The 265,532-nt window shown below is 43.1% G+C and overlaps 5 protein-coding genes and 1 long non-coding RNA gene across 20 annotated transcripts; 3 read left to right on the plus strand and 3 right to left on the minus strand.

The window, feature by feature from the left end:
- The first annotated feature begins 23,054 nt into the window (after positions 1–23,054).
- Positions 23,055–177,945, plus strand: MTSS1 (MTSS I-BAR domain containing 1). 11 transcript variants are annotated; one of them, XM_076005038.1, is made up of 15 exons: positions 23,055–23,712; positions 45,611–45,672; positions 49,285–49,358; positions 141,191–141,275; positions 142,464–142,555; positions 146,246–146,320; positions 150,601–150,612; positions 161,708–161,865; positions 163,006–163,113; positions 164,417–164,514; positions 167,226–167,433; positions 170,500–170,619; positions 172,884–173,057; positions 173,424–173,586; positions 175,033–177,945. In XM_076005038.1, exons 1-15 carry the CDS (start codon positions 23,641–23,643, stop codon positions 175,731–175,733), a joined length of 2,202 nt encoding a protein of 733 aa, XP_075861153.1. In that variant the 5' UTR covers positions 23,055–23,640; the 3' UTR covers positions 175,734–177,945. The 11 variants fall into 11 exon arrangements, with proteins under 11 accessions (XP_075861153.1, XP_075861152.1, XP_020144601.1 ...); XM_076005037.1 differs by having other exon boundaries at positions 23,056–23,712; positions 167,223–167,433; XM_020289012.2 differs by lacking the exon at positions 170,500–170,619 and adding an exon at positions 171,485–171,679 and having other exon boundaries at positions 23,056–23,712; positions 167,223–167,433.
- Positions 177,946–179,109: 1,164 nt separating this feature from the next.
- NDUFB9 (NADH:ubiquinone oxidoreductase subunit B9) lies at positions 179,110–189,647 on the minus strand. Of its 2 annotated transcripts, none has more exons than XM_012788239.2 (4): positions 189,495–189,647; positions 184,576–184,768; positions 181,579–181,692; positions 179,110–179,348 (listed from the first exon to the last, which is right to left on the minus strand). In XM_012788239.2, the coding sequence occupies exons 1-4, from the start codon at positions 189,581–189,583 to the stop codon at positions 179,217–179,219; spliced, it is 528 nt and encodes a 175-aa protein (XP_012643693.1). In that variant the 5' UTR covers positions 189,584–189,647; the 3' UTR covers positions 179,110–179,216. The 2 variants fall into 2 exon arrangements, with proteins under 2 accessions (XP_012643693.1, XP_012643683.1); XM_012788229.2 differs by having other exon boundaries at positions 189,483–189,646.
- On the plus strand, positions 189,633–220,540 carry TATDN1 (TatD DNase domain containing 1). 4 transcript variants are annotated; one of them, XM_012788197.3, is made up of 12 exons: positions 189,633–189,747; positions 198,584–198,649; positions 198,980–199,029; positions 201,694–201,757; positions 202,735–202,878; positions 202,979–203,021; positions 208,324–208,409; positions 208,498–208,538; positions 210,936–211,012; positions 214,680–214,750; positions 216,713–216,839; positions 220,354–220,540. In XM_012788197.3, the coding sequence occupies exons 1-12, from the start codon at positions 189,726–189,728 to the stop codon at positions 220,454–220,456; spliced, it is 894 nt and encodes a 297-aa protein (XP_012643651.2). In that variant the 5' UTR covers positions 189,633–189,725; the 3' UTR covers positions 220,457–220,540. The 4 variants fall into 4 exon arrangements, with proteins under 4 accessions (XP_012643651.2, XP_075861158.1, XP_075861159.1 ...); XM_076005043.1 differs by lacking the exon at positions 189,633–189,747 and having other exon boundaries at positions 198,584–198,670; positions 201,694–201,833; XM_076005044.1 differs by lacking the exon at positions 189,633–189,747 and having other exon boundaries at positions 198,584–198,670.
- Positions 220,541–221,223: 683 nt separating this feature from the next.
- RNF139 (ring finger protein 139) lies at positions 221,224–233,106 on the minus strand. The gene is made up of 2 exons (XM_012788185.2): positions 232,535–233,106; positions 221,224–223,208 (listed from the first exon to the last, which is right to left on the minus strand). The coding sequence occupies exons 1-2, from the start codon at positions 232,713–232,715 to the stop codon at positions 221,392–221,394; spliced, it is 1,998 nt and encodes a 665-aa protein (XP_012643639.1). The 5' UTR covers positions 232,716–233,106; the 3' UTR covers positions 221,224–221,391.
- A 78-nt stretch (positions 233,107–233,184) lies between these two features.
- On the plus strand, positions 233,185–234,927 carry LOC105884400 (uncharacterized). Its single transcript, XR_012920156.1, has 3 exons — positions 233,185–233,739; positions 234,636–234,716; positions 234,810–234,927. It is a non-coding gene; the product is annotated as an uncharacterized LOC105884400 (long non-coding RNA).
- Positions 234,928–240,084: 5,157 nt separating this feature from the next.
- TYW2 (tRNA wybutosine-synthesizing protein 2) lies at positions 240,085–244,316 on the minus strand. Its single transcript, XM_012788173.3, has one exon. The coding sequence runs from the start codon at positions 244,211–244,213 to the stop codon at positions 242,894–242,896; it is 1,320 nt and encodes a 439-aa protein (XP_012643627.2). The 5' UTR covers positions 244,214–244,316; the 3' UTR covers positions 240,085–242,893.
- Positions 244,317–265,532: the final 21,216 nt, after the last annotated feature.

Here is a 265,532-nt window from a genome sequence, read left to right on the forward strand (position 1 = left end):
TAATTGCAAGTTGAGAATCCCTAATCTGAAAATCCGAAATCTGAAAGACGCCAAAATCTGAAACATTTTTTGCACCAACAAGACACTACAAGTGGAAAATTCCAGACCTGACCTCACGTGAAGGGTTGCAGTCAAAATGCAGACACATGACACACCATTTATTAAGCATCACCAAGGGGTAAAAAGACCATCCCAGTTCCCGTCAGCTCTTATATATCTTTTCTGAGCACACCCACGAAGGGTAATAAAATAACACTTGTGCAGGTCAAGCTGGCCGACGGCTGACTCCTCACAATGCAGGGAAACTTTCAAGACAAAAACCATTGTTGATAAGGCAGATGGTTCTAGAGGGAACATTTTTTAAAAACCATCCAGCGGCATGTCTCCTGATCCCTACGGGACCCACTTCCCGGTCCCTCAGCTGCTTCTGATATTTCTTCTCACCTAAAAAAATAAAATACTGTGTGCAGTAACCTTTTAATCAAAATGCAGCATTGTAGGAGACTGAAAGCCTGCTGTTGTCTGTTCTTGCTGTTGCTTCACAGGTGACACAGGTATTCTGGTGATGACACTGTGCGGCTTAGTCACCCTGAATGTATGGTTTTTTCACTGTGTTAATGGTATGCCATGCTTTTCACTGTCAAGTACCTATGTGTAAATGTAATGATTGCTTGTTGCTAGCATGTAAATTCAGAGTCAGGAATGATGGTGATGCCACCAAACACAGCTTGTCCACATGGGTGGAGGAGGTAGTGACATCTTTGCTCTCTGATGGTTTAGTGTACACAAACTTTGTTCCATGCACCAAATTATTTAGAATATTGTATAAAATTACCTCTAGGCTATATGTTTAAGGTATATATGACACATAATGAATTTTGACTGGGTGTGGTGGTTCATGCCTGTAATCCTAGCACTCTGGGAGGAGGAGGCAGGAGAATCACTTGAGGTCAGGAGTTCGAGACCAGACTGAGCAAGAGTAAGACCCCGTCTCTACTAAAAAAAAATATAAAAAATAGCCAGATGACTAAAAATATTAATACAAAAAAGTAGCTGGGTGTGGTGGCAGATGCCTATAGTCCCAGCTACTCAGGAGGCTGAGGCAGGAAAATCACTTAAGCCCAGGAGTTTGAGGTTCCTGTGAGCTAGGCTGATGCCATGGCACTCTAGCCTGGGCAACAGAGTGAGACTCTGTCTCAAAAAAAAAAAAAATTAATTTTGTGTTTAGACTTGGGTTCTATGCCCAAAATATCTCATTATGTATACGCAAATATTCCAAAATCTGAAAACATCTGAAATCCAAAACACTTCTGGCTCTAAGCGGATACTCCTCCTGTATTTGTAAAACAAACCTTTAGGTCAGGGGTCCTCAAACTTTTTAAACATGGGGCCAGTTCACTGTCCCTCAGACTGTTGGAGAGTGCGCACTGTGGGCCCGGGACGAGTCGGCTGCTAAGCAGGACAGAAAGCGGCGGCAAAAACAGCCAATGGGCCAGATAAATGTCCTAGGCAGGCGACATGTGGCCCGTGGGCCATAGTTTGAGGACACCTGCTTTAGGTTCTCAAACTCCTCTTCCACTGGTGAGAGGGACAGGGGAATGAAGGGCATTGTCCCTTCTATTCCACGCTGGGATGGGCATAGGAGGAAGTGACTTAGAGCTAATACTTAGTCAACACCGACTGCATGCCAAGGCCTTCCTTTTTGTTCTTCACAATAGCTTTGTAAAGTGGGGATTCTTGTCCTCGTTTCACAAATAAAGAAATTGCAGTCTTGGCAGATTTGTCCAATTTGCCCAAGTTTACACACTCAATGATAAAAGAGCCATTGCTCAGCTAACATTGCCTAGTACTTTCCATGCGTTAGGCTTGTGCTAAGCACTTTTACAGACATTATTTTATTTAGTTTTTGAACAACCCTGTGAAGTAGATAATACTGTTATCCCTACTCTACAGTTGAGAAAACAGAGGTTTAGAGAGACGTAATTAACTTATTCTGGGCCACACAGCCAATAAGTTTGGAAGAGGGAGTTGAACTTTAGTCACGGAATACAACTCAGGCACTCTATTTAGACTCTTTTGGCAAGATGGGCCAAAACAAAAAAACAAACAAAAAACCACCAAAAAACAAACCAAAAAAACACCTCTTTGTCCTTGCTTTGTGGGGGAATAAATTTATTTGGATAAAAAAGTAGAGAGAAAAAGTGAGTCCCCACTCAGTATGAGGCTATACTGAAGAAAATAAAAGATGTTGGATTTGGTCTTTACCCAAATAGTCTAGTAAGGAAAATAGATGTTAGACAAGTACATAGCTCTAACAGCTGTGATATAATTGCTCATATATAAATGAGCCAATCCTGAAGGAGCCCCGAGGAAGGGATGCTGATACCCAATGGAAGAAACTGAAAAGTGTCACTAAAAGTGGACATTTTAGTTGATATTTACTATTATTTTCTTGTTTTAAAGTGAGCTAAGAGCATGCCTCCCGGCACCCATCCCCCATTGCGTTGCAGCCCTGAGTTCTGGTTGGCACTGATCCAACCCCTAGGTCCAGCTTTCAGCCCCGGCTACCAACCTGGGAGAATCCCTCCTTGTCACCTTGGTTTAAGAATGAGCACATGATCTAAGTTGGTCTAACCCAAGTGAAGGCCAGGACTTCTGCTTGATGATTTTGAGTTGAGAAGACTCTTCTCCTTTCTTTCCTGGGTGACACATATCCATGAGGCCTGGAACCACTGCCACATTTTTGCTACCAGGGAAGCCAGCCTAAAGGCAAAGCCAAAACAATGAGAGCAGCTTGGTCAAAAGAGCTTCAGAGAACTGGAGCTAGAACCCAGGCCTGAAGCCCACACCACTTTGGGACATTTTCAAGAATGATCCAATGAATTTCCTCACTGCTTTAGCCATTTGGAGTTGGGTTTTTTATTATTTGTCACCCAAAGCATTCTAACTAATCCAAAGACTATTTTTGAAAATGTATGAAGATACCCAAAAAATGTTTTACCCTTGATATAATCAGGATCAAGTATTAGTTGGAGTCTTCTGGTTTCAAGAGGCAGAAAAACTAACCCCAACGAACTTAAGCAAAAATGTAATTTATCAGCTTAAGAACATAGAAAGAGAATGAATTGGGCTCAGGCATACCTGAATACAGGAATCAGACAAAATCACCAGAACTCAGTTTCTTTACATGTCTCTGCTTACTTCTTCTTCTCCTTCACTTGTGGGCCTTCTTCTCAGACATGATCTCACTTCCCAGTTGCTATCTAGATCTTACGACCTCTCACGTACAAGATCAAGGGGAAAGAGCAGCTTCATCTTCACATTAACCAAGAAAACCCCAGGGGTTTTCTGACAACGCCTTGGTTCATGCCCCGTTCCCACTGCTAACCACTGTGGCCAGGAGAATGGGCTTCCCCAGGTGACTTGGACCTCACTCCCGTGATTCACCACTGGGACCAACGTACAGGTCAGCTTCATGCAAGGCACATGTCTGAAAGTGGGGGCAGGTGTCTCCCCTAAAACTAAGTTAAGCAACGTAGAAACAGGCAACAAAACAACAGATGTACCCTACAGCTCGCTTGAAAATGCTTCTCAGTCAACATTCCTAACATAATGTGGATTTGCAACAGGTGGGTTAAACAGAAAACTGTGTTTATCATGGTTACGAATTCCTTTCCTGGGTTTGGCCAGCCTAAATCCAGCAAGAGTTTCTATGAGGTTTTTGTTCTTTCATGAGTGCATTCATTCATTCTTTCAACTAATATTTTCTGAGCAATAATGAAGATAATGAAAACAGTTATCATGCTTACTAAACATGCATGTAATATGTTATCTCATTCAATGCTTACCACTAACTCATCAGTTCTCAAGCAGGGCTGACTTTGCACCCCACCAGGCACTTGGCAATATCTGGAGATAGTGTGGTTGTCACAACTCGGGGGTGCTGTTGGCATCTAGTGGGTATAGGCCTTGAATGCCACTGAACACCCTCAATGTGCAGGACAGCCCCACACTGCAAAGAATTATCCAGCCAAAACACTGGTACCACAAATGTTGAGAAAACCTACACAAGCTCATGATGCCATCCTCATTTTTATGGACAAAGAAAAATGAAGTTTAGAAAAGTTAAGCAACTTGTCCAGGCTTATGCAAAGTAGGAAGTAGTAGGGTTGGGATTTTAATCCAGAGCCCTTGCTGTCTCACTCCCTGGACTGTAGGCCATCCAAGGATGGAACTCACATCCATGAACTTTTGTGCCATGCCCAGTGCCTGGCAGTGGGCTATTTGTCCACAAATTACTATTTGCTATTTGTCTATTCCAGGAGATGTCAAACTTTTGCTGTAGTGTCAGAGAGTAAATATTTTAGGTCTTGCAGGCTATATATCATCATGAATACTTAACTCTGTTGTTGTAACACAAACATAGCCATAGAAAGTATGTAAATGAATGAACTTGGCTGTATACCAATAAAACTTTATTTACAAAAGCACGCGGTGGGCCAGATTTGGCCGATGGGCTATAGTTTGCTGACCTCCTTCTGTTAGAATAACTATCCTTCCGTTACTAAGTCCCCATTTTTAGATTTTTGCCCAGAAAGCTCTAAAATACAACTATATTTCTCAGCCGCTCCTGTAGCCCTATATGGGTATGTGACTAAATTCTAGACAATGAGAAGCAAGTGGAAGCATTATTTGGGATTTCTTGGATGGCTGCTTATAAGGAGCTGATTCATTTGAGAAGGGCCCCTTGCCTCCCTTCTGCTTTTCCTTCTTCTCCCAACCTACGAAGGGCTCCAGCAGCCATCTTGGGCCATGAGGTGACTGAGGAAAGAAGCCACAGGATAGGAAGGAAGAGTAGAAAGATAGGAGCCTGGGTCCCTGATGCCACCAAGGAGCTGCCATACGAGAGAAAAATAAACTTCTTTCTTATTTAAGCCATTGTATATGTTTGTGGAACCATATGCAGTAGAACCTAATCCCAACTATATACCAGCAAGTGGAATCACTCAACAAATATTTGACTAGTGAGAGGAATGCCCAGAGTGTAAGGGATCACCGAAGAGGAAATGAATCCTGCTGGTGTGGGTGGGGTGTCATAGAAACAAACAAACACCAGGGCTTCCTTGGGCTCTTGGTGGTTAAGCACCCAAGATGACTCACGTCTCTGGCCAGCTCCCTCTGTCCCCTTTCTTCCTCCCAACAGGGGACTTTCCTTTTATAGTGACAACCACCAGCTACTCTATCTTTGCGGTCATCCTTCCTCACCAAGCTTGTCTGTTATAGAGAATGCAGTTTCTTACAAGAGAGTGCTCTGTTCCTTGTCATTTGGAAGGGGTTTTACCTATTGGACACCAAGAGAAGGCTGCCAGGGGAGTCCCCCAAATAACAAAAAGAGCAGAGTCTCACAGACTGAGGGCACATAACAGGTCCTTATTGTCATGGTCACAGATGTGTTTGCCTTTTGTTGCCTTTGTCATGCAGATGACAGAGAGGGAAAAGGCCTGGCTCTGGCAGTAGACAACCCTGAATTTGAACAGTGGTTCAGTCACCGAGCAGTATGGCGTTGGCCAAGTCATGTAATTTCCTTGAGAAGCAGTTTCTGAAACTTCAAAATAAATCAATAATAACTTTCTCCTAGCTATGTTATGAGAATTAAATAGTGAAAGGGTGCCTGACACAGAGGGGCGTGGGGAGGCTCAGGAAACTTCTCTGTGCCTGCTATCCCAACAATCAGGATGATAACTTGGGATATGGGTGGATCCCCTGCCTGCTCTGGAAGGGCAAAATCTTCCAGCCTTCAAACTCAACGCTTCCTTCCTTTCCTCTTTTCCTGGCTTGTCCCACACAATTGCACTTCCTTTTAATTCTCCCACCCTACTTTAAAGCACAAGCAGAACAGTCCTTAGAATCAGTAAAAATCCTTATTTTCCCCACTGACATTATTTCATACAGCCAGCCTTGCCAGAGTCCTGCACGAACATCCAGTGCCACAAGGACATTCTCAATGTCACACTTGCTGGCCACACGTTTTCACTTTCCTATGAATGAGGCCTTGACACGGTCATCTCCAAGAGAATAAGTGGTCACAGGACACTTCAAACCTGGAGGCCATATCCATAAAGGTGGCTCACAAATGCAAAATAGTCCACGTCCCAGGAGAGGTCTGAAAAAGCTATTAGTGCCATGCAGGGGAAATGAACAACCCAAAAAAAGCTGTCGGCTGCGGACAGGATCCCACAGCATTCAGCGTGGGAACTGGGTTCCAGAGAGTGGCTGTTCATGAGGCCATACACATAGCACCTTCCTGCAAACGGTGTCAAGGAGAAGTGGGCAAGCCCCAGAGAGAGGGTAAGTGACGAGGGCCCACAGGTGAGGGTCCTTTGGAAGTGTTCACGGCAGGACCACTTATTGGGCAGATCAGGAATAACAACCCAGTCAAAGGTAAAGAACAAATTGTGGATATAGATCTGGGTGGGCAAGAAGCAAATGATCCCTCTTTTCATCCTAGCGTCTGGCAGAGCAATGTTCCTTTCCCTCCAACAGAGCATCTGAACCTAACAAAAGACACCATTAAGCATCAGGTAAATATGAACAAAAGTCGGATGAGGCCGACTAAACAAATGACTACGTGTGTGTAATAAAGCCTTTGTCTTTGGTTGCTAACAATAACCACAGCCTAGGAAGAAAGCAGAATACACTCAATCAGGGAGACTGAATGGTATTGACCTCCAGTGTGTATGGGAGGTTATGTTAAGCCCTGTACAGATCGGATAGAAGCCAGTCATTCATTCATTCAGCCAGTCATTCCGTAATACCTGTGAGGCCTGTACCATGTACAAGGCACTGGGACAGTTGGCACTGCAGGGCGTAGAGTGAGGGTTGTGAGCGGGCCACACTCTGCAAACGGAGTCAAATTGCCTCTTGGAGTCCTGATTCCATCTCACCAGCTGCGTGATGATCTTGGCCAAGTTACTTAACTCTGCCATCTCTCTGTTTCTCTATCTGCAAAAAGGGGATACTAATAGCATCCCTTGTGGGGTCGGAGTGAGGCTTACACGAGATAACATCCATGAAGCTCTCAGAAGACAGTACCATTCCTCTTGTGCTAGCTGTGGCAGTGGCTGTTGTTACTGTCACTACCGCAGGCCAGAGGGGCTAAAAAGGCCGGCTTTGAGCAAGTCATGCCAAAAGCACTGAGAACCGAAAGGAGAGGGGCAGTGCTGAGTGTTGAGGAATCACTCAAGAAAAGCTCATCTGGGAGCCCGATGTGCAGCTGGTGGCAGGTCTGGACTAGGTCCCAGACTCCTGGGTTCTGATGTAGCCTTTTCCCTAAGATCGCGGAGACCAGCCCCAAACACAGCTACCCGGGACTATGGCCCCCAAACCCAAATGCAAAATTAGGGAGCCACAGTAATACAATATTAGCATCACCTGTGTCACAGCCAAGCAGAACACGGGTTTCAGAGACGGATGGCGACCAGGATTAAAGTCAGCTCTCGTCAAATGGACCAGCTACACCCTAACTCCACCCCTTACTAGTTTTGTGACCTTGCGCAAATGACTTGGCTTCTCCCAGCCTCAGTTCCTCTCCCCGTTAAACGAGGCTACTGACAGAACCCATCTTCTAAGGTTATCGTGAGGACTCAATGTTCAAAAAGTAGCAGCCTTTGTTGTTGTTGTTTTCATTGTTTTATCTCACACCCAGTTTACTGTGGGCGTTTGTTAAACATTTGCTTCCTAAACTTGTACTTTCTGTGTGAGACTGTTCAGGGCTGGAAGTAATGGAAGGTTCCTGCAGTCCTGAAGTCCTGGCTTGGGAGTGACAGCTGGTGTCCCGATGCTCCTGCTTGTCCCTCTGGCCCTCACCAGGCAACTGCCTGGACGGTCTCCTCAGGATTTGGCTGAAGTGTCACTGTTATTACAGAACCAGACACAAACCTCTTCACAACAAAAACAGGCAAGCTGTTTTTTAAAAAAACATTAATCACACATTTTATTTAGAAAAGCAACATAACAACACCATGAGGCAATTTTTAATAACAGCTTTATTGTCATCTAATTCACTACCATACTATTCACCCTTTTAAAGTGTACAATTCAGTGGCTTTTAGTCACAGAGTTGTACAGTCATCACCACTAATTCCAGAATATCTTCATTACCTCCAAGAAGAAACCCCAGGCCCATTAGTAGCCACTCCCTCTTCTCCCTCCCTTCCCCTCCCAACCCCCAACTCCCGGCAACTACTGGATTTGCCCGTCCTGGACATTTTCTATAAAAGGAATAATAATATGTGGCCTGTTCTCTCTGATTCCTTTCACTTACCATGATGTTCTCAAAGTTTACCGTGTTGTAGCCTGGACTATTACTTCATTCCTTTTTATGGTTGAATAATATTCCCTTATATGGATATAACACTTTGTTTATCCACTTTTCAGTTTATGGACACTTTCGGCTATTACGAATAATGCTGCTATGAACATTCATGTATAAGTTTTGTGTGGACACATGTGTTCAGTTTTCTTGGGTTTATGTCTAGGATTGGAATTGCTGAATTATGTGGTAACTCTACTTAACCCTTTGAGGAACTGCCAAATTGTTTTCCGAGGAGACTGCACCATTTTTATTCCAGATTCCAGTAACATCTGAGGATTTCAATTTCTCTGCACCCTTGTCAGCAGTTAGTATTGTTCATTATTTTTTTTTTATTACAGGTATCCTAGTGGGTATTAGCCAAGTTTTTAAAAAGTAAAAAAACCCTCATAATTGTTTTTCCATATATCCCAAGGGTCTAGAACTGTCACTGGCATGTAGTAGACAATATATAATTGTTAAACAAATGAATAAGCAATGTTATCATCCCAATGTGACTATTTCCATTTTATCTTATTCCTGTCTAATCTGTCTATATAACACACACGTCACGCAGTTATGACTATATTTGCATATAATTTTTCCCTGCTTTCTTTCACCTAACATTAAATTTTAAAATATCCTTATGTTTCTACACAGCCTTCATAATTATTTCTGCATTGGCTGCCCAATAGTTCCTTCAGTGGATGCATTATAATGGACCAAACCATTAGATAGCTCATTCACAGTTTTTCAATACCAAGACTATTTTTAGCAAGTTGGGAGATGGGGAGAAAGTTGCTTATTTGGCAACTTTTTTCAGAATCCCAGATGGTAATGTGATGGGTAAAAACAGCAGACAGAAAAATACCTGTATAAGTCAGGGTTCTCCCGAGAAACAAAACCAGTAGGGTGTGTGTGTGTGTGATTTATTATAAGGAATTGGCTCATGTGATTATGGGGGCGGGAGGGTGGCAAGTCCAAATCTGCGACGTGTGCCAGCAGGCTGGAGAGCCAGGACAGCCACTGGTGCAGAAGAAGTCTGAAGGCCGTCAGCTGAAGAATTCCCTCCTGCTCGGGGAGGCTGGTCTTTTTGTTCTATTCATGCCTTCAACTGATTAGCTCAGGCCCACACACATTATGGATGGCAATCTGCTTTACTCAAAGTTCACCAATTTAAACATTAATCTCATCCACAAACACCTTCCAAATTGACACATAGAATTAATCCTCACACTCCTGAATGGATTCCAGGGCCCTGTTTTGGTTTCTTGTGTTGTTGTACATGGATAAATTACCTGAGGGTCTGACCTGTTTATGAATCAAGCCTTCTAAGTTTCATTGCATAAGCAAAGGCAAAATAAAATAAGGGGAGGAGAGTAGAAGTGACTGTGAAATGAAAAGCATTAGCTTTGTTGTTAGGACAATCAGATTCCAAGCCTGCAGGATTTTGATGAGCATTTCCATCTTTGTCATTGCACTGTCATTGCCTTTTCCTGAGTTTTCTGCTTCAAATATGTATGACCCTTAAAGGGAGGGACTGCACCTGGAGCCCCATTATAGCTCTTGGGCTCACCAGTTATCAACAAATTTTTGTCCTTATTTCATCTATAAATTGCTATGATCTGAATGTGTCCCCTAAAGTTTATGTGTTAGAAACTTAATCCCTATTGCAACAGTGCTGGGAGGCGGGATCTAATGAGTGATGGTCAGGTCATGAGGACTCTGCCCTTGTGAATGGATTAATGCTGTTATTTCAAGAGTGGCTTTGTTATAAAAGTGAGTTTGATGCCCTCTTGCTGGCTCACTCTTGCCCTTTCTGGGCTTCCACCTGCCATGAAATGGCACAGTACAGAGGCAGACGCAGGCACCATGCTCTTGGACTTCCCAGCCTCCAGAACCAGGATCCAAATAAATTTCTATTATTTATAAATTACCCAGTCTTGGGTATTCTGTTGTAGCAGCAGGAAACAGACCAAGACATAAACAGTCATGGTGTGGCTACCTTGTGCCTGCCCTGTGTAAACAGCTTCAGTACATGACCTTGGTTACATCCTACTACAAACATATGAGGTAGATGATATCCTCACATGCATAGTGGAGTATCTGGTGAGGTAGAATTGTTATTTTCTTTTTTTTTAGTTTAGCATGGTAATTAGGAATTACTGGCTGCTTCTCTGTGTCAGGGGGAGAAGCGAACTTTTTAGAAACATTTTTCTTTATTCTGGGAAGAATCACTTGAGTGGCACTTCTTAGTAAACAAATGTAAAGAAGTATGTACCCATCCCTCAGGGTGCTAGGAAAGTACAAATAACAGCTTCCCCTTCTCCTGCTTTTGTTGGGTAGGCAAAGTCTACACCACTCCTTCCATCCCCACCCCCATATCTCCTGAGGGGACAGAGCTGGCTGCTGGGGGTCGTGGGAGAGGGCCTGTCAAGATGGGGAGAGTTCTAGATAAAATAGAGCCTCATGTCCAGTTTACTTGCATAGTTGCCCCTGCACAGCCTTTGCCTCTCCTCTCCAGCCTGGTTCCCAGCTCAACTCTGTGGGGTCTCTCTTTTGTCTCCTTCTCCAGAAAGTTGTCCTGCTTCACACAATTTCCATCATGCATAGCCTTGTTGTTCTGTGTGTCTGTACTACGCAATTTAACACAGCCATTCCTAATGTGTTTTTTTAAATCCGAGGACTCTTTTAATCATTTAAAATTTTATTTATCTGATATAAAACTAACATATTTGTAAAAATAATTCAAATAATACAGAAATGTATCCTGTATAAGGTGAAAGCTCCTCATTGTACCATCCATTGAGATAAATGTCACTGACAATTGTTTTTGTGAATTCTTCCAGATTGTTTTCTACATACTGCATATGATAAAAATAGTGGTGTTACTAGCTAATATTACAATGAGCACAACACTTGCTGAGCACTTTATCTTTTTCCTATATTATTTAATTTAATCCTCACAACAATCCTGATGTAGGAGTATTACACTCTGTATGACAGAAGGGGAAACTGAGGCTCACAGAGTAAATAAACTTGCCCATGGTCCAGTTCAGAAAGTGGTAGAGCAGCATTCAAATCCAAGCAGTTGGGCTCCAGAACTTTCTTCCTTTTCCACCATGATATTTATTATTATGTCTGCCTGCAATTTTGGATAATAATGTACATATTATTTTACAATTTGCTTTTATATAATAGTATTTTTTCAAACTATTACTTACAGATGCCCTTGGTTCTTTTTAATGCAAGAGGTGAATGCATTATACTGCAAGGTAACAACATTTCAGAGACTCCACATAACAGGAGAAGTGGGTTTTAGCTGTGATGCTCTGGGGAGAAGGTGCAGTGTGTGTTTAAGAGATTTGGAATTATTAACAGAAGTTCTAGGTCCTGGTACCATTACTGCCACTTCCTAGCCTTGTGCCTTTGGGATGTCAACAGCTCCAAGCCTGCTTCTGCTTCTGGAATGTGAGTCCAGTTTAGCCTTTTCACAGCCAACCTCCTGGGGCGGTGTGAGATCTGCAACACTACCTGTGAAAATGCTTCATAAACCATGTTGAATTATGCAAATGAAGTGAGAATTATCAGGATTATAGAAATGTTATTGCCTGGAATCATGCTTCCAGCATTTTGAGGAATTCATTCATGGGATGCTCATAAAAAAATTTTGTTTTTCTTTCCTGGTATTGTTCTCAGCCAGGCTCAGACAGGGAGTCCTACTTGATCAGTAAGATCTTTACTTAGGTATCTACTTAGCTATCAGGTCTTTAATGCGGCACATGATTTTCAAGTGAGTTATTCAATTAATCATCTCTGTCATAACCATGGTGTCCCTTTGGATTGTCTGGTTATTGAAAGCCATGGCATCTGGAGGGGCCGCCCTGACTCCCTGCTCATCCTGCAAACAGATCAAATGGCCTCGGGGGAGAAAGCCCAATTAATGGCAAAGTGAATTAGTAGCAAGTTGGGAAAAAAGATAGAGCCAAATGGTTACCCAACACACAATTTACCTTCCTTTACACAAGGCGGTGGTCCAGTAATGCATCTAAATGGGATTTCTACAAATTGAATCAAAATGAAAGAGATTGCTATTTAAAGGATCCTGGGGGGAATGACTTGATAAAAGATCTTTCCATATTCATGAATGAGTCCCTTGATAGAACTGCGTTTTCTAAATTTGAATTTTTATAATCCGGATTTAAAATTATTATATTAGAATAGTTTCTATAGTGATAATAATTATAGCGACCTAATACCTAAAAAAATATATGAATTGTGCAGCTAAGGACATATCTCCTCTGAGAGACGAAGTTTAAAAGAAAGGTAGTGCCTTGATTATAGATCTGTCATAAAATTCACTTCAATGAGGGAAGAAAGATTTCAACACCAGATAAAGAAAGTATTTCAAATAAACAGTTATGACCAATAAGGGAATGGGTTGCCCTTTGAAGTATTAAACTGCTTGTCAGAAAAATTTGATTATAAGGAACAACTTTGTGGAAATCTGTTTTCATTTTATGATCAGGCTTGAATTTGTTTTACGAAATACCTGTCTATGGGAGATATGAGATGGGTAGGGCTCTCCTACTTCAACAGGTTTAGGTTCAAATAGCTTTAAGGGAAAATAAATATAAATAACAAGTCTTGGGGCAAAGGAACTGCCCCAGTGGCATTTGGGAAGGGCTAATGGGTTGCGGTCACCCTGTCTAGTGATGGGATGGTTCCAGCTGTTTGTTTTTATATCCACATGGGTGGGAGGAAGGCGCAGGGGAGAAGATTAAGCATCATCTGAGAAGAGACTTTCTTCCTTCGCCATGAATACCTCCTTGAGTCACTGCCTGGAGCAAATAGTACATACCCTTTCCCTAATCTCTTTTTCTAGCCATTTCTGAAACACATAAACATACACATACACAGAGACAGACATACATGTCTGTATATATCTAAAGCACACAATGAACCCAGAGAGAGCCTAAAATCAGGCCTGAAGATCAGCCATAGCCAAATGGAAGCCATCACCTGGCAGGGACCAACCTTCTTATTTTACAAATGAGGAAAGTGATACCCAGAAAAGCAAAAGCTGTGTGATTCACCTGCCACTCAGATGGGCAAGTTATTTCTTCTCCTTCCACGTTCTGATGTGCATCTGTTGGGGAGGTTACTACATAGCATCTTCCTGCCTTTAGGACAGGGAGCCAGGGGGTGTTGTGCTCATTAGTTGAGTAATGGTTGCCACCACCTTTGAAGCTGCTGGATAAGATTGCAGGTAAATAACATTACCCCTGCAAATGAAATGGTTCCCTGCAAACAACCTGTCTTCACTTGTCGCCCGTGGCCGCTGGCCACTTGTGGCTGCAAAGATTGCTACTGAACTCCGGGTCACGAGCGTCCATTTGCTCACAAGCTTCAGAAAATAGGATGTCTGGATCTGGTTCTTGTTATTAAAAGCAAACAAACCCATTATTAAAAGTAAACAGGCAGAACTGCTTTGAAAGGATTGCTTAAATGTCTCCTGGCTCAGCAGCCTAAATTCACCCCATTACCCTAAACCAAGCCTTCCTCCTAAAGAGGGAACCTAAGAGTATCTTGTAAAGAGTGTCTCCCTTCCCAAGTGCCTGTTGTAGGCTACACTTAGTAACCACATTATCTCTAATCGTCAAGATTTAGGAGTGGGCATAATATTTTGTTTTTTACCAGTAATGACATGGGCCAGTCAAGCAATGTGCTCACGGGCACAGCTGAAACATCAAACAGCAGAATTTGAACTTGAGTCGCTATGACACCAAAATGCACGCCCATTCCACCTTAGCACACCTACCCCATTAAAGATAGGTTTCTCATGCCTGTTTCTGTTGTTGATTTCAAAGAAAAGCTCAAGACTTAGGAGAAGGAAGCCTACTCTCTGCTTAGGTAAAACCTATTGAAATTGCAAGCATTCTGGTAGAGTTGCTTGGGGGAGAAAGCCCTGAGCCACCCTTGCTACTTAAATGTGTATGGTAGGCAGAGCAAAGATTATAGATGCTTAACTGTTGGAGTTCAACATCTTGCCCCAATGCCTAATTCCAGTGCCATTTAATATATTCTTTCCAAACAAACCAGAATGGAGTGCAAAGCTTGCAATATATAATTCACTTGGCCTTGCCAGTGAATCTAGAGTTAAGTTCTCAGTGACAGACTTCTGCTAGCCAAACTTAAATGAGACTGATGTATAGTCGGAATATTAATTGGCTACAGTATAATTTTGTTTGCCTGGAAGTCTTAATGCTAGAAGCATCTAAACATGGTTTGTTCTAAAATGAATTTTAAAATCTTTAAAATCATTCTATTTGAAGAACCAATAAACAATTTGCTGTCAGTGCAAGGCTAGGTAATGGAGAGATTTACAAAACCACCAATGACTAGTTGGGGACAACTCAGCAGCCAAATATTTTGATGTGGATGCATGATGTAAATTGTTATGAATAAATTGACAGTGATTCCATCAGAGTTATTTCACATTGTAAAAAACTTTATGAATTATGTGGACTACAAACCATTTACTGAAAAATAGTCTGGCAGTTCCTCAAATTGTTACACATAGATTTTCCATATGACCCAGTAGTTCCACTATAGGTGTATATATCTAAGAGAATTGAAAATATATGCCCACACAAAAACTTACACACAAATGTCCATAGCACCTTTATTCATAATACCCCAAAAGTGGAAACAACTCAAATATCCATCAATGGATTAATGCATAAATAAAATGTGGTATAGCCACATTGGAATATCATACAGCCATAAAAAGTGGTATAGCCACAATGGAATATCATACAGCCATAAAAAGCAATGAAGTATTGGTCCATGCTCCAACATGGATGAACCTTGAAAACTTTATGCTAAGTGAAAGAAGCAAGACACAAAAGTCTACATATTATATGATTCATTTACATGAAATGTCCAGAATAGGCAAATCCATAGAAACAGAAAGTAGATTAGTGGTTGCCTCGTGTCAGGAACAAGGAGGTTGGGGAGAAATGAGGAGTGACTGCTAATGGGTAGGGGGTTGGTTTGAGGGGTGATAAAAATGTTTTAAAATTGCTGATTATTGCAGAAGTCTGTGAATATACTAAAAAGTCATTGAATTGTGCACTTTAAAAGGGTGCATTTTATGGTATGTGAATTATATCTCAATAAACTTGGGTTTTTTTTTTAGACAAAAGCAAAAGCAAAAACATTTACTACTGAGTAGGAGGTGCTCGTGCTGAATATCTTCCATTGCTCCCCCGACCCCAATCCATTCTCCAGCCTTCTCTGCTTTGCTTTCTCAGTCAGCTGTTCTGTATGGACTGTACCAGCAGGTGCCCCCATACAAGTGATCAAACCATCTATTGTTCAAACAGGCATTTTTGAGAAAGAATAATGGGGGTAAACCAGGACCCTCCTGGGCAAACTTCTGCTGGGGTTTGGTCCCTGAGGCGTGGGTTGGCTGCATCGCCCTGCAGAGGGTACGGCTTCCACCACACAGTGGGCTCCATGCAGCTGCCTCTCTGGGTCCCAAGCCCACCCTACCCTTTGCCCTCTCCTGGCAGGGCTGGTGACAGCTTCTCACCATTGCCGGCCCCTGGAGCTACACCATCCTCTGGTTTCCCTAAACCCTGCCCATGTCCTTACAAACAGTCTCTTTCTTAACCTTTCTCCATTGCCCGGTTTGAGTGGGCCATCTGTTTCCTGCCAGTACCCTACAGACACAAAACTCCAGATAAGCAGCCTGAAGGGTAAATGTGAAAGGAAGGGTGTGGCCAGCACTGCCACACTGCTAGATCTCTCCGGCAGAGCCGTTGCACCGTCTCTCCCGCAGTTTCTAGATGTCTGCTACACCGAATCCTGATAATAAACGATTTTACCACACCTCCTAGCAACAAGGATGTTGTAAGAAATGCAATTTTAACTTTTCTATTACAAGAGGGTTTTTTGGCCTCTTTGAAGGAAATGAGTACATGGTGCAAATTACAATTTTATTGGGTTTTTGTTTTTGTTTTTGAGATAGAGTCTCCCTCTATTGCCCTGGCTAGAGTGCCTTGGCGTCAGCCTAGTACCTCACAGCAACTTTAAACTCCTGGGTTCAAGTGATCCTCCAGCCTCAGCCTCCCAAGTAGCTGGGACTACAGGCATGTGCCACCACATCCAGCCTATTTTTTTTTTTTTTTTTTTTAGTAGAGATGGGGTCCTGCTTTTGCTCAGGCTGGTCTCGAACTCCTGAGCTCAAGCGATCCTCCCACCTCGGCCTCCCAGAATGCTAGGATTACAGGTGTGAGCCACCATGCCCAGCTTCAAATTACAATTTTAAGTATGAGAGTTCAACATAAGAAACTATATTCATTTGGTTTATCTTATTCAGAATCTGCTGTACTTCCTAAAATTGAGGATTTATGTATTTCATTAACTCTGGAAAATTCTCAGCCAATATCTCTTGGAACATCCATTCCTCCACCCCGTCCCTTCTCTCTGGAACTAGCAATTATGGTCTATTTTCATCTGTCCTCTTTGTCTCAGAACTTTTATTTTCGTAATTTCTATTTCTTTATTTCTGCGCTTTCTTCCAATCTTTCTGATCAAAAATTCTCTTTCCAGCTCATGTCTATTCAGTTCTCCAACCTGTCCTTATATAGTTCAAATATATATTGGTAATTCCAGTGCCTGGAATTTTCATTCTAGACTTTCTATTTGATTCCCTTTTCACAATGCTTGTCCTCTTGTCATACTGTCTGTGCTTTTTATTTCTTCTTTTATATTCAAATCATTTTAAATCTACTTATGTCTATCAGACTGTTAGATTATCTTCAGTTCTTGTGGGTTGGATCCTGCTGTTAGCTTGGCTGCTGGTTCTTAAGAGTGATGAGTAGACTGTTTCCTTGTATAATTGATAATTTTAACTTTCGAATTCATTTCAGGGAGCTTTATTTGTGGGAATCCTATGCGGACTTGATTGATCCCCTCAGAGCCATTTCTCCTTGGTTTTCTTCTGGGTTACCCAGGATTATTTTAGGCCAGTAACAATTTTTCACGTTAATTCTCATCTTGGGTATTTTGGGATCTATTCGAGATAAGGCAAATTTAAGCCTCCAAATGTGGCGGGGGTGCAGCCTCTGTTATACATTCTCCCTGGATGCTTTTTGCTCCCACCCAGAGCCCAGACCAAGACTGTCAAGCTTCTGTGTCAGCTGCCTGTCCTGGTGGGAAGATTGTTTCTGGTCCACCTGTCCTTGAAGTGCTGCAATTATGGGGTATCCTGGCTCTGTGGGTGGCACTCAATTTCATGTCACATGGGGTCAGAGCCTCTTTTTTCTGATCCCTCTTGGGGGTGAACACTCAGGCCCCTGGATTACTAAACTAAAAACTCCGGCAGGGCAGTCGAAGCATCAGCTTTCATACATTCTCTTCTTGTTTTCAGACTCCCTTTCGTTGCCAGCTGCTAGGGATTTTCCTTCTTTCTTGCTGGCTCTGCCGTGTATTTAAAAGGATTCTGATTACATTTTACTTACTACGTCTACATGTCTGTAGCAGGAGGGGGTTTCAGGTTATAGAATCTTCCTCTGTGACAACTGGGAGTCCCCTTTTCATTGTGTATATATTACAAAATATTGGGGTTAGTGCAATGTGTAATATTTTCCACTTTTAGGTAAACTCAGATCCTCTAATGGATTTTAAATAACTGGATATGTTTCTCGATTATTTCACACGGTATGTAGACTTTTTGCTAAAAGGTTTGCTAAAATGTGTTTTTCATGCTCTTTTTTTTTCTACTCTGGCCAGAATCTATATCTTACTTACAAAATATCCCTTTTTTCTCATCATGCTAACATGGAACAGAAAGAGCTAAGCTCCCAAAATGCTGTCAATGAGAAAGAGACCAGGTCCTACACAGTCTTGTTCTATAACTTGTAACTGGAGTATCGGTGCCCCTGAGAGCCCAATCCTCTGTATCAAGGTCATACAAAAGCCAAATGAGTGGTCAGCAGGCAGCTCAGGAGCATAAAAAGAAAGCGAAGGAAATTGGATGCTCCTGGCATGGCTTGGCGCAGAGTAGGTGCTCAAGAAGTGTCTCAGGAACTGGATTGAACTATTCCTCCTCCACATTGTCTTGGAGACCCAAGAGCATCAGATACAGCCCTTTTTCTTGAACGGTCCCAGAGAAACACCAATTCTTACAACTTCTTTCCCCCTTTCATATCTTCCCTGTGAGCCAAACTCCTTACTTAACTCCCATGACCAGAAGCTAAAAACTGGCTTGCAAAGGAGTTTTTTAAAAACTGGGAAATCTAAAAGTATTTTAAAATTGGGTAACTTTACCTCTAGGAGCAAAGTTTTAGCCTCTCCAGAAAGATTGCAGCATGTAGCAATTAAAGGCCCGTATTTCCCCTGACCGTGGACCGGGGGCAGCTGTCCCTAAGGGGAGAACTTGCTCTCTAGGTCTCCATGGCCTTTCCCACTCCGTATGAGCCCACACCTGGCCTGCTTCACGCAGGTACACTGCCTGACACCCACATACTGCAGGGTTTGTGCCTCTCCTATCCCTACATTTCTTCAGCCTGGCTACTAAGAAGTTCATCGCCTTCTTTCATTAGTTTCCTGTCCCAGTGACACATTCTGGACACTGAGGTTTATACTTGGATATTTTCCTGCCATCCACAAAACACATACAAAACATCTCTTAGAGTGAGTCATTGTGACAGATATTTTAAATTGATTCTTGCTAATTTCATTTTCAATTGAAACTCTTTTATATAATGACAACTCCCCAGTTTGCTTAAGGGATTTAGTGGCTCAGGGATCATACAGAATTCTGCTTATAGGTCATCAGGGCAAACTTAAGCCAATTTTATTTCATAGAAGAGCCAAGGTCATGATCAATATGTAAATAGCTAACCGTTAGTGAGTGCTGACTGTGCGCCAAGTGCCAGTCCAAGTGATTCCATTCAGGCCTCGTAGCCTTAAGAGTTAGCACTTGTATAATTCTTATTCTACAGATGAAGAAACCAAGGCACAGAAGGCTGGGAAGTGATGGAGCCAGAATTCCAGCAACCTGACTCTGAGCCCACCATCTTAACCCACTCAAACAACTTGTTCAATACAAAGCCCCCTCACAAGGGTGACAAGTTTCACAAACATTGCCTGTCTCATAGCAACCTGGGATGCCTGCATAGCAATTTAGCTGCATGTTAAAATCACCTGAGGAGCTTTTAAAACATACCCAAGCATGAAGCAGATACCATAATGGCATAACATTTGGGAAATCTAATGAAGGGCAAATGAGATATCTTTGTACTCTTCTTGCAACTTTTCTGTAAGTCTGAAAGTATGTCAAATAAAAAATTAAAAGGAAAATGAATGAATTAGAATATCATTAGTTGACCTGGGGGGATTTCTGCAGAAATTATTGCTAATAGCAAGATCCAGAAAAGTGTGTGTGACATGCTCCCATTTTTGTAAAACAATGACAAAATCCATACACATGCATCTGTATGTCCTTATGTGAGGATGGAATAAAATATGCATGATACATTTAAAAAATTTTGGAGCACAACCCCCAGAGGTTCTACTTGAATTGCTTAGGGGTAGAACTTGTGCCTGCGTACCTCCTTTATAGTTCCCTAGATCAGGGTTCTTAACTTTGCTGCACATTTGAATCACCTGGGAAGCTTTAAACCAGCCTGGCGCCCAGGCCACAGCCCAGACCAATTAGATCAGACTTGCTGGGAATAAAGCCCAGACATGGGTGTTTTAAAATTCCTCCAAGGGGATTCTGATGGACAGCCGAGTTTGAGAACCAGGCAGGGTCCTAGGGGCAGCCAGGGTTGAAAATCACTACCACGAAGGGAGGGGACTCATGTGTGTAGCCCTACTATGTGATAGGCGTTTGACATCCATTTCAATCCTCAGAACAGCCAGTGAGTTAGGAACCCGGGAGGAGAGAGAGGCTGGCTCCAGAGATCCAATAACTTGCCAAAGGTCACAGAGCTAGAAGATGGTAGTGCATGCTCTAACCCCACCATCCACTGGCCAGCCTGGCAGGAAGGAGGGGAGGGGAGTTGCTTTGGGAGGACTTCAGTGCCTCCCAATCTTTCTTCCCCAAGACCACAGACAGGGGTTGAAATTCCTTTAATGGAGATTCTTTCCTTTGGGTTACTCCTCTTGGGAGCTATTAAAAACAACAACAAGAAGCAAATACTCCTGGGAGGAGTTGCATGTTAATAGGATCTTGATGTCTGCCAGGTGAGGTGAGTGCTTGATGTTTTGAAAGAAGGGGAAAGTTAGAAAGATGCTCAAATGTGGGAAAAGAATATAACATAAGGAGTTTAAATTTGATCTTTTGTCATTCTCCTGCTCATTCTCCCTCTACTCACCAGCTTCCTCACAGGCCTTAATAAAAATGCCAATTAGGCCGGGCGCAGTGGCTCACACCTGTAATCCTAGCACTCTGGGAGGCCGAGGCGGGCGGATGGCTCGAGGTCAGGAGTTCAAAACCAGCCTGAGCAAGAGCGAGACCCCGTCTCTACTATAAATAGAAATAAATTAATTGGCCGACTAGTATATATAGAAAAAATTAGCCGGGCATGGTGGTGCATATCTGTAGTCCCAGCTACTCAGGAGGCTGAGGCAGGATTGCTTGAGCCCAGGAGTGTGAGGTTGCTGTGAGCTAGGCTGACGCCATGGCACTCACTCTAGCCTGGGCAACAAAGTGAGAGACTCTGTCTCAAAAAAAAAAAAAAAAAAAAAAAAGCCAATTGTCTGTCCTACCTTGGGGAACACTTTTGCAGACTCCCTTTCAAGGAGGTTAGGGATGCTTCACTTCTTCATGAGACAGAAGGACCTGGTTGTCAGGCCCGATGCCGGGAGAGTCCCAGGGACAAAAGAAGCAACAATAGAGGCCTACTTTGGCAAACACTGCTAAAGTTGGGGTGTTTGGAGCATTTAAATTCAGACATGTAGCAGGAAAGCTGAATTCAGCTTCCTCTGGGCTAAGGCAGGGGCTCCTTATCTCAGGAGCTCTGGAGGCTGGGCAGAAGGGAGATTTGGGGGCATGGGAGTCAGAAAACCAGAACCGGAGTCCTTCCAACAGTAAAACAAGGACCAGTATGCTGAATTCCATCAATTAGATATAACACAGGTAAAATGCCTAGATTGCATACAGTAGGTCCTCAGCAATGTCATTGGGATGGCATGTCACATTAGAGAAGCCTTGCTTCATCTCTTCATCTTCTGTTGATAAGGTTTGAGTCCTTATTTGCTATATGGCAGATAACACTTTAAGTGCTTTCAGATATTAGCTCATGTAATGTGCATGAGCTATAAGGTAGATGCCATTATTACCCCCACTTAGGATGGGGAAACTGAGGCCCAGAGAGATTAAGTCACTTATTCAAGGCCATACAGTTAGTAGGATGTACACTAGAGTTTGAATCCAGGCAATCTGGCTGTATTAGCAGTCATCTTTGTCATTGTAATACCGATAGTATTAAAATCATAATAATGATGATTGAGAGCTAACTATGTATCAAGCACGCTGATTGGCAAGGTGCAGATGAGGCCATTGCATCCGAAAGTCCTTGGGGACAGTGACCAAGAGATCAGTTACTTCCTGAAGGTAACACCCCTCCCTGGTGATTTTGGGGAGACAGGCAGAGAAGGGGATTGCAGGGAAAAATTATCTTCTGCAGCTGTGATATGCAGCTCCATGCATCTCTTTAACCCACATGGTTTTCAAAGTCAGATCTTTTCCTACTACTCAGTGAATCTGACACAAGGTACAGCAGTTTGCACTTGGTTTCTTTTGGCTGCCCTCCTAGTGTTTTCCGTTTGTTATATTTTGTGTTTCAAATAGTTAACTCAAGGATCAAAGGCACTGTTAGATGCATATGTTTTAAGGTCTTTAAAAAAGTTGATCATTTGATTCCCCTCTCCCTGGCCCATTTGATGTTAATCTGACTGAGTGGTCTATCTAAGTAGATAAGCAGTAGGGCTGCGAAAATGAACCACCAGGCCCCAAATCCTCCTGGGCACATTTGTGCTCTTTCCAGGTTAAAGCTCCCAAGAGGGCTCTCAGTGGGCCTGAAAAACATCAGCCGTCCAAGTCACAGGCAGTCAGCAATCTCTATAGGCTAATCAGCAGCAGAGAGAAGCTCTAACGCGGTTTCTGTTCATCTTGCAACGCGCAAATCAATCCACTTTCCCAGCATCCTGAAACTTTATCGAACTCTCGCATGCCACTGCAGAGGACGCCTCCGAACTCTCCTTAATTATATATTTGGCTATTTGCAATCGTGACTCGGCGTTGCAGTCCTGACATCACGGAATGGGCCTCTTCTCAGAAGGCTGCTGTGGCTGCAGCACCTTTCCCGCCCTACTGAGCGCTCACTATAAGCCGGCGCTGGGCTTAGAGTGCCACCGTGCAAGTAGTCCCCAGGGAGCGGCGGTGCAGGCTCTGTCCCGGGCGCTTGCAGCCATTGTGGGGTGGCCGCTGGCTGGCCGGGTGCTGGCACGCCCTCTCCGCGCCGCGACGGGCGGCCTGGGGAGGAGGGGTGCTCGGTGTGCAGTGGAGGGGAAGACTCCGGGCCAGCGCGGCCCGCGCCACCGCCCGCCAGCCAGCCAGCGCCTCTCCGCCGCCCGCGCCCCCTGCGCCTCCCGGGCGCGCGCTCCCAGCCCCGCCCGCGTGCGGCAGACGCACGGCCGCGAGCGCGCGTGCGCCCCTCGGAACGTCCCCGGGAGCCCAGCCAGAGCGAGCGCCGGGGCCGGGCGCGCAGGAGTGAAAAGGAGGCGGCGGCCGCGGCTTCGAGCAACAGATCCAGGCGCTGCGGGCAGACCCGCTCTGCTGTTTGGAGAATTTTTTTTTTTTTATTTCAAAACAATTTATTACATTTGAAAATCTTGCATTTTTAAATGGCGCTGGCTCCGGGTCAGCGGGCGGTTTTCTCTGCATCAAGATGGGCTTTGCCGTTTCCTTCGTGGGCACCACTGGTGGCCTGATTGTCAGTCTTCTCCCGGCGTTTTTAAGGCCAGGAGCCGAGCGTTGCATGTAGGCGAACCACCACCCTACAGAGCGGTTTGGCTTTTAAAATTATTGCTGTTATTATTTTGGGCAGAGAACAGTCGATCTCGTGCACGCCGTGCCCTCTGCAGAGGAGGCTGCCGGTCGGAGGTGGGTCGCTCCGAGGGTGAAATTCCTCCCGGGGTGAGCGAGCCCCGGCCCCGCGCGCAGTCCAGCGGCCCCGCGTGTGTGTCCTCCCCCTGCCCGCGCCGGGAAAATGGAGGCTGTGATTGAGAAGGAATGCAGCGCGCTCGGAGGCCTCTTCCAGACCATCATCAGCGACATGAAGGTAGGACGCCGGGGCCGCGGCGCACTGACCTCGCCGCCGTGCTTCGCCTCCGCCCCGGGCCAGGCGCCCGGCCCTTGCCTGTGTCGTGGCCGCCGGCCACCTGCGGGAGCTCCCGGGCTCGGGTGTCACCTGCTCACCCCGGGCGGGTGCTGCTCTGGGCTCCGCTGGGTCGACGGGCGGGCGGCTTCTTTGGGGGTGCCTGATGCCCCCTGACCTCTCCCGGTTCATTGTCCCAGGGGGCGGCACCATCTCCTTCCCCTAGGAGCTCAGGGCCCCGGCTCCGAGTTTCCCATTGTCTGTCCCTACACTAAGTGTCTTCGTCCCGCCAGGGCTGGATGCCCGGGCAGGCGGACACCTGATTCCCTTGGGTATGGAGTTGGGGCGCCAGGCGTCGTGGTGGGGAGCGAGTGGGGGCTCAGACCGGCCGCAAGGACTGGGAGACTGGGAGGGAGGTCCTAGGTTATCAGGTTTACCTGGAGTGGGGGGATATGAGCAAATTAGTTATTAATTATGCTGTTCCAAAGCTGGTGAAGGTGTGCATGCCTTCCCCTAGCCCTCCCCGAGGACGCGGAGCAGAAGTTCCCAGGGCAGCCTTGCAGGGGGCCCTCCTTCCCCCAGCTGAGGCTCCCTGCTTGAAGGCAAGATTGGGACCCCCCCAAACAACTGTATCCCGCCCTCCCAAACACACACACACACACTCTCTGTCTCCCTCTCCACGTTTTCTCTTGGAAGGATTGTGAAGATTGTGTGTGTGTATGTGCGCGCGTGCTTGTGTGCGCGTGCGCGTGTTGGGGGCGGGGAACAACACCCTGGCTTTTTCCTGCAAAGGGTGGGACTGGGGATAACCTGATCCTCAGATGTGGATTTTCTGGTGCACAGAGATAGACCAGGGCCCTATGTTACTCATCCGAAAGGAAATACAGCCAGCCGCACGAGCTGGCTGGAGGTGGGAATTGAGGGTGGTAGGGGAGTTTTTTTTTTAAATGTGTATTTAGGGAGCTTCTCTTTGGCTCTAGCCCAGCCCCAGTTTGCCTCAACAGATCCAGATCCGGGGAGGTGGTGTTTAATTAAAAGCTAGGCTTCCAAAACGAGTGGGCAGGTTTGGAAAGCTGTGCAGCGAGTGGGTGTGGACAGCCCCTCTTCAGCCGCTGCCTGGGTGCCTGGAGGAGCTTTTGTCTGATGAAGTGTAGGGTTTGGAGAGGCTTCGTGCCTCGGAGATGGACTTTGGGAAGGAATGCCCAGCTGTCATGGCCTGCTTCCCTCTTTTAGAACCAACTGCCACCTCGCCCGGGGTGAACTTTACCAAGGTGCCTCTGTCCTGGGCTTGTCCATTTTGAAATCCTTCTACAGAGCTCAGTGCCTTTTGTCAGAAACTGACATTCATGGAGCATAATCTGCAGCCAGACCCTGCTTGCCGAGGAATGCCTCTAATCCAGCCACTGGAATTAGATGGATTATTCCCTGTTCAGGGACAGCCCTTTTATTCCTTTGCCCCCAAACCACATTGAATTATTAAAGTGGTCTTTTGAGACAAAGATTGGTGCCCTTCCATGGACCCCAGTATTTATTGTTAAATTCTACAGACCTTATAGACCATAGTCAAACAAGATTTGGTTTGAGGCATGAATGGTGTTTTCTGGCCTCCAGGGGAGGAATTTGAGATAGGTTGGTAAAGCTGCTTATGTTTTTTTTTTTTTTTTGAGGAGATAAATGGATGTTTCCAGTCCCTCAGTAGTAACAAGGAGCCCAGTGATCTAACCGATCTACCCACTGCAGTCCCGGAGTGATCACACCTGGAGTTTTTCTCTCTTTGTTCTTTAATCCAGAATCCGGGCTCGGTTCTTCCTATTGATTAGTTTGAATCCAAAGCCCTTCAGAAGGTGACCTGTCCAAAGGGTGCGCTGTCCTGCTTTCTACCTGCCATCCTGTGGCTGCTGGGCAGTGTGTTGCCCTAGCTGGGGACTCCTGGGTGCTAAGGTGGTGTTTTTTTCCCTGCAGTTGCTTACAGTTAAAAATAAAGACTTCTTATTTAACGCCCAGTGAATGCTGACCTAGAGTTTGTGGGTCCCGACTTCTTTCCCTTTGAATTTAGTAGGTTTGTTCTACATCCTGTGGGAAAGCATATATTTGAAAGGGTTTTTTGTTTGTTTTGTTTTGGCAGTAAGATTTTCAAAGCAAGGTGGAGTGGAAGACTAAAACATGCTGTGGGTTCTGCAGAATTTTAGACTTTTGGGGAGTCGTGAGATCAAGAAAAAGGGAGTGTCTGATTTCCAAGATTGTTTATACATAAGACATTTGCTGAATATTTTCATGGAGTTTTCTTAAAAGACTTCTTCGTGGATTAGATGGCAGTGACTTTTTAAAAGGAAATTTAAACATTTTAAAATTTGGGCATCTGGGATAAGCAGTGTATAGTGTACAGATGCATTAAGTCATTAGCTATAAAGGTCAGTTTTTAATATCTGAAATCAGCTGACTTTCTAATGACCTGCTTATATCCTCTTTTTCTCTTCTTTAAACTCCCAAATAATACCTTTGGTCCCCTTTCTCTGTGCTTTAGGGAGAAGCATAAATGTTGGAAACCCATTTGGAATGCCATCTTGATAACATTTTTAAGTTATTTTCTCAGATGTAATGTTAGACTGGGGTGAGAAAAGGGTAAGGAAAATGGTTTTATTAGTAACATTTGATTTTCCAAGGCAACACAGGAAGGGAGTCAGTTTCCTCTTTGGAGAAAAAAGGAAAACGACAAAAAATGGAGTAATTTCAAGGCCTGGCATCATCCATCTTCTGAAACCCCCAAATCTCAAGATATAGAAAAGCTAGAGAGGATTCTTTTTGCTTTCTTCTAAGATATTTCGTCCGGCTAAGTCCTCGACTGGCTGTCGGGGTGTGTGTTTTATTCCAGGGGGTAGGGTGTGGAAGAAAGCCTGACTTTTCTTCCATTGGGATCTAGCACTGCGTAAAGCAAGCAGCAGCTGTTAAATAACTTATTGATTCTTTGACTAGAGGAAACCTGGTGGTTTTCCCCTTTATTCCGCCCTGCTGTGGTGGTGGTCACTAATGAATGGTGGTGTGCAAAATCGCTTACTGGCTGTCTTTCCTTCCATCCACATAAATCACCCATCAAGTCGTCTGGTGTGAGTTGGCCCCAAAGGAAAGGGGAGACAAGATATTCGTGTGGCTGGCGGGAAGGGCCGAATAGCTGATTTGTCTGGGGGAACAGTAGTCTGGAAGTGACTGTTGACTGCCTTCTGATGTGTAGACAATGCTGACTGCTTTCAGGAGGTCCTGGAATCTTTTTGTAGTTTCTATCCCACGTCCTGGCAAGGGTGGGCTATACACTGCAAACAGATTTGTGCCTTTGCTCTTCAGGAATGGAACTGGCATAGAATTCAGTGATGTTTGAGGAGTTTTTAAGACTAGGAGACTTTGCTGGCCAAACTTGAGGGCAGCTCACCTTGTGGATGACTTTCTTCTTTTAATATTTAACTTGACTTGGAAAAAAAAAAAAAACAGTTGGATGCTAAAATCAAATATTTTCCTCACCCTTGTTGCTCAAGAATCAGCATGTCAGGAGCTGAACTGCTGAATTGGGCCTGCTGCAGGGAGAACTTTGTACCAGGGTAGGAGAGTGTGTTCAGGGTTCTGCGATGTGACGGTGTAAAAACCCCCAGCCACACCTGATTCCTCCACCCACGGGTCACGTTAGACAGGGGTGTCCTGTTACCAGCACCTGTGTGCAGCAGAATAGGAGCCTTGTTTGGTTCCTCCCCGCCACCCCCGTCCCTGTTTGCCACCACTGTCCTCTCTTCTCAGTCCTGCCTAAAATTAGAACTGCTAAAGGGACTTCTTGCATTCCATGGAAATCTTTCTGCGGTGCGGCCTGTCGTGATATTTTCCCTTGCTTATCATAAGATCAAGAATGTGGGTAGTGGGTTCAGCGCCGGATAATGATTTCAGGGTTGTTTTTGTCCCTTCACTGCTTTGGGATTCCCGTCAGAGGGAGGTGCACTTCCTTGCTGTTTATGGGGGACCTGCAGTGTGGAAGGCCTTTTGCTAGGCCCTGCCCTTGGAGAGCTCCTTGTCCTGTGGGCTGTAAACAGATAATGTCTATAGAATATGGTGGCCTTGAAGGAATGGCTTGTAATCCAGCCTGGGGAAGAGCGTCAGTCTTTACAGGACTTCCCTTTGACGTTTCAAAAAAAAAAAAAAGTTTTCTCTAGGAAGATACTGAAAACCCAGCCAAGGCCTCAGCCAGGTGCTCTGAGGGAGGTGGGCCGCGCTCTGTAAAGATGACAACCACACAAAGGCAGGACTAGCAGAGCCCTTGTAAAGGACAGATGGCCCCCATGTTGGCTTTTCTCTTAGCAAATGGTTGTATTTGGCTAGGATTTTTACAGCTTCCTCATTTTGGGCCCCTGGGAGAAGAAGGCAAAGTAAAGATGTCGTAAAATTGACAGCAGGAACTGGCTGGAATGGGTGCCTGCTCAGAGATTTAGGGCCTCGTCTGTGTAGGTCAATCTTTTTGGTTTCTTAGGTGCAAATCTTTGTTGTCATGGTTTGGAAAGATGTCATTTTTGGTCTTGGCTTGAGCGTTTCTATGGGGAAAACCCCTTATACATCCTATTTAATCAAAGAGGGGTGGGGAACCTGCGGCCTCAAGGCCACATGTAGCCCTGCAGATCCCCAAGTGCGGCCCCTCGACCAATCCAAACCTCACAGAACAAATCCCTTTATTGAAAGGATTTGTTCTGTAAAATTTGGATTCAGTCAAAAGGCCGCACTCAAGGATCCAGAAGGCCACATGGGGCCCCAAGGCCCTTAGAACTTGTTGCCTGATGCAGTGAACCTTTATGTTCCGAAACTCCCCAGTTTGTAATGCCCCAGAGGGAGAGAGGGGGTCACTCCTAGGTCCTGGTGCTCATGGAAGGTAAGCTGAGCTTGGATTTTGCCTGGGTCAGCGATCACCCAGTTCTTATTGGCATCACAGTATTTATTGAGCATCAGCTGTGTTGCAGGCACCAAAGTCAGTGTTACTATTGCAGTAAGTAAAAACACAGAATTTCCTGTTAAACGTGAATTTTGGATAAATAGTGAACAATTTTTTAGCATAAGTATATTCCATGCATGATGTGTTTTCTCAGCAGCTGACTTCTTGCCCTTTGAACTCTTCTTTTGCATCTTGGTCATGGGGAAAAGGAAAAAGCTAAAATGATATCTGTCAATTTGGCTAGCTCACTTGAGGTTATTGAAATGCTTAGAAGGGTGGAAAGGTTGAAATTATTGATCCGTTAGATGCTTTATCTGCAATTTTCATCTAGACTTTTTCCCATCTTCACAGGGTGGGTGAGAGCTGGCAAGATTCCTTCTCCTGTAGTGAGACCATTTAGATGTTCAAACTAGGTATGGAAAAGTGAGGTCATTAGAGTTCCCCAGTACTTCTTGGAACTGCCTTCGGGCCCTTTCCCCCCAAACCCACACCTCTATAAAAACAAACAATTACCTCTCCCCAAACCAAACCAAAGCCAAAGGACAGATTTAGCTGTGGAGGACATCAGACAATAAGTATTTGAGGCCTCTTAAAGGGAACGGACTGATGCCTTAACAGTTTAACTCAGATTTGCAGATTGCACTGCTGATATGGCCTTATTAAGTAGCAAATGGGAGAGACAAACTGGAATAAATTAATTGGCTGAGCATTAAGGAAGCCCGTTGTATTTCATTGCCGAGGTTCTCCCTTGACTTAGCTGGAGACTGCAGAAGGTTTCATCTGAGTATGTTACACGAAAACAAATCAAAATGACCACAAAAATTAAAAAGCTGTTTTCAGTGCAGAATCCATTCCAGAGCAGCCCACCTCCCAGTGCTTGGAAGGCCTTGGCATGCAACTCTCTTCATCTTGGCTGCTTCCTGATTTAGTTGGAGGTGGCTGTGTTTTTACCTGCTGAACAAATGTGAGGGTTTTGGTTGTTTAAGATGTTCATAGTAGGTGCTTAGTGTGCATTGCATGCCATGAGCAGGGGGCAGAAAGGACTTGTGGGGGCCTACCGTGTGACAGGCAATGTGCTAAGTAATTGGTGTGCATGATGTCATGTCTTCTTCACATCTACCCACTTAACAGATGAAAAGACTGAGGCTTAGAGGGATTCAGTAACTTATCTGAGGCCATGGAGAGGCGGAGCCTGTTTGGCCCTGAGGCTGGAGTTCTGTATGTAGAGCATCCCTAAGTAAGGGAGAGGGGGTGTAAGCTTGAACTGAGATGCTGCGAGGCCTCTTGTGGGGTGGGTGGCTCCAGTCTGGCTGTCATATTTGTGGAAATCATTTCATTTATGATATATTTACATAGCGTGGCTTCCTTCCCTCTCCCACTTACTAAGTCTTCTCCAATGGCAACCTGGCATCACCCCCTTTCCTCTCGTTCCCCTGGGTGTGCAGAAGGCACAGAAGCTTTGGGGCCAGGCTCAGGCTAGTCACCTTCAGTGCCCGTACTTGTCCCCACACAAAGTACATAGAGTCTTCTCAGTGACTGGCCATAGATCTCGGGAATCTGTTGGTCCCTGAGGTTGGGCGACTCTGCAAACCTGGCAACCCCCTCCTACTCCCATAATCATCTGAATTAACTAAGTTCACCCAGAGTTCAAGGGACTCCTGCAAGAGAACTCCTTACCTTGAACTCGCTTTGTGTCCAGCCCTGGCCCTCTCTTGTAAAAGAGCTTTCTGTATTTAATCACGTCCCAGTAGCCCTCCCGTTTGGGCCGAGTTGGTAGAGCCATTACAAGTCTTGTGTTTGGAGCAGCTGGTGGGCTCGCCAAGAAAAATCCTTCCTGTGCCGATTCTTGGCATCTACAGCTTTGGTCATAGTTTCTAAGTGGTTTTTCTTTTCCTGTCTAGTTTAAGTGGAGTGAAAAAAAAAAAATCAGTTGAGTGCCTTTTGAGCCGTGTGTTTTTGTTTGCTTTCTCTCTCTCAAAGAATTGGATGGCAGAAGTTTCACCTCCTTCAGCATCTGCAGCCTCTTGAGCACTGGCGGGCAGAAGGGGAGCAGATTTTCCCTGTGTCTCCCTCCTCTGCCACCTCCTGCACAACAGGAACCCCAGGGCCTGCAGGAGTGGGTCTTGCCAGAAGAGGAGGTTCTGGGCAGGTGTACCTCTTTCGGCAGAATGGGCATGGTTACAGGGAAGGGCCCTTTGGGTTCCCTGGGAGCTGGAAGATGTTCATGCCTGTGCCCCATTCCCCAGACCCCTCATTCAGTGCTCTGGGTGCATCCTGGGCCCTAGGATTTTGAAAAGCAGCCCAGGTAATTCTAGTGTCTATCCAGGGTGGAGAACCACTGAGCTAGTATAAGGCCTCCCCTTGCACAATTTCAGCCCCTCAAAGTGTTTTCTCAATCTTACCTAAGTCTGAATAGGAGCACTTTTGGATAGTTGCACAACAAGGTGAATATACTTAACACTACTGAACTCTGTGCTTAATGATGGGCAAGATGGTAAATTTTAGTTATGTGTATTTTAGTATAATTGAAAAGAAAAATTATAGAAACTTTGAGTTAAATGTTAAGGTACATAAATTGAAATAGAAAAATAAACAATAACAAATTGAAATAGAAAAATAAACAACAAATAAACAACATCTTCAGAATATTTTGCTGTGTTTTGTTGATCTATAATTGTTCTGTCCGATACAGTTTTCTGCAGTGATGGAAATTGTCAAATACATGAGCCAGTAGCCACCTGTGACTGTTGAGGACATTAAGTGTGGCTAGTGGAACTGAATTTTTAACTTTATTTTTAATTTGTTTAAATTTAAATAGCCATATATGGGTGGTGTCTATGATATCGAATGGTACAGATCTATAACTTGTAAGTAAATAAAAATCGTATGCTTGCTTTGTAATGCAGCTTCCTGCCTATCCTTCCTTCCTCTACATCTTGCTGGCCACAACACTGCCCCTAAACTGCTGCCATAGAAATTCTGGAGCTACTGCTGATCTAGGAGTCAAAGGGATCTGATTTCAAATCTGGTGGGCAAGTTACTTAGTCTCTCTTAACCTCAGTTTCCTCTTCTGTAAAATGAGTCTAATGAATTACCCACCTTATAGGGTCATGAGGATTCTGAAATGAGATATCACATGTGAAGGTTTTCACATGGTGCCTGGCACACATGCAGTCAGATGTCAGCTACTGTTACAGTATTACTCTGTCTTGTAGACTTGGGGATGAAATATTTTTGAAGTCTTAAAATCAGTGTAGTAATTATCGCCTCCATTTCTCTTAGGGCAGACACTGCCCCACCCTTAAGGAGTAGTATTTAGTGCTTGCAGTGAAGTAGCCGGAAATGAACTTGAGTTTTTTTTTTTTTTCTTGCTAAACAAATCACTCCTGAGTTAATTGTGACTGTCAGTTTGTCCAACAAGGGCCTATTTGCATTCAATTTCTCAATTTGCAAAACCCTCTGTCTGTTTATAGGGGTAGGGGAGGGTGGGGTGCCTCACAAGGGTCCTCAGGGCATTTATTTTATCACTTTAGGAAATAGAAAGTCTATTTTAGAGATGCTAAGGCCAGGGGAGGGGAGTTGCTTTTATCAGGGCGATCTTTTTTGTCTAGTTGTTTGAGTTTTCTTCTTTTTCTGGGGTGACTTCACTTGCCTCTAGCCTGCCCGGTAGTAGCAGCTGTGTACTGAACCTCTGCCCCTTCCCAAGACTTGGCTGTGTGTGGGTTCTGCCTGTCTGCAGACCGTGGCCCTCCTGCCTTAGCTTGGTGTTTGAGGACCCCCGCGATTTGGCCCCAGCTGCATGGCCTGCTATGTGCCCTGTCTTTCCCAGCTTGGGTTCCCTGCCTTCCTTGAACACGTCCTGTGCTCCTCACTCTTGCAGTGTGTCCGGCCCCTGCGATTGCTGCCTGTTGAAATCCTCATCCTTCAAGGCCCCATCAGAAAGTGACCTCATTCTCTGGTCCCCCCTACTTCCTCCAACCTGGAAACTCTTAGGTCATTTTTCACATTCTTTGTTGATTCTACCTGGTATTTATTACATTCTCCCTTAAAAAGTGGTTGCCCTGGGGCTTCGAAGCCTGGCTCTGCCTCTTCCTAGCACTATTACTCTGGACAAGTCACTCAACTTTCCTGAGCCTCAGTTTTCTTATCTGTTAAATGGGGGAGGAGGTGAATAAGACTTGCCACTTAAAGTTGTTGAATATTAAATGAGAAAGTGTATGTAAAGGGTTTAGCCTGAAATAAGTGCTAAATAAATGCTCTGTGTGTCTGCCTCCACTGCCATAGTAATTCCTAACAGAGTACCCTGCCCGTAGTGGCACTGAGTTCCGGATGTTTCAGAAATAGGAGAAACCTGTGTCTTCACTTTATAACACAATAGACAAGAGTACAATGCTTTTCAGCTTTCAACATATAAATAATTTGAGAGCACACAGAGTACATGTATTCAACAAATATGTTGCCTGGCGCTGCTTGCTGCGTGGTGGAGATATACCCATGAACAAGAGAGACATGGTCCTTGCCCTGAATGCTCAAGCTAGAAGAGAGGCAGGCAAGTCATCAGAATTTAGTGAGATCTGCACCATGATCGAAGTCAGCCTGAGATTGTGGGGGCTCTGGGGAGAGCCTCTGATTCCCATTTGGTGAAGGAAGAGAGTTTGGGAAGACTTTTGGTCTAGGTGACACTCAAACCGAGAAGTGAGTTTTAATTTACTTATTTAACAAGCCTTGATGTGACTACCAGAAACTATGCTAAGTGCTTGACAAGTAAAGACTTACTTAATTTCCCAGTGACCCAGTGAAGTAGTTACAGTAACTGTTAATATTATAGTTCCCATTTTACAGATGGTGAAACTGAGGGGCAGAGGGGTTAAGCCACTTGCCCATGTGGTACAACAAGGGACAGGCACAGCTGGGAGTTGAATCTAGGCAGTCTGGCTTCAGGGTCTGTGTTCTTTTTCACCCTGCTGGGCTGTCTCTTACAGCGTAGCATTTTCGATTCTGTAATGGTTATATTTCATCAGTCTCTTTGATTGTTCTGTCTGTACCATTAGGACTCAGGGTGAGCCAGATAAAACACACAAAAATCTAGACTTGTCTCTGAGCCTCTTCCAGAAGCTCAAGGGGTCTCCCTCTAATTAAAGAGGAATAAGACCTGGCTGTTGACATGAAGCTATTGGGCAGTTGACTTACCCTGGCTGGTGCCTCTAACTTGTCAGCAGAGAGAACTATGTGGGCAGCCTTGGGGTGGGGGGCGAGTCCACAGGATCTGATACAGCTGTCCAAGGTGGCAGCCACACACACAGCACACTTGTTTTGCTGGAGAAACCCCTCCGTCAAGGGTCGCCCCAGTAACGGCTCTGCACCCCACATGACCCAGTGCAAAACAGGAAGGGGGGAGATATTTGCAGCAGGAGGCTGGAAATGCTTGGGGATTAGTTCCCAGGGAGACCTCACTTCTGAGGCCAGCTCCGTTCCTGCAGCTTGAGCGCACAGCCATTAAGGAAGTCTTTGAGTTTGGTTTAATGGTCCCTTTTTGTTTTGAAGTGACTGTTTACTGAACCTTCAAAGCCAACTCTTGCAGCAGGATGTGATCGAGGGCCTGAATAATTGGATGAGGCACCCCTATAGGAAGCAGGTAGAGGGGAGCAGAGCCAGGAGTAGCCCATGGCCAAGTCCTCCGTCTGAGCTGCCTGAGGTGCTGCCGGGAGGGACTGAGGTCGCTTTGCAACCAGAAGTAGAGCTGGTGCAAGGGTCCCCTGGAACCTGGCCTCTTTGATGTTATCCTGGCCTTAATTAGGAACACCCTAATTAAGTCACAGAGGAGGCAGCTTTTTTTCTAAAAAAAAAAAAAAATTAGCAAATGTTTTGAGAGCATTTCATGAGGGATTACTTCGCAAAGATTATGTAAGTAATGTAAAGTTAATGGGAGAAAAACTAGGAACTTCAGTTAAGTAAAAAATAAGTCAGCACAGCCACTTGATTACTAAGTGGGTTATGTACAGACACTCACAAGAGCACACACATTTGAAACAAAGGGTCATGCGGCCTGTGTGATGCCAGAAATTCTTTTTTCACTTAGCGACCTAGTGTCCTTCCTTGCCTTTCTGTGTGTGTGTGTAGTTATAAGCAAGGTCAGTTTTAATGGCTGTGCAGGGTTGCATTGTTTTGCATGTCTCCAATGCATTTGGTCAACACTTATTTGAGGGCCTACTGCGTGCCAGGTTCTAAGTGCTGGTGATATAGCCATGAACAAAAGGGACCCAAATCCATGCCCTCCTGGAACATTCTAGTGGACTGGGGAGTGCCGGTGAGGAAAAGACAAATGGAATAAACCAATTCCCTTGTACATTAGAAGGATCTGTGTGCAATAGGGAAAAAGCAGTGTTGCTGTTTTTAAATAGCATGGTTAGGGCAGGCCTCACGGAGAAGGTGACACTTGAGTAATAACTTGTAAACTGTGTGGATATGGGGGGAAGAATGATCCAGGGATGGGTAGAGCATATGCAAAGGCCCTGGGGTAAGGGCCAGTTCCTTCCTCATTCACGTTTAGGCTGCATCCAGTTTTTTGCTAATTACAAGCAGCACTGTGATAAGTATATCTTGATGGGCATATCTTTGTTACTGGACATCTATTTACATCGATGGTTTCCCCTCGAAGCATTTATCCTGGGTCAAAAGGTGTGCAGTTCTTCAGGCTTTTGAAACCCACTCCCCAGTGCCTTGCAAATAGCATTTCTCAGTTCACACTGCCCTGTGTGAGTGCTCATCTCCAGGGATTCCTTCTGAAGGAGCCAGACATGGACATTAGGACCAAGGAAATTGCTGATCCCCAGCTTCCAAGAGCTCAGAGGGACATGTGGCGTCATATCTAATGCAGTGATTTTCAAAACTTAGCATATGTAATTTTTAGCAAGCAAGAGTGTACCCAGGGAATGGGTTAAAATGCAGATCCCCCGGCCCCATCCCCAGAGACTGTGTAGATCTGGGGTGGGGCTTGGGAATCTGCAGTTTTCACAAAACACCTCAGTGCTTCAGGTGATCCTCTGGTAAGTCCTGCTGGGAGTGCACCAGGAGTAGGTGGAAGGTGGGGGTGGCCCGAGAACCATGGGCCACACTGAGCTGCCAAGAGCTTCCTCTGCAGCTCATGAAGTGAGTTGAGAGCTATCTCCCTGCTTTCTGGCCCCCGCCCCACAATAGATATTTCTAGAATGTGTTCCAGGTGGACAAAATGAACCCTGTGCCTAGACATAGCATGGCCTCCTCTACTTGCTTTCCTTGGCTGATTCTGTCTTTTCCAGAGAATGCTTCCTCCCTCCTCCTTTCCTTCCTCTTTGCCAAGAAAATTCCTGTTAGCCTTGAGACCAAGGTGAGGCCTTACTCTACTCTGGAGAGCTTGCACCAATGCCACCTTCTAGTACTTTATGCTTGGAGTGTGCCGCCCCGCAGGGCTTTGGGATGGATGGTTTCCACCTCAGCCTTCCTGCTAGACTGAGTTCCCCAGCACTTTGGTCTCTTATCTCTGTGTGATCTACCCTGCATACTACATGCTTATTAAATGTCCCGGTCAGGGTGACTGGCATTGCACATTGTCTCTTTAAAGCAGTATGGAGTACTATGTGCTAGTCATCTTTTCCCCATAACCTCATAACCATCATTCGAGGTGGAGACTGCCATTAGCATCATCTGCAGGCCAGCACCAGGTGATTAAGTAACTTGCCCAAGGTCATCCAGTGGATAGATCTGAATTTGGCAGACTGACTCTACAGTCATGCTCTTAACCACCAGGCCACACTGGGCCTTTCAGACTCTGGAATATGGCCGCACATTGGGTCTTCTATCTAGGCTGGGAGAATGACATTCAGTGGAAAGACACTTAAAAAAAAAAAAAGGCAATGACTATAGTAATGACAAACACAGTTGTCACCTTTTTTAGTGACATTGGTGGCCTCTGGCTCTTCACTGGCCACAGGGCATGATTCCTAGCAGCCTGGGGTGGGAGTTGGAATCATGGAGGAGGTGCTGCCTTTGCTTCAAAGGGGACATCTTGTCCCGTGGAAGGTGGCAGAGCACATGAAAGTGTGCACAGCGCAGCAAGGACAGCGCCTGCCCCCAGGGTGGCTTGACAAGTTCATCACACTGTCCTTGCCTGGGGAGAGGTTACGATTTAGAAGGGAGTGTAAGGTGGACACAGAGGTGCTCATTTAGGGGAGCAACACCTCAAGCCCATTCCTGGTCCTCTCTAGGGTCGTGGGTGCGTGTGTCTGTTCAGGGTGTTGGAGAGATTGGCCCCAAGAGGAACGAATCCCTAAAATGCTGAAGCAGTTTTGGAGTTGGGTGGAGACAAGGCAGAGAGGGCACTTCCAGGGAAGAGAAGCGGGTAAGTGCAAGTGTGCAGATGTGAAGTAATGGTGAAAAGACTTGACGTTTTATAGGGTGTGCGGTCACCAGATATTTTGCTTAGGTTCGTTATCTCATGTGGACATTTATAGACAGGAGTAAACAAATGAGTTTTGGCCCCTGGATAGTGGGACAAAGTTTAGAGGGGGTAGGTAGTATACTCATCGTTCTGGAGAGCCTTAAAGGTACTCAGACATTTCTTACCAGCCCTTAGGTAAAAGCAGCCCGTCCCTGTAGTAGGTGATTAAATATTGAGTTCCCAGGTTTCCAGATTGGGAGAATCAGCCCATCTTAGGTGAACCCATGGAACAGTTTTATGCTAGAAGAACCAGACAAGTTTGGAGCAATTAATTCAGTTAACTGGGTAAGAGGGTAAACTCTTCCCTGAACTTGGGCAAATTACTTACCGTTTCTGTGCGAAAGGGAGGTGTTAAGTGGCTGTTCTAGCAGTGGCCCCTTTTGGGTTGTTGGCAGCCTTTGTTCTCTCACAGGTGCCGCTCACCTGAGAGGTGGTGTTCTCAGCGAAGATCGCGAAGTCAGGTTGGGCTCCTCGATGGCAGGTTTTCGCCTTTGAAAACCAAGTCATGCACGCGTCAGGTGGCTAGTGATGGAGGCAGTCACTTACCACCTCTTCCTCTATCTTTTTTGGCAGGAGGGATTGAATATTAAAGGGAATACCCTGGCAGTAAAAATCCAGCATGGGGGAGAAGAAGATGAATTTAGGGGACGGAAAAGGAGAGGGAAGGGGGTTTCATTTTTGAAGAACCATGGCGCATGGAACACACACACACACACACACACACACACGCATACACACACACACACGCATATTTTTGTAAAGGTTAGACCCAGAAACCTAGTTGCAGTTGTAGACGCCCCGGGGAGGCCCGGGGTGACTTTGTCATAGCGCGGCCAGCGCTGTCCAATAGAACTTCTGCAGTGGTGTGTGTGTTCTGTGTCAGCGCCCTCCAATACGGTGGCCACTAGCCACATGCGGCTGTGGAGCACTTGAAGCATGGGACTGAGTAACTGAATTTTAAATTTTATTTAATTGTAATTTACATTTAAATAACTCCCGTGGCTGGTGGCTCCCCTCTTAGATGGCTCAGGGTAGACACAGGAATGCTTACTTGTGGAGAAGTTAAAAAATAAGATGACTTTGAAGATACGGTTGACATATTTGTTTGGTCCTTTTGATTTCAAGTGGAGACATACCCATATGTCAAGAAAACAGACAGCCTGGGCATCAAACCTAGTAACGCAGGAGGAGGAAGAGCTTGATGTCTTTGATTTATCGAGTTAGGGTGTCATAGTTACAAATGGAGCTGTTTGCGGCGGAGCGGGGGGCGGGTGGACGGAGAAGTTCGGTGCTCCTTTTCCTAGGCGTGTTTATTGCTGGTGTGGTTGGGCGAGTGGGCGAGGGTGGGCGGCAAGGAAGCAACCATTGATTATCCCCAAGGCTGTCATCCACTTGATGGACAGGGATAATTAGTGGCTTAGGCAAGCCCCAATCAGAGAATAAAAGCCCAGGGATGGTATTTATGATGGATGGGCTTACCCGGTGCCTTTCATCTGAGGATCTTAGGAGCCCTTCATCTTGCAGGATGGGGTGGGGAAGGGTGGCTTTGGGGACAGAGCTGTGACAGGCATTCACAGGCCCTGTCCATCATCCTGCACACCCACTTCTGGAAGCGCAGTGGGTTCCTGCCTCAGCCTTGAGGAAGCAGGGCGTCCAGAGACACTCTGGCTGAGGTCAGAAGATGCCGGCTCCTCTCCAGGCTGCTTTGCTCTTCGTTTCCCTGGAGTCGGAGCTCATCAGGGGTGCACCTAGAAGAAGGAGAAGGGGAGGGATGCTGTCGGCTGCATTCCTCATGCTTGCCCTGCTGAGGTTCCCACCAACCTGGGGAGGTGACATGGTGGCAGGGGTGGCCTCAGCACCAGGAGATTGAAGAGCTCCTTCCAGACTGGCTCTGCTGAACTGGTCGAGGAAGATCAGGCCCCATGTTCACAGAAAACCCAAAGATAAGACAAAATTTACCCCATAGTCGTACCATAAGTGACAGCAACTGGGACCATTTCAGGGTGTAGCTACCAGGCCTTTTTCTTCACAGAGGGTTTTTCTTTGTTTTGTGTTTCATGTTTCCTTTTTCACGTGGTTGAGGGTCCTGCCCATGGTGGCATCATTCTCCTGGGCTGTCTGCAGTAGTAATCAGGTGTTGTGTGTTCAGGGCCCCCACGTGTCTGGGCTCCTACAGGACCCCCAGATAAAGCAGGAGCCTGCTGTCTGAGCGTCTGTCGGCAGCCTGTGGCCCCGAACTCTGTTCATCTGGCCACTTGCACTTCCCAGAGTCAGGAAACGCTTGGACTGCCACGTCAGACAGCTGTGGCATGGCATTTCAGCCTCGACCACTTTGCTGCAACCTCTCTGGGCCTCGGTTTCCCTAGCTGTAAATAATAGCAGCACCTGCCTCACAGGGCTGTTGTAACATGTAATGACAGTGCTTGTGGGCCAGCAGCGACACTCAGACTGAGCAAATCAGAACCTGCATGTTTACAGGTGATGACGTGTTAAGTTTGAGAAAGGCCCATATATACACCTGGCACCTAGCAACTCTTTAGAAAGTGGTCATACTTAGTGACCACGATGATGACAGCGACTGGACTGACGCTTGTCAGGGAGGAAAGGGATGCTTGGGAAGTTACCTGGCCAGTCACAAACCCTGTGGCTTGAATTCTCAGCCATAGCCACCGTGAGCCAGCCTCTGTCTGGCACCTCCAGGCCCCTGAGTTCTGTAGCCTGTGCCTTGCTCATTCCTATTTTGTTCCTAACTAAACCAAATTTTTCCTCCTCTTTTGAGTCCTGCCCAGCCCTCTGGCTCCTCTCAAGTTGCCCTTTCTCTGGTGGACACAGGGCCTGGCCCCTCTGTGCCTTGTGTGGCAGTGTGGTGTCGAATTCCCTCAGCTGTCCCTTGGGGTTCTGCCGTCCCAGTGGGGCTGGGCTGGGGGAGGCGGTTGCTGCATTATTTATGGGGCGCTGTTAGCGAGCCGCTCGGATGAGTTACACACAGTTTATTCTTCTGCACCACGGGTGGGATGCCATCCGGGCCTCTGTTTAATACAAAGCAAAACAAAGCCAAACAGAACCCCGAGCCAGAGTGGCTGTTGGCTGACTCCTGTGCCCTGCGTTAGGTGAATGGTCTGCCCTGGCCTTCTGGCCCTGGGGATAGGGGAGGAAGGAGGAGGAAGATGAGGAGAGGGACTCAGGTGGGGGTGGGGAGCCAACTGGCAGATTTGTTTAGGTGGCCACCAAACTCTTGAGGGAAGTGAGGGAGATTTAGAGGCCTTTCCCCTAAAAAGTAAGAAAATGATATCATTCTTCTCCTCTCTCCCAAAGGGACCAGGCTGCCACCAGTGATGTGACCTGTCAGCCAGGTTCTCCTGTCATCGGGCTGGTTTGGAATTCATGTCACTCGACATCTGAATGAAGGCCACCCTGCTCCGTCATGCTGTCCCATTTGTGGGTCAGCTCTGGGCCTTGCCCTGATGGCTGCCCTTGGTCCCCTTGGTCACTTCCTATGTCACCCTAGTGTAAACACACCAGTCCAGTGTCCCCGGGAGAGAGCCGGCCATGTCCTCTTCCTTCTTGGCCTTGTGCCTCTTACTGGAAGTGCTTTTCCTTCCTCCCCCATTTCTCTGTCCTTGTCCCTCAGGCCCATAGATGGCCGATTATATGATGATGTGATAAGTGGAGGGAGTGGGCACAGCTAACTTGGAAGGGTAGGTGGGAAGTAGGGGCATGTCAGAGAATGTTCTGGAAGAGTTGACAAGTGAGCTGGGTAGTGAGGGCTGAGTAGGAGTTTTCAAGATTGCTGAATCCCCCTGGATGTTTGAAGAGAAGACAGCCATCAGGGGTGTGTGTGTGTGGGGAGTGTGAACTAGCTCTGTCTTCCGGGAGCCCCATCTCTCTCTTAGAAGGGGGGACTGTCATGCAGTTTGATTAAGGAAGTCCTCTGTATGCTTATAAACTGGCTGTCTCCTCCTGTGTCTTCAACTGGGGCCTGTTCCTTTCTGTCAGAACCCAGTGTGATTCTCTGCCTTATTAGCATCTAAAAAAAAAAAAAAAAAAAAGAACCCAGTGTGGTCTGAGTTCTATTTCCAACACACTGCCTGTAGTGCTCCAGAAAACTCCCTGCCCTCTTCTCCAAAGAAATTCAAGCGATTCCTGTAGGAGAGTCTTTCTCCCTTTGCCTTGTGACTTTGGACTTGGCAGAGCTCGGGGGCTTGGTGGGAGTTTTGTTTTCTTTGATTTTGGTCTGTCTGGAAAGTTGTGAAGCCTTTGTGTGCTCTCTCTGGTGGACTCCACAGTGGGGTCTGTGTTAAAGCGTTTTCTTAACTCTGGGGGTGCATTCCTGGGGATTTCCTCAGGTACGAATAGAGCACAGCCAGCAGCCTCAGGACAGAGCTTTCTGGGACTTCTTGGTAGGTGGGTGCAGGTTAGAAAATCAAACTATATGGGAATTGCTTTCCAAAGGGTTCCAGTGTCTTGGTTTACAGGTTTCTTTTGAAACTTGAGTATGGTCTCTTTTACACAGTCTTGTAGTCAAAAATCCAGGACTCTTTCTCTATTGCCATTTAATCTTTCTACGGTTACCTTCTCCCTCCTTTCTTACTTCCTCCAAGCGTTTGAATTTTTGTAGTAAAACTGCTTTCAGGTGGGTAGAAACTTCTTTTTTTTTTTTTTTCCTTGAAAGAAACTTAAAAAAATCTGGAACAACCCAACATCACCTTTACTTTTAAATTTTATTAATAATAACATTTACACATTCTTTTTTCATTTCTCAACAAGGACGTTTTTGTCTTATGTTCTTAGAAGTTGACTTTTCCCCCCTTTTTTTAGAATCCATTAAATTATATATTGCCTAAAACAGGTGGGCCTGACACTTTTTGATAGACTGTCAAATATCATTAAGTCGGGAGAGAGCTGATTTGGGCGGCCTTCCTGTGGCTGAGTGGGTGTTCGTAGGTGGGGAGCTGTGTGCTGTACCCCTTGACTAGAGAGGAGGGGACCCTTCATTTGTTGCTAATTTGGTAAAAACCGAAATGAGGTTCCAAGTGTGGGCAGATGAGTGGGTTTTTTTTAAAGTAGTTGGAGCAGTTGTCGATTTCAGGCACATTCGTCTTGGGCTTGAGTACTCCACCCCACCATTTGCCTAGGAGTGGCAGATACGTCGTCTGCTACTGCACACCCAGCTGCCTCCGTCTGTTTCTGCTCTCACCGTGGTTAACTAAGAGGGAGGTACAGAATGCTTCCCACACTGGCTGGTTCCAGTCCTGGGACTAAGAATGAGAGCTTCCAGCTTGGAGAAACAGTCTGGCTTAGAGAGTTTTTAACCTCTCTCCCACAAACATCCTCATAGCAAATGTTTATTGAGCACTTACTGTGTGCCAGGCACGCCCAGCACTTTTTATGTGTGACCTCGTCATGTATTCCTCGCACCAGCTCTGTGAAATAGTGACTTATCCCCATCCAGGGCTTGAATGACTTGCCCAGTGTCACTTAGCACATGGGAGAGCTAAGACTCAGTGCAGGAGATTGGCCTCTTAAATTTGTGTCCCTTATTCCTTTCCTACATTCTTTCAATGTTCAATAATTGGTAGTGTTGGTTAATGGTGATGGAATTATTATTATTATTTTTATTATGAAGAAATGGGGCCTGAGAGGTGAAGTGATTTCCTCCAGTATGTTGCTGGCAGGGCTGTGACTAGACCTCAGGACTTGGCGGCCCAGGCTTTGCCAGTCCTGTGTGTTCTCAGTGAGTATGCCTCACCGTTTCCTTAAGGAATATTATTTATCATCTCAGTGGCCTTCTCCAGGGCTCCCTGGATGGCAGTGGTTGCTGTTTGGGAGGGGCTCTGGCTTTCCTGTCCTTCTCCCTTGTGTAGCTGAGAGATGATGGCACCTTTGCCTAGAAGTAGGTGGGCAGTGTTTCTGAACATGCTCAGGCTTCTCAAAGTGCTTTTCATCATGTCTCGTGGCTAAGAAAGAGAAGGCATGGCCAGATGAGGCTGTTAATGGTCAGTTGAACCTTTGTGTCCTTAAGGATGCCAACTGTTGTCCCTGTGGATCAGAGGACTCTGATCTTGACCCTTATCTCTTTAATTACTTGGATGTGGATGTAGGAAGGGTGTTCATATCTGGACTTGATAAGGTAATGGTGAGTATATTGGGTGCCATAATTAAGATTCCCCTGTGATGTCTTGATGGGCCTGCAGTGGTAGCCTGAGCTCTTGTAAGGTTTCATATCAGTTAATATACAGTTCTGCTCTTGGGTTGAGAAAATCCCCAGGGCACAAACCCAGGACGGAAGCCATGTGGTGACAAGACCTGTGCACGGGTGTTGGTTGACAACAGGTCAGGTGTCGCTGCCAAAGGGCCTCTGCCAGGAGCCAGTCAAACAGGATCCCTGCTCTGGTGCAGCAAGGTATCCCAGGGGAGCACATTGCTGCTTAGAGGAGCAAATCCAGAGACCTGTGCTTGGGCCGGGCAGGTCTCAAATGCACAAATGCAGAACTGATGGATGTGATCTAGTGGCACGTGTGAAACAGACGTTAGAGTTTGGATGGATTGTAAATTCACGGTGCTGTTGTAGCCAGAACTTCTAATTTGATCTTAAATTTTTGTGTGCAATGACTTTATTGTTTTCATTAAAATGATACATGACTCTTATAAAAAGAAAATATAAACCTCTAGCCATAGAGGAAAGTACAAAGAAGAAAGCAGCACTTAGCTCCCAGAAATAACCCATTTTAATATTGGGTAGCCAGTTTTCCAGATATCTCTATGTGCATTTTGAGACAGAACTGATAGCTAAAGAAGTATATAAATATGCAATTTTATAACAAGGTGTTCCTTATTATGCATGCTATGCAAGATATTTTAAAAATAAAAAACATTTAATTTTACTTTCATTCAACAGAAAATATAACGGAAGTAATACTGAAGAAACTGCTGAGCTTCAGATAACTGTTTCTTTAATGAAAGAAATCAGTTTCTCAGATGTGCCTCTAAGGTGGTAGTTCTTAACCAGGGGTGATTTTGCCCCCTAGGGGACCTCTGGCAATGTCTGGAGACATTTTTGGTTGTCCCAACTAGAGGGTGGGGTATTGGCATCTAGTGAATGGAGGGCAGGGGTGCTGCTAAACATCCTAAGACATACAGGACAGCCCCCCACAGCAACGGATTATCTGGCTTCAAACGTTAGTAGTGCTGAGGTTGAGAAACTACTCTAAGGGTAAGAAAAAAAGATGATTAAGACCATTAGGAAGGTGAAATCATTTTATTTTATCTTGGTTTCAGTTTTAGGCTGTTTTGATTGGGCATCTGTAAGGATGCATCATAGTCTCTCTTTCCTGTCCTTAACAACAAAATGAAGAGGTGGCATGTGTTATAGTTACCTTGTTGAAGTTTATGACATTTGCATTCTGTTCTGCAACTGTAAGTCCTGATTGTTTAGTCTTAGTTTTATATTTAAATGATCAGGGCCAAACACCATTTCTCTACCCATGGCTTCCTTCTTTCTGGGTTGATTTTGAATCACCTCTTGGTTGGTGGGCTATTCTATCTTAATATAAATTTAACATGTATGGGAAGGGGGGTGTCAGCCCCCACTCTGCTTTGCCCTGGTCAGACTCGTACCTGTAGTTTTGAGTTCATGTCTGAGCGCCATATTAAGAAGGGCAGAGAGACATGATGGAGTGTCTCTGGGACCCTGTGGGGGTGACAAACAGGGTCCTGTGGAGAAATGGGATTGGGTTTTGAGAAGACTTTCATGTGGAAGCAGAGTTACTGGTCTTAACTCTGAGGGCTCCCGGAAGGTTAGATCTAGAGCTGCCTGAACATGAAAAACAGGGTGGCTGACACAGGCTGCCTTGGGAGAGTGGTGAGTTCCCCGTTAGCTGAAGTGTGCTGGGGAACCACCTGTTGCCATATTGTCTGTAGATGTTGGATTTCAACTATCAGCTGAGTGGCTGTTTTAGGTAACTTTCCAACCTTGGGATTCTGATAGTCTAATAATGCTTCCCCGTAGCTACCTGTTCCTGGGGAGGAGCCTCAGTCACTCTGGTTTCCTCCTTCCTGCTGTTTGGGACAAGGGAGAAACCAGCCAGGGCCATGTTGAAGAGCAAGTGCTGCAGGACAGAGCCTTAAATGTTCTGTACAGTTTAAATTTGGATCTGCCACCTACTGACTCAAGAGCGTATGTGTTAGATTCTGCCTAACTAGTTCCAGTCAGTGTCCATAGTATTTACAAGATTACAGGGACTGAGTGCATTCTAAGCCCATTCCTGAGGCAATGCATGTATATACAATTTGGGCAACATATCACAGACACTGCCAAGGAAGAGAACATACAGATTGTTCCCTGCATAATTGGAATTGGGTGTTCTGTTAATGTCGTAATCAGATGTCTATCACAGTGTGACTTACTGATGAATTTGATTTGTTTGTAGGGGAGCTATCCAGTTTGGGAAGATTTCATAAACAAAGCAGGAAAGCTGCAGTCCCAGCTTCGGTAAGTAGAAGCACATGTCCTACAGGAAAATAGCAATGTCCTTAGATGGAGTGTGAAGGACCAAGATGCAGATTGGGGTTAATTTTGGATATGTTACAGGTAGAGAAGCATGATGTGGGTTCTGTTTGGAGCGTTACCACTTACTGGCCAGATTCTCCTGGCCCCTCATTTCTATGTGTAAAATTGGACCCATATCTACTTTGCCTCCTTCCACAGGAGTTTTGAGAGTCAAATGAGGTGCTGTATGTAACAATGGGCAGTATTTATGTAGAGCTCACTATGTGCCAGGCATTTGTTAACTTGTTTAAATCTCACAACCCCACGAGGTAAGTACAGATATTATCCCCATTTTGCTGATGAAGAAACTGAGGCACAGGTAACTTAAATAACTTATCCATAGTCATATCACTGGTAAATGGCAGAGCAGAGATTGGAATGTAGGCAGACTGGCTCTATAGTCCATGTTCTCCTCCTTCCTGCTTACGGCCTCTCTGCATAAAGAGTTTAAAACCTAGTGTTAACTATTGAATAATTCCATTTACATGAAATGTCTAGAAAAAGCATATCTATAGATACAGATGTAGATTAGTGGTGGCTTGGGCTTAGGGATAGAACAGGAGATTGACTACAAGTGGGTAAGAATTATTTCTGGGGTGTTGGAAATGTTCTGAAATTGCATTATAGTAATGGTTTCACAACTCTGAATTTACTAAAAATCTTTGAATCCTACCCCGAAGAAGGAGAATTTTATGGTATGTAAATTATGCCTCAATAAAGCTGTTCAAACAAACAAGATCTAGTGCTGATCCACTCTAAGGGGCTATTATTGCCTATGCATGTGCTTGTTCATGTTTTACTCAATATGAAATAGAAAAGCATGTCAACATCTTCTTGTTAAAACTGTATCCTTTTAAATCAGTGTAGAGAAGGGATACGATTGTACTTAGTGGTGCTCCATGAAGGATGGGACATCTAAAAAAGTACATTGATGATTCCCTGCACAGCATTTGGGGGACGACATTCCTTAGTTTGGATGGATGAGGAGGGTTCAGAGGGCAGAGCATGAAGGTGTTTTCTAGGATAAAGAGACAAGAGTGATGAAGGGTGAGGGAGGGATGATGGCATGTTCTTGGCCCTTTGCCCATGGACAGCAGGTTACTGCCCAGAGCTTTAGCTGTAGGACTGGAGGTTCCATGGCTCACCTATAGATCAGGTGAGAAGGGGTTGGGAAGGGTAGATCTTTTCCCATTCATTCCTTCACCTTTGTGGGCCTGGGATTTCTATCCATGAACTTGGGATTTCCAGAGCTGTGAACGGACCTCCAGATGAACAGTGGACTCTGGAATATGGTACCTTTTCTAGTTGTCAAGCCCTTCACTGTTTCCTGCATAGGAACCTGTGATTGCTTCCTGCTAGATCAGATCCAGGCTCCTGTACTCAGAATTTAAGGCTTTTCATTTGAGACCTTCACCAGCTTCACCTTGCACAGCTACATCTCCCCCACCTTCACTGCCATGCTTACCATTTATTTCAGGTGGCTTAGTCTCTTTCCTGTAGGAGGTCTCCTTCTGTAGGAAAACAGTAAAACATTTAAGTACATTTCCCCCCACTTTTTCTTATTTAGCCTCATTTAAGTGTCTGGCAGGCTTTCAGAGTAGGCCAAGAAAATATTTCTCTTCCCCTTTTACCAGTGAGGATGCTAAAGCTTAAAGTGATGAACTGATTAGCTGTCTTAAATATTTAAAGTAAAACGTATCCCTACTGCTACAAGGCACAGTTTATATTATTAAACAATATTTAGGCCTGAGAGCAGGGACCATTTCTTTTATTATTTTGTCAAGTTTCTAATGTAGGGCTGAGAGTACCATAGGGGCCTCATGCACATGACTTCATTTTTTGTGTAGACAAAAGATGAAGTTTAGATTGCAGAAGAGGCATCCAGTCTTAGTGTATTTAAGCGGAATCACTCCTTTGTGCTGCTGGTGGTTGCATGTTTGTTCTGCCCCATCGGTGAGGGCCAAGATGTCTCGTGACTGCATCAGACAGTGAAATATGACCGTCATTTAAAAGCCCTTAACTCCTCAAAATTGACCATCGTCCTAATTTCCAGTGGAGCGCTGGTGACTGCGTCGTAATATGCAAGGCACCTCCACAGCTGGCTCATTAAATTTGGATGGTTGGCACTGAGTTGGATGAGAATAAATCCAGCCACTGTGTCAGATATTAATTGAAATTCAGATGACCTATTCATAAATTCCAGGGTGTTCAGTAAAGCTAACTTTTCCAGGGTTGGCAGTTGATTTGATGTCAACTCTTTAAAAAATAGGCTTCAAAGTGGTTTTTTTGGTGTGCGTATATATATCATTATTTTTTAAAAAAATTAGAGCAGAATGTTTTCTTGCGCTACTGGAAAATATCAGCCCTCATTTTGAAGTTTGGCTCTAAGGGACTGTCACCCAGGTTCTCCCAGGGACCACTCCCGGCACCTTCCAGGAACCTTTCGTTTCATAGCCACTGTTGCTTATATTTAAAGGCCATTTCTTTCCTTTCCCCCCATTTTGAACCCTTCCATTCCTAGTCCTTTTTGTTACTCTTCCTTCAGCAACTTTGCATTCTTGGGGATTGCTCAGTAAAGACTGGATTCATGTAAGAAATACTTGAATATTAGCATCCAACTGTGAGTTCATTTGTGAAGTGTTCACATGCTAGTTCTGGGGCTTGTTTGTGTGGCATCCACACACCTGGCTTGGCATGTCGACTGCTCTCCACTAAGTGGTGTCTTAGGTTGTGACTCCAGGAATCAGTAGACCACAGAGAGCTCAAGGCATCTTATAGTTAGTGCTCAAGAAGATGTTGAGAATTCAAAACAATTTCTAGGCACTAAAATGAGTAGAGTAACTTTTCCCATTCTCAGCTTTTAAGAATTCAGAAGATACACTTGAAATAGAATCCCAAGGTTAAAAAAAATAGTATCTCAGTTTCGTTATAATTAGGATTTAGGGAGAAGAGTCACACTGCCACGATCTCGTCTTGTATTGGGTCTAGCATAGGCCTGTGAATCATAACACTGGGGTGCTAGTCCCAGCTCTGGTGCGAACTAGAGATCTTGAAAGTCACTTTGCATTTGTGGCCTCAGTTTTCCTGTCCCTAAAATGAATTTGAACTGCATGATCTCTCTCCGAGATTCCTAACCCCAGTTCATATATATATATATATATATATATATATATATATATATATATACATATATATATTGTTTTCCTGCTCTATCCTGTACCACTTATATTTTTTATATTTTTTCTTTTAGGTAGAAACACCTGTCTTTTCCACCTTTGCAAAATTTTGCCTGATAATAATTTTATACATTTAGGTGAAATGAAATGGAAAGGTCTTTCTGGCGTTTATTGATTAGCACCAAATGAGCTGGACACTATTGGGGTAGAGTGCTTGGAAAAAAGTGGGTCCATCAAGCCAGTGGCTGTCCATATCCAGCGGAGTTGCTTCTCCTGGAAAGTTGCATTCACTCCTTAGCAGAGGTTTTAGCTTTTGAGCTGAAATGAATTTGCTAATGTGAGGCATTCCTCATGCTTTTGTTATCTGTTTGCATTTCAGGACAACAGTAGTAGCAGCAGCTGCCTTCTTGGATGCCTTTCAGAAAGTGGCTGACATGGCCACCAACACACGTGGTAAGCAGATGGAGGCTGCCTCCAGCATTAGCTGAATTCAGCATGTGGGCTCTTCCCCTTGGGTGGCTGCACAAGAAGATATAGCTTAAACATATCAGAGCTTAGCTGACTCGTGTTTTTCATTTTTGTTTTTAAAGTCCGTGTGCTTCCGCATATTAAAAGTTGCAACTAGTTTTCCAGATAGTTAAGCACATGTGAAGAGAAATAAAGTGAAAGAGCCACTGTTTTTACATGAGGTGGCTTGATGTGTTTTTTGATCACTTTAATGACGCGCTGCTTGTAGAACCTTGAGCTATGCCTTTAGTTGCAACTTGTTTTTCTGCCCCCTCACGTGAGTTGTCCTGTGGTTTTTCTTGTTCCCTTGTGGAATGAGAAGCAGTGGGGATGATTGGATAGACCGTTTTTCTGGGTTCCCATAAAACAAGGAACCCTTTTATAACGAGTGTCCCATTGCATTATATCTATTTGTGTCTCTTACATTTGACTGCAAACCCTTTGAGCCAGAGTCTATGACTTATTCATGTCTGAACCCCCAGAACATAGTGCCTACAGCATAGTAGATGTTTAAAGTATATTTATTAAATCAGTAAACAAAGGGAAATCTTTTGGAAAAATTTTATGTTTTCAGTGAATACTGAATCATACAAAGGATATTCATAAGATGCGAAAGGTATAAGAAGAAAATACCCCTGTACGCACCAACATCTTCATGAAATACAATTTAGCAGGAATGGAGAAGTCCCCTTTTCAAAGGGGAGAGATACTTCATTTTTCATTCCAATGCAGTGACTCTCTCCTGCCTCTTTCTTACCTGTCTGGGTCTCCGGTGTCACACTGGTAGCTACGTGCTTCATTAAGGTAACGTTGGAATATTTGGGTGTTGAGGGCAAGTGCTGGGGCATCGTTCCCAGTCCCGCGAGAGTTAAGTTTCTCAGAAGCGCATGAAGGGTACCTCCAATGGGTTTGAGTAGATACCCATTTGCTACAGTTGCATAATTAAATATTTGCATGAATTTGCAGTGAGGACACTACTCATTCATTTAACAAACTCAAACTCCTTTTATTTCAGGCACTGTCATGGGACCACAAAAACCCCTGCTTTACTCTCCTTGTCCTGGAGGAGCTTGCAATTGAATGGGGAAAATGAGATGTGTAAATGAGGAATTTCAGTGTAGAAATAATATGTTTGGTGCGGTAATAATGGTAGAACAGAGTGCTCGGGGATTATAGAAAAGTGAGCAATTAAGTCAGCTTGGGAAGCTGCGGAGGTTTTCCCAGGAGAGGTAATATTTCTCCTCATTTCCAAGATGCCAGTGATGTTTCAAAAGGTTCCCTGGGAGAATCTGACTAAGACACCAGAGCCGTGGTCTCCATCCAGTTTGTTAGCATGGTGGGACCTTAACTGGTATCTTTTTCAAAGCCCTTAAAAAAAATTATCATGTAGCTTTAGTGTGTCTGTTACAGACACTTAAGAAAATGCAACCATATAAAAGAATGTTACATGCAGTTAGTGTTTACCACTGTTAATAGTATTGGGTCTGTTTTATATTTTCTTCTACTTCTGAAGTCTCTGGAATAGGTCTTGTCAGCCGTACTGATATCGCTCTATAATAGCCATTAGAATGTATTGTTTTTTTTTTTAAGCCGCTCTACTGTATTAAATAACTTCGATATCTGATGCTGCATGTTTGAGGCTCTGCGATTCCTAAAGTTTTTATATTTTAATTGCTTAATTATGGGATGGATCCTACTGGATGGACTAGGAAAGGGATCTCCTGATTGTCCATAATTTCCTGCATTGGGAACCTGGGTTTTTGAAGATGCTCCTCCCCAGAGTGGTTCTTGGTGGGACACTGGAGCTGCCTGGAAATTGTCATGGTTTGAGGGGAGGAAAAATGGCAATTATTTGTGGGGGGAAAAACCCAGAAAAGCCTTTCTGTGCTGGTGATGGGGGTGGAGTAGGAGTTTGGAGGTGATAAATTTGGCCAAAAACAAATAATGTCACAGAGAACAAACCCCTGCCTAGAAATATTTTTAAACTATTGGATTTCAAGTCATTTTTAGTGATGCTAGAACACTTTCTGTTTAGAATCTGTATGTATTAATACTTTCATTGGGTATGTGCATGTGAGCCCTCATATGACTTAAAAAGTACGTAGTTGATAGAAAGAAGGTGTATTTTCTGGAGATAGTAAGAGAACTTGAATGCATTTCTTATATGGCAGTAAGTATCCAAAGTGATTTTTATTAAGTTACTTCTTAAAAATTTAAAAATATAGGGGGAGCGGGCAGGTAATGGGGGAGCGGGCGGGTAAAAAAAAAAATAAAAAAAAAATAAAAATATAGAACATACTGTTTAGTTTAAAACATTCAAATAATAAATTATATAAAGTAAAATCTACCCTTAGCTTATCCAGGGATTGATTTGGTTTAGTGTCACTTATAGATTTATTAATATTTGCATATATAAACAAACACCTCTAAGAAGAAAAAAGCTGGTTACAGAATAAGTGGAATGATCTGTGGAATGCAGTATATCTGTGTGATCATTTCTAGAACGTAACCCCTAAAAACATTGTTCCTGAGCTTTTATTCTGAGCTATTTTATTCCTGAGCTATTATTTTGTAAGTATAATATAGCATATTATACTTATCTTTCCACTTCAGCACCATAGATCTACCTCATCCTTTCTAGCCACCAAATGGAATTTCACTGTTTGGATATAGCACAATTTAATCATTATTCTGTTGATATTTGGATTATCTTCAGGTATTTGCTATTACAAGCCCTGTTGTAGTTAATGTCCAGGTATACATCCTTTTGGAGTTTTATGAGTGATCTATTTTTAATGGTGTATGGATCATCAAGGAAATGGTGAATCTGTAGAAAGTGCTTCAAGCAATTTTGGTCAGCAGCAAATAGGTTTGAGCTGTAATTCTAATAGAGTTTGCAGTTTAATGTCTACCCACTGCAGAAGAAGTATCCCTAGTTCACTCCCTGGCTTAGAGCCTTTAGATGTTTTTGAGTCCCTCTTGCTGGAAGTGGTAGAAGAGAATTGCAGTTATTCTTAAATACATCTCTTTTGGGCAAGCATCCAGAATTTCAAGCTAGCAGGTCTCTGGTTTCCAAAATATTAGCATTTCATATTGTTTCCGAAAGGAAACAGCTCTGAAAAGTCTTTGTCCTTTTCAACAAATCTTTTGCACTAGCCATTAATAAAATGTACTTAAGAAAAAGTTTTTAAACTAGTCACTATAAAAGCAAAATCAATCTAGTCATTATATACCTATTGTTAATGTGGAAATAAGTTAGAACTCAATGATTTTGTTCATTGTTTTTTTAAACAAACGAGTGCAAGTGGATATTATAATGTGTGTATATCAAGGTTAATAATTAAACTGTAATGGAATTTGAGTTCATTAGCATCAGGCACAGTCCCATGTTTTGTTGATTTTATACTCTGGAATACATATACAGTTTGTGTTAAATATGAAAGTACACCTTCTTCTGTATCATTGGTCACAAAGAATTAGTCTTAGGCATTCAGTATACATAGAACCCCAGACATTGTGGGGCAGGGGCTCAACTTTCTTTGTATTCACAATGGAACAGCACGGGGCTTATTCTCAACTCATAGGAGTTGAGAAATGTTTGAAATGAGTGGCATGCATTTGTCTGGATCACTTAAAAAAATAAGAAAAAAAAAAAAGGAAATTAAGAAACCAGCACTCTACAGGAGCGGTGGCCTGTGTCGTGGAGTAGAATTCGTACACCTGTGAGCCCGTGCCCTCACGCGTCGGGGACTTGCTCGCTGCTTCGTTGAAGGCAGGAGCACTGGGCAGATGAAACCCTCCCACTTAGTCAGCTCTGGCCGGTCGTGGTCACGGCAGCATTTGCTGGTGTCAGCAAGGGCCTTTGAAGAACACAGTGCTGTGTGACTTTCATTTTGTCTGCCTCTGTGTGCCTCTGTAATTACTTTTATGGCTTCAAAAAACTATCTCAGCGATGTTTAGATGATACACCAGACCCATAGGAAGAAGTTTAAGATTCAAAGAAGGAAGGAACTGAATCCCAGGTAGACTAGATCATCTTTATCCCATCTCACAATCGATTAGATCATTTTTAATGTCCAAAATCTTTTATCAATCATTTAAAAAAGTGGGCATGGTTTTATTAGTACTATTGAAAATCATGATAGCTAGCCTTTATTGACTGTATACCATGAGCTGGGCTCTGTTCTGTGTGGTGTACATACGTTTTCCTTTTGTTCTCCTAACAGCCTATGTAGTAGGTACTTATGATCTCCATTTTTGGTGATGAGGTTGGGCCAGAGAGCTTACCTAAACTGACCAAGGTCACACAGCCGGTAAGTGGTGAAATTGGAGTCTGGCCTGGAGCCTGCATGTTAACCAACCATTAAATTATAAATCCTTATGTGAAGAGCTCCTGGATTTAATATAAGCTTGTCTTTTGCTTTTGAAATTACTTGATCCTGAATGTATTAAAAAATCTATGTAGCACAAAAAATAATCTGTGTAGTTGGAATATCAGCAACAACAAAATCTACATATAGTAGTTGCAGTAGCAACTAGATTGGGACCTTGGATGCCTGAGTTTGACTTCTGGCTTTGCCAGCTATGTGACCCTGAATAAATAATATTTCACTTCTTTGGGCTTTAATTTCCCCACTTGTAAAAGATCCCAGGGTCCTAGATGATCACAAATAACATTTTTTGCTCTAATATTCTGTGCTTTAAAAATCTTGCTTTGGTTTTCATTAAATGTGAATGAAGTTGGACAGTGTAAATTTATTTTTCTGTATTATCTTTAGAGCTTCCAGTTTTTGCTCTGGGGACAAAGGGAATGGAGGAAGCCAAGTTAAGCAGACAGTAACAGAGTGAAGATTGGAAAGGAAAAGGGGAAACTGCAGATGGGCATCTGGGTTGGTTTGAGTTATAAAAAAGACCCTGCTCAGACTTGGAGTGACACGTGAGGAAGGCAGGTGGAAGCTGGCACTCCTAGGATCGCCATGAAAGGCTGGACTGTCAGACTTGAGCTTTAATTAGTGAGCCAGGAACACCAAAGTTGGTGAAGACAGTTGCTGCAGGCTTGGTTCTTAAAAATGTGATACATGTTTTTAGTATAGATTTTTGCTAAACACTACGGTTTGCAGATCTGGCAGTATGCATCATAAGCACTAAAGTTCATTTTGAAGTGCAGATTTCAGGGCCCTGCCTTATACCTATGGAATCGGAATAATTGGGTAATACCCGGGAATCTCCAATTTTGCAAAGCTTTGTAGGAGAGTTTGTTCTCCAGGGAGGTCTGTTTGTGCTATCACGTAAGGCCTCTTGCCCTCTCGCCATAGCCCACCTGTCCAATGACATCTTCCGCCCGTGGCTGGCAACTCCACCCACTGTTTCCTGAAACCCTTAAAACCTTTGATCCCTTTGTGCTTGCACATGTACATTCCAGGCTTGGCATGCCCTTTCCACCCCTGCTCCACCCCCTTGTATGCTTTGCGATCAGCTGCTTGTCTTCCAAGGGCAGTTCAAGAGTCCTGTCACCCCTGAAACCTTTGACTCCTCCCAGGAAGTAAGCAGGGCCCTTGCTCAGGGCCCCCGGGGCACAGCTGCTATTAGAGCATTCGCCTCATGGTGCTGTCCCCATCTTCCCCAGCAGACTGCAGACACCTCTGGCACAGGGGCTGTGTCTTCTCCTCTCTGAGGAACCAGATTCCCAAATGCTGAGCATCTGGCATTTAGCAGTGTGCAGACAAGGTCTGCTGAGTGAACCATAGAACGGACACAACAGCTTCCACACTCACACCCTCGGTGGGTCCTGGTGAGGAAGCCTGTCACCCCTGGGGGCAGGAGACTGTTGGGATAGGGTCTTGGCCATATTCCGCTCTGAGTTCAGAATTTGAATCTTGGCGACCCCTCCCTGAGGTCGAGTCTCTGATGCGGTGTGTGACATCATATATCTTTGTCGCTGAAAGAGGGTCCTCGCTCTTCCATGATGAGGTTGCTGTGTGGCAGGCAGCCGTCCTGCCCTCTGTTGGGGTGGGGGAGGGGGGGGAGAAGGTGCCAGGAAGCAGTTTCCAAGTTCCAACCAGACTGCTGCTGTTTGTCCCCAAGTTTTAGTTTAACCAGAGGGTTTCATTGAGGTTTCACTAGATTTTAACTTCTGGATTGACTTTGATATTTAAGCCCAGGACTCTCATGTAATTAGAGTCTTAGGATTTAGTAAACTTTTAAAAAATTAATATATAATAGATATACATATTTGGGGGTATATATGAAATTTTGATAATATGTCATAAATATGTGTCATATAGTCATAAAATGTGTAAAGATCAAATCGGGGTAATTGGGATATTTATCACCTTAAATATTTATCTTATCATTTTGCCACCTAGCAAATGCTAGCTTCAAATTAAAAAAAAAAATTTTTTTTTAATTTAAAAAAGTCACTTCTTGCAGGTCTGGATCTGAATATTCTTTGAATATTACCTTAAAGGGATGTGGTCAAATTTGTTCATTTGATTAAAAATGAAAAGGCATAAGACTACACTCTGCTAACCTATGGCCATAGATCACAAACTGGTTTTGTGTTCTTTTAGGCCTGTTCTGCTTCCTTAGTTATTTTTAGTTATTGTCCTTAGGATTTTCATAGGAAAAGAGAAAACTCATGAGTGAGAAAGAGGCTCAACTCTAATTTTTAAGAGCCAAACTTATTGGTTCAAAAGATTCAAGGATAAGCCGGGCGCGGTGGCTCACGCCTGTAATCCTAGCACTCTGGGAGGCTGAGGCGGGCGGATTGCTCGAGGTCAGGAGTTCGAAACCAGCCTGAGCAAGAGCGAGACCCCGTCTCTACTATAAATAGAAAGAAATTAATTGGCCAACTAATATATATATATAATTAGCCGGGCATGGTGGTGCATGCCTGTAGTCCCAGCTACTCGGGAGGCTGAGGCAGAAGGATTGCTTGAGCCCAGGAGTTTGAGGTTGCTGTGAGCTAGGCTGACGCCACGGCACTCACTCTAGCCTGGGCAACAAGCGAGACTCTGTCTCAAAAAAAAAAAAAAAAAAAAGATTCAAGGATAGTGTATTAATTTTTCTGATAATTGTTACAGATAGTGTGAGAAAAAACGATCTAGCATAAAGCATCTCTTGATGCTTATGGAAAACTGGCTGGGTGTAATTTTACCTGAAGCTTGTATATAGTTGTCATTAGGGCACCTGAACTTTGATTCCTTAGAGTCTGGTACATCTTAGGTGCCTAGGAAACAATTGCTGATTTGTTAAAAAATTTATCAAGTGAAGTACTTCATAGTTTGCTTGTAGGATGGATGGGCCAGCAGTATTCTCTAATATTTTTTACTATGGATCTAGCCATGTTAGATTACAGATGACTCAGAAAACTCTCTATTAAGTTTCATCTTCAGGGTTTTGAACTTGACCTCTTGGTTTTGATTTTTACAAATCATATGGAAGAGGCCTTAAGAAAATTTTGCCTTGTTGGTAGTTATGCTTTGAAAAGTCTCATTACTGTATTTGTAGGTGCGTATGGGGAGTAAGAATGAAAGTATAAAAAATAAGAACGTTTTTAGTTGGTTAAAGTGGGGAATTGGCTGGGCAAAGACAAATTACCTTTTTTTGGATATTTCTTATTTGTTTTGTTTTGATTTTAATTGTAGGCCTTATGCTAGGATGTGACCGTCCTTTGTGTACCATGACAACACCTAGGCAAACTGGCCTCTTAGTCTGGACCGGCGACTTTTTGTGCAATAGAATTTTCTTTGATGATGGAAATGTTCTACATTTCCATCTACCCTGTTCAATATGGTAGCCACTAGCTATTGCCACATGTGGCTGTTGAGCACGTGGAATGTGCCTGGTATGGCTGAGGGATTGAATTTTTTAAAATTTGAATTTAAACAGTCCCATATAGATAGCTGGTGGCTATTATATTGGACAGCACAGGTCTAGGGCATATGCCTAGTCCTACAAAGAAAGACTCATTCTGGTTTTAATATTTTATGAGTTATCTGATTTATGCAGTTTTATATCAGAAAGTTTTGTTGAGGGCTTACTAAGTACCTGGGCTCTGGAGAGGGGACGATCAGTCATAGGGGCCTTGTTTCTGAGGCATTGTTAGTGGGTGGTAGCAGGGTTGGGCAGGCATGTGGGAGTGGGTTAGGTGGAGAAGTACGTGTATGTGATAATTGTAGTCCCAGCAATAAGCATCCTCCTCCTTTAAGTATGTCTGTTTCGTGCATTTTTAATGGACAAAACATTGTTCCTAAGGGAGGGAAAATTTGTTCCTGAGGAGGAGAAGGGGATCTTTTCTCTTTGTATATAAGGCACAGTACGTCAGCAGACAGGCACACATTTGTAGGATTAAAATTTGGTGAGAAGGCCGGGCGTGGCGGCTCACGCCTGTAATCCTAGCACTCTGTAATACGAGGCGTGCGGATGGCTCGAGGTTCGGAACCAGCCTGAGCAAGAACGAGACCCCGTCTCTACTAAAAATAGAAAGAAATTAATTGGCCAACTAATATATATAGAAAAAAGTAGCCGGGCATGGTGGCGCATGCCTGTAGTCCCAGCTACTCGGGAGGCTGAGGCAGGAGGATCGCTTGAGCCCAGGAATTTGAGGTTGCTGTGAGCTAGGCTGACGCCACAGCACTCTAGCCTGGGCAACAGTGAGACTTTGTCTCAAAAAAAAATAAAAAAATTGGTGGGAAGGTGATGTTTAGGTGAAATATGTATCCACAAAACATGCTTACGGGGGCAGGAATGGGGAGGAGAAGCTTGAGAAAACTATTTTGTGATGAAGACCTAGCTTTTAACCCATGTCAGCCTTTGACCTGTTGCCTCCCTCAAGGTACATTTAAGCGATGTTCATGGACCTGAGGAGGGTGGTTGCTGTTAGATTCTTTACCTGAAATAAGGAAGTTGGCAAAATGCATCTATATTCTTGAGCTCCATAGAGTTGTCAGAAAAGTTACAAATGTTGAACAATAACTGGGTTCAAGGTGTTCAGGCCTGGCATGTGCCTCATTGTTACATATTCACCATTTATAAATATTCTTTAACCACACATGCATATGAAGAACAGCTTTATTGCTGGGTTATGTCACAGCTGTTATTGATGGGACTTTATAGCTGTAATCCTTTCAATGCATTTTTTTTTTTTATTGTTAGGTGAAAGAACTAAAGCACTGGACTTGGGCTTAGCTGATTCTTGGCTAACATGACAGAGAAACAAGTTCTGTCTCCCAGGGGGGCTGGTTTCCATGCACAGCTGATATGTTTACCACTTTGCTGAGGGTCGTGGTGGCACCAAAACTTGGGATAGATTTAGTATAGCCTCACTGACTTCCATCAGCCCCTCAAACTACCCAAACTTTACTTGTGTCTACATAAATGTATGCCTATCTATATATTTTATATTGAGTACCTGTTAAGAGCTCAATCTTATATAAAGTACAAATAAAAAATCTTGTAAAAATTGTGGGTACTTATGTGCAACATAGCTAAAAACTGTGGTTATTATGTAAACAATGGCTTCAAGATAAATTCCTAGCTCCTAAAGCCCTTTTATACAGATATTTCGAAGCTATCCTTGTCCTAGATAGAGGTGATGTAAAAAATATAATGCTGTCTTAAATGGGTTCATAAATGCGCATTCTGCTTTCATCATTTTAATGCTTTTCTACTCTGATACAGCTTGAGTCATTTTAGCTCATTAGCACGATAGGTTTACTCATACACATTCTGCTAAGGATGAAACAACTGTTTAAAAATGGCCCATGAATGTAAAGTTTGTCTTACTGTTTTGCATTTTTTAAACCTATCATGTTTTTTGGTGTGCTTCCTGTGAAACTCAGAGATGTTGAGTTTAGGACAGTAGGGTGGCAGGTAGATTTTTTTTAGCATTTTTTACAAATCACATTATAGATAAGGACTAGAAATGACAAATTCATAGATATATTGAGTATTTTTATTTTATAAATAAAAAAAATAGATCTTATTTTCCTTTTTTCCCTCGCTTTTGGTGGATGGACTTAGAAGGTGGTTGCTTATGAGTTTGATTATTTTGATGGGCAAATAACATATTCTGGGAGATTTGGAATCACGAACCCAGCATTAATGGCAATAAAATGAATCCTTTCTTTCCAATGCCATTGATTTTTTGTTTGATATTAAAACTGATGCCTGATGACAGCTCTGTTCCCTGTTCTACAGTGGCCTTTTATTATTGATCTTTGGTTGGGTAGCAACAGTTGCCGGAGAGGACTGTTCACTGTGGTTAACCCGTGTTCCTGCCTGAGTGATGCTTCTCTTTTAACCGTGTCTTCCTGGAATCACCCTTGAAAGGACAGTCGTCACGTGTTAGCCCGAAAGGATCTCACTGGAATCCCACATTTACAAAAGCATATCCTGGGTCTCTGGAGCAGGATGTCACCGGAATTCTGTAATCCTACAGCAGGGATAGCGAGGGGTATCAGAATTCCACACCCAAGCACGTGTGTATGTCCTCTTAAGAGTCCTGTTACCACTCACTAACCTGGAGAAGTATTTGCTATTCTTGGTGCTTTTCTGTGGGGCCTCCCCGTTACGCTTTGGTGTATTTTCCCAGAGGATGCTTGAATTATGATGAGTGCTATTCTGTGCCTAACCTCGGCAGCTCTCACTGATGCCAGGGAATGACCGTGGGGGTGGAAGGTCCACGCTCGGAGAGGATGTGTGTTTTTACGGGTGACTGAGTCGATCCGTGTGCAGCGTGGTTATTTGTGTTGTTAGGCAGTTCACATAATGAAGTGGTTTACTCAGCATTTCCCCCTTCCAGCTTTCAGGGCTGCGGTGCATTTTGTACACAAGCAGTGACTGCTCGTCCCACTTCTGCCTCCTTCCCATCCTAGGCCTTTCCCTTTGCTTCCCATAGATTGACTTTTTGTTTTGGCTCCATAACTAATGGCTCTCCCCATCCCTGGGACCACACACACAAATGCATTGCAATCACTTTTGGTAAAATAATGATTAACATTCATCAAAGAATGCAATTATTTTAGCTTAGATGAAGCAAGAAATTCCTTTTTTAGGGGATAATACTTTGTTGTGAAAGATGATTTTCCATAGAGCCATGAACTTGGTTTGGTCTGCCCTGCCCATCTCAGATAAAAAATAACCATTTGGAGCCGGGCGCGGTGGCTCACGCCTGTAATCCTAGCTCTCTGGGAGGCTGAGGCGGGCGGATTGCTCAAGGTCAGGAGTTCGAAACCAGCCTGAGCAAGAGTGAGACCCCGTCTCTACTATAAATAGAAAGAAATTAATTGGCCAACTGATATATATAGAAAAAATTAGCCGGGCATGGTGGTGCATGTCTGTACTCCCAGCTACTCGGGAGGCTGAGGCAGGAGGATTGCTTGAGCCCAGGAGTTTGAGGTTGCTGTGAGCTAGGCTGACGCCATGGCACTCACTCTAGCCTGGGCAACAAAGCGAGACTCTGTCTCAAAAAAAATAAAAAATAAAAAAACTAAAATAAAAAATAACCATTTGGAATGTAAATATGAACTTGAAAACATTTGACGTGTCAAACCAGTATTTTTCTAGGATGGGTCTGTTCTGCCAGACCCCCATAGATACCTCTCCTCTGCCCCCACTGATAAAGTCCCAGCTTGAAAACACACACAAGGTATGAAAACTATTTAAGACTAAAATTTTCACTTTGTGCATATGTTCTCTGTTATAGGGGAAGTTGGGAAATAGCTCAGGGAATAAAGAAAATGCAAAAGGTCTTTTGTCACCAAGAATCTGGCAGTGAATTCTCCTAACGCATTTTAAAGAAATTTGATTTTTGTACACTACTTTTAGAAAGCTTAAAGTGAGAATTACTTGCAGGGTGTTTTTTATTTTTTTTAAAGACATAATTCTCTAGTTTTTCCTTTTTAAGAAGGAACAGGGTTTTTTTCTTTATAGCTCACCTAGTATTTAGTGTGACCTTTCCACTTTTACTGGGGACACTGTGTCTTATCGAGTGAAGTCACTTGTCCGAGGCCACCCAGCTAGCAAGGGGAAGAGTGGGGACTCTAGCTCTGGGCTTCCTATCTCATGGTATCCCCCAAAAGCTGCCTAACTAACCAGTTGTTCGCTTTGCCTTCTTAGTTTCACAGTGAGGGTGTTCAAGGAGGAGAGGACATGCCCCATGAAAAACATCTCTGTTCTGTGCTCTCAGTCAATTATTGTTTATAAACCTTTTTGTTTGCTTGTTTTTTCATAAGGAATCCTTGGCCATCTGGTTTTCCAAAGCAGTTTTCTGTTTCCATTCTGGCCCTTCCTTTTTTTTTTTTTGTGGAAGATATTTTTGTTTTCTTTTGGATCTTTGGAGGGGCAAGGCTATTTTTGCTCACATTTTAATCATTCATTATATTTGACATAAGCTTCTTAACTGTAAGAATAACTAGGCTTCGGGCCTCCTGTGTCGCCGTAGTAGACACACATACACATACACACCCACACACGCATGATTTTTGATTCCCAAATGTTTACAATCGCTGTGAAACTCTTATTTCTAGTAAAAGATACTGCTGTGGAAATCGGCAGCATTTCCTGCTGTGTGTGATAGGGCCCAGGGACCCCAGTTACCATGGAAACTAATATTCAGCCACCAGGGTGGTGCGTCCCTTTAGAGCCGCATTTGAGCGCATTTCATAATTCAACACAATGCTGCCGCTTCCTCCCTTTCAAATAAGGAAATGGGAAAAGGCTGATGGATTGCAAATAAAATGAAAAAAATATTGTTTCTGCTAAGGCAGAAAGAGACCTTTAATATGCACCCTTTTCATGTGATTGTCAGAAGTAGGGCAGTACACAGCTTCACAAAGATGGCCAAAGGTATCTGATCAAATGACAAAGGAGCTGTGGAGGAGAGGGTGAATGTTCTTCTTCCTGTGCTGCTAATCCATAGGCTTCTCTCTGAGAGCGGCGGGCGTGCCAGGCTGCCAAGGGCATTCACTGCTGATTCTGGTGGAGTCTGTTTGGTTTGCCAGAAGGGCTTGATGGCAGACAAAAGACCTTTCGCACTCTGCGTGTACCGGCCATCCTGTATTTCCTGACCCCTCTCTCTCAGAACCAGATCCGAGAACCTGGGATAGCTTGTCGGATTTCAGCCCTTTGGTTGCCACTTAATCACGTGATTGCCATCTGTGCTTGTTTAAAGGCGGATGCTGATTAGGAGAGTGATACTTCATTTGGATAATACGCTTTAAGCTCAAGTGCAAGATGTGTTGCTTGTACCAGAACTGGGGGAAATGTGAGCCATGTCAGTGTGCCATCTGACCTCCCCGGTGGTCCAGGGGCTCCTGCTGGTCACTGGCTACAGGTGAACCTACGGTTTGTCTGCAGGGAGATGACAGTGACCCTGAGGCCTGGGTTCCCACTGCAGGTGTCCTGTTTCATGAGATTGAAGAATAGTAAAATTGCCTCCACGCTTATCTAGATGGATGTCTGTTGCTCTGGTGTTTGTTTTTCCAAATGCATTTGATAAATCCAATATTGGGAATATGTGCTATTTGGGGATCTCAGTCCAGCCTTGGCCTTGAGCACTTACTGTGGACCCTCTGCCCGCTGGGGCCCTCAGTTCACCCTACCCCTGCTTTATCTCATGCTGAGAAAGGTGGTGGGAACCCCGTTTTGCAAACAAGAAGACTGGCTTGATGACTTGAAAGTGACTTGGTTTAAATGTCACACATCTTTGAAGCAGCAGAGCCTGGAGTGCGCGTCCGGTCTGTGTGAGGCTTCGGTCCCACACTCTTTCCTTCTCAGGGATCAGTTGTAGAACCGGCCCAGAGCTTAGGCCAAGGTCTGTCAATCTGGGCACTGGTGGCATCTGGGGCTGGATAATTCTTTGTTGCGAGGGGGCCGTGCTGTGCCTTACAGGATGTTCAGCAGCATCCCTGGCCTCTGCCCCCTCCCAGTTACGAAAACCAAAAATGTCTCCAGACATTGCCAAATGCCCCCTGAGGAGCAAAGGAGCCCTGGTTGAGAACCACCCAGCTGGACCCTTAAGGTGTTTTTATTGGGCAATTTAATGGAACTGTGGCGATGCCTTCTTGAAGCAGTTGTGAACAGCTTGGTTCATTTAAGCTGCTAGCTTTTAAATTATTCATAACTAAGTTATGATTTTAGAAATTGGACAGTCCATGCATTGTTTCCTCTGAGAAACCACTACTCTGCCAAGTTGTATGTATAAAACTCTGTAAAAAGGCCACATCTTACTAAAAAAAGACTGCTTCCTTGTTACCAGAAGGTCATTTCCCAGTGTGAAAATATGCACAGTTTTTTTTTTTTTTCCTAAAAAGATTAAGTCGAGTTAGAACAGGGCTGGCGTGAGCAGAGTACTTGAGCTCTCGTTCCTGCTGAGCTGCCGCCTGGGTGGGGAGAGGCCCGATCACAGCTGTGCGGCCTTGGGTGGGTCAGCACAGCCGGAACACCTCGCTTGCCTTGTCTCTGACAGCCAGGGCTTCCACACCTGCTTGTCAGGGTGACCGTGGCGGTCAAATGAGGTCGTGGTTGCCAGAGTGTTGTATAAATTGTACAGCCCCAAGCAGCTGTGACAGAGGTCACAGTGCTCTTATGGGATGTGACTTCTGTGTCCCTGCCCACCTTCCACCTGCTGGCTCATCAGGCACTCGCCGGGGTTTCCACCTCTGCCCTTGCTTGGCCTGTCTCCTCCCACCTGTCTGTCTCCAACTTCTGCGCTGTTCAAGATCTAGTTCAGTCCCTGTTTTTCCCCTGAAAGACTTCTTTTGCCATTTTTTTAATCCCCTATGATTCTGTGGGGTTTTTTTATTACTACAGTTTATTTTGTTTATAATTATTATAATTACGATCTATAATTATAGTTATGATTAGATTAATATATGGTTTACGATGAGATTGGAGGGATTAACAACGACTTGAATGAATTTTGAGTTTTTTGGGTGTCTCCCCCAGCACGTGCCCAGGTGTACTGAATCTGTCACCTTCTTCTGCATTGCACACTTCCAGCATGCCCTCCTCCTGCCCTCACCTGCAGACTCTAACCTGTCCTGCAAGTTCATCTCAGGCAGTCCCTCCTCTAGGAACTGTGCCCTCCTCAAGGAGATTAGGGGCCTCCCCAATAGCTCTGCCCAGAATCTGGGCTTCTCTGTTGTATCCCTGTAACACAGATGTATTAATGCTAGATGTTACCTGTTCCCTTACCCACTTGTGAGCTTCCTCAAGGTGAGGACTCATTCGTTTATTAACATAAATATTGAGTACTACTGTTGTGCCTGCCTGGTTTTTCTTTCTTTTCTTTTTGTCTTAATCGAGGTGAAATTCATATAACAGAAAATTAACCATTTTAAAGTGAACAGTTCATGGGCATTTAGAACATTCACAGTGTTGTGTAACACCATCCCTATGTAGTTCCAAAACAAACATTTTCATTCCCGCAAAAGAAAACCTTGTACCCAGGATGATGAAAAAGTTCTGGAGGTGGATAGTGGTGATGGTTGCACAATAATGTGAATGCACTTAGTGCCACTGAATTGTACATTTATAAATGGTTAACATGGAGCTGAGTATGGTGGCAGAGCCTGTAGTCCCAGCGACTTGGAAGGATGAGGTGGGAGGATCCCTTGAGCCCAGGATTTTGAGGCTAGCCTGGGTAACATAGCAAGACACCTGTCTCTTAAAAAAAAAAGATTAAAATAGTAAACATTGTTATATATTTGTTTACCAAAAACCCATACCTATTAAGCAGTTACTCCTTATCCACACTGCTCCTAGCCTCTGGTGCTGTTTTGTGTGTTATTCATCATTATACCCCTAGCCCCTAACATAGAAGGGGCCAAGTAAAGCTTTGTTGAGTGAATGAAATAAGTTTTTAATTTAATATTCATTTGTCTTTGTATATCTGTCTAATAGCTATGAAATGGGGAAAGTTACCTTTAAGGAAATTTCTTAGAAATGTTTCACTGGTATTTATTTCAGGGACGTCTGATTACCAGTATCTCCATAGAAATGCCTCTTAAACCAAAGCTATTTTGTAAGTTTATTCACCCACCTCTTCATTATCTTTAGTTGACATTTGGGGCCGACAGTGTCGGTCCTGGTCCTGGTTCTGTACTTGGTGGTATCTGTCTGGCACACTCAAGAACGAAGTGTTTTGGAATCTTTCAAATAAATGTAGGGATGGTCAAAAATATACCTTTTCTTAGGATGTTAAAGTTTTTTATAACTATTTTCTTTTATGGAGTATAAAGAAAATCTATCTCCTATCCTTTCAAAAATTAATATTTCTAACATGACTTCTTCCTTGAAACGTGGCTGCCGTGTTGTTAATTCTTTTCTTTATGCTTGCAACTCACAAAATCGTGTTCTTTTCTGTTACTCTATAATTTATAAAATTGTATTGCAGTTGGCTTGGGCAGAATTTACTTAAGCATAGTTGAGCCTTTAAATTTTCCTTCTGGCATGGACAAAAGCATCATTAATTATGAATATGAATTCCTTTTGCAAAATGACAAGATTGAACATTTCCTCATGCCAGTAACCCAGCTGTCTCATTCTGATGCTCAACAAAGACTTCTTAGAGATTGTTTTTAATGGCCGTGGTATCAGATACTAAAAAATAAGAAGCTAAAGGAATGCAAAATAGTTTATAGTTCATTTGTCTAGAAAAAAAAACATAATGAAAGGTTCTTGGTATACTATGGCTGTTCCTACTCTTCTGATGCATTTGCGGTCTCCAAGTTATGGCTGCAGACCAAGCGATTGTGCTCTGCTGTTGTCCGAATTCCATTCCAGCTTACAGAATTCCATTTGTTCAGAGGATCAGTATTTGAGAATCCTAGGGGCTAGGTCACCCCGTCGCTCCCCCTTGGTTTGGTGATGGAAATGGGTGGGATGTCAGAGTCCTCACTGTACGTGGTCACGGGGTCATTATGGCCTCACAGCGGTGCATGCAGTCAGTAGCTTCTGCTCTGGCCGCTGGAGGAGGATGCACTGGGCTCTGACTCCAGCACCTTGAGGCTTTTAAGCGTCATGTTACATGACCTTGATCCCGAGCATGTCTGCTCAGCCGTTGGTTAACTGTCTCATTCAGATGGCTTCTGATGTTCCCATTTGCCCTGTATCCTGAGGGATTTGCTGCCAGAGAAGCTGACCCAGATATGACAGTTCCTTCGGGTTGGAAAGGCTGTGTTGTTCCACTGTCTGCCTGGACAATTCCCAGGGCTTGCCCTGCCTCTGGCCTCTAGCTGGGGTTTTCTGGCCTGGAGATGGACCTGTGTCGTTGCATTCTTTTCCGGTGTGTCAGAGAGACTGTGCTCTTAGAATTCCCTGCTGAGTTTAGAGCCCAAGTCCCAGAGAAATAGAGAGAGAGAGTGTGTGTGTGTGTGTGTGTGTGTGTTTCTGTATATACATAAAGCTGGTATTTGATCATGTGCTGCAGGTAAAAGACTTTGTTTCTGCTCACAATTCCTTGAATGAGGATTTTTGGGTCACTGTTTCTCTTCCACTTTTTAATGTAATCATTTTTGAATTGTGGGCCACCTTTTAACCAAATGTATTTGTGTGTAAGGGATTTTATTTTATTTTATTTTATTTTTTTTGCTTACTCTAAATGGAAGTGCTGTCATGTTAAACACCAGGATTAAATCACATGGAAATAAAATAGGGCCAGACAGTTTAATGTACTGTGGCTTCACTACTTTAAGACACATCAGGAGAGGAACCAAGATGGTCTGGAAAGGTCATAGATTGGGGAAGGAAGGACTGAGATGACCATTTGTCAGTGTCAAAAAAAGAAAAAGAAAAAAGAAAAAGCAAGATAAAATGGTCATCCCTGTTTCAGAGCCCAGCCATTTTTGTTTTCTTCAAGAATGTCGTTAGGGATGTGATTTGGCTTCAGAAAACCCCTTGTTTTCTTTGATCGTATTTGGTATACATTTGGCTCAAAATACCATTTCACATTGTTGTACGTAGTCATGTATTTTTTTTTTTTTTGAGTGCCCTGAGGAAAAGGTCTGCTGTGGGTCATTTACCCTCCCTACTTTGTCACCTTCTTCGAAGCAGGAGCTGCTGGTTCAGTCAGCTGCCCCGAGCTGGCCCTGTGGCCTGGCCTTGCCCTCTGCCTCTTGGTGACTAGACTGGTCGCTCCGGCCTCCTGCCTGCTGACTCCCCACCTGCAAGGATTGAGGCTGTGGCTGGAGGCCTCCCTCCTGCCTCAGTACTGCCCCTCACACCTGTGTCCTTGCCCACTGAGAGATTATGTGCCCTGAGAGAAGAGGGAACATTGAAGGGTCACCATGTTAGTTCTGGTCCAGCCACTTTGCCACTGATGGTTATGTCACCCCCGGGGTTCAGCAAATGCGACTAAACACAGCCTGGGGGAGGCTGCCGAAGATGGCGGCGGGCGCCTGTTGATGAACGGTGTCCCCACCCTGCTCTGACTGTACTTAAGAATGACCACAAAAATTGTTGTAGTGTAAAATGGAAAAGAGGGTAAATCATTCTGGTGCAAATGCTATCATGTTGATAGAGTTAAGAAATTGCGTAGTTCTCTGCTAAGCACCTTCGGTCTAGGCTGAATCCCAGCCTGTACTTTATTTGTAGCGTGCCCTTTGGCAAGTTGTGATACCCAGTTTTCTCATCTGTAAACTGGTTGTGATAGCAACACCTATGTCGACTGTGGGGAAGAGTCTTTGAGAGTATGCATAAAGAGCCTAGTTCAGTGCCTGGCCCATAGTAGCCCTCACATGTTAGCTAGTATGAGTAAGGAAATCGGTTATTTATCAATACACACAAATATGCCACACACTATGCTATGTGCTTGGTATAGATTATATTAATCTTTAAAGAACCGGTTCTGAGAGAGTATTGATTTAAACTAAACAGTGGTCATGTTATCTCTGTCATTGAAGTATATTTAGAATGGGTACATTTTCATTGTGGACATTTTAAAAGACTTATACCACAAAACAAAATGAAAACTAGGAGTAGCATAAAGGCAGTATCTTTCATGCTGGAAATAGCCCCTTTACCACTAACCACATGTGGGGGTCTTGGTATTGGTATTTCTCTCTGCTGCTGTGATGCTGAGCAGATTTGTTACTTGAGTTCATCATTTGCTTTTTCTTTTCGTTTTAAATGTCACAGGTTCCCTGTGTTGTTTTGGATTCGATAGATGCATTTATGTAAGGTTTCAGCAGTCTAGCTTTTCACTTAAGAGGAAGCTGAGCTCCATAATCCCCCTTTTTGTCTAACAGTAGGAGGCTGGAGTCCGCTCCATGCGGGGGGAACCTTTTCTCCTCCGGGGTGTCCCACTTAATCTGCAGGTGGCCTTGGACAGATTATTAACTGGCTCAGTTGTGATTAAGGAGCTCCCCTCCTGTGGCCTAAAGAAATCACCACTCCAACCATGAGGGTCTTTGAGGCCTTGCTTAGCTGTCCTCCCCTAGGAGTAGAGACTGGGGCAACATAAATGCAGAGTAGCGATGGCCAAAGGAAGTTGGTGGCTGTGAGAGCTCCTGGCAGCCTTCCCTGTATTGCCCAGGGGGTGTGTCCTCCATTCATACCTGCAGGAATACTACCTGGCAACAGTGAACGTTTTCTGTCACATGTAATGGGTTGTTGAGTTTCTCTATTAAGAATTCATTGGTGGTCAGAGCCTGGGTGTTCTTTCAAAGAGGTGAATGTAACAGAAGTATTATAATAACTATACTATTTGTGTAATAGATATACTATATGCTATTAATACTGTAGAAATGTTATTTTGGATTCTGGAAGTTGAGTCCCTTAGTTGTGACATGTAGATAACCTGTTTTTTCCTATGATCCTCCCCACCTTTACCTGGGGTGATTCCCCTCCCAGGGAGCTCTCTCCTGTGGCTCAGCTGCTAAGGGCTTCCTTCTTGACCGCTTTTAACTGAGAACAGAGGCAACAGCTGGCTGGCAGTGGCCCTTGGAGCTTTAACATTTGGAGGGGACAAGGACGCTCTCCAGGGGACTCATCTTCCTGCCCAAGCTGCTTGACTCATGGCCTCGCCTGGTATTCTCCCCCAGTGTCCAGTTGCTGAGCCTGTGATTGAGTTGTCCTGCTTGGGGGAAGCCCTGTGTTCCAGGTGTGGTGGTCTGATCCAGTGATAAAGAAGTTGCCATTTACACAAATCTCATTCTAGAAGACCGTTCTGCCTTACGCACGTTGTATATAAAAAACTCTGACCTGAGTCTTAGTTTTCCCTGCATATTTCCAAGGGCTTAATATGTACACAAGGATCAAGAGACTGATTTCCTGCTTTACTCGCCATAATATTAATATTTTAAAAATTCTGAAGGTAATAAAGACGAAGTTTAAAGAATATCTTGGCAGTTGTTAGAGGAGATTTTCATTACATCTCGAACTAATGTGTACATGAGGATTAGTCCCTTTTTGAGGGTGATTGTTGGGTTTTAGTCCTGGTTAAAGCCTGTGCAGTGTGTTGTATGAATTGTCTCCCACTGAAGAATTAGGCATCTTCCAAGCTGTTTCTCCTAGACCTTGTTGTAAATGTGTGGGGAATTTTGAGATTCCCATAAACTATAAGTCTTCTGTTGGCATTCTTTGAAGTGCATTTTGAGCTTGGATAGGGAGAATTAATAAGATGAGTGATATGCATTGCAAGTTTCTATTAATATGCCACATTCAGGTTTTCTATTGTGACCAAGTGGCACTTGGTTCCTTGGTTCAGTCAATGTGCTTTGTGAAGTTACCACTACGGTGTGCAGTTGCTTTCAGATTCTACATGTGTTCAGTGAAGATGGTCATACCTACTTTTAGAGCAGTTTCAAGGATTAAATAAAACTTTCTGTTAAATGAAAAGAACAAGCCTGAGCTGAGATGTTTAGCCTATGCCACTAGGCTTGGCTTACTTCCTGGCTAGAGGACTTGCCTTCACAAACCAACCTTGCCTTACTGGGATTCAGACCTCATCTTGGCTGAACCGTAAATTATTACTTAATCAAAGAGGACCAAAGAACCTCTTATAAATAGGGTCCATCAGGAGAGCAGAGTGTAACTTTGAATGCCAGGGGTCTCCTGAATTCATGCTCCAGAACAGAAGTGGCAAATGCCTGGCACATATTGTGCATTGAGCTCGGTCTGCCTACCCCCAGATTTACAGGTTGAAGTGGAATTTAGGAGTAGGGAAAATCAAGGAGCATAGGTGCTTTATAGTTGAAGGAGTGTGTTAGGCATGTGTGTCAGTTTCTAATGAAAAAAAATCCATGAATTGGTCTGCAGGTTCCATGACGGTGGAGATAGGGTTGACTTTGTTCATCTTTGGCTCCGGGAGCCCGGTACATCGTAGGAGCTCATTACAACCTTTGTTGAAGGAGAGGATGAATGAGTGCCTACCAGGCCCCTGCACGGAAGTGTTGGGGTTATTCTAGAAAGATCTTTTTAATGTCTGTTCTTACAGGATAGAGGATTCGGAGAGGTTAATTCGTCTTCCCCAGATCACAAGGCTGAAGGGCAGAACTAGGATTTTAAAGTTGGGAATTATTCCTGTGAGACCACACTAACTTCCTTGCCATAAATATGTATGCTATCTGCTAGCTAAAATCACCTTTGAAGTGCGTTCAGTGGATCAGAGGGGAATCAGCTGAGATCATGGTTTTGGAGGGATCAGCCTCAACTTGTCACTTCCATACTGAAGCTATAACACTGAAAGCTTTCGGGGATCAAAACGTTTAGAAGAAAAGATACATTTTGGTGTCCTTTATATCTGACAGCATGACCAATATTGAGCACACCAGAGAGGCATCTTGTGAGTATCTACTGATCTGATTCAGAAAATAGGAATAATAATTCTTATATTTTTTTTTTCTGGAAGGAAGGGAATGAAACATTTAACTTTAGGCATTAAGTAGGCACATTTTAAAATTTGTGGTCCTCTGCCAAGAGGTGATTAAAGGAGTCTTTAAACTCTCTTGGGATTCATGTAACCGAGATAGGTGCTTTCTTTCTGAAATACGCTTTTGTGATGTTCTTGCCTGGTTCTTTTCTGGTTTATGCAAACCTCTAAACCTCCCTCCCCTATAAATAAAGGAAAAACCCAGTTACACCATATCCTAAAAGGTTAACATCAATAATTTAAAGCAGGAATAGTCAAACTATAGCCTGTGTGCCATATCCAGCCTGCTGGTGGCCCTCAAGCTGAGAATAGTTTTAAAAAAGAGAGAGAGAGAGAAAAAAGATGAAAACAGTAAATATTTTGTGACATGTAAAAATTACGTGAAATTCAAATTTAAGAGTACATCCATAGAATTGTATTGGAATATAGCCATCTCATTCATTAGTGTTTTTGTCTGTGGTTATTTTGTGCTACATTGGCACAGCTGAGTAGTCATAACAGAGACCAAATGGCCCACAAAGCCTAGAATATTTACTAAATGACCTTTTCTGGAAAAATTTTTCTGATTTTGATTTAAAGCAAAGTACTTTTGGGAGGAAGGGGTGAGGGTGTAGGTAGAGGTGGAAAATATGTTTTCTTCTTACCTTTTCCCTTCCTTTGGTAAAATTGAAATGTTCAAAATGAATCTTTCTTTTCAAAAGTTCTCTCCACCTCCTGATTTGTATGTTCCTAAATTGAGAGTCTTGATTCAGGAAGACCAAAAGAAAACAGTTAGCAGTTCGTGGTGGTGGAGGCCAGGAGGAGAAGGCCCTGGTGTGGCTCAGCAAGAGAGTCTCCCGATTCTCACTCCCTTTCCTCTGCGTCCATCCCAGGGCCTTTAAGGTTCTGAATGGTCAGTTTTGTTTTTCTTTGCATCACGTGGGGAGCACAGTATGAGAATGCTCATCTGACTGACTTTGTTATGTATACAGTGGAGAGTACTGGACATGACACGGGGCCTCGTGCCAAGTTCTTTTAATCAGCGTGTGCTTCGTGCCTGTGGTTGGCCGGTTCACAGCGCTGACTCGGGCAGGCCTGGTTCCTAAGGTGAAGTTGTATTTTGCCTCTTCCACGAGCCTGCTGTGGGTGGGTTTACTTTCTACTGAGTCTGAAAAAAGAATTCAAGGGAACTAAGACTTTTTTTCTTTTTTTTAATTTTTTTTTTTTTTTTTGACACTTTAAGAAGACTCTTAACACCTAGGGGAAGTCGGGTGTCTTTGTTTTGGTGAGGAGCAGTCTTGGGAGCCAAACAGTGACAGTGTTAATGGTGACAATAATATTAGCCTCTCCACTGCCGAGGTTTAGGTTTGAGCATGCTCTTCCATTTGCCCAGGCCTACCGAAGTGCGGTGGAAGGCCTGCCAGGTTGCTTCCCATTTGTGTTTGCCCACGTGAGGTTTTGAGATGAAAGTCTCTGGACCGTAGTGAAACATCAACTTGATGAAAATGGTTATTTTACAAAGAAAGGTCTGAGTGTCCTGAGGTCACTGAATTAGATGGTGAAGAAGGACTCAACCAGAGACGAGGAGCTTTGCTTTTGTTCTCTTCTGCATCATTTTCCCCCCACGTTCCTGTAGTGTCTTTACTTTTTAAAGACTTTAGTCTTTAATATAGCCTTTACATTTTCCATGCATGTTGGGAATAATGTTCAGTTTTGTGAAAGTTCTGTTATACATTCTTGGTTATGATTACTATTTAAAAATAAAATCATTAATGAACACCTTTTCATTCCTTCACAAACTTCGCCTTAGAAGTTCTTTGCCATTTTTTTCTTATTTAAAAAAAAACAGTGTGATGAATTAATGAAGGAGGCAGCACAGCCCAAATGTGAATCATATGGCCAGGGTCTACCTCACATACTTGTTAGAATCAAATATAAAAGTGCTTTAATAGATAGAACCTGCTTACATGTTCAGAGCAACATTATTCACAGTAACCTAAAGGTGGAAACAACCCAACTGCCCGTCATGGAGTGAGCGAATAAACAAATTGTGGTGTGTACACAATGGAATATTATTCAACCATAGAAAGGAGTGAAGCACTGATGCTACAACTTGCATGAACCTCAAAAAAATGCTACCTGAAAGCCCGACACCAAATGTCTCATACTGCATAATTCCACGTATGAGAAACATTCAGAATAGGTAAATCCATAGAGATAGAAAGCAGATTCTTGTTGCCAAGGGCTGGTGAGGGCAAGAATAGGGGTTTATTTTGAGGCCATGATAATGATTTGGAACTACGTAGAGGTAGTCATTAACAGAACATTATGAATATACTAAATGCTACTGAATTGTTCCCTTTAACATGATTAATATTATGTTGTGTCAATTTTACTTCAGCTATAAAACACACACACATAACCTGCATCAGTGCCGTCATACAGAGTACACCCCTCTTCATGCCAGCAGCTGTCAGCCTTGATGTGCTTGGTCCCCAACTCTGTAATAGGTGGAGAACCAAACACACCTTTACACTTGTGGGACCTGAGCAGGGCTCAAGGGCAGTAGGACTTGCTCGAGGTCTAGTCATTGGGAGGTGGCAGGTGTAGGATTGGCTCCTGGGCTTTCCTGTTTTCCACGCATCTTTATTCACTACTTCCCACATGTTGTTTGCTGGCAGGTTGGTGGGGGCGGCCGACACGTTGGATAGACTAGTTGAGGGATCAGCGTTCCTCTGGAAGCTTCAGGTCTGCCCCCTAAAAGGAAGGGCAAAGCTCCCCGACAGTGCCTGCCATGAGGCAGAGCGTTGCTTCCCTCTGAATTTCACTTGGTTCTCCCCCCGCTTCTCTGAGCTGGCTTTCTCTCTTTTAAAATAGAAATAATAAGGATGATGAGAGGACTTCCCTCATAGGATTGTTGGGAGTTTTTAATCAGATCGTGTGGCACCTGGGCGAGGTTTAAATCTGTTCTGTTCCCGCCCCTTAAGACAGTCTGGTTTAGTAAGTTTCGTGGTGAGATTCCGGGAAAGCCTTGTGCCCTCTGAGGTGGACTTGCCGCGTGAGCCCCATTCTGCCTTCTGTCGTGCCCAGCTGGGCCCATTGACCTTTTCCCGTCTTCTGCTGTTGACCCTTCCTGTGTCTGCATGGCGGGGACAGATTTCACAGTTGGGTGGCGCTGACAGGACCGAAGGCTTAACTGCTGCATCGCAGCTCACCTCGTGCCATTTTTCAGGTAGATCTGACAGTTGGTTCCAGGAAAGGCAGCCAGGTTTGTGCAGTTCTCTCAGGCTTTAGGAAAAGACAGAGAGAGAGAGGGAAAAAGAAAGAAATAGTGCTTTCCTCTGCTCGACACACGGCAGCTCCGGCTTCGGGCTGCCCTAACACGAGGCGAGGGAAGCGTGTGCCTTTGAATCTGGGACTCCCGCTTGTCCCGTAGTAACATAAATGGATGCGGCCCATCTGCGCTGCCACAGAACAAGCAAGAATGAAGTCACCCTGCTTAAAATAGCGCAGTGTGGAATGGCTGCGGCGAGCAGCCCTGTCAATTCCATCTCCCCAGGGGACTTTCACACGGGGTTTTGGAATCGTGGCTGTGGGTTCGGTTCCCCTGGTACCACACCTGGGTCACGCGTGTGCTTGTAACCAGCTTCTCTTCACAGGCAGCACTTCTGAGGGTGATTTTTTTTTTTAAAGGAACATTTGCTCTGAAAATATGTATGGTCTCTTCTTGGGCCTGTTATTTAATTTATGTGACTTTCCTTCATCTCTCCTGTGCTTTCATTATGGATTTCGGTTCCCAGTTAAAACACCGCTCCCTTACTAATGTAATGTACCGGTCCAGGGTTGAACGTGCAGCAGTAACTTCATTTGCAAGCTTGGGGTGACCCTGAAGGAAATCCTCACTGCTTGGTCCAGAGCCAAATGCACAGATTCAGTTCTTAGGGTTTAACTAAAGAGGAAAGGAAGTAGAAGTCAGTCAGCATGGTTCTCTGTCCTGGGCAGTAAATGAAAGGCCACATTCCTCCATGATGTTCTTCTTCCTTCTCTGCATTTTTAAGTGGATGAAAATAATATTAATGTCTTAATGCTATCTTTGTGCCTCTTATAATCTGGGAGTGTCTTATCTGACTACTTCACTGAATACATGCTGAAAAAATACATCCTTCATTAGTGTTCCTTGGGATAATTATGAATCACGTATTTCAGCTGACGTGTCTATAGATGTGGCTTCTATTTCCCTTAAAATTCCTACAGAGTACTTGTACTTACTATGTACCTACATGTACTAAGTACCTACATGTACTTACTATGCATGGGAACATGTGCCCTTAGTGTGTGTTGCATTGGTTGGGAATTTTCCTGATGGTCACTAAATATGGCAGACATTGAGCTTTTGTCTTGCCCTAGAGAAATAGTATTGATCATGATATGTTTATGAAGTCTCAATCTCTTCTTCCTAAGTTATTTTTACAAAGGAAATGGATGTTGGTCTTGGTATGTATTTCTTGAGGCAGGATGCCGTGTTCTTAATTAAGGTGGTGGTTATATAAGAGATGTCTGGTGTTTGTCCTGCAGGAGCTGTTGTGTAGATGAAGTCAGGTGTCCACAGCCACTGTTCTTAAACTTGTGCCTGGGACATCTTGAACTAATTTGCTACTGCCGTGGATCTTTCTCCAAAGTCTGAGCCTCCTAGTGGGAAGAGGAATGTCCCAGAACACTGTACTTTAGTCTTGTGCTGAAAAGTTATCTTTCCTCTGTAGAAACTTCGGGAGTCCCTGCTGCATATGCTGTGGGGTTCTGGAAGGGAAGGCAGCCAGGGAGGGCCGGCCCAGGGAAGGAGTGCTTCATGAGAGAAACGCGACTGTTCTGGCCCACTCACTCTCTCTAATGACAGGGCTCGGCTAGGCTGCCGTCCTCGTTCTAGCCACTCTCTCTCTAGTGAGAGAGAGGACGGCAGCCTAGCCGAGCCCTGTCTTCTGAAGTGTGCTGTCCAGCTCGACCCTGACGCGGGACGGCAAGAAGACTGATCTCTGGAGTGGGGAATAGGTGGGTAGAAGCAACGAGAGATAGATTGGCGCAGGTCGTGGAGGTCCGGTGAGGATTTGATAGGGCTCAGTGGAAGGGTTTTGGGGTTCAAAAGTGGGGGAGAGATGTATTTAAGGGAGCCTAGCCTGACACGTGGGCACAGGAGGGAGGGCAGCTTGGAAAGATGGAGGTTGGAACAGTCCAGGCCCGATGAGCTTATTGGCAGTACAGATGCAGAAAAAAAAGCAGAAACATAAAACAAAAAGGCAAGTGTTTCAGAAGGTCTCAGTAGGGGGAAGAAGGAGAGGGGCAAAAACCCACCTAACAGGTACAGTGAGCACTATTTGGGCGACAGGCACATTGATAGTCCTGACTCAAGCCATGTAACAAAAACATTGGTACCCCTTTAATATTTTGAAACAAAAAAAGAAAAAAGTTCTGATCTGTGATCTTGATGGTTTTGTCTGAACTTATCACAGTGGGAAACTAAGGATGCCCACGCCTTATATTTTAATACAACAGCACTGTGTGTTTGTTAGGGACTAGGCCTTTTGGCACTCCTGGAGTCTGTAGCCTAAGCCATTTTAAGGAGATGATTTGAAGTCTTCAGAGAGAGACGAATGCTAAAGCCACCTCCTTTCATCTGCTGTCTCTAGAGTTTTCCTCGTTAACCACTTTAGAGAAGGGATCAATTAGTTTCTTAATAATTAAGAGCTAGGAATTCTTTTTATTGATGATCCTTAACCTCCAACTTTATTGCCCCCAATATAAACATTCAAATGTGATGGTGTAGTGAAAGCTCTTGGGAAGTCCTAGTGCACTATACAAGTGGTGTTTATCATAAGCCCACTTCCTTGCTGTTAGTCATGTCGCTCAGATGATCAATTCTAAGTGTATCATGTTTGCTGAGCTCATATATACATTTGCATTGAAATTAGTTGTTTCCTATTGATTTCTGAGACTCTTTGCTGGTAGAGCAAAGTCACAAGTCCCTAATCGTGGCTGCGTTGGTGCCTCTTGCCTGACTCTAACCTCCTTTGTCACCACTTGTCCCCCTGTTGGCCTGGCCATACTGGCCAAATTCCTTTCTACCCCAGCAGTGCTGTATTTGCTGTTCCCTCTGCCTGGAATGCTCTGCCCCAGACATTTGTGTGATTTCAGCTCAAACATAACCCCAGAAGAGCCATCTCTGACTACCACGGCTAAAATACCCTCCTCCTCCTCCTCCTCCTCTCACACCATCCCTGTGTACTTCCCGTTCTTCAGCTGTGTTTTATGGCACTTTGAATTCTATGAAATTCTCATTCTTTTGCATGCATACCCTCCCACTAGCATGTAAGCTCCATGAGGGTAGAACTTTGTTTTGTGTACCTCTGTATCCACAGTACCTGGTGATTAGTAAATATCTGTTGAATGACTGAATGAACAAGAATTTTAAATGAATGACTTAAAATAAAATAGCCTGTGCCTGTAGACACATCCTTCTGTGGAGATATTTGGATACTATTAGCGGAGCGTGAGCGAAGACCCTCATGCCATCTGCCTTTAATACTAGAGGCAGACTCTGACGTTACAGCAATCCATTTTATTTCGGCAGTACTAAACCCAAATGAGTGAACGTGAACTTTGATTAGTCAAATGGAACCAGCAGATTTTAGCATGAGCTATAAGGCTCATCACTTTGCTTTGTGTCTCTGAGTATGTGTAGACAAAAAGACACTGCACATTAGTAGAAAGCAACCAAAAATGTGTAGTTCCTTGTCTTTGACGTGTCTCTGGCTGGGGCCCTCCGCAGTGCTGTAGCATCCTATAAAACAAGCAAGAAAATAAAACTATCTTGAATGTACTCCCTAGCCACCTCTTTTTTTCCCCCCAGTCCATGACATCTGGCCTTTATTTAAAGGAACTATTTTTCCATTTAGGATGTGTATTGTTAAAAGTGTACATTTCAAGCCTGGAGTGAGCTGTACTGTAAACGCTGCGTGGTCATTTCGGTTTGTGCAAACATTAGGAGCCAAACACTTTTTTTTCCACCCCTTGGTTAGCATCATTTGTCACAGTATCTCCGCATAGCAAGATGGTGACACCTACGCAGTTTCTCAGGCTGTGCTTTCTACTAATTGTTTGTTTAATTAGAAAATGAGTAAGTATTTATACAGAAAATAGAATCCCAGGCTGTGGGGATGCAACCTTCTCTAATTGCACCGTGTTATCATGCTCTCCTAAGGATTGCACTTTTGGCATGTGTAGGTGGGAAGGGGTCTTATTTTGTTGTTGCTGTTTACCGAGAGGTTCATTTTTTGCTCAGCAGCTCAAGCAGAGCAAAATGAAATCAAGTGGCAATAAAATCGCTCTGCAACAAGGATTTAAAAGCCAAATACAATCAAAATGTCTGTCTAAACCCTGAAGCTTGTGTTCGTTCCACAGCTTTGGCTGGGGACCCACTACATGCGGGACATCACTGAAGGTACACAAACGTGTGGGAAAGGGGCCCTGTGTACCAAAAGGTGGTTTTTTTCACTTCTCCAGGACAAAGTAAGTCAAATCTTGATAAGCTTTGTGGAATTTTCTGGGTAAAAGCTCCTGTCAGGTGAGATCCTGTCGAGAGAGATAAGAGTGGAGTTTGGGTTCTGGGTGTAGGGGCTGTTTTTTAGCCGGCTGTGATCACAGGGAGGCAGGAATCCATTTGCAGACCCACTGTGGGCACAAAGGAGCCAGGGGAGTTTGAAAATGGAGCCAGGATGGGATGAATTCCTGCTGTAGCTGTGAGCTAAGGTGTGGACACCCAGCTTTGGGACTTCTGGATAAAGCAGATCTGGTGACACCTCCTGTCTGCAGCGTCATTCTCCATGAAGACGCTGGCAGGTTTGGTGGCAGAATAAAACATGCCTGACAAGATGGGGCATCTGGAACGATTATGCCTGTAAGAAAACAAAAATAGACTCACCGCCTTCCTCCAGTGGCTTTGTGGGAACCCCGTGGCTGATTGCCCCAGGGCTGCCTCGGTTGCTGTCCCGTCCTGCCACCATCTTGGTTTAGAGCCCGACAGTGGAGGTGAAGCTTTGGAGACTTTGATCTTAGCTCAGAGCTTAGCAGGCTGTGTGACCCTTTGAACTGTGGAACCTTCTAAGCCTCAGTTTCCTCACTTATCTGAAACCATATTAATACCTACCTCACAAGGTTATTATTTTTTTTATTGTGGTAAAATATACATAACATAAGATTTGCCATTGTAATCATTTCAAAGTGGACAATTCAGTGGGATTAAGTGCATTCACATTGTGCAGCCATCACCAGCATCCATTTCCAGAACCTTTCCATCTTCCCACACTGAACCTCCGTACCCATTAAGTGATAGCTCCGCATTCCCCCCAAAAGAACTGAGAATGGAATCTGTGATTTTCAGCTCCATGTGCCTGCTGTTCTTTCTCCACATTATAACTCAAGAGGGTTGTTTAAGACATCTCCTAAGAGTCTATTATGTGAATTGGTCCTCTGTATGAAAGCGCATTTTCCAAATACACTTAGTCCTATCCTTGCTCCATCACTGAGGTTGGATCAAGAGTCTGAACTCACAAGGTTTGCTGTTCTGTTCTGCTGACATTCTCACGGATTAACAGTGCAGAGTTTGGTCACCTCTCCCGTGTGCTCATCTTGCACGTGTTCTCTGTCGGTCTTGGATGTTTCCGACCAACTTGAGGGTGTCTCCTCCTTCACCTTCAGGGATGCACTGGATCCCGGTTTGCCTTCTGTCTCTCTGACTGTTACTTCTTGGTCTTCTTTACTGGATTTTCCATTTTCTTCAACCCTTATTGGCATTCTTGGAGGCTCTGTGCTAGCCTTCTTGCAGAACTGTCTAACATTTCAGCAGTTGCCTTGAGAGGACGTAAGAATCTACTCGCATCCCCTGCCCTCCTCCTTCTGTAAGCTCCATGTGCCCAGGGAGAGCTCCTTCCCTCCGAGGTCATGCCATCACCTCAAACCTATGATCTAAAATCAAATTCTTTCTTCTTTTTTTTTAATGGAGATGGGGTCTCACTGTGTTGCCCAGGCTGGTCTTAAACTCCTGGGCTCAAGCAGTCCTCCCACCTTAGCCTCCTGAGTAGCTGGGATTACAGCCAAAATCCTATTTTAAGAAAGGAGGAAATGAAGGTGTTACCTTTCCTTTCTCTCCCCTCTACCTGAATCCCAGCCTGTTCCTTAAATGTGTTCTTTTCTCCTTATAGAGCCAGCAAGACTAGACTGCTGTCTTGGGCTTGGGCTCATGTGAAATTTTCCTTCTTAAATGGGGACCTTAATTTCTGTCCTTATGCCCATTACCACCTTCGTCTCTCTCTCCTGTACTCCTCTAGTGCTCTCCTCGCCGGCCTTCCTCCTCCTCCCCTGGGCGGCCTCCACACTGCTGATGGATTTTCTTTCCTGCATTTCACATCTGATCATGCCACTTCCCTGTTTAAAACCCTCCACGACTCCCCGTCAGTGGCCACGGGATGAAGCTCGCACTCTGCCAGCTGGGCTCATTTCTCCCCTGATGATCCCTCTCCATTCTCCCTCTGCTCTCCCTACCCTCTGACCAGACACATTGTCACAGGGACCCTTCGTCTTTTTGGACCTCAGACGCCTTCAAGGAACTAATGATAGCTATGGACTGCCTCCCAGGAAAGGTGCGTATTCACCCAGTTTTCATTCATTTTCAGGGGGGCCGTGGATCCCAGCTGTGAACTCTGCCTGATGCCCGTGCTAGACCATCTCTGGAAGACTGTGCACTTTCAGCCTCTTTGCCTTTGCTTGTGCCACTTCCTCATGTCTCTGTTCCTCGTGCTTCCATCAGTGTTTTCTTCAGTGTACTTTTCTGCCAGGATGAATTTTTCCTCCTATCGTACTTGTACAGCACATAACCGCAACATCTATTTAGCATTTGTTACAGTTGATAGTTTGCATGATGCCTTGCATGTGTTATACACACAGTTGTGTGTTCGTTTATTCTTCATTCAACAGAAGTTTTTTTTAGCTCTTGCGAGCTGGCCACAGTGCTTGTTCTAGGGATATGCTGGAAATATGATCTAGTCCCCACCCCAGGGAGGTCAGTTTAATGGAGCATGGATACAGATAAACAGGTCATTATAGTGCAGTGGGACCATAAAACAGCTAATGATTATTGAGCATTTACTGTATGCTCAATTACCTGTGTCATCCCTGAATTCTCATAACAGCTCTGTGAAATAGGTCCTAATATTTTGCACATGAAGTAACTGAAACACAGATGGGTTAAGTAACTTACCCCAAATCACGAGGCTCATCAGTGGTAGAGTGGGACTTCAACACCGAAGTCTGTCTCTGGGGGCCAGCTTTGTTATTGCTAGGCTTTCTAAGATCAGTATGGCCAAGCCAGGACGCCGCAGGAGGCTGGGGCAAAGGAGAGGAGAGAAGCCAAGCCAGGAGTAAATCACAAGGCTTCCTGGAGGAGGATGGAGAATGGGGATGAAGACAAAGTAAGCAAAGGCCCAGAGGTGAGACTGAGCGAATGAACTTTGGCTGAAATTTTATGAACTGAGCTCTGTAGAGATGGAAAAAGGAAAGCAGGCAATGATTGAATAAATTGAGAGGAAACACAGAAGTAGCCACTGAATAGATTACTGAATTGAGCAAAGAAATCTTTAAAGAATTCTAAAGACAGAAGTGTCTCAGCCACTTTAGGACTAATTTTTGTTTTCAGCGTTGGAAGGCAGCACTGCTTCTTATTATATACACATTCAAATAGTTTTAAGTGCTGATTACTGACCAGATTACCTGGTATAAATGTTTGTACTCGGGTGAGTTATATATCCTCTTCATGCCTTAGTCCTCCTCAAATCCAAGGACTAAGTTTAGCTGTGATTTTAGTGTATGTGGCACTAAGAAAACAGTCCCTACCAGCTGAACTCTGACATGCCTTTCAGAGATGTTAAAATGTGATGGGAGGGAAAGGATTGACCATAAAATTTATTCTAGGATTGGTCTTAGAATCAATGAAATAGGTTAGTATATTTTATAGAGTAATTGTGGACAGTGCTGGATGCATAGCAGTTACTCAGCACGTGTTGATGGTGAGGGTGGTGGTGGTGGTAGTGTTTATATAGAGAAGGAAACAGGCCTGGAGGCTGAAGTGACTAATGACTCAACGTAAGCAAAAGCTATCAGTAAAATGCTCTCGTTGCAGATTTTACAGATTTCGGACTAGACAGGTTTTCTGACAAGCAAGAGCCTTTACTGCCTGTAATTCCACGTTACTAAGAGCTGTGAGTGTGGGTGCTTTTAGGTGTACTACATCCAAGTGGTCATATGCCTTTTTAAAGCCTAAAGGGAAATGAAGGGCTTAATTTGAGTGTGTGGCCTCTAATCTTGTGTGCCCTTAAACTCTGATGTACACACTCCCAACGATTAGAGAGACGTTTTGTAACCTGAAATGGTTGGGTTCAGACTAGAATGCCTGGGTGCTCCCAAATTAAAGGGCAGTGGAAAGCTGCAGGGAGAACCCGGCCTCTGGCACTTGTGGTAGAGGAGCATTTATCTAGAGACGGGCCTTGCCGAGAGGAGGTGGCCACGCCTGTGTCTCAGGCGTGTCTCAGGCGACTTTAATTAGGACCGTTGGCTTGGCTGCCCCATGATGACAGGCTGGACTCGGGCCTGCGGTTCTAAGTCCTGAAGCCACTCCTGGGAAAAACCCAGAGGCACCGTGAGTGGCACCCCTGAATACTTGAGGGGGCAGCCCTGTCCACACTGGCTCTGCCTGCCTGCCAGCCTGGCCGCTCTCTCCTGGGGCCTTCCTGTCTTCACGCTGACATACGTGCTGTGCTTCCCTGCAACCCGGGAGCAGGTTACTTCTCCTTCCTCTGTGTGCGCGTGCACACACACACACACACACACTGTACACACACACACACTTAATCTGGATTGTCACCTCCTGGCCCTGAGGCCGTCTTCAATCTACAGAGACACACAGAACATTTCACACAGCAAGATGCCACAGTGCAGCGGGATTCAGTGTGGTCAATAAAAAGTTTCTCGCTCAGAACCTTCATCCTTTGAGGAAAGGGTTTTCGATCACAGAAACTCACCAACACGTTTATATATTTAAAAAATAAAGTTGATTGTCTTGTTACAAAATGAACTTGGCCAGACCAACTCGTCCTTGGTGTTTAGACTCAAAGCTGGGCGCCATCTCCCAAGGAGGCCTCCCATGATCCTCAGTGCTCCCTGTGCTCCCATGATGCCCTGGGCTCATCCCTTTGCTATCCTCATTTTTTGTTTGTGTCTTTGCCCTCCTTGGGCTGTGTCTTACTCAACTTTGTGTCCAATGTGCTTTGCACATAGGAGGCTGTTTACAAGAGGGCACTGGAGTGGGTGGAGGATCAGAGGATCCTTTGAGGAGGAGGAAGAGGATAGCCTTTTTATGTAGAGCAGTAGAGAGCCAGATATTCAGGGGAGCCCAAAAAGAAACAAGAAGAATTGACAAAATCTGCTGCTTTAAGGAGTGTGGGAAGAAAGGGAAGGTGGGACAGTCCTGCTCTTGACCTTGGTGGGGAGCATGTGTGGGCAGGTGGAGTGATTCCAGGTCACTGTGTACACGTGCCCCTGGGTTTCCTAACTGTCCTCCCGAGTCCCTGGCCCTTCCCTCAGGGGCTTCAGGTTTGGGAAGGAGTGCTGGGGAGGGCCTCCCAAGTGCAGGATGTTGGGGATTTTCCTCCCCTCCAGGGGATGGGTGTCCTTGGCTTCATTTTTAGATCTTTCCCAAGGCCTGTGTGGGAAGCCTTCTTGAGCTAAAGGGCACCTGAGGCTGTGGCTGTTCTTAGCAGTGTGTGTTGCTCTCTTAGCATGAGGTTTAGCTGGCAGCCTAAGGAAACACTTAGAACACAATGTGCTGATTCCCAGAAGGGAGTTTCTGGCCATGCTGGGGGTGCTCCTTTTCTAAAGAGATGTTTTTGCAGATTTCAGAGTGCAGGTTAAGCAGGGGTTGCCCGTTTCTGTGCCAGAGACCAGACAAGTTCCTTTTTGACCCAATGGCCCTGAGTTGGGTGTCGGGTGGGAGGAGTGGGGGCCCAGGGTCTGACGTCCAGCCCCACCATCTGGCTAAAGGAGAGCAGCTGCTCCTTGATTATTTGGAGGAAACCGTGGATCGGAAATGGCTCAGAGTCACACATCTCAGTCACTTGGACCTGCAAAATGCTGTCAGGTTTGAGAAAGCTGGGAAGTAGTAACGTTTACTAATAAAGAAGCATTACCTGCCTTGCTCCCCCGCCCCAATATTTACAAATATAATAATAGCTTTAATTTACTGTCTGGAGCAGAGTTTCTCCAATGTGGGAGCGTGCATCAGAATCACCTGGGTAGCTATTTGAAAGTACCTATGTCTAGATCCTGTCTTCAGAGGGTGATTCAGGAGGTCTGGGGTAGAACCCTGGCTCCTGAATATCGTGGAAAGGCTCTCCAGGTAATTGTGATGGGTGCCCTAGATTGAGAACCACTGTATTAGATGGAAAAGCTTCCTGGTGGCAGAGACTGAGGCCTGTCTATCTTGGTGTCCCCTGCTGCATCTGGCATGTGGTATGTTTTATCATCCATTAGAAGTATTTATTGATCCCTGCTTTGTGCCAGGCCCTGGAATGCATTAGTGGGCATCACTGTTCTTGGTACTTCTGGAACCCCGGTGAAGAGGCCTGGTGTTAGATGCCAAGAAACCAGGGACAGGCTTCTGTTCATTCTAAGTTGTCATTGGATTCTGGTCTTCCTGAGTGTTGTTGGGTAGGTACCTGATATTATAGCACTGACATTGTCTCCTTTACTAAATTGAACGTGGGCCCCTGAAATATGTAACAATATTAGCAAATGGGATAAATAGACCTAAAATGCCTCCCCTGCCTTTCCCATGAACTTTCAGACTAAAGAGCAGAGCCTGAGGACAGGACTGGGATGGATCCTTTCCTTTCTCTTTAAAGAAAGAAATTGAAGCTGGCCACTTCTTTTGTTTTCATGGATGGGCATGAGACCACTTCTTCAGCAAGTATTTCTGGAGTGCCTACTATGTGCTAAACACAGAGGACTTGAAGGTGAATGAAGCACAGCCCAAACCTTACAAATTGCATAGTCTAAGAGAGAAGAAGTGCAAAGAGATGCATCAGCGAAGTGTGAAAGGTTCTGAATGTGTGTTGAGCAAACTGTGAGCACGCTCATTCTATCAAAGCTTTGGTGGCTTGCAGTAAATAGGGAAATCTTTTACGGAGTGGTGCTGACTTGACTTCCCAGTATTCTCCAACCCGGCCTTTGAAGGGCGGTGTTTGTAGGGAGTAGCTGATTCAGGAAGGAAGCCTGGCCACCCTCACCTGGCTGGGGAGGCTCTGGTTTGTGTCTTTCCGAGCAGTGTCTGCACCTTTGGCTTGGCTAGGACCCCAGTACCTGGCCATTTGGCCTGTCTAGTTTTCAAGTTAAGCGTCACACATATATTCCCAGTTGCCAGGTTCCTTTTGAGTTAGCCTCAGCAATTATAGCTTCTGTTTCTAACAGCAAGTGCTTTGGTGGAAAACATGGCTCACGAAGCCTGCCCTTTATCTAGATACTAATAGTAATAGTCAGGTTGTGTAGGCATGAATTGTTGGCAAAAATCCATCCGTTTATAGGAAAACAAAAAAACCTGGAAGGAAATAAACTGACCAATCTAACTTTGGTGTTGTTTCTGGGTAGAGGGTTTTATGGGTGACAATTTCCTAGACTTTTTACTTTTGAGTTACCCTTTCATTTTGTAACAAGACAATGAACTTTATTTTTTAAATATAAAAATGTGTTGAAACCCTTTCTTCTAAGGTTGAAGGTTCTGAGTGAGAAACTTTTTAATGACCAAACTGAATCCTGCTGCACTGTGGCATCTTGCTGTGTGGAATGTTCTGTGTGTTTCTGTAGATTGAAGGCGGCCTCGGGGCCAGGAGGTGATGACTCTCAGAGGGTAGAGTGTGATCTGGATTAATTGTGTGTGTGTGTGTGTGTGTGTGTGTGTGTGTGTGTGTGTGTGTTCGCGTGTGTGTGTTCGCCTGTGCCTTCGGGGCCCCACACCCTCATCCTGTGGCTTCTGTGGGGAAGACGCTGACACAAGCCGCTTAGTGGAGAAGAGAAGCATCGTGTCTCGGGACACCCAGGAGGCGGAGGGGCGGGAGAGTTGGGGGGGTCCCCATACCGAGCTAGCGTGAAGCTGCACCACAGTCTGAGGTTGAGACCACTCAGTCATGTGCGTGTGGAACGTGCTTCGTGGAAACACTGGCTGCTCTGATGCCCCCACCAAGCCAGAGTCTCATCCTCGGTGTCTAATGGGGGCCTCTCATCCCCGGTGAGTGGGAAGGACAGCCACAGCTGTAGCCAGGGGCTTCCTCTTCTGCGGGAGGCGCGGTTAGTGATCCGTGCTGCCGCGTGGGAGGCCTTGCTGGTTTGGTGCCTCAGTCTTGCTTCCCCCAGCTTGAGGGTGGGTGTGTATGTGTACATGTCTTTCTAAGTACCAAAATACACCTTCTAATTATAAACTGGTGTCATTGGTTCCTTGGCTGGCCCTCCCTTGTTGTCTTACTTTTGGTTAAAGTGCTGCTCCGTCCTGTCTCTCCTGCATCAGTGGTGCAGCCTGTTCCAGATCGTTCAAGTGGTTGGTTGTGCTTTTCTGAGACCTAACTCTAGACTGCCGAGTGCCTTTCCATCTCCCACAGTCGAGCTTACGGCCAGAGAAGGGCTTTTGAAAGTTCTTTTCTGAAATGTACACATGTATGCTGTCTTAGAGTCCGAGGATGTCCTTTGGACAGCTGTGTGGCTTTCAGAACCACCTGGTCAGTGTGGCCGTCTCACCTGCTGCATTTTTAGGGTGTGTTACCTTTGAGTATATGAAAATAGAGACTGCCTCAAATACCTCTGTGGCTCTTGTCGTTCAAGTTCCAGGGGAAATGAATCACAAGATCTGGCTTTAACAGAAAGAGAAAGGATAAGGAAGAGAGATGATTCCTTACAATTTTGTGTGCCTGTATTTATTTTTGTTTAGTTGTTTTATTAGGACTCTCATTTAATTCTGTGTTGGGGTAACCCTCACTGCCTGAAGTTGACTTAATTGATCCTCATAGAAATTGCTGCTCCTTTCATTAATGTCTTTATATTACCCAGGTGGGAGTGGAGCAGCCCATTGTCCCATCAGTGTACTTAGGAAGAGAATCCAGGATGACGGCCAGGTACTTTACATGGTCCCTTTTGGTGCTATGACAATTGCACCTGGTCTGTTTTCTCCCAAGAATTTCTGTGGACTTTAACATTTAACCAGTGGGACCGATACAGTTTAAATGTGTTCGCTGTGTGCCAATAGAAGCCAAATCATAATTCTTAGCCTTTAATCTCCTGAGAAATGAGCTTAGCAGCTCCATGTGATTTTTAGGTAGCTTTTCTGGAATAAGCCTAGAATGGCCATCCATGCATTGCAGTCCAAGTGTTTCACTTTATTTAAAGGACAGCTTTCTTAATATTAACGACATGATATGTGTGTGTGATATATATTTATATATACACACACATATATATATACATATACACACACAAATACATACATATACACAAATATACATACATATACACACATGATTCCTGAGATGCAAGTCACTGAAATTGCATCATGTGGGAAAACTTAATAAACAATAGGTCTCAGACACACAGAATTTGAGCTATTAAATTACTGTGGTAATTGATACCATTCGTTTAGCTATTATTATTTATTTAAAGTACCCTCACTGTCAGAAATAACTCTTCTAAATAGGGCAGAAAGGTTAATTTTCATCATGCATCATTCATTTCACGTGATCGTCTGTGAGTCTAGTTATATCTCAGGTTTTTAGCTAGTGTTAAGCTCTTATAAAGGGATTGCTTTATCAGTCGGGAAGGAATTATTTATCAATTGTAGAGGAATTGCATATCAGAGTCCAGTTGGGTGGTTATGATCATCATGTAAAACAGAGTTCAAAATCCCTGGGGTTTGTTCAGACTCATTGGAAGTATTGCAAAGATGATATCTTAGTTCAGGCTGCTTTAACTGAAAACCACAGGACTGGATGGCACAACCAACAGAGATTTATTTCTCACACTTCTGGAGGCTGGAAGTCCAAGATCAGGGTGCTGGATCATTTGGTTCCTGGTGAGGGTGCTCTTCCTAGTTTGCAGATGGCTGCTTTCTTGCTGTATCCTCAGCTGGTGGAGAGAAAGACGATCATTCTTGCGTCTTTTCATATAAGGGCACTGATCCCATTCATGAGAGCTCCACCCTCAGGAGCTAATTGCCTCCCACAGGCCCACCCTTAAGCACCAATGGCATTAGGGATTAGGACTTCAACATAAGAATTTGAGGGGAGGACACAGACGTAGACTCCATAGCAGGTGGAGAGGGACTCTGTTTCATAGCACTTGCTGTAATGTGACAACTCAATGGTGAGATGACCAGGTGGGCTTGTGAGCTAAGAGTCTCATGCTTTGTGTAGGGAGGTAGGTGCCTAGGGGTGCTGTGTGTCATCAGAAGGCCCTGTCTCCTCGTTAAATTTGGACTTGGGAAGGGCTGTGCAACCTGTGCTTGCCCATGATGCATGTGCAGTAGGCTTGGGGCTGACACCCAGAACCCTCTTTGGCACAGTGTTGCTGCTGAGCCCTCATGTCTTACCCTCTGTTTTTGCTCGGTGCAGAGGAAAGGAACTTCTGTTCACACCCATCTGTGGCTAAGTAATGCGTGTCTCCTCCCCCCACCCCTCTCTGTGGGACTCTGTTTCACAACACGTGTAGAGAAAAAGGAAAAAATCTTTCTATTCCATTTTTTCAACTTGATTATAGAAAGTATTAAACGCAGACAACAGGAGACAAAATACTATGATGAACCCCCACTTTTGCCTACCTTCAACAGCCGTCAACTTTCTGCTACTCTTATTTTCAAACATGTGCCCCCCCACCTCATTCTGTATGCTGAAGTAGTTACTTATTTATTTATTTATTTTTTGGCTTCCTTTAAGTATTTTTATTTATTTATTTTTTTATTTTATTTTAGCTTATTATGGGGGTACAAGTGTTAAGGTTACATATATTGCCCGTGCCCCCTCTCCCCCCTCGAGTAAGAGCTTCAAATGTGTCCATCCTCCAAACGTTGCACATCTTACTCCTTGTGGTTGTATATACCCATGCCCTCCTCCCCCTTCCCACCCTCCCGACACCTGATAAATGTTACTCCTATATGTCCACTTAGGTGTTGATCCGTTAATACCAATTTGTGGTGAGTACATGTGGTGCTGGTTTTTCCATTCTTGAGATACTTCACTTAAGCAAAGTCCAGGCATTTTATTATTTCACCCACATACTCTTACGCATGTACCGTTAACAGATTAGGCCTAAAAACAAAACCAACAAAACCAATCCATAACCACAATACTGTTACCACTTCTAACAAAATTAAGTCATTTGCTAGCATCGTTAGACCATATTTCGTTTTCCCCAGTTGACTCAAATGCATTTTACATTGGTTTGTTTGAATCCTGTCATTGCATTTGTTGATATATCTCTTAAATTTCTTTTACTCTAAGGTATAACAGCCCTCTTCCTTTTTAAAAAATGCCATTTGCTGGATCGTTTGTTCTGTAGAATTTTCTGCATTCTGGACTTGACTGGTTATGTTCTCACTGTGTCATTTCACACTTTCCTCTGTCCTGTGTTGCCTGCAGTTAGAACATTTCAGGAGTGGCTCTGAATGAGCAGTTCCATTTTCATAAAAAAAGGCCCTGACTCATTTTTCTTTTGGTAGCAATTTAGAGAGACTCAGGTCTGCTTCTTCATGATTCACACTTCTTACTCAAATGCCTTGACACCTTCGCATACTTGTTTTCCTCCTGTGAACAGATTTGAGCTCATTTAGCTCACTTAAGAGCTTTATTTTGCAAACCATATTCCCTAGCTTTGTGCTTGTCCTCCTTGCCAGTTTAGCCTTGATCCCATAGCCAATTTTCTCTTCCTAAAGGAAAGAGTTAGTTGGTTTTGAGTTCAAGTGTTCTAGCCCCACCATGGAAGTTGTGTAACATTGGGTGAGCTAATGAACCTCACTTAGTCTGAGTTTCTTCTCCGGGAAAATGGGGGTCTATCTCTTAAGGTCAATGAGATGAGAAAATGCAATAAGTATATGGAAAGGGCTTAACACAGTCATATTGCTCAAGACACATTAGTTTTTTCTTCCTCTGATTATATCATTCCAGGTTCAAAGATCTAATTCTCTTCTGCCTGCAGAATGAAGTTCAAGCCTCCTCAACAGGGATTTTTTTAGGCATCTCACCATTTGTTACAAACATACCTTTCCAGCTTCTGACCATTCCCCTAAACTCTGGACACACTGGCCTAGCACACACTACTTATTGCCTTTGCCCACGTTTTCTCCCCTGGAATGCTGATCCCTCTGATTTCTGTCTCCTACTTCAAGGACCAGCTAAGATGCTACCCTTTCTCTCAAGTCTTCCTGTCCTCCTCCCCCACTCAGTAGGTAGCCTATTGCTTGGGTTTCAGTGGTCCCACAGTGCTGTATATGTGCCAATATCATAGCACACATCACTCTCCAGATTGGATTATGGGTGGCTGTAGGAGTATTTATCTCCCAAGCAACTAGTGGTAAATTCTTCGAAGGCTGGAAGATTGCATCTTCATCTTTGACTTTCGCAAAGTGAGTCCATGTTCTGGCACTTGGTGCCAGATGACTACTTGTTGAGTTGTAAAGATGGATTGCTCTCACCTATGCAGGGCCCCCTCCTTGTCCTGCTGAGATGAGGAAGGGCATGTCTGACTCTCTGTGCTCTTGGGAATCCTGTGTACTTGTGAGGCCCAGCAAGGCGAAGTTTAAACCCAAGATGCCCAGAGGTATCTCTGTCTTTGTCCGGCTGGCTGTTGCAGCAGAGTGGGCATGTAACATGTTTTTTTGCTTTTTTTTTTTTTTAACCATTTGCAGTGACTTTAAGAACAAAAGCTTCCCTGGGGGAGGGTCAGCAGACATGGTGTGTGTGGGCCAGGCAGGGCTCCATAGGCCTGCCCAGCAGGTGCCCAAGCCCGGGGCTGAGGCCTGTCAGCAGTTAACAGTCGAGGGCTGGAGACTGGCTGCAGTTATAACTCTCATGTGTACATCATTTCCTAATCCACAGTCTGCTGTTCATGGGGCTGGTGAGTAGGGAAGGAAGGATGAGTAGCATTTCACTTGGACAGGGGTTTTATGATTAAGAGTAGAGTGTCTAAGTGACATTTAAGCAGCATTATTAAAATATTAGAAGTTTTTGCACTGTAAAGCTAGAGCCTGTTGTGTTACTGTCTAACTTTGTGGCCTTCAGTGACAAAAGTTATCTTAGCCTCAGGTGGCTCTTTTCTAAATCAGGCAGAAGACACTTCATAGGGTTGAAGAGAAATGGAAGTAAATGGTAAAGAGCTGTTCATGTTGTAACATTTACTAATAGGTTTGTTACGTCATGCTTGTCAAAGAGTAGTCACGTGACGTATGCCCTTCCTTTGTGAGTAAGGTGGCCGAGGCCAGGAAAGATACCCAGCTGGCCAAGGTCACTTCTCATAGTGATTGAGCTGGTGTCTTGACTTACTGGTGTTCTTGATATATGAATATATTTCATATGAACCAAAGGTTCATATTAAACCAAAAACCATATTAAACCAAAGGTTTAATATGAACCTTTGGATGTATATACTTTATGAAACTCTTGTTTTTCTTAAAATTCTCCAGTGTTTTGATTTATTATTTCTCCTGATCTTTGGGGAGGGAGGAAGAACTCTCCGCTGTGGAATTCACTAATGTGCGTCCCATTTACGGAAAGTACTCTCACTGTGACAAGTGGCAGAGACTGCATGAGAGTAGGTGGGAACGTTTGCTTCTGTGGTGCTTCTCATAACAGTGAATGCTTTATTTGCTAATGATGTGTTTCATTAAAATGAAAATTGGGTGGGAGAAGAGGGTGAAACATTTAACTATGGGTTAATAATTCATTTAGCAAAGATTCTCGTCCTCAGGATTTCATCGGCAACTGTCCTCAGGCTTCTGGTCCGGCCCTCCCTTCTTTAGAGTTGAGGCCGTGCTCCTCCAGCAGCTGCAGGTCAGCTATGACGATGATACACCTCATTACCCTCTTTTGGGGTAGCAATAAAATATTTCCAGAAGCTTCTGCCCAGCGAGAGCTCTGGAATGTAAATAACCGGGGAAGTTGCTGTTCTGCCCCAGAGCCTGTGCTAGGAAGGCAGCCTTTTCCTGCAGCCAGGATGTCTAGCTCCTTCCTGATGGGCCTGGAGGGTGGTAGTGAGTTAAAGTTCCCTGAGTTTTCAGCATCCTTTAAGCGCAAGTTATGTCTGGTGGTTCTGTTGACTCCGGCATCCTCAAAGTAAGTCACATGTGTTATATATATCCTAGGAGGAGAAGGGGATATTTTTAGGCAACATAAATGTTATGAAGGCTTGTTTTGTTTTTTATAAAATGGCACATATGACCTTCTCCCTGGTGATGGACCTGGTGATGGTTGTAATGAATAAAAAGTTACAGAAGACACATGGAAAGTTGTTAGCTAACTATTTTGTTTCAAATAGTGGACCAAACCACACATTGGCATTTAGGCATAACTTTGAGCTGATGACTTTCTGTACTGTCCCTGGCCAGCTGTCATCCCACAGAGGGCTGCTGGGCTGCCCTCTTGTTGGCACAGGAATTGGTTGGTCTGGGCTTTCCTATAAGGCCCATCTTTCTGAATTCCTTCCCCTATCCCTCTCCCATGTGCCTAGTACCTGTGCCTGCTCCGGGCATTCCAGATATAGGCCAACTTCCATGTGTCTGGGCACAGAACTGAATGTGTTTGGGGTTTAAATCAGTGAATTGCTTTTGAAAGTTACCCTGCAGAGAACTTGGAATACAAGTGGTCAAGGTGAGGCAGAGAATGTGCTGCTGTTAGTCACAGAGTGAATGAGATCACAGAGGTGACAGTTACCTATCAAAGGTGGGGGAAGGACTTCGAGTGTTTCAGGTCAGTGGTCATCAAAGCAGACTGAATGGGATCACTCTTTAGAAGCACTCTCGATGGCTGTTTTTCCAGGTTACTGTCCATTTTCGAAAGCCACAAAGGTTCCCCTGTCTTAACATGTGTCTGTTGGTGGTGGCAGGAGGGGTGGAGATGTCTTCAAGGCCTCTAGAGTAGAGAAATACTGCAAATTTTGTGCTTTACTCCTAATTAAGAGGCATGCTTTGGCCTGGTCTGTGTATCTTCCTTCTTTTTATTTGCTTGTGCTATTCTTCTTATCCCAGTTAAGGATGGGAAGGGGAACATTAGCCTGAATTGGTGAGACTGCTGAATTTCTAGATCTCAGAAATTTGGGACTTATTTATTTGGAGGAAGCAGAGTTGTTCTTTCTACAACAGTCTTTGTCTTACATTAGGCATTGGCTACAAATAGAAATCTGATTGTGTGTGCTTGTGAGATATTTCATGTTGGAGAAGCCTCAACTGGACATCTAGATTTTAGGCCTTCCTCTGCTCCTGCTTATCTGCATGACTTCAGATAATTTGCCTGAGTTTGCTAGGTCTCAGTCTCCCGTCTATGGAGTTGAAATCTCTCGCATCCTAGAGATCCTGTTCTGGTGAGAACAGGGAGATGCTGCTCCGGTGTGTGTTCTGTTTCTGAGCCTCGGCTGACTGATGTACTCACGTGCTGTCGTTGTAGGAAGGAACTGTGTTTTTCCTGTGTGTTGTTTGAAGGTGCAGTAAGAATTCCAACAGATAGTGGTATGGAATTGTCCTGTCCTATTCTGGAGCCACCAGCTACATATGGCCGTTGAACCCTCAAAATGTGATTGGTCCAAATGGAGATGTATTTTCTGGTAGAAAAGACAACACTGGATTTCAGAAACTTAATATGAAAAAAGAATTAAAATGTCTCATAATTTTTATGTTGGTTTCATATGGAAGTGGCAATACTGTGCATATATTGCATTAAGTAAAATATATTAATTAAAAGTCTTTTTGCCTGTTTCTTTTTATGTGAATGTGGGTATTAGAAATTTTAAAATGACTCATGTGGCTTACGCCATGGCTTACGTTGTGTTTCTATTGGACATCATTAATGTGTGGGAGAGATTCCTGGCTAAGCAGTTGGAATAGGTGTTTGCTGGGTCCCACCCAATTATTAAAGAGTTCATGATTCTGAGGGGACAGGGACGGGGATGGGGGGGCAGGACTGGGAGAAGGGAACTCCTGGGGTGGTTGGAATGTGTGAAACTTGCCAGGAAAAGGGCTCTAGGCGGAGGTGGCCGTGGAACTGAGTTTTGAAGTTGAAGAGTAGAACCCTTTAGAGAGAAGAAAATGGACAAAATCAGGCTCTGTGACAGACAAGAAATGGCCCACCCCTGCCTCCAAGGAAGCCTGGGGTTCCGGGAGAGGACCCCAAAAGGAGGCCTTCCTCTAGGAGGGGAGGCATGGCAGCTCTGAGACAGGAGAGGATGAACCAGCAGATGGGACGTCCCTGGGTCCCTTAACCCCAGGATCAGGGTGACCCAGGCTCAACTCATTTTCCTGCCTGTGAGCCCCTCAGATGACTTAGCAAGTTTTTTCCTGCTGAGTGTTGGCTGGGTGGGGACTCACGTCCCAGAACAGCTGAAATAACTGCTTTTCTTGGGAAGGCTTGCACCTTGTTCTTTATCTGGTCTGTGGTTTGGGGGAAGGGCCCTTCTGCAGTCTGGAACTTGTCCCTCGCCTTTATTTAGAGGACTACACTCTAGGGAAATGTTTTTAACCAAACCTGTTCCCAGCTGCGGTAGCTGATGACAAACAATGTCCAAGTAGACTGTATTTGGTAGCTTAGAGGTGGCTAGAGCAGTTCAGGACAGTTTCCATGGTTGTGCTATGTGTGTGTCAGAGAAATGCTCTCTGAGTGGCATGCCATGCTCAAGTTCTTGTTTTAGACTGCTACATGTGCCGAGCTGGTGCTATCAGCTTGCTTTGTGGCATGTTATCAGCTGAAGCCAGATGCCTTTTTGAAAAAGCCTGTTGTTGCCTGGGGCTTTAATACTGACATCCTAGGACGTGGCCTTTCTTAGATCATAATTTTAAAAATTGCCGTAATGGGTGTTTGGGGAATGACTGTGCAAAGGAGAAGGCAAAAGTGGTCCAAAGACTTTGGTGTAAGTCAAGTAGATTTGACTCAGCAAATAACAGAAGCCAATATTTAATGAACAGTTGCTTTATGCCAAGCACTATTCTAAGTGCTTTAAATATTAATACATTAGCTCATTTAGGCCTCTCAACAACCCTACGAGGTAGGTTTATTATTTCCATGTCACAGATGAATGAACTTGGGCACAGAGAGGTAAACCAATGTCCCAAGGTCAACAGCTACTAGGTGGAGGGGTTGGAATTTGCATCTAGGCCATACACAAGTTTAGTTAATTACTAAGTCCTTACTGGGACCTGGGGTGGCTGTGGAGCAGTGGATAGGTCAGAGAGCTCTGACCCTTGCTGCCAGGCTATATTACCTTTCAGAGCCTCAATTTCCCCAGGTGTAAAACTGGCACCCAAACCCTGCCCTTACCACCTCATGAGATTTGGTTTTTAGGATCAGTTGCCCTGGTGCAGGAGAATGTAATGTTCATGTATGGGGGGAGGCTGGGGTGATCGGAGGCTCTGCATGGCTTCGGTTTGCAAATGTCAGGATAGGGTGAAAATAGGGGGACAGGAGAGAGTAGTGAGGAGATGTGGCTGCCCCAGGATAGCACATTCTCAGGACTTGGTTGTATTGGGTTTCTGCCTGCACCGTATGCTGGTGATTTGGTTCTTGTCAATGCTTTCGGTTTTCACTGGAGTCACACGTGGAGCGTGTGGGTGTCGTATCAGCATGAAGCAACCGTAGAGTGATTTCACAGCCCTTTAAAACGCGAGCTTGTCAAAGCTTTAGCTGGCTCGTGTGTAGTTTGGCCACTGTCTGGGGATACCCTGTACCAGTCGCTCGTCTGTTGGGAAGATAAAAGGCGTAATGCTCAGAGATAGACTCTAAGTGGCTCAGCTCTGGGCCTCCTCCATATCCAGGAGGCTGCCTTAAGCTTGACATTGAAGGATTCTAACCTGAAACAGTTCAGTGTTTTTCCCCAAGCACAGGAACATAAAATCCTCACTGTTTGCCTTTCTAGCTCAACAAAGAGAGAGCCTTGCATCCTTTCTTTTGCTTGTAGTGCTCTGAGTCTGTCACCCCTTCAAGGTCATGATGATAGGGATCAGAACGACTGAAGATGAGTGTCATGGTGATTCACCTTTAGTACTACATTCTTATTCGAGTAACAGTGGTTGGTAGGGTCATTGGCATTAATGGAGCACCTTGAGGAATACCAGGCCTGGTGCTTGGGGCTTTCTGTATAGTTGACCCTCACGAGAGCCTTGTGCAGTAGGTATTGGTGCCCTAATTGTATAGACAAAGGTGCTAAGGCTCGCCAGGGTCCTGTGATCGTCATGAAAGCTGGTCAGGAAACACAGGTCCAGTCTCAGGGCCCCTGACTCTGCTGCTCCACACGAGGGGATTGTTTAGGTAAGGGCTGCTTCCTGCTGATAAGATACCTACCTCTTCTAAGAGCTTTAAATGCTTTGTACTGTTTAGGGAAAACTTTTATTGTAAAAGGCCACATAGTAAATATTGTAGGCTTCATGAACCACAGTGTCTCCCACAACTACTCAACCCTGCTGTTGTAGAGCAAAAGCAGCCATGGATAATAGATAAACAGATGGTCCTGGCTGTGTTTCAATAAAACTTTATTTACAGAAATAGGCAGTGGGCCAGATTTGGCCTGCTGGCTGTAGTTTGCCAACTCCTGATTTAGGGTTTAATCTAAATGGAAATGGCTATTATTATTACTGTTATTTTCTGAAACTTTATGAAGGGTGGCAGGTTTCCCACAAAAGATAGAAGGGATAACTCTCTCTCAAAAATGAAATTTTTGGAGAAAATTAAATCATGATGCATTCTTGCTGGGTAAGGGTGGGGGCAACTTGTAGAGGCTGGATATTATAGAAACTCCTTGAGGATAGCCCTGGGTGTACCCCACAATACTTGATGGATGCGGACGTGGCCCCTATGGGTGTTGCATGAATATGACACTTTCATCATGGCATACCGATGGCTTTTTGATGTCCATTTCAGAGCAGCCCCTGTAGCCTTAGATTCTCACTTGATCTCATTTACCTTACATTGAAACATCCCCTGATCACTATCTGGGAGTGGCTGCTACTTGAGGGGAGAGCAGCCTTTGCTTCCTGTTCCCTAAGCCCGAGATAAAGGAACAGGGTACCGTGTTTCCCCAAAAATAAGACCTATCCATAAAATAAGCCCTAGCAGGATTTCTAAACATTTGCACAATATAAGCCCTACCCCGAAAATAAGACCTAGTGATGGGCGTGGCTACGCAGTATATCTGCACAACCCATGCATTTCATTGCAGAGCGGTAAAGAAGACGAGCAGCCCTTCTCATCTGCCCCATGAGAGCTCTGTTGCTCGACATGAGAGATTGGAGCCAGTGGATCTAAAGGAAATAGAGTCGCAAGAAATTCAGGATGGAATTTGGAGTTTGGAGAGTTATGATGATGTTCCAGAAGAAGACGACTTAACTATATTTGAATAAATGTAGATTGTTGTACCGTACTTAAAAAAAATAACACATCTCCTGAAAATAAGCCCTAGGGTATTTTCTTGAGGAAAAATAAATATAGAAGACCCTGTCTTGTTTTGGAGGAAACACGGTAGCTGCCAGGACATGCTCGCACTTACTGTACTTCCCACCAGCTTTAGTGTGGAGACCCCAAACCTTTCCAAGGTAACGTATCTCTAGGAGATGGGGCTCCTCTTACAAATGCTGGTCTTGTCTCCCTGCTAAGGAACTGCTTTGTGGGCTTGAGGAGTTAGGGGAGGAGGGCAAAGTGAGCTGTTGGTGAGATGCAATTCATTCATTGTTGGTCCTATGCTGCCTGGAGGAGATGAAGTTTTCTTAAGCAACTCCTCATTGTGTAGCCCACTAAAAACTTTTGTAACAGAAAAGAGCAACACTTAAATTGACCTAAAGAGTCCATTGTTGGTGTATTGTAATACTTAAAAACAAACAAAAAAAAAACTAGACAATAGTGACAGTAAAACCCTTTCACTGGATTGCTCATCTGCTTCCAAACATCAACTCAAAATCTTTGAAGCATCTCCCATAGCTCTTTGGTGTTCTCTTGTACCATTTCTTTCCTCTGTTTGTAAAAGGCTTTGAAATGCTGGGATGGGATGAGTCTTGTCACCTCCTGATTTCAGACATTAGTAGAGAATCTAATTGTTCATGCCCAGCGTAAATAGGATTCTAGCCCTGAAAGAGGATAAATCTGCAGGCAAACTGTTCACCTTCCTACTCCTGAAACACAAAATTGGCTGAGGTCTCTAAGAACATGACCCAGCATTTATGATAGGTTGGATCACACAACCATATAACCTGTAGGTGACTCCAGAAGCTCTCGTTTATGCTCAGATTTCAGAAGAGTTCTGGATTTAAGTGTATATAACCTTGTGCCTTGATCCTGTGTCCTGTTGTCAAAGATATGTTTTATATAGTCATATAGATATTTCAAAAAACTTGAATTGCCTTGATTATTTTTTATAGCTGACCAGGTGTAACAATAAGTGGGAAATTATTTATCTCTTAATAATTTGGAAATTAGCTAAGACATGATAATGAGTATAGAAGTAAAAGTAACATTTCGACACTTACACACACACACACACACACACACACACACCCCTTTTTGTGTGTTAGAATATGCTTTATTGAGGATAAACATTATTGTTTAAAAAGTACAAAGATTTAGTTAGGATGAATAGGTTCTGAACTTATACAGCACGGTGACTATAGTTAATAATGTATTGTATACTTGAAAATTGCTAAGAGGTTAGATCTTAAATGTTCTCACCACAAAAAAATAAGTATGTGAGGTGATGGATATGTTAATTGCTTGATTTAATCATTTTACTATATATATATATATCAAAATATAACATATACTCTAAATATATACAATTTTTATTTGTCAATTATACCTTAATAAAGGCAGGGAAAAAAGAAACTTTGATGTCTAATAAAGCTCTTCCCCCAAATCCTATTTTCCAAAACCCTTTAAATCTAGATGTATCTAAATATGAATTATATAACACATACATAAAACATAAATAGTATGAAAAAGTACTTTGAGGTAATTTGTGAAAATGTAGATAGATTCCTTCTCTTTAAAGTTCTGTATAATGGCAAAGGTATTTTCTTAGGAAAATAGCTATTCGCTATAGGTTATATAACATGTTTATTTAATGAAAAACAAGTAATATAATTTTTTCTTCCTGGTAGTAGGTGATAGCTCTCTAATGGTTCTGTTCTGTCTAGAAGGCTTAAAACTCATGGACATTTAGTCTTTTAAAGCACTTGAGAGGCCCTGTTATCACATCCAAATTATTTCATTCTATTTCCTCAGTAATTGTTTTGAGGGATCTTTCATAATTTTGAAATTATGAAGCTATGGACTTAACTTGCTTTTAAAAGTCCGTAGAGGTGTAAGAGATGTCTTATTAAAGATAATTTGAGAAATCCCAGGACTCAGTTATTCTTGTGATCCGAGAAAATATCTTTAGAAGATTTTTTAATGATTTCCTAGTATCTGATCATTTATTTACAATGAAATGCTGATTAGATGGCAGCTATATTCATTATTACATGTCCTCCAGATCTTGAACAGTCGAATATACACAACTGGCTAAAGATGATTGACAGCAGCCATTGAGGTGAGGGGCAAAGGCTTGTGAGCCCAGCCTTGATAATGTTCCATCGGGAAGGGGGGAAGAAACACAAAGGAAATTGATTCCTGGCTTCTCAGAGGAGCCTCAACAAGTTGAGGTTTCAACCTGGCCTGGCCCAGGACTGTCTTTAAAAAATGCATCAGATGCAATTTTTTAAAACCCTCACTATCTATTAAGTATATTTTAAGTGTCTTTCATTTTAAATGCTTTTTTCTAAATGGATGTATTTACAGTAAAGAGAAGGAGAAAAATAGCAGGAAGAACTAGAATTCATTTTATTAGCAGCTCCTGAAGATACCACAGTCTCTAAAATAGGGTGAGAGTCAGTGACCTTTTTATCCTGAAAGAGCAAAGGTCATTGCTGTCACCTCTTAGGCTGAGGACCAAGGAAACCGGGCAAGGGTTTTGTCTGTTTGGAAGCATGGACAAATATTTTAATTAAGAGATTAGGGTACTCAAAATAGTAAGATCCTTTCTGGATACTCATGATGAGAGTTTAGATCAAAGATTTGGGCTTAAAATTGAAAATCATATTGAGCTTCTTCAATTGAGGAAATGAGATTTGGAGAAAGTAGTTAAAAGGAAAAAAAAGAAAGAAAACCTCGGTATACTGATGTGCTTTAAGCTTGTGATACTCCAGTGTGAAAACATTGTTGTAGCTGTTCTCAGATCAGAACCATTAGGGTTCTTTTTGGGAGAACAAATTTTGCTTTATCTTCACATTTTTGCTGTTGATAGCAATTGTGAAGACAGTACTAGCCACCCTGCATGCATTGGAGCCTTCTGTTTTCTTCTTTACACTGAAAAATGTATTTTTGATGTACTAACCTGAGAGAGTCTCTGGGTCAGGTATGTCCTCTCCACATTTGGGCCCCAAGACCAATCAATGCCAAGTTCATAGGAGGCCCCCAGTAAATGTTTATAGCTGAATGAATCGGTGGATGGCATATCTAACTTCATCCAGTTTATCTATCCAGATGTTTTCTTAGAAAAATGACTTAAAGGGTAGACACAAATTCCATAAAATGTTTTAAGTCCTCTTATAGTTACTGAATGGTAATGGTTGACTTGGGTTTCCCCATCTCCCTTTGGAGTTATCTACTGGGTTTCTTCCTAATGTTCTGCCTGTCGTGTTCAGATGTCAGAGCCCTGCTTACAGCCCCTGGAGTGTCACTTTCCAGCTTGACATTAGCCTGTTAAATTGAAATCTGGAAAAAAAAAAAACCCCACTTGCTACTAAAGGGACCTGAGGTGGAAAGAACTGGTAAATATTTAGACACTGGTACTGTTTAGCAAAATTGGAATCTTAAATGTAATTTCCTTGTTCCTTTCATTTAGTGAAAAAGATTAATTATGTTTATATGATGCTAAAATTAGATTGTGGTAATATGAAAATCAGACAGCTCAGAACTCAAATGGTGAATGTATCAAGAATCTGTTCTCTAAAATCCATCGTGGAATGAGGTTGGTAGGGAACAAATTTGTTAATTAAAACTTCTTTCTTAGCAAATGAGCATTCTACCATTGTCTGCTGTCGTCTAGCTGGCATTGATCTCGGAGAATTTGGAGGACCAAGACTTTTTCATCTGTAGCCGAGATCAAAGAAGACAGAGATAAGGTTGCCAAGGAAACCAAAAATGCTATAGAATCATGTGCTGCTCATGCATTTAAATGTGGTGTGAGGTTTGGGAGGTTTTTTTTGTTTTTTCTTTTTCTTTTAGCACAAATGATACTACATGAAAATGAGCAATGTTCATGTGCCCATGTCTTAAAGGAAATGACCAAAGGCTTAATGTAGCTCCGAATGGGAGCCTAAGTGGAGCATGTTCTTGCCCTTCTTGCCGTGCTCAGCATCAGCAGTTAGCGTGTGCTTTCAGGGACCTGGAGGGGGTCTCTTGTGTGTGCTTTCTCCCTCTCCATCTCTCTCATACACACACACACACACACACACACACACACACACACACACACACACCACAAACTTTTTAATAACTGCTTTTCTGATTCTGACAAATTCTTGGCACAGAATTTTGAAAACACAGAATAGTTATTCTCTCATAATATACAAAAATGATCTGTAATTTCACCATCTGTAAATACCTAATATTTTGTTGTATTTCTGCTAGTATTTAAACACACACACACAATTGAGCTCTGCAAATACATACTGTTTTAGATATATTTATAGCATGTAAAATCCCAGTTTGGGGTACTGATTTTAGTTTTCAAATGATCATATTGGAATCATTTTTCCATGGCTACAGAAACATTAACTCAGGAACATACAACTATTTGGTCATTATCCCCACTTCAGTGATCTCTTTGTTTATAGTGTTCTGGTGTTACAAAGGATGCTGAAGGAAGCATTCCTGTGCATCTTTTTGCATGCCTTATTTCCCTAGGGTGGAGTTCTAAGGTGGAATTACTGAGGGAGTTGCATGAGCATTTTTAAGGTTTTCGCTGGAGGTTGCTAAATGCTTCTTTGGAAGGCGTTGGGCAGGTGGGGAGGGTGTCTCATTAACCCTAAATGTCACCAGTTTTTTCACTCTGCCATTTTTATTGATCAAAGATACTTAGGTTTTTTTTCTTGATACTTAGGCTTTCTTTTATAGAGAAGAATAATAATAGCAGCTTCATGGATTGAGGCGTTATTGTATGCAGGATATGCTAAGTCTGTTATATATCTTTAGTTTTCACAAGAGCTGTCTGAAATAGGTCCCCCGGGCCCCATTTCACAGATGGGGAAACTGAGGTCTAGAGAAACAGATGTCAGTGACTGTTTTAATATTGTGTTTAAAGGCACAGAAAGAAAATGAGGCTGTCTTAAAAGATTCATATTTCCAAATCAGGAGGGTAAGTTCAGTGTGTGTATGTTACTAGCTGAGGAGTTGACTAGAGACCTAATAGTTTTAAAGCTTTGTTGGACTGAAGGTGGGTCCTTGGCAGGAAGCTGGGAGGGGTAGGTAGACTTGTGCTCTTTCTGTTGAAAATGGAGATGTTCTTCTTTCCAGACTATAGTGCCCCTCCCTAGTTTTGGGTGTGTCTTCTTGGCACTTAGAGCTTCTGTAACTAGAAAATTTACAGAGTGAGTGAAAGCTTTATCTGTTGATTGATTCATTAAATTAAAAAAGCCTTCCGTTTCTGCCTGCTTTCCATTCCTATCACATCCACTACTGAAAACATGCATTCGGCACCTGCCTCATTTCAGAGCTTAAATCTCTTTCCAGTTAACTGTGCATTTTGTGAAATGCTAAATACTTGAAAGCAAAACCACATGGTTGTCATTTTGGAACTGTTTCCCTTTTAACTTTTTGAGACTGGCTGTTTGTTGAAAACTAAAGGTGAGTGATTTATCTTTTTGCTGGATTTAGCTGTCTTTGACTTTCTCCGTGCCTTGAAAAAAAATCACATTCATTCTAACGTGTCCTCATTCTCAGTAACTACAATTAAAGAGGGGAAAAAAACAATTTATCCACCAGTGAGCCAGGCTTTTTGCTTAATATCCAGGACTGATAACTTTTTAAATTCTTCTGCTTGTCTCTTCCTTCTATTCCTGCTCTGATCTTCTCTCCATGCTCATTGGTAAATTTAGAACTTGTTCATCTTTGGGATGGGAGGGCTGCGACTTAGGATACAGACCCTTGATTCATTTTTAGGGGGACATTTGAGTCGAACAGTTTACCAAACTGAAGGATGTTTAGCTCTGCCACTGTACTGTTTGTCTTTCTGTCCATCCATCTCCAGAACTTTCTACTTTGGAGCATGTTGCTAGGCTCTCTGGGAGGGAGGTACAATGATGAATAAGGCAAAGAGCTCGTGCTATTGAGTACTTCCTATGTTCCAAGGCCTGGGCTGCGTGCTTTCTGTATATTCTTATTTAATTCTTGCAGCAACTGCATGATGAACACTGTTTTAACCATACATTACAAACAAAGGAATTGAGGCTTAGACATGCAGGGACTAGAAAAGGTCATGGTTGTTGTGTCTCTCTTATGTTTGTTGTGTCTCAGGCCTTTTATTCTGTTCTAACAATGCTTTGTTTTTTGGTGGAAATGCCTGCTGTTTTCCCAAGGTGCTTACAGGTGTGCATGGGTGGGAGCCCTCTTAACTGGCTGCTACAGGGCTTGCTGGCCAGAGTGACTGCCCTCTCTGTCCCCCTGCTCCAGTCAAGGCACCTGGGGGCTGTGATGGCTTTCTCTCCTGTCCCCTACCATGTCTGCTCCCCTGATGAGTTCTGTGCTTAATTGGTCGGTTGGTTTGGGTTCTTCCCCCAAACTTGTTTTTGCCACTTGTACTTGCTTTTGTAATTATGTAATCAAATAAAATATTACATAAACCGATGAAATTTTGGTGTGAAAAGAGAGGTTGTTTTTCTGGAAACTGAGTTGTATGTTTTGGAAAGACTTGAAAAAACAAAACTTCTTTAAAAAAAAAAATCCCTGTTGTTTTAGGTGTGGTTGAGACACATCAGTACAAATAAAGAAGGGTGGGGATGGTGGTGGTTAAAATCTGGAAGGATTTTCCACTTTGTGAGTAGTGAAACTCCACTTGAAAGAACCTGAAATCGGACATTGCAGGATGTGCAGCTGAGGTGTGGTCTTTGCTAGAAAGACCACAGAACTCCAGTTCAGCCATACTCTAAAGAAAGGGCCTTGGCTCTTCACCACAGGCTGGAAGAATGAATGTCTCATGTTAAATTGTTTAAGGTGTGTCTATATCATGTTTGATTCCTTTCCTGCTCTGACTTCTTAAAATAATCAGACAACCATCACATCAGAGAGGGTAGTTCCTCTATTGAACTGGAGTGACTGCATTTCTCAGCCCTGCCCTAAGCTGCTTGGTGAGAATTAGACAGGAGGGTGAAAGGATAGTGGGCAGAGTCAAGGAGGCTAGGGTCCGATCCCAGCTGAGACCTAGGGAGAGCCAGCCACTCAGTTTCCCCATCTGTAAAATGGGATGAACAGCTCCTGTCCAGCACTGCAGTTGCAGAGGGTCCAGCTGCGTGGAAGCACCTTTCACTTAGTAGGTGCTCATTAAATGACTGCTGAATGTTGTAGACTCATATCAGTCTGTGTACTTAGAATGTCTATTTTGTTCACTATTAGGATTATTAGTAATTGGGGAAAGAAGTTCAGCAAAAAATCTTACTAGTTAGGCTTCCCAGATTCCAGTGTGATGAACAATATGATGAATATTATGTAAATAGCAGTCATAACACTTCGTAGAAAAGAAATCTAAGCAAATTAATACTATCAGAAGCATAGAATATTTACTAGAATATGTTCTTACAGCCTGTTCACATTTTTATTGTGATAATTTTACATCTTCATTAAAGCAGGTGTTCTAGGCCTTCTGCTTGTCAACACACTTTTTCATCTTAGCTCATTCCTATATATGCATTTGAAAAACAGAAGTACTTTTTTGTTGTTAAAATGTATAGTAAATACTTACAGGTTCAGCCTTTCAATGGATTCAAACTGGCCTTCCCAGTTAATCAAAATTCTTGACCTCATGGGAACTGTTTCTGTATTTCCAAAATGATATTTTTCATCTGTTTGCTTGTAACATTATAGGGATAATTACTAGTGATTAAGCCTACTCCTCTGCTACCCATTCTTTTGTGGCCTCGGGGTCCTCGTCACCCTCCCGTGTCCTGGTAAAAGGAGCAGGAAATGTGTCTGTGATGGGTGCGACTCTGAAGACTCCTGGGTTATTAAATGGGAAGCATTTTGGAGATACTTCAGCTTCATGCTTGAGTGGTGGTAATTAGCTCTGTGGCTCACTTCTTTTCTCCGGGGGCAACAGAACAGCTCCAGGAATGTGGGGAGAGCAGGTGTCTGCTTATCCCACCGCAGACCCTATAGTTTCCTGACAGTGTACCAAAGGGCACGGATCTCCGCCGGGGAAGGAAATTTGGAGCTGGAATGTCTGTGTGTGATCCCCTTCCTGTTTCAGACGGGACTCTTCTCCTTCCAAGCTTATTTTTGGACTATCTGGGCTTCCTTTGAAGCTCCACGCCGCAGCATTGCTAAGTTCTAGTGGGGTGGGGGGGTGCGGTTTAGGGGAGAGGATTTGATTCCAAACACTTGTGTGTGCCTTCTTAGCTGTATCGTCTCCGCTGGTTGAGGGGAGAGACCCTTACCATTGAGCAGCAGCGTCCTGACTTTTTAAACCTTTTGTAGTCATGAAATTTGAAATTTCCTTGGATTTCTCTTAAGGTGAAAGAATTATGATTTAACATCTTGATTAGATTTATTGTCAAAGGCTGCGTAGCATTCTCCGACTTAAAGGACAACACCATCAGCAAAGTCAGTGTCTTCTGCCCTAGAAAGATACAGGAATTATAGAATTTTATAAGGAGAAAGAGACCCCCTTAGGAGAAATTTCTCAGGTGATCCTTCTGTACATTAAAGTGTGGGAAGTGCTACCCTACTCCCAACTATAATTAGTCTACCTCCCCTAAACTGCCAAACCTATTTAACCTCCCTAATTTGTCTAACCTGCGTGTATGTCTTCTATGAGAGAATATACTCTTGGAGGGCAAGTTCAGCCTGGTTTATTTTCATGTTCCCATAGCAACTGTCACACTGAACCCGGGTTCAGTAAACATTTGCATAAATGAACGAATGAGCAAGTATGTACATCCAAAATGTAACTATGCAACGCAGCTGTTTAGCTCTTGGGGGCACATCACCCCCCCCCCACCCACACACACACACTCAGAGACCCATCGGAAGCACGCTGCTTTGGGGGAAGAATCTGAGACCCCCACGTGACACATAAATTCCATCCCTTCTAGGGCGTGAACGGAGGTGACCACCTGTTTCCTGCAGGCCCCAGCATGAAACAGCAGCTGGGCCAAGGGTTTGCAAGTGGCCCACCCCCTCCCTCCTGCTTTCTGCAAGTGTTTAATTCTCATCTTCCTGGTGCCAGATACCAAGCCTACCAGCAGCCCGCCCACGTTGGAGCCCTGTGCCCTGCTCCCCTTCCTGTGGCAGAAGGGCCTTCTCTGGGTGGCATCCTCCCTCTGCTCCCCATCCTACTTTAGATTTCTCACCCCACAGATCCCTCGCCCTGTTTTGGTCCCGAGTGTATGTATTCTTTAATGTCACCATCCATCCTAAACCTCCCCTGACTCACTCTCTCTCGTTACCAACCTGTTTCCCTACTCACTTTCACAGAACACCATTGAATTCATAAACAAGTTCATTTTAAAATCTGGCTGTCTTAATCTGAACTCTTTGTTTTGAGGGAGCCAGGATGGCTCTAAAAAAGCGTGAACAAACACGGTTGTTTCGGGATCTGGCAGCCTTGGAGGCCGGAGCTTATTTCTGTGGCCTCGGGCAGGGCCATATTTCCTCATCTTTTGACCCAGATGTCTAAATTCCCTGGGTTGTCATAATACTCAGCAAGGGGACATGTAAGGTATAGGACACACAGCCAAAGATCAAGAATCCATTCCTCCCTTAGCCATTTCTAGGGATGCCGGAGGAGAGCCCCTTCTTAGTTCAGAGTTTTGCGCTTTTGAATTTTAGATGATGTAAGTAGGGCCTGAGAGAGGACAACATTGGTACAGCCAGTTGCTGTTGGCTCCCTGCCCACAGCAAGTGCTGACCATTGATTGATTCCTCTAAGGACGATCTAAGGCTGTTGTGCAAGGTCATGGTGGGGGCCAGGAGCTCCTCGTGCCAAAAGTAAAGCAGTCACCTTTCAAGGACTCCCCCTCTAATGGTGACTGGCGCTCAGGTGCTCTCTGATGGTTGTAAAGGAAGACTTTAAGGTCTTGGTGTCCTGAGGCTCCAGAGGACTGCTGGGAGCATCTCCTGAGCAGGAACACGAGGCCTCAGTGATCATAGCGAAACGGACAGAGAGGCTCTCGGGCAGTTAAAGCCTCATTTTTCACAGCTGTCAGAATGATCATGTCATGTTTTCTGGCCTTTGGAAAACTTTTGGGAGGTAAGCTGTCTCAGTTAATGGCCTTTGTTACATTTTCCTGGTATTCAGATTCTCAAACATGTTAAGAAAGAGAGAGAATTCTGGCAGTAGCTGAGCCGAAGTTGCCCCACAAGAACCTGCACCCAAGGCCGAGGGCTGGGCCCTTTGGACTTTGTGCTCCTGGTCTAATGATGACGTTAAAACAGACCCTCTAGTTTGAATCTGTCGCCTTTCCTACCTCCGTGTCTTTTAATGTTAGAGCTGAGTGTTCACGACCTTCCTCAGGGACTCATTCGGATGCTTGGTTTATGTAACTAGGGCGTTTTATTTTTCCTGGGTGAAAATACTGAGACAGGTAACCTTTCTCATTGTTCTGTTTAACAACCAGAAGGAAGGCATGGTAGCAGTCCAATGAAATTAGAAATCAGGGAGCCATAAAATAAGTCGCTTCCATCTACAAACAGGGCAGTCGCATTAGAGATGATAACAATTCTAGACATTCAGGCAACAGAGGTGATTGAGCACCCATTGTCTGCTAGATCTTGCAGTGCTATGGAGAGTCTAAAGATGGTCAAGCCCCTCTCCTTAGCCTCAAGCAACTCAGCATGGCACATGGGAGATAGCGCGAAAGCTTGCTAATTAGAATAGACCAACCATGATAAGGACTTTCTATACTCCGGATGGGGAGGCGTGGGAGATTTTGTAGGAATAGAGGTGTTCAGGCATTTGCCTGGGATGTGTCAAGCCACACTAAACTTCTCTTTCACGTATAAAATTGCAGCTGGGCTTAGTGGCAAAGAAGTCGTAAGTCTTCGCAAACTTAGTTGACCAAATCTACATTTTTAGAACTAAATGTTGAACCCCCTGTCTGAAAGGTGGACCATGACCAGATCCTCTCTGTGTACATACTGCTCACCTTAACAGTGCATTTTCCAAGGTGAGCTAGAGTCACCTCTGTCCTTTCACTCTTATTCTCTCTATTTGTCTCTTTCTTCCTTTTCTCTCAAATGCTGTTCTTAGTCTTCTCTTACCTTTTCCAACCCCCAAAGTGAAGTTTACTTATAGGAAGAAAGAAGGAGAAAGGAGGTGATGTTTGGAGGATAAATAGATGGAAGTTTGAGCACCTTTAATGTTCCAGGCCACGAGCTAAGCATTCAGCATTAACTCTTCCAAAAACCTGGGGAGAGGATACAGTTATCTCTTTGTGTAGATAAGGAAAGAGTCAGAGGACAGTTTATTGTACAAAACAAAAAGTTCATTAAGACTAGTTTTTTTGTTTTTTTTTTTTTTAAATCATTTGCTCTCTTTCTAAGTTACATCATAGACTAGCACTTCTCAAATGCTTAGGTGCATGGAAACACTTGAGATCCTGTCAAGTGCAGGTTCTGATTCAGCAGGTTTGGCACAGATGGGCCCGGGAGGCTGCATTTCTGTCACACTCCCAGGTAATCCAGAGGCTACTGACCCAGGGACCACACTGAATGCCGTGGGCATGGCCCGTACATATGGTAGGCTTTTTTTTTTTTTCTTTTCTTAAAGCAACTAGAGGGAAAAAAGATTTTAGAACAAGGAAATCTGAAGGTTCCCTGCTGTAATCAACTGATCACAAAAATGAGACCAATACCTTTTATTTTCCCTACTTAACCCCTTAGGTGAGGGGTATATCCTTGGCGACAGATCAAGATTTAATCATTTTTATAAATATTTATACAGTATGAATTGAGAGATTGAAGAAGGGGGAAGCATGAAGAACACACGGGAATTAGGACTTTTTGTATTTCTCATTTTAAATAACGACTGGTCTAGATGCTATCTTTATTACTGTCTCAAAGGAAGCTACCTAGAGAAGGTCATTGCTATTTGTTGTTTTGATGAGTTTATACTTCCATGCATAAATGTGGATCTGGATCACAGCTTGGAGTATGAGAGAAGTAATGGTATTAATATTAATTGCCTTTGGAGGCTAAGTCCACCTATCCCCATAGTGTGCCATTTTGGGGAAGCCTTTTCTAGAACCACCTTCAGAAATTTAGGCACTATTGAATTAGAATCAACAGACCTTATCTTAAAAACCATGTATTGTGGTAGATTTTTACCCACTGAGAATGGACCTAATTTTTCCCTTTAGAAACAGGAGCCAGAGCCAAGTCCTGGGGCCAAGGTGAGCGACAGAACCATCCAGTGGTGTTTATGATCAGAAGGAAAGTTTGTGAAGTGGAGGGACTCCTTTCCTTAGTTACTTAGAAACCTGATTCTGAATGCCGTTCTTAAATATGAGTTTCCAAAAGGTTTTGACCAATAATAGGATTACTGGGGCACTGATGCCTAAGATGACAGCAGCCCTTTGGTTGGAGAAATTTCTAGTTTGTAGCAAAATCTAATTTTTCACTGAACTTGGTGGTTGTGGATGTGTTAATAAAAGGCAGGATTGAGAGATTTGCTCCTTACCTTTTCTCCCTGTTCTCTTTGCTTTCTGTTAAAAAGCAAACCAGATGACAAGCACCACCAGCGAACCCCAGATCTCAAATCTGTTATTCCAGCGGCTACAACAGGAAATCAGAGTGGGTGGACAGGCATCGTGGGAGCCGTAGCTTTGCTGTGCCTGCGTTTGGAGGACTGTAGGTTTATTCAGTGAGCAGCCACCCAAGGGCACGATGGGATCAGCTCCACTGTGGGAGGTTGGCTAAGCAGCGGTGCTGAAAGTGGTTTGAGCTGTGGAGACACAGAAGCTGGCAGGCTGAGGGCTTTCATAGTAAGAACCTGAATGGTGGCTTTGGGAGTGAAGTAGATGGTGTAGGGTCAGAGATATTCCAGCCTTAGAGATGTTCAGACTTGGGACAAGGAGGAGTTGACCAGGACTTGAGGCCAGGTGCATAGTGAGGCCACCAACCAAGCCCAGGAGCACAGAGGAAAAGCAAAGTTATGAGGAGTCTGATGGCCTGCTGGCCAGGACAGGGTCTGACCGTGCAGAGGTGATGGGACCCTAGCATGTAGAGCCTGCCTTCACCTGGCACGCGTACGTGCTCTTCAGAGTCCGGAAGGGCACACCTGTTGTGAAATCAGATTGCTTTGTTTGCTGGCTCTGAAAGTAAAGGACACTTGTGTCATTAGGGCAGTTCTTGGGGCAAGGTAGTGACCTTTGGTCTGTGCTGTCCTCAGGGGCACCCAGCTGTGGCAGCTTGCCTGCAATCTGAGCCCAGAGAGCTGGCCTGTCCCTGTCCCTTGGCTTCTGATAGCAGCTTATTCCTTGCCTTTGACCTCGGTGCTGTGTGTGTGTGTGTGTGTGTGTGTGTGTGTGTGTTTGTTTTAGGCTTAAGGGTGAAGCCTTGGGGTGCTAGCTGATGAAATGTTTAAGTGCCACCATTAGTCATTACTTTTCTTATACAAGTGTACCTCTGGCTCCAAGCCTGATTGGTAGCTTTATCTCAGCGATGATGCTGTGTTAAAATGTGTATTTAAGAACACACTGGTAGGTGGCACAGCATTGCAACACACCAAGCAGGTTGTGGAACACTGGCCAACTAAAGGTTTCTGGAATGATGAAAGTAGATAGAGGTGGGGTCTGGCGACTTAGGTTCTGAGCTTCGGGTGTTGATAGCAAAGCAGACTGATGTGTGTGTGCGTGTGAAGTGCGTGCCTTATTGGCATTATTTTGTTCATTTCTTACAACCACCTTGTAGGTAGGTACCACTTTATAGATGAGACGACTCAGGCAGGTTGGGGCTACATAGCTTGCCCCAGATCACATGGACAGTAAGGAGTGTGGCTGGTGCTGGAACCCAAATTTTTTACTTTGAAGTCCACGCTCCAGACTGGTGTGTCTCAAACTTTCACATGCCCACAGGTGGCCCGGGGTCTTGTTAAAAATGCCCGTGGTAACGCAGTAGGGCTGGGGCGGGGCTCCCAGGTCTTGCTGCTGGTACGTGGGTTCCACTGAGCTGCAAGTGTCTACACCACCTGGCATTACTTGGCTTACTTTTTTGGACTCTTCATTTCCCATATTTCCAAACCAAGGAGATCAATTATTGTCTGTCCTTTCCTTCCTTAGAATTGCAATGAGAACTGAGATGATAAATGTGAAATCTGTGTCTGTCAAGACACAAAAATTGCCAGTGCCCTTTCTGGTCCTCTTCTCTCTCCCTTCTCCCTCTCCCCCCCATGCCTTCTCCTCCTCTTCTTTCTGTTCCTTCCCTTTGCTCCTGTTCTGACCCACATCTCCTCTATCCCCAGGTGGCCGACAGTCACCTGTGTATCCTGGGCCACTTGTCTGTGTGTGAATGTGTTGATGGATGGCTTGCCACAGGGAGTGGCAGCTCCCCATTTAACTCGATGGCGTTGGTGGGCTTAGACTGGGGCCTTCGGGGTCCACAGCCTCTCTGGGCTTAGGGAGGAAACAGGTCCCTTCTGAAGGTGACCTCTTCCAGGGGAGATGGAGGAAGGTGTCCTCTCCCTGATCATGTTTATTAAATGCCTTTGATCTAGCAGTTTTAAGTACTTGTAAAAGAGGAATTATACTCCATGGAGCAGATGAAGTATTTCAGGCAAGACTCAGACAGGACCAAGCAAGCAGGGGCTGATGCAGTTAGCTTGGCCTCCCCACATCTGTCCTCGGCAACTCAGTTCTTTGAAGAGTGAATCAGCAGCCACTGGGCCGTAGGCTCTATTTAAAGGAGGCATAATGTGTGTAGTATGTTTTTAAAAGATCACAATGAAAATGATGAAGATTAGTTATTCGGATGATTCACTCTGGGAAAGTCTCTTGTCCTGCCAGGGTGCAGGTGGAGGCCTTGCTGTCAGGTGTCTGGGAGAAAAGGACCCTCCCTTCAGGCAGGCTGAGGCCAGGGCTGTGCCCCGCTGTGTCTTAGGATGCAAACAATGCCTGCCCAACCTCCAGCAGGACAGGAGGCCACTTCGGTTTGAGGCACGTGTCTATCCCAGTGGCTGGCGACGCCAGAGCTTATGCTCTGGGTCTGTCTTAGGGAGGGGCTCATACAAAATGCAGCCGTAGTGTAGTTCAGTGCTCAGATCTTGGGCTTCAGAGTCAGGTAGTCTGAGAGGTAAGTGGCCAGCTCTAGGATTTCTTATCTGTGTAGCTTTAAGTGACTTAACCTCCTGGAGCCTCAGTTTCCTCATCTGTAAAATGGGGATGATAACAGTACTTACAGAGTTGTTGAAAGAATGAAAATGAATTAACATGTGTACAGAGCTTAGGCCTAGGCCTGGCCCCTGTGTGCTTAGCACATGTGAGCTCCTATAATTAGCTCATTTCCCTTCTTGCCCCGAGGACCCTCTTGGTAAATAAAACTACCCTGTAGAGAGTTTAGGATTATACAAAATGTGTGCATGTTCCTTTCAGGAGTTGTTACAGTGGAAAGGGAGGATTTCCAGCTGGACACCACCTGGGTTTAAGCACTAGGTCTACCCACCTCTAGCAGATTTCTCTTAGCCTCAGCTTCCCCATCTTTAAGATGAGTAGGTAATGAAAGATGCCTCAAAGGGTTGATGTGAGGATTACATGGCATCGTGCAGTTTCTGGCTCATCGTAGGCACTCAATCAGTGGAAGTTATTACTTGGCTGATAAAATGCCTATAGCTTGGGTGGGTGTCAGGTAAATTGCTGTCTTTAATGGGGAACTTCCCCATTGGGGTTGGTACTTTGGTACCAAAAGCTGCGTCCTAGAGGACAGCGGGCTTGAAGATGAGCAAGCCCTGGCTTCCCCAGGTCCTGCTGTCATCGTCTCCTGCCCTTTCCTGGAGCACCTGCCATGGGGGGCTCTGAGGGCTCTAGGTTCCCTGGGGGAGCTGTGGGGAGCAGGAGATGGAGCCTTCCTACTAATAAGGGTCATAAATGCCAGCCCCCGCCTGGGTAGCAATCCTGCTGCTGGTTTGTGTGTTTGGATTTAGCATCCTGTGATTGTGGTTTAATTGGAAGAGGCGATTGGTGCTGTGTCCTGGGGCATGTGAGCTGGGGGTGAGAAGACCTGGTGGCTGATGTCTTGGAGCGGAGACCCGCAGCCTGGGATGGGAGGCACCCTCTGCTGCACGCTTTTGGCATCTGTTCCTGTGAGTGACCTGCTCTGTATTTTGCATTGTGGCTAGTTTTCTATCTCTAAGGAGTTCTTACAGGAAATAGTGATGCCATAGTTTTCTTCTAAAGCACAGCTCCCATTGCTTCCGTCTGTCTCTTCTCTGGGCTCTCTATGGTTTACAGAAGCTCAGATACCTCAGGCTGGCCCCTGAGCCTTTCACCCTCCTACCTGAGCTTCCTTTTCTTGCATCACCCCCACTTGATGGTCCCTGGGGGGCACCCCCATACACCCAGTCTCACCGGGCTGCTCAGCCTCTGATCCCATCCTGCCCTCCCCAGCTCCTTCCTCTGCACTCGTCTGATGTCATCTCTGCCTCCTTGGCTCTGGCGCCGTGTTGTGGAAGAAGAGCCGAGAACAGGGCTTAGGGATCTGACAGTCCTGGTGTGAATCCTAGCCCCAACAGTCTCCTTTTGTGACCTTGGATCAGTGACTGAACCTCCTTGCTCCTCAGTCTCCTCTGTACGGTAGAGATGCCTGCCCTGGTGGGCTGTAAACAAGGTGAAATAGTGATGCTTAATGTATGCAGTGGTGCTCAGTAAGTGTTAGCTACTATAACAATGATGCCCCAATTTCTCACCGATAGCTACCCGTCATCCTTTGAGTATCAACTAAATAACTTAACTGGACCAGCTTTAAATAGCGTAAGACGATTCCAGGTCTTCAGACAGCTCGGAGTGCCCTGAAGACATGGGGGTCAGAGGCCAGAGGCACCGGGTTGCAGGAGAGGACAAGCACAGCCTCAGTTTCTCTTTTAAGGCCTTGGTGGCAGCCTCTGGAGGCCCTGGAAGGCTTTCTCAGTGCAGACTTTGAAGAGGGCCACACAGGTACTGCCCGGGGGATGGGAGCGTGTGAAGGACTCAAGGATTGAAGTGATGTCGCGTGACAGGCTCGTGTCCAGCCCCCGCGTGCCGGCTGGGCCGGGCTGGAGCGACTGCTGACTCATCTGCTGCGGTGACTGCGAGCTGCCGGGAGACCTTCCAAGCGCTCAGGCCGCGTGTATCAGACCCTGTGCCCGTCGCCGTGGAGATGTAACCCTTGCTGCCTTTCTCTCCCTCTGCTGTAGCAGAGGCCGGGGTGACGCCCAGAGGAAGAAGCCTGTGACCAGGAGTCCCAGCAAGAACTTGCAGGGGCCTTCTGCTCTGTCTGTCCTTGCTGCACCTTGATCATTTCCAACCAGCCCATTCCCTTGACCAGGTACATCTCATTACCTCCTTCCAAGGGAAGGTTGAATGCCTCCTGGCAAACTGCTTTATTGAATGGAGCCTCACTAGATCTCCACTCCGTCCCCTACTCTTTCACCCTGTGGCTGAGATTAATGCTGGACTTAATGCTTCTCAAAGTCCTTTTGACTTGGGGCTCCCTTGACTATAGGATCGTTTTCTAGTTCACGCAGACTGGCAGAAAAGCTATCAGTGGCTGGACCAGCCCAGTGCTGTGTGTGTATTAATAGAATCTTCCCAAGAAAAGAATTGGTGAAACATTAGACTGCCTCAGTGAAGTGAGAAATCATGCCAGTCCTGGAAGACCTGCATACCTGCCACTTCCTGTCCCATAGCCCTTGCCTTTTTCTTGTCCCTTTGTTCATTCTCATCATCACCATCCTTTCCAACCAGGTTAAAAGACCTGGCTCTAGAGTTCTCTTTGGGTTAGAATTGTAGCCTCTCCCTTTCAGTCTTCATCAGACTGCACAGTGTCCTGCTGCATACAGTAGATGCTCATTAGGCTTGAGCTAAAGTCATGGACTACAGGAAATTGACCCTGGAGCCAACAGGGAGGCGAGGCAGAGAACACTGCATGGATATAATCCTGACGTCTGGATTTCTTGCATGAAAACACTGTTGTGTATGTGGTTTGCTCATGAAAATGGATGTGTAGCTTTCCTGTTTTGCAGCAGTGCCTGGGAGTCTGTTCATTAAAAAGTGAAAGGAGCTGGATGCATTTAAAGAAGGCAGCATAGCCACACTTGCAGCTGGAGCATTTGAGCCCCTTTCACACTGTTATCAAAGCTGTAGCATTTGTGTGTGGGGTGCCTTAACTGGCCTCCTCTCTCAGAGCCAGCACTGGGCTGCTGCGGGGGTAGAGTTGCCCCGCCAGCAGATGGGCTACACCAGCTGAACTTGGCCATGAAAGCCGCCTGTGTTGGAGAACTGAAAAGTCTGTGTCCCAAAGTGCTGGTCTGTCTGAAGTCTCAGCTTTTGTGATCCTTACAGAACCTCAACCATGCACTCATTTCTCCGGACTGTAGCTCTGCCTTTAAGAATGAGTCAGAATTGTTCTGATAGGTTCAATGCATAGATTTAGAAGGATCCAGCTACTTGCCAAGAAACCCTTGCCCCGTGGAGGGCTTTACATTTTAATAGCATATTCTCCTGTCATTTATTTCAGATTCTTCTTACAAGGATCTTACAGAGCAGGTACAGAGTTCCACTCCACAGAGGAGCATACCAGTGCTCAGAGAGATCAGGTGTCCTCTCCAGGGTCACGTAACTAGAGAGAGGCAGAGCCAGGACATGAGTCTGATACTGACAGACCAGACGAGGATGACAACCATTCGCACAATGCCTTCTCCTTTCTGGCTCCCAAGCCCAGAACCCTCCCCAGAAAACCATTTCCCTGAAAAGGGAAGATTTGCATTTTTGGATCTGAAATCCACACACCCAAGCCCTGACAGATTTGTGGCACGTGCTGTATTATAGCCGCCGAAGTCTGTAGCTGGGGAAATGTGGGCATGTCGTCGAGAGCATTTATCTATGAAACAAGTACAATGAGTGTCAGGAAATTGCCAGGCATTTGCCAGACATCTGCCATTGTGATGTGGAGGGTGGCAAACAGCTCTGTGTGTAGGCCTCATTCATCCCTGTGCTCACACCTCCCTGCTCTGGGCAAATCCACCTCTTGCAGCTTCAGGCTCCTGTTTCCAACTGTCTGCTGGTTGGTCTCTATTCATCTGGACACACATTTATTTCAGCACCATCCAAACATGGCTGGCGCAGTGCGGGCATATCTGGCCGTGCCCGTGGCACCTGAGACTCAGCCAAACCAAACTGCCTTCTCCCGATTTCCATATCTGTTAGCGGGACTCCCAGGTGCAGGCTAGCTGGCCTGAAAATGTCAGACTTCGCTTGGATCCCATGCCCTGCCTCTTTCATCACTCTCCAGCTGTCAAGCTGAGTGGGTATTACCCCCGGTGGTTCCCCTCCACCATCCCTTCCTCTCCTTTTTCTCATATCGATGCCTGAGTCTAGACCACTTTTGGTCACCAGCTCTCTGAACGTCTGGTCCAGGCCTCCCATCATCTCTCCTTTTACAACCTGGGCTGAGAATCTTCTGAAAATGTCCCTGCCCTGCTCAAAAAGAAGATGTGTACTTGCTATCTGGACACTGTGCCATTGGCTTAGAGCTCTTTGATAGCATAAAATAAATAGTGTGTGTCTGCTGCTTCCTCTCCCACACTAGGGTCCCCTCACTGAGGGCAGGGGCTGTCCTCTTCTTCTTCTATCCTCTCCAGGTCTTTGCACAGCATCAGGCCTTCTTGAGTATGTGCACGAGTGAAATGGGGATTGCAGGGAAGGCTCTCTCCTCCCGGCACGGATCCGTCAACGGATCTGTGGCTTGGATGGGCTGGCAAGAAGAGAGGAAGCAATGTCCTTATCTTCCCAGGAAGGGGCAGGTAACAGCGAATTTTAGAAAGTGCTTCAGTGTTTTAGGTGCTTTTTTTTTTTTTTTAAAGCCAAATGCTTAGACTGGGCGGTTAATTTTGTAAATTTCATTCTTTTGGGCCAATTTATGAAGTCAACAAATGTTCATTGTGCAGATAAGTGGTTTTCGGGGAGGATCTGGGCACCAAACTATCTTGGATGCCAGATTTATTTATGTTTGGTGAAGAGAAAATGTGGCATTCACAAAATTGAGCCTACCCATGTTTTCCAATAATTTTAGCCTTCCCAGGTTGCTGCTCACAAAGGTAATTGATCCAGACCTTAATGGAACATGTCTAGGGAAATGTGCCAGTTTAATATGTGCATATGAACACAAATACGTGCAGTTTAATTGCGTGTGGCCTTTGTAAGAAGGATAAACCTTTCTGCAAGTTCGAATGACAACAAATACAGTCAATGTTAAAGATTTTCAATAGGGTAAACTGCTCAACCAGCCAGAGCAAGGAGTGTGGGGAACCTTTTCTTATTGAAGTCCCTCAGATGAAACAATCCTTTGGATTAGATGTCACTTGAATACTTCGTCTAATCCCTGTGACTTGCCCTCCAGACAGGATGGACAAAGGCCAGTGGGTTGAATTGTTTACTCTTATGCAGGGGTGGGGCCATCTGTACTCTGACCCTCTGTTGGACAAGTCGAGTCAGGGAGGGTCATCTTTTTTTTTTAATTGTATATATTTAAGGTGTGCAACATGCAATTTTATATACATAGTGGAATGGTTACTATAGTCAAGCAAATTAACATATCTGTCAACTCACAGTTGCCTTTTTTTTTTGGATGGCAAAAGCTCCTGAAATCTACTCTCTTACAAAAATCCCCAATACAATATTATAGAAGTCCTCACAGTTGTACAGTTAAATCTCCAGACTTGGTCATCTTATAAATCTGTAACTTTGTATCCTTTGACCTACACCTTTCTTTTTCCTCTTCCACCCTTCCCCCAACACCCCGTTATTTTCTATGTATTCAACTTTTTTTTTTAATATTCCACGTATAAATAAGATCATGCAGTTTTTGTGGTTTTGTGTCTGGTTTATTTCACTTAGCATACTAACCTCCAGGTTTATCCATGCTGTATGGTAAATGGCAGGATCTTTTTCATACACACACATAATCTATACACACACACATGTACATGCACACATATATCACACACACAACATTTTCTTTACATCAGGGAGGGTCTTCTTAACTGAGAGTGAAGCAGCTCATGGTGGCCCATCACCTGAGAGAAGCAAAACTGATCCCAAAGCTGAAACACACAGTTCAGATGTGCAGATCGCACTTTTCTGGTTGAAGTTTTCTGACCCTCCGTGGGTTGAGAAGGATTTCTCTGGGAAGAGTGGTAGAACTCGTCTACCAAGAGGTCAAGGCCTCTGTTTTCGTGTGATTGAGGGATAGTGCCATAATGCTGGGATAGCAGTTCCTCTGGCCCTGGTCTTGGCTTTCCCATCCCTGCTTAGGGAATCCTGGCCCCTCCCAGGGGCCTGGCCGCTTCTACTCCCCTCCTGACCCCCTGGCCGGGGCTAACAAGGCTGTCATGAACAGTGCCTTGAACAAAACCGAAGGCCATTAAATATTTAATTGAATTATTTCACTGTGGGGATATTGTGACTCATGTTGAAAACTAATCACCTGCCTTTTTATCTGGCCCTTAAAAAATAGATCCCTGTTTAAACTAAAGGTCAGAGTCATGGCGATTGCAGTGGCGTCATTGTTTTCTTTCCTTTGTGGGTTTGGGTGGGTGAATGGGGAAGAAAGGGATACCTGGGAAGGAAGATAAGTTGTTAGAAGTTGCCTTTATCAATGAAGGGATTCCAGGGGATCAGGACAGCTATGCTTTTTTTTTTTTTCTGGCCTTCCCTGGTCTTGATTCTCCAGAGGGATGCCGGGAAGGGCTGGAATGTGGGTGAGGATGGCCTCTGACCTAGACAGCCCTGTTCAATAGAAGAAATTGTATTCCCTGTCCAGTCATTTGGGATACTGTTTCCTTTACTCTATCAGAGCTTGGTGAGGCATTGAAATTCCATTGTTCTGCTTTTTAATTTAATTTAATTTTTCATGCAAGAAGAAGAAAGGTGTTTTAAAATTCTCATGGCTCTTTTTCCTCCCCTTAGCGTTATTTCTGGGTTAACAAGGCAGCAAGCACCTCTTGCCACGGTAATATCTGTCCTTGGCTATGGTCGGGTCTTAGCTTTATTAGACTGACTTAATTAGGTTTTTAGGTGACTCCGGCCTGTGTTCCTCTTTGTACCATTTGACGGGAATTTCAGGAGGCTGGAATTGAGGCCCTCAAAAGTGCGGGTGTGTGGCTGACACAGGGCTTATGTTGCTAACAGACCAACCGTGAAATATTTTGAGCATCCACTGCATGCCGTGACCTTGCTAGGGAGTGACAGAGTCAGTCCAATGCCATCCACAAATGCCGTAGATTTTCTAGAGGGAGGAGCAAAAGCTATTCCTTTTAGAATACGGCTGTGTTTCATTTTCCCGAGTACAAAAATGCCCAACTTTGGGTATGAAGCCCTAACTCGTAAGTTTCTTTGCATCTGTTGAAGATGATGAACCAGAGAAAGTTGAAGCAGCGGGACAGAAAGAAAGTTCTGCTGTAATTTGTGTCGTGTTATTCTCTGGCTGAAAATCGGTCCTGCAGCCGATGGCCCTTAAGGGAGATGCATCTGCCGGGATGACCAAGTGTCAGCAATGTGTTTGACTCCGCACAGAAGAGGCACATGTTTCCTGCGTTATGCAGATGTTGGGCCACATGACCTAGGAGCCCTTCCAGGAGTCTGAATTCCATGGCACTCATCCCCAGTCAGCTAGAGATTTCAAAAACACTTTTTTTTTTTATACGTCTGAAAAGATAATCCATAGCTACTCTGTGCAAATTTATGTTCCCATTGGTTTTAATGACACCTCCTGGCTCCTGTATTTCCCAGCGATTTGTTCCTCCCGCCCACCCCCAACCCCTTTTTTTCTTTTTAAGACATAGGGTCTCTGTTGCCTTGGCTGGAGTTCAGTGGCAAGATCTTAGCTCACTGCAGCCTCAGACTCCTGGACTCAAGTGATTCTCCCACCTCAGCCTCCCAAGTAGCTGGGGCTTTACACGTGTGCCACCATGCCCCACTAATTTTATTTTTTTTTTATTTTTATTTTTTTTATAGAGATAGGTTCTCACTGTATTGCCCAGGCTGATCTCAAACTCCTGGCCTCAGGCGATCCTCCTGCCTTGGCCTCCCAAGTCGCTGAGATTACAGGCATAAGCCACCCTTCCCTTTTAACGTCATTCAGCAAATATTTTTGCAGTGCTGCTCCATGCCAGGCACTGGGCATCTAATGGGAGCTCCACCCACAGGCAGCTTAGTCTTGGTGGAGGAGACAGAAAATAAAGAGACGATGGCAGGACAGTGTGACAATGTGGTGGGGCACAGAGGTCTGGGTCGGATAGAGAGGAGGCTCCCTTGGAGGCAGAGTGCTGCTCAATCTGGGTGATGCCCAGGTGAGGTCTCGGAGGTGCAGAGGAGCCCGCGAGAAGGGCAGCCACCGCGGCTGTGGCGGGAACGGCGTGTCCAGGAGCCGAGAGGCGAGCAGCCGCAGGAACAGACATTCGGGAGCTGCCAGGATGCCTGTCACCTGGAGCGCGTGTGTTGGCAGCTTGTGATGATTTTGTTTCCTGGGAAGACTCTGAGATGCCAGTTTAAAAGAACATTCACAGCTCTGCCTTTTTGTCTGTTAACTTTAATAGACGTCAACTCCGTGAAATTCAGGTGAAATCCTCCCTGCATGAATATTCATTACCTTCCGTTAACCACCTACGAGAAAATTTTAGAAAGGCAAACTTAGTAAACATCTGTCCAAGTCATCAGGAGCAAAGCACTTAATCCTTAGATCTTCCAGCCATCATATCCTAAAATGTTATTCTGTTATTGTGAGCCCGTGCTGAGGATGTGCGAAAGTCACCAAGTCTGAGGTTGTTTCGCATCTGTTCTCCCTTGTTCTTTAGAACTGTATTTAAGCCTGCGTGTTAATGGATACTTTATATATTTGTTTTCACCTCCTTTTTTCCCCGTGTGTCTGGGAAAGGCGCTTCTTCTTGTCTAGTGTTTGTCTCGTCGTAAGTAAGGGGGCAGCTGCCTTACGGTCATCGCGGAGCCCGTGTGGAGAAGGCACACGTAGGCAGCCTCCCCCTTGGTGTCCCTGTGGATTGAAAGCAGTGCCCTTGTGCTCCCGTTCCTCTGCTGTCCTTCGCCCTGGCCGTAGTGTGTAAAAAGCAAGGGTAGCTTCCACAGCAGGTCACCCAGTCCGCTCCGCCAGCTGCCCGAGCTTTAGTTTCGTCAACTGGGGATTAAATATGAAAAACTGGTACACACACCCTGCCCTGGTGATGTCATCTTTGGAAATCCGTCTTGTGATTGTGTGAAACGATGCAATGGTTGCTTGCTCTTGCCATGAATGGAGGCCAGGAATGTTGTGAAACAGAAGAGTGTGTTTGGGGTATCTGTCCACTTGCTGGGGAAAAATTGGTACAGGGGATGGTGGGCAGTTTTCTTCAGCTTCCACTGATGCCTGGGTAAAGTGGCCGGGCCCGGGCAGCAGCCTACGGGATTTAGGTCAGAGAGGCCGTGGGGGCTGGTAGAAGGTGCATGGGCTTTGGAAGCATGCAACGAGGTCCGAAGTTCCACTCCTTTGCATGTTAGCTGTGTGACCCAGGGCGGGTTACTTATCCTCTCTGCACAAAGGCAGCTTGAGGATATTCTAGAATACTAACTGGAAGGAATACTCTTACATCATTCTTCACACAGGACTGAGAAAACGTGCATAGCCCACATAAAGAGTCCCCTTCCCAGAAATAAAGTGAGATGAGGGCCAAAGCGCCAGGCCACCTCTGAGAAGCACTGCAGTCTCTGGGCCTCACTGTCCTCATCTGCAATGGGAATATTCGTGCCCATCGCATGGAGCTGTCAGGGATATTAGAAATAGAGCATACGCGTTGCCTGGCGCAAGGTTGCTGCCCCAAGTGAGGAACGTAAACCATGGCGGTCAGTTTTGCCAAGTGACTGTCTTAGATCTCTGAGGTCACTGAACTCTGGATCTGCTGTGATTTTGGGTGGCATGGTCAGGGAGGGGGACCAGGGGCTTGTGGGAACTGGCAGTGTGCAGAGCGCTCCTGCACTCCCCTCTTGTCCTTTGATTTGAAACACCTCAAATCAAAATCAGGCTTTGCCGCTTTAAGAATTCCTCTTTTGAAAGTCTCTGGTTTAGGCGAGATCCCTTCTGCAGCACCAGATGAATTTTCAAGAACTCTCCCAGCTCTTGTGGTTCTCTCATAAGCAGTGGAAGAACTGAGTGTTTTGTTTTTTATCATTGGCAGGAAAATGAAGGTACACGGGTTAAAGGAGTTAATGGCTTTGGCCCTGAATGTCTGCTTGTGGCCTGGAGGGGAAACCTCCAGGGGGGTCCTGCTGGCTCTTGGGTGGGTTCTTGATCTCCTGGAAATAGAAGCAAGAGGCAGGGAACCCCCCCCCACACACACACACACACACAGGCAGCTCCTTGTTTCCTTCATTGGACAGCAGAGAAAGCGACACCCGGCCTCCCTGCAAATCATTTTCTTGCCACTGGTATTCTGGGAATGACTTCTGGGAAGAACATCAGGCATGAACTTGAAGCCTGACACACGCATGCATGTGTGGTAGAGGTAGACGCTCTGACCAGAAAGCATTTCCAGCTGTTAGTGTGCTACTTGCGTAATCCTGATTGGAAAACCAGGAGGATTTGTGGCAGGCCAAGAGGTCGGATGAAATGCTAGTCCCTAGATGAAAGCCTGGTTAATCTGAATGTGTATTAATCAATCCCTGTTTTTATAAAGGAGCTCCAAATCTGAAATGAAAAAGCAATCAAGATTTCAACAGCTAAGCGCCTTGCTCAAGGGCTGAATTGAGAAAGGCTTAGCTCTGTCCTTGAGAACATCACTCAAGTTCTAAGCTGTAGCAACAGAAATCTCTTCAGAGTCAGAAAGTGGTGATGTTAGAGGATATCGGGGAGCCCCGGGGGATCCTGCCCTTCCCTCTTTGTTTGTGTTCCTGCTCTGTTGTAATCCCCGTGACAGTGTAGGGTGCCCATTTGCCTACGCATCTCACTCTCCTGCGTGACCACCGATGGTGTTGTTTCTGCATGGGCCATGCCCAGCACCGACATGCGGGGGTTGAGTCACGTCATGCGGCCACAGACAGGATGTCAGGACATCCTGAAGCATGTTGGTGGGCCGAGCTCAGGTAATAAAGTGATTGGGTGTTTCTACTGCCTGAAACAGGCACACTTGACAACAGCAACAGAATGAGAAGATGCCTGAGCCAGTGCTCTTACTGGCGCTTCCAGCAGCTTCCCAGCAAATGGATGCAAACAGGCCTGGGGCTCTGCGTTGCAGTTCGTTGCCGTAGACTCTTACCTGTTGCATGCAGAAGCCTAGGATCTCGCAGCCCCTTTGACATCATGGCAGATCATTTGCAAGTTCATGGCCCATTTGTTGGTTCTTGGCCTGGTTTATCTGTGCCCTGAATTTGGAAACACAAAAGGGTCACTCTGGGCTTGGTTGGTGGCAGATGTGGCCCAGAGCCATGAGGATCTTTGGGCTATCACTTCTGATGGTAGCAAGGGAAGAGTGACACTGAGGAGAGGCTGGGAGAACCCTGGAGGTCGAAGCGTGGGGACCCGGCTGCCACAGCGTCTAGGCCACTGACCAGGAGAAGGGCACTGGCCTGGCAGTTCCCCCTGAGTTGCTGAATTACCAGTTGTAGGGCTGTCTGTCTGTCTGGTTGGGAAGGGGCACTTCTTGTACTTCAGGAGGTACTGTTGGGTCTGAGGAGGCTAAGACTCAGGATGGATGTCACCCACGGTTAGACCAGTGTCGGGGGGAGAGCTGGAACAGTGACTAGGGATATCTAATTCTAGAACCCCAAATCGTAGCTTGTGTGGTTCACTCCTGCTCAGCTGAATTGCCCTCTGCAAATTGTACCGCTCTCTGAGTGCAGCTCCTCGTGTGTGAGAGGGTCTTCATGGAGCTGCTGAGAGGACTGGGAGATGGTGTAGCGAGGGCCCGGGTGTAGATGCGTGACCAATGCCATCTCTTGCATTCGGGAATCAGGTCATCCTGCCAGGGCCTGAGAAACATCCCCTAGAGCTCTCCTCTTGGAATAATAGTATTGTGCCCTGCTTTCTTTCTTTCTTTATTTTATTTTTATTTTTTTTGCTTTGTTGCCTGGGCTAGAGTGAGTGCCGTGGTGTCAGCCTAGCTCACAGTAACCTCAAACTCCTGGGCTCAAGCAATCCTGCTGCCTCAGCCTCCCGAGTAGCTGGGACTACAGGCATGCGCCACCATGCCTGGCTACTTTTTTCTATATATATATTAGTTGGCCAATTAATTTATTTCTATTTATAGTAGAGACGGGGTCTCTCTCTTGCTCAGGCTGGTTTCGAACTCCTGACCTCGAGCAATCCGCCCGCCTCGGCCTCCCAAAGTGCTAGGATTACAGGCATGAGCCACCGCGCCCAGCCTCTTGCTTTTTGAGAATAGAAATTTGGAGCAGTCGCCTGCCTGCAGGATTTTGTCTGCTTGTTGGGTGAGACATTCCTGGCTGTTTAGTGGTTGTTCTGTTTACTTAATTCACTTCATGGGTCTCAGTCTTTTGAACTTAAAAAATAAGAAAATTGGATTTGCTTTATCTCATTTTCTAACACAACAGTTATTAATCTACTTGTGAATGTTTGTTTGTGGGCTGAATACAATTCAGTGTTAATCTGGTGACCTACTATTATATTTCCTGGCCACCAAATCTTTTGCTGCCTTTAGGTTCACTCGTATCTGTCTGTCTCTCTTTCTCTCACACACACATTCTTTAAACTTGAAGTCATTCAAATGTCATTGGTCTTCCTGTTGTCTTGTTTCGGAAGAGAAAATCCCTGATGCCGAGATTTCTACCTGAAAGGTCAGTTTCAGCTCTGTGATAACTGGGGAATTGTCTCTTAAACCAAACCAGCGTCTCAAGGACTGTAAGCTTGTCTTTTCAGTTACTCTCACCTAATGACTGCCTGCCTGTGCCATTTCCTGTGGGCATGGACAGTCGTCTGGAAATGGCAGCTACTGAGCCCACAGTTGGGGACAACCCGGTTTCTTTTCTGTAATGGGAATGTGTCTACTCCTCCCATTCTTCCACTCTTTACCCTGGGGTCAGGAGCTGCTCTGTGTGCTTTCTTTCTTCCCCCAGTTGTCACCGCTGGTTTGGAGTGGTGTCGTGTCACCTCCGTAGGATGTTCACCAAATCCATACTAATTCTTGCAGGAGCTAATTCCTGCCTCAGACTTTAGTAAGCTGGCTGATTAAGTACCTTAAGACTGTTTGCCGGGTTCTGCCCCAATTGAGTGCTGGGTTCCTGATTGGGAACCATGGTGGGAAAGCTCACTTTGAAGTTCTGTGAGCCCACAGGGCACCGTGCCCTCCCTGGTGTGTGTGTAAGTTCCAGAGAGGTGTCTGCCCACAGGTGCCATCTTCATGTCAAATCCGCTTCTCTGCACATAAGCCTGCTTGGGTGTCTGATAGCAGGGGACCATCGTAGGTCATGTGAAAATCCTTTTCATTTCTTCAAAGTCTTCTTTTGGGATGGTAGAGATTATTTATTAAGGTACTAAGTAAACTGGAGTCCAAAATAACCAGGTTGTTTTCTTTAAATATTTCGGACTCTCTTTCTCATATGAAATGGGCCATTAAGCTCACTTTAAGATCCCGGGTAGCACTCCATCAGCCCGGAGCGATGATGGAAAGATGCTGATGGGATGCAGAGGCTGTCTGGGGAGTGGCGAGTGGGTGGTGAGCTGAGGGGCGTGGCGAACTGAAAGAGCCCCGGGTTCTGGGCTCTTCTGCCACGGACAGAATGGAAGTAGGCCCACAGGAGAGTGTCCCAGGTGCCTGCCATGGAGGACCCTCACTTAAAGAGAGGTTGCCGGAAGACACAGGTGGTGTGTTCAGGTCAGCTGGACCTGTAAGGGTGGAGAGCGAGCCATGCCTCTCCTTGTGGCATCACACATGGGCCAGCTGTGGGCTTCTCCATCACTGGGGCTTGTGCCCACTTTTGTCATGCAAATTGCTCACCCAGCAATACCCCCCAGCTCTCCCTGGCCCTCTCTTCCAGTCTTGATCTACACAAATGTGTTCCCTTGTGAATTACCCAAAAATCCACGTGCATTTGTCTCAAATGACAGTTGCTAGACAAGGGCCCTGCGAGGAGTCGTTTTCAGTGCTGCTCTACAGAGAGAGGTGACTGTCAAGAGTCAAGGGCTGGTGGTCTGTCTCATGGGTTTGTGCACATGTGTGCACAGCACACGCACTGTTTCTATACCATGGGGACACAGGGCACATGGTTGTGGTTTTTCCTGTGCAGGCTCCCACGTAGTTCACAGAATACCAACAGGGTCCCTGGTGCTGTGTCCATGTAGAGTAGTGGTGACAGCCATGAATTTCCAGGTGGCATTGAATGGCTGGAATTGGAAGCCAGCTCTGTATTGAAAACCAGGAAAAGCTACCTTCCATCCAGTTTTTGTTTTGTTCAGGCTCATTGAGCTTATTGCAGGCATTGCCAAAGCTTACAGCTTTCTGCTTGGAAAGGGAAAGATTACTCAAATAAACCCCCCCCCACCCCTCCCTTCCTGTACCTCTGCTCACCTCACTCCAAGGAGTCTTGAGGAAAGCTCCCTACCTTCTTCCTCCCAGCATGGAGGGGAGCAAGTGTTCTGGCCTTGGAGATGTTTCCACTGCATCCAGATGACTGTTTGGCAGAATGATGAAGAAATTCTGGTGTCGTGCTAAACTGAGTTACCCCTAAGGTCTCCTTCAGCTTTCAGATTCCACAACTCCTGGATGTTGAAGGTTCTTCAGAAAGTGGCTTTACAAAATCCCAGGGCTGACTGTGGAGAATACATTCGGTAGGGCCCTCACCCTTCTTCATACCCAGCCAAGTGACTGTTGTCATGGCGACAGATCTGCTCCTGCGAGGGATTTTCTTACAGCGTGTAAGGGGACCTGAAGCTTCCTGAGATTGTTAGTAATTATCTTCCAGAAAAAATATGTTCTGAATATTGTGAACATTATGATGAGCCCTGTTCAACCTTATGGGGACTTTTGAGGTCTGTATCAGCCCCATGCCTTAAAATAAAAAGACTTGATTCTTTGTTTTGTTCTCATTTTTTTTTCTTTTGTGCATGGCTCATGCAGAAGAAGAATCACTATCCTGTTGTTAATAATGCTTTGCACATAGTAGGTACTCAGATATCTACTTTTATTTGAAAGGCAGGCAGAATAACCAAACATTGATCTGAATATTCTTTATTAGGTTAGCAGTTAGATACGCTTTTTCCCTAGATGACCTTGAATCTCAAACCAGGCAGGACTCCGCACACAAAACTACAGGCATCTGTTACAGCCTGATCAGAAGTAACCCAGGACACAAAACTCATTTACCTTCCCTGCCTTTGTCTGTGAAGAACTCATTCTAAAAAACAAGGAGACAGCTTTTTGCCTAGACCTTAATGGTTAAGAATTAGGACACTAATTGTGTTCTAGGGCAGAGGGAAGGAACATGAGGGCCCAGTGACCAAACAGCCATTGGCAGCCAGAACATACACAGCACAGTGGCAATACACCAGAAATACACCAGACCTTACTGGTCCTGTGGGGCTGGGCAATGACCTGGATGGAGCAGGGGAGGCCACTGTGTTCCTCTGGCTCCCCGTGCTCGCCCTTAGGACATGTGGGCAGCCCTTGTGGCCCAAAGTGCCCTTGCCTTCTGGCAACTTCCTCTTGGGCTCAGTTGATGACTGGGCAGCAGTCAGGTTCAGTCATTCCTCCTCACTTACTTTCCTTCCTCGCATTCTGTTAGGAGAACACAGTTACTAAAATAGGTGTGGGGAAGAGAATGATTCGGGAGGACAATAGGAAGAGGAATGAGTGCCTGAGAACATCTACTTAAAAGTTTTCATTGCATTAGTTCTTAGGCTAGTAACACGTGCATGTAAGCTGAGTCTAAGTTACTAGAGGTTTTAAGGATAGATGTTTGTTGCAGGGAGCTCGGGTCCCAGCAGGAGCCCAGCAAGAGACCAGTGAGAGGGGGCATAAGGCCTTGCTCTGTGGGGTCCCAGCATAGGGACATCCATCTGGAGTGAGGACGGATGTTGCATGCTCTTACCCTGACCCCCGAAACACAGTTCTGATTCCATATCCTTCAGGCCACCTTCTAAATTATCTAACATTGCAGAAAGGCTGCCTGGGAGATAATGCCCTGATCTAGCTAGTTGTGAGCGTCTTATCTACCCGACAGTTACATTTTGTGAACTAAGAATACGACATGTGGCTTATACATCAGGCCACATCTGCTTTGCTGGCATGAGTTGGCGTCCTCGAGTCACTCAAGCCTGGCTCCGGCGCGAGCCTCTCTCTGCGCCCACGTGGTGGAGGCAGACCACAGCAGTGGGAGCTCATAGTAGCAGATGTCGGGGAGCCAGCCGGCGTTTCCCAGGTGACACCCTCGCAGGGCTGTGCAGCCAGGCACCACACCATCGGAAATGAAGACAGGGAAGCATCCCTGTCGGAATGTGTTTACTCCTAATACGATCTTCCCGTAGTGGGAGCATGTCCGTATTTTTGTGTTTCCGTATTATCATTCTCGCTTTGCTTTTAAAACAGCAACAAAGAAAGAGGAGTATCGGTCTTTGTGGCTGCCAGTGCTGTGCATGCCAAAATCTCGTGCTTGCTGGTCTGAAGCTGCCAGATGGCGGTGGGATTGTGTGTGGTTTTGTTTCCTCTGCTTTTTGAAAAGTCGTGAAGTAGGAGAGCCCGAGAAGTGGGAGACTGGCTGGAAGACTGTCATCTGATAACAGTTTGCAGTGTCTTCCGCCCCGAGTGTGAGCACAATGGTGTCTTCCAAAACCGTGACGCTGACCCTGCCCAGCATTTGCTGAATTTGCGGTATTAGCCGTCCCATAAACACCAGCTGGGGTGTCCATTACATACTCAGCTATATACAGCAGCTGAATAAAACAGTTTTTTGAACAGGAAATTCTATGTCTTTTTCTCTTCCTTGAAGATTGAAGCGAGTTGTTAGGATTGCCATTGTAGCGAAAGGGAAGTTGCACTTCCTTTGTTGGGAGGGCTTTAAAGGGTTTATTTTTGAAAATCTTTATTAAGTTTTTTCATTTTTGTCCTAGGGAACCTGTGTCCACAGCTTAAAGGACTCATGTTTCTCATCTGTTAGTTTCCTTGAGATCAGATTGCATGTTTGTTGCAAGAACATTTAGGTGCTCTTTTAAATGGAACATACAAAAAAGTTCAGATAGTTTTAAAGCTCTTTTCAAGGCTAGCATAAAGTATCAGGATGCTGTTCGGTGAGTTACGTATGACCAATGTCTCTGTTGAGTGGAGAGAGGACACTTGTCCAGCGTGAGTGGTATATAGTCTCTGTGATAATGTGTCACCCCAGGAACACATTGTGTCTCCCTCTCTCCCTCCCCTCCCTAGTTAAACAAATGCAGGGCATCCAGTGATGCCACTTTCTCCCAGTTGTCCATCTCTCCACACCCTAGGATCAAAATAAAGTGTTGATGAAGCCAGAAGAAACATAGTTTGTTAGTTTGATGTTCTTAATATCCTGAGCACCGGCTTTGACCTTTAATGAAAATGACGGTCCCCCGACAGGAACCAGCTTTCTCACAAATGTGTGGCTGAAAAACAACGGTGAGTTTCCTTGAACAAGAGAAACAGCAGCAAGCGTGGAGGTCCTGAGTGCAGTGGGAACTACCTGCTAATTAAAGGCAAGAGTGGAGCCGAACGGCAAGGGGACTGCTGGTTTGTTGCTCTGTGAATTTTCGAAGGCACTTTCCAGCTCTAGGGTCACCATCAAAATCCATCATTTCCAATTTTAGGAAAAGAGATGTCCACTCTGTGAGAGCAAGGGTCTGTCTCCTCATTTCATATCACGGCAATTAGACCAAGATAGCATTTCCTAAAAATCAGCCGAGTGTGGGAATGCTGTCCTGTCCTCACTCCAGCATCTTGGCTGCCGGGAAGAGGGTTCCTCTGGTCCAACTTGCAGGTCACCTGGGGAATCTATTTTATAAAGCCTCTGGCAGGTGTACCCACCTCTCTAGCTGAGGTCTGGCTAGCCACTGGCCTGGAGCGCCCAGTTTCCTTACTGATCCATTTTTTATTGTTCTAGCTATAGTTGTCTACCTTTCAGATTTTGCCTCTTGAACTAAATCTTTGGGTAAAGCGTAGTGTTTGTTAGGTAGGACATCGTGCTTGACCTTTTCCAGGAACAAGAATTGAGCATCTTCTTTTATTATTTTAATAGAATTCAGGCTCACACTCAGATGCCATTTGGAAACACTTTTACTCTCCCTTTCAAAGACTGTGCATCATCACTTCATGTTGTAAAATAAAAGAATCTGGAATGCACCAGCTCAGTTGCAGAAGGAGGGTGCCTGGCTTCATGGTCAAGCCTGATGCTCAAGTGCACACGAGCAGAGCTGTGTCAGCCGTGGTGAGTGTTGGCCTCCCGGCATCCCCCAGGGCGGCAGATGGTCTACCCAGCCATGCCCTGCTCCGTCCAGCCAGAGCGGCAGCTGACGCATGCTGCGGCCGCTTCTGTGATGCAACGCCCGGGCAGTCCTCCAGCCCACCGTCAAGGTGAAAAGACCCCTGACATTTCAAGACTTCTGGGCTTCTGCGAGCAGAGGCTTGAGGGGAAGGAGAGAAAGACTATTTCTTCATATATTGAAACTAAAATGTTAGCCATTGCAGACATGTCCCTATGTGGCCTTGAGTGTCCCATGGCAGTCCGAAGCACTGGATTCAGTAGGAGCTTTCTTTTTCATTCTTGGCCGGAAGGCAGCTGGTGATGCAACTGTTTTGAGCTCTGCAATATAAAAATTAACAGCCAAGGGAGATCTGGGGCTAGGGACACCTTCAAAGCTATTTAGCCAAGGGCAGCTGCCTGCCTGTTTTGAAGGGGTGGCAGCAGAAGATGGATGCTCGCTGGAGTTGGTTCTCCATGAGCCTCTCGGTGTTCCAGCTTTGATTTCCATTAAATAACTACTTTGTTGGTGTAAAACTGTTAATAAGTACGAACAGAACCTTCCCAGGCAGGCCCTCTGGACCACTTGTTCCAGGCCTTTTGTCTTCTGAGATGTTTGGGAAGAAAGAACACTTCTGGCTTTCTTGGAAGCTGCCCTTAGAACTGTTAATTTGCCCTCCACGGACTGATTTGCCAGTTCCTTGGAGAAGGGTGGCACTAGATGCGGAAGGAGTGGAGGGTGATGGTCTAGCGAACAGTGCGTCAGACGCTCCAGCCTAGCCAGAATTAATTACCCTGGCCTCTGCCTTCCTGTAGGTCTTGGCTGGTTATTGCTACGTCAGAGCTGTGCTTAATTGGCTCATTGACGTAACTAGTGCTCCTTATTTTCTGTGTAATATACCAACCCCTGCCTTCAGTAAGTTCCCAGTTGGTATGTGTCTCTCTGGGATGGGCACACACTTCTTCCACCTGCATTGTGGGCTTATCCAAGAGTCCGGTGTGTGTGCATCCAAACCTGTATGTGACAGTTGTACAGACTTTTGTTAAATAATTTAATTATAAGGCACATAAATATTGGGATATGAGCGTGAAAATCAAGATGTTGATTCCACCAAATAGGTAGAATGTTTAGAAGGAAAAGATAAAAGCAAGTTGCTTTTCCAAAAAAAAATAATAATAATAATAATCACCATCAAATTAAGTATGGATGAGGCAATTGTAAACGATTGCTTCATTTTTTACCAAAAATTGTAAAAATCTAGGATACTCTGGTTGTTTCACAAGAAGCCCACACGGAAAATCATAGATGATACATTTTGGGGGTGGTTTATGCGACATAGATGGCATGAAACACTGCTTGGCCTACCTGTTTTTTTGGGAGTACAACCATCAACACTTGAGTCTAAGCAAGTCAGAGACCCTTGCGGAGGCCACACAGCCAGTGCATGGGAGAGCTGGGCTTTGAAGCCACATTGCCTGATTTCAGAATTGAGCTCTCAACCATTTGGTTCTACTGCTTATCCTCCTGCTAATTCAGGAGATGGTAAGGAGTCCGTGCCAAGACTTGGGGTTAGCCATGGTGAGAATACTGTTGCCACTGAAACTGTGTGGCTTGCAGGCTGCTTGGGGTCTGCGCGCCACCCAAGTATGTGGCAAGGAGTGGGGAGAAAGCTGGGGGTACGGCTGGTAAGGAGCCCCCAGGACTCTTGAAGGTCAAAGGGGAGGAGGGAGCCACTGACCTCAATAGGTAAGTTTTTGGTGTGGATCCGATGTGTTTTGGAAAAAGATTCTTGATACAGTATGTCACAGGGGCACCTACACTCATTATGTGGTGTGTGTGGTGGTTACGTGCCTGGGAACTATATATTTATACCTTTCTAAGATCTTTTGAACTTGTAGCCAAGTGGGTGCAATAAGCAATCCTGCCTGCGTGATGAGGCAAGCTGCATTTCCAGAGCAAGTACGCCAGCAGGGGGGAGCGAGGAGTGCTCACTGGGGTTAGGTTTGCCTGGCTCCCGTTCCGTGTGCAGTCACAGGTCTTTAGAGAGACACTTGGGGGCAAGCTGTTCGTTGCTGACTGGTGTCCAGAGAGAAGTCAGGAGCCATCGAGTGGTTGGAGGCTGCTTTCTTATTTTTTATTTTTTTATTTTATTTTATTTTTTTATTTTTTTGAGACAGAGCCTCACTTTGTTGCCCAGGTTAGAGTGAGTGCTGTGGCGTCAGCCTAGCTCACAGCAACCTCAAACTCCTGGACTCAATCCTCCTGCCTCAGCCTCCCAAGTAGCTGGGACTACAGGCATGCGCCACCATGCCCGGCCAATTTTTTCTATACATATTAGTTGGCCAATTTCTTTCTATTTATAGTAGAGACGGGGTCTCACTCTTGCTCAGGCTGGTTTCGAACTCCTGACCTCGAGCAATCCGCCCACCTCAGCCTCCCAGAGTGCTATGATTACAGGCGTGAGCCACCATGCCCAGCTGAAGGTTGCTTTCTTCTTCCACCGCGCTTTCCTCCTCCAAGGTCTTCCCAACTGGACAGATGGCGGGTCTGCTGCTGCCCGAGGTCCTGCCGGGTGTGGGCCTCTCGGGCTCCCGCTCATAGTTGTTTGGATATTTCCGACACTTCGGACTTGAACATAAGCTGCCTCTCACTGAATTAATGTGTCCCTCAGGCTGTGGGAGAGGGAGGTAGTGCCTGTTGACTTTGTGGGGAATGTCAGTTGTGTGTCTTTAAATTAATGTGTCTTTAATGGCAAGTGGAATATTTTCTTCATTATGAGAACACAAGATGTCTATTACCTCTGTGTTTATGAAGGTGGGGGTAGGCGGTGAGCTTAACAGCTTTTCATAGCATCTGCGGTGAGTGTTTGCGCGGAGGATGGTGACAGATGAGTGTGTCGACTGTGGCTTCCCCAAGCCCAGCACCAGGGTCAGCGAGGCCTGGCTTACATGGGAGAAGGACACGTGTTCCCCTTGGCAGGTGCTGCTCAACAGTGGCAAGTTTGCACCCAGGGGACGTTTGGCAATATCTGGAGACATTTCTGGTTATCAGGTTTGGGGGTATTACTGGCATCTAGTGGGTAGAGGCCAGGGCTGCTACAAAACGTCTACAATATACAGGACACACAGATGATCATTCTTGACAGCAAAGAATGATCTGGTCCAAAATGTCAACAGAGCGGAGACAGAGACCCCCTGCGCTGCTGAATCGCCCTGCCCTGGACCCCTTCCTGCAGAGGTGCCAGGAGCATTCTCCCGTCCAGCGGTTCTGTCTGACTCCAAATGAGCCTCCCAACAATATGAGCCCTCTGAGGGACAGCTGAGATGCACAGTGACTTATTGTAGCGGTGCGCTCTGTCCAAAGCAGTTCTTAAATCTCGCTTCCTCCGGCCCTTCCCCTCCACGCAGCAGAAGCCCGGCCTGACAGAAAGGCTTTTCAGTCCGAGCTCACCACCTGCCTGCTCTGCAGACCCCGACTGCCTGCCTGTTAGTCCCCCACCGCGTGGAGAGATGGAAGCTGCCTGCAAATGAGGCAGCTCGGAGGGGTGGGACAATGCCACTTGATGTACCCGCTGTCCCGCCTGTCTCTGCAAAGCCACTGTGGCAAGTGGCAGTCTGGAGGGTTTAGCCATGTCGGACTTTGCAGGGAGGAGCCTTTGCTTTCCTTATTTCCTCCCTGCCCCCCTCCCCAAAATATGCATCAAACAATTTGTATTCTGTTTGTGACTTTAATGTGTCTCTTTGTCCTCAGTTGGGAATGTCTCCAGCTTGTCTTAATGGGAAAGAGCCTTTGGTGTCTGTAAAAATAGGGTTTGGACCTTGACTCTACCACTTACCAGCTCTGTGGCTCTTTGCAAGTTAGTTAACCCTCCTGAGCTTTGTTTTGTTTTTTTTTTCATTTATAAAACAGTAATGATGGTACCTACCTCACCTGGTTTCTGTAAAGATTGTGTTCCTTGCAGGCAATTTGATTAAGTACCCTGTTTGGGACTCTCTCAAGGGCCAGGCCCTTGTCTTTGTCTTTGGAATCACTTTAGCCCTTGCTGCCTGGCAGATACTTGTTATGGGTTACGTTGTGCCCCCCGGAAAGATACATTGAATCCCTGGTACCTGTGAATGGGACTCGTTGGACATGAGGCCTTTGCCAATGTGATCAAGTTAGGATGAGGTCATTAAGGTGGGCCCTGATCCAGTATGACTGGTTGTGTTTATAAGAAGAGGGAAATTTGGACACAGAGAAGAATGCCTTCACAGGTGTCTCGTGGGGACACAGACACGCAGAGGAGGCGGGCGTGTGGCAATGGTGGCAGAAACTGGAATGACGGAGCTGCAAGCCAGGGGACGCCTGAGCCGCTGGAAGCAAAGAAGAGGCCAGGAAGGGTCCTCCCCTGTAGGTTTCAGAGGGAGAAGTGCTTAAGTCTGGATTTCACACTTTCAGCCTCCAGAACTGTGGATGTGAGCCAGCCAGTTTGGGGCGCTTTGTTATGGCAGCCCCAGGAAGCGAAAACAGTACTCATTATTTGCTTGTGGAATGTGCAGGTGTCTTTGTGGGCAAAATAGAGTTGTGGCCCAGCATTCACACTTTGACATCCAGCCCTTTTTACTTCTTGCTTTCTGCTGGCCGTCTCCCTTACAGATCATTGCATTTAGATCAGTGACTGATATTGTGCTACTTTATTATAAAGACCTTTGCTTGTTATAGGAAAAAGTTTGTACATTGCATTGAACAGAGTTAAGGTTTTTGCCATAAAGTGTTTGCGTGTTTCTAAGTAGCAACAGCAGCAGCAGCAGCAATGACTGACGGTATGTCTTTTAGCAATGGTTGGTTCCTCGTTCTAGAAGGAAGCATGAGAGGCTGTTGCTGTCTTCTCTCTTCTCCTTTCAACTGGCAAGAAAAATAACCTAATCTAAGTGGATTTAAAAATGAGGAAATGCATGCTCTTGCAGAATGGGAGTGCCAGGCCCAGAGGAAGAGCAGGCTCGTGGTGGCAGCTACAAGAGGTCACTTGGGACTCAGGCTCTTTCTGTCTTCTGTCCCCAGGACAAGCATCACTCTAAGGTGTCCCCATGCCATAAAGATGTCTGACAATAGCAGCTGGGCAGCCTGCTTCCTTGTTCATGGCCTGTGGGGGCCCTGGGTGTGTTTCTGGAAATACCAGGGGAACTTCCCCCAGAGGCCTCCCCGGCACCTTTCTCTCCATGTCTTTTCCCAACCCAGCCACTGCCAGAGGGGTTGGAGGTAGCTTCATGGGCCCAGCGTAACCATCTGAAGATGAACAGGAGCTGGAGAGTCAACCACATGCCCTTCTATACCCCCAGATTTATAGCTTACCCTTTTTTGGTGGGCAAAATAATGGCACCCAAAAGATGTCCATGTTCCTAATCCCCAGAGCCTGTGACTATTATACATGGCAAAAGGGGACTCTACAGGTGTGGTTACTTTAAGGGTCTTGACACAAGTTATCCTGGATGACCCAGGTGGGTTCTTATAAGAAGGAGGCAGGAGAGTCAGAGCCAGAGACAGATGGAAGAAAAGAAGCAGAGGCCATTGAGGAGAAAGGGTGCTTCACCTCTTGCTTTGAAGATGAAGGAAGGGGCCACAAGCCAAGGAATGCAGGTAGCTGCTAGTAGCTGGAAAGGGCAAGGAAACAGATCCTCCCCAGAGCCTCCAGAAGGAATGCAGCCCTGTCAGTACCTGATCTTAGCTTAGTGAAACTGATTTTGGACTTCTGACTTTCAGAAATTTAAGATAATAAATAATAAATTTGTGTTATTTTAAGCCACTAAGTTTGTGGTACTTCAGTACCAATAGAACACTAATACAGCATTGTTTCTCTAGGCTACCTTGACTCTATATAGACCTTTTCTAAGATTAAGCATCTTATATTTATTTTGCATCTTTTATTTGTGCACATAGAAGATGTGTTAATCCACAAGTATTTATGGATAATAGAAGACAAACCCAGTCTCTGGTAGTGCTAGGCTGGTGATTTGCTCTCAAAATGGCAAATGTTGGTTCCTTCATTCAACACTAGTGCTGGGTGCTGGAAATACAGAAGTAAGAATTTTCCTTACTCCCAAGCTGCTGAGTGTGCCTCAACCAGCCATTCGATTCCATAAATATTCTCATTGTCAAATTAGAGCTCTTCCAGATGTCGGCTCTGTCTTTGTAGCTCAAGCCAGTTTCCTCTGAAGCTTATTCAAACCTGCTGATTTTTTTTTTTTAATTCTAGCAAGGGTTAGGGAGAGCAGAAGATGTTCAAGCACTTCCACAGATAGGTCTATTTTTAGGGTGCCCCATGTTGCCGAGATCAGCAATAATTCTGGCTGAGTCCTGGGGTCCACAGAGGATGTCATCTGGCTCCTGCCCTCGTGCCAGTTGGACAGAGGCACTGCTGTTTGGAAGTTTTCTTTGTGGTTCTTTATTTCCTCTCCTCTCTACGGCTTGCTGTTCCGCAGAGGCACAGCGGTAGAGCCCTTGCATTATGTTTAGAAACTTCTTGTTATATTGTACCATAGTCCAGCCATTACCGAGAAGGCTTGGGCTTTCTTGAGGGTGATAAATGACCAGTGACAATCTATGGAAAATATCTGGGAAGGCGACAGAAATAATGGGGCAGAGAAACGGAGTTGGGGAACTGACCTTTGAGGTGATCCTTTCCAACCTCATACTTCTGTTTTGAGGAAATCTAGGCATAGGTTATCCACGAAGCGGCTCACCATCCCTGAGCTCTTTGCAGCAGCTTAACAAGGATGGGGCTCAATCCCTGGGGTACCAATTAGGCAGTGCTAGGTGCAGGAACCAAAATTTGAGAGCTGGCTATAAAGTGCTAACCCCCACAGCAGTGCGCAGACAGGCAGGTTTGGCGTAGTGTTCCTTCTAGGCCCTCATCTCTGCTGCTTGCCGTCTCCCTTTGTCTGGAATAAGCGCCATATAGCTGAGTGGATACATGCACAGACTGGAGATTTGGCTGGGTTTGAGTTCCACTTGCCGGCAGTGTAAACCTTGGACAAATTACTCGAGGCACTTCCGTCTATGCAATGGGATGATCACAGTACCAACATGCCTGGGAGTGTTGTGATGATGAAATGAGTTAATGTGTGCAGAGTGCTCATACCGGAGCCCTGCACGTCCTAAGCACTCTACAAGTCGCTTGTCGAAAGACCTGCATGACCTTAAGCATTGTTCATTGTTCTCCAACATTTTAAATGACCGCTTGCTATTCTACTGCGTGGCTGTGTTCTATGGTTGATTGAACTAGAGCCCTGTAGTGGGATTTTGTTTCCGGTTTTCCAGTGTTGCAAACAACATTGTGATGACTGCACTCATAGGTAAGGACTTGCTCTCATCTTTAATTATTTCCTCAGGTTAAATTTCTAGGATTAGAATTGCAGGGTCAAAGAGGGTGCATATTTTGAAGGCTTTTCTTGATGGCCACTGCTAAGTGCTCCTCTAGGAAAGTACTAGTTTGCACTCCTACCAGCAGTGAATAAATGTGCCAATTTCCTTGTGTGGCCAGGTTATTAACTTTTAATCAAATGAAGGCCCAGGAAAAATAGGCGATATTTCCCTAAGGATAAAGCGTTCTTCGTTCTTGCTTATAAGCAATAAAAACTCAAGAGAACTTGGAGAGAGCCCAGGCCGCGCGTGGAGTATGTGGAAACAGCACCCTCTGCTGGCTCTGCCTGGTGGAGCGGTGTGAGTTGTGCTAAATAGTGATGCTGAGATGGTCACAGTATCTGTCCCCTGACCCATGGGGTACAGGTGCCAGGAGCCAAAGGGCAACATTTTTAAAAGTCTTCTGGCCATTTAAAAAGTCAGACTCCGGTAACATTTAGTTCTTGATCAGGTTCTTTTACAGCAGTAGTTCTCAACAGGGAATGACTTTGCCTCCCGGGGAACAGTTGGTACTATCTGGAGAGGTTTTTGAATGTCACAAATCTGGGGGTGGGGAATAGGGAGCCTACTATTGAATTCCGCTGGGTGGAGGCCCAGGAAGCTGCTAAACATCCTACAATGCACAGGACATCCCAATAGCAAAGACTCCTCAGCCCAGGATGTCCATAGTGTTTAGAGAAACCCTGTTTTAGAGAAATGGAAGAATTATCCTGAGAAGATTTCTATTTTCAGACTAAAATAAAATATAGAAATATTAATGTATCTGTAATGTGCTGTGATTGTTATTTGGATGTAGGAACATATGGGTTTTGCAGAATAAAGTGGAAAACAGGTGGAAATGAAACAACAAATGTGCATTTCTACAAGAGAGGGCAGAGGAAAACACAACCCATAATAATGTCACAAGTATTACTATGAGAGCGAATTTTTTTTTTCGTTAACTTGACATGGTTAGACCTGCCACAAATTCCTGTGCCTTTCCCTTAAAGGCTTTGTCTGTTAAAAATAGTGCTTTATTTGACACTTTCCCCAATTTCACAAGCTCCAGTGTTTTCGTAACATTTATAATTGCACCTTCCAGTGTTCAGTGAGGAATTACCATCTGTGGTTACAATTTGCTCCCCCACCATGCTCCAGTAAATGCTGATTCAAGCATTGTTTCCAAAAAGGGGAAGGAAGGGAAGAAATTCAAAAATAATCTTAGAGAAGGGTGTGCCTGAAAGGAAAAGTATGATGAGAATTCCGGGAAACTCAAAACTGTGCTGTAACTTGCTTTGACATTTGCTGAGCTTAAAAGATTTCTTTCATTGGTGTTACTCAAACCTGTTTTTAAAGTCTTCTATTGGGCAGGCATGGTGGTTCATGCCTGTAATCCTAGTACTTTGGGAAGCTGAGGCAGGAGGATTGCTTGGGTCAGGAGTTCAAGATCAGCCTGAACAACATAGCAAGACCCTGTTTCTACCGGAAAAAAAAAAAAAAAAAAAAAAAAAAAGGTAGCTGGGCATGGTGTTGCATACCTGTTGTCCTAGCTACGCAGGAGGCTGAAATGGGAGGATTACTTGAGCCCAGGAGCTTGAAGTTGCAGTGAGCTCTGATCACGCCACTGCCCTCATGTCTGGGCAACAAGTGAGACGTGGTCTCCAAAAAAAAAAAAACAAAAACAAAAACAAAATGAAACATGTCTTTTATTATTTCATTTTGCTTTATTTCATTTTCCTTCATTTATTATTTCACTTTGCTATTCTCCAAATTACTTGCATTCTAGAATATGCATCTTGATATAATTAGCTAGAGTGGTCTCCTTAGCTATTCTAAATAATGCTAAGAGGATTATTTTGTCAGAGGTGGAGAAAAAAAACCCTGCAGCTTTCCCCTGCACATCAGATACTATTTTGGTCATCTTTCATAAGAAGTATTTTTCAAGCTACAGGTCATGACTAATGAGTTGTAAAGTCAATTTCTGGAAACCAGCATTCCACAACCAGCATTACAAAAAACAAAACATCAGATAGAATGGAAATACCAAAGAGTATCATATATAGTGAGAGTAACCTGAGTTTGGTGATGTACAGATATGTCGTTGTACATATACATATGTTAATGTGTGTTACACATATGTGCATGGTGAGCAGTTTTAAAAGGCAGTGGCTTAGCTTTTACAGTGTGGTGAGATCTGACTTGTTTTTAAACTTCTCTAAAGATCTCAGGGATTCCTATTTGTCCCCCATCCCTCAACTTTGCCTCTGTTGCTTTTTCAGGTGGTACCCGGGAAATCGGATCCGCTCTCACCAGGATGTGCATGCGGCATAGAAGCATAGAAGCCAAGCTGAGGCAGTTTTCGAGGTGAGGAGCACGTTTCACCCCAGTCTCCGGTGCCCTTGCTGAGTTCAGGTTAAGGAAGCAGTGATACTCGGCGTAACTCACCCTGAGAGGCACTGGCGTCCCACAGGATCCAAATCCCACGGCCTGTCTTTTTTCTGCCTCTGTTGATTCATCAGATGTATATGTGTTGGGCACCCGCTGCATCCCAGGCACTGGTCTGGGCACTGGGGGTGCAGCAGAGAAGCAGACAGCCACCTCCTTGGCCCCGTGGAGCCTACGCTCTCCTTTGGATCTTCTCTGTGCACCTGCGTGGGTCTCTCCTCACCTTCCAGCAGTGTGAGGAGCTGGTCCTCCCACTGGGGCCCCCGCCACCCCGCAGGAGCCTGTTAGAAGAGGGGCTGCAGGCTTTAGAGGGTGATGTGTGCCATGCTGCCCCGTCCCCAGGCCCTGTGTGCTTCCTCCGGACCCACTGAGAGGGCTATGGCAGCTCCTAGAACCTTCCACACTGCCAGCTTCCTGTCAGCCTGCCACCTCCCAGAATGGGGGGGATAGCAGTGGCTGGTTCCAGGATTTAGAGTCACCAATGTTCAAGTGAAAATGGACCTTCTTTCCCACGCAGATCAGCAATGCATGTATCAGTTTCACGCAGTTCCGTTTGGGAGACTGCACAAAATGAAGGGGTGAACCCTGAGATCTCTTCACTCCTCAGTGATCTAGGAGTGGGCAATGCAGCTTGAGAATTTCCCGGGTGTCTCCTTTTTGTTCTCCAGGCTGTGCACGATGAGTGCACATTTATGACTTAGAATTCTGCACGCACATCAGAGCCTTGTGAGTCTTTTTGAAAAATAGTAATGATAGGGCCCCACTTGCAAAGTCTCCATACTCCACCTGGGAAAGGCCCAGGTGTCTTTGCCTTTTGGTGGCTCCTATTGTACAGCCAGAGGCATGACCCCCATGGTTCTCCAACTTGGTTTGTTAATACAAGCACCGGAGTAGTCACACTGACAGCTTCTCAACGGTCACTGAAAAGTGTTCTGAGAACAAGGCTGCTGCAAAGCTGGCGGCTTTAGATAAGGAACATCGGCTTGTTACGCTGCCTTGTCTTGCTTCGGGTAATTGTGATTTAGGTTTGTTTTGACAACCACATGTAAAGCTCGACAACAGAATGCATCTGTTTAATTTCTCTTTTTCTTTCCCGTGTGGTAAAAGTGCTTTAATTGATTGTCTGATAAACCCACTTCAAGAACAGATGGAAGAATGGAAGAAAGTGGCCAACCAGCTGGATAAAGACCACGCAAAAGGTACAGGGGCAAGACGTCCGACGCATCGTCACACTCTGGGAAGTGCTGTGGGAAGGTGCCGGTTGCCGCGTGGCCACCTGCCGGGTTTACTGGTTCACCTGAGCAGCTGAGGGCCCACTCGGTCCCCACTGCTCCTGTAGGCACTTCCACGGCAGGATGAGGACGGCAAAGTGATGTCTTCGCAGGACTGAGTGTTGGCATGAACCGCCACTCAGCAGCTGATCGCCCAGTGCAATTGGTTGTGTTCAGCTGAATTAAAAGGGAATTGTAATGACAGGTTTAAGTGCCAAACATTCATACATAAGGCATTTCAGCATATTTTGAAAGCATATCAGCCTACCCTGGGTCTCCTGCCCAGAACTGGCTGTTCTCTTTGTGTATTGTCTTGAGTAGGTGAGACAAGTCTTTGTGAACTGGTTTAGTTAGTTGTCGGGGACCTCGATGGTTGGTATGAGAAGGAACTAGGTGTAACCTGCGCAGGAAAAAGCACTGATACTCTCAAGTGAGTGCTTTGTGTTCCCTTTACGTAGGCCAGCGAGACTGCATGGTAAGAAGTTCCCATCCCCTGTGCAGGTCATTCTGATGTTTTTTACATACTAGGTGCTGTGGGGGCTCCAGAAAGATGAGTGTAGTATCTACTAATACAGGAATAAACTAGCACTATTGCAAAGCAAAGTAACATAAAGGCTACAGTGAAGACCCAACAAGATGCTCTGGGAATGGGAACGGACCACGTGCTGTGGTTTCAGAAACAGGCCTCTTTCTGACCATGGAGATGGTTGACTCTGCCTGCTCCGGGCTATGTAATGAAAACGATTTCATGTCCCCAGCAGCCGTCAGTGGCCACTGGGGGTTGTATGTTCCTTCAAATCTCTGATCCCTCCTCTCGTGTCTGTACCTCCAGCTACTGAGTACTTACTGTGTTCCATGCCTGTGCACTCTCTTGGGCCACAAAAATAAATAAGTTGGTCTTGCTTTTTGGTGCATGTCCTTTGACATTTGTTAACCACAGTTAATAGGCTCTTGTAGTTATGTCTTTGGTGTTATTGGAAATCAGTCTTATGTAGAACTTCAGTCAACCACTTTAATAAAAGAACCAGGAATGGTGATAACTTAAGTTGAGGTTCAGAAGTAGGGGTGTAGTAGCCAAATATTTAGCAATCTTATTAAAAAGTTAATATAAAATCTTTTATTCCTCCTACCTTAACTTGAAATTAGGGAGAGAGGCAAATTCAAAGGATTGACTGCCCATCATGTATTCATCAGGTCTTGGGTTGTCTTCTCGTATGTTCACTGGATTTATCCATTTGTACTTTTCATTTGATAAAAGAAAAATAGAAACATTTGAATTTTTTTTCAGTGGGGAAAGAGTTGACAGTTTACATTTGGCCCAATTAACTTTGTTCATGTTATGTTTTTATTAAATGTCACCATTTGGTAGTGCAGCAAAGCCGATTTTATAGCAAGGACTTCAAAATTGGATGTGTAAACCTTTTTATAAGAGTGGTGCTGAGCTTGTGGGGAGAAAGCAGCAGGTCTCTCAGAGAGCCCTGCTCAATCTCTACTCATCCAATAAAACAAAGGTCCCTTGATTTTAATGGAAATTCTCCCCTCCCTCTCATCCCAAGTGCACACAGAGAAACACTTCTCGGTTTTTTCCTTAGGTCTCATAGACAGAGACTAAGACAGAGCCTATGTCTGAATTGAATTTAGACCCCCTGTCAGGCCCTGCACACCTGCTAAGTGGCCTCTCGCTGGTCAGAGGCCCAGAGGTCACGAGGGTACAGAGCATCTGGCCCCCAGCCTGTGTGACAGAGCTCATCCTTCATCTTTTTAAGTCAGCCTTAACTCCGTGAGCATGTGCCAGGTGGCAGCCACACACGACCCACCCTGCTGGAATGCAGGATGTGGAGTGAGAAAGATAGGATGCCCCAGAAGCCAAAGGTAGAGGAGCGCACGTTTGGTTGAGGAATTAGAAAACGAGGTGCTGTTTGCAGGGATCCTGATGGATGGACATGGTTTCGTCACACTGAATTTGGGGCAGTGGGAGGTGTCCTAGCCAGAGGGAGAACCATGCAGAGAGGCAGGGAAGATGGAGAGTGGCCGTAAAAGAGCAAAAAGCTGTCCTCAGTGGGCTTCTTCAGTCCATCCTGCAAACACTTTGTGTGCCAATGTGAGGGAGTCTGGGAATTGGCCATGGGAATGGTGGCCGGGATATGGCATGTGTTTTTGTGGTTTTTTTGACAGAGTCTCACTTTGTTGCCCAGGCTAGAATGAGTGCCGTGGCATCAGCCTAGCTCACAGCAACCTCAAACTCCTGGGCTCAAGCAATCCTGCTGCCTCAGCCTCCCGAGTAGCTGGGACTACAGGCATGTGCCACTATGCCCGGCTAATTTTTTACATATATATTTTTAGTTGGTCAATTAATTTATTTTTATTTATAGTAGAGACGGGGTCTCGCTCAGGCTGGTTTTGAACTCCTGACCTTGAGCAATCTGCCCGCCTCGGCCTCCGAGTGCTAGGATTACAGGTGTGAGCCACCACGCCTGGCCTGGCATGTGTTTTTAAACAGGGAAGTGACATGAACAGAGCTGTGCTTTAGGGGAAACTATTCTGGCCACGGTTTGTTTATGCCGTCCACAAACGTGTCTCTGTGCCTTACGTGCCAGGCTTTGTGCTGGACTCCGGGGACTCCCTGGTCCAGACCGACATGACCCCATCTTCATGGAGCCAGAGGTTGGGGGTGCTGGTGGCGTGGCAAGGACAGGAAACATCACGCCACGTTTCCCACGACCTGCAGTAGATGGAAGGGAGAGAAAGCATGCGGGTAGAGCTAAAGGGGAGAAACTGCAGAGAGAGGAGGGATTGGCTGAAAGGCAATTGCAAGAGCATATCAGTGAGTGCTCTGACAGGCTTAGGGCCAACGGAAGGGAAGCACCAGGGCTGGTGCAAGGTCAAGGTAAAATATACAGCAGCTGGCAATTCATTGACTGTGAGGGCAGCGAAGGAGAGAACTGTCAGAGGCAACTGTCATCGCAGGTGTCTGTGTGTGGATCCGGTGATGCCAACAACAGGAATGGGGAGGTTTGGGCGGGGGTAGGTGGGGGAGAGGGAGCGGCTGCCAGGGGACGCAGTGCTCGTGGACTGTCCCCCTTGGTGTCCACAGTGTCTGGCTGCAGGATTGATGGCGAAAGTGAGGCAGCTGGGGCTTGCCCAGTTTTTACCCCTTGTGACCCAGTTTCTCCTGCTGTGGTCTGAGACTCTCTTTTCTGAATTGTAACATCTGGCCAGCATCTTCTCCACATGGGGTTCTTTTTTGAGCAAAGTCCTATGGATTTGGGCCTTAGGGTAGTAGATAATATTGAAAATCTTTCCTGATATTTGAGCTGAGAAATCGTGGAATTTGTTTGTTTGTTTGTTTTCATTAAAATGATCCCACATCAAGTCTTTTCTCAAAGCTGATGTGAATTAATATGATAGAGAAAGACCATAGTGTGTTTTGTTGTTTTCCATGTTAATAGCCTCTTGGTTGTAGAATGTCATTGTGAGATTTTTAGCATTTCGTATTCCAGTAAACTCATTTACTGCTTGTCGCAGTTTATACTTTCTGTGATGAAGGTAATGGCTGTTTCTAAAATATTTTCTGTTGAGCAAAATGGTAAAATTATTTAATATTCTACTTTCTCTTAGAATATAAAAAAGCCCGCCAGGAGATAAAAAAGAAGTCCTCAGATACGCTGAAACTGCAGAAGAAAGCAAAAAAAGGTAACTCCTGAAATTATGCTAGTGATGTTGTTCTTAATACTTTGAGAAAAAAATGAATGTGTGCTTGATTTGTCTTTGAAGCAGAAGGTTTTGAATTTGTAGACTTCCTTATGTCTGAAGGACATGAGAACAGGTAGAAGCTGATAGAACCTATCTGAGTTAAAGTTTTCAAAGTGCAGAATATGCATTAAGTCGAAGCCCTTGCAAAGTAGAACTTGACTTGTTCCTTCCCCCACCTTTGTCTTCCAAGTTTGACAGTTTTTCCATGCCTATTGTGCTTTGTAATGAAACCTATAAATTTCTTGGATGCCTTGGGATAATGCAGAAAAGCTTTTATGCAAATGTTCTATAGTAATTATTATAGAAATTATGTTGTTTTCTCCTCCAACTTTCACAGCCTATAATCTCTGAAACCTTTTATTAAGTCTTGTGAGGATGTTAGAAATGGCTTTGGGGGGGGGGGACCGGGAGTCATTGCTATATATGGGGGGGGTTTCATGGTGTTCATGAAGGCAGAGCTCGATTATTCACTGCTAGGAAAACCAGGTTGGTGCAAGATGCCCCTCCTCCCTGTTTATCATCAGTCACAAACCAATGAACTGCCAGATCCTTGTCCCACCTTTGTTCCTCCAGAAGGGACTGGGAGTTTGAAGAGAAAAATCTAGCCACGTCCACTTTGCAAGTATTCATAACATTTCACTAATACCTAAAATGTAGGGACTTTCCCTTGAGCTGGAGGGGGTGACATTCCTTCCAGATTATTCTTGATGTTCCCAAGTGTTTTTTTTTTTTTTTTTTTCCTTTTTTCCCTGGATGTTCCTTGCCAATTTCCAAGTATTTTAATCTGCTGCATTGCAGCTGATAAAATGGGCTTTTCCTATCAGGCTGCTCTGGGGGCAGGACAGCAACCTTTTCAGATAGAGATCCCCCAAGCCAACTTTCTTCTTTCCTAAACGAGCAGTTCTCATTTGGAATTAAAAGCAAATGTGTTTGGAGAGAGACGGAATGGCGGAGAGCAGTGTGGCAGGTGGGGGGGGGGGGTGATGACAGGACAACATTTTTAAGCTTTGACATTTCTGAAAAATACCCCTCCCCCAATTCTCACAAAAACCATAAACCCATCTCAAGCTAAGTAAAGGCAGCAGAATTTTCACCTGCAATCAGATTTTCTGTCTGTGTTGTCCCCAACAGCTTCTTTTGGATGTGGTTTTTTTTTTTTTTTTTTTTTTTGTCTGGTGCTTCTCCAGTTTATATTCTATCTAACTAGGGCACCCGGGAGCTAGTGTTTGACAAGCAATAGGGTTTGTGGCCAGTAACATTTAGTGAGTCTAGAGGTTTATAAATGAAATTGCTACCATATCCCATCCAATCTGAGGCCCCACGAGGAGCAGACTGGTCGAAATTTGCTGCTAAAGTCCACCTAATTGACAATTTGGCAGCTTTGAGATAGGAGGGATTAATGGGCTTGGAGAGATGGTCCGGGGAAGATGGCTGGGCTTGGAAAAGGTTTGGGAGTTTGGTGAAAAGAATGAGGTGAGAAAAAGTAGCTGTTTTCCCTCGGCTCCCCTGGAGTTCTCTTTTCAGAGGCCTTAAGTTCTTGGCTGCAGTGACGATCCTTTTATCTAAATTCTGCACGGAGGCTGAAACAGTCCCCGTCTGTCACTCAAAGTCACTGGCGTTGTCCAATTAGTAGAATTGGGACCTCTGGGTGATTGCAGCGCAACATAAAAGGAAGCTTCTGGCAGCCAGCTCTGCCCAGCACCGGCTCAGGCTGCCGACAGGGTAACGAGCTCCCCCGTCAAGGCCGGATGGGAGGATTCGGAGCCCGCAGGGTGCTGGACTGCATCTAGCATGAAGAGACGCTTCTGGCCCTGGGACTTGGGAATAATTGGCGTTTAGTTGTGAGGTTTCTTGGGGCTCCTGGGCCTGAGGGCTGGAGCATGGAGGCTGTGATCAAGGGTTCCCCAAGCCTCTGTCTTCCCAGCCCCAGCCTCGCATTGCAGTCTCAGGCACCGTGTCCTTTCCACACGGTGTACTTATGCCTCCAGGATCAGTCAGATCAGTAGCTTGGAATGTTCTGGAGATTTTCTAGTTATTTCAACATACAACCAGAAAACAATTTTTATTTTTGTCCTTTACAAACAATTTTTTTCTAAAATATAAGTGGGTTTTGGGGGCTAGGTGCTTATATTTGTGTATTTCAGGGGTGACTGTGGCCTTCTAGAATGTGCCAGAGTCATTATTCTGATTGGACTCTCATTATAGAGCGCTCTCCTTGGAAGGCATATGGCCTGAGAATGGACAGAAACCACCACGATTTAAGGGCTGGACGAAATCTGGTTATTTGAGGCTTTCATTTGTTTGGGGTCTGGTTAGTTGAAGTTCCCCTTTCAGCTGAAGAACCTCTTGAGGCATCTGTTTCATCTCCTTCAAGTGGCAAGGTCCTGGTCTCTTGGCTTATACGAGTGTCAGTATGTTTCTTCTGAGATTTACAGCATGTATTAGGGTGGATGATGGCTTTGGATACATTTTTTCGTGTCCTGATAAAACTGAATCTGATTTACGCAGCCAGATAATCACTTCCTTTTTAATACTTTTTTAGATTATCAAGCAGCTTTCTGCCATGCCTGTTATAAAAACTGTGATCTTGATCTAAAAATTCTTCCAACTCTCATTTTCAAAATTCCAAATGCCTTTGTGCATGTGGACATGGTTTTAGCACTGTGCTTGGCGTGGGCAGGCACATACAGGGTGTGATTTTTGTGAGCAGCTCATTTACCTTACTTCTTACTCTGCACGTATCACCTTTGATCACATTCTTTATTTGATTCTTTTTTTTTTACTATAAAGAGAGGTCATTCGTAATCTAAAGGTATTTAAATATTTTCATCCACAAAACTTTGAATGGTTTGCTTCTTATTAGGTTTTATCTCAAAATCATTATAAAGCAACTTGGGATCTGCTGCAGCTATGGGTGAATGTGCCTGTTTCTCTTGAAGGCAGGCTTGTTGGATGCCTTCGAGGAGTGAACTCGAGGCAGGGAGTTGGGGGCTGGAGAGACAGTCCCCCCTCAGAGAAGTTCTGGCTAGGGCACAGGGTTAAGGGCACAGGGTCAAGGTCAAGGGGAGAGACAGAGGCAGCAGGATGCTGGGGGAATGGTGTGCAGCTGACCCAGTAGCCCCAGGCTCTGAATGGGTGTCTGACCTCATCCTGCTGCATAATGTCAGCTCATTGATGTTGGGGTCCTGGAGCTGGCCGTGTCCCAACTAGGGAAGGAAGAGAGGATCAGAAACGAGAGACATTGTACCTTATTTACCCACCTTTGCCACCTTCCTGTACGAAGTCAGCAGCCTTCTCATTTAACTTCCATATTGTTAATTAATTTAAGTGGAAAATATGGCAAAGCCTTCTGTTACTATCTGTAACTACTAAAGGTTTATCAGGGATTATTGTTTTATAATGATGGCTAGTATTTATTAGATGCTTATCATGGCCATTGTCCCACTTACTACCATTATGTCATTAAATCCTAAGACATCTTTGATTTCTTTTTTTAAGACAGCATTTCACTGTATTGCCTAGGCTGGTCTTGAGCTCCTGGGCCCAGGCAATCCTCTTGGCTTAGCCTCCTAAGTAGCTGGATTACAGGTTCATACCACTGTACCCAGCAGGGACTGAGGGTGAGAAACAGGACCTCATTATATGTTAACCATTGAGCTGACATTTAAATAGTGAATATGTCATTTTTCACTAGAGACTGCAAAACCAATGTTATAAACATCATATACAGACTCACAGAGTTCTACACGAGCATAGTATTTTCTGTTACACTGAAATTTTAGGTTTGGTAGCTTTTTTTCATTCTCACCCCATCTAAACTTCATTTCCTAGGATTTCCTAGATATTTTTCAAGTTATGATAAATTATACTTGAAAGGTTTTCTTGTTCAAGCATCTGAATGAGCTTCTTCTGGGTATAATATTCTTCATCTCTTTAAAAAAAAAAATCCTTGCTGTACTCTGTAGGGGAGGTAACTACTACCTAGAAAGATTTCTGTTTAGATGAGAAGGAACAAATGTTAGTAAGGCAGGAAAGGGGAACCTGGTGAATGTTGGTTTAATCAGCCCTAATATAAAAAATCTGGTGGTGAGCCACGGACTGTTTAACGCTGGAAGCAAAGGTAAGATGGGTGCTGCTCGAATACCGGTTTGACTTTATTATTTTCCTTTTTGTGTCAATTGTGTATCCTGCACTTTCTCACCGTGCGCCACCCCCGCCAGTGGACGCTCTCGGTAAGTCTACCATCCCGATCTCTGGTGGCTGGTCACGGTGTGGTCCTTGCTGTGGGCTTTCCGTGGTTGTCCAGACCTATGCTAGTTGCCCAAGTTTTCCTACCAGCTCAGAACTACCAATTGTGCCTACTTAATTTTCCATAATTTAAGAAAATTGTGTGTGCGTGTGTTTTAATCATTTTCTTTCTTGGATGTTTGGCCATCTAAAGTGTTAGCACGACATTCTGGGAGCCTTTGCATCATCATAATTCAATAGTAGACTCTTGGAAAAAAGAAATACAGAGTGATTTAAACCATCCTTTCTATAGGAAATACACATTTATACATACATATATGTCTGAGTGTATATGTATGTGTGTATTTATGCCACAAACAAAACGTAGAGCTACACACCTTAAAATCATTTTCAAATTGGATTTAGTTGTATTAAGCTTGCAAAAAATCATCTTTAACTTTGTTCCTCTGGACCATATAGTTCTTTTCAAAACCAATAATTCATTTTTCAAAAAAGATCAAAAGTATTTCTTATTTCAGTAGAGTTTGTGAAATGTTTCATTTCAGAGATATCAGATCTTCAAATTCAATGCTCTAAATGATTCTTCTTGATTGAATGTTGAGCCTCACTCTGTGGGTGATCATGCTACTAAAACTTCAAGTCGCTTTTGGAGTCTTGTTGCTGTCCCTCTGTCTCGGGAGGTCTGTCTGTGAGGTGTCCGTGTGGTTTATCTTGCCTGAGTGTGCCCGGGTGTTCTTAGAGCTTTCTGCTACTGAACAGCTCTAAAGAGGTTTTTGAGTTGGATTCTGTCCTCCACAACAGGCCCGATGCACCTAGGTCTCCTTTGACGGGTGGGGCTGGGATGCTCGGAGGTGGGGGAACACAGTTCTGCCTCTACTTCCCCTTGCTGTGACATTGGGCTAGTCATTCCTCAACTTTAAAAATGATGATCCTTTCCAGTTCTCAATATTGTGATTATGAAACAGCTTGAAGAGTTTCTAGTAAACCTTTGGAAGAAGGTAAGACATAGCCACTTTTTGGCTTATTGCAAAAAAATTCACATAACACAATGTATCATTTTAACCGTATTAAAGTGTACGTTTCAGTGGCTTTTAGAACATTCACAGTGTTTGCAGCCATCACCACTATTATAATTTCAGAACATTTGTGTCATCCTCAGAAGACACTTCATGCCCATTAAGCAGTCACTCGCTGTTACCCCCAACCCCCAACCCCCCAGCCCCTGACAACCACTCATCTGCTTTCTGTCTCTGGATTTACCTATTCTGGACATTTCATATAAATGGAATCATATAATACGTGGTCTTTTGAAGACACAGTCTCTTGACTTTTGAGTTTTATTGCAACCTTTACTGAGAGCCTGGCATGAGTCAGTCCGTGGAATAAATGGGGCATTTTATTTGTTTGAAATGATGGGAATTAGGTTTGCAATGAATGAAGAAACCATATAGCCTTTTGCCTTTGTGACTTCTAAAGAGTCCACTCATTTTTTTAAAAAAAATTTTCTTATAGATGTGGGGTCTCACTGTGTTGTCCAAGCTAGTCTCAAACTCCTGGCCTCAAGCAGTCCTCCTTCCTTGGCCTCCCAAGTGCTAGGATTACAGGCATGAGCCACTCCACCCATCTAGTTTCTGCTTATCTTTCAAAGAGAAATTTCAGCAGCCCCTTTTCATTTTTTCTGCTGCAGGGGCTGGTTCATAAGGCTAAGTCACAGTGAATTTGGGCATAAAGACATAAGAAAAGCTATATGGTTTGAAGCTTTCGTAATCTTTACTATATATATGTGTGTGTATATATATAGAATATATGTATATTATATGTGTATATAAAAAGAATAAAATGAAGGAGAGAAATAATTCTTTAATTATTTTTAAAAATTGTCTCATGCAATTGTGGGGGCTGGCGAGTTCAAAATTTGTAGGGCAGACTGGCAGGCCGGAGACCCAGGAAATAGCTGATGTTGCAGTCTTTAGTGTCATAATTTTTTAAAACAAGTTTTAAATCATTTTTGTACAGGTTAACTATCCCTTATCTGAAATGCTTGTGACCAGAAGTGTTTTGGATTTTAGAATATTTGCATATACATAATGAGCTATCTTGAGGATGGGATTCAAGTCTAAGCATGGAATTCATTTATGTTTCATATTTACACATAGCCTGAAGGTAATTTTATACAATATTTTTAATACTTTTGTGCATGGAACAAAAGTCGAGGCTGCATTTTGACAGCGACCCATCACATGAGGTCAGATGTGGAATTTTTCACTTGCAGTGTCATGTTGGTGCTTAGAAAGTTTCAGATCTTGGAATATGTTGCATTTCGGATTTTTGGATTAGAGATGCTCAACCTGTACTTGGAAATCTATATTTTAACAACGTCTCATGATGGTTAAAATGGTCTGGTTTAACAAGAGGGAAAAAAATATATACACATGTGGAACTGTCCTTTGGTCTGGTTAGAACTATTTACCTTAAACCCAGGTCCTTACCTAGCAATGGCTGGGGAATTCCGAAATGGAAGGAATTTGCAACTCAGAAAAAATGTGTATTGAGCCTGGGAGGGGCTAAACTGTTCCCATAAGGAACTTAGACTCTCCCAAACTAATTAGTTTAATCTGGTGTGTTCAGTGCTGTGATGAATATCAATATAAGCAAAAGGTGCAGCATTGGGGAAAAGAGGAAGCAAGCCAGCCAAGCCTGGGGGTGGGGGGGTGAGGATGGGAAGGTTGAAAAGTGGGGAGCTGGTGGAGAATGGGCAGGGGGTATTGAAGGCAGAGGGGGCAACGTGCTGAGATGTGGCTGTCACTACTTGGGAGTGCCAGAAACAATGGCGAAGGGTAGATGTCACAGACGGGTGCCCTGAGGGGCAGCCTGTGTGTGATACCCCAGGGACAGCCTTGAGGCAGGGCACTGTGTCCCACCAAAGATGTACTCTGTTCATAGAGAACCACAGTGACGCCCCACTACTCAGCCCCTGGTTTCCTGGGCAGTGCCCCCCCCCCCCCCCCCGTGCTGATCTGTCTCTAGAATGGTTCTATCACTGGGCCTCAGTTCTGATCAGCCCCCAGAGTGGACTGAACTTCTCCCTATATCATCCTTTCTTTCTTGGAAAAAGCCTGTGAAATGTTGAATCCTCTCCACGGTGAGCAGTGGTTACCAGCCATACCCAGCATAGGCGCACATCCATGCCATTGTTTCTTCTGCATTTACAAGGCCAGCAGAAACCACTTTCAGAAGGACCCTGAAAGCTGCAATCAGTGGATGTCTGCCCTGCCTCAGTGGTAAAAAATTGAGTGTGTCTTGGTTGCCTCCAACCACCAGCCCCTCTTTGATTTTTGAAAAGGGATGGTATGCGAGCCCTCATCCTCAGAGGGAAGTCAGCGGAGTGAGGAGGAAGAACCAGGAGCAGGCAGTGGGGACGGTTCCAGCCGGTTCTCCCCGAGGCTACACCTACACCCAGCACTTCAAGGCTGATGGGGAAATGCAAAACAAGGGCGCAGCCAGACTCCTTCCACCTGTGGAAGCTGGGGTGGCAGAATTTTAACTTTGAGACCTAGTGTGACCATCAGGAAGCTGTCCCTGACCTGAATCCATGAAGACCTTTGAATTTAACCCAGAAAGCTCCTGCAAAGGGATGTTGTATTTCAGATGAATGCACATAGTCCTCAGAGACTGGGGTATCCGTTAGATGTATTTCACAACTGCAGATTCTGGGTAAAAACAAGTCAAACAGATCCACCGTCGGCCCGGAGCTGTGAACTCTCTTCCTTTGCACAGCTAGTGTTTGGTAAAGCCCCACGAGACGCAGCTCATCGAGTGCCTTGCCTGTGAGTCTGTCTCAGAATGCCCCAGAGTGTCCATGTGCGGGGATGAGACCATTGTCAAGGTGCAGTACACCTGGCTTTCCTGTGGCTGCATCCAGAGACCAGGGGCGAGGCATTTACACTGATGGGCACAGCAGGAGCTGAGTGCTTCTCAGTGTTAATGTTGACTAAAATACAAAATAGCAGAGAATTAAAAGGACAGCTTGCTTGAGATATTGATTCCTTGCATCATAATGATGGTTTTCGTCTCCCTGGAGAACACTAAACACGGTACAGAGCGTGACTGAACGGCAGGGTGAGAAGCAGTGGCTGCCTATCGTGAGTTGCAACCTGTAAACCATTCACGGTTTACACAGGACTAATTGATTCACACCTGGTGCCATTCTTCCATTCATAAACATTCTCCTTGACTGCTGCAGATGAGTCTGCCAAGCCAGCAAGCCAGCCTTCTTTCATTAGTTCATTCATTCAGGACATAGGTATGAAATGCCTCCTCTGTGCTGGACTCTGCTGCTAAGGAGGTGAAAGTGGCCTCCACCCTTACCTTGTCCCCAGGGTGGCAAATGCATTTATGTTCTAACATCAATTCTGTGACCTCAGGTGACCTAAAATTCAGTTCAATTCTGACACTACATGGAATTAGCACAGACCCCACGAGGTAAGGGCTCAGTCCCACAAGACTGCCCCTACTTAGTCACCAGCCACAAGTGGGGCCTCAGGCTCCCCACTTTTCTGCTCAGCCAGCCACAAATTTGGGGTTTCCTATGACCCCTCCCCTCAAGTTCGTCAATTGACCGAAGGACTCACAGAACACAGGAAAAAGCACTTTACCCTTGGGATGGCTGGCTTAGATGAAGAATGCAGATCATAGGCTTGTTTACCACGCTAGAGGCTTGACTTTCAAGACTCTGCTGAAGCCCTTTAAAGACTTTTTGGCTTCTCGGTAATTCCACTGTGACATGTGTATTTGAATTAGACTGTGGCTGCACTGGAGACTGTGCAAGCGGCTGTGGTCCAGGTGAGAGATGATGATGGCCAGGGTTCAGGGAAGTAGCCACAGGGTGCAGAGAGAGACGGAGAGAGATGGATTCAATAGCTATTTAGGAAAGATGTAAGTAAGAGAAGGAGAAGTTGAGGTGATGGCAAGTTTCTGGATCAGGAAATCAGGTGGCGGATGGTAGAGAATTTCTGTAGCCACAAATGAAGAAGCATTTTGAATCGTGAGGATTCTCCATCTGAGACACTGCAGGCGGCGAGCCCCAGGTCAGCGTGGGATGTTTCCTGGTTGTTCTCCGTCTTTTCTTGTCCTTTGCTCTGATGAACAGCTGGTTGGCCAGGGACCAGTGAAGACACTTGGTGATGAAACGCCCACCTTTAATGAAGGAATTATGGGATCTTTTACATTTCCTGACATCAAAGAGGACCTTGAACTGAAAGCTTCTTAAAAAACCCAGCCTGTGCTGCCTACTCATCCCCTGCTAACGTGCTCAGCGTCAGAAGGACAACTTCAGAGAAGCTGCTGCGGCAGCCGATGGCGCCTGACGCTTACTGAGTGCTCAGCGCGTGCCAGGCATCGTTCCAGACGCTTCACGCGCACTCATTCATTTGCTCCCACGTGAGCCAGGTATTTACCTCTCCCAGGTAAAGGGAATCTGGCGCAAAAGTTGGTTGAAACATAACAAGAAATTGAGTTTGTTTGAAAGATTGTAAGTCTAACGGCCTTCAGTCTTATCTGATCACGTCCATCTTTCTTTTTATTTCTGGTTGTTTTCCTTTGGGGAAATCAATCAAAACCTGCAGTAGCGTATTAAGAGTAGACGATGACCTATGAACGGATCATGAGGGCAGCCTCCCTTTGGTGGGAAAAGGGAATTTGTCATTCCAAATTCTGATCTCCAGCATCACCTTACATGTCCATTTTAGTATTTCTATTCCGTATTTCAGTATTTATAGCCCACATTTCATTTGACTCTGGGATGCCATCAATCATTAGATGCACCAGTATCTTCTAGACTGCTAAAAAAGAAAAAAAAATAACTGCCCATCAAACTATATAACACACCTGATTGTAAGGCACATCGTCATTTGTGAGGTGTAAAAGAGGGGAAAAGTCGCCATCTTAAAATGACATGCTGTATTTGTGTGTGTGTGTGTCAGGGGCAGATAGAAGTCAATTCTAATAACGTCCCCATACATCAGTCTCAGAAGAAAGAAGTGGCTTTGGATGTCTAGGACTCCTGATGGCAGTCTTGGCACAGTGTGTCCTGGGTTTGTTCTTAGCACATTGGGAAGCCCCTTGCCTGAGAACAGATCCTGGCTTGGTCACTGTGTAGGGTGCAGAGTGTGTTTGAAGAGGCTGGGCTGGTACAGATAATGCTAATCACACTTGACTGGCTTTTTGATCTGCTGTTTAGCTCCTGGCGGCTTGTTCCCAGCGCTTGTGTTTGCTGTGTGCAGGAAGCATAAAGAACATGGGCTTCTGAATGAGGGAGACCACGGGCTGGATTCGAGCTATGCCTGTGACTAGCGTGGAGTAATTGTGGCCCTGTGTAAGCCACTTTGCCTCCTGTAGTCTCAGTTTCCCCATCTATCAAAAGGGGTATTAATTCCTGCCTTGAATGTTTATGTAAAGATTAAGGAAAATAAAGTGTGAACATTGGGAAGCTGATATGGGATCTTCATTTCATTCCAGAAAGCTTTGTGTAAACTCTCAGTACTTAATTAAAAGAAAAAAATTCCTTCATCCTTTAGGGATGCTGCTTTGGCCCATGGCATGGTGCCCGTTTATCGTGCTTTGCCCCAGGAATGTTTTCTGCAAAGAGAATAATCACGATCTTCCCTGGGGGAGGAGGGTAACAGGTTCTTGGCTGTTGTTCATCAGAATTCCCCAGCATGAATATGCCACAACTTGGAAATTGGCAGTTGCAAAAAAAATTCTTAAGACTGAGGATGACTTAGATTTTATAGAAAAGGCCAAAAGCAATTCTTAAGATTTTTGTCTGGAAAGCCCATCTATGGCACCCCCACCCCTTCTCCCTTTAACTGCTTGATGGAATTTGCTAGTTCTGAAGTGTTGGGCCAATTAAGGGCATGCTGCTTGAGGCCAGTGAGCAAACTCAGGGCAAATTGTTATATCAGCACCTCCTTCGATTGCAAATATTTGCACACCTGCTGTCCAGCCATGTGTGCTGAGTGAGAAGACATGGAACTAAGCAAAACACTCTTGGGTTCTGCCCTCGTGGGGCTGCACGGTCAGTATAAGAGACTGATGTCAATCAAATAACTAGAGAAATAAAGACGAAATTCCAAGTGGGGAGGAGTGCTGTGAAGGATAAGTATAAGGAACTTCCAAGATCAAGTAAGAGAATCCCAATCTGGGGAGAGGGTTCAAGGAGGGCGTCCCTGAAGGATCCAGAATTAAGCCAGACCTGCAGGATGAACTGGTGTTAGGCACAAGGAGGAGGAGAGTGTATGTGAAGATGAGACAGTGCCCAGACCCCAGAGGATGAAAGGGAAAGGGAGGGGAAGAGTGGCCCAAGAAGTCCGAGGCTGTGAGATGGACAGGTGGGACCCTGAATGCCTTGCAGGGCAGGCCATGTTAAGAACATTGGAGTATTCTTGAGAGCAATGGGAGGTATTGAAAAGGAGTGACAATATTTGCATTTTGAAAGTAATTCGGGGTTGCTCTGGGCGAGCTGGTCTAGGTGCAGTCGGGGTAATGCATTAGGGGCCATTGAAGCTGCCCCAGTGAGAGATCATGATGGCCCAGTGAGGGTGGAGGTAGCAGAGGTGAGACAAGCGGCTGGAACAAGTCCGCATGGGAGCAGGAATAGCCAGGACCTGTGCATAAGGAGTCAGCAGTGGAACGAATGGGCTTTTGTATATATTAAATCAGCGTCAGTACAACTCGGAATTTGTGGACCTCAGAAAAATCTTTATATCTTAAAACCAATACATCCAACTGGAACATGGAATAATTTCTTCCTCGTTTTTTTTTTTTTTATAAATATAATTATATGTTGTGTTAGTGGATTTAAGAAATAAACATTGTGTTTTTAGGTTATGATATATCCTGAATGGAATGTTCTCACTATAACTATAATTATAGCAGTCTTTACAGATTATACTTATTTTAGAATACTACAGTTTGAGAGACCTTTCATCATTACATAATACATATTTAACTTTGCTATAATCATAGAATAATTTAAATATGTACTTACCAAATTAGATAACTCTTGGTTCTGTTCCCTTCTTTCCTATGTAGATCTATTTTTTAATATATTATAGGTAGACATGTGTCTCATAACTTGTGAAAGGAAGTAAAGATACATATTTTTCTAATTTCTTATAACCACAGGTGGTTGTTTAAAACAATTGCTGCCATAGTCAAAGCACATCCAAGCAGGGTTGATCAAGCATTATGTATTTCAATCTGCCATCTCCCAACTTCCCGACACCCTTCCCTACCAAAGTTAAGAACATTCTGACATGGTCTGCAGCCTTCCATGTTTTGTTATTAAAGCATCATGGGAGAGATTGAGAGACATAAAGAAGCCTCCTAGACCAGCCCCAAACCACGTGGCCTCACCCAGCAAGGCTCGGGATTGGCCAAGCTATTTTGTAGGTTGCAGAGAAAAAGTAAGAGTTTATGGTGTTCCAGAGCTTTCCTACCAGTGGGCCTGCATCATGTGCACATTAAATACATGTGGATTCAGTTGCACAAGTCAGCATTTTAAAATAGGAGAAGAGAAAACCACAGTTTCACAGTGTTAGTGACAGCCAGCCTTCCCTCTGTGAGCCATCGGCCATAGGTGATAGGTCTCCATGAGAAGACCCCCTCGTAAGTGCCCCCAGAGAATGGGAGAATGCAATGGCTCAGGTGGCCAGGTTAATGTATAGGGATGACTCTTCCTACATCCTTGAGGGAGAAATTGAAGAAATGGTAAAGAATTACTCTGAGGAGTAGATGGTGACTAAATGGAAGAAAAGGTGAGTGGGTCACCTTGAAAATATGCTGAAACTTCTCAGGTAGCATATTTCTTACATACAGCAGTCCACCTCAGCCATAGAGAATATGTTCCAAAACCACAAGTGGATAACTGGAACCACAGATAGTACTGAGCCCTGTATATATTACACTGTGTTTTTTTCCTACATGTATATACCCATGATAAAGTTTAATGTATAATTTAGACACAGTAAGAGATTAACAACAATAACTAAATAGTACAGTTATAACAGTATACTGTAACAAAAGCTATGTGAATGTGGTGTGTGTGTGTCTGTCTGTCTGTCTCTCTCTCTCTCTCTCTCCCCCTCTGGTTTCTCTCCACCCCCAAATATCCCCTCGTACTATACTTCAGGTAACTGAAGCTGCATTAAGAAAAACTGTGGATACGCAGAGACTACTGTAATTGTTGGATAAAATTCCTCTGTGGACTTAGAGGCTATATTGTATATATCATATATTTGTACTCACTTGCCTGGTGAGAGAGTTATACACACAAAGTTGTGCATACTCTCTTCGATGTCCATGTAAGACATTTTCAAGGGTGATCTTGGACTGCATATAATTTTCTCATTATGTGCTAATTTGGAACTTGCTGATTGCCTTGAGAAATAACTTTTTCTTATTGGACTACCTTTTCTATTGGGATATTCTTTAAGCCTGTCTCTTGCTCCAAATTAAGTTTTCTCATCTGCTTATAAGAGAAAATACAGAATACATTCCTACATCTAAGACAATTTTCCCTGACCGTTTCTTTCTTAAAACCAAATGGCACATTGCATTTAATGTTCTCTATGTCATTCTTACGAGAGGCAGATGGTAACAGGTAAAGGCCCTTCCTACAAGGCGGTGGAATTCATTCCCTCGGCTGGAGGTGGTGGGGCAGAGGAGAACGGGCTGTGTGGGTGTACTGTGGCTCTGAGCCTTGCTGCCAGTGGCCTTGGATGAGTCCCTTCACTTCTCTAGGTCTTGACCTCCATGGAAACACGAGCATCTTGGCCCAACTGGATAACCCCTAAGGCTCCTCCTAGCTTTAACGTTCTGAGTTTAAAACTATTAGATAATTCTTGAACCCTTGGCTCTGTACACACGTGACATTGTACTGGGGGCTGTGCTGGGAAAGGCCAAAACCCTGCCCTGAAGGAGTTTAGAAATTCTCTCTCTGGTTTAGGTGATAGGTGACACACCACATGGGGAGCCCAGTGTGGAAGCCCATGAGCTGGTTTCCCCTGTGGTCACACCGCTGTCGCCACCTGCAGATCAGACTACAGTAGCTGCTCCCACAGGTGCAATGCCTGTTTGCCCATGTTTATCTTCTAGTGCAGCTAATGACTTCTGCAAAGGGCCAAATAGCCGTGGTCTCAGGGCCAAGCTGTCTGTCTGTTTCACACTATTCCACTCTGCCACTGTTGGAAGAGCAGGTGTAGGCAACATGTAGATGAATGCACATGGCTGTGTTCTAATAAAACTTTATTTACAAAGATAGTTTACTGACCATGTTTTGGAGTTGTTTAAAAGGTTAACATCCTGTCTTAAAGTCAACGGTTGTCTCCATATAACTGAGGTCTGGGGACCTGGCCAGACAATTCCCAAACATGGGCCAGGCATAGCAGAGACTCTGCCTTCAGTTTTGCACCAGAGAAGGTCTTTTTGTTACTGGGCTCCTTTTACAGGAAGAGCATTCAGGACTCTCCACTAGGGACTTAAACTAACTGCCAAGGATCCCCAGGGGGCCCAAAAGCCAGGAGAGCTGCTGCTTGCCACCTTTGTCTTCAGGGACAGAAACGTCTGCCCAAAGTCTCCTTGACTCAGGTCAACCCAACAAAGCCAGCTTGTGCCCATTTTTGGAAACATCCATAGCCCTTACCTTATTTCTACCTCGCTTAGCCTCTTCAGAATGTTCTAAAAAGAAAGAATACTGTCTGGCTATGTGTCCCAGGGTTTCGTTGGCAGAAGGCTCTGTGTGTGTTACGAAAGGCAAGAAGGCAAGTCATGAAGAGCCACCCCAGGAAATTTTCCATGTTATGAATAAACAGTATAAATATGCCCTTTGGGCATTGGAAATTAGAAATGGCTTGGCCTAGGAAAATAGCCACCTTAAATCCTTTTTGGGTATAAAGAAATAATTTATTTAAGTCCTGGAAAATTGTGGTTTTTGACTTCAGCAAGGACCCCAGGGAGGATTGCTTGTTCCAGAAGCTAGTGTTTCAGCAAGCCGTGCTTGGGTCTTTGTTTTTTTTTCAGGGAGAGGTGACATCCAGCCTCAGTTGGACAGCGCCCTCCAAGATGTCAATGATAAATATCTCTTGTTGGAAGAAACAGAAAAGCAGGCCGTCCGGAAGGCTCTGATTGAAGAACGAGGCCGATTCTGCACCTTCATCTCCATGCTGCGGCCAGTGATTGTAAGTGTGGAGGAGGCTTTCCCTCTTTATGGGTCACCCAGAGTCTGCTGCGTGTCTGGAATCGTGACGGTGGTGTCACTTGTACAGACCAGCGATTCTCTGCAGGGTGCTGAGAGCACATGGCCTGCTCCCCCTTCACAGTTCTTAGCACCAGTTATTCTACTTTACTTTTTCTCTCCAAGCCAGGAAAGCCCTAGAAGAGTGGTTCTCAAAGTGGGGTCCCCAGGTCTGCAGCATCACCTGGGAACTGGTTAGAAATGCAAGTTCTTGGGCCCAGCCTGGATCCACTGAATCTAAAACTCTGGGGGGGGGGACCCACTCATCTGCTTTTTAAACAAGCTCTCCAGGTGGTTTGGAGACTTACCATTCATGCTGAATATCAAGGAATGACCGTAAGGTGGATGTAGGAAGAAGCTCCATGAATCAGTTCCGACTTGACTTTTTAGTAAATCATTTGCATCCCATAATTGGTAACTTCTGCCGTGAGCATTCTTGAATCTGATAAGGCACCAGCTCAATTCCTCAGCCCTAGCAAAGCATCTGGATTCGAGTCGTTGCCCTGAGCATAGAACTTTTCCATGGAGCGTTCTTGCTGGGGCCCGCTGTCCCAGCCTGGCATTTTGGCAAAGTGAATGGGATATTTCTTTAATAGTTCCTGGCTCCCACCTTACTTGCCATTTATTAAGTTGGTGGAACAACAGAAGAGAGAGGGGGATGGTTAACCTCTGTTGAACACACATGAACTTCACAAAGGTCTGGACCAAGGTATCTCCAAGTCGTGTCATCCACTGAAGCTGAGCCAGTTCAGAAAGGGGCCTTAGCGCGTGGGGGGGGGGGAATGCTGTGGCATGCCGTGAGGGCATGCAGTCCCACGACCCGTGCAGGCCTGGCACTCCCCCACACGTGTTCACCACGGTCCCTGGCACATGGGTCACTCCACAATGATGGCAGATGTCTTTTTCCTTTCCATTTCCCAAAAGAAAGGGCACATAGTGCCTTCAGCAGAGATCTTCCTGTCCCACGGTGCCTTTTCTGAATGGTCGAAAGGGTCATACAGTGACCCTAATAAAAACAGTTGGAGTAAGACGATGAAGTGAATCACTCATGACAATAATGCATTATGAATGGCTTTTCTTCCAGGAGGAAGAAATCTCAATGCTGGGGGAAATAACCCACCTTCAGACCATATCGGAAGATCTAAAAAGCCTGACCATGGACCCTCACAAACTGCCCTCCTCAAGTGAACAGGTAGGAGTCCTGGGTTAAGCACTCAGGGGAACAAAACACAGAGAGAAAAGTTCAAGGCCCTGAGTGTTGTTCCTCGTGGCATTTATCATATCTCAATTCCTATTCATGTGTCACCGTGTTCTTTACATTGTAATATATGGTCGTCGTCATAGCTGGCCATTGGGTGGGACCTGCTGTGTGTTAGGCACTGTCCCGAGGTCTTTACCCAGACGTCCTCAGTTCATCTTCATGTTACGCCCATCTTACGGAGGAGGACAAGGAGGCACTGAGAGATGAAGTCACTTAACCAGCTTCGCCTAGCTAGTAAGCAGTGGAACTGGGACTTGAACCAAGTGGTCGAGTCCCAGATGCCATGCACTTAACCACTGTGGTCATCCAGCCTCTAGGAGTAAACCCTCATAGGAACATGACAGTGGTATGTTTTGGTTGTCATTGTCAGAACAGTCTCCATTTCTCTCATTCTAATTGAGCAATGCATAGAGATCACTCTTGTCTTTTGAAAACGATGACATTTTTTATGCTTTATTCATTTGGTTCATGTCACATACCACTATACCAAGTGTGAAGAGACACATTTGGTGCAGCAGCTGAAGAAGCACATGCCCTTTGTATACAATTCTTATGGATTCCTTGGAGAGCCAGCTCAGAAGACAAATTTGGGAGCTTGTATTCTCTGTTCTGTGAAATTGCTTTCATTAGACCAGAACATGCATGCATTCACTCAATAAACAGACATTTATTGAGTGTCTCTTATGTGAATAAGAGGTGGACCTTATGCTCAAGTGGCTCTTTGTCAAGCAAGGGAGGTGGCCGTAGGAATAATTGTGACAGATATGGCTTGCTTTTGATTCTGTCGGGCTCTCAAATTTCTAGTCCTGGTCAAATAGGACCCAAGTGATCATTGAATATCAAGTGGTTAAAATGTATGATTAGTAAGTCCGGAAACCATTATTGCCTTATTGGTGCTGCCTTGGGTATAAATGGCTCTTGTAAATTGTTAATGGGTCACTGTAGTTTTTTTTTTTTCTCCTCTCCCTCTGATATTTCATGGTTGTCCTTTTCCTTCCCCCCCTCCCATTAATTATAGTTGTGCTTTTTTTTCAGAAAAAGATTATGACAATTCATGGTTTGGTGGTATAGTTCTGCAATTAAAGAAAAAATTTTTTTAACTTAACATTGTTTTTCTTTAATCCTACCCCTTGTGATGGCAGCATTCTGATGTTATGGTAGATGTTAAGATTTGATGGCTAATGATTCCTTCCCTTCTTGGCACCTCACTTACCCAGCTGGCTCTGTCCCCTAGGTGATTTTGGACTTGAAAGGTTCTGATTACAGCTGGTCCTATCAGACGCCACCCTCTTCCCCCAGCACCACCATGTCCAGAAAGTCAAGTGTCTGCAGGTAAGTGAAGCTGGAGTCCACTCCCGCTTTCAGGACAGGTCATTTTTCCTTAGGCTAATGTGGGCAGTAGAGCCAGTCTTTATCTCTTTGAATGGCTCATTTTCAACAGGAAATGGAGAGATGATCAGTGGAAAGAATGCTAGTAATTTTGGTCTCACTCTTTAGTCTCTGGATTAATTTTGGATCAGAAAGAAAACCCCATTAGTCCTAGACTAGTGGATGTACCTCGCTCTCTCTCACTTGCATGTTGGAGGGATTTTCCAATTTTATGAGAGCGAATTTGATTCTCCCGTTTAGCAGAGTGAAAACCAGAAGGACTAAAAAGGTGTGAGCCTCGGTTGATTCTTATACAGGCTGAGCTCCTTGTTGCCAGAACAAGTGAAAGAAGTAACAATGGCGTGTGCCCTCATTTTCCCCTCAAACTTTTGTCTTAGGGTTTCTTTTTTTTCCTCTTTTTTTGAGGCAGAGTCTCACTCTATTGCCCAGGCTAGAGTGCCATGGCGTCAGCCTAGCTCACAGCAACCTCGAACTCCTGGGTTCAAGCAATTCTACTGCCTCAGCCTCCCAGGTACCTGGGACTACAGGCATGAGCCACCATGCCCAGCTAATTTTTTCTAAATATTTTAGTTGGCCAATTGATTTCTTTCTATTTTTAGTAGAGATGGGGTCTCACCCTTGCTCAGGCTGGTTTCGAACTCCTGACCTTGAGTGGTCCTTCTGCCTTGGCCTCCCAGAGTGGTAGGATTACAGGCGTGAACTACCACGCCTGGCCTGTCTTAGGGTTTCATAAGGTAAATAGAGTTCTTGCTCTGTTGGCCAGTACTATCACTGCAATTACCACCACCACCACCACCACCACTGCTCTGTTAACTGGTACCATTACCTATTGCAACATATTCAGAATCTTCTGGAATAGTTCTGCCTTCTGCAGAACTGTTGCCTAGCAGTCTTTTGTCAGAAGACCGTTCTTGGTTTTCTGACTAGGAAAGTTCATCCTCCTCAAAAGATGGAAACATGATATATCACTTACTTTTCTTGGTATGCTAGTCCTGCTAATGTTTTTATTTAAGTTTTTAAAGCCAAATGAGTTTCTGCTTTGTGTGTATTAGCACTGAGAGCAAAGAGCTGCTACATTTGTACTTGGGGATGTCCGTGTATACCCTGCTATATGTTTCTTTTCACACTTGAGCTTGTACAATATACACTTAACAGGAAGTTCAAACTTAAGATGGAACATCCTGACATTCTGCCCCTGAAGATGTTGATTGGTTTCTTGTCATTTTTAATAGGCTCTGTGGGGGGTAGAGAGAGGAAAAGAGAAACAAGCTTATTTTCTTTTTGGTAGCCGAGAAAAATTTCTCTCATTAGTACAAAACAAAGTTGTGTGGGTATCTTTTCTTCCTTACAATTTTAGTTTAAGTAGAAAACCATGTTGCACTGACATTTGCAACTATGAGGCAGCTGGGGTGCAGTTGTCCTGAGCTTTACTGCCTGTTCCCAAATGCCCTCTTCTGATTGATTGGTGAGAAAGGCAAAAGTCATGATATTTACCCCTGATAAATACGATTTTTCCTCCAGCACATTCCCTTTATCCATCTGGACATTTGCACCGTGTAATCTTAGCGTAGGACAACCACGCCGTCCTTGACTACCTTGTTAGCTGCCAGAGTTTGCAAAACAAATTATTTTGCAGCATTAGGAGCAGAACCACAGACTTTCCAATCCCAGGCTGGGTTGTTTATTTCAGCCCTTCAGGTGTTTCTACAATTGCCCTTTATATATTTCAACTCTGCTTGTTTGGCCCATGGGACTCTGTTCAGTTTTCTCTTTTTCATAATTTGAGTTTTCTACAGCTTGTAGAGTGTGTTTCTTGGGACTAGAGATGGAATGCAGATAGAACACCTAGTGGGGGTGTGTCATGATTTTGACATCCTGTTTACTGTTCCATCTCAGAAGCAAACATTTGAAAATTGATTGCCTTTAGTCACTGAAAGCTGCTTGCCTGTTGCCAGGTGTACTATTATTATACCAGACCCATGGAGAGTTTAACAGAGAAACACCTGGGGTCAGGGTAAAACCACTAATGAAAGAATCCCTTTGTCAATAAAAGGTAACACACATGCACACAAACATACTGAGTTGATTTGCTGAGGTTCTCTTTGATGATCCTCACCAGGCACCCCCCAGAGGTGAAGTCACTGCAGGGAATCCATGGACATGGTTGGCTGTGTCAACCTTAGTCATCTGGACCCAGATGGTCCATCTAAGGACATTCTGACCACGTCATGCTGAAGCCTTAGTGGGTTTGCCACAGGGTCATGGTTCCTGCAGGCAGATGAGTGGATAAGATTAGCCCTGTCCCTTTTCATGCCACTGTCATCGGCTGCCCTAGCTTTGGTGGTAGATGACACAGCAGAGCTGATTTTAGCAGCCCTTGATTTTTAGCATGCCAGACCCCCGTCTTAAGAATGCCACGTTGCACTCAGAGACCTGAGTCCTGGCGGCTATTTTTCCCCCTTGCCCACGTGAAAAAAGCCTTTTGTTTACCAGCTTAATGACCTGGTGTCCTGAAACATGTCTCACGGTTTGTGCTGCTTCTGAGCACAGAGAACTGATCGCATTATGCCCTGCTTCTTCCCCCTCTGCCCCTCTCCCCTTCCTCTCACCCCCCCACCTTCGGCATCCCCCACCTCTGCCCGTCCCCACAGCAGCCTGAACAGCGTCAACAGCAGCGACTCCCGGTCCAGCGGCTCCCACTCGCATTCCCCCAGCTCGCATTACCGCTACCGCAGCTCCAACCTGGCCCAGCAGGCGCCCGTGAGGCTCTCCAGCGTGTCCTCCCATGACTCGGGATTCATATCCCAGGACGCCTTCCAGTCCAAGTCACCGTCCCCCATGCCGCCAGAGGCCCCCAACCAGGTAAGCGTGCCCGGGCTCCAGGAGCAGCCGTCACCCCTGGTGCCCTGACCACTGTGAAGGGCCTCAGCTTGGACAGACCCCTGCCTGCTGACTCGAGAAACCTCTGGTTTAATTTCTCATCTTTGGCTGTGTCGATCCCCAAAGGCAGAGCCTGTAAGTTGGGTCTGCAGCCTGTTCTGCATGGTGGTAACGCCTGGGGGGTTACCACATTGATCTGGGGAGCTCTCGCACCTAAGTAGACAGACTAAAAGAACTTGGCCATTCTCTGGCGACACTGTAAGTGCCCAGCCTGGCGTGATGCTGTAATTAACAGGCACCCGGGCGACAGGGCCACCCTCAGTTGTCCCACTCAAGCTCTCCCTGAATGGCTGAGATTTTATCATTGCATAGTAGCGCTTCAGACACCCTTCCTTGGCACTCTCGGGTTCCCTTTATCTGCCTCTGCAGATAACGCTGTCGCACTTTGATCTGGGAGAAGGGGCGGTGTGGGTTCGATGGTGCTAGGAGCAGCCCTGCCCGATGGTTCCAGCTGGAGCCGCAAGCGCGAGCTGGGGCGGGCGTCGGAACACTCTTCCTGTGCATGGTCAGTGTATGTGACCCCCTCTCTGTCCTCTCTCCCTTAGTGCCACTGGGTGTCCTCTGGCTGAACGCTTAGCAGCACAGCATCCAGAATGCTGGGTGCCCACAGCGCCACCTGCTGGGAAGCCTGTGCCAGAGCGCCGCAGGCCCTGCCTCGGCTCAGGGCTCCCTTTAGCATTTTTCAGCCATCCTGGGGCACTGTGGCCTCTCTGTCTGTTCCTTGGCTGGACACTCGGTTTCACATGGAAACACATAGAGCCAGGAGCCACGGCTCTAGTTTTAAAGTGCTTGTCCCAGCTGTGGTGCTTTGGCTTGCTCTGTGAGGTGTCCCCCAGCCCCGCCATGTGCTGTACTAAACCATACCTGTGTGGCTTGCAAGCAGGAGCCTGCGGGTCCTCTGAGGCTGTTCTAATGTGTCGCATAATTGTGCATTCGGTTTTAATCGACTGAAAATTAACGTGCTGTGGTGCACTGACAGCCCTTCCTAAAACAGGGAGGCACGTGCTTTGGCCTTCCCATCCCCAAACCGCGTGTGCACATCGGGCTGAAGCAGAGTGTTTCTGCCTCCGATAACTGGAGGAAAGCAACGGGGGTGTGTTGGGTTGACTTAAATCTGAAAGCCCATGCCCAGGACATGCTTGGATAGCAACTCTAGGCTAGTTCTAATGAGCTCAGGATGCTACAAAATTTAATCGAATTCTATCTTTAAAAAAAGGCCTTATGGCTCCTTAGAATGATAGAGGGGAAATTGAAGGAAATTGTACAAATCACATGAACCAGAAGGTACAGTGTCCTGAAGGTGGCGTTATTGAGGGGGGGAAGGGAGCACACCCCTGGGGCGGGGCAGGAACCCTCATCTCCCCGCCCCGTGCACGGGTCTAGACCGAGGCCAAGCGATGGAGTTCGTTCCGAGTCCGCCCGTTTTCTTGCCTCCACTCTTTCCCCATTGTGCCTTAACCCGCCTATGCCCGGGAGTGGGGCCGCGTCTTAAGTGAGGGTCTCTCCCTAGAGCCGTTCACTCCATCTGAAGCAAGAGGTTCTTTAGAAAAAAATGAGCAGAAGTCAAAAGAAATGGGGACCTGCAGTCCTGGGGCGGGTCGCCCCATCTTGAATTAGAGGAACCAAGATAAACAGTCCTGATAAATTATAATAAGTGGCTCTTACTTACATCTAAAGATGAAAAAAGAAAATTGAAGTTTAGCGGGCTTTACGTCCACAGTCACTCAGCTGGAAAGTGGCAGAAACGTGACTTTAAACCTTAGCACTCCAGGTCTGGGCTGCTGAGCAGGCCGTGCTCGCGGGGTGCAGCGGGGACGTCCGTCCACCGTGTGGCCTCTCCTCGCTGCAGCCCACGCGGGCCCCCGAGTTATTGATTGTCTTTTTGGTCCCTTGCCCTTTCAGGACAGGAAAGCTAAACCTTTGTCCCCTTCTTTCTTTTGTGGGTGAAAGGGACAGAAACGTGAATCTGGCCTCCTTGACAGTGAACGCAGGAGCACTTTCCGCAGCAGAGAAGCGTGGGGCTGCGGCCGGCAAGCCAGAGAGCACAGCTAGCAGTGACAAAACTTAGAGCAAGTGCCTGGGTGGACACAAGGCAGTACCCGGGGACACAGTTTACATGAAAGAGATGGTCATTGTCACTCATCCATTTAGTATTTCTTAAGCACTTGCCTTGTGCCAGGTCCGAGACTGGAAACTCAGTGTAATGGTGAGCTCACAGGAGCCGTCCCTCTGCCTCAGCCGAGGGGCAGAAAGCCAAGCTGGGAGCCTGTGTCCTGGCTGACATTAGGAGCCTGGCGGGGACTCAGGTTTATGTAGATGAGCATGAAGGTGTTTTCCCAAATGAGGCCCCTCTCGACGCTTCCTCCCTCCCCACAGTGGCCACCAGAAACATTGCACTGACCACAGGCCTTCCCTGCTCCAAACCCTCCCTTCTGGACCCAGAGGCTGCATTTGATGAAGAGGGAATCCAGGAAGTAGAGCCATTGTAGGCAGACCTGTAGCAAAAGCCCAAGCCAGGGGTCAGCCCTCATGCGATAAATAATGCCTGTGCACACGAGAAACGTGACAGGCAGGGCCTCCCTGGGGACCTGGGCCTGTGGCACATGAAGAAAAGCCCAGGAGAACACAGCATTGCTGGGACTTCCAGTGCCATGACCGGATGCCCCAGTGCCAGGCGCACTTCTGGGTGCCAGCAAAGGACACGATCCGTGTCCTCTGCAGCCCTACAACCCAGCGCGTCTGGGGCTGGCTGGGTATTGTGCTTCCTTTCAAGGGCTTGCAAACCTCTGTGCGGGTGCAACTTTGGGGAGAAAGTAACCCTAACCCTCTGCTTCTCTCATTCTTCCCTCTTCTGTGTATATGTCTGTCTCTCCCTCTCTCTGTGCGTGCCCTCCCCACCCCCACTTCTTTCTTTTTTATTATTATAATTTGGTGGCGTGTGGTTCGGTTTCTGTCCGGTCCCCTCGTGTGGTCCCTCCCCCGCTGCAGAACTCGTCCAGCTCGGCCTCCTCCGAAGCCTCCGAAACCTGCCAGTCAGTGAGCGAGTGCAGCTCTCCCACCTCAGTCAGCTCGGGCTCCACCATGGGCGCCTGGGTGTCCACAGAGAAGGTGACCGCCCAGGTGGCAGCCACGGCGGCCCTGGTCTCCCTCCCCCGCCCACCCCCCGACCCCTGCCTGCCGTGTACACAGGCATCACAGACACAGGAACCTGCAAACTCAGAATCGATACCAAGCGTGGGCTCCTCTTGGGGACAGAGGGTGGGACGAGGCTGAGGGTTTTTTCTAGAATGAGCGCCTGGCTGTGGAACAGTGACCGTGTGGTCGTCCCGAGGGAGAGGAAGGGGTATGGGGAATTTGGAGGTGTGAAGGCATCTTCCCAGATCAGGTGTTGTGTGCACATCCATCTCTCCTGCCGTTCCCTGGCCCCCACCGGACCACTGGACGGGACATGTCACTGTGTCAGAAGCTGTGTGCTTTTCTTTGCCTTTTAGTTTGCAAACCCCTGCCCCCTTCCCTTGATTCAGAGTCTGCTCCTGATCCATGTGATGATTTTGGAAACCTAGAATGAACTGATTCATCTGAAGCCGCTGTAGCATTTTTTAATTTGCATAATGAGATGAGCAAAAAATCACTCTCACCGTGAAATTAGGCTTTGTTAGTTATGTAATCAAAAACCATTGAGAACGCCACCAATTAAGGACACTGATCAGTTTCCAAACTATTCTCCATGTAGGTCAAATATTTCCTTGACTAAATACTTATTTGGTGTCAAATGCTTGTGCATTCTTTGCACCCTGGCTCGTTTCTCTTGCATCATGGGTCATCTGTGAGCAGCAGAGCCCCCTTTGTTTTATTTATACATATTGAGGTTTCCCCCTCCCTTGAATGTCAATGCCATCTTGTACCTCCACACTCATCCTGTTATATTAATTTTTTTTTCCTTTTTTCCCCCCCTTGTTTGTTTTGTTTCCAGTTGTCTAACGGGTTTTCTCACTGTAGTTTATCAAGTGATTCCCACGTGGGGCCCGTGGGTGCAGGCCTTTTCCCCCACTGCCTGCCTGCCTCCCGCCTGCTCCCTCGGGTCACCTCTGTCCACCTTCCAGACTACGCTCATTATTACACCATTGGGCCCGGCATGTTCCCGTCATCTCAGATCCCTAGCTGGAAGGTTTGTGTCTCTCCTCCCCGCTCCTGTCCTCTCCTCCTGTCATTGCCTCTGTGCTCACCCCTCTTCTGTTCCACCATCCTCACCCTGGTTCTCCCCTCGCCCTTCCTCTCACACTCTGCCTTCTTCCCCATAACGCCTCTCCCTCAGTCAGTTCCCACTGGGGGAGAACCGGAGAGCAGCGGGCAGCTCCAAGACAGCGATTTCCACGTGGCGCTGGTCAGTTCCCAGTTAAAAGGCCCAGTTCCACGTCTAGCTGCCATCTGCTGGGTTTATCCCCTCCTGGGGCCCGCCCGAGGGCTCGGCATTATCAGAGGCCGCTCTAGGTGGCTGGGAGGGTCTGTCCTCCTCAGCCGTGCTCCCCAGACGTTTCCCCTAGCGAGTCCTCTGCTGGGCTATGGGAACAGAGCCGTGACCCAAAGTATGTTTTGGGTCATTGCGTTTAACTTACAAGTGCACGCAGACTTAGTTTTCAGTCTTGATTGTTTTATGTTAAAGCATAGTTACTTTAATATATAAAAACGAAGTTTTACAATTATCTCCTGGCAAGTTCAGTGAGTGCTCCAGGGAGATACTATGCTTTATTTTGAGCACTTTGTTTTGATATTATACTATGTTTTGAGAGGAGGACCCAGATGTGAAAAGTAGGTCCCTCGGCTGCCAGCTTTTTGGGCAGATTTTGACTTCAGCCCTCACAGGTTGCATGGACTTCTCAAAACTCCTCAAAGTCTTTCTGCTGACCCTGGGAACCTTCCCTTCCTAGCTGGGGACGTGAGAGGACAAGGTCCCACTGTGCCCTTTGAGGCCAGCTTCCCGGGCATCAGAGGCCCAGCTGCAGGGAGAGCGGCTGGCGTCGCCCTAGTGCCCCCTGGTGGCCACTCCATGAACAGGCCGGTTGCTAAAGGAGACAGAAGGGCTGGACGTGCTCCCCTGGCTGGTGCCCTTAGCATATGTTGGCCACCTGTTAGGTGGCTGTTAACTAAGAGTCTCCTGCTGCCTGCCTGGTGGGTGAAGGGTTTTCATCTCTGGGCAGTAATGAGGAAAAAGGGAAGTACCCAGGAGGCCCCCGAAGGGTTTTCCACCCCCCGCCCTGCCCTGCCCTGCAGAGGCCTGCTGGCTTGTCCCAGCCTGAGCTTACCCCAAGGGTCACTGCAGCCCTCCAACTGGAGGCAGAGGCGTGGCCCCTGACCACACTTGTTCTGCTTAGGACTGGGCTAAGCCGGGCCCCTACGACCAGCCTCTGGTGAACACTCTGCAGCGCCGCAAAGAGAAGCGTGAGCCGGACCCCAACGGGGGAGGACCCCCTGCCGCAGGCGGCCCGCCTGCCACTGCCGAGGAGGCTCAGAGACCGCGGAGCATGACTGTGTCTGCTGCCACCAGGGTGACGCTCTTGTTCTCTATAGTTTGTTGGGTCCACTTAGGCCCAACTGGGTGCTGAGGCAGCCTTGCAGCTAGAGGGACCTGGGCTCCATTCCCTCACTTCCTGTCCTGCGGCATGTAGAAGTCCCCTGGGAAAAAGCCTTTTGTGGAAACAAGACACCTAGAACTTTCTAGAACCTGGGTAGGACCCAAGCAAGTCAGTAGCGCCCTGGGACCACAGAAATGTGCTGCTCACAGGACAGAATAGGAGTGGCATTGAGTCCTCCTAAAGGCAATGTGTGGACAGGCTCTGGGGACGCCAGGTGGGGGTTCATGGCCTTCGTGGCTTGTCTGTAGGGACACCGTCTCTCTCTCCTCCATCCTGCAGCCTGGTGAGGAGATGGAGGCTTGTGAGGAGCTGGCCCTGGCCCTGTCGCGGGGCCTCCAGCTGGACACCCAGAGGAGCAGCCGGGACTCGCTTCAGTGCTCCAGTGGCTACAGCACCCAGACGACCACCCCGTGCTGCTCTGAGGACACCATCCCCTCCCAAGGTACGGGGCAGCCTGGAGTCGCGGTTGGACTTTCTGAGCAGCATGGGGGAGGAGAGGAAATCTAGTAGTTCATTTTAATCGCCTGTTACCCCCTGGCTAGCAGATGGGTGTCAGAATTGGTTTCATCATGTGGGTGTGCGGTGGAGAGTTGATCTGCAGTTGTCAGGTAGCTGCTGGGTGAAGAAGTGATCTGGACTTTTCACAGCTTTTTTCATTTTTCACCATGAGGGTGAGTCTGAATAGGGACACGTGCTGTTAGTAATAGCTTCATTTTTGTTTTAGCACTTTGTGCTAAGTACTTTGTATTTATTTTCCCATTTAATCTCTACAGTCTCTTGTGGGATAAGTTTTTTATCCCCATTTTACAGATGTGGAAACTGAGGCTCAGTAACTTGCTCATGTTCACACAACTAATAAATAGCAGAGCCAGAGTTTGAACCTAAGGCATGTTAGAGTCTCACACCCAAGCTCTTAACTCATTCCAGCCAAACTCCCTCGGACCTGCCTGCCTCACCCCAACCCCAGCACACACACACAGTGCAGGCAGGATGCAGATATCTGTAGCCGGAACATCTGTGACAATGGACCACAAGCTATTTTTGCCATCCATCAGTCAACGCCTCTCTGAGACACTGAGTCTCTGTGGATGGTGATTTTTGTTCCCCAAGACAAAATGTTTCTCCAGACAAAAATGTCTGGAGACATTTTTGGTTGCCACAACCGGAAGGATGCCACTGGCATCTAGTGGGCAGAGGCCAGGGATGCTACTGAACATCCTATAATACACAGCACACCCCCATCCCCTCCGCAACAGTGCCTCACGTGGCCCAAGTCGTCAGTGGTACTGCTGTTTGGAACCACTGCTGTGAGATGGTTAGTCTTTAAGCTTCCCCTCCCCGTCACCCTGAGACTGGCATTGTGCCTTTTCTTGAGAGGAAGTGAGCACGTGGCACTGATGGAACCTGTTGCTGTTCCTTGGTGTCAGGGTCTCCTTGCCAGTAGCTCCATTCTTTTTCTAGCCCCCACCTGACCAGTTAATTAACCAGGAGATGGAAAGGCCTGTGCTAGTGTGTTTGAGGTTTGTTTCTCATGTTGAGTTCCAGATAGGAGAATGATCTCCTTCATCTCTTTACTCCTTCCTGAGATGCCTGGAGGTAGCTTTGCTGCAACCTGGCAGTTTTCCCTTCTCCCCCACGTGATGATATTTGAGTGCCTTCCATGTCAAGCACTGTTCAGGTGCGTAGGACACATCAACGAACAAAGTGAAGATCCCTGCTGGGGGTTCTCAGTTGCTGAGGCTTGCTAAGGATAGGACAGAAAGCCAGGAGAAGCTTCAGATGAGACAGTGTGTGTATCCTGCTCCGTGTGTTTTTTGTCCTCCCAGCACAGAAGAATCAAAAAGCAAAGCTGCTGTCTTAGATGTGTCTAATCAAACTCTATCATCAGTTTCAGATTATGATTATTTCTCCGTGAGTGGTGACCAGGAGGCAGATCAGCAGGAGTTCGACAAATCCTCCACCATTCCGAGAAACAGTGACATCAGCCAGTCCTACCGACGGATGTTCCAAGCCAAGCGCCCAGCCTCGACCGCTGGCCTCCCCACCACCCTCGGACCTGCTATGGTCACCCCAGGGGTTGCAACCATCCGCCGGACCCCTTCCACCAAGCCTTCTGTCCGCCGGGGGACTATCGGAGCTGGCCCCATCCCCATCAAGACACCTGTGATCCCTGTCAAGACCCCGACCGTCCCAGACCTCCCTGGGGTGTTGCCAGCCCCTCCAGATGGGCCAGAGGAGCGGGGTGAGCATAGCCCCGAGTCGCCATCTGTGGGTGAGGGCCCCCAAGGTGTCACCAGCATGCCCTCCTCAATGTGGAGTGGCCAAGCTTCCGTCAACCCTCCACTTCCAGGCCCGAAGCCCAGTATCCCCGAGGAGCACAGGCAGACGATTCCAGAAAGCGAGGCTGAAGACCAGGAAAGGGATCCCCCAAGTGCCACTGTCTCCCCAGGCCAGATTCCAGAGAGTGACCCTGCAGACCTGAGCCCGAGAGATACTCCACAAGGAGAAGACATGCTGAACGCCATCCGAAGGGGCGTGAAACTGAAGAAGACCACGACAAATGATCGCTCGGCCCCTCGCTTCTCTTAGGCTCTCTTAGTCTCACAAGAAACGCTGCCAGTGGGGAATGAACTGTTTAATTAATAAAACCTAATTTGTCTTGATCCATTCCAATCTATAATCAAACAAAAGATTTTGTAGGCAACTCAGAATACAGCTCTTTTGAAAGTACTCAACACCTTTAGATAAGAATTAAAAGCAACATATGTAACTGACATAATCTTGATCTTTTAATTTGTAAATATTGACAGTTTTCTTTCTGCACATTTTAATCTTAGTTTCCCTTTTGATTTTTCTGAAGGTGCCAAATTCCATTTAACTTTTTTACAAGTCTTTGTAAAATTTTAAATGCATAAGGGAGGGGGGTTGGGGTAGGGGAACCATGAAGTAGTTAATTTCAGAAAAGAATTTACTATACTTCACTCTCTTCTTTTTTTTCCGCAAGCTTTTGTAGATGCATTGTAGTAGTCTAGCTTAGAAGCAAATTCAAGTTATTTTAATGTACAAACAAAATGGGTAAGAGGTAAAACCCTCAGTCAATATACTATGTTCTGAGGGGAAAAGCAGGAGTAACAGTTGATGAGCAATATTCAGAGTGAAGTAAATCTGGAAATGGTAGACTGTGTTGGGATTGGGGGGAGGGCCATGGGAGGGGCACACTGTCAACATAGCCGATCCTGTCACATTTAAGAGTAGCCTCGTAGGTTGAATTTCTAGTAGCTTCATGGTAAATGCATCCGAATAAGCCATACTGGATTGCAGTGTTTGTTTCTGTAGGGTGTTTAAGGACTTCCTTTCTCCCACGATTCCTCTTGACTGCACACAGCACCCACCTCCAATCCCGTGCATGCTGCTGCCACTGGGTAGACGTAGAATGCCCCACCTCAGTTTCTCGTTGATCGTACTCACTTTCATTGAATCCAAATACATCCAAAAGGGTAAGGCAGTTTAAAAAATGTGAAAACATTTTAAAATGATAGCAGGGAATTCTTAAGATATAGCAAATGCCTTTTACTTAACTGTGCCCAGCAGGCTGGGTGCGTTGAAAAGCCCAAATATTTTGAAAAAACTCGAGTGGATTTAACAAGGGTAACCAGCTTAGAGTCCAGCAACTTGCCAATGTGTTTACCAATTTAGGGGCTTGTTTTTCTTACCTTCTTTTAAATCAATAGCAGTTATAATTGGCTTCATATTAAACACTGAAGAGAGGGGGATTTGTTTGTCACTGGGAATCTTGACCACTATACTGTCCTTTTTTTTGTATTCTAGGTAATGTTTTTTGGAATGGATTTGTCTTTTCTTTTTTAAGTGGAAGTTAAATTTGTTATAATACCCATCCCTTAAAGCCAACAGAGATTTGTAGATTTAAAGGGATCACCTTTGGAGAAGGCAACAGTGTTTAAAAAAAGAAAGCAAGCCCTCTTAGCAGTTGTGTCACCCATTGGTGACCATACTTCTCGAGGACGAGGAGTTTGGTGGGTCCCACAACCCTGCAGATTTCTGTTGGCTCTGATCCTCAATGACATAATCTTATGCTTTAATACATAACCGCATTGGATGTGAGAGTAACGTACCTGTATAGTCACTGTTCTATATATTAACATTTAACACTGCTGTGATTGCTCAAGGACATTTTATGTTATGGCTTTAAAGCAAAGGCATGATTATTAGAAACTATTTAAGCTTTTTTCTTTGAAAAACAAGCTCCTTTTACAGAATATAAGCAACAGTAGTGCCTGTGGTTTAGCCCACCAATCTTGATGACTAAAAGTAGCTGATGCATTGTGCATATGATGCTTGAGATGGTTTTTGCAAAAGCAGAAATCGCTGCAAGGTAATCACAATAGATAAAAGTGGTATTTTAAACCTTTTGAAATAAATGGATGTAACTGTACCTTGGTACAGCTTTTCACTTGTTTAGTTTTTAAACGTTAGTATAATCGGAATAAATATAAAATGTTGCCAAATTCAATGTAGAAAGAATGTGACAAGACACCTTGGGTAGTTCTGTTTGTGTTTTTGCATATTGTAAAAGCAGTGTCACAGCTAAAAATAAAGAAATCCTTTCTAAAGGTAAATTATTGTGGTTTAGTTGCTAGTTTGTACTGAGAGTTGACCTCTCCCTGTGCAGTTTTTTGTTCTAAACTTGTATAAATAACAATTGTGTAATGTGTCTCCCTTCTACATTGTAACAATTGCTTCAGCCCACGTTATAAATAAAGAACCACTATAGAAAAAAAAAGTTCTGTATTTCAAGTCTTGTTAAAATTCAGTTTGAGGTCTTAGTCAAATGTTAGAAGATGGACTGAGACTCAAATTGAGCTTACTTGTAAAACTGACAAAATACTATTTTTGTGATGGTTGAGCCATAAGAACACTAGTTGCCTGAACTATTGTTTGACAACAGTTCCAATGAGTTACTGAGAACTAAAAGCATCCATTTGGGGTTGGCAGTTTTAAAAACTGCTTTACCTTAAAAACAAAAACTTCTTGAAACATTTAAAAGAGTTCTGCTACACCCTTACCTTTGAGTCTGCAGGCAATCTAAACTATGGTAGAGGAAGCAAAGCTAGAAAACTGGCTCTCAAATAAGTGTCACAAAAAGTTTTATCCTGGATTAGACACTTGAACCCCACCCATCTGAGGGAACTCCATAAAATCCATGCTTACTTGTTGCTATGTGCTTCTTAAGGAGAATTGTCCTTTTAATAAAAACTAAAATCCCCCATCGCTGGAATCTTTAGGGTATTCTAAGACCTCAGTATTTCTCTCTCCAGCTTTGCATGTTCCTTCCAGTCACTATAGGTAATTAAGCCTTCAACTTGAAGGTTTATTCATCTCAGTCTTCAGAGTAAATCTTGTAACTGGTTCTGCTCCAAAGTTTTCCCTTACTGATAATGTGCTCTTAATATTATTATTATTATTTATTTTTTTTTTTTTTTTGAGACAGAATCTCACTTTGTTGCCCAGGCTAGAGTGAGTGCCGTGGCATCAGCCTAGCTCACGCAACCTCAAACTCCTGGGCTCAAGCGATCCTACTGCCTCAGCCTCCTGAGTAGCTGGGACTACAGGCTATAGGCATGCGTCACCATGCTCGGCTAAATTTTTGTATATATATTTTTAGTTGGTCAATTAATTTATTTCTATTTTTAGTAGAGACGGGGTCTCTCACTCAGGCTGGTTACAAACTCCTGACCTCGAGCAATCCTCCCGCCTAGGCCTTCCAGAGTGCTAGGATTACAGGCGTGAGCCACCTCGCCAGGCCAATTTCTTAAGGAAGAGAACACAATTGACTGACTACATTTCACATCATTTTCTTTACATGCATAAGTGATAAGAAAACAATGACAGTTGCATGTCACTTGGCATCATGGTAATCTTTAGAAGAACACATCAGTCAGACCAGACCATTTCAGTTATTTTTATTAGGGCAAGTGTGTGTCTGTTCTGTAACTTATTTCACTTGCAATCATGAATAGTTAGGTCTTTGTCTTTCTCTCTCTCTCTCTCTCTCTACACAGGCCGATCCCTGGGTCTGGTCACAATATGCCACCACAGTGGGGGCAAATCACCTTCCTTTCGGGCAGGGGGCAAAGCTTCAGTCAGAGGACCACCAGGTGGGGTTTCCTCCTGAAGCTGCTTCACCTAGAAGGAGGCAAGGAAGGAACAATTACCAGAGGAGTCTCATTGACTACCTGTCAATCTGTCTGCTACAGCAAAGTGTCAACTTTATTGCTATAGCGTGTCACACACTACCTAGTCTCAATATTGGAAAGTGTTTTTTATATAACTGGACTTTACTCAAACAGAAAAGGTTTTCTCCTTTAAGGGTTTTCCCATTTTTTAAAACAGCAAAGCTAACTCCCCCCCTCCACACCTCTTATTATTTTCTTTAAGCAAAATACAATTACCATTTCAATTCCCCTTGTCATCGCTCTCCACCTCTCCCCCAGAAACATTTGTTTTTGTGTCTTAGCAACGTGTTCTCCAAAAGCACCATTAAGAAACTTCAGTTCATTATATACTGGAGATTATAATTGGAAAGCCCCCCTACATAGCAACCAGGACAAGAAATAATATGAAATCACATGTAAAAATGTGCTCAGTTCTACCCAGCTACCCCCACTTCTAGTGATCTCTAAAATAAATGTCCTAGCAGGGGAAGAGACCTAAGAGCTGAAGCTCCCTCCAGAATAATCCATTCTGGATTGTGGTTGCTGTGGGTCTCCAAACACATGTGCTGTTTAATAATGGTAAAACAATGGAATAAGTAAAGGAGGAATGCACCTGAGCAGAATAATCATGGCAATCCACTGCAGAATGAACCTGCTGTTACCCGTGAATAAATATACTTCAAGCTTCTAAATGCTGAGACATTTCTTACAAAATACTGTCTACTTTGGTCACAATGACCTTCCTTCCACTCTACTTGGCCAAAGACTTCCAAAGGTCACCATCCTGGACCTCATCACTTCCAAAATCATGAATTCAAATATCCTGCTCTCCAACCACCCCCTCCCACACTTCCAGCTCATTTGCTTAAATAACCCCCTGAAATTCACAGACATGAAACAAGTCATAGATCTGCCCACCCAACCTGACCTCCCCCTTCTGTATCAGCCTCCTCTGTTTTTACTTCCTTTTTTTATCCAGCTTAGATTCATCATGACAATTGCTCCCTTTTCAATGACCTCAAGTTGTCACTTTCTCTGGGCAATGGATAAACCGAACCATCTACCTTCAAGCCTGCACCTGTACTACTTAATATTGCTAAAGAGAGAAAAAAAATATACTGGAACAAACTGGTGTCACAATACATTCATTGTTCTCAACTCCAAATGGGCCTTCACCACCACCTGGCCATCCTACTATCACACTTCTCCCACATTACCAAACACTACACCCACTTCTTTTTAGCTTTTCCACTTATTTCAATAAAAGATTAGAAGCTATCACGTAGAAGTCTGTCATCTTTAAAACTTCTAACCCTAATGCATTTATATATATCTTCCAATTATAGTGGAGAAAGATCTTTCTCCTTTTCTTTCTTCTCTACACTCTTCTAAGGATTCCACATATCTCACCATGGCTTTTTAAACAACTGAAATGCAGAAGTTTCTGTTTCTAGGCAAAATTTCCCCTTGGAGTTCCAAAGCTGCCTACTGACACCTGCCTTTGATGTCTTACAGGAGTCTCAAACTTCACAAACAATGCCTGAGTGTCCCTGATACCTATCACACGCTCTGTGTCCCCAGTCTCCCTATGTCAATAACTACCACCACCAAGATCCAGATGTGAAAGCTTAACACCTAGAAACCATTCTGGATTCCTCCCTGCCCCTCACCTGTCCCTCACATGCAATCGATCTTTTATATCCCTCCCAAAAACATCCCAAATCTAACTCCTTACGTATCTACTGTGTCCACTGTAGTGCTGGTCATTATAAACCTTTTTTGACTAAACTGCAATGTCAAATTGGTCTATCTATTTCTCCTGTTGCCCTTTCCAATATATTCTTCACACTACAGCAAGACTGAGCTTTTAAAAATGTTAACTCTGGCCATCATAACTCAACTAAAAAATGTGTAAGGCTCTAGTGGAGAGGAAGGTTAAGGGGTAGTAGGGTATAGCAAGAAGGTCGGGCAAAGGAGAGAAGCAAAATCAGAGAAAAGCCAAAAAGAACAGGGAATGCATTTTAACCTATTTATAAGATGGTTGTAAATGTTAAATTGAGCACACTCAGAAATTAAAATATATTTAAGAAGCAAGGGGCCAGAGCAACTGTCATGGCTAGAATCCAGACTTCTGCATGTGGGGAGTAAAACCCGACTGTCCACATGGCCAAGCTGTATGGTCAAGGGCAAGTAAGACGCACCTCTCGTGCCCAGCTTTCCCTCCGCAGTTTCTTCCACTGCTCTCTCTTGGCAAAGTAGTCAGGATACATTGCTTTCTCAGAAGGATGCCAGTGATCTAAGCACCACTCTGGAAGCTGTTAGAAGAGGAAATCACAGTGTCATTCCACAGGGTACATTACATGTCACTGATAGGGCCTGCTCAGGAGATAGAAGAAAAAAATTAAGGTGAGTTTTTATAACCATTTTGCAACTATTAGGCTGTTTCTAACTCTAAGCAATAAACTGTAGGGAACAAGCAGAAACCAAAGAAAGAGCCCATGGCTGAAAAATAGCAGCAGCATCAGTCCAAAGAGAACTGGATCATTCCTCCTCTGCCTGCCTTTTCTAAATATCCAAAGTGGTTTATGTTACTTGTAACTATTACCTATAGTATCTCAGAAATACTAAGCACCAATCCAAGTTGGTTAACTGTAAGGTCCTAAAATAAGTTACTTACCCAGTAATAACTTTGCTCTGCCAGAAAGTATACTGCAAGACCTTGAGCTGAATTTGAAAGAAAATCTTAACGATGTGTAAGACAGAGAAAACTGATACCAGAAAAAAAGTACAGATATATCTTGCAGATACTGTGCTTTCAGTTCCAGATCACTGCAATAAAGTGAATATCACAATAAAGCAAGTCACACAAATTTTTTGGTTTCTCAGTACATATAAGTTATATTTATACTATACTGTAGTCTATTAAGTGTGCAATAGCATTATGTCTTTAAAAATGTACACAATTTAAAAATACATTATTGCTAAAAACTGCTAATGATCATTGGAACTTTCAGGGAATCATAATCTTTTTTGCCGATGGAGGGTTTTACGTCAATGTTGATGGCTGCTGACTGATCAGGGTGGTGGTTGCTGAGAGTTGGGGTGGTTGTGGCAATTTCTTAAAATAAAACAATGAAGTTTGCTACATCAACTGACTCTTCCTTTCATGCAAGATTTTTCTGTAGCATGCGATACTGTTTGATAGCATTTTACCCACAATAGAACCTTTTTCAAAATTGAAGTTAATCCTTTCAAACCCTGTCACTGCTTCATCAACTAAGTTTATGTACTACTGTAACTACCTTGTTGTTATTTCAACAAAGTTCAGAGAATCTTCACCAGGAAATCCATTTCAAGAAACCATTTCTTTACCCATCCATAAGAAGCAAATCCTAATACATTCAAGTTTTATCATGAGATTCAGTCACCTCTTCAGGCTCCACTTCTAATTCTACTTCTCCTGCTATTTCTACCACCTTTGCAGTTGCTTCCTCTATTGAAGTCTTGAACCCCTCAAAGTCATCCACAAGGGCAACTTCTTCCAAACTCCTGTTAATGTTGAAATTTTGACCTCCTCCCATGAGTCAAATATGTTCTAAATGGCATCTAGAATGGTGAAACTTTCCCAGAAGGTTTTCAATTTATTTTGCCCAGATCCATCAGAAGAATCTCTATCTATGTCAGCTAAAGCCCTGTGAAATGTATTTCTTAAATAATAAGACAAGTCAAAATTACTCCTTGATCTGTGGGCTGCAGAATGGATGTGGTCTTAGCAGCCATGAAAACAACATTAATCTCCTGGTACATCTCCAATAGAGCTCTTGGGTGACTAGGTGCATTATCGGTGAGCAGTAATAAAAGGAATCTTTTTTTCTGAGTGGAGGGCTCAACAGTGGGCCTAAAATATTCAGTTATCCATGCTGTATACAGATGTGCTATCATCTAGACTTTGTTGTTCTATTTATAGAGCACAGCCAAAGTAGATTTAGTACAATTCTTAAGAGCCCTAGGATTTTTGGCATGGTTAATGAATACTAGCTTCAACTTAAAGTCATCAGTTGCATTAGCTCTTAACAAGAGAGTCAGCCTATTCTTTGAGGCACTGATTTCTCTCTGGCTATGGAAGTCCCCTAGATGGCATCTAAACGGCTGTTTCATCTACAATGAAAATTTGTTAGTTGGTATAGCCACCTTCATCCATTATCTAAGCTGGATCTTCTGGGTAACTTGCTGTTTGCTTCACCTTGCACTTTTATGATTTTATGCTTCTTTCCTTAAACCTCATGAACCAAACTCTACTAGCTTCAAACTTTTCTTCTGCAGCCTCCTCACCTCTCTCAGCCTTCAGAGAATTGAAGAGAGTTAGGGCCTGGCTTTGGATTAGGCTTTGGCTTAGGGGCTGTTTGGCTGGTTTGATCTTGTATCCAGACCACTCTAACTTTCTTCATATCAGCAATAAGGCTATTTTGCTTTTTATCATTCGTGTTTACTGGAGTAGCACTTTTAATTTCCTTCAAAAACGTTTACTTTATATTCACAACTTGGCTAACTATTTGGCACAAGAGGCCTAGCTTTCTGCCCATCTTAGCTTTCACCATGCCTTCCTCCCTAAGCATAATCATTTTTAGCTTTTGATTTAAAGTGAGAGACATATGACTCTTCTTTTCCTTTGAACACTTAGAGGCCATTGTAGGGTTTTTAATTGGCCTAATTTCAATACTCCTATGTCTCAGGGAATAGGAAGCCCCGGAGAGAGGGAGAGAAAGAAGGCAACAGCTAGGTGGTATAGTTGTGAGAACACACACAATCTTTATCAATTAAGTCCACTGTCTTATATGGGCATAGTTTGTGGTGCCCCAAAACAACAGTAATATCAAAGATGAATGATCACAGATCATCATAATAGAATAATGAAAAAGCATGAAATATTTGTATTGAGAGAACTGCTAAAATGTGACACACAGACACAAAGTGAGCACATGCTGTTGAAAAAAATAGTGCCAATAAGACTTGCTTGACACAGGGTTCCCACAAACCTTCAATTTGTAAAAAGTCAGTACCTGCAAAGCATAATAAAATACAATAAAATGAGGTATGCCTGTAGTATCTAATAACTGTCAAAAATCTCATAGCTACCCCTCAAAAAGCAAGTGGTTTATAAGGCTCGGAAGGCAGCTGCCACTGTAGTCCTCACCTACCTTGTAACACTCGTATCTCTCATAGGAGGTACCTCCAGGAGAGTCAGGGAAGATATATGGCTGTGGGTGCTGACGGAACCAGAATTCTTCCTCCGCCTCCCTCAGCAGCTGGGTGGCCTTCCTCATATCCTTTTCATTCTTATGTTCTTCAAACCGGGCTCTCATCAAACAAGCAAAGTACCGGTATTTGTCCCTTAAACCAAAATGATCTTGGAGATTAGAAATGTTATCTACTCCAGTGGATAGTATTACCATCTGACAGGAGGCTGCACTCCTACTAATACCTTCTGATTGAGTATAGAACACCCTGGCACCTCCCCCCAGCCCTGTCAATGGAGCAGCCGTATCATTGTGACTGCTTCCTCTGTAGCCTGCCAAACATCAGCAACAAAAAAATACAGTATTATTAATAAATACAGCCAAACCGTTTTTCTCCTCTCCTCCAACAAGGGAATGATGATTTAAACAAAAAAGGAAAAAGAGAATTAGCAATAAGAGAAAAGCTACAGTCTCTGCAGAATCATTCAACACATATTCAGTGACAAGTTACTCCATTTCCTTCTATCTTGTGCTAGGCACTGTGCTAAATTTTGGAGATAACAAAGATGGTAAGAAAGGAGCTGTTATATGGTACAAACAATATTGCTCAAATCATACAGAGCTGGTTTTGAATCCTGACTGACACTAGCCGTGTGACCTTAGGCAATTTGCTGTCGGGTTCTGAAGAAACTGGGGAGAGATCAGTTATGAGGCTTTGACAATAATCCAGGCCACAGATACAAGGACCTGAAGCTGGCAGTGGTAGTCGTGACAGAATGGAGACAGGAGAGAGATATTTAGATTACCAAGTTATGAGACTCTCAAGTCAGACTGCACGGGCGTGAACCTTAGCTCTGCCACAAGCTGTGTAATCTAGGATAAGTTACTTACTGTCTCTTGGCCATGGGTTCCCCCTCTATAAAACAGTGTTAATAACAATGTCTAATACCTTGGGTTGACTTAGAGCTAAAAAACATAAAGACATAACACATTTCACAAAGTGCTTGGTATATCCCAAGTGCTCAATAATGTCAGTTACTAATATTATTGCACTGGAAAGAGAATTTACAAAAATCAGTGTTTAATTATACATGGTATACGTGTGTTATTGGCTGAAGAGTAAGTGGTAAAAATTCTGAGACTTAAAACTTAGAAGCTGAATTGCTAATAGGGCCTTTAGCTGAAGCAGGGAATCTGGAAAGAGAATCAGAATGGAGAATTGAAAAGAAGATGAGTTTGTTTTAAGGAATTTAGATAAATTGAGTTTCAGAGAACAGTAGGTGATCTAACAAATAATTGGAATTACAGCTGTAGAGACACAAGCATAGGTGGCAACTCAAGTTCCAGAATTAAATGAGGCTGCCCAAAGTACATATAGTAATATAGAGGACCTGGGATGAAACCATGGAGAACAGATAGCACTATGAGGGCAAATGGAGGAAGGAATTTAGGCAAGGACTGAGAAAAATGTAAGATTTAAAAATGCTGAGCCAGTGCTTTCATTGTAGCTAGTTTTATCATTTTCTCCAGGGCTATGGACTTCAATATTCCCAGCTGTAGCTCAGGATTACCAGAATTCTTTTTATTTATGTTTAATTTTTAAAAATTGATACATAACAGTAAAGTTATAAAGTATGAAATGTCTGATTTCCTTAAAAACTAAGTTTTACAGTTGATATCTTTGGTATTTCACTTTGACACTTCTTGTTTTATTTTTATTGTGAAGATGCACCCTCAGTCTTGCAAGCACATATTTTGGCTTGTGATTATCTTTCAAAAATTTTTTAGAGTAATTTTGTGAAACCATGCATATAAGTCAAAAATTCATGTTATTTTTTAATATGAGTTCTATTGTGAAACCAATGCAGTGCAGGCAGCTTGACATATCAATGAAGCATTTGGAAGGATGTGGCTAATGAACGCACAGTATGTTGATGGTTTGAGTTCTGTTCTGGTGATTTTCATCTTAAAAATGAGCCATGTGGGCGACCTGAGACCAACGTGGATAATGATTAGCTAAAAGCTGTAGTGGAAGCGAATCCATCTCAACCTATGTGTGAATTAGCAGCAAGGTTTGACGTTACTTTTCCAACAATATTGGACCATTTGAAACAAATCAGCAAGGTATATAGAAGCTGGATAGATTGGTTCTGCGTAAATTAAACAAGCATCAGACAGGAAATCATCTCAAAGCTTGCCTTTCTTTGCTGTCAGGAAATAAAGATGAACCATTTCTACACATATGGTTACATGTGATGAAAAATGGATTCTTTTTGACAATTGCAGGCGTTTGACACAATGGTTAGAATAAAGATGAAATGCTAAAACACAGTCTAAAACTGAATATTCATCAAAAAAGCTAATGGTGTCTGTTTGATGGTCCAGTGCTGGTATTACCTACCATAGCCATACCTGAACAATAGATTACCGAAGATGTCTACTGCAAACAACTGGATGAAATGATGAGGATGCTTGTGATTAAGCAGCCCAGATTGTTTAACAGAGACAATTGCAAGACAATGCTTGACTGACCACATGTTGCACAAACAATGCTGCTCAAACTATAGCAGCTGGACTTGGAAACTCTCTGTCATCTACTATATTCACCAGACCTTGCACCAACTGACTACCACTTCTTCCAGGCTTTGGACCACTTCTTGCAAGGAAAAATATTCAGTCCTCAACAAGCTGTGGAAAATGCCTTTCGTAATTTCATTGCCACTCACTCTCCAGGTTTCTTCCCTGCTGGCATAAACAAGCTACCATTAAGATGGCAAAACTGTGTGGACAATTTAGGTGCATACTTTGGTTAATTGTACTGCTTACAGTTTGAGATATAATAAGCTACATTTTTGGTTTGAAATCGGACACTTCATATTTAATGACCTAATAATTGTAAATACTTATGGGATACATGTGATATTTTGACATATACATACAATGAGTTATGATCAAATCAGGGCAATTAGGATAGTCATTACCCCAAAATTTTATAATTTCTTTGTGTTGGGATATCTGAATTCTTAAAGGCTTGACTTCCTTCATCTTTATAAGACTGACTGGACTGATATTTTAATCCTGTTATCTATTTGTTTATATGTGCATTTTCCACACTAATCCATGAGCTGCTGCAGCTCAAAAAAGGATTTACTGCTGGGCGCGGTGGCTCACGCCTGTAATCCTAGCTCTTGGGAGGCCGAGGCGGGCGGATTGCTCAAGGTCAGGAGTTCAAAACCAGCCTGAGCAAGAGCGAGACCCCGTCTCTACTATAAATAGAAAGAAATTAATTGGCCAACTGATACATATATATAAAAAATTAGCCGGGCATGGTGGCGCATGCCTGTAGTCCCAGCTACTCGGGAGGCTGAGGCAGAAGGATCGCTCGAGCCCAGGAGTTTGAGGTTGCTGTGAGCTAGGCTGACGCCACGGCACTCACTCTAGCCTGGACAACAAAGCGAGACTCTGTCTCAAAAAAAAAAAAAAAAAAAAAAAAGGATTTACTAACTTTAAGTTATTTGGCATCCATCATAGAACCCAAATTGCAAATACTGTCAAATAAATGAATAAGGAAAACTCAGGGAAGAAATTAACAATCCTGCAACCCTATACATGGCTATCTTCTTGCCTAACAAAGAGAAATATGTCCAGGACTTTCTAATAATCACAAATATGCAGTCTGGACTTCAAGGATATCCTCTGCAACTCTACCCAGTTTTCTATCATTTAGAGGTTTTTCCCAGAAGCCCTTCTCCTGAAACTAGGTTTTAAAATTCTGACAAGAGTGGGGGTCTCGCATTCAAACATCTTGGGTTGTCGACTCACCTTACATTGCATTTAGGTCATGCAAATCTATATATTTTAACAGTATGTTCTAAGACTAGTTCATCTCAGATGCATAGAGGAGGAAAGAATGGAACTACGTGGGCGGTAAAAAACGACTTGAAAATGATGAATAGCACACCAGGATGCATTAGAAAAAAAAAAAAGAAAAGAAAAAAAAAAAAGAAAATGATGAAAAGGACTGGATGAAGCTAAAAACAGAAAAGTTGATAGGAGGGTAGGACAATGATAATGCCTTGGAGTCATACGTCAGTTTTCATACTGGCTTGGCTAGCAACTAGCTCTATGGCCTTGCACACATTATTCTCTTTGCCTATTTCCTCTTGTGTAAAATAAGGCTAAAATAATCCCTAACTCCTAGAATTGTTTTGCAGACAAAACAACATAATTTGCACATATTATTTTTGCACATATTATTGTTAATATGAGATCATAAAGGTATCATTTCGTGAGCGCTGGACCTGTGACAATTACATTTTAGACATATTTCTTTATTTCATTTTTTTTTAATTATTTTTTTTATTTTGGCATATTATGGGGGTACAGATTTTAAGGTTTCAATAAATGCCAATTTCCCCCCCTCCCCCCAAAAGTCTGAGTCTCCATCATGACCATCCCCCAGATGGTGCACATCTCACTCACTATGTATGTATATACCCGCCCCCCTCCCCCTCCCACCTGCCCAATACCCTATTACTGTAGCACCTATGTGTCCACTTAGGTGCTACTCAGTTAATACCAGTTTTCTTTATTTCATTTAAACGCAAGCAACCTTTGCGCTGTGTCCTGATTCTGGTTTAATTTATAGAAAACTAAGACCCGACCAGATAAGCAACTCTACAAGGTCTCGTAGCTATGGGCTGTGAGCCTACATTCGAACCCGCGTCTCTGGGCGGGCTCTGTGGAGCGAGAGGCCGCCTTCCAATGTGTCCCTAAAGTCCTTGAGCTGCCCCATCCCCTGGCGCTTCTTAGCCTCCATGGAGTCCCCGAGATCACCTCCCTCCCAGGCCCTGGTCCCCCTCTCCTACCTGTGTACGCACCACGACTCGAGGTGGCGTAGCGCCCGCTTATAAAGCCTCAACACCTTCTGCTGATGGGTCAGGTAGGCCAAGGGCGCCGAGAACGCCATGACAGCCGGCTGCCCTTCAGCGGCCGCGGGGGATACCGGGAAACCGGAAGCCTGGGGTTTTGGCACCAGGCGAGTAGGCTGAAAGGGCGGAGCTGCTGCCTGCCACTTCCGCTTCCGCCGGGGCGATCTTACGGCAACAGTCATGACTCGCTTCAAATTTATTGGTAAGAGGAGCGCTTTCACGGTTCTTGCATGTCGCTAACCAAGGCTAGGGGGCCCAGGACTTGCACTCTCCGGCTTTTTAAAGGTTGAAAGGGCCACTCAATGGAAAAAAGCACGGGGAAGCGTCTGGGTGAATGCTGATGATCAGTGTTCTGGTTCTTGATCTAGGTCCTGGATTCACGAGAGTGTATTTATTTGTGATTATGCACAAGCACGGTTTTGATTTGGGCTCTTTTAAACGTGTGTGTTGTAGTCAATTTGAAAAAGAGGAAGAAAACAACCCCCCAAAATCCAGTAGATGAATTTGAACTTTTCTTTGGTCCTTCTATTTTGACTTATCTTAATCACTGCGCCGATGTTTGCTCGTGGGTAGGTGGGTGAGGAAGTGGTTTGTATCTCAGAGGCCATTAAATATAAGAGGAGAACTTAGAGAAAACGGACGTGAATCACATAGAGTCCAGAAAAAGAAGATATTTGCCACCAAACTTCCTAGCTTAGGTAAAGCAGCCTATTCATCAAATGATAGAAGCAGCTCTAATAATTGGCTAAGGAATGCACTTTAGGCAAATCATATGTCAGAAAGAAAAGGACTATATGTGACCTATATGAACCATTCTTACAGAAGAGGGAAGAAGTTGGTGGCTGAGCCAGTGCAGTGTATCTTAAAGCCCAAGACACACTTGCAACCAAACCTGAATTTAGAAGTTTAAGTACACTGAATCAGCCTGAACAACTGACCCTTCAGAAGACTGTTCTAGAAAGAAGTTGTATCACCTGGAATTGATCTCAACCAGCATCTGCCTCAGGGTAGGCATTGCTGAACAATTTAGCATCCCCTTTAACATCCATTCCTGTTAGGGTTGAGAGAGGACAAGGAATGGCTTCATAAATTGAGTCTCCAGTGTAATCTTTAATTACCTTTTAAAATTACAGGCATAAATGTTTACCTGTTAAATTTGCTTTTCAGTTCCATATGTTTTTCACTTTGCTTTATAGTAAAAGATTGCTTTGGAAAAATTCTAATCTCTTTGCTGCTGACAAAGTCTCTCTCCTTGACTAAACCTGAATCAGACTGTCCTGAGCTGGCTTCTTGACCAGGTCCCAACCTTGGGCTCTGTCCTTGGCCCACTGGGTCCAGTTTTAGGAAGAATTCCACTGGATCAGTTCAGTGAAAATCCCTGATCTCCCTCAATTCCTTATCTCCCATTTTGTATATCCTATCACTTTGGCCTGCCTTCAGCAAGAATCTGCCAAGTTGGGTTAAGCCAGAATCCTCCCTTACGTCCGATGTTTCCTCTTAGTAATTTTTTGTCTGTTGATACTCACCCTATTTGGTAGCTATAAATCCTCACTTGTCCTTGTATTCAGAGTTGAGCCCAATCTCAGTCTCCTTCTGCAAAACCCTCACTGCACTAGTCCTTGAATAAAGGCTTCCTTATGGTCTTTAATGTGTGTCGTGAATAATTGTTTCTTGTACACTGCACAAAGGGGAAATGGACTAGAAGAGACACAAACCATTTCTATTTTCCTAATGATCAATGATAGTAGGTTACCACAGGCTGAACATCTGTGAAAGATTATTTTAGGCAGAAAATTTCACTGGGTAAATTTTCTCAGCCTGCCCCCTTCTTTACCTAATTTCCTTCCCTTACTTGTAAAGAAACCAAATGATAATTTCTTATGATCTGGGCCATTCTACTCGTTGACTTAAAATGATGAGATCTATAAATTTGGAAAGGAGAACTTTATTTCTTCTGCTGGGTTGCAAGCTGCAGGCCAGGAGGCATGCCTCTGGCTGAGACTAAAAGCAAGCACTTTGGGGACCCAAAAGATCAATTAGCCTCACCCCTTACTCTAGGACACCCAAATTATTATCTCCCTTTTTCCCTTTTTTTCCAGGAACATAAGGAAGGGGAGTCATAACTCAGCTCCATGGGGGTAGAGTCAGCCCATTGGGTATTATAGTCAATAGTTAGACTCAGTGGCCCAAGGACTGCCACTCTGCCACCTCTACCCTCATTAAGGCTACCAAAAAATTAATAATAGGATTCTCTCTCACTCTGTATGTTCCTCATTCAATTGAAGCCCTTCTCATCTCTCACCATACTGGGCATATTTCAACCAGCCAGTTGACCTCCACTGAGATACTTTTTTCCTCCTCTTCTAACTTGGTTTGTTGCAACTTCCTTAATCCAGCCCCCCTTTTGCCTTTACCAAGAAAAGATGTTCCCCATGACTGTGTTGCCTTTACAGATGCCCTTCCCTTCTTTTATCCCTTGTAGACTTAAAGGAGACCCCCATTCCCAGTCCAGATTTTATCTGGTACACTGATGGATCCTTTCTTAAAAATTCTGCATAGAAACCATCAAATCAGGTCCCCTGTCAGGTGCCTGACCCCCCAATAGGTGGAACTACATATCCTTCCTCAGGACTGCCTGCCAGCCAAGGCTAAAATGGCAGACATTTATACAGACAGCAGGTATGCCTTCCTCTGGACTGGCCTGTGGTTTTGGCATGCTCTGGAAACAAAGGAGATTTTTTTACTTCCTCTGGACAGCCTATAAAGAACAAAGACTTTGCTTTGGCTCTCTTAAATGCCATTCAGGCTCCTCAAGCCCCAGCCATTATCAAAGTCTAGGGACATTCCTCTGACAAGGCAGAAGGCAACAAATGCAACCACTTAGCGGATGTGGCAGTATAATTTCCCAATTATGCTTACTCCACACACTACCTGCTCTTCTCCCCTTGCTCCTCCTCCTGCCCCTCCCCATCTGAAGATCTCCTTTGCAGATTCTCACTATCTCAAAAGACAGTCTGAAAAGAGGAAATGGATAAAACAAAAAATTGTACTTTCAGCCCCCAGACAAAATTACAGGACAACCTATGCACTTAGGCCAGGAAATGTTTTCTCCTACCCAATTATAGGGGGAACTCCTGGTTCATTGCTGGCAGCTCATTAAAGCTATAAAAATCTATCAATGCAAGGTTTACCATCTTTTCACGGTTTCCAATCAGATCATGAATTCCAGCATCACCAACTTCAGCCTGGTAATTGCAGGTACTGGAAGAGACATCAATTAAAAGATTCCCTCCTGCTCCATTGGAAGGGTCCTTATCAGGTGTTATTAATTAATCCTTATGCTGCTAAGTTACAGGAAGTTGACTCCTGGGTGCACATATCTCATCTGAAGAAATTGCCACCTCTGCTGAATCTTGGAAATCAATGCTGATAACTGACATCAAACTCAAGTTAACCAAATCCTTGTCTTTAAGGCCCAGGAAAAGGTGACAAAGTGAACTGCTTTCATGAGACACAGGGCCAGGCCTGTATTGAAAGACACTGGGACTCATTTAATAATTATGATTCTACCTAAAGTAATGTAATTCATTCTTTGCCTTGAAACTAGATAATTTGAATGTTTAGCTATCTTTGAGCTCTCTTTTCCTGTCATTTTCAGAACTAGGCAAGGCTTATGACCTTCTCCTGAGGACATGATTACTCTATTCCTTATTAGTCAGTTGCTCTATTACCTTAAAGACAGTCTTCAAAATTTGTCTGATAAACCCCCTGAATTTGTATGGGATTCATGGTTTTACCCTTGGTTCAATTTTCTGAATAGCTAAAATGCTCATCCCTGCTTTCCTTTACTCTCAGAGCTCTATTAACCCCTTTTCTACCTTTTTGTGATTGTCCCTCTGTCCCAATGCATAAAATTTGGTATGATATCACTTTGGTTAAGCTATCCCAGAGTGCTGCCACTGGAGGAAGCCTATTGGATTGCTAGATTTGCCACCAGCTTCCCAGATCCATTGATGATATTTTTTATTTATTTATTTATTTTGAGACAGGGTCTCACTTTGTTGCTCAGGCTAGAGTGAGTGCCGTGGCATCAGCATAGCTCACAGCAACCTCAATCTCCTGGGCTCAAGCGATCCTACTGCCTCAGCCTCCCGAGTAGCTGGGACTACAGGCATGTGCCACCATGCCCAGCTAATTTTTTGTATATATATTTTTAGTTGGTCAATTAGTTTCTTTCTATTTTTAGTAGAGGTGGGGTCTCGCTCAGGCTGTTCGAACATCTGACTTTGAGCAATCCACTGGCCTGGGCCTCCCAGAGTGCTAGGATTACAAGCGTGAGCCACCACACCCGGCCATGGTAAATAAATGCCACAGATAACACTTGTCACTAACTTCTCAGATGTTCCCAATGTCACCATTTATCTAGACCAATGTCTTTCCCTGTTTACTTTCAGGATCCAATGGCTTCAAGACCCAAACATTAACACCTCTTGTTTTAATTTGTCTTGTTATTAATGTTGGAAACCTGTTCTATACTACAGGGCCTCTTTGATCTGTTAACTACTGGCTAGACAAATGTGGTTTAGATCAGATAAATAAAGTTAAAAATATGTCCTTACTATGCCAACAATACTTATGTTTAAAATATCACGTAAATGGATCCTGGAGAGTTTGCAAAGGAAATGACACATCGTTCAATATTGTCAGCACTTCCTATGAATGAATCTATTGATGAACACACCCTTGGGGGTATCACCTGTCCCCCCTGCCCCCCCCCCAGGCTATGTGTTTGTATATAGCATAGGTTCTGATCTGCCTGCACAGGGACGGGTACACTGTCGCCTCGAAAGCTTATGCATAGAAGGGTCATGCTTGCTAGGACATTTTGTAACCCATTTATCCTTACATAAACATACTGAAAGACCCTCTTTCTCTCTTTATTATAAAACTAAAAACCTATGCTAGCAGGATATAATACACGACCAAGCATCCTAGGAATATTAATTACAAGTGTTGGGGTTTATGTCAACAGGGACATGATTAAAAACCTGACTGCCACTATTGAGCAGATAGGTGAAGACACTGCAAAGAATCTTGCAGCCAAACAAAAATATCTGAACTCCCTGGTTCAAGTAGTACTAGATAATAGAATTGCTTTAGATTTTCTCCTAGCAAAACAAGGAGGGAGAAGTCTGTGCAGTGGCCTATACCACCTGCCACACTTACATCAACACTTCAGGTCAAGTAAAAACTCGTATAGAAAGAATTTCCAAACAAGCTAAATGGTTACAAGATGTATGAAGTCCCGGTGTTGATCTATTTATAATAATTGGCTTCCTACTGGACTGGGAAGTCCCTTTCAAGCTGCCATTCCTTGTTATAGTCTCTATCATACTTTTCTTCTGAACATTTAAATTATACAAACTATGATTTGTATAAAAACTGCTGTAAGTCTGCTGTTAAAAAACAGAATTATGATGGTTCAATGCATAGAACTTATAGACAAGTAAAATTTATAACCCTACCTTTTGACTCTTACATCATTTGATAGATCTTAGGGTTTAATGAGTGCCTGCCCACCTCTCTTCTGGTCTGGCCTAGGATGTTAAATTGGCTGTAAGTCCCTTGGCCACAAGGATCCCACCTAGGGACTGGATAGACCTGGGGTAGGTAGCCACACCACCCTAGCAACAACATGAGACAAAAAAGTTTGGCCATCAGTGCTGCCTATAGCAGATCTTGACTAAAAGTGGGAAATGTAAAGTAAAAATAAAATCCTAAGACCCTCGACTGATTGTAAGGATCTCTCTTGGCCAAGGAGACTTCAGAAAAACTTCAAAAACAAAGTTTCCTGGCCATGATGAGACAGGTGATTGGTTATGTCTCAGTATACCACCTTCCTCCTCACTAAACATTACCAGACCTTCCCCCTCCTTAGAATTAAACAGAAACCATCTCTGAAAAACAAAAACCAGAAGACCCCTCTGCTGACTTCAGCCAACCACCTGACTCCCCTCCCTTTTCGCAGTTTCAACATGACAAATGACCATTTTACAAAGCATTCCTTCCTGATAAATGACCACTGACCACAGGCTGTTCTGTTAAAGTTCATAGAGGCTGTGCTCAAAGTGCCTTTGTGTCCTGTGTTTCACCTTTTGACATATAGGGACTAATTTTACTGGATTTTAATGTTAAGTCTCCACCCCAAAGTGAACATAGGACGTATGTAACATATATTTCTGCTTACTACATACGTGTGTGACCCCCTTCATGAATATTTATAACTCCTCCTATAACTTGTTAAAAGTGTATATTTAGCCAATCCGTTTAGCATACACCTCCTGTCCCATTCTTCCTCCAATGAAGTGCTAGCTTTTGGTCTTAGCTGGAGGCTCTGCTTACCAGCCTGCAGATTGCAATCCATCATAATAATTAAAGTTCTCCTTTCTAAATTTATAGATCTTGTGATTTTAAGTTGACACCCTGAAACCCTGAATTGTATTTATAGTAGTAGATGCTGTTTGTATGTAAGTAGCTCTTTTAAAGGGTGCCAGTTGTGAATTCATCACCCTATCCATCTCTCTTGACATGCTGTTGTCCAGTTATCTTTTAGTTTTCTGCGTTTTGCTTTTCTTTTGCTTTTTCAAATACCTAGAATACTCTCTCTATTATCTCTTGAATTACCCAAACGACAATTCATCTTTCAAGGTCTTTCTTAGTGTTGGAGCAGACATTCTTGGGGGCCAGCTTGGCAGAAATCAGAATGAGAACATACCAAGAAGCAGCTGAAACTTGGCAGAAATAATGTAGGGGAGTCTATTGGTAAGCAAGTGCCCCACCATCATTACTACAAATTTAGAGATTATCCTAGTGCTCTGAGCTAAAGGATGTGTATTTCAAATAAAGGAAGCATTTTTCTTGCCTCTGACTGTCACATTCTGACTTCATATCTTGTTCCCCTTGTTCTCTTCCACAGCAGAATTTACCAAGAGTGGCCCTTGATTTTGGGGGGTCAGATAATTCTTGGTGGTGGGAGGCTTTTCTGTACATTGTAGGATATTTGGCGGCATCCATGGCCTCAACCCTAGCTGTCAGTAGCATTCCCTTCAGTTGTAACAACCAAAAATACATACAGACATGCTAAATCTTGGGAGTGGGGAAGGGGGTTTGGAGAGAGAGATGTTCTCTACTGAGAACCGCTGCTCTATAGCCACCAGGACGCTCTTCCAGTCTTCTAGATGCAGTATGTACCTGCACACATCTATATATAGAATGTCCTTTACCTTCTTCAGCTGAGAGGCCTAAGCTCTTTAAGATCCATCTCCTCTGCAAAGCTTTTCTCATCATGCCTGTCACAATTGTATTGCCCCTCCCTTGTGCACCCATGCACATAATTATTTACAGACTAAATAAGTGTGGATAAAGCTCCTATTATATGCTAACCATTGTGCTAGGTTCTAGGGATACAGCAGTGAAGAAGATAAACATGATTTCTTGCTTCATGTTGCTAACAGTCTAACTAATTATATAACAGATTATATTTGTAGTTCTCATATCTACTGTAAATCCTGAAGGGTAGGGACCAGATGTGTTGGTTTTTTTGTGTTTTTTTTTGAGACAGAGTCTCACTCTTGCCTGGGCTAGAGTGCCATGTTGTCAGCCTGCCTCACAGCAACCTCAAACTCCTGGACTCAAGCTATCCTCCTGCCTCAGCCTCCCTGGTATCTGGGACTACAGACAGGTGCCACCATACCCAGCTATTTTTTTCTATTTTTAGTTCTTTGGCTAATTTCTTTCTATTTATAGTAGAGACAGAGTCTCACTCTTGCTCAGGCTGGTCTCAAAATCCTGAGCTCAAGCAATCCTCCCGCCTCTGCCTCCCGGAGTGCTAGGATTACAGGCATGAGCCACCGCGCCTGGCCTGTGTGTTGGATCTTATTCATTTCTCTATCCCTTAATTCCTTACATAGTATTTGGCACAGAGTTGGTCTTTGTAAGTATTTGGTGAATAAAGGAAATAATTTATTCCTCTGTGTCTCCACTTACATTACTCTAATTCAGGCTATCTTTGTTGCAAATATAAATTCTTTCCAGTTTCCAAATGAGACATCCTAATTCCAGTGTCCCCTTCAAATTCCACCTTTTACAAAGACACCAGAAAGAGATGTCCAGAATGTAAATCTTACTCCTCTGCTTAAAAGCTATCAGAGCTTTTCATCCAGTATTTTAAATACAAGTGTCTGAATATAGCTGGGTCCGGCCCCTTCCTTATACAGTCATCTTGTATTCAAAGGGGATTGGTTCCAGGGCCCCTGACATGCTCAAGTCCCTTACATAAAATAGTATAGTGTTTGCATATTTTCTATGCACATCTTCAAGTATACTTTAAATCACCTCTAGATTACCTAAAATACCTAATGCAATGTAAATGCTATATATATTGTTGTTATATTGTATTATTTTTATTTGTATTATTCCTTATTGTATTATTTTTAATTTTTACCTAATATTTTTGATCAATCTGCATTTGCTTTCCAACTGTTCTTCCAGCAGCTGAGACAGGCTGTAGCTCTCGACAAGCACTGTGCTGTTTCCCACCCTGGAGGCTTTGCTCCTATTGCTTCCTCTGTTTATAGTCTCCTCTCTTCCACTGGGCAACAGGAACTCATCCTTTAAGATTCAGTTCAGGGATTACTTCTTTCTGGAAGCTTCTTCTGAGCCAGCCACCAGACTAGGTTGGGTGTTCCTCTTCTGTGCCCCATAGTACCATGTTTACATCTAATATTTCATAACTGTCTGTTAATGAGTCTGCCTTACCAGTTCTGCAGTGAGTTTCTTGAAAGCAGGAATTATATCTTAAATTCATCTTTGTATTTCATGTGTCAAGCACAGTAGCTGACATGTGGTAAGTACTTTGATACTGTTTGAATAGATGAGTGTATGAATGAAAAGTTGAGTAACAGGAGCTTTTATTTAAAGTAGAAGTTTCAAATAGAGAGTCAATGATTAATCAATTATTTTATTTTTGCTTTCCATAGATATTGGTATCAACTTGACAGATCCTATGTTCAGAGGAATTTATAGGGGGGTTCAAAAGCATCAAGGTAAATGTTTCTTTTATTAAGGTAAATAGTTGTTCTATAAAGACAAATTTCCACCTCAAGGAGATCTTTAAAAGCATAATCTACTCTTACAGTTGATATAACAAAGAATTTCGCATCCTATATAAAACTGTAAAGTGAAACATATATTGGTAAACCATGACCATGAACAGTTATAAAGCACCTATTATAACAAAGTTTTAATCAAGCTATTCTTATCTGTGGAAGTTCATGATTTTATATATATAACTTTAAATAATGATATACATAGACCAAACAATAGTCAAATTTTTATTTACCAGGTTTTCTTAATGTGGAGTTTGTCTTTTACAGATGACTTGCAGGATATAATAGGGAGAGCTGTCCAGATTGGTGTTAAAAAGGTACATCTGATTTTTGTTTCTTGAGTTTTTAAACTAAATTTTAGTTAAGGTTCTTCAGAGTAGAAGGTAAAGAGCCAGTGCCACACTTGGGATATTTAGTGTCTGCATAGGATATTAGCAAGTTAATAGAAATAAAATATCAAAATATTCTCTTCCCAGGAATTTAAGTTACACAAACCTCATATATAGTTGTTTCATGTGATCAGAAATGTGATAAATAGCAAAATCTCTTTGGAAAAAACTGTTTAAGCCTATGTGAATTACCAGGCTTCTTAAGAAGCAACTTTTAATGTATTTTGTAACATAATTTAGCATTTGTTATAATTAAGCAATTGTCAAAAAGACGTGTATCTGTCACCAAGTCTTGCTTTTATATGGGCATACCATTTCAAATAACTGAGAGGACACTTAACTTTTATAGCAGTAAAATTTCTACTACTTTTTAAAGAGTTCTAATAAGCAAATGAATATTAGCTCAGTGTCAAATTCTTTGAATAAACATTTCCTTAAATTACTTTTTAAAATAGCAAGCTAGCTCACATATGCACATAAGAAATAAGGTTAAATCCATAGTGTGGTATCAGGACAATTGGTAGCTACTGCTTCTGAGTTGCATATTAGTTATTATTCATAAGAAATATGAAAGGATAAAAGTCACATTGATTTCTCATTATGCAGTCACTGCCTACTTGGTAAATCACTTTATATAGTGCTTTTCTGCATACTGAAATACCAAGCTCCTAAATTTTCATGTGTCAGCTATGACTAATTTAACCTTAATATCTCTATTCATGCTTGCTCTCGCTCGCTCGCTCTCTCTCTCTCTCTCTCTCACATACACACACACACACACACACACTGCTGACTTAGGAGTGATAGAACTGAAGTGATATTTACTTGGGCATGGTTCCAAATTGAAATTTAATTCAGTACCTTGCAGTTATAGTGACTAAAAGAACAGTTAAGGCATCACAAACCTGGGTTCCAGCCCCAGCTTCATTCTTCTTATGAAAGTTAGGTAAATTATTGAATTTAAAACATTTGGTATCATACCTGGCATAAACAAACCTTCGTTATGTATACAATATAAGCCACCGTCATCATGTCATCATCATCACTGTACATTGAGAGAGGAAATCGTGCCCTCTAGTCTTGTTCTAACTCCTTCAACTATTTGGAAAGGTTATAGGTAAAGTAATAAGTAGACTTGGTTAGAAACTATTTTGCATAATTGAAGTACTGGATGTGGGCGTGTGGTCTGGTATTACAGAATTAGGTAATGTTAAGTAACAAGGTTTTCCCAACATTTTTATTAATATCTTATATCCTATGTTTTACAGTATCCTATGATTTACAGACAGTTTATAGTTTCCTGAATAGATACTCAATGTCTAGTCAGATTAGAGGTTTGAGTTGCTCTATGAAAATATCTGTTTATCATTTGCAATACTACCTTTGTTTTGTATGTTTTCCCTTGAGGTGTGCACCTAGAATGAATTCTTCATTTTAGCTTAGACTCTTGAAGCATGCTTTAAAAAATGTACAGTCGTGTGCTTGCTTGAACCATTTCTTTAGAAGAATGTAGACCTTAAGCAGCACTGCCTTAATACTTACCATCAGCAAATCGCTCTTCAGTGACGTTTTTATTTTAACAGATTAGAACAGATGGCATTCTAACTATTGGGTGGCCTCTAATGGCTATCTCTGTAGAAGTATGCTTATTTGCCAAGAGCTATACATTTTCCTGTAGAGGATTCATCAGTATACACTAACTCAGTGATTCTCAAACTGTTTGGTCTTAGAACCCCTTCATACTTTTTAATATTATTGAGGACTGCCAAAGAGCTTTTGTTCATGTGGGTTTTACCTATTGATAATGTATTCTATTAGAAAGTAGGGAAAATTTTAAAATATTTGTTAATTTCTTTTAAAATAATAATAAACTACTATATAATGCAAGTAGCATATTTTTATGAAAAATAAGTATTTTCCAGAACCAAAAAATTTAGCAACAGGAGTGGAATTTTTATACAGTTTTTCAAATCTCTCTAGTGGCTGGGTTAACAGAGTACTGCTGAATTTTCCTATCTGTTTCTGTAGTCACTCTTGTGGTGACTATCACACATCGCAGAGCTTCTGGAATACCTCGCTGTGCATTTGTGATAGAATGAGAGTGAAAAAGATAAATAGTGTCTTAGTATGATTATGAAAATAGTTTTGACCTCACATACCTCCTAGGAATTCCCAGACTATACTTGGAGAAGTGTTGAACTAATCAACACTGTTGAATCATTGGTTTAAATTAGTCACTGATTTAGATTAACAAAATCGTAAATTTGCAAGTCTCCAGCTATTCAGTCTTTCATAACACATGATCTGTGTCTTCTAGGAACACTTGGTCTAATAGGAAAGACAGGCATGTAAATACATTTTAACAAGGAGGAATGACAAATTTCAGCTGTGGTGGGTTTGTGTGCAGAGGGGTAGTCAGGTACCAGTCTACATAGGAGGTGATCCTCTGGCTAAAATTTAAAGTAAGAGTAGATGTGTGGCAGTCACAGAGGAAAAAGCATTGTGGAATAAAGAGGCGACAGGAAGTCCTGCTTAGGAAACTGTTGTTGATACCCTATTAAAGTCAGCTTATTTTATTTCTTTCTATTTCAGTTTATGATTACAGGTGGAAATCTACAAGACAGTAAAGATGCACTGCATTTGGCACAAACAAATGGTATCCTCATATTATTTTTACCAAAAAAAATATGAATTAAGTAATTTTGAAGAAGTCTTTCTGAGAACTGCTTCAGGTACAATACAATGCTTCACTGACTGTAGAAAGAACAGGAAAATGGACTGATTTCAATAGGACTGATTAAGATGACAAAATTCAAAGTACTCATTGGTATATCAGAGATGTTCGATAAAACCTTACCTTAGTACTTAACAAAGATTATTTTAAGATTTCACTTACTGAGAATAAAGTTCAGGTACATAATTTAATCTCAAGTGTTTCTGATGTGGAATCTGTATGTGTGTATTGTAATGTGTTTAAAATATGAGTTGCTTTTTATTTATTCTTTTTTTAACTTGAGCTGTGAAGGATTGTTTTATTAAATATTTATTATATGGACCAGACACTGTGCAGGGCCCCAGGAATGTAAATGTAATAGTAATATATAATCCCTCATTGCTCACTTTAGGTTTATACATACTATCTTCCAGAAGTTTTTGAGGTATATCAGAATATTTTATCCTCACTTTTTATCCCCAAACCATCTGTGCTTTTAAAAGTTCTCCCACCTCCATTATCGACCTTCTTCCAGTCCTCTCTGTGTACTTAGTGTCCATACATCTTTAAAATCTGCATGAGAGGCTGAGAAAGACTCCATATGTCTCCCATGGGTTCAGGTACAGGGACCTGCTAAGTCGCTCAAAAAGCATTTTGACTTCTCATTTGTGTTTCATACAATTAAAGATGTTTCAAAGTGGCCTCCAAATAAGTGAGCTTTATTTTCATATTCATATTCTACTTTGTTCATGTATTCCAAAAATTCTCATGAGTAACATAATACAGTTCTGGTGGTTTGAATAGTTTATGGCTATTGTTAAAAACCGTTTGAAATTATTTGATATTCTTGCATTTTGCATCTTAAATATAAACATGAGGAAATATTTTGAAAATAACCCTAAGACTTTATTTTGTGTTAGATATGTTTTTCAGTACAGTTGGATGTCATCCTACAAGATGTGGTGAATTTGAAAAGAATAACCCTGATCTTTACTTAATGGAGTTGCTAAATCTTGCTGAAAACAATAAGGGGAAAGTTGTGGCAATAGGGGAATGTGGACTTGGTAAGTGCCAACCTGGCCACTTAGACTGACTTTATTTGAAAATAACTGATTTGTTATGCATAAATCATGAGTAATTATTCTTTTTTTTTATCTTCTCAAGATTTTGACCGACTGCAGTTTTGTCCCAAAGATACTCAGCTCAAGTAAGGAAATTTGTTGACTTTAGAAATTATTACAAAATCTTAAGTGTTTTGAAATAACTTTTATCAGTTAAGAATGTAGTTGGATTAAGCATCAGGATGTTTTTGTTTTTCCCCTTTGTGTAGAAAAAGTTAAGTGAAACATTCTATGCATACTTGCATGTAATTCATAAGGGATGGAAGTACATAGTTCCCTGATTAACCATTTAATTTGATTTTAATGTTAGAAATAAGGGATGAGTTTTCTATGATAGAGATCCTTTTCTTGGTGTTTATTGTTTGTTTAACAAATGCAGGCCAGGTGCAGTGGCTCATGCCTGTAATCCCAGCACTTTGGGAGGCCAAGGTGGGAGGATCACTTGAGGCCAGGAGTTTGAGACCAGTCTGGGCAACATAGCATGACCCTGACTCTACAAAAAATAAGAAAAATTAGCTGAATGTAGTGGCACATACTTGTAGTCCCAGCTATTTGGACTTGGGAGACTGAGGGAGGAGGATTGCCACACAAATGTACTTATACACGAACGATTCCAATGGAATTAAATTGTTATGGGGGATAAGATTTAAGAGCAAGAGATATTAAAAATGGAATATAGGATTAATCACCAAAGCTAGAAAATTGTATTTTACTTATGCCGGGCCAGATTTAGGGCCAGAGTCTCTAAGATACCATTCAGCTCTATCATGATATTTAATAATTAATAATTTTTGTCCTAAGGTGATATGTTTGTATGATTAATCCACTGACTTGATGGCGTAAAGGGATTTTTCAAATTATAAATGCCAAAATTATACTTCCTCCCTCTTCTATCCCCTGCTCCCCTGCAAATTGTATACTGATAATCAGTCTGCCCTAATTGAAAATCACCAGAGTAAGGAGCAGATTTACTAGTGGAGTCTGTCATACCCTAAGCTTGAAGCTCCAAAATTCCTAGTGTGTGAAGGTCTATAACCAAGTGGAATAGGATGGGTCAGAGTAATGTTCTGTGTACACATACTCTTTCTTTCAGGTCTTTCATTTATGTAACCCTTTCGGAACTGTTTAATTTGTGGTTTATCATTTGCTGTGTGTTTCAGGGACATTCATGTGGTGACCAGGTTACTAAAGGCCTCTACCTCTCTTGAATATCATGTAGGTCAGCTCACTTAACATTAAAAGTTCACATTGAAATAGATAAACAGTTGTCTTTAATAGTTTCTTAGGTTCAGCCCCACAGATCATTATTCCTCAACTTTAATGATCTTTTTTTGGCCAGGATGAGCCTTGTATGTAGACAGACTATGTACTATGACAAGCAAACGCAGTCACAGAGTCCCCCAAGTTTCTTGCCCATGTGACTTTTCATCCAGAATGAGTTAAAACTGATTTTAAAATGCAGCCTAAATACTTCAAACTCAATTTGGGGGTTAAAGGAAAACATTGATGTTATCTGTTCTACTTTACTGTTCTGGAGATACTTTGTCATCATCGGGGTAAGATCAGAACTTAAAACAATATGTGTAGGAGCTTATGCTTTAACATGCATGCCAATTGTGGTAGTATTAATCAGTAATAGAAAGTTCAAACTCAGTTCATTCAGTAAGTGATTAGTAAGTGTCTCAGTATGATACGAAGAAGAATAAGATTTGGTCCTTCTTCCTCTCTTGGTCCAAGAGAGGGCATAAATAATTAAAACAGTTTGGAAGTGCAGTCACAAAGGTGTGTAGACAGCAGGAGAAAGGACTGACTTTCTGGGGAATCAGGGAAGGGTTCTCTAAGGTGACAGCGTGTGATGCTGGCCTCTTCCAGAGAGGATAAGCTAGGAACAAACTAAAGTAGGTTGAAAGTTTAGATAAGATAAGCAGTTCTACTTGAGATTTTTGTTTGTTTGTTTTAAATAATAAAACATTGAATGACCTAGTGGGTAAGAAAAAGACATACCAGTAATAATCACATTTGGATTGTTGTTAAAGAAACAAATACACACATCCTCCAGCCCTCCCTCCCTCCCTTTCCATGAGCGTGTACTAACAGTAGGCAACCCCTATTCTGTGTGTACACTGCACTCTGTACTTGTTTCAGGGCTTATCACATCATCCTGAAAATATGTTTAAGGTATCTATCCTTCCCTCCCACAACAGACTCGTGTCTGTGAGTTCTTCAAAGGCACACACCAAGTCTCACTCATGTTGTAGTTCCCATAGCACTTAGCACAGCACTCAGCATATGGTAAGTACTTAGTAAATGTTTGTTGAATGTTTAACAAGGAGGGAGGATTCTTTCTGATTCCTACACAGCAGTATAGAGAAAAAAGCCTATAATTCAGCTTTCACTATTGGGCTTATTCTTGGGAGAATTCCGATTTTGGTCTTCGTATTATATCATCACCAGTTAACCAGTGTATGATTTGTTGTTTTTGGTTTTAAGTAAAAATGTAGTCAAGAAAAAGATATATAAGAAAAGAAAAGTAGAAAATAGCACAGTGGACTAGGAGACAAGACAGAAAAATTAATGTACAATAGATGTAGTATCTGAAAAATTATGGTAAGTAAAGGCAATATATAACATAGTGTTAAAAGTATGGTTATTGGCATTGGCAGGTCTTTGGGTGTGACTTATAACTGCCATTGGTGGCTGTCTATCTCTTTGTATGTCTCAATTTTCTCATCTCTAAAATAGGGATACGACACCTATCTTCCTTAGCATATGGTATATAATCCCATCGTAGCACAGAGTAAATACTCATAAATCATACCCATTGTTAGATTATTCTTTCTAGAAATATTACCATCCTAAGGGAAAATATCAGCGATAATAGTTTTTGTCTGGGATTATTGAAAAGTATTTTTTAAAGAACAAGAAAGCAAAGCAAAGAATTAAAACAAGAATAGGCCTGATTTATTTACGGAAAATTTATCCTGTAAACCGTACCCTGTATTTTCAGTTCTCTGCCTTACCTACTCTCCTTTCTTTGCGGCAATTTAGAGCTCTGTTCTCTTGGGTAGGAGGAATTTGCTTTAGGCATTTTTCCTAGGGGCTTTAAGAAGAAAAATAAAAAAGGCAGACTTTCAAAATAATCCTTTGAGGATTTGGGGGGCCCTAAAGATGAGAGTTTGAGGCCATCCAACTTACAGAGGAGGGAACCTGTGTTAAGGTATACTAGTGTAACTCTCTGGGCTTTTTGGATTCGCTTTAATCCTAATTAATAACTACTACTCTGAAGTTGAAGTTTTCAAGCTCTTCTCCTTAGGTAGTGTTAACCCTAAACTGTAAAAAGCAGTAATACAATCAGAAGCAAATGACACCTTCACTAAGATGAGCAGATCTAACTCAAGTAAATAATGATTTTCATTAATAAACCAAAAAAAATCAATTATAAGTGAAACAGGCAGAGAAGTCTCTTACTAGAATTCCATTTCCTGCCTTATAACTTTTGTTATTTCTAGTTACCATGGTAGCTTTTTCTTCTTTAAAGATGGTAGTCATTTGGTGTTAAGTACCAGTTAGCCTCAATTTGTATCATTATCAATTTGTACCATTTTGCTTCATGGCTTCCTTATGATACCTAGGTAGGTTGAACTTAAGGACCTTTTTTCCCCCTCAAATGATGTAAAATTCTGTGGGCACATTGCGTAGGCTTCTGTTATTTTCATAAATTATACTTTTGCCTACCCTGTGATAGGAAGCTAATTTCCAAACTGACCATTAGATTCTGTAAATTTGTAGTTCGGTCCATGGAATTGTATGTGGAAAAAATTATCAGCAGTGTATAAAGCAGTGAACACCAAGTGGAGAGTACTGCCTGCTGTATGTAGCCAGAAGCCAAATATATAGGAAAGTTTATGTAATGGCAAGAGCACATTTAAATAGTTGCTGACATTTGGATTACTTTAGAGCTTATGGAAATAGTGACTGGTAATAATTCTTAAAATCTTTTTGTCTCCAAGTTTTTATAGATATTTTCTACACTGCAAAATTTCAGCACTTTGTTAACTACAACAAAATATTTTTGCTTATTCTGACCCAGCAGAATCTGAAAAGGTGACTAAAAACTCAAACATTGGGTAATAAAGACAGACCACCAATTGTAGGAAGACTATTTCTTTAAGAAGTATATTTCTAATTTTAAAATTTGGCATTTTCAAGAGTGCAAAGGGGTATTCCAGGAAAATAGTCATGCACATCAGGAGACAAGATATAGGAAAATATAACAAAAGAGGTTTAATTAAACACAGAGAAATTGTTCCCTAAAATTAAAAGACCTAGAAGACATAAATCCATTTAAGAAAATAATAGGCCAACGGTAGTCCTGGTTTCAGTTGAACCTATGTGACCATTAATGAAAGCAAGGGGAGCATTGTGTCTAAATGAAAAAACAAATAGAACACCCCACCTAATATTTCCTCTGGATAATGTCTGGGAACAGGAAGAAGCTTCTTAAAAATGTAACTATTTTAGGTCATTTGGGCTGGGACTTGGAATTAGAGCGGTGAAGTTTTGATTCCAAGTTTGCCATATCATGTGTTGTGATCTTGAAGGAAGTACTGTACCTCTCTTGTCCTAGGGTTATTTTTATTGTAGTGTATTGTATTCTTTATTTTATTTTTGAGATGGGATGTATGTTGCCCAGGCTGGTCTCAAAATTCTGGGTTTAAGCTATCCAATCCTCCCACCTCAGCCTCCCAAGTTGCTGGAACAACAGGCACCATGCCACCATGCCCAGCTGTCCAAAGGTTATTTTGAATATCAAATGAGATAATGGTATGTGGCACTTGGAAAAACCTTTTTATATGGTACTCTACAATAGTCGGGGCTATCACTTTATAATGCAATTTTCATTTTTTGAAAAAAAGTGTAATTCAGTTTTGTGCTATTTAGCAAATACTTAGATTTCATTTTTAAGGGAATCCTTGTTCTTTTGGCTCAGTGGCAGTAATTTTTTTTTAATAACAGCACATAAAAAAAAAATCTGGTTGCAAAATGGAATAGAAGAACACTCAGTATTAAGCTCTGCCTGGCTTCTCACATAAGTGAGTTGCTTCCCACTGATGGTGCTCAACAAGCTTGAGTGGCAAGGAGCCAGCAGCTTGTTTTCCTCAGAATAATTTTGTAAGCCCAGAAAATGAAATATCCCTTTCCAGAAGTTGCATGCTAATAAAAACCCTCTGCTAAGCCTGAAGTACTTTAAATGTGTGAATTCACTATTTCCATTCTGTAATTTCTAGAAAATAAAATTCCTTTAGTTAAAAAAAATCATTTGAGATAATTTTCTTTCTCATGCTTAAAGTTAAATTTTTAACAAGGAAATTTTTTTGCATTATTCAGATACTTTGAAAAACAGTTTGAATTGTCAGAACAAACCAAATTACCAATGTTTCTTCATTGTCGAAACTCACATGCTGAATTTTTGGGTGAGTTAAAACTAAACTCTCACTTAGAATTGAATAATTTTTTAGAAGTCAAGCTATTTGCTAAAAGTTTTCTGATTTTAATTCACAGACATAATGAAAAGAAATAGAGATCGGTGTGTAGGGGGAGTGGTAAGTATAAAATAGTTGTTTTTAATACAGGTTGATCATCCCTAATGCAATAATTCCAAAATCCAAAATGCTTCTAAGTCCAAAATGTTCCAAAATTTGCAACTTGTTGAGCACTGACATGAGATGGTGACACCTTTGTTTTCTGAATGGTTCAGTGTACATAAACTTTGTTTCATGCACAAAATTATTTAAAATATTGTATAAAATTACCTTCAGCCTATGTTTATAAGATGTAGACAAAACATAAATGAACTTCATGTTTAGACTTGGGTCCCATCCCCGAGATATCTCATTAGTATACACAAATATTTCAAATTTCAAGGAAAAAAATCCAAAATCTGAAGCACTTGTGGTTCCAGGCATTTTGGATAAAGGATATATGATCTTTATGTGAAACATAAAAGCATCCTGGTTATTAAGGTTGGCCTCCAATTCAAACATTCACAATAAAGTTATTAAGCTTCTTTTCTCATTATTTGAAGGGTATGGAAATTTACTCTTGAATTTATGGGCCATATATGATACAAACATAAATCACAGTTTTAATTTTAGTTCCTTTGTTCTAAGTATGAGAGTAAGTACAGAATTCTGATCGGAAGAAAACCCTGTGAATTTACTTCTGCACTTTCTAATACTGTAGATAATATTTTTTTATCTGTGTCTTCCATTAGCCATTCTTAACTGTTATTCAGTCTAAATTTTGAATAAAATATAAACTAAATTTTATAGTATTTTAAAATATTTTACCATTTATTTCAGGTTTGCCTTCCTAATTTCTTGTCAGCTGTATTCATTTACTATTAGCACTTAAATCTAGAGACTCATTCTCTTCTCTGTAATTTGCATTCTGCTCTAAACACTTCTCCCATATGATCATTTCAATCATTATTATTGAGATATTTCCCATAAATATTATCTACGTACCACTTAACTCAGGTTATCAGTGATTTTTAATTTCTTGGATTATGGACCCCTTTGAGAATCTGCCTTAGAAAAAATGCTCAGATATACAAATTTTCATATACAATTTCAGGAGAGACTCAGTGACTGTGTCTAACAAAAAAGCTTACATCCAGGTATATAAAATCACAGTTAACACTATGCCAACTAAGGAAAGAGGAAATAGCACTGAGTACTTACTGTATACCCATACTGCTTTGCTTTGACACTTTCATATATAATCTCTCAAGGTTTTAGCCTCTGCCTCATGTTTCATGCACACTAGTAATATGTATGCATTCTGCAGCGCTGTGATGTTGATATTACTGTGCACATTTTTTCTGTAGTTTGCTGACTCTGTAATTTATCCTTTAGCAATTGTACTTGGGAATTGAGAGAAATTTTAATTAATGCCCTTGGGATTACTGGTGGCATTTATCATAACCTTCAAACTCTTAATCTTTGCTTGATTTTGCTTGATTTCTAAGTAAGAATTTACTTGGGTGATTCTATCATAGTTTTAAAAAATTACCAAAGCAACAGCAAATCCAACTTAATTTTTAAATTTTTTTCCCAAAAAGAAATTGTCAAACAAAGATTAATAACTAATTTTCTGGAATGGTTTATGGAGAGACACATTTAAAATTATGTTGATATTAATGGAGGCTGCCTTTTCTAGTCAGCTGGAAATGCCAAGGGAAAGAATAAACCCTTACAGGCAACTGTGTGATGCACATTTTTGTGTTGTTGAGAAATATGTTATGGGTAGTGTATCCAGACTCTCTGGACTCAATAGTAATGTGACATCACTTGTTAGGTGACATTACTTTTTAAAGGAGTGTTATTATTTGTTGTTTTTGATTATATAAATACATCCCAAGTATAAGCTTTGCCTTAACCCCTGTGTCTGTGTAGAAGAAAAACATCATCTCAATCCTTTTTGCCTGCTGAGTTGATATTATTGATTATATAACAGTTTACGCTTTTGAGCAACATTCTCACTTCTTTATAGAGCTTCTTAAAACTTGCCTCTTAAAAGTTATTTCTCTTCTAGAAAAGGGTATCCTTTAACAGAAAAATTCAAGGATATTTGAAAATATATTTTAAATGGTGTTATAACATTTCTAACCTTTCCTCATGCTTTTGCCTAAGAATATGGCTCCCTACTCCTGTCCCCCTTCCTGGAGGTCCTGCAATAATATTGGTACAGAGACATCAAAATGTAAAGGGGGAAATTCTGGGCAGCTAACTCCATGCCTCATATCATTGGAGATGACAGATTATAAACAGGTGAAATCTGATTTGAAAATAAAATTTGTAAAGGCCACCACATTTGAAACTCTGTGGTCCAGAAACCCTTACATGCATGTATATTTCTGCTTAGAAAGTCTTATTAATGCTATTTAGTTTTTAAAGAGTAATTATTATAATAAAAAAATTATACCTGTATGTCCCTAGGTGCATTCATTTGATGGTACCAAGGAAGCAGCAGCTGCTTTGATTGACTTGGATCTTTATATAGGGTTTAATGGTTGGTACGTTCTTGTTTGTTTTTGTTTTTATTTTTAACTTTTATTTAAGGAGATTTCTTAAATTGTTTTACAGTGAATTGCTGACAAAATTTTATTTTTATTAAAGTTTGTGTGTGTTTTGCATTGATATTTGCCTGGGAATTACAGTAATTATTTACCTAAGAAATTAAACAGTACATTACTATTACAAGTTAAACTTTGAAAGTATGACTATTATTACCCTGTTCTAATAATGGAAAACAATTTTGTGTTGAGATCAGCAGCTAGCTTTCTCTAGCAATCCAATTCATTTTCAGGTCATTTGATCCCTTTAAAACATGTGTTCACAGCATTATAAATACATATACACATGTCATGTCTGACCGTGGGAGAGTTTATTCTATAACAATAAACCAAGAAATCAAAGCTCAAAGAAGTTAAGAAACAGGTATAGAGTTTCTCCAAGTCTGAGAACCTGTGTCCTCTGGCTCCTCACTCGGTGACCTTTCTGCTGTAATAGCACACTAAACCTAATACACTCTGTATAGTCAGCTGGCATAGCTGGGTCCTGGGCTTGTTCTGTCAACTATATATAAGAATTTCCACCAGTGTCTTTTCACAGGATGTCATTGTAGCTCATTAAATAAATTGCAAAATAGTATAAGACTTACTTTCCCTCTTTAGTGTTTCAACCCCTAAGATTATTAGTTTTCTGATTACATTATTTTTGACTAAAATCTTAGGGAAACAGAATCATGGAATTACTTACTTGCTATAGAGTTCAGAGTTTAAATGTCCTAGATGCTTCTTTCATATTTAAATTAATGATTTAATTAATTTATAAATTAATGTCAGAAAGAATACATGCATAGGGATTAAAAATTCAAGTAGTACTGAAAGACTTATAAATAAATATCAGAGTCCCCCCCAGCAAGCCCCTACCCTAAGTCAACTTTTCCAGAGGCAATCACTTTGCTACTTATAGTCATATTCTAAGTAATACACATATACTGTTATCTCTTGATTCATCCCCTTGTCTGTTCTCATCATTCCCCACCTTCATTATTCCTTCCATATTCCCCTCAATGTAGTTGTTTCAGAATTTTTGGTTATAAGCATAATCAGTATTTTCATTATGTCTCTATAAATATTGTTGACTGCTGAGCTGTGTGATATACCATGCTTGCAATTCTTTTCTTGTATTACTTTTTGTTTTCCTGGAGTAATTTACTTCATATTCTTATTTATTTGGGCTTCTTCAAAACTCAAAGCCCTCTCTCAATTTACACAACTCTATGAAATGCCTTTATCTGTTTTCCACATGCGCAAACCTATCTATATAATCTGTTTCATTAGTTCTAGACCCTTCCATCTTTCTGTTTCAGTTGGACTAGTGTCTCTTATGTGCTAGAACTTGTATTTTTAGATCCTATGTATTTTTTGTTTGTTTTGGTGGAACACATTCTCTAATATCCTCCTGAGAAAGTTTTCATGGGAACTAAATTTTTTGAAATTTTGCATGTTTGAAAATGAATTAATTCTACTCTTCCTCTTAAAAGTTTGCCTGCATAGTTAATAAAAGTGGGCAGAGGAGACCCCCTTTTGGTTGATCATTTTTCTCAGCATAAAATAATTCTAGACTAGAGATCATTTTCTGGGCATGCATATAGTTTCAGCCACTCAGGAGGCTGATACTGGAGGATCAATTGAGCCCAGGAGTTCAAGGATACCGTGTGCTATGATCACTTCTCGTAATAACCACTGCACTCCAGCCTGGGCAACATAGCAAGACCCCTGTCTCTACAGAAAACAATAACAATAATAATAATAAATAAATCACTTTCACTGAGATTTACACTGTCCTATTAATAGGTTTCGGCGTCGATAAGATGTTGATTGCTATTCTGACTCCCAATCTTTTCCCTCTGGCCTACTTTTTTTTTTTTTTTTTTCCTGTGGAAGGTTTTAGTTATCTCTGGTTTTGTAAAACTTCACAAAGATGTGTTTTGATTTTTTTTTTTTTTTTTTTTTTTTGTCATTCATTCTACTACTCTGTTACTGGCCCTTTCCACCTAGAAGCTCGTCTTTGTCAGTCCTTGGGAATTTTCTTGATTTTTTTTTTTTTTTTTTTTTTTTTTTTTTTTTTGGTTTGGTTTTCTGTTCTTTCTTTGGACTTCCCACACTGATTACTCTGGTATTCTTATGTTTTAATTCTGCTTTCCCTATCTCTATTTTTTCCTCCTTCCAGAAAAGTGCTGTATTTTTCAACGTTTTAAATGAAACTGACTTCAGCTTTTTTTTTCCAATCTTCTGAAAGCTATCTTATTTATTCCACAATATTCTTTGACAGATGCAGTGTCTTCTCATCTCTCTAAAGATGTAAATTATAGTTTAGAATTATTTTCTGCTTGCCTTACTGCTTTTATTTCCTCAGTCTTTTTTCCTCTTTATTTTGGTCTCTGTCATGATGGACACTTTCTTCAAATGTCAGGCAGTCCTTCACCGTCTATGTTTTTCAAAGCCTTTTGGAAGCTGTGGGAGGCAGTCCAGCAACTGGCAGGCTCAGATGGCTAAGTGACATTTTCACTAGGGATTCCCAAATGTCATTTTGTCGAGATCTTTTTCTGGATTGGTTCAGTTGCTCCTGAAAGGCATCCTCTGATCCCTGCTGGAAAAGTGGAGTGAGGAATTTATAAAAAGTACTTGACAGCGTTCTGGAGCAGGGTGGCTTAGAGGGTCTCACTGTTCACTGGGCTGTCCCAGTCTCCAGCTTCAGTCCCACACCGTTCCCCATTGCACCTCTGCACTTATTCCCCAGCCCAGTCTCTGTAACGTGGGGTTCTCTTAAGACCCTACACTCCTCTCTCTGTACCAAGCCATGGGTACATAACTTGGGAACCCTGCGTTCTTTACAAGATTTTCAGACAATCCCTGTTTCAGTCCTATGCCTTATCCCACTAGCTTTCTAGGTACTGTACCTAATTCTTCCAACTTTCTTAGGTGAATTGGTTTTCTTTTCTGCTGTGTCTTTCTCTGCAGGTACATAGCTTTTAGGTCACTTAGCATTTAAACACAGGCCATTTAACTGCTCCTGCTTGCTACTCTAAGATCACCAGGGTGCCATCCAGACCACTAAAGTACCTTTCAAGCCTATGGCCATGTTATCCCATTGGCCAGACCAAGTCTTGAGGCCAAGGCCAGATCCAAGTAAAGTTCATCCTTCCTAATAAGAAACCATGGCAAGGGCACACAGATAATTCTATTGGAGGAGAGTGAAGAATTAGGAGCAGTAATCCAGTCTGTCTCAGGGGCTGAACATGGAAAGTTAAGAAAATGAAAATTAACAGCCTTATGAACACCTCTTAAGTTACACAAATTACTCAAAGAAGCAAAGTAATTAATTCTTTTAAACAGTTAAATTTTACTTAGAATAATACATAAAGCTATTGAGAGCCAACTGGTAAGCATAAAAAATGATAGCCCCTGAAGGCAGATCTGTTTAAAACATATCTTACTCTGGATTCTATGAAGGATGGGAGTGTGCAAATATTAATACTTTCTAAAGTATACTGAAAACAATTTGTTATGGGGTTTGGAGTTGGTTTTGTAACGTTGTAGATAAAAATTGTGATATGAAAAGCTATTCATTAAATGTTACCTTTTAAAATAAATATATATACTTTTTTTTAAGCTCCCTGAAAACTGAAGATAATTTGGAAGTTTTGAAGTCAATACCCAGTGAAAAATTAATGATTGAGACAGGTAAGTTTGTTTTCAGAACTTTAAGTTTCCTATTAAACCTTAACCAAAAAAAAAAAACTAGAGAAAGAAATTTGACATCAAATTTACTGAAATGAACAAATATTTTCTATAAAACAGCATTCTCAACCTCAGTCAGCATACTTTTCAGAAGACCCTTGGAGGTTGTTATCAATTGATGGAAAAATATGCAGATGATTCTTTCTTCAGTTGTATAAGTTTGGCTAAGTCTAAGCACTTAAAAAGGGGGAAGTCAGAATATGTGATAACTAAGGAGGTTGTGGTTATGAATATTTAAATAAGGAGTCTTCACTAAGAACTCAGGGTTCTAAGAAACCTCAGGGTTTCAAAGTCTATTCAGAGTTTTTGTTTTGCACAATGTCTTTATAATGGCTTAATTGCATAGCACTTTTTAAAGTGCAGAAACTTAAATTGGTTTAGTAGAAGAATTTTAGAACCTGTTGCCTCTTAAAACAAAGAGCTAGGCATGGTAGCACATGCCTGTAGTCCCGCTACTTGGGAGGCTGAGGCCGGAGGATCAATCAGTTAAGCCCAGGAGCTCAAGTCCATCCTAGGCAACACAGCAAGACCCCTTCTCTAAGTAAAAAATAAATAAATAAAACAAGGATAAAAGCTAAAACTTTTATCTAAATCCTGTAACTCAAGGGTTTAGGTTAACTCAAGTCCTTATGCAAAATGGACTTTAGGAAAGTCAAGACAGCCATTCTGGAGAAATGTTTATTTCCTTGAGCTGTCATGAAAATGAAATGATTTTATTAAAAGTGCAATGCTTATAAAATGCATAAGCTATCAAAATTCTTTATTTAAAAAACAGTAAGTATTCAAAAACACTGCTTCACATTCAGTAGAGGCTATATAGACATTTGTTTAACTTAAATGTTATCATGTTACCATTTTATTTCAAGTTTAGGTCTTTTTTTTTAAAGCATGCTATACACCAACAATAATGTTAACAGAAAAAAAGAGATAAAAGTCTTAAACATTTAGGATACAATTCAAGATTTTATTTTGTGCTTTTCTTAGAATATTTTCTGTTGCATATAATTTGCCATTTGGGGAGCTGAATCATTGCTTATAACTTAGAGATTATATATTAGTTTGATAATGTTCATAAAAATCAATTTTAAAAGGTAAACCCCTTAAGTCACTGTGTCCCACCGCCCGGGGTGCAGCCCAGTAGTAGTCCATAGCCTGTTAGGAAACAAGCTGCACATCACTGCCTGAGCTCCACACCCCACACCCCCTCCCACGACACCCCACATCCCCACTACCGTATCATGGTTTGGTCCACAGCTGGACTTTGAAGTGTTTCCCCAGTTCTTGGGCTCCTGGCTTGGAGGAATTGCAAGCCTTGGTCGGTGTGATGGAGAGAGATGACAAATGCTTAGCAAGTATGCATGAAGAATTTATTGTAAGTAAAGTTTGAGGGTGCAAAGTGAAAGCGCATTTCCCAAGGGGAAATGGGTCTGTCTCTGTGAGTGGAGAAGACACTGTCTACTTCTGTGTTTTTCCTTTTATATGTCAGATTTAGTAAAGGTTAGTTATAACTATTCATGACTGTATGTCACTGTTTTGGTGACTGAATTCTTTCAGGGTATATACATGACTTAAAGGTTATATTTCAGTCATTCTTTCTAATACATGTATGGTGGGGAAAGTACTATAAACTGTTTATGGTATTTTTTCCATTCTCTGACTGGTGGTCAGTGTTCCGTAGCCTAATTACCTCTTCCCTCTTTTTCTGCAGCCATTTACTCCTTATTGTTTTTCTATTAAGTGCTTTCTCCTTTCTGTTTTTCTGATTTCCATTACCTCTCACTTGTTTTTCTATACATAACACATAGTCCATGGAAAAGTTGTCTTCCATGAAACTGGTCCCTAGTGCCAAAAAGGGTGGGGACCACTGCCTTAAAAGACACTTTTCTTTCTTTTGCGTAACTCCAGATGCGCCTTGGTGTGGAGTCAAAAGTACACATGCTGGATCAAAATATATAAAAACTTCATTTCCTACCAAAAAGAAGTGGGAAAATGGCCACTGTTTAAAAGATAGAAATGAGCCCTGCCATATAATGTAAGTATTTTTGCTCTGTTTTCAAAATCACTAAAGTTAACCACCAAATGCCACTTAAAAAATGAACTCAAATGATAGAATTATCATATTATGAAATCCAAATGAACTTGAGTTCAGAGACCACCATTTTAATGAAGTGACCTGGAGGAATTTGCATCTGAATTGCTCTATCTCAGCTCTTCTCTTCATATCCTCTTGACTCAAAGTGATGTATTTCAGCAGTGAGAAATAAATGTGATTGTGGTCATCTGTCATTCCACTATTGTAGGATAGTGGAAAAGATCTGAAAGCTATCTGTATAATCACCTTACCTGGTTTAGGTTCTGTTCTCATGCAACTTCCCTGTTACTATTCTATAACAAGAAGCTTTAGCATACCTTTTTGTTAATATCTGCATGTTAAATGATTTGACAACCTGAATTTATCCAAAAAAACAACACATTTGTTTAAGCCTTGGAACAAAAGAACAAGTGATAGGATTTCCTTTTTCCAACCTGGAAAAAAAAAAGGGGGGGCAGAACTTCAGAGCATTTTGTTTCCTAAGTGAATAGTAACTCAGGATCTTTTTTTTTTTAATTATAATCTATAGCACAAGTGAAAAGAGGGGCTGTTAGCCATCTAACTGTCAAACAGCTATAAGGAATATTATAACAAAACAGGAAAAACTGGTTAAATCATTTTAATGGGCACATAATCCAGTTTCTTTTGTTTGCACAGATAATTTAAACTTAGACTATATCAATCTAGTATGATTTACCAGTTCAGACAATTGGATATGCTTATAACATTCATAAAAATTAATATTGGACTGTTACTTTTAGACTGTAATAATTCCTTCCATGCACCATCTTTATTAGTCATTTCTAATAGGTAAATAGTATTAGTTAAGTGAAACCTAAAATTCAGCAGGCAAAAATTAAAGAATTGTTCTATAAAAATATATTTGAAAGGCTCTTTTCCATTAACATGCTTGTGCTAGCAAAGACTTTAAAGCTGAATGTTTTAAAGCCTATAGGGTGAGGAATATATTCAAGTTCTGATTAGTAAAAAAAATCACTTGTAATTTTTATGAAATGTAGGTACTTGCAAATTCAGTCAGGAGACAGTATTTCTAAGTCTTTGGAGATCTAAGATGACACTAGAAATAACAAACTGGTATTTTGCCAGCAGCCAATTTAGAGGAAATATTTTGTTGCTTAAAGCACATCCAAGTCACTTTTCTATACTGCCTTAATCTTATATAAAAGAATAGCTGTTGACTTTAGCTATAAAATTTCAAGGTGTTTTTGCACATAGCCTGTGAACAGTGAAGGCTCGGGTATGAGCTGCAATCATGAATATCTGTTTTTCAATTAGGTAAGTAGGCAGAGCTCAGGAGAAATCACCATTTGTAAGCTGAAAAATTTTAACCACATTTCAAAAATATACCTATCTTTAATCTATCAATTATGAATTAGCAAATTAATTCCTATTTACAAAGTCATCTTACCAACCTCCATTTTGTTACCTTTTACCTTATAATTATTTTTATAGAGGTCTTCTTTTAGATATAAATTCTTTGAAACAGACATTTTGGAGCTGTTGCCATATGTTAGGAAGTTACTAAGGCTACACAAAAGAATCAAGACAGTCCCTCCCCTTATCCATCCACCAGCTGAACAGGTACACTGTGCCAGGCACTTTGGATAAGGCATTCAGTGAGTCAGACTCTGCTCTCTGGAGCAAACAAGCAGATGCAGTCCAAGATGGTAGTGCTGTTGTTATAGAGGTAAAAATATATGGCAGGGATCATAGGACACATCAAATGTATGCCTTAAGAGGAAACAGGAAACTAGGAGAGAGCTTTATTAAGGTGACATTTCAGCTATTGACTAAGCCTGATTGGGAGTTAGGCCAAACAAAGACAAAACACCTTGAGCAAAGGCAGACTGCAAAAGGGCTTGGCTGATCCTGGGAACAATGAGTTTAGTGTGGCTGAAAGTAGGATGCAGGGGATAAGTGGAAGAAAAGCCTCAGAAGACAGGACAGATTGTGAGGGCTCTTGGATGCCAACTTTAGTTTAGATTTTATCAAGACCTAAAGGATTTTAAGCAGGAGAGTGATAATTATTTTTTTTAAAGCTATAGTTGGTATCAGCGTGGGGAAGGACTGGAAAGGAGACGGTGGCAGGAATCATACAGCTCTTACAAGATTTTAAAAACTTGTGCCTAGTGTAAAAGTGCTGTATCAAACAAAAGGCACTAAATTCTCAGGGACACTACGTATTCTTTATGGAATAACTACAGCTTTAGGCCACGAAGATATATGAAAACAGCATGGATGCAAAAGAGTTGTTCAAAGATTACCATTATCTTTGTTTTCTATTATCAAACTTATTAAATGGAATGTTCTAAGCTCCAATGGACTCCTCTTAAAACAGTTTCTCAATTTGAATAAAGTGATTTTGCTATACAATATAATCCTGGCAAAGCTGTTGCAAACTTCAGAACTTTGTATCATCAGCAGCATTACTTAAGAGTTCTAATTCTTAGTACTTCAGAGAGAAATTCTGTAGTTGAATGAGAAAATTGGATTTTTTCTGTCAATTTAAACGTTAATAGGTTTGCTTTTAGCATATTTTGACTGTCAGATAAAAATTTAATCTGTTTAGTGCATATATCAAGCAAGGCTATAGTGTCACTATTACAGAACAATGAAAAAAATTCCCATTAAATTTCTACCCTTGATTCCTTTAGGTGTTCACATTTAAGAAAAACATTAAGGGAACAAAAAGTTAGGGAAAGAATATTTAAATATTTGATTTTGACTTTATGACTTTCTAATCCATGTATAAAAGTATTTCATCTATAATACTGCTAGGAAACATCACTGATAATTATCATTCTAGGCACAGAAATAGAAAGATGGACACCTGTGCTATTCTCTCTTGCAGGGGAAAAAGTACAGGAATGGAAAGCCCTCCCTGCTAGTAACCACACATTATTTCAAGTAAATGACTTCATTTGCTGTCTCTAAAGGACTAGTTCACTAAGCAGTGACTTTCCAACTTTGGCTGTATCCCCTTACATTGTGATTCAGTGCACATATTCATTCATAAACAAAACCAAACCAAAAATGTAACAGTACTTACCCCTGTGTATAATGTACTTTTAATTTTTTAAATGCTCATCATGACCCACTAATGAATGCATTATGATCCAGAATTTAAAAGGACTCTTCATTTCCACTGTGTTAATTTGATCGTTGTGGTGCACATAATAGACAGCTGGTTTAATAATTTACTCAAACCTGGTGTTCTTTTCTCTAGTTATGCAAGGCAGCCCCAGAAATCTGTCTCTTACTACTGGTAATAAGTTAATTTGTGTATTAATAGAACTGTTAAGCTTTACTTAGTGTATTAAAGATGCTAATACAGTATCTTCCTTTATATGGAAAAAGATGATTATTATATACTCTTAAAACAGAATACATACTTGGAAATTTAACCATCCTTTTTGGTTTTGTTTTGTTTCAGTCAAATACTGGAGATAATGTCAGCAGTAAGAGATGAGGATCCACTGGAATTAGCCAATACGCTATATAACAACACTATTAAAGTATTTTTTCCTGATATGTAATCAGTACGTCTTCCATTTTCCATCATGTATGTAAAATTTCATGGTAAAACTTACTGATAGCTTCAATAAAGAAATTCTCTGGAAGTTGTCTAAAGAGGTAATATGTATCACTACACACCATTCTCATTTTTCCATAAAATCAGATCAGGATTTTTTAAAATATTATTTAATGCCTTAGTTTAAAACAATAAAAAACCCCAACTATTTTCATTTTGTAATCTCTTCAAAAACCTGAAAGGACAATTTTATGACAACACTGCAAACAGAATGGCTCACAAATATATTGATTTTACATAAAAATTAAACATGTAGCACATTCTGGTTTATATCAAAGTTTAGCTGATGTAAGTTTATTTCTTAACTCTCACAGTCTGAATCATGACTTTTGAACCCAGCTCAACTACATAGCTACTCCAATTTCAAAACCATTTCTCAATTGCTCTGGCTGTCTAATTTTTTCCTTTGTTTTAAAATATTGTATGCATAGCCTTTATTCTCTAGTCCAAATTATTTAATTTCCTTGACTTTAATGTGGTTTCCTGATTTTCATTTTCATTCTCACACCCATTTTAAAGAAAAACTAGGGTCCAGAGTTAGATACATGATATAATTTCATTGAGGAATCTTTGGCACAGTTGACGCACCGTATGATTATTACATCTATTAAAAAGCTATTTGTTCAAATTTTGTCATAGAAACGTGAAAACATTTTATTCTATGTACAATAATGTACACAAATTTAAATAGGTCACCAAAGAGACCAGAAGTAATGAAAGAGGTATATTTACAGTAGCACATCACAGTAAACCATTCACAGATTCAACATTGATACTGTTTTTGTGCTTGGTTACACACTGAAGGTGAAGCATATTACTCCATTTTGGATGAACTGAATTTTAAACAAATACCTCAATGATTAATAAATGCTATTTTAATCAGTCAGTATCATCATTAATAAGTTCTTCAGCTGCTGGGCCTGTGTGCTGAATCACTCCATTTCTTTCTCTTTCAACGTCATCATCACAATCTGTACTGTCGTCGTCGTTCAACTCCCTGTCAGATTCAGCAGCAGCTTCTCTTATAGGTTCCTCTGGATGTTCATTGGGTGGTGCAATAAATCCATTGTTGTTAGATATATTTGAATTATCTTTGACATCTTCGATGTACACTTTTTGATGGCACATTGGACAAGTATCTTGAATGTACAGCCATTTCCGAAGGCAAAGTGCATGGAAATAATGATTACATGGTGTAATACGAGCAGATGTTGTAAACTCATGATAGCAGATTGCACATACGTCATCTATTTCTTGTAAGCGGCTCCCTTTTATTTCAGGAAGAGAATTAATTTTTTTAACAGCAGTCCTACGGTTCATGAATGTTTTCCAGCCATTTTTTGCTTGTAAGTAGATGTTAAAATACGCATGTAGACACATCATACAAGCCCGAATTTTACTTCCTGACTCAAACATCATAGTATAAGCCCCATTTCCAAACATTACTACTCCAAATATAAATTCAATAATATTGCCTGTTGAACGAACATAGTAGACATAATCATCAAGCTTTTCCCAGAGGACATTATAGTAGCCATCAATCATGAATAATGTATAAACAGTGAGAGAAACAATTACTTTTAAGCAGAGTTCCACACAAAAGGCTGTAACTGCAAACAACCATGTATTTAGTGCATAGTGATGCCAAAGAACATAACTGAGTAAAACAGGAAGAATAAACAGGCAAGCAGAAACAAAAAGCACAGGAAAATGTCTACGAAAAGATGACACATGAGAGGCACTGAGAGACATTAATACAGGGTCTGTCATTCCATGGATGAAATGCAGGACTGCAGTTAATAAAAGGCACATGTTTCTACTTAAGCGAATAAGTCTCTCTTCTGGTCTTAGCCCACTTAAACCAGTCTGAAGAGCCAAAATAAAAAATAAAACAGGTGCAACAAAGCCAAGCCGCCTGTCATCTTCTTCAGTTGATCCAATAAAGGCCAATATTCCAAGCCCCAAATAATGGGCTATTGAGGAAATTACAGCACTCATGCCCAGTACAGTTAGTGTAGAATCACATCCACTAATTATAAGACTGCAAATGAGGTCCCAGAAATCATCCCAAGAAATAAAGAAGGAATCAGTTTCATTTGCCACCCTTAAAATGTACATTAACACTGTAGCCTGAGCTGTAATTCTTGTTAGCCAAAAGACCCGCAGTATATCTGGGAAACGAATTCTCTTCCATGTGTCCTCCATCAATAACTGTAATCCATAAATTCGATACATGTGCCTCACTAAAAGATAAACATACCTTGTGGAATAATAAAACCACTTAAGTTTCACTGCCAAAACAAGCACTGTATTTAATATGAGAATCAAAGAAGAAGTAAAAACTAAAGTCTCTCTGATATGTAATGGTAGCTCTGTGATTAAGCCTATTATAGGAACCAAGAGATCCAAAATAATTAATTGTGAATAGATGGAATGAATCTGGAGTAGTGTAATGTATCCAATTCCAAGTGTAAGCTGTAGAACAATGAGTGCCATCCATAGCGAGGGACCTTTTCGAGGAAGCAGCTCAATTCCAAAAGCTGATGTGTTGTAGGCACCATAGAAGTCAATGTGCAAAGCAGCATAATAATTCACCAACACTGAAGTTGCAGCTAACAGAAATGCTGAGCTGTACATGTAAAACTTGAAAAGAGATCGCTGTGACAAGATCAGAACAATACTGGATACAAATATACCTAAAACAAAAAAAAAAACAAAGAAAAAGTTATTAGAATGAAATATTTTAAGAGTTTTCCCACTAGTTATGATATTCTTCCTTTAATTAGGAAATATGAATATGTGCAAAATTATAAACATTTGAGGTTTCAATTATAGGCGTGACATCCACATAATTCACCTAGTTCCACTCCTATATTAGAACTACAAACATCAAAAGTTCTGAAATCTAACTCGTCTTAAACCAGAACCCACTTTTCCTTATGATTTGCAACATCAGTTAAAAGTATTATTATTCTCTTAATGTTACTACCAACCCCACATCCTCCAACTTTGCCAATTAGTCGCCAGATTCTACTAACACTTTTCTCTCTCTCTTCTCAGCGACACAAACCAATTCATCTGTCTCTAAAAATTCATCTTGTCCAAATCCATTTACAAGCCATCACCAAATTGCCTTTCTTCATTCCTCTGCTCAAAATACTTCAGTGGCTCTGATTACTATCAACAAATCTACATTCCTTTGTCCTGGCATGGAATGATCCAATTTGCTTTAGAATAATACTTCTCCTCACACACACACATATCCCCCAATGCTCCAGACTGCATTTCCCAAACACATCCTTTTCTCAACCATAGGTACAATGGTGTTTACATTCCTCTTTTTGCTTGGAATGATGGTCCCACCAATTTCTCAAATCCCTGAATGTTCAAAATCCTACCTATCCTAAAACCTATTTGTTTAGATAGTGACTGTTCCTTCAGCATACCTACGGAACTTACAGAAACACCTAACACTTACATACTACCTGATATTGTAGTTTGTAGTTATATGAGTGGGTATCATCTACCCTATTATACAATGTGCCCATGACAGAAAGCAAGGGTCCTACTTTGTACATCTATGTAGCCCACAATATTTTACACAACGATCAATTAGTATTCATTGGGGAAATGTTTGTCACATCTGGATTATGTTTTTAAAAGCAACCACAAAATACAGCCTGCTTGAAAAATGAAACGTAATGAAAAAGTGAGACAAAGCTAAGAAACCATAGCACAAATGTGACAAATTCTGAATTAAACAACCATCTATCCACCAATATTTCAGCAGGTAATCAATAAAGTGCTGCATATTACAGTGTAAGCATTTTACAATCTGTTAAAAGAAAAACAAGGTCTAGTTTCTTTAAGTGATGACTTTGCTCAGGACTTAAAATTTATACTGTGCCAAAGTGTCAGGTCATTTGTGAAAAGGAGAACAAAAGGACACAATCAACTGGAAGAGATCTCTACCTCTGAATAAGAATTACCTGATTCCCCAATCAAGTGGGCTACTAATCATTTGCAAGCTGGGAACAGGCTCTTTCAATAGAAAATAGATTTTTTTGAGGATTAGAAACTTTTTCCATGGAAGGTAACAAGGAAGTGGAATTAACTCAGCCTACTATATATGCCATATGTAATCTTAACTTTCTCTTCGTGGAAAAACAAAAGTATTTTTCCTGAGACAAAACTAATCTTCTAAATTGGGCCAAAACCAAACCAAAATAACTTAAGTTCTATTTTACATCATTTAAAAGGGAGAAAACAGGAACTGTAAATTATTTTTGTCACCTTGGTACTCACAAAGTGGTAAATTAATCCTCACTGTGACTATTCATGACCTTTGTAATAATTTTATAACCAGTCCTTTTTATTCTAATAACTTTTTTTCCTGAAGCTTATTTTTACACACAAATGAAGAAATGATCTGGGTTTCAGAAATACTTCTGCAAAAAATGTGCCATTTTGCTTTATGCAAATGTACCAAAGGAAAAAAGGTGAAGGCATATGACCGACAAATAATGAAGTGAGACTACAACCTCAAAGTCTGGGTGTGTCCTAGCAAGTAACAATCTGATACTACTCTTTCCTGATTAAAATCACACCCCCAAGGTGTAATAATGAGGAAACATTTCAAGAATAACATACATGTGTTTTAATTCCTACCCAAAGTCTGTAGCAACAGGGGGTTCATAAATTTTTCTTTTATACCACGTTCCTGTCTATGGAATGTGGGAAGAATTGGCCCTCATTTTACAGGGGAAAAAATTCAACTTCCCAATTAATAAGTCTCTAAAGTAACATTCCTTCTCATGACCTTTAAGGAGTATTGTTAATAATACAAATTTTCGTTGTATTTTCACAACATTAGACATTAAACTCAGAATTTCATGATAATTACTCTGTAGACATAAGGAAATTAAAGTCCAGGGATAGTTTCTCCTTACGAATTATGGGTGACTTGCATAAGTAATCAAGTCTATATATAAAGGCTGCTTTATAAAAAATAACACCTTGAGACACCAGAGAACAGAATTTAACTGAAATCACAATTCAGGGATCTCAGTCCAATTCTCCAGTGATTAGAGTTTCACCAAAGTTCTCCAGATAGGAAAAGAGGCAGGTATCCAAATCAGGAGCTTTGAAACTATATATGAACTAATAAACTCATGAAATACCAGGGCCTTTTCAATTTGTATTACCAAAAACAAACAAATGAGGAAAAAAAAAAACAAAACCTATCAATCATATTACACAACAAAGTGTTTAACTCTTTTACGTGTAAAGTCCACTCATACCCTTAAAGTCTAAAGTTGTGGAGAAACATTTCAACACTTGATAGAATAAATATAAAGAAGCACAGAAATAAATATTATTACTATCTTACTCCCAAGGAAGCTCTAAGCAATGAAATTTAGGACAAAGTAAATAAATTATCTTAAAATATTAGTCTGTTGGTATACTTGATAAACTATAGCACAAAGAAAATTTTCTATCAAACTCTCGTTTTAGATAAATTGGTATTATAAGTATTTTATTAATAAGACAAAACTAAAGTTTTGCTTTTAAACTAGAATTATAACAAGTGTTTTTATTAAAAATATGTGAACACGCATTAAAAAGTCAAACCCTATAGAGAGGTATGAAATGAAGGTTAAGCAAGTTTTTCTACTCTGTCTTCCCCATTTGTGATATGGTAAAAATATGTATTTCATCTTTGTTCCTATTTCCTGACATAGCTCCTAAAATCCTTGGAATTTGAGTGACAAGAATGTCTTCTACAATAACAGATGATTGGTGGCTAGGGGCCCTTAGATAGCATCAGGAACCAACCCTGTGATTAGAGTGTTGTAACTTTCATTCCCACCCCTCCACACATCTCTGAGGAGAGGAGAGGGGCTGAAGGTTGAGTTGATAAATGGCCAATGATTCTAATCAATCATGCCTACTTAATGAAGATTCCCTAAAAACCCAAAAGGACTGAGTTCCTTCTGAAGGCTTCCAGATACTGAACACTGACTGAAGCTCTGTGCCCTTTCCTTCTTTACCTGCCCCATGAATCTCTTCCATCTGGATGTGCATCTGTGTCCCTTGTATGTCTTTATAATAAATGTGTAAATATTAAGTACACAGTCCTCCCTTATCCAAGGTTTCACTTTTCCAAGGTTTTGCTTTCTGTGATTTCACTAGCCGCGGTCAACTGAGGTCCGAAAATATCGAATGGAAAATTACAGAAATAAACTATTTGTAAGTTGCATGCTGTTCTGAGTAGCATGATGAAATTACGTACTGTCCTGCTCCATCCTAGTCCAGGTGTAAATTGCCCTTTTGTCCAGCATATCCATTCTGTATACACTCCCCAGTTGTTTGTCACTTAATGGCTGGTTGTGTCATATCGACTATATTGGTATCAAAGTACTTGTGTTCAAACAACCTTTACTTTATAATTTGTAAATTAAACTTTATCGCAGATATCATGTATAGGAAAAAACATAGTATATACAAGATTTGGTACTATCCTCAGTCTCAGGTATCCACTGGGGGGTCTTGGAACACATGCAGCCCCTCAACCTGTAGGATCTGAGGCTATCTCCAAGTAGACAGTGAAAGAATTTAATTGAATTAGAGAACACCCAGGTAGTGTCTACTGGAGAATCTGCTGCAGAATTGGTTGGTAGTGGAGAGAAATCTCCACACATTTTGGTGACTAGAGATGAAGCAAACATTCTGAGTTGACTGTGTGACAATAGGAAAAAAAGCTTTGTTTTTTTTTTCCTATATTATTACACCACCTTACTGGCATCAAATAGGTAGAACCATTTTAAGTTCCTTATATACCCTAACAAATTATCAAACACAATACATTCATACATAAATACACACACCCTTTTTTTTTTTTTTTTTTGCTTTTTGCCCAAAGGGGATCTCACTATATAACAGCATTTTTTAGCCTTTAATTTAAAATTTGCATTTCTGATTACTTATGGAAGAGATAATCTTTCTATTTTCATTGACCATTCAGGTTTCCTCGGTGAATGGCCAGTTTATCTTTTGCCTATTCACTTATGGAGTTGTCTTTTTTCCTTACTGAACTATGGATAGTTAGAAAATATTCTGAATATGAATTATTTGGCAGTTATACATAATGCAAATATCTTCTCCAGGTAGACAGCTTTCCTTTTCACTTTTCTGATTAAAAGCTGCTTTTTGATTAACAGAGGTTTTTAATTTTAATTTCATTCAATTTCTCAATCTTTACACATTGTCAAAGACTTTCCCCCTTACTCTAAGGCTAAAAAAAGATATTCCATGTTTTCTTCTAAAAATATAAGTTCTGCATTTCACATTTAGGTATTAATTCACTTAGAATTGAGTGTGTTTTTTTTTTTTTTTACATACTGATATGAGGCAGAGATCCATATGAACAACTAAAATAATCAAGAATTGAAAAGTCCGTATTTACCTCAATGTACTTCAATTCTACCTCGGAAACACATCATTTCTGTAATATACGTTAGTGGGCTGTCTCTGGGCTATGTATTCTTTTTTTTTTTTTTTGGGGCGGGGGGCAGAGCCTCACTCTGTTGCCAGGGATAGAGTGCCGTGGCTTCAACCTAGCTCACAGCAACCTCAAACTCCTGGGTTCAAGCAATCCTCCTGCCTCAGCCTCCTTAGTAGCTGGGACTACAGGACTATAGGCATGCACCACCATGCCCGGCTAATTTTTTCAATATATTTTTAGTTAGCCAATTAATTTCTTTCTATTTTTAGTAGAGATAGGGTCTCACTCTTCCTTATGCTGGTTTCAAACTCCTAACCTTGAGCCATCTGCCCACCTTGGCCTCCCAGAGTGCTAGAATTATAGGCGTGAGCCACTGCACCTGGCCTGGGCTATGTACTCTGTACTACTGATCTATTTGTCTATCCCAGTGGTTCCCAACCAGGATTGGATTTTGCCCCCCAGGGGACATTTGGCAATATCTAGAGATAGTTTCGGCTGTCACAACAGGGATGTGTTGTTGGGGGTGTGTGCTTACTGGCATCTAGTCAGTAGAGGACAGGGATGCTGCTAAAAATCCTACAATGCACAAGGCAGTCCCCTCCCAACAAAGCATTATCCTGTCCAGAATATCAATAGTGCCACTGTTGAGAAACCCCAGTCTATTCCTATGCCAGTTACGATTACTTCTGCTTCACTTTGTTTTTTCACTTCATAGGTTTTCTCAGATCTTTCGACAGCACCAAAATAACTATCTCATTCTTTTCAAGAACTTTATTGTATGGCTAGACCTAATACAATGAGCAGATTCTCAGCGAACACCCATTTAGATTATGTTTGTTTTGTTATTTCCAACAATGCTATAATGAATGTCCTTGCCCAGAGTCTTTCTACAGCTATATCTCTAGGCAAAATCCCTAGAACTGGAATTGCGAGTCAAAAGGTATACTGTAAATGTCAGTTGATAGTGCTACATGGTTTTACACAGAAGTTACAGTCTACCAAAATTGTATAAATTTACCTATTTCAAAAAGGTAAATATCTTTGCCAAAGTACCTTTTAACAAACTTTGAACTCTTCAACAATCTGGTAAGTAAAATTTGGTTTATTTACTTATAAAGAGACTAAGTACTTTTGCTTATCGAAAATCTGCATTTCGTTTATTGTGAACTGCTTTTCCTAGGCCCATTTTCCTATGGGACTGTAAGTTTTTCTTCTTAACAGAGTAAAACTCTTACTAGAACTTTAATCACATATGATGCAAATATTTTCTGTTTGTCATTTTAAATAATTTTTTAAAGTTTTGCTATAAAAAGTTTTCATTTTTATATACTCAAATTTATCAGACTTCCCATGGCACTTTCTGAGTTTTCTTTTGTTTAGAAAAGTACTCTCCCACCTCAATGAATTATCACCATATGAGTAATACTATAAAACAAACTATGCTTGCATTTTCTGTCTTGGATTTAAATTTGCTAATTCAGCTTTTTGCTGCTCTGGATTGAGTTTCATTTAGCATTTAACATCTCATAAGAAACAGCTATATGTTCTTAAATATTCTATATCTTGTCGTAGAATTTTATTTGGATCTCCAAAATGAGTTGCTTTATTTTCTGACCTGTTGAAAATTATCTTAATAGCTTGAGACCAAATGAAGGTACAGTTGTAGCACCTTTTTGTAGGTTGAGGGAAATACATATAAAATTAGTAATGCTTTTTAGAGATAGATTTCTACTTTCATATGTTAAATTTAAAGAAAGAGGTGAGGATAAGTATTAAGATTTATACATAGTAGCACTAAGAAGTCTGTGTACAGCCAGGTGAGGTGGCTCACACCTGTAATCCTAGCACTCTGGGAGGCCCAGGCGAGAGGATTGTTTGAGCTAAGGAGTTCGAGACCAGCCCGAGCAAGAGGGAGAACCCATCTCTACTACAAATAGAAAGAAATTAGCTGGACAACTAAAAATATATATATAGAAAAAAATTATCTGGGTATGGTGGCACATGTCGGCAGTCCCAGCTACTCAGGGGGCTGAGGCAGAAGGATCGCTTAAGCCCAGGAGTTTGAGGTTGCTGTGAGCTAGGCTGGCCCCACGGCACTCAAGCCCAGGCAAGAGAGTGAGACTTTGTCTCAAAAGAAAAAAAAAAAAAGAAGTCTATGTAAAACTATAATATAAAAAAAACTAATGAGGCAGAACAATTAATTTCAACTATTCATTTGCATCTTTTACACACAAATCTGCCACTTTCAATAATACATTTTTTATTTTACTTAATTTTTGAGACAGGGTCTTGCTCTGTCACCCAGGCCAGAGTGCAATGGGGCAATCATAAATCATAGCTCATTGTAGCACTGAACTCCTAAGGGCATGTTTTTATGTCAGGTGAATTTTTAGCACCAAAACCAGTTTTTTTCCATCCTCATCATTCTTACAAATGTGAAAAAATAGCATTATTACATGGCACAATATAAGGAAGAGTCAGGTGATAGATTTGGAAAATATTTTGTATTTCTCATAAAGTCTGACCCAGAGATTCTGGGATTAAAATTTTCAAATAAACAGCACCAACATTTTGCTGATGCCTTCAAAATACCAAAATATCTAACAAAGTATGGTATTAATTGAAGCATTAAATTTTTTTAAAGCTATCAAGTTTACTAATAGCTAACACTTAAATGATCCCAAGTAGTGTTTTAAGTGCTTACATCTTAACTCATTTATTGTCCTTAAGACTCTATGAAAGATTACATCATTGCACATCTTTAAAAAGGTAAAAATAAGAAAACCAAAGCACAGAGTAAAGTACCCCGCATAAAGTCACCTTCTTTAAATTGTCAAACACAAACTTCCACAATCATAAAAATAAGACGCATAGAGAGTACAAGGAAAATACCAATTACTTTGTTCAATGTTCTTAAACTACAAATGATTTAATGAAAGAAAATACTCCTTTTTCTTAAAGCTGCATAGTCCTGAAACTCAACAGAGTACCAGGTCCCAAAGGGGTTTTCAGACAATCTGCAGTTATGCCACATAAGCACCGGGTCCCCAAGGGGTTCCAGAGAATCTGCAGTTATGCCACACAAACTTCAAGGCAGTGGCTATACTATTTCTGAAATGAATATGCAGAATTCTCTCAAACACAGCCCATTTTTTGCCACAAATAATAGTGATAGTATACTTTTGCAGTGGCAAGTAGGAATGCCTGGAATTAAGTAGCTGGCAGGTTACTGAGAAGGCTTGCGCTAAAGAACATCACTTACACATCTTTTAGTTTCCAGATCTAACGTACAATCATTACTACACCATTCTGTATCTGGACTGCAGCTGTACTGAGAAGGAAAGTAAACCATACTTGATGTCAAAAGATTTTTAAGCCCAGGTTCTGGCAACCACAAACCCGCTGTGTAACAAGAGCTAAACACTTAACCTCTATGACCCTCAGTTTCCTCATTTATAAAGTGAGAATAACAAGACCCACCTGAGGGATGTTTGAAGGTTAGCTTACTAATACCAGTGAAAATGCTTTCCAAAATTAAAGTACCAGACAAATATAAAATATCGTTAATCATTGATAAAACAAAATTAAGCCTTTACTGCCACTCCTTTTCTGTAAGAACAAAGCAACTGATGGGTTGTAATTCCGAAAGGCTTTGTAAGGATCTCACCATCAGCCTGCCCTCAGCAACACTTCAAGAGCACTAGCCACTTAAAACTGATCACAAGAATTACCTCACCAACAAAATCTGCCAAGTTGCAATAACTTAAAAAAATTCTGTTATGCATAAACGCTTCTCACTCTGGTGATGTAAGTGAAGATGGAGAGAAGGAATGAAATATCTTTTTAACACTCCATATGCAACAAAGAATGATTTTCAGAAGTCTCGCAAATGTCTCATCACTTTTTTACAACCATTTTCAATACCTTCTCGTCTATTCATGGAAAATTTTAGGACTCGTTTTAAGTACCTTCGCTTTCAGAGAATTTTTGGTAATGGTTTCAAGGTCTGACATTCGAAACCCTGTCTCCTTCGCTTGGATGTCATTTACCACTTCACGATCTTGTGATAAATGGGTGCAGAAGTGGCAACATAAGAGCACTGCGCATGTAGAAAAGGGGGGAAACTGAGGCCCACGCCTTGGCACAAGTCCAAGGTCACACACGACGATACTGGGTCAAGCGTAGTTGTTTTTCCAAGGCTGTCGCAAAGGACGCAGTAAGCCGGTACTCATTCCCCAAGAGACACAGCAGGCAAAAAGCCGCATGCTCACACATCCACGCTGTCTCCCTGCCCTCACTCAGGTGCCACACTGAACAGGGGGCTAACTCGCTGAAAGGACTGCTCGCTGTCAACTCAGACAAGTATCTCCTTCCCCCTTCCAGCCCGCAAAGACACACCTTCGGGGGACGAACAAACGCACATTCAGGACCTACAAGGCCTGCGAGCACCTGTCCGCTCCCTGGGGCACATCTCGGCCCTCAGAGCCGTCCCGCGACTCAGGCTACCCGTCCCCTTACCGAGGAGCCGGAGGAAGATCTGGAGCAAGATGCAGAGCCCGCTTTGGGTGGAATCGTAGTAAGAGTTGAAGATGGCGTCGATGATGTAGAGGCAGGGCACCCGGAGCGCCACTTCGAGCGCCGCCCAGACCTGCTGACGGGCCATCCGCACCTGCTGCTGCGGGGGCCCCACCGCTGCCATGAGCCGCTGCCACACCGGGGCTGGGCGGGCCGGGCCGGGCAGGGCCGCGCTGGGCAGGGCCCGGGACCGCAGCTGGGGGCGGGAGCTAAGGCGGGCGACTCCGCCCCCGCTCTCCCTCCTCTCCTGTTTCTCTCACCGCCCGCCCCGCCGCCCGCTCGCGTCTGCCGAGCTGGAGCAGGCGGCGGAGGCGGCGGTGGCCGAGGCAGCGGCGGCGGCAGCGGCTCCCCAGGAGGTCTCTGGGCGTCGGTGTTTCCGGCTGGCTAACGGCTGGCTCCTCCTCTTTCCACCGCCTCCCCCGCCCGCGGAGCCACCATCTTGACCTCGCCCGCCGGCCTCTGCCGTTGCTGCTGTTGCGAGGCCCGGAGGCTGCGCCCGCGGTCACGCGAGACGGCGGAGCCCGCGCCGCCGCTTTCGTCATAATCCGGCGCTAGGGGCGCTCCGGAGGCCGTCATCACGCACTGCGCGGCAAACAACTCAATCGTTGCCATGGTTTCCGCCCACCTCCGCGGCCCACGCCGCCTGGGCGCCACCCGGTGGCACATGCACTCTTAGGCAGCCGCGCCCTCTGCCCTGTTGCCACCTAATCTCCGGCAGCGTCGGTTTAGCTAGGGACTCGGTGCTTCTGCGGGCGGAACTCAGTGGCTGTATTATTAGAGCCCATTAAACGACCCATAAACATAGTTCAGAGCTGCTGGGGAGGAGAAAAGCCAAAGGATGCCGCCCTCCCGACCTACACCACTCCACCTGGAGGACGGGTGGGACAGATAGCCCATGTTCCAGGAGAAATACCAGCGAGGCCGCCCGGGGACCTGGTGGAGGCATCGCAGTGTGCCACTAGGCCAGGTGTGATAGATGCTGCTGAGAAAAACGTCCCTCTCATCCCTTTACACATCCCACTTCATACTTCCTACACAGATAGACAGAACTGAGGACATTCATCGACCACATTTTACTAATGGCAAGGAGACTGACTTAAGAGCAAGAACCCAGGCCTCCCTGTCATTTATTTCTAGTCAACTTTGAGGTAAGCACACTTGGACATTCCTTTCCTTCCTCCTCAGGGCAAATGAGACCATTCTTTTTTCATGCTCTCTTGCTTATTCTTGTAATTGATATGGTCTAGCCATCTTAATCTTTCTGTTCTTTTATCACCAAATAAGAGTGTAAGTTAGGCCAGAGTCTGCACTGTAGACCCAACTATCTTAGCTTAAGGGGGATAAAATAGGAAGCAAGAAGCCCGGGTCATCTGAGCTCCTAGCTGAAATTGGATTCTGCAATCCAGTTTATATCAGGGCGCTGTGTGGATGGTTATCTTCTGTCAGGATGCCCCAGAGAGAGGAGGATTGTTAGTCAAATTATCAAACGCTTCCAAAACCCCATTCTTTGGGTAGTTATGTGTAGTAGAAATATTGAACCCCCATCCAAAGTCCTTACTGTAGTTACACGTTTTTAACCTTTTGTTGTCATCCCTGCTAATGACTACCATCTATCTAGTACTTACTGCGTACTAGGCACTGTACTAAGGGTCTTCTATTTTACTTGACTCTTTGCATCAGCCTTATTTTGATAGGTATTATTATACCTGTTTTACAGTAGAGGAAACTGAGGCTTAAATTACAAGACCAAAAGTTAATAGGTAAGTTAGTATTGGGCAGCTAGTATATACCAAGCTAGTAAAAGTCAAAACCAGGATTTGAACCAGAGCTAGTGAAGTTCACAACTTCAGGCATCTTTGATTTCTTCTTTTCATCCACAGCCAATTCTCAAATCCATTCAGTCTTCACAATCTCTTGTTTGGGTCTCCTTCGTTTTGTCACTGTCATCATCCTAACTCAAGATCCTACTGTAGCTTGCCCATTTATGGCAATATCCTCATTCCATTCACCACCTTTTCTAATCCAGTCTGTTTACTACTGCCAGGTTAATTTTCCTAAATGGCACGTCTGGGGAATTAACCCTGTGGTTATGACAAAATTCTCATAGGAAAGCAAACTTGGTAAGGTAAGAGAACTATGAAGACTCATATAGAGAACTTCAGAGATGTGAATTAGCTACTCAACCCATCTATTAATCTGTCCTGATTGCAATTTAAAGCAAAAAGAATGAAACCATTACAGAGAAAAGGATCCACAAGGACTGATCTAAAACAGGAGTCGGGAAGAGGAGAGTACCATTAAATTATCATCATGCCAAATGGAAAATAAACTAGTTCATGGGCTTTCCTCCAATTTTTATTTAAAAAGTTAAATGTAGTAAATATTAATAAAAAGCTTTTCAAAATGAACAAATGCTTCAGTCCTTACTTAATGTTTAACTTTTCCTAATCTTAATTTGATGTATACATTTTATTAGTATAAGAGTTTCTAACTGTGACTAAATTCCATCTTGGGCCAAGAACTTTCAGGAGCAGTGGCATATTCATTCTTATCTTACATAGGTTTTTCAAGCAAGTCTCTCTAAACTCTAGGGTTCAATTTCCTCGTTTATAAAATGAAGGTGGGAGAGTTAAAACCCTAGGGCAAGACCATAAATGTGTGCTGTTGTCTTTCCTATATAAATGCAAACTCCTTCTAATCCAGAAACCTCAGGACCCAGTTCTATACGTACTCTTCCTGGCTCCTGTTGGTACATGTTGGCTAGGTCCTGCATCTCCTTTGGCATATAAGCCCATTTAAAATTGTTGAAAGTTGGGCTGGGCGAGGTGGCTCATGCCCGTAATCCTAGCACTCTGGGAGGCCGAGGCGGGTAGATTGCTCAAGGTCAAGAGTTCGAAACCAGCCTGAGCGAGACCCCGTCTCTACAAAATAGAAAGAAACTAATTGACCAACTAAAAAATATATATACGAAAAATTAGCAGGGCATGGTGGCACATGCCTGTAGTCCCAGCTACTTGGGAGGCTTAGGCAGTAGGATCGCTTGAGCCCAAGATTGAGGTTGCTGTGAGCTAGGCTGACGCCACGGCACTCACTCTAGCCTGAGCAACAAAGTGAGACTCTGTCTCAAAATAAATAAATAAAGTGGACACACAAAAGGAGGGAAAAAGAGCAGCTGGACAGCTGCTTCATCATGGTGTTGTGGGGCTGCTGCTGGTTTTTTTTTTTTTGAGACAGAGTCTCACTTTGTTGCCCTGGCTAGAGTGAGTGCCCTGGCGTCAGCCTAGCTCACAGCAACCTCAAACTCCTGGGCTCAAGCGATCCTCCTGCCTCTGCCTCCCAAGTAGCTGGGACTACAGGCATTCACCACCATGCCCAGCTAATTTTTTCTCTATATATTTTTAGTTGGTCAATTAATTTCTTTCTATTTTTAGTAGAGAGGGGGGTCTCGCTCAGGCCGGTTTTGAACTCCTGACCTCAGCAATCCGCCCGCCTCGGCCTCCCAGAGTGCTAGGATTACAGGCGTGAGCCACCACGCCCCGGCCTGCTGCTGTTTTTTTTAATAGGTTTTGTTTTCTTTTTAAATTATGTATAAATCTTTGATTTCAAATAAAACTTTAGTAAAAAGAGAAACTAGAACAGCTTCTCTACCCTTTTATATCTTTACTTACCTAATGCTATTGTATGTTATACCAAATTCAGTTTTTAGCCTCATATTCAGTCAACATTTTCTGTTTACCTTTGATTCAGCCTTGACCTTTAAAAAGCCAAAACAGTAAATACCTACTTTGACACTGTTTCTGGTCTCTATGAAATTGTGTATGATCAATGATCAAGTAACCTTGCAGGTAATTATATCTAATCAGAAAAAATGTCATTGTATTGTTAATATTTCATTTTAATATTCACTTTATAATATAGGTCAGCATTCTAAACATAATTGTGGCAAGAAATTCTTAATATTCTTTACATGTTGAAATTTTTTGTCAGCTGAAATACAAATGTATATTATTACTAGAGTGAATTTCTTCAATGATTGTGCAAGCTAGTAAATTTATGTATAAAACAATTATAAATTAAGTCTTTTTTCAAGCTCTGCCAAGTCTCAGGAACTTATAAATGCTTTTTAAAAATATATCAGTAGATTTAGGGGGTACAAATGGTTTTTGTTACATGGTTGAATTGTACAGTAGTGAAGTGCCCATTACTCAAAGAGTATACATTGTACCCGATAGTTAATTTTCATCCCTCACAGGATCTTCTAAATACTTTTTAAAGACGGACAAAATTTATTAAACAGTGACCCTTAACAGATGGAAAACAAACAAGGTGAGCCACATAATTACTCCAACTTACTGCCTGGAGAAAGTTTCTAGGCTGTGGCATGGAGAGAGGGAACCAAGGTGGGAACCCAGCACAATCCCTGAGGTGAAGAGATGGAACTGGGAGTCCTGGGAGACCAAAGCAACTACAGTTCACAGGGTAGAGTCCTAGAAAGGAGAGTTAAACAGAACTCTGGAGATCTGCTGACCATTCCCCTAAAGTATTCAGCTAAGCAATGATCAATACATGCATGAGAGGAAATTACCAAAGGCCAGGAAAAGAACAATTGGAAAGGATTAGAGGAAACAATACTCAGAGCTCACACAGGGTGGTGGATGATTCCTGTTCCCACTAGCAAGAGTGGAAAAGCTCATAATTCATGAGGCATCAGTTAGAGTACTACGAAAGGTCTTGCTTCAATAGTGGGAAAAGTTAATCCTTGACTAAACGCTCAGGTATAACGTGACAAAGCTTAAAAGCAAGACCAAAAACTGCGTCCAAATATTCGAGAACAAAGTTCAAAGTGTTTTTAGAGATATGAAAATAACCTACAAGGTAAAATTCACAATGATTGATATTTAATCAGAAATTACCAGGCATGCAAATAAACAAGAAAATAAAACCCATAATGAAAAGTAAACATTTTATTAAAACTGATCCAGAAATTATGCAAATGATGAGATTAGTAGACAGGGACATTAAAACAGTTGTTATAACTGTATTTCACTTCTTCAAGAAATGAGAGAAGGCTGGGCACGGTGGCTCACGCCTATAATCCTAGCACTCTGGGAGGCTGAGGCGGGCAGATTGCTCGAGGTCAGGAGTTCGAAACCAGCCTGAGCAAGAGCAAGACCCTGTCTCTACTACAAATAGAAAGAAATTACTTGGCCACTAATATATATAGAAAAAATTAGCCGGGCATGGTGGCGCATGCCTGTAGTCCCAGCTACTCAGGAGGCTGAAGCAGCAGGATCGCTTGAGCCCAGGAGTCTGAGGTTGCTGTGAGCTAGGCTGACGCCATGGCACTCAATCTAGACTGGGCAACAAAGTGAGACTCTGTCTCAAAAAAAAAAAAAAAAAAAAATTAGTGACCTTGAAGATATATCAATAGAAACTCTCTAAAAGGAAATAGAAAAAAGACCAAAAAAAACCCAAAACACACTCTAACCAAAATAAATAGAGCATCAGCAAAGGGTGAGATGACTTTAAGCAGCCAAGTATTATGTCTATAATTGGAGTGCTTAAAGAACTCTGGGGAGCAAAAAAATTATTTAAATGAATTAAATTATTTGAAGAGATAGTGGCCAAAGATTTTACATCTTCTAGGCTATAAAGCAAATTTTAATAAATTTGAAAGGATGCAAGTCATACATGGTATGTTCTCTGACCACAATAGAATTAAACTAGAAATTAAAACAAAAATATCTTAATATACTTCTAAATAATTAGTGGGTCAGAAAAAGACATCAAAAGGGAAATTAAGATATAATTTTAACTGAATGAAAATGTAAAAGTTGAAACACAATCGAGGAAATTAACAAAACCAAAAGCTAGTTCTTGAGAAGATAAATAAGTTTGATAAACTTCTAGCCAAACTGATCAGGAAAGAGAGAGGGAGGAAAGGAGGGAAGAAGGCAGAGGGATACACAAATTAGCAATGTCAGTAATGAGAGAGCTGGTAGCACTACAGATCCTATAGTTACTAAAAGTACAAGGGTTAGTATCCAGTTACTGAAAAAAAAAAAGTACAAGGGAATATTGTGAACCACTTTACATCAATACGTTTGGTGTATTAGATGAAAAAATTCCTTGAAGAGGCAACCTATCAAAGCTCCAAGATACCCTGAATGACCCTATATCTTTTAAAGAAATTAAATTTGTAGCTACAAATCTTCCCACAAAGAAAAATCCAGGTCCAGATTGCTTCACTGGGGAATTTTAACAAACATTAGTAAGAAGTAGTAACAATTCTACAAAAACTCCAGAAAATGAACAAAGGAATATATCCCAAGTGAATCAACTCATTTGACGAGACATTATTTCTCCCATAAACAAACAAAAATTCTTGCCTATGAACTATGTGTCCAAGGCTAACTTCTTGTATAATCCCATGTTACCATAGTCACTGGAAATTAGAGTAGATTAAGGGAAAGGAATACTAGAGGTGTGTACGTGTGTTGAGAGTATGTTTTTTTTAGAGATAGGGGCCTGCTCTGTCACCCAGACAGGAGTACACTGCTGTAATCACAGTTCACTGCAACCTCCAGCTCCCAGGCTCAAGTAATCTTCCTGCTTTGGTTTCCCAAGTAGATAGGGCTATAGGCATGCACCACCATGCCTGGCTAATTTTTTTTTTTTTTTTAGACATGGGGTCTTGCTATGTTGCCCAGGCTGGTCTCAAACTCCTAGGCTCAAGTGATCCTCCTGCCTTAGCTTCCCAAAGTGCTGGGAATACAGGTGTGGTCTACCACACTCAGCTGAGAGTATATTTTAAAATGTTTTAGAATACTAGGATTTTGATAAAATGTGAATTTATAAAACCCCACATATGACACACTTTTGCTTAGACACTTCAAAGACATCCCATTGCTGTTGGGATAACATTCTTAACGTAGCCTATACTGCCCCCTGCACGGACCATCATTTAACTCCACAGCCTGATTCTCTTTCGTCCCTTACTCTTTCCTGTCTATCCACCCTGGATTTTAACCCCTCAAACTCCTCCACAGGCACTTGCACGCACTGTCCTCATGGCCTGGAAAGCTGTCCCCTGTTTTCGCCACTCATTAATTCCTACTTACCCTTCAGCTATCAGCTCAGTCATCACATCCTCAGGGAAGACTTCCCTGACCTTCCTGAGCAGGTCAACCCGGCATAAATTCCTATTGCACCAAGAACCTCTCCTCCCAGAATTTACTAGAATGTGGGTTGTTATATGAAATGTTATATGTGTTGTGTTATTATTTGATTAATGTCTATCCCCCTCGTTAGAGTATAAGGTCCATAGGGTCTGGGATTGGGTCTGGTTTTGTTTGCTATTCTATTCCCAGTGTTTACCACAGTGTCTGACATATTGTTTGAGCCCCAAAACACTTATGAAATGGAGAAAAGAGAGGGAAAGGAAAAGAGAAGGAAAAGTATAAAGACAGACATTGGAGTCATGGATAAAATAGTTCAAGGCTGAATGAGTTTTTATTTCCACAGCATCTTCACTAGATGGCAGCATTAACAACAGTTGAAACATCTGCAAAAGAACTTCGATTTTAAAATGGTCTATTTTGGGTAGTGAGAGCTCTGTGAGCATTCCCACTCTGCTACTATTTGTATTTATCTACCTCTATCATGTATGTCTAATTCATCTGGTTAATCCACTATTCAGAATATCAGGTAGAAATATTTCTTGCTTGTAAATTTAAAAAAAATCCCCACAGTGACTTAAATAGATTTTGGGTTTTTTTGTTTTGTTTTGTTTTTGGAGTGGGGAAGCACTGGTTGTAGGGGGTTTTTTTGTTTGTTTTTTGTTTTTCTTCATATGACAAGTTCAGAGATAGATATTTTAGGGCTGGTGTCGTTGATCAAGTATCTCCTTAAGAAGTCAGAGTCCTACAATTCTGTTCTGCCAGCGTTAGCATGCCTGGGAGAGATGGCTGTTCCATCTCCAGGATCAGAGTTCTCCCAGGGACCCTGGGGCTTTGTTAACTCATTTGAACCTAACCACTACCCTACAGGACACGTACAATTGTTAACCCCTATTTAAGAGATGAAGAAACTAAATCTTGAGAGATTCATGACTTGCCTGGGGTCACACAGAAAGTAAAGGAGCCAGGCGTTGAATGAATGTAACCTAAATTTATGAAGGCAAAGCCCACGTCAATCTTTCACCACTGCACACTCAGGGCCTAATATGCAGATCAGGCATATAGATTTAGATATAAAGATTTATAGATTTATATATAAAGATTTATAGATTTAGATATAAAGTAGGAGTTCAACAACCATTAGTTGAATAAATTCAACCAGCTATACCTGACATCAGCTTTCTGTCCACAGCTAATGGCAAAAAGACAACTCCTCAGGCCCGAGACTCTCTGACTCATCTTTCCCATTGCTTCTCCTCTGTATTCCTCCCCATATTGGCTCAAGCCTCAGGTTGGCATCTTTAGCATTTCAGTTAGAGGAGAGCATCCATGGCACACAGTGAGAAGAAACCCACTATGTAAAAGAAAAGATATTACGGTAAATACAGAAAGGCCACTCTGTGAGATGGGAATGGAAGCAAGTAGGCAGCTTTCTGTTGTGGAATCACATGACAGCTGACATTTCCCTGGGGGCTTACTGTATACAAGACCCTGTGCTTTTTAATCCTTATCAATCCTCTTCTTCAATACATCTCTCACTGCTTCCTCTGTTCCAAACTAATGTAACAATGACAATGCCCCATTTTCTGAGTATTCAAACTTTTGCATCTGTTTTTCTCTTCAACTACCTGGACACCACCCACCAAAATCTTACCCAGTTTTCAAGAGCCAATTCAAACACTACCTCTCTGAAAATTTCCCCATTCAATTCTCAGAACTCTTCTTTCCCACCTTTGAACTCCTACAACATGTTGTGACTCATATGGCACTTATTATATTCCAAGTTTTTGAGTACTACTGCTCCTCAGAGACAAGAACTTTATCTGATAGGTAATTGTGTTTCCTGCCACTCTTGTATATAGTACGCTCTTAATATTTGCTGGATAATATAAACAGCACCTTACTCTGTCCTTGTTGCCACTGCTGCAAGAGAAAGACAAGCAGCCCTGCCCAACTCCAGCCAGCCAAATGTCAGGTACATATCATAATCCTGATAAAACCACACTTTTCTGTATTTCTTTCATTAAGCAGACAAGATCAGATGGTTTCAAAACACACCAAAACTCTGATTGATTCTCAATTAATTAGACATCCTAATGGCAAACCATGGTGATGGCAGACAGCCATAAAATAATGTGAGGCTGGAAAAATTCTGCAGAATATTTCATTACCTATTGCTTCTTATGTTGTCCCTGATGTCAGCTAGAGAAGGAAGATGAAGAGGGACTTTGAGGCCTATAAAAGTCTAAGATTTTAATCAGAATTTTAAAAAAAATAGCTAGTAATTGGCAGCCATTGCACAAGCTTAAGGCTAGAAATCTAGATTCCCTATCATTTAGAGCAGTGACACTGAACACTTTTTCTACCACAATCAACCTAATATATAAGATATCCCCACATACTCATTTAGGAATGCTAAAGTAGAATAGAGGTAACATGCTCGAGTACATTTCTGTCCCCTTTTCTCCCTAATTTAGTCAGTCATAATACAAAGCACCATCATATTAATGACTTGATTTGGTTTCTATTGCTTGGTTCTGTTGATTTTATTCCTCCAATCCATTCACCTCCCACTGCCACCACCCTAGTCCAAGCCATCATCACCTCACACCTGGACAACCACAGAAGCCTCCTCACCAATCTCCCTGTTTCCATCTTGGCCCTCCTCCAGGTTATTTTCCATATTGTAGCAGGAGTGATTTTGGAAACAGTACTGTGTCTTTCACTCTAAAATAACCAATGCCCTGCGTACAACTGCTTATTAGACAATAGCCATGTGAGACAGTTCAAAGATACCTTCATTTTGCAAATAAGGAAATCCAAGACCGAAGAATATTGAAACCTTGTACCCAAGGTCAGAACTGAGGTCACAATTCAGAATTCATAATTGCACAGATAAGCCTCATTTCAACGGGCCATGCTGCTTCTCCCATATATGTAGCTCATTCTCACTGTGATCACTGGAAGACAAATGAAATGATTTGGACTGGTCTAGAGCTTGCTTTCAGGGCTACAAAATATTAAAATAGATCACCAGGAGACAAAAGGGGTGAGAACTCAACCTGAGCTGATGCATTAAGGGCCACTCACACCTGGATCCCTTGTGTCCCAGGATCCACATTCTCTAGCCTACTAAATGACAGGGGCGGCATTCCAGATCCAGGACAATGTGATCCACATGGGGAGCATAGGATTTCACTGGTTGGATGTGCAGGATTCGTGTCTTCCATGGTTTCCCATGCACCTGCTGAAGAAGATAGGCAATTCGAGTTTCTGCAGATTCTGCCCACCTTTGCCACTCTGGCCTGGTGGCTGGTGACAGCATTTTTCTCCTGGAATCCCTAGTATCTCCATTTTTGCACTGGTTGGTGATAATTTGCTGAGGATAAAGCCAATACTCTTTCTCTGTTCTGCTGCTTCCAGAAGACTGGAGAGTCTCCCCTGGGAAAGATTCCACATTTTGGTGGATATGCAGAATACCCCCAGCATCCTGTCGCAGCACTTGGCAGGCAATGGGCCAACCTTCTTCAGAGCTGGGAATCAGCCCCAGGATCACCCTATCTGCAACATTTGAGAGCTTCAGTTTCCTGTTATCCCCAAAATGAATTTGGCACCGATCTGCTACTCCATTGATCTCAAGGTTATTTCTCAGAGCAGCTACAGCATGGGGGTTCCACTCACAGGCATGAAGGAAGGCAGCACCAGCATGAACCAGGAAGGGCAATGTGAAATAACCAATCCCTGCATAGAGATCCACCAGCACTTCTCCAGCACAGGACAGCGATGCCACTCGCAGCTTCTCTGTGATGTTTCCGAAGGAGAACATACACTGGGTCACGTCAAACTTATACCGGATACCATTATCCACATGCTCTACCCAGCCATGGTCGCCCAGCAGCAGAGTTACTACCGGAGTTCGAGTGCCATCCGGTGATACCCGCCCTCGTTTTGCCAAACGCTGGACACCAAGTGCAGAGGCAACAGTCTCCCAGAGTTCTGGTTCCAGACTTTTCCATTGCTTGTCTTGAAAACAGTCTTCACTCAGCAACAAGAGGTCCCCATGCCGTTGCCAAGACCGGGGCAAATCAGCCTCCAACTCAGCGGACCACTTGACTCCCCGACCCTCTACCCAGCGACTCACCTCAAGACACAATCTTTGCGCAGGTGAAACACCCTGGACCTTCTTTGAAGGAACAGGATCCAGAAGCTGCGTCAGCACACAGGTGCTGCCTGGGGCCACGCGACTGCTCAGCTCCCGCAGGTGCTGCTCGGGGAGGGTCTCCCCCAGCACCGGTATCGCCACGGTGCCATCCGGCATCTTTTGCACACGGTGCTGTCTATCCAGGAGTTTCTGCTTCTCCAGATATTCCCTACATCGCTGAGTAAACCGAGATTCAGTCACAACTGCGACAACAGGCACGGACTTCCCACTTTCTCTCTCCATGTCGCGAGCATCCACATTCTCTCCGATTCCCTCAGCAAGACTACTCCTTAGAGTCAGTTCTCAGAGCTTGTAACACTAACGCATGCACGCCTGGGACAGCGCCGGAAGTGACGCCAAACTAACAGGCCGGAACTAAATGTACTGATGCAATTGTTGGCGAATGGCGTCGCCGTTGCCATGGTGAAGCCGCTGCCGCCATCTTTATTGTGGTCGACCATTACTTTCTTCAGCCTAGGAGGAATTTGACGATAACAAGGAATTCTATGGGCTAAAAGACTTCAATTTAGTCGGTATCCTCCAAAAGTGTCCGAGTTTCTTCTATGATGCACGTAAATCCAAAGAAACAAGTGAACATAAATAAGGGTCTGCATTTGGAGAAAGACTTGCAGTTTCTTCTCGTGCTGCTCCTGAATCCAAAGAAGGAAACGCATGAATCTAAAGAAAGAAATGAACATGAAATGATGGTTTGAATTTGGAGAAAGGCTTCTCATAGCCTAATGCTGCCGTCCATCTCAGCAACCACCTTATTTGCTCAAAGTGAAGAGTCAGATATAACTTCTTCATTCTTTTTTCTTGCAAAGGTACCATCACCATCTCATTGTCCTGAGGTCCAAGAAACAAGTGCTTGAAAATAAGAAGGATCTGAGCAAGTAAATCATACCACCTTTCAAAACTGGAATTTTCACTTATAACATGTGAATTACCTTAATCTTCAGAGGATTGCTATTGTAATTAGAGATGTTATCTATACAGTATTTTTAGACAATGACTAAAGAGTAGATACTGAAAAGGATATATTATAAAGTAACAAGTTGAGTTGGTTAGGTGGCAGATAATGAATATTTGTTGAAATGCTTTGATGTCTAGAGAAGACAATGAGGCATTCCCTACAGGTAAATTCAAATAATTGAAAATAAGAACTTTAACAAGCCCTATCCCTTCTACTTACCTCCCACCATTCTACAGATTAGGATATTGAGACCCAGAAATGTTAACATGAATTGAAGTTTCCAATTGTTTTCAGGTCAATACAAGGCTCTGATTAAAATTCTTGTTCCTTGACACCTATTTTCAGTATCAGTCAGAGTTGTTATTGTTGTTTTTCAGTCCCATCTCTACATTTAAAACTCAGATACCATGGAGAAAACATCAACACAACTAGTATTGAAGACCCGATAGATCACTCATATACCCTTGGGACTCACTACTATCATGTAGGCCAATGCAATGGCTTCTAATGATAAGCACTTAGGAAATTTTCCCTTATGGCTTTCTCTGGTCACCAGAATTGGCTTAGCCCATGTGCAGGGCAGACCAGAAATGCTGGAGAATTAATGCCCATTCCTACAACTCCCAAGAGTATCCCTCAACAAATGACTAATGGAGTTGGTGAATAAATATCCCAGCTTCCACACAACTTAGTTGGAATAACTCTGAGGCCTGTTCTGTACTGTCCCCCAGAGTTCCCTTGGGAATTAGATTTTTTGGTAATTTTCTTATGTCCTACACTTTCAATTTTCCACTCCCTCTACCCCCACACCATGCTGTGATTCCTGGATCATTCCCATCGGTATATAAACATGCTGCCTGCCATTTTCAAAAATCTCTCTCTCTCTTTTAGACATAGGGTCTTACTCTGTCATTCAGGCTGAACTGCACTGGCCCAATCATAGCTCACAGCAGCCTTCAACTCCTGGGATCAAGCAATCCTCCTGCTTCAGCCTCCCAAATAGTTAGGACTACAGGTGCATGCCACCATGACCAGCTAATTTGTAAATTTTTGTAGAGATGGCATCTTCCTATGTTTCCCAGACTGATATCGAACTCCTGGGCTCAAGCAATCCCTGAACCTCAGGCTCCTGAGTAGCTGGGACTACAAGGAGGATGCCACAATGCCCCAAATCCTTCTACAGTTTTTGAACAACATTTGTCAATCCTTCTTCATATCCCTACCCAGTACTAAGCTCATCAAACCAAAGAGAATTGAGTAAAATTCAGTTTTTGCCTTCACAGAACTCAATTTTGAGTTGTACATACACCTGCAAATAACTTTAAGGCCATGGGTTAAGTGCTATTGTAGTTGCAACTGAAAGTGCTTTGTGAGTGTGGAGAAGGATGAAGTCATCCTGCTCTTGCATTTTGAAGGGCACATTCTGTTGCTTTTCATCACCTCAGTGAGTATTGCTTCTTACGGGTGTGCCATTCTTTCCATCTGTCTACCATTTCCGGCCTCTTTGGTGTTCCTAGATACCTCTAAGTCAACACTTCCAAAATTGAGCTCCACTTGTCTTCTCTTCACTCTTCTTTAGCTTATGAAAGGCCCCTGCCAGTCTTCTAGTTGCTCATGGCACAACCCTGAGACTTTGCTTTGCCTTTTGCCTCTCCCTTGTCCTAAGCACTCACAACCAATCTGTCCCCACTTTTAACAGGCTTTCCTTGCTGCCTAGTTCCCCAGGCTACCCCCTTCTGTGCCAGTGACACTGTCTGAGACCTGGCCTCCAGATTTCCTCAGAGCATCCCGAGTGAGCTTCCTGCCTTTGTTTATTTCACTAGTAACATACTATTATTTGGATACCTTTATTTTATGTCAATGTATTTGAAACAAAAAACAAGATAGTGTAAAACTAAATAATTCTAACTTAATCATTTGTGGTTTTTTTTGGAAGCCTGAAAATTATGTTGAGCTTTGAAGGAAACGTGGCTATGTGGTCTGAGCCCTGCAGCATGTAGCTGCAACTTCTGCATCTCAGAGTATAGATTAATTCTCTTGCTCCTTGTTCTTGTTCTGTACATTGATTAAGAAAGATTAAATGGCGCCTGAAACCTCCTCCACTCCTGATTTTTGTCCTTTCCTCCTTCATTATCTCACACCTAATTCTGATCAGATGGTGCAAAGGATTCCATGACTGTTACATCCTCAATGTGGTATTTTTTGTTTGTTGTTTGTTTGTTTGTTTGTTTCTTTTTGATATAGAGTCTCACTTTGTTGCCCAGGCTACAGTGAGTGCCATGGCATCAGCCTAGCTCACAGCAACCTCAGACTCCTGGGCTCAAGCAATCCTTCTGCCTCAGCCTCCCGAGTAGCTAGGACTACAGACATGCACCACCATTCCCGGCTAATTTTTTCTATATATATGCTAATTGGCCAATTAATTTCTTTCTATTCATAGTAGAGATGGGGTCTTGCTCTTGCTCAGGCTGGTTTCGAACCCCTGAACTTGAGCAATCCGCCCACCTTGGCCTCCCAGAGTGCTAGGATTACAGGCGTGAGCCACCGCGCCTATGTGGTATGTTAAATATACCTTTCCTGAAAAGAACACTACCTTGACTAACCAGATTATTGTAATTGTGGGCTAGCCTTGTGTGGAAGTGTTACAACCTTGTTAAGCTTCTCAAACCTTATCTCTATAAGCCCCCAAAACATTTCTACTTGTGAGCACTGACTTCCATTCTTTGGAAACTATGCTCCCAGGTAGCTGTTTTCAAACTTTGTGCTCAAATAAACTCTACATTTAACCATATTCCCTGAATCTCTTTATTTAAGGTTGACATTTACAAATGATTTTTCCATAGACATCATTTTATTATATAAAGTGTTACATTGCCACATTGTAAAGCATATTTTCTTATGCCAAAATGGAAAGTTCCATTATTGTATATTGGCTTTGAATAATTCATATTATAATACCTAGAGCTTGTGGCTTCATAATATTTAAATTTATGAAAACTTGAGAAAGAATTGCAACGTTTGATAAAATGTCTATATGAAATGTTCACACCTTAATTTATTGCTGGACGGTCTTACTGAATCTTTTTATGTTCGAGAACAAAAGCCCAATACGAATTATTTTTATATAGGGATCTTTGGATTTTTACATGTTGATTTGTAGTGTTTTAAATGTAAATGGCAAGATTAATACCCCAAACTCATGTGCTGTAACCAGAAGCATCTTTATTTTGCCCCACTGCTCACAGGGGGCAAGCTTTCCCTTGCTCATGAAGACTCAGACTGTCTGTATCCTTTCTTTGACTCATTGTTCCTTTAGGAATATATTGTTGAATTTTCACATACCTGGACATCTCCAAATTTACTTCTGTTATTTCATTCTACTGTAGTCTGATTTTAATGATTTCAATCCTTTTAAATTTATTAAGGCTTATCTTATGGCCCAGCACACAGTCTATCCTGGAGAATATTCCATGTGTACTTGAGAAGAACATGAATTCTGCTGTTGCTGGGTGGAGTGGTCTGTAGATGTTTATTAGCTGATATCTTCTTAGCTCGTGCTCAGGTAAAACAATTGTATGTTCACTATAACTCACAATCATAGCTTCAATTTAGAAACTAGAATGCCTCGTACCCAGTACCCTTCTCAACACGCGGCCTTCTTTTATTCCCTTCCTTGCAGCTCACTTCATGATTGCCCAGAAAACTGCCTTCTTGAGTTGGCTGTTCCAGCTTATCCTTCAGACCTTCTCAAAAACTATCTCTGACCTCCACCCCTCTCCCCAAAAAGTCAAATCCCTGTCAGTGATTCCCATAGCACCATGTTCTTCTCTTATAGCACTTTCCAGTCATACTTAAAAAAAAAAAAAATCAATTCATGGCTGTCCTCCCCAATTGTGTAAATTTCAGGAGGCAAGGATCTGAACTCCCCCGCCCTTTTTTTGAGACAGAGTTTCACTTTGTTGTCCAGGCTAGAGTGAATGCGTGGCATCAGCCTAGCTCACAGCAACCTCAAACTCCTGGGCTCAAGCAATTCTCCTGCCTCAGTATCCCTAGTAGCTGGGACTACAGGCGTGAGCCACCACGCCCGGCTAATTTTTTGTTTCATTTTTAGTTGACTAGTTAATTTTTTCTATTTTTCAGTAGAGACAGGGTCTTGCTCTTGCTCAGGCTGGTCTCAAACTCCTGACATGGAGCGATTCGCCAGTCTTGGCTTCCCAGAGTTCTAGGATTACAGACCTGTCACACATAGTAGGTCTTCATAACATTTTTGTAGAAGGAATGTATGAATGAACAAATGAAAAAATGATGGAACTAAAGAGGAGTTGAAGGAAAAAGAATTCATGGCCCAAAAGAGAGTGTTAATTCTAAAATATGGCCACTAGATGGCAGCAGTAACCAGCACCAAGCTATTCATAGTTGAAGACAACAAAGTACACTGCTTGGCTTTCAGATGGTTTGGCTGTCAGGGCTTCTCAGCCATTCCTCCTCCCTCCTACGAAGAGCCCTACCCTTCCACACAGGTCTTTCTTCATTCAGCTCCATCAGACACCCCTTACTGACATGGATAATGCAGGCACGGGAGTGCGTTTGGCAGCAAGTAATGGAAACCTCAACAAATGGCAGCTAAGCAGAGGGTGGGGAGGTATATTTTCTAGTATGAAAAGGGGTCCATGGCTGGTGTAGCTGTGCAGGAAAATCCTCAGTAAACCAGGCTCCTTCTCAGCCATGGTGTGAGCCTTTCATCTTTGTGGTTTCGAGGGGGCCACTGGACTTCATGGTGTCCTGAGCAGTTGAAGCAGCAAAAAAAAACAACCAAGAAGCGTCTCCCCCGTGCACTTCCACCTGCCTCTCTGGGACAGGATGGATTCCTATGGCCACCCCTGCCTGCTGGGAAGGGTGGGAAATGGGTTGGTTTTGCTTTTTGGTCTCTATTTGTTTTAAATAGGTCCCTAAAACACTATTCCTTTTAAATAGTGGCACTAAAGAAAATAATTAACAATAATTAGCAAGTGCTTAACATGTTCTTAATAGGCACTGATTTCAATGCTTTCTATTAATTTTTATAAATCACTTTTCCAAGGTTTCTGTGAGTTGTGCACTATTATTAGTCTTGTTTTTGAAATATTTGCTTATTTTTAGAGATACCATTAAGTTTATTTTAATTATGAAATATGTCAAACATACTGAAAATAATTTATAGAGACCCATGGATTTACGTTTGAAGTTTTTAAAAAGTTGATATTTTGTCATATTCACATCAGATCTTTATTTTTATTTTTAATTAACAAATAATAATTGTATATATTTATGGAGTACAATGTGATGTTTTGATATATGCATATGGTGTGAAATAATTAAATCAAGCTAATTAATGTATCCATCACTTCACCTACTAGCTCTGTCCATTTATGTTGCTATAAAGGCATACCAATGGCTGCATGATTTATAAAGAAAAGAGATTTCTTTGGCTCATAGTTCCGAAGGCTGTACGAGAAGCCTGGCACTAGCATCTGCCGCTAGTGAGGGCTTCAAGCTGTTTCCACTCACGGCAGAAGGTGAAGGGAGCCAGCATGTGCAGAGATCACGTGGCAGAAATGAGACAGAGGGGAGAGAGGTACTGGGCTCTTTATAGCAATCAGCTCTGGAGGGAACCAATAGCAAGAACTCTCTCATGGCCAGCAGGACATCACCAAGGCACTCATGAGGGACCCACTACCACGACCCAAACACCTCCCATTAGGCCCTACCTCCCACACTGGGGATCAAACTTCAACACAAGGTTTGGGCAGCAAATATCCAAACCACAGCACCTACTTAGCATTTTTTGGGGGTAAGAACATCTAAAATCTACTCTCTGAGCAATTTGAAGAAATACATTATTATTAGCTGTGGTCACCCTGCTGTGCAATAGATCACTAAGATTTATTCCTCTTGTCTTACTGAAACTTTGTACCCTTTTACCAACATCTCCCCTCTCCCACTTTCCCGCTCTCTGTTTCTATGAGTTTGACTTTTTTAGATTCCACATATGAGTGTGATTGTGCGGTATTTGTCTTTCTGTGCCTGGCTTATTTCACTTAGCACTCCAAGTTCATCCACATTGACACAAATGACAGGATTTCCTTCCTTATTAAGGCTGTATAGTATCCCATTGTGTGAGTATATACCACATTTTCTATACCCATCCATCTGTTGGTGGACACTTAGGCTGCACAGTTGTTACCATTTATTTTAATTTGATAACAACTTAAATTCCATCTCACACCAAAGCTCTGCACTCCTTTCCCCACAAGTTCTTGAAGGTGGAGTTTACTTCTTTTATATTATGAACCCATTACCAAACTTTTGTGGTCACAGTTACTGAAGCACACATGTGGCCCTAGGTCCAGTGGAACAGGTGCCAAGTGTAGGGCATGCCGCAGCTCTGGGTCTGGGAGGCGCTGTGTCTTGTGGCTCAGGGAGCTGGGCTCTGTGACATGGGCAACTGCGTGGTCCTTGGCAGCAAGCACTACGGGGTTGCAGAGGCTGCCAGGGCTATTGGAGTGCTCAGCAGTGGTCTACTGGAGGGACTAGGGCAGGCCGTGGGGGAGGGGCCTCGCTGCAGGGGTGTGCCTGGCGCAGGGGTGGGCTGTGGGCACACCAGGGCCGGAGTCAGTAGCAGAGAGCCAGCAGCAGCCACTTTTGTTCCCGTTCCTAATTTCGTATTCTTTTTTCTTAAACTGGGCCACAGATTTTTAAGTTCCAGGCCACACCCAACCTAGATCTGCCCCTGACTGCTCTGGGGATGCCATGAGGGTACTAGGGGAAGGGCCTGAGCTCACACTTCTCTCCTCTCCTCCAGCCCAGGGGCCCCACAGCAGTGTGATGAGGTAGGCGTGTGGCACAAACCACTGGTAGAGTTCACCCCTTCTCTTGCCTGTCAGTGACCCTGCACACTTGTCCACTCTATTTGGAACAAACAGTGGCTGCTTTATCTTCTGTAATTCAACTTCATTTCTGGCCTAAATGTTCCCTTCCTCACAGCTCATAGAAAACGAACCTTATTCCTGGGGTTCTCCCCACAGAGGGTTTTGGAAACCCTCCTGATGCCTGGGATTTTGCCATGATTTCAAGATTATAATGATGCCAAGGTATGAGGGAAGGGGCCTCTTAGGGCTCCCCACTACACTTCAGTCAGGGGACTTTGGGGGGAGTTTCCATGTATTCTCATCTGCCCAGATAAACCTGGGCTCTTCTGGGATGTGGCACCTGCTTCTCTCTTCCCTACAGACCTTTCTCCTCTCTCGTCTCCCCCATCCCAAATCTCAAATCCCCATCCCAAGCAGAATTTCCCTTTCTCGATTTCATCCCCAGGCTTCTTGCCAAGACTTAGTTTGTACCTGGGATTTCTTCCCAATCCTGCAGGCTGGGCTTTGGGGGCAAGAATTCAAGAAGACAGGCAGGTGATTTCTGCTGTCTCATGCTACATCCCTCCTGGGGTGACAAGCAGTGAGCAGACCCCAAAGATGAATGGGAACAAAGGGAAAAGGAATAACTGGGGAAAACGATGCCATGTAAACCATGCTTCAAAATGCATTCCAAGGCACACATTTATTCTGAGTATTTTTGTCAGGTCCTGTCCTGTGAAACCTTACCTGCATGGCAGCCCTGTGAGATGAGTTTTGTACCTGCTCTACTGACAGTGAAACTGAGGCCTAGAGGACTAGGTAACTTGCACAGGGTCACACAACTCCCGTGTGGTCTGAACCCAGCTGAGCCAATCCTCCTGTGGCCATGGTTGTGAATCATGTTGTCAGGGCAGGGTGGGGGCTAGGGCAAGTGTGGTGTCAGGGAGAGACAGAGCTGGGATTGTGGATGGACCAGCTCAGCCCATGCCAGTCAATAACTGTGTGGCCCTGGGCACATCGCTCAATTATCAGGGCCTCAATTTCTGCATCAGTAGTTAACAGTGTGGAGCTAGATTCTCTGGGACCCAGTTTCCTCACAAGAAAATTTATAATATGGAGCTGGATGGTTTCAAATAGTCTTTCTAGGGTAATGGTGAGGGATCCACCATCTCGTCTCATCTCACCACTGTCCAAGACATGCTTCTCTGTTCATAAGTCTCTATTAAATGTTTCTTTCTGAGGAAAAAAAAAATGCTCTCTCTTGTCAGAGGTTCTGTGGCTTCCAGCCATGTTTTAAATTCCAGTCACCAAAGGACTTTCTCTTAGAGTGATCCCACATCTCCCCCTTCCCGACACACGCACACAAACGCCCACCAGAATCTGGGGGAACCTGTTTAAAAAATTAATTACTAGAATCACCCAAGATTAAGCAAACCTGAATCTGAATCTCTGGGAGCAGGACATGTATTTGACAGAAATCTGTATTTGACAAGCTACATGTGAGGCAACCTAAAATGTACCCTGTATTATTCAAGGACCAGAGGGAAGATAAGATTTTGATAAGGGGAGAGAAAAAAAAGAACATTCTAGGAAGATAACTGGCCTGAGAAAAGGGCCAGAAACTGGTGTTTTGGGGGCAGCAAATAGACTAGTCTGAGTAGAGAGAGAGAGACTCTATCAGATAGTTGCAGAAGATCAATTTGGGAAAACAAATGCACCAAATCCTGAGAGAGAACACACTCTTTTAGTGATGGGAGAGTCCTGTCCATTAGATGAAATGCAGTTATCTTGGCAATGACAAAGAATTCTAAACAACTCTCTGGACTCTGAGCCCTTCCCTTGGTTGTGATGTGAATATATCATTTTATTTCAACCATTAAAAAAACAATAGGCAGAAATGTTTCTCTGTTATGGTTGAGTTTATTTTCGTATGGCTTCTCCCAAGTGCCAGATTAATGAAGCGTCATCCCACAAGAATGCATGCCACCCAGATTCCTGTGTGGCAACCAAGATGCAGAGACTACCTGGGTTTGACCTCGGCGATGCCACATACCAGGTGGCCTGCGGGAGGTCATTCACAATTTCCTTTCCTTTCACAATTTCTACACCTATGCAATGGTGATTATATCACTAGTCCCAAACTCATATTTTGTGTGTGTGTGTGTGAGGACTTAAATGAGTCAATACTGCATAGGGCTTACTTAGCTCTCAGTAGATGCTATGTATCACCACCTCTTCACACAGGAGCTGAGCTTGTGTTCAGCTCTATCTCAGAAACGAGCCCTTCCTGAATTTTGCCATAATCCTCTCTTCTGCAGAGCAGGCCCTCTTCCACGTTGGTGCCAGCAGCTCTCTCTTCGCTAACTAAAATCCTAAAGATGCTAAGCTGGGTCTGAGCGGAAGTGGGCAGGGAGATGATGTGAGTCAGGGAGCCATGACTTCCTGAGAGATTCGTGTTCTCTGCTTGCACATCTGTGTGGACACATCATGGTGTGTGGACTGACTTGGCATCAGGCACACCTGGGTGAATTCATGCAATCAACATTGACAAGTGCCTGCTGGCGCTGTGTTTGGCCATGGGGATGCAGAAGAAAACAGGCAGCCATGGACTTGGATTTTTAAGGAGATTCTTGTGGGGAGGGTTCCATTTCTGGTTTCATTACTTCGTATTCTGTTACCTGAGGCAAGTCATTTAGGCTCTCTGTGTCTCAGTTTCATCTTTACATTGGTAAAATCATTGCATCCACTGTATAGGGTCATAGGAGAGTTGGCAAAGGTAATGTATGAAGTCCTCCACATACTGCTTGGCACTTGGTGAATGATCAAAATGTCTGGCCATTATTGCTTCGTTATCGTCATTGTCCCAGTGTCATCGTTGTCATCACCATTATTCCAGAACAAAATTTAAGATTTATCGCGTCTATGTTCATCAGGGAAATTCATGAGTAGTTTACTTTTCCTAGTCCAGTCACCATTATCTCCTTCCCAGATTACTCTAACCTTAAACTGGAATCCCCATTTGTACCTACCATTTATTCTTCATGCAACAGCCAAAATCCCTTTTTAAAACATAAATCTGATCATGTCTCTCCCCTACTTAGAACCCTCCAATGTTTTCCCATTGCACTTAGGACAAAGTCTAGGCTCTTACAGGCCCTACCAAGCCCAACATGCTCTGGCCCCTGCCCTGCCCCACAAATGCAACTCACACCGGTCTTACCCTTGCTCACTCTCCTCTAGCTGCATTAGCATGCAGTTCACTCTGGGAATGGTCCAGGTCCTCTGATGTCCAGCAGCATTTATTCCTGCTTCCCCCATTGGGGATGCCCTCCCTATGTCTTCACATGGCTCTCTTTTCATTTCTGAGTCTCAGCTCAAATGTCACCTCCTCATTCAGAGAAGCCTTCTCTGCCCACCTAGCTAAAGTGCCCCTTTCCAAGTTTCTTTCTTTTCAGCATTCTGCTTATTTCCTCAGCACATACTTATGACCTGCTTTCTTCTTTGTTTGCTCATTACTTAAATATTATGTCTTTCCATTTCCTTCCAGCAGGGCAGGGACTTTGCCTTATTTATCACTGTATCTCCCAGCACTTAGCACAGTGACCAGTACATAGTAAATATTCAATAAATGCTCATTGAATGAGCAAATACATATGAATAAAAGAAGACATAAATGAATGAATGATTAAATAAACGGTGTTGACTCCTGCTAATCTCCTGTTGTCCTAGATCCAGCCCTGGACAGGAACCTCCTGCTGTGTTCTGCTAACTTGTGTATGTTGGGGTGAGGGGGGGACATTGAGAAACTCAACCCATGAGAAGGGGTACTCAGAAGGAATCCAAGGACACAACCTTTCTCTCTTGAGGGAAAGGAAGAGAACCACAAGCTCTCTACAAATAAATCCTCAGGTGTTGCACGGTAGGGTGTTCAAGGGGCTGCAGCATTGGTTACCCGCACCTGGAGGAGAGTATCCAGGTGTCTTGATGGTGCTGGTTTCTTGGGCCAGCCTGGGGAAGTTGGTGGAAGGGGTAGCAAGGTGGAACAGGACAGTGTGGGTGCCCACAGAAGGTCACCATTTGGTGACTCAGAAATTCCAGTGTAAAGCCTTTCTGTCTCTGCTCTTTATGCTAAAGGCAGACTAAGTGACTTTAGAGACTAAGTGACCTCAGTGAGCACCTGCCGGGCAGGAAAAGGTCTTCAAGCCCCTTGTTTTATTATCAGTCCAAGATGCAGGGACTACCTGGGTTTGACCTTGGAGATGCCACATACCAGGTGGCATGTGGGAGGTCAGTCACAATTGCCAACCAGTTCTCTTTATTACCCAACCAGTACTCTCCTCTTTCTTTTACAGGGCAACACATTGACAAAATCTTACACCCTTCCTGCTTCTGTAATAGCTTAAACAATTAATGAAATGATAAACATTCAGCAAAAAACCAATAAATGTAAACCATTTATTTTAATTAAAACCCCCAAGGGGCCTTGCTCAGATCCCTATCTACTTACCATATGCAAACTGTTAGATACACTGTTCCTAACCCTAAATAAACAATGTATGCAAACTGTTGAGCCCAAAGGCATTCCACCCACCTAACCTTTCTGTTAGTTTCCCTGCAGGAATGCAGGAACACAGGAAGGAAGGGAATGGTTGATTCAGGGGTGCTGCTACAGGAAGCCCTAACCCAAGGGTAGGGAACCTGCGACCTTCAGGCCACAGGTGGCCTTCTAGGTCCTTAGATGTGGCCTTTTGACTGGATCCAAATTTTACAGAACAAATACTTTTATTTTTATTAATGCATATTTTATTCACCTTTTATATTTTTGTTTTTAAAATGGAGGTATTTAAAATACCAAAGAATAAAAGACCTTTCAATGAAATAATCCTCCTAGAATGGCCGGCACAATTAGAACATTAGTAAGCCATAAGGGCTAAATTGATGGCTGCTACACTTGTGATTTTACTTCTAACTTCCGCTGCCTGACTGGTGCCACTACAGCAAGAAGCTGGCTGGCGAGAGTTTATGGGATCCAGTACACCAGTCTGTTATCAGCTTTTGACAACAGTGCACCATGTTTCTGTTTGAAGTGGAATTTGTGAATAGTTGCACAGCTCAATAGTATTTTTTAGTTCTGTCTACTGTTCAGCCCATCATGTCAAAGAAGACCGAGAGAATGCTGAAGAAAGAAAATAGATTTTTTAAATGAGGATTGGGGACTGCAAAATTATCTTGTTTCTGCTAAAGATAAGATGATTTGCTTGCTTTTTGATACTGCAATATCAACATTAAAGAAATTTAATGCTTATCAACATTATATAATAACACTCATAAGGACCACAATTATTTTAAGTTAGAAAGAGAGGTGCACAAGGTTGTATTGCAAAAATTAAAAGATGAAAAGCAAAAGCAAAGAAAACTATTTCAAGCAGCAAGAAGACCTGGGAATAATGCCACTGAAGCAACTTATAAAGTAGCTTATGTACTTGGGGAAAAGGGAAGCCATTCAGTAATGTAGAAATTGTGAAACAATGCACTGTCAAAATCGTAGGATGCTTAGACCCCGATAATGTTTCAAAGCACAAACAACATCCTCTTTCAAGATCTATAACTGATCAGCAGCATGAATTAGCCTTCAACTTAACACAACAACTTCATGCAATACATCAAAAGGAAAATATATATTATTCAATTGCTTTAGATGAATCAACTGATACTACTGACTCAGCACAGGTTTATAACAGGGTCATAACAGATTTTCTTTGCTGTGAAGAGTTACTGGCTTTGGGCACTCTTGTGAACAGAACACAGGGAATAGATATCTTCAACAACTTTCAAGACAAATGTTAAGAAGTTAGACTGAATTTGGTAAATTTAGTGAGTGTATGCACAGACAGTGTATGACAGGAAAACATGAAGGGTTTATTGCACAGATGAAAAAAAAGTATTAACAGTTCCAGATGCTCTCATTTCTTTTCATCGTATCTTGCATCAGCAAAATCTCTGTGCTACAGTTACCATTTTATGTGACACTTTGCAACAAGTTAAAAGTACTGTTAACTATATTTGTGCAAATGCAACACATCATCATCAATTTCATAACATGCTAAAGTTGAAAGATGAGGTATTCAGTGTGGATTTGCTGTATCATTCTAAAGTGCGTTGGCTATCACAGGGACATATGTTAGCCAGAATTTTACCTCTACAAGAGCAGATAGTTGAATTTTATGAAGAACAAAATCAGCAATGTGAATTATTGAAAGATTTCTAAAGGAATGCAGCATTTCTGTGTGACACCATGTCAAATCAAAATGACTTGAGTATTTCTTTGTAAGGGAAAACAATCTATATATGATATATGGTAAAACAAATCTATATATCTTCAAAGAATCCACTTTTTCTTCAAAAGGAAATTTCGGATGAACATTTTCCCTGGTTATCAAAGGTCATTGATGAGCAGGATGATATATGTGAATCATTTGAAGAATACACAGGTGTTATAGACCTATTAATTGGAGAACACAATGAAAGGTTCACTGACTTTGAGAATCATGACCTCACACTCAGATTAGCATTTCAGCTTCACCTAGTTGATATCACCAAGGCACCTAAAGAACTGCAGATAGAATTGATTGAGCTCTCAGTAGATGAAATTTTAAAGTCGTTGTTTGATGCTAAGAAAGATCCAAGTGAAATATGGAGAATTGCAGTAGAATGCCCATGCCTTCAGCAACATGTCGGAAAAGTGCTTTCTTGTTTTTCAACTACTTTTTGCTGCAAATCTACATTCTCCTACCTAACCCAAATCAAGATGTCCTTTAGGTCACAAATGACTGATACCCATCTAGAGGATCAGCTGAAACTGTGGGACCTCCATGCTGCAACCAAATATTCAAATGCTTTCCAACAAAAAGCAGACACAATGAAGTTATTAAAAGGTTACCTTTAAAATTAACAAATAGTTTTCATTTTTTGAAGTTACTAAGTACATTGTAGTTAGATTTTGACAAAATAATGCACATTTTAAAGTATAGCTAACTGAAGTTTCTTGAATGCAGCCTTATTTGATCACAGCTAAATTAATGCAGCCTTCCAACATGAAAAAGATCCCCAACCCTGCCCTATCCCAATATTGTGTGTGTGTGTGTGTGTGTGTGTGTGTGTGTGTGTATTTGTTGCCCTTCACATTTTCAGGATGCTTTAACCATAACTGATATTGGTCACATGACCACATCCAAAGTGTTTAGTTCCCCAGGTTGTACTTCATTTATTATACATGCCTCTCTACAACTTGTATAGTTTTATGTATCCTTTGAGGTTCCCTTGGCAAATAAAATTAAGGTGCAATTCATATGAATTGTTAAACGTATCAGCAAAAAAAAAAAAATACTCTGCAAAAAATACTCTTGAGGCATTCTGAAGAATGTCCTATAAACATATGTAGTGGGTTAAATAACGTTCCCCATCCCCACCCCAATTCATGTTCATGTGGAATTTTAGAATTCAACCTTATTTGGAAATAGGGGCTTTGCAGATGTGATTAGTTCAGTTGATTATAGTGGATTAGGGTGGGCACTAAATCCAATGACTAGTGTCCTCATAAAAAGAGGAGAGGACACACAGAGGTACACACAGAAGGAAGAATTCCATGTTACAATGGAGCCAGAGATTGGAGCAATGCAGCCACAATCCATGGATCCCCAAGGATCACCAGAGCTGTCAGAAGATAAGAAAAGGCAAAGAAGGACCCTTTCTTAGAGCCTTTAAAGGGAACATGGCCCTGCCAGTGCCTTGACTTCAGACTTCTACTCTCCAGAACTATGAGAAAATAAATTTCTGTTGTTTAAAGTCACTAAATTTGTTGCTACAAATTCGTTATGGCGAGCTTAGGAAACTAATACACACAATCTTCCATAAAATAAAAACTATCAACATTGCTCATTGAGTGTCTGTGCGTCACTCAATTGTCATTTTTTGTGCCTATGTGTGTGAGGGGCACTGACCTGGGCCTGGAGAGCACATGGATCTGCCCTCCGTGTCCTTAGCAGACACACTCTGGGGTGAGTGCTGGCTTCATGGATGGGCAACCTGTGCAGTCGCACACGGCCTGGGGCTTAGAAGGGCCCTGGGCTTGTTTTTTTTGTTTTTTTTGTTTTTTTTGTTTTTTTTTGTTTTTTTTTTTTTTTGGGGGGGGGGCCAAACCACGTGGCTTTATTATACACTCGTGGACGAGGTTCTGGGGCCCCAAGAGCGGGGGCCGCGGAAGTCGCCCCCTGGGCTTGTTTTAACGATACACTGTTTCTGTCTTGCAATTCTTAATAGTTTTTGAACAAAGGACCCCTCATTTTTATTTTCACTGGGCCACACAAATTAATGTAGCTGGTCCTTACAAGAATAATTACAGAATCACTGATGTTATCAAGAGGGTACAGAGGGGCACTCATAATCTGAGGGCATGTTTTACTAAAGCAGTGAGGTAGGATAAATGAGTTAAAGGAAAAGCATGTTCGTTGACACGGTTTATTTGCCAGATTGTCATTCAGGCAGAGGGAACAACAGTGTGTGCATAAAAGGGGGGGGAGGGGGGTGCAGAGAATATGGGTGATTGGACAACAAAGTAGACCCTGGTAGTGCTGAGCACCTAAGTACCACTAGGGGGTGCTCGGAGAGAATTGACAAATAAATGTGGGTCAGATCCTGAAAGGCTTTTGGACAATGCGGAGGCCTTGAACTGGGTCTGGAGGTGACCGGTAACCGTGGGAGATATTGATCAACAGGTGACAAGATTGGATCCCCCAATTCTGTTCTCCCAGGATTCCGGTCAAGCCACCCTGTGCTCAGAGACTCAGGCCCCACAGACACATGGAAAAGATTCAGAGGGGAAAAAGGAGAAATTGAGCCTTTCTTCTAGTGTGCACTGCTTTATATCTGAGCACTAATAAATTATACGTTTAGAGTCTGTCAGGATTTGCTATCCTGAAAAAATATGGTCCATGAAACCTTTCTGGCAAAGCACCCTGGGTTTGGTCTCTTGCAGGTATCCAGATTGGTCACCTTCAAAATAAGTTTCATGGAACACAGGGGATTTTTCAGGAACGTTAGACCTTGTAGTCAGCTGGATAATGGTTCTCCCAATATGTCCACATTTGAATTCCCAGAACCTGTCAATATGTTGCCTTACATAGTAAAAGGGACTTTGCAGATGTAATTAAGTTAAGGATTTTGAGGTGGGAGATTATCCTGGATTATCTGGGTGGGCTCAGGGTAATCACAGGGTTCTTATAAGAGGAAGGCAGGAGGATGAAAGTGAGTAGGAGGAGATTTGATTATAGAAGCAAGAGGTTGGAATGATGCGAGGGGGAACCACCAGCCAAGGAAAGCAGGAAGCTTCTGAAAAGCTAGAAAAAGCAGGGAAATGGATTCTCCTCTAAAGCCTTCAGAAGGAACCTAGCCATAGCATCATCTTGATTTTAGACTTCTGATCTCTAGAACGATTAGGGAACAAATTTGCATTATTTTAAGACACCAAGTTTGTGGTAATTTGTTACAGCAGTAATAAGAAACTAATATAGATCTTGAACAAATATTTGAACTCATTCTTTTTAAAGTTCTGTTTTTGTGTATGCTTATTCAGATTGAGTATCCTTTATCTAAAATGCTGGGGATCAGAAGTATTTCAGAGTTTGAATTTTTTTAATTTTAGAATATTTGCATTATACCTACCAATTGAGCATCCCAAATTTAAAAAATCCTAAAACTGAATTGCTCTAGTGAGCATTTCCTTTGAGCATCATGTCACCACTCAAAAAATTTCAGATTTGGGGGCGTTTGGGATTTTGGATTTTTTGACTTGGAATGTTCTACCTGTAATATACATAAAGTAGTAATATAATAATTTATGTATATGTAGTTTAAAAATTAGTTATTATAGATATATTAAGGGGATTCTTAATCTTAATGGTAGATGTGTATATGTTCAAAATTTTTAGACATCTGGGATAAAATAAGAATAACAGAAGTCCAAATATAATATAACTTAATATAATTATTAATATAATTATATAAATTCATTATAATTAATAGAAATTTTGGGTGTGATTATACAAGTACTCAATACTCACAAAAGAAGAGAATATTGTAGGCAAGTGGTTGGTAAGATTTCCCATACATTTGGTGATTGCTTTAGATAGCTTAGAAAAGTAAAAATTAAAAAAAGATTTCTCTATCCTATTCTGTTAATTTGTCTGACAGGATGTAGGGCATGCACCCAAACCTATAATCCTATGATGCTTTCATTTCACACTAGTTAAATCTACAGAAAACTATTTTCATCAAAAATCTGTTTTAATTCATGCCTAAGAATTTTGTAGTTATTTTGAAATAATTATTGATACCAAACTCATTTCATCAAGGATTATTAAATAGGGCAAAGAATTAGGGTTTTTTTTCTGGCAAAATTTATTATATTTTTATCCAAGTGCATTGCCTTGTTTTATGTTAAGGAAAAAATTATGAAAATAGTCATATACATAGAAATTATTCTGTAACTTTAAAAGGGTTTTAGACTTTTTTTAAAAAGTAGACAATGCTACTTATCCAGATTAGAAGTCAGAAATAGTGCTAATAACAGGCATAATTAAATTTATAATGTTTAGTATAAGAAAAGCACTGTGCTAAGGACTTTGCATCTATTTACTCATTTGATCCTCACAACAACCCTGTAAAGAAGATACTAACCATTATCCCTATTTTCATAGAAGGGGAAATGGAGGCTCAGGAGAGTTTAAGGACTTGCCCAAGATCACACAGCTGGGCTGTGACAGAGCTGGGATTTGCAACCCGGTAGTCTGACTCTGTAGCTTGCTCTTGGAACCACTGCACTATGCTGCATAGAAAATTAACAGAAATGAATGATGGTGTGAGCTACTATTTGAATTTTGAATTGTATCTCAAAGTATGTCCTGTTTAGAGATTATTTCTATTTTTGGCCTTACATTCAGTAAACAAAGGCATATTTATATGGTAAACAAATATAAATGAATAGGCTGTCTCTCCATCTGGCCTGTGGATGGGATAATTATTCAGGACTTATATCCTTCAAATTGGTTCCTTCATAACTGGGTTTGATTCTAAACTCCCTCTGCATAAACCAATAAAATCAGTGTCATATAGCAACGACTAGAGATTTGGGCTTATTTCTTGTTGTTTTCATCATTAGCTATCATTTGTACTTTTAAAGCACACAGTGAATTCCCACAGGAACACTTCTCTACATAGATTCAATTAAAAACAGGCCCTTGAAAGAAATAAATGAAAAGAAGTGGATAGTTTCCATTAAATTATTTTTTTATGTTGATCTTTTGAATTTAGAAAGAAGCCTTCAGGGTCATAATGGCTCAGAGGAAGGAAAACCAGAAAAATTACATAGAATTGCATGGAAAGTCACCCTTATTTTTGCATGCCAATTTCAGGAAAAACATAAAGAACTTAGAGTTGTCATTATTAGGGGGTGAGTTCCCAATCAACGTTCTCATACTGACTGCTTTACAGATATGACCCTAAATACCAGATATAATCAGAGTAAACTTCCTAACAAACGTCTGGTCAATGCATTTTCCTACTGAATATCCTTCAATGACTGTCCACTATTTAAAGAATAAAGGTAAAAGTCTTCAGCATTGTATTTGAGGCATTTTGTGCCATGGGCCTGGTCTGTCTCTCTTACCTGCTATCTAGCTCTTGTGCTTCAGCCATAGGAAATGACCCTTGCACCACGTCACTCCCTCCTGTCACCATATCACGTGCCTGCTGCTTCCTCTGTTCAGGGGCACACACAGACTTATTTTTGTCACCCTTTAGAATTTGGCTCCAATGCCAGCACCTCCTCTCAGATATCTTCCCAGGCTGCCTCCCCGTCTCTCTGGCTCAGCTCAAGTGAAGCTCAGAGCTTGTTCCTTTATGGGCCTGTGATACAGCCACAGTAATTATGTGTTTGTGGGTCTGTCTTCCCCACCAGACTGAATTGCTGCAGGGCCATGACTTCCCTCTTTTCCTCTGAATTCCCTACCCCGGCAGATGTGAAAAGTATGAACCTGCTACTTTGTCAGTTCTTAGTTCCTCTTGAGTTCTGAAAGTATGAGAGTATGGATTCTGTATTTAAGCATTCATATCATTGAAAACCAGGAATGACTATTATTGGTATTACACTGCCTGGATAATTTAAGAGATTTTCCAAATTAATTTCTGTCCCTACCCGAGAGTTATGAGCACACTTAAGTGCCTGACTCCTGAATAAGATAGAAGTCCATTGTACTTATTTTATATCTGTTATATACACTTACAAAGCTTTTCAGTGTAAGAATTCTAATGCTATGTCTCAATAAAATCCAATTTTAAATTCACTTGAGAAGCTTGCTATTTTATAAAGGAAAGGAACAATAGCATAAGTAGATCTTTTGTATAACAACAATTATATGTTAGATTTGTTTTGACGAGGGATCTACCATGGTTATACAATAGAACTGGGGCTAATGTCTGTAAGTAAGATAATCTCAGGAAAAAACTAATTAGAATATTTTTGTACTGATATTGACAATTAAAACCATTTATATCTTTAAACCAAGGTGGCATTCATTTATTATATTTAGTATTGCCTCTTAGAAAGAGAACTACTTGAACTGAGCTTCTGTGAATCAAATGGGTCTTATATTTCTTGGTATAGGTCACCCAAGTCAGTATTTAATAGAGCAACAATTCTTAGGAAGAAAATGCTCTTGTTTCAGTTATTTAATAGGATTTCTTAATACAGCTAAACCACAATTGAAGTAACTGAATCTGCTGCAAGTGATTTCTAGTTTTACCATCAGCTCTCTTTTCTCTGTGATATCTCATAATTTAGAAAATTCAGACTTCATGTTGGTAGATCATAATGTAAACACTATGCAGTCATTTATAAACTTTATATGCCACTGGAAATTTATTATTTGACTTGCTTTCCCTCCCCAAGTTTATGAATCTCTCCACTCCCCCTGCAGCTTTCACTAAACTTTCTATTTACACCTACCAAAGCAGAGTTTCTCTAGGATGATCCTTGAATTGCTAGCATGACAATCATTTGAGGCTCATGTTAAAAATGTAGGTTCCTGGGCCCTACCTCCAATCCACTGAATCAGAAACCTAGGTGGTGAAGGCACCTTTCTCCCATAACGGACTAACCAAAAGGGGTTTTATGTTTATTTTCATAGCAAAAAGTCTGGAGGCAGGTAAAGTAGGTGGTAATGGCAGCTTCATGATGCCATCAAAGACCAGAGATCTGGCTTTCTCGTATATTTCTATCCTCATGCTCTCAAAATGGCTGCTTCATCTCTAAGCTACATTGAGCTACATTCTGGGAAGGAAAAAAGGAAAACGAGTAAGGGACAAAGTCAACAGTCCTGGGACTGACTCTGCCACCTCTAATATGCTTCCTTAGAAGCTGCACCCAGTAAGTTCCACTTGTTTCCCATTGGCTAGAGGTGGGATACAGGCTACCAATAGCTTCAAGGGAATCTGGGGAGGTAAGTTTCCTAACTGGGGACATTGACAACCAAACTAATTGGAAGTATATTAATAAAGAAGCAGAGAAGAATGGATTTTGAGTAGGCAATTAGTATCTGCCACACACACCTTGTTTTTCGAAACACTTTTTGAAATAAGTAGGCCATTG

This window comes from Microcebus murinus, chromosome 7, assembly GCF_040939455.1.
Source record: "Microcebus murinus isolate Inina chromosome 7, M.murinus_Inina_mat1.0, whole genome shotgun sequence".
Taxonomy (NCBI): domain Eukaryota; kingdom Metazoa; phylum Chordata; class Mammalia; order Primates; family Cheirogaleidae; genus Microcebus; species Microcebus murinus.

What these genes read in the sequence shown, in the direction of transcription:
- TATDN1 (XM_012788197.3), top strand. Translation starts at nt 189,726, where the DNA reads ATGACTCGCTTCAAATTTATTG. An exon ending in GGGGGTTCAAAAGCATCAAG is followed by an intron (nt 198,650 to 198,979) that starts GTAAATGTTTCT and finishes TGTCTTTTACAG; the next exon opens with ATGACTTGCAGGATATAATA. An exon ending in CTCACATGCTGAATTTTTGG is followed by an intron (nt 208,410 to 208,497) that starts GTGAGTTAAAAC and finishes TTTAATTCACAG; the next exon opens with ACATAATGAAAAGAAATAGA.
- NDUFB9 (XM_012788229.2), bottom strand. Translation starts at nt 189,583, where the DNA reads ATGGCGTTCTCGGCGCCCTTGGCCTACCTGACCCATCAGCAGAAGGTG. An exon ending in GAGTCGTGGTGCGTACACAG is followed by an intron (nt 184,769 to 189,482) that starts GTAGGAGAGGGG and finishes TTTTGGTTTAAG; the next exon opens with GGACAAATACCGGTACTTTG. An exon ending in GGGAAAGCTGGGCACGAGAG is followed by an intron (nt 179,349 to 181,578) that starts GTGCGTCTTACT and finishes GCCTCCTTCTAG; the next exon opens with GTGAAGCAGCTTCAGGAGGA.
- MTSS1 (XM_020289012.2), top strand. Translation starts at nt 23,641, where the DNA reads ATGGAGGCTGTGATTGAGAAGGAATGCAGCGCGCTCGGAGGCCTCTTC. An exon ending in CCATGCTGCGGCCAGTGATT is followed by an intron (nt 161,866 to 163,005) that starts GTAAGTGTGGAG and finishes CTTTTCTTCCAG; the next exon opens with GAGGAAGAAATCTCAATGCT. An exon ending in AGAAAGTCAAGTGTCTGCAG is followed by an intron (nt 164,515 to 167,222) that starts GTAAGTGAAGCT and finishes CCGTCCCCACAG; the next exon opens with CAGCCTGAACAGCGTCAACA.
- RNF139 (XM_012788185.2), bottom strand. Translation starts at nt 232,715, where the DNA reads ATGGCAGCGGTGGGGCCCCCGCAGCAGCAGGTGCGGATGGCCCGTCAG. An exon ending in GATCTTCCTCCGGCTCCTCG is followed by an intron (nt 223,209 to 232,534) that starts GTAAGGGGACGG and finishes TTTTTGTTTTAG; the next exon opens with GTATATTTGTATCCAGTATT.
- TYW2 (XM_012788173.3), bottom strand. Translation starts at nt 244,213, where the DNA reads ATGGAGAGAGAAAGTGGGAAGTCCGTGCCTGTTGTCGCAGTTGTGACT.